Consider the following 288,358-nt stretch of genomic DNA (forward strand, 5'->3'; position numbering starts at 1 on the left):
ACATTTCTGGTGCTGAGATCATCGTCCTTAGGAAACTGATCATGAGTTTGCCGCTCTTCTGGAGAAACAGCTGGTTGTTGGGGTCCTGTACACGCGAGGATGCACGTGGAAAGGCTCTGTAAAGCCCAAGTGCCAGGCACTGAGCTAAAAGAAGGTGACCATGGCCTCATCTTCTCTGCCCAAATTTATTTTTACAGAAGGTTGCAAGCTCAGCACACAGGGCTAGCAGCCTGAGCCCGGCCTAACGGGGTCCAGCACAGCGGGTTGGGCGCCCGAACCCGCGGCGGGGATGCAGGGATGTGGGGATGCGGGGATGCGGGGATGCGGGGCTGGCGGCGGCGCGGGGCGGGGCTTGACTGCGGGGAAATGACGTCGCCAGCCCCGCGCGCTCCGCGGGCCTGAGCCGCGCACCCTGGTAACGGCTGCTCCACGACTCCCGCGTCCTCCTCCATGTCCCCGCCTTCCCTCGCGGTAGCCCGCCCCGTCTCCACCTCCCTCCGCAGCCCCGGCGGCGGCCGTCTCGCTCGGTCCCGGGTGCCGCCTGCGAGCGGGGCCCGAGGATCTACGCTGCCCGCGACGCCCCCTCCGGGCGCGGGCTGAGGCGAGAGCGGGCCTGCTCCCCGGCCGTCGCCGCCGAACCCCGGAGCGTTCGCCCCGCGCAGTGTCGTCTGCGGCCTCCGGCCGGCGGGACCGCCCCGTCCCTGGAAGGGTGTGACCAGGGGGTTTCAGACAGGAGGCTGGCAGACGCCAGGGGTCGGGTCGGGGAGAGACCGTTTCGGCTCTTGCCTCCCAGACGTCGTTGCTCCGCGGGCCTCCCGGTGGGCCTCCCGGCGGGCGCGGACACAGGTGCCCCGGCCGGGGTCTATCGGGAAGATGGCGACCCCGGGCATGAGCTGGCAGCAGCACTATTACAGCGGCTCTGCAGCCGGGGCGGCCAAATTCGCACCCTCGCCGGCCGCGGCGCAGCTGGCTGGGCACGGCGTGGACTACAGCCAGGACATGCACCTGAAAATGAGCAAGAAAATCGCCCAGCTTACTAAGGTAAGGGGCGGGGCGGGGACGGAGGCGACCCTGGGTGCGCGAGCCCTGCCCCGGGGTGAGCCCAAGGGGGCTCCTGGCAAGAAGCAACAGCCTGAGATTTATCTCCAAAACCACTCAAACTTAGGTGGCATGCTGACGACGCGGATTTAAACTAGACAGTACCACTGGATTTATGGGACTTGCTGAATTTGTGGGACTTGCACCTCTTTGCCCTTTAGGGTTAACCCACGCAGAACAAATTAGGGTTTACTTTCTCAGTTTCACAACGGAACACGATTTTACTGTTGCTTCCAGGCATCTGCCAGGGCTCCAGGAGGCATCACACTACAGTACCAAATGAAGTACAGTACCGTATTTACCTAACATGACCCGAATCCTCGGAATTAATGAGTATCTGTTATTGGTTATGCATTTATGGGGAGAATAAACTTTCTGAGATTATTCCAAGGAATGTAGGAGGGTAAAACATACCTTGTGTGCCATTTGGGGGATTTAATGAGTCATTCTTTATCCTGATAAAATGTCAAAAAAGGCTTATTAGATGAATCACACTGTGCCAGCGTTTTGTTAAGCGGTTCAGTTTACCAAAAGATAGTTTTCAAAGAGCAAATCGCTTGCATGTTTACCAACTGTGATTTAGGATGGCACCTGTGTTAGTGAGCTCTTCTAATTTAGTAAATGTTGATAATAGAAAAGAGTTGGTGCCTGAAGCAAGAGAATTTTGGATCATTTATCCTGCTCTGTTTAGATCTTACTGGCAATTTAGCAATACTCATTAAGTGTGAAGAAGTGATTTGTGATTTTTGGAAGTTAGTAGAGGTGATAACTACTTAATGAGTGTTGGTATGCTGACATGAAGACATGAGGCAGGAGGTCGCAGGATATTACTAGGTAAACTGAAGTCTGACTCCAAAATTCTCAGTATATACTTTCACTATTGGTCTTCTTGAGAGAGTACACTAAGTCATTAGAATTGGAAGGAGGGAAAGGAATAATAAAAAAGGAATGAAACGTAATAAAACAAGGAATAAATGAAGGGTAAAAAGATTTCAGTGGAGAAATGTTATTGAGGTTAGAAAAATAACAAGGAAGGACTAAAGAATAAGGGGACAATGGAGGTGAAAAAGAAAAGGTGCAGGGATTTAACAGTAAATCTCAACCATGCAAAGCAAGCAATATTTTGTGAAATTGTTTTTGTTTGTTGTTCTTTGTTTTGTTTTTTTTATTGGACGTCAACACAGTCTCAGAGGTTGCTAAGTATCCAGTTTTTACTATTTCCTCTTGTGACAGAGAGTACCAAAATTCACAGAAAGAAAGAACTAGGAAGAAATGATAACACAGAGTCATCAGAGCATTTCTCCAATTGGGGCTCTCCTGCAATAGCATTTGATCTTCATAATATTAATGTTCAAAGTGAAGTACATACGTATTTATTTATTTATTATGATTTTTTCTTAGAAAATGTCCACACATCCTTTGTTCTTATTTTAGATTGTAACTCCCCAGAGTTCTGCTGTAATAGAAACACTCAATAAATCGGTAGTGGAACTGTGTATTCTTTAATGAAAGCTGTTTCACTTCAGTAAACTTTATTTCTTTCTACTTACACTTTTCAATTTCCTGTTCTTTTATCAGAAAAAAAATTCACAGAAGGTAGGATATTACATGGATGTTGATAGCACTTTCGGCCTTCACACCAAGCTCCTTGAATCTAATAAGCCACTGTCCCTGTGCCAGTGCTTCATCACTGCAGCATGTTGTATCTAATCCTTCTTGGGAGTTACTGGGACTCTGATCAGTGTTTGTAGTTACGGTATCTAAACACTGTCACCACCCCATCAACATCTTAAGTGCTTCAGACATTTAATACCTTATACAAGGGTTTCTCAGTGTTGCATTGATTGATTCCTTGTTGATGATCTGTCTTGTGCATTATAGGATGTTTAGCAGTATCACTGCCCTACATAGTTGGTGTCAGTAGACTTCTACCCCAATTGTTCCCTCCCCATTATCATGATAGTAAGCATTACTAGATGTTCCTGGGGCAGAGTGGGGCAAGGGAGGCATGGCAAAATCATGCCAGGTAAGGGACGAATACCATTGAATACTGAAATATCTATAGAGGTTCTTCTACCTCTACCTCTTGCCTTTATATTTACTTGAGATAAAGTCTGACAATGAAACAGTCCTGTAATAGGACTCTTGATACAGCCAGTTCCCTTCAGTTCCTGAAAATGCACAATAAAACCTGCTTTTCTTATGTACCATTTGGAAACTGTCAAATTGTACAGTCATATACACTTATTGCAAATACTGTGCCATAAGCACGGCATCATGAATGTGTGTACATACATATGTGCATATATACATATGTGTATATATGTATGTCCATATATATTATATATGTGTATAATTAGAAACTCTGCTAGTTCTGCTTCATGAAGTTTTACTCATGAAGAGTTTACTAATAAATTCACACCAATAGAGAGATAAAGTAGAACTATGGATGCAACTTGTTAATATTTTACGTTTTTATAGTTACTGTAAAGATAACTATTAAAGTAGGATCTATTTTCTGGGGAAGGGAGTCAGTAAAAATCACTCCTCAGCCTTATAGTAGCAGTATAATTAAAAATATGCCTTGGGAATCTGGCACACATCCTGAGTTAAAATTTCTACTCCCCTACTTGCTAGTAGCATGACCTTGAGCAAGTCACTAAACTCAGTTCCCAAATCTTTAAAGTAAGGATGACAGTACCTATTTTAGAGAGTTATAGGCTCTTTATTCATGCCATCACTGAAAATATTTACTATATACTAATAGTATTCATAAAATATTCATAGTATATTTTAAATACCCCTTTAAAATTTCTGCTTTGGGTACCATGATATCATAGTGTGTTTATTTTGAGGATTTCTCCCAATCTCTTTAAAAATGCATATAGTAGTTGTTTTCTTATTTGAATATCAGTAAAGGTTTCACATTCACATTGTTTGTGGTATAGTACTGAAAGGCATGTTTCAAGAAATCTGGCTGGCTTTGAAAGGGTAAGGGTGACAGTTTTCTACTATACAGTATTGTATATAATAAGGCTCAGTATGTTTTTAACTGAAGAAAAAGTCTCAACTGAATGCATAATTGTTCATATTCTGTCTTTCAAGAGCCTAAGATAGCAGCTTCTTGTGGTAAGAACTGCGGTTCTTAAAGCAGGTTTTATGTAAGGGTACTTTGCTAAGTGTTAGAGATGCAGTGGGGGAGCAGGACATAGTCCTCAGCCTGTTAAAAGATGTCTAGCATATTTAGGTCACCCATGTCAAATTTTAAGAATTAATATTAGATTCTTGAATTAATAATAATTCTCATGTTGTGGCATAGTTCTGAAATTGTTATGGGTTTAAACATGTCAGTAAGACAGGAAAGCTGGGTGGAATCCATTCTGTTTTATAAGATCACATTTACATACTTCTCTGTTTGTCCCTATGATACCTCCCCACCCCTGCCTGGTACTGGGCATTGAATACAGGGGGACTGGGGCTGGGAGCTATATCCCTGGCCCTTTTTACATTTTATTTTGAGATAGAGTCTTGCCAAGTTGCCAAGGCTAGTCTGTAATTTAACAATCCTTCTTCTGTCTCAGCCTCCTGAGTAGTTGGAATTACAGGCATGTGCCATTGCTTCTGGCCCTCTGTTTGGACTCTATAGTGCAATAGATTAAAAAGGAAACTGGTAGGATATAATTATAATAGTATTATTTTTTAATCTCTCTTTTTTCTTTTTTGGCCCCTTTCTGTCTCTTTCAATTTACTCTTAGGCTGGTTTATTCTCTGACATGAGTGAACTTGATATTTCTGGTTACTCTTAGATAATAAAAATCATCCTTCAATAACTAAGTCACAAAGATCTCAGCTTGATTATTAAAATGACCAGTGCAAATAAACAAATAAAATTTCTAGACCAAACCCAAATTAAAGATGAAGCTTCTCCCCCCCATGCACATTTTTTTGGCCCTGCATATTGCAAGGGGCAAGTTAGTAATCGGGGAAGGGCTTCATTGACTTTTTTTCTTCTGACCATGCTTTTCTACTCTTCCTTCTTTGTCTTGCCAGTCCTGGTTTTAGATCCCTCCAAAGTTGGAGGAGGAAGAATGAAGAGGAGGAGGGAAAAGGAACTTCAGAGTTTTAGCTAAAAATCTAGATGATGATCTATCTTTAGTGCTTTTATAGTCTTGGTAGATGTTTCAAGATTTTTCACTTGAGGATCCTGTATCTTTCATCTTAGTTGCTTGAGACTTTCACATTAAGTTCCTTGAAAATGAAAATGCATTCTGGCTGGTTGCTGGATCCTTCCTCAGCTCTTGGAGCTGGCAGTAAGTATCTTCATCATCAATTTGTTGAAGTCTGTTCCAGCTCCAGATAATCCATTTGGATGGATCCATGTGACTCTACCATAGCTTTCTGTTTCTTCCTGTAAGACCCATATCTGGTCCCTAGGAACTAATCATTCTTTGTACAAAACTAGGAGTGGTCCTAGTTCAGCCATCTCTTTTGTTCTCCAGTGCATCTTCATTCATCTCCCATTCTTTAGATTTTCCAGGGATGAATCAGGTGTCTAGGTCAGATGTTCTTGAAAGTGCTTGTATCAAGCCCTTCATATGATCCCTTCAAAGACTTTTTTCCTGTGCTTCAGGTGTGGAATGAGAATTTTCTCTCTTCCCCATGAAAAGACCTGGGTCCTTATTATCATAAATCTCATGGATATCTCCATAACCAGCTCTGTAATCTCCTTGAAGTCACATTTTACTAGTGTTGGTTGAGGGTAGGAGGTAAGACACTTCTAACATTCCTTTCTTTAGACTGCCTCCTTTGAAATTTTAGGAATGTTCTGGCATCTGCTTTGGAGCGTTAATTCTGTTGTCTTTAGTTCTTAGTAGAAACTTCCCTTTTAATGTCCTGCTTTGTTAGCTTCTTATGAAAGGCCTCCATTGTTGCTTATATTTCAGTACAGCTCAGTCCACTTATCACTTATAGACATAACTAGGAGAAGGTAGAGTATGAGTTTCTAAGAAGCAGAAAGTAGTTTTGTATTCTATGATTAGCATCAGTAAGTCTACTTCTTTTAATACTGTGGCCCTTTTACAAGCAATGTCCTGACCTACTTAGCCTTTGTTGGACTTTCCTTACTCAGAATTCTTATAATATTTATTATCTGTAATTCGCAAATACAATTTATTGTTTTTGTATATATACCTTTTTCCCCTGATTTTGATTATATCTTTCTCATTATAGGGACCAAATATTGTATTTTGTCTTACCTTGATATTAATGCTTTGCATGCATCATAAAAACTAATGAGTATTTATTGAAGAAGATGATGGTAGTTGTAGTGGTAATGATATGACAAGTAGTTTTGCTATACAGTAGAAAAAGGGCCATTTTTGAGAAATTGTATCTGCTACTTTTCTGGGCTAATGATAGATTAGTTTGGCTGAGTTAAAATATTCTTACATATTGAAATATTTATTGGCTTCCCATTGAACTGCTTCAGAAAGCTATATTATTTCATAATATTCTTATATGTATATTTCATAATATACTTTATTTTGTTATAAAAATAAAAATATCAAGTACTTTGTCTAAAATATAAACATTGGTACTTCAAAATGTAGATCTTTAATGTACTAGTTTCTTACCAAATATTTTAGGAAGTTTTATACCATTTAATGATAACTCTGCTTTTATTGTATCTAAAACCACAATGTGTTTGTAGAAAGCTTAAACCAGTGAAAATTTCACACAGTCCTGTTTCCTCTACATTAAATAAGACTGATTTTCACTAAGTGTGTGTGTGTGTGTGTGTGTGTGTGTGCGCGCGCGCACATGCTTTTTAATAGTTTAATATCTAGAAGATTATGAATTACCTAAGTAAATAGCCACTTTTGGTACAACTTGGGTTTTTGAATTAGAGTTGTTAGTATAGTCACAGTCGGCTGTGTTTCACTTTAGGACTGGTACAAGCCAAATGCAGCATCTTTACTCTTATTATCTTAGCATCTTACTCTTATTATCGCTCTTTTAAGAGAGGTGGAAGGGATCGTGGGGGTGGGACTATTCTTCTTTTGTGTGAGTTGACAGTCACCCAGTAGCCATCCTACAATCATAAGCATGGGTTAAAATTACATTCACATTCTGTCTTTATCCATTAGTGGTAATCTTCATAATTAGAACCTGAATATGCTACATTGCTCTAGGCCAGGAAAAAAAACAATAATAAATAGATAGATAGATAGATAGATAGATAGATTATTCTAGAATCTGCAGCAAAAGCTTTAAAAATATAGTATTGTTTGTTTTAATTTAAATAAAGTCTTTTATGTTTATCATTTGCTTAAAATACATATGCAGTTACTTCCTTCTCAGCATAAACTGTCAATGTGGGAGTTGTTCTTTTTTTAACTCTCTCTAGGTACCTGAAGATATCTAGAAAGCTTATATTCTGAAACTGTAACACATTTGGCTGGGTAGTTCTGGATTGACCTTATACTTCATATAGAAAGCTTTTAAATACTATTTATTCAAATTTAGAATATCTTAGGCACATGATCTGTATCCTGACAAAGGCCATCCTTAAATGTCCATACCTGTCCACTTTTTCTTGTCCCACTTGTCTGGTGCTGATCAGAAAATACTGATGATAAAGGAACCCCCAGATAAGAGTACTCTGTGGTTGTGAGGGAGTTAGAAAAGTTAACCTATCTGGAGTAAAAATTTTATTTGAACCAAGCCCATGATTCGAATGTTGCTCTCTTGAGGATCATATATACTTTTTCCCTTCAACCTAGAGTCACCCTTGCTATTTGCTTTTTTAATTCTAATTTCTTTCTCTTTTTTAAAATACTTTTTTAGTTGTTGATGGATCTTTATTTATTTATATGCCGTGCTGAGAATCGAACCCAGTGCCTCACACGTGCTAGGCAAGCTCTCTACCACTGAGCTAAGACCCTAACCCAAATTCTAATTTCTTGATTGTGTGTCATTGTTAGATCGTGGCAGAATATCACACCCCTCCCAATCATTCTCCATAGAGATGTACACACCCTAATCCTGGAAACCTGTGACTGTTACTTTAACATTTGCAGGTCTGATTTGTCTGATTTACTTAAGCATTTTGAGATAAGGTTATCCTTGATTATTTATTTGGGGCAAGTGTAATCACAAGGACCCTTGTAAATGATAGAGGGAGGTGGAAGACTCAATGTCAGAGTGACAGGAATGTACAAATATTTGACTAGCATTTGCTGGTTTTGAAGTTGGAAGGAAACCATATGCCACAGAATGTAGGTAGCTTCTAGAACCTGGAAAAGGCAAGGAAACCACTTCTCCCCAAGAGCCTTCAGATGTCAGCCTGGTAAAACTCTTCACATTTCTGACCTCTAGGATTGTATGTTTAGTAACTTACTTTGTAGTGAATTGTTAAAGTATCAATAAGAAACTAATGCAGGTATTTATATTGTTCTCTATAAAATCATGAATCCATTTTTATCTGATTGCTAGTATTGCTGCACCATATGATGTTGCTAATCTCTGAATTGACAGTTGTGTTCTTCTTTTTCTATACATATTGAGTAGATTAGCTACTTTTCTATTTTGAAACTATCAAGATTGTCAAGCTTAAGTCATTTGTCTGGGCTCATTCTTTCCTTAAGAGAACTTTCTCCTGCCTTAATCTTTATTGTGTTGCTGTTTCTGTGCCTCAAATAGATAGGGGCAGATGAGAATCAAGGAAACAAATTGGTGAGCTCTTGTAATAGTATTGCTGAGAAATGATGAGAGCCTGAATTAGAATGGTAGTAACAGAGAAAGAAGAGATATGAGAAACATTTTGGAGATAACCTTTTCAGGACTTTGTAATCATATCTTGTAGGACAACAGGTCTCTATCATATACTAGGTACTACTTATGTATTTGATGAATGGGAGAGAGAGAATGAATGACTAGGCATTCATGACGGATTAGTGTGAATTGAAATAGTAATATTAGGAAGAACATATTTTAGGTACTTATTACTTAATAACAAGACCCCCACCACTGACTTAGCTGCTTAAAACACATTTGTTATCTCACGATAATTTGAGGCTCATGATTGTAGGTGTCACTTGGCTGTGTGGCTGGCTCAGGGCTTCTCATGAGGTTGCCTAGGGTTCTTGTCTCAGAAGATTTGACTAGCACTGGAAGTTCCACTTTTGAGTTCACTTATATGGCTGTTAGTAATCCTTTTCCATGTGGAACTCTCCACAGCAAATGCTCTGAGAGGTGGGGAGGGAAAGAGACCAAGATGAAAGCTATGGTCTTTTTGTAGCATAATCATAAAGTGACATGCCATCCCCTTGGGTGTGAATCCTGTTGGTTACTCAGAACCACTGTGGCATAGTAGAGCAGGTGACTATGCACACATTTTCAAAGTCTCTGCACTCCTGTGGAGAGGATCATTGGTTGGATATGGGGGAGAGAAGCAGGTGGGTTATTACAGAATAATCCAGAACCTAAGTTTTATCTGATAGGTATAGAAAAACCTATAGCTAATCCAGAACCTTGAGTTTTGTCTGATAGATAGAGCAGAATAATTGGATTTTAGTAAAATTACAGAGCTTCAGTAGAAAATAATTTGGCTAATCTACCATTGAATTACTATGTAGGAATGGAAGTGAGGCTAGGATGTAGCAATAGAGTAAGAGAAAATTTAGGAATTGAGAGGACCATTGGTGTATGTAAAGATGCTGACTAGAGCTTACTATGATGAGGAAGGTTGAGTGATAAATCTAAAAAGTAGGATAAGCCATGCCTACAATGTTGCATAAGATTAATATTAGATTCAGGAGGAAACAGAGTGTTCAAGAGATTAAGTAACTTGGTTGGGGTCACCCTGCTAGTAAAGCTGGGATTTGAACTTAGATTTGTCTAACTGTGCCATGTTGCCCCTTTCAGAAGGCAGCATTGGGCAGTTTGATGAAAACCCAAATCATTTTCAGATACTATGATTAGTTAGGTGTAATATAAAATACAATCTTGAAAAAGGAATGGGGCATAAAGGGAGTTCTGAGGATGTAGGGAATTAGTTTTGTGTGTTTGTCTGGCTTATTGTTTACATGCTAGCTCAGAAATTTCAGAGACTATAATAAGGTCAAGTGGGGATGGTAGTCAGTGGTGAGAGGAGTCAGGGAGTGGGGATGGACACTGGAATTAACTTGAGATCTGTTCTGTAATCCTATGGATAAATAATGTGGAATACAGGGCATTAGAATGCAGAATCTTGCATGCTGAAGGTTTTTTAAAGGAGCAAACTAGAAAATTGTAAGTATTTAACAAATGTTAAGCAAACTAAAATTTTGTTTTTAAAGAGAGAGAGAGAGAGAGAGAGAGAGAATTTTTTAATATTTATTTTTTAGTTCTCGGCGGACACAACATCTTTGTTTGTGGTGCTGAGGATCGAACCTGGGCCACACGCATGTCAGACGAGCGCGCTACCACTTGAGCCACATCCCCAGCCCAGCAAACTAAAGTTTTAAAACAAAATGTGATGTATTTAAGTGAATTATTTGATCAACTTGTTGTTTCTAACTTGATTATTAATTTATTTGCATAAAATTCCTGCAACTTATGTCATATTCAGATAATAAATAACATACATACAAATACCAGTGTTCTCTTGCTTATTAGATATGTGAAATTCTTTTTTTAGGTTTGTTACCTTTTTGTTAATACCTAACCTTACATCTGAAAATACTTTCTGTCAAATCTAAATATATTTTAGAAATATAACAGATATTATTTAACAAGAAGATATTGTGTTAAATATTGCCTTTAGAGTTAATATCTTTGAGGTACATATAACTTCATTTCTAAACACAATGTCAATTTAGCAGGCATTCTTTTTTTACTGTGTATGGGTTCTTTTCATAATTTTATTGAGGTAAAATTCAGGTACAATAAAATGCACATATTTGAAGTATACAATTTGATCAGCTTTTGACATGTATGTAACCAATATAATCAATATAAAAAGCATTTCTATTTTTTAAAATTTGAAATTATGCACTGTTTCCTGCATAATTTATTACATTAGAAATCACCTTAAGATATATAGAACCCCATTCCCACATTTCAAAATTAAATGACACATTTATAAATATCTCAGGGGTCAAGGAAGAAAACACAAGAAAAGTAAATAAAAAGTGCTTTGAACTAAGTGCTAATAAAAGCTTAAAATATCAGAATTTCTGTGATGAAACAGTACTCATATGAACATTTATATTTTAAAGTACTTGTATCAGAAGCTAGAATAACTATCAAATCATTTTCAATTTATGTAGTAGGAAGGAAAAAATAAGAGTAGGAGCAGAAATATATAAAGAAAAATACAGCTAAAATTTGATAAAAAATAAGTCTAATCAAGAAAAAAGCAAGAACACAAATTAATATCAATGGAAAGGGAGCTATCAAAATAACACTACAGATGCTAAAAATATATTAAGGTAATATTATAATTGTATGCCAACATATGTGATAAGCTTACATCACATTAGAGAAAGATCCATGTGCTGCTGAGAAAAAGGTATATTCAATCATTGGTGGATGAAATATTCTATATATGTCTGTTAAGTCTAAAATTACCAAATTGTATTTTTTGCTTCTGTAGCTTCTTCATTTGGTTTTTCTTTGGAGGGACAGAGGCATGTTAAGGTTACCCAGTATTATTGTTTTGTGGTCTGTTTGATTCTTGAAATTGAGAAGGGTTTCTTTGATGCTGGTAGATGCTCCATTGTTAGGGGCATAAATATTTACAATTGTTACGTCTTGCTGATGTATGATTCCCTTAAGCAGTATGAAATGACCTTTTTTGTCTCTTCTAGTTAACTTTGTTTGAAGTCCACTTCATCTGATATGAGGATAGAAACCCCTGCTTGTTTATGTTTTTTCCCATCCTTTCACCTTCAGTCTGGATGTCTTTGCCTATGATGTGAGTCTCTTGGAGACAGCATATTATTCAGTCAATTCTTAGTCCCCTATGTCACTTTTGAACTCCACATTTCCTGGTCTCTGGTTCAGTCTCCAAACAATCTCTCCCACCCTGCACCCTTTCTTGTTTGTTTTCCTAGCCACAAGTGCCTCTCCCAGACTGTCTTGCAAACAGTCAGATTGGAGGACAAGGGGTAGAACCACTGGGCATATTTCCACAACCAGTTGTCCTCTCTGTAAACCTCTCTCCACATTTGATTTTTTGCCTGGTCACTTTGTTAAGGTGGTGTTCCAAAATTCCAAATAAAACTCTAGGTCTTTTTTGAAGCAAAAGACAAAGAATGTGTTCTGGCCAGGGTCAAGGGAACAGGGAGAGCAAGTAGTTCTGCAACCCTTGACCCTGATTGGGGATGGGAATCAGCTTATAAGGACTAAAACCACAAAGAAGGGGGGGAGGCAATTATAATCACAAGATAACATTTCATAAAGTGGAAAGTAAATATTCTCAGAAATCACACCTTTAGTACATTTTTAGAAAAACAAGCTTGAATTAGTTTCATAGTTCAAGGATACTGTGATCAGGGTGCAAGAGGGTGAGGGTGGTGGTGTTAGCTTCTATGTAAGTGGGCTCATGTAGAAGGGGAGCCAATTTCACACAGGGTGAGGTGTCTGAACAAAATGGGGTAAGTCTGGCCTAATTTTCAAATCAGTCCACAACAACTTCAGCACAGTCTATATCATGCAGAATTATGTGTTTAGTGGGCCTGTATTCCAGGCCAAAATCAGATTTGCCAGGAATTGGCCCCCTCGGCTGTCTGCCCCTGTGCAGTAGCTACAAAATGGTTCCTTCCTTAGCCTTCCGCAGGCCACCTGCAGAGATGGATAGTATTGACCAGTTGTACAGCTGGTTCACCTTGTTATATTTCAGTGAAAAAAAAAAACAATCTCCTATATAGCTGCCTCTGGAAGGGCATACATCAGCAGGATGAGAGTAGAAGTGATGTCAGGAGAAGTTGTGATCATCTCTGATTTTAACTGATTATTTTCTGAAAAGACTAAACTGTAATCTAGAAGGAACTAAATAGTCAGAAACAACAGGATTAAGTTTTTCTTTGCTGAATGGTTTTAAAGAGTTATAAATAAGGAAATGAAGTGTGTTAAGAATATTGAGCTTTACTTTTTTATGCCATGATTTGTGACTGACTGATTTATACCTATTAGTTTTAATACATTATAAAATAGAGGATATTTATATAAATGGAATGGTTTGAAGAGTTATATTAAAATTATATATCAAACAATAATCTTTGTTGAACGTATTATGTGCTTTTCTGACAAATTAGCAGAGCTGTGCGGATGAGAGTAGTTTTACACACTTTAGTACAGTCAACCCACATTAATAAGGCATTTATAATGATAAACATCTGAAGTACTGGCATAGTGCTTTATTTACGATAAGGGCCGAATAATTCTTATGCCTGACAGAATTTTCACTTATCTTGGTTATAGTTGGGTGCACAGCATTTTGCTTCAAGTAATTATATCTTTAGTCATGACCTAATTCAAACATGGATCAGAATAAAAGGGATGAAAAGACTGAAATAATTCCAGTGAGTGGAGAGTATGTTTAGATAGAAAGTTTTAACACAAATAAGCTAAAAACGAAACAAAACCCTAGGAAATGATTTTCTTGAGTATAATTAATTCTAAAGTTGACTGGGGAAATTAAGAATGGGTATTTATTATTGGCAAAAATATTAATTGGAATGGAAATGAAAGTCTCAGAAAAGAACAATGTGAAATGCGTTTATTGAAGTGAGGCTTGGCCATGTTACTCAGCATACATCCAGTTATCTGGTGTTGCTCTGGTTATCTCTTGATGCCTGTTTTACTTTTGGAAATTCCTTTTCAAAACCACAGCCGTTTGGTTATGCACACAGATTCTTGGGTTAGGAGTTCAGAAAGAGACAGCTGGGTGGTTTGTCTCTTCTCCAGTGTCTGGAGATTCAGATGGAAAGACTCAAGTGCCTAGATGTGATTGGAGCAGCTGGGAGTTGAAACAGTTGGATTTGAAGAATCCCCTTTCAAGGTAACTATTTTACACATCTGGCACCTGGACTAGTATGACTTAAAGGCTGAACTTAGCTGAAAAAGTTGACTACAGGGCCTCCACTCTCCATGTAGCTACGAGTTTATGATAGTGGAGCTCCTCTGTTTTAGTCTCTTAGCTTCATTAAATCACAGTATAAATGTTCCACATTTATACTATGCCTAGATTCACATCACTTTGAGAAGAAAGGAAATTCCTGACAAAAGCCTAGAATGTTCCTAATAGATTACATGAATAGCTTTACTCCTTGCAGATATTTGGAGATTTTAGTAATGGAATTGATAAACTTGATTTTATGATAAAACTATGATTTAGTAGCCAGCTACTTTAATACCCAATGCCAAGTGGTGTCCTTAGATAAGGAAATAAATATATTTTAGTGAGTATAGAATGTTACTGTGGGATGGAAAAACCCTAATTTTAGGAAGTTTCAATTCATTTCTTCTTGTAAGACTGTCATCTGAACCTGATAGCTACTATCATCTTGGTGCCACATGTCCAAAATTGAATTAATCATTTCTCTTAAGCATTGCCCACATGCCAAAGAATGAGAAAATAAACAAAAAATGATCTAGTTTCCTTTCTCATCTCTAGTCTGTCTGACCTTATCTTAAATTCCATCTTTTTGAATGGAATTAAAATTTTTTCTTCTCTCCCCACCACCTCTTTCTCCCTTTTCCCTTTTAAAATCTCTTTTAGATTTTCTTTTTCATTTCCATTCCCTGAAGTAGATATCAGTGTAGACCTTACTTTTGCAAAGCCTTTGTATTCTTCTGTCTGACTTTATTTTTCTTAATATCATGATACTATTAAAAAATGTAATTTCCTTTACAAGTGCTCATTTTCTCACATCAAATATAAACTCTGGTGTGGGAGAAACAAGTGGATATGGTATAGTAGAAAAGGGGAATATAAGGGGTGTTGTCATTAAATATGAATCTTTTTTATATAAAGAATGTATGTGTTTACAACCTTAAACTTCTTTTCCAGAAATTCATTACCTTTCTTCAAATCCTTTCATGAGAACACTGAGATTTTTCTCAGTGGGGACAGCGTCATAATATTTGTCTCATTTAACTATATGTAGTTCCTACTGAGAAGTAGATTGAAACCTAAAAATGTTCATGCCATAGCAAATAACAGAAATAATATTTCAAAACAAAGTTGCTTCTCTTAGAATTCAATTTGTGATACTACTGTTATATTTCAGAATTCTTATTTTTGTAAAATTGATAGACATAGTATTTCTTATTTTTGATTGCTGAATTAATTTTATTGGCCCTTTGTATTTAGTGAAGCAGTAGGTGATTTTCAGTCTTTTTTTCACTCAGCCACTCCTCTTGGTGGTGGATGAGTGACCATCAGGATGGAGAGGGAAACAGATATGTAGTTTTTTTTAAATATAATTTTTTTAGTTGTAGATGGACATAGTATATTTTTATGTGGCACTGAGGATTGAACCCAGTGCCTTACATGTGCAAGGCAGGTACTCCACCACTGAGCTACAGCCCCAGTCCCAGATGTATAGTTTTTTTAGTAGGCCACTTAGTGATTGTTATGCTACCTGCTATCCTTACACCAAGTTGAGACTATCTCACATAGTGATCAAAAGACATTTATAAGTGTGTAATATCTCCCTGGTTTGGGGACATAAAATGTTAAAAGCACAGTTAGCCTTATGCTGTCACCGAGAAATTGATTTGATGGGCTTGGGATATAGCTCAGTTGGTAGAGGGTTTTAAAAGAGACTGCTCTGCTGAGAAGACCAGAAACCAAGAACAGAGCTATAAATGTGGGAGTCAGAGGTGCCAGAGTTACATTACATTCTATCCTAGGTTTATCTCCTACAGCAGGTTACTGTCTGGGAAGCATGTAAGTAATCTCAATTAGTAGATGCTGTATAAATCCTCTATAAGTCATAAGGTGTCCTAGTCCATCTTGTGTTACTGTAACAAAATACTTGAGGCTGGAAACTTCATAATTAAAGAGTTTAATTTAACTGATGATTCTGGTGGCTGGAAGAGCTAAACAGCATGGTGCTTATGTTGTGGCAAGAGCTACAATGTGATAGAGAAACTGAAAAGGAAAAAGCTGTGTGAAGAAAAGAGCAAGCACATGAGGTAAACTCACTTTATAACAACCAGCTTTGTCAAGATCTAACTCATTCCTGAGAGATTCAGTCATAGGAGTGGAGCCCTATGACCTAATGATAATTATCTTCTACTAGGCCTCAATTCTTAACCATCTTATCAGCCCCACACTGGGGGCCAAACTTGTAGTTCATGATCCTCTGGAGGACATACCATGTACAAACCATAGTATAAGGTATGATCCTTGGTTGGAGATAGAATGAAATTTGTAGAGGTATATCATTAGCAGACTTAATAGTTGGAACAGTGTGTCTCTCCTCCTCCATTCCGTCAAACACCAGATTCCCCTGTTGTGAATGACCTCGTAATTACCTCTTTAGTTGAATCTCATGTCATTACCTTGAGACTTATGTTTGGAACTTTGAGACTCTGCCACAGTCTGGCTGGGCACAATTCAGGAGCCACTTGTCAAAAGAAACTAACTTTATTTTTAGAACTACACACACCAAACAAAACAGCTCCTCAGGAAAAAACCCTCAGAGCCCAACTGCCACCACCAGCTTCCCACAAGCCTCTCACACCCTCACCAGCCTCTCCACCTCCCACAGTCCTCCTGCTCTTGAGGCCGATTGGCTGGGTCACGTGAGCAGAGCCAAAGAAGTCCCCCAATGAGCAGCTCCGTGGTCTGAAAGGGCAGGGAAACAGCCCAATGAGCATCACCGCAGAGGAGCCAATCAGCTAGATGTTGCTGGGGTAGCTGTGAGCCAATCATCAGCTGGTAGTCTGAAAGGGCGGGGAAACAGCTCAATGAACATCACCGCAGAGGAGCCAATCAGCTAGATGTTGCTGGGGCTGCTGTGAGCCAATCATCAGCCGGCAGCTGGAAGTTTGCTGGCAGCTGGAAGTTTGCTGGGGCCCCTTTAGCTGTGGCTCTCAACAAGACTCTTTCCTGAGGTACTGGTGCCTTTTGACTGTTCTTTTAATCTCACTCCATCCAATTTTTCTTCTAAAATGCAACTAGAACTTTAGTTTTAAAATACAAGTTAGGTCAAGTTATTCCTCACTGAAATCCTTTCACTGGTTCTCCACTACCTACAAAGAATTCAGTATAAGAGGTTGGTAACTTTCTTTTAGTTGATTTGTTATGTTGTGCTACCTTCTGTAAGACAGCTCAGTGGATTGATATTTAAACCTTTTGACTTTTGTACAAAGTCTCTACCTGCATAGCTTTTGTATTACTGGTCTCTGTTGGTAGAGCTGTTTTCTATCCTGTCTCTGGTGGTTTTTTGATTCATTTTTGGTGAAAATGGCTTCAAGTTTAGGTCATGTGTAGGTTACAGATTTAAGGCCAAAATAAATCATGAAATTCTCCACCAACTTCCATTTGCACGTCCTGGTACAAGTCTCCACTCCTTCTGGCTCCAGGGCCAAGAAGCACTGAAATAATTTCCTAACTTATCTTCCTCTTGCCCTCATGATGTGTTGCAATACATTCCTCGCTCAGCAAAGTGGTCATTTTTGAAACAAATAATAGCAAAGCCCATGCTTACAACCCAGCAAAACCAACAATAGTTTTCCATCAAACATATATAAGCAAAAAAAAAAAAAAAAACTTATGTGGCTGTATCACTGTAGAATGCTAATTTTAAGTCCTGTGGGCATAAACTAAGGAGTAGGATAGCTGAATCAAATGGTGGTTCCATTTCAGATTTTCTGAGGAATCTCCATACTGCTTTCCATAGTAGATGCACCAATTTGCAGTCCCATTGGCAATTTTTGAGTAACATTTATTCATGCTTTCATTCTTGATAATTGCATTATATGACTGGAATGAGATGAAATTTTAGAGTAGTTTTGATTTGTGTTCCTCTAATTGCTAGAGATGTTGAACATTTTTTCATATATTTGTATTTTTTCTTCTGTGAAGTGTCTATTGAGTTCCTTAGCCCATTTATTGACTGGATTATTTGTTTTTTTTTTTTTTTGTGTGTGTGTGTGTGTGTGTGTGCCACAGTCTGGCTGGGCACAATTCAGGAGCCACTTGTCAAAAGAAACAAACTTTATTTTTTGAACACACACACCCCACACCATACAGCTCTTCGGGAATCCCCTCAGAGCCCAACTGCCACCACTTGCTTCCCACAAGCCTCTCCACCTCCCCCACCCCTCCTGCTCTTAAGACCAATCGGCTGGGTCGCATGGGCGGAGCCAAAAAAAGTCCCCCAATGAGCAGCTCCGTGGTCTGAAAGGGCAGGGAAACAGCCCAATGAGCATCACCGCAGAAGAGCCAATGAGTTGGCAGCTAGAAGTTTGCTGGGGCTGCTGTGAGCCAATCATCAGCTGGCAGCTAGAAGTTTGCTGGGGCCCCTTCGGCTGTGGCTGTCAACATCTCCCCTTCTCTGTTTAAACAACAAGCATGTGGTTTAGGGACCATGCCTGCCTTAGGTTGTCTAATACTACATATGGTTAGGTATCAGTCCTCTAGGATTCACTCCAAGATTAATTTGTGGTAAAAAGGTCACACAATTTTGACATTGTTTTATTATTTGTCTAGCTTGTTCCTTAGTTATTTTAAAACGCTTTTGTAAAGTATTAGCATTGACATGGAACTTTTTATGAAAATTTGTAGCTTCTTCTAGTGTAGAGAAAATATGTATGTCATGTGTAGTTTTATCTGCTAAATCATTGCCCAAACTAAGGGCTCCAGGCAATTCTGTATGTGCCCTGGTATGTCCTATAAAGAATGGATCTTTTCTGTCCCAGATTAGACTTTGTATAGTGGAAAGCAAAGAGAAAGCAGTAGAGGAAGGGGAAATCCTACCAGCATCTTCAAGGGGTACTGTAGCATTAACTATATACTGACTATCGGAAAATAAATACAGAATCTTTAAACATCTCAAAAGCTTGTAATACTGCATTAAGCTCCACCTTTTGAGCTGATTGGGTACTAAAAATGTAAAAGTTTGATCAGGTGTAACTATTGCTACTGTACCATTATTTGACCCATTAGTGAATATATTTGGAGCATTCATGATAGGTGTTTTTCTTGTCATTTTTGGAAAAATTACAAGATGCGATGACCAAAAGACAATAAAGTATTAGATGGTAAGTGGTTTTCAAATGAAACATTAGATTTGCACATGATTATTGTCCAAGTATTTAACTCATTAAATACTAAAACTCATCAATTTGATTCATAGTATATGGAGTAATAATTTTATTGGGAGAAATTTCAAACACTCCCTTTGCTGCTTTTATTCCTTTGAGTATTAATTGTCCTACAGCCTCAGGATACCTAGTAAGAATAGTGTTAGGAGAATAAGATAAATGTATCCATAATAATGGACCTTCTTGCCAAAATACTCCTGTAGGAATATTTTTTGTTGGTAGTACAGTAAATAATAAAGGCAAGCTTATATGAATTCTATCCAAATGCATATTTTCCATATATGTTTCAATGATTTTTAATGCCTTTCTTGCTTCAGGCGTTAACATTCGGGGTGAATTTGGATCTGATGGACCTTTTAGTATATCAAATAAAGGTCCCAACTCTCCTCTTGGTATACCTAGATAAGGCCTTATCCAATTTATGTCTCCTAATAACTTTTGAAAGTCGTTAAGTGATTTGAATTGATCTACTCGTATTTGAATTTTTGGTGGGCGGACCATGGTTGAGGATAATAGAACTCCTAAATAATTAATTGGAAAATTTAATTGTACTTTATCTATTGCTATCTCTAGATTATAATTTTTTAATAAGTTTGTAAGTGTGGCATAACATTCTAGCAATGTGTTTTTATCTTTGTGTGCTAATAATACATCATCCCTATATTGAAATATTTATAGTTCAGGGTTTTGATTTCTAAGTGGCTGGATTACTTTGTTAACATAAATTTGACACATAGTTGGGCTGTTAGCCATCCCATGAGGGAGGGAGTACTTTCCATTCATATCTCTGATCAGGACCTTCATGATTCAGTGCAGGGATAGTAAATGCAAAACATGGACTATCCTCAGGATGAATTAGAATTGAAAAAAAACAATCTTTAGTATCTATAACTAAAACATACCAGGTTTTTGGCAAAGCAGACAATTGAGGAATCCCCGACTAAGCAGGTCCCATAATAACCATCTCATTATTAATGGCTCTTAAATCTTGCAATAATCTCCATTTACGAGATTTCTTTTTGATGACAAAAATGGGAGTATTATGGGGATATACAGAAGGTTGTATATGTCCTTCCGCTAATTGTTGTTTGACCAGGTCATGGGCTGCTTGTATCTTTTCTTTAGTCAGGGGCCACTGAGGAACCCATACTAGTCTTTCTGATTTCCAAGAAATTTTTATTGTCTCAGTGACCCCTTCGGAAAATTCAACACATTCTGTCCGTTCCTTGATCTATTTGTATTGGTGCTGCTATACCTTGTTCTTGTTTTTCTAATCTTTTTCCTTTCCTAAAACCTTGTCTAGCCATAATAGTGGGCGCATTTGGATTGATGTTATTTGTTAATGTTAGTCCTAATTGATCTAGGACATCTCGTCCCCATAAATTTACGGGAAGATGATCCAATACATATGGCTGTATAGTTCCTTAACATCCTTCAGGATCCTTCCAATCTAATACCATTGCACTTCTATGGGGATTAGTCGCCACCCCTAGGCCTCAAAGTGTTTGAGTGGCTTGTTGTAATGGCCTTTGGCCATTCTTGACGAGAGATGATGCTAAGGTCTGCACCTGTATCCAGTAGCCCATTAAATTCATGTCCTTGAATATTTAGTTTTAGCATGGGGTGAGAATCTAAATTTAAAGAAAGCATAGCCCAATTTATACCTGTGGAGCCTAATCCCCTGGAACCTCTTTCTACAGTACGACTGGAAAATTTATCATGTAGGCTGGGTATTATTAGTAACTGTGCTATTCTATCTCCTGGTGAAATTACTGATATACCCTTTGGAGAACTGGCTATAATTTTTATTTCACCTTCATAATCGGGATCAGTTACCCCAGGACTTATCATAAGTCCTTTTAGAGTAGAAGAGCTGTGTCCCAATAACAAGCCTACCATTCCTTTGGGAAGAGGTCCTTTTACCACTTTGGGAATGATTTGAACTCCCATCTCTGGAGTTAGTACTGTTCTGGTGGAGGTGCAGATGTCCAATCCTGCACTTCCTCTGGTTTGTCTAGTGAGGGATTTAATTTTTTCCTGGGCACTACCCTAATGGGGTTGCTGGGTTCCTCCAGTGCTCCGTATATTTGTGGTCTTGGGCCCCGGAGCATTGGGCCCCCCTGTCCATTTTTTGTCAATGGAGCCCGATGCCTTTCTCCACGATATCATGGATAAACACCTGGTTCTTGTTCGTTTTTTGATAATGGAGTACCCTCTATGGTGGTTTGAGAACAGCATTCATTAGCCCAATGTCTCCCTCCACGGCATCGTGGGCAAATACCCAGTATTCTACTCCTTTGATACCTAATTTTGTTAAACCCTCCTCCTATGGGGCAATTCCTTTTAAAATGTCCTGTTTGTTCACAATTGTACCATGTTTTTGGCCTGGCATCTAAAACCTGTTTTACTGCAGCTGCCACAACTTGCCCTTGTTCATTAATGTCTCTACATAATTTAATATGTGTTTAAATCTTCATGTTTCCATGGTCTAATGACTTCTCTGCACCAACGATTCACTTGCTCATAAGCTAGTTGTTTTATTAATGGCCTTGGCTCTCAACATGTGTGTTAAATTTCTTGAGCTTCTTATATATCCTGGAGATTAATGCTCTTTCTGAGGTACAGGTGGTAAAGATTTTCTCCCTTTTATTGATTCTTGATTTTACTTATTGTGCTTTAGGAGTCTTGTTAAGGAAGCCAGTTCCTAAGCCATTATGGTGAAGATTTGGACCTGCTTTTTTGTTCTTTTAGGTGCAGGGTTGCACTGAGTTGCTTAGCACCTTGCTGTTGCTGAGGCTGGCTTTGAACTCAAAATCCTCCTGTCTCAGCCTCCCAAGCCACTGAGATTACAGGCATGCGCCACCACTCCAGCAATATGGCCATTTTGACAATGTTAATTCTGCCTATCAAAGAGCATAGTAGATCTTTCCATCCTCTAAGGTCTTCTTTATTTAGTTTTCATTGTAGAGGTTTTCACCTCTTGTTAGATTGATACCCAAGTTTGTTTGTTTTTTTTTTTTTTGGTGAGGTTATTGTGAATGGGATAGTTTTCCTAATTTCTCTTTTAGTGGATTCATCACTGATATGTACAAATGCATTTGATTTATGAGTATGATTTTATAATATCCTAATTTGCAGAATTTGTTTATTAGTTCTAAAAGTTTTCAGGTTGAGTTTTTTGGGCCTTCTAAATAAAGAATCGTATCATCAACAAGTAGAGACAGTTTTGAGTTCTTCTTGTCCTATTGTTGTGTTGTGAACTGAAAAATGCAATCAATAAGAGTGTAAGTTATAGGTTTTAGATTAATAAAAATATAGATTATAGATTAAGATTTTGTAAGTGATATAAGACAATTACAAATCAAGAACTATCATAGACAGCCTAAAACTCCATTTTGCTACCTTTTATAAAAAGCTGTTACAAGAGCTATTTCTGAGAAATTGAAATGAAAGCTGTTTTCTTATAATATATTGTTTTCTGTACTTTGTACCCCACAAAATGTACTCAACCCAGAATATGGTAGTCTTGGTGACCCAAGACTTTGAAGTAGATTCTTGCCTCTGCTAACCACCTGCTCAAACCCAGTACACGGTTGTCTAATACCTGTTTAAACCCAAGATGCAATTGTGGGTTGCTATGCTAATTGCTGTATTAGCTTCTATGATTAACTTGCTTTCATGACGCTAAGGAAAGCCCCTGAGTTGTGGTTTTCGTCTTTAAGTTCCCAGGTTTCAGGTCAGGAAATTACTGTTCTCCCACAGAGCTTCAGTCTCTACGGGTGGGTAACAGTCCCTGGCCAGATAAATAAAGCTCTCTGATTTGAATTTGTACTTAAAAGAGTGTTTTCTGAAGTGGCTCCCCATAACACTATGTGTTTAATTTCTTTCTTCTAATTACTCTGGCTAGAGTTTCAAGGTTGGTGTTGAATAGAAGTGGTAAAAATGGGTATACTTTTCTTTTTCCAAAGGGAATGCTTTTATTTTTTCTCCATTTACAATGGTGTTGGCCTTAGGTTTAACATATATAGCTTTTACAGTATTGAGGTATGTTCCTGTTAACCCTAGTTTTTCTAGTGTTTTGAATATGAAGTAGTGGTGCTATATTTTGACAAATGCTTTTTCTGCATCTATTGAGATAATCATATGATTCTTGTCTTTAAGTCTATTGATGTGGTGAATTACATTTATTGATTTTCATATGTTGAACCAGCCTTGCATCCCTGGGATGAACCCCACATGATCATGGCGCACTATCTTTTAAAATATGTTTTGTGTGTGATTTGGCAGAATTTTATTGAGAATTTTTGCACCTATGTTCATCAAGGATATTGGTCTGAAGTCTTCATTCTGTGATGTGTCTTTGGTTTTGGTATCCAGGTGATACTAACTTCATAGAATGAGTTTGGAAGGGTCCCCTCCTTTTCTATTTCATGGAATAATATGTGGAGTATTGGTGTTAATTATTCTTGTAGGGTCTTATGGAACATGACTTCAGAATCTATCTGGTCCTAAGCGTTTCTCGATTGGTATGCTTCTGATATCTTCTATTTCATTGCTTGAAATTGATGTATTCAAATTTTATATGTCCTCCTAATTCTGTTTGTCTCTAGAAATTTGTTCATGTCTTCAAGATTTTCTCTTTCATTAGAGTATAAATTTTCAAAATAGTTTCTAATTATCTTCTATATTTCAGTAGTATCTGTTTTGATAGTTCCTTTTTCATCATGACTTAGTAATTTGAGTTCTCTCTTTCTTCATTAGCATAGCTAAGGGTTTATCAGTTTTATTTATTTTTTCAAAGAACCAAGTTTTCATTTTGTCAATTTTTTGAATTGTTTCTTTTGTTTCAATTTCATTGATTTCAGCTCTGATTTCAATTATTTCCTGTCTTCTGCTTTTGGTATTGATTTGTTCTTCTTTTTCTAGAGCTTTGAGATGTAATGTTAGTTCATTCATTTGTTGACTTTCTTTTCTTTTAATGAATGAGCTAAATGCAATGAACTTTCCTCTTAGCATTGCCTTCATAGTGTCCCAGAGATTTTGATATGTTATATTACTATTCTCATTTACCTGTAAGAATATTTTATTTCATCCCTTATTTCTTCTGCTATCCATTTGTCATTTAAAAACATTATTTAGTCTCCAGGTGTAGTAGCTTCTATTTTTTATTTTATCATTGGTTTCTAATTTTATTCCATTATGATCTTATAGAATGCAGAATATTGTCTCTGTTTGTTTGTATGTGGTAAGAGTTGCTTTGTGGCCTAATATATGGTATATGATATATGGATCCATGTGCTACTGAGAAGAAAGTGTTTTTGCTTGTTGATGGATGAAATATTCTATGTATGTCCATTAAGTCTAAATTATGGATTATAATGACCAGTCCTATAGTTTGTTTATTTTTTGTTTGGAAGATCAGTCTAGTAGTGAGAAAGATGTGTTAAAATCACCTAGTATTATTGTGTTGTGGTATATTTGATTCTTGAAATTTAAAAGGGTTTCTTTGATGTACATAGATGGTCCATTATCGGGGGCATAAATATTACAATTGTTCTGTCTTGCTGATGTATAATTCCTTTAAGCAGTATGAAATGGCCTTCTTTGTCCCTTCTGATTAACTTTGGCTTGAAGTCTACTTTATCTGATGAGTATGGAAACCTGCTTGTTATGAAATCCATGTGAGTGATACGTTTTTCCCATATTTTACCTTCAGTCTATGGATGTTTTTGCCTATGAGGTAAGTGTCTTGGAGACAGCATATTTTGGAGTCTTGTTTTTTAATCCAATCTGCTAGTCTATGCCTTTTTAAAATGTTTTTTTTTTAGTTGTGGATGGACACAATACCTATCTTCCTTCCTTCCTTCCTTCCTTCCTTCCTTCCTTCCTTCCTTCCTTCCTTCCTTCTGCAGAAGATCAAACCCAGTGCCTCCCACATGTGAGGCAAGCACTTTACCACTCAGCCACAGCCACACAGTCTATGTCTTTTGATTGATGAGTTTAGGCCATTAACATTCAGGGTTATTATTGAGATATGATTTATAATTCTGGTCGTTTTTGTTTATTTCTGGTTTTTAATTTGACTTAGTTTCTCCTTTGATTACTTTTCCTTTAGTGTAGTTCATCCCTTTGCTGGTTTTCACTATTTGTTTGTTTTTCCATTTTTTCCTCATGCGTTATTTTGCTGAGAATGTGCTATAGTGCAGGCTTTCTAGTTGCAAATTCTTTATAACTTTTGTTTATCATGGAAAGTTTTTATTTCATCTTCAATTCTGAAACTTAATTTTGCTGGATATAGGATTCTTGGTTGGGATCCATTTTCTTTCAGAGCTTGGTAGATGTTGTTCTAGGACCTCTTAGCTTCAAGGGTCTGGTTTGAGAAATCAGCTGAGATCCAAATGGTTTCTCCCTATTTGTAATCTGATATTTTTCTCTCACAGGTATTAAAGCTCTATCCTTATTCTATATGTTAAGCATTTTCATTATAATATTCCTTGGTGTGGGTCTGTTGTAATTTTTACATTTGGTGTCCTGTAAGCCTCTTATATTTGATTTTCCATTTCATTCTTTATTTTGGGAAATTTTCTGATATTATTTCATTGAAAAGATTCTGCATTCCTTTGGTTTGCATCTCTGCACTTTCATCTTGTTGAGAGCCACAGCCGAAGGGGCCCCAGCAAACTATGTTGAGAGCTACAGCCGAGGGAGCCCCAGCAAACTTCCAGCTGATTGGCTCACAGCTGCCCCAGTAAACTTCCAGTTGATTGGCTCACCGTGGCCCCAGCAAACTTCCAGCTGCCAGCTGCTTGGCTCCTCTGTGGTGATGCTTATTGGGCTGTTTCCCCACCCTTTCAGACCACCGAGCTACTCACTGGGGGACTCTTTTGGCTCCGCCCACGCGATCCAGCCAATCAGCCTCAAGAGCAGGAGGAGTGGGGGGTTGAGAGGCTTGTGGGAAGCCAGTGGTGGCAGTTGGGCTCTGAGGGAATTCCTGAAGAGCTCGCGTGGTGCTGTGTGTGTGTGTGTGTGTGTGTGTGTGTGTGTGTGTGTTCTAAAAATAAAGTTCGTTTCTGCTTGATCAGTGGCTTGTGAATTGTGCCCAGCCAGACTGCGGCACCTCTATTTTGATAAATATTAAATTTATATTTAACTTCTTCTCATGTTATCCCATAGTTCTTAGAGTTCTGTTATGTTTTCTCACCATCTTCTCATGTGGTAAATTATATTTTCAAGAGTATACACTTTGTGTTCATTGCCTAAGGTTCTGGCTTCCATGTGATCTAATCTGTTGGTGATGCTTTCCATTGAATTTTTAATTTGGTTTATTGATTCCTTCATTTTGAGGATTTCTGCTTGATTTCTTTTCAGAATCTTTGTCTTATTATTGAAATGTTTTTTCACCTCCTGAAATTTATCTCTGATTTCACTTCTTACATCATCCTTTACATCATGAATCAGTTTAACTATGTATATTCTAAATTCTTTTGACATTTCTTTTACTGTGCTATCAAAGGATTCTATTATTGGAGCATCTTGGTTTGTTTGGGGAGCTTTTTTTACCTTGTTTTTTCATGTTGTTTGTGTGTCTTCCCACTTACCAGTGTGGATCTGAGGCAGTACAGTTCTACCCTGTAGAGTATAGAATCCCTGAAGGTTTCCAGTGCCTTGTCTTTAAGGGGGAAACTAAAATCAACAGCACCCAATGCAAACAATATACAGCCTTAAACCAAATAGCTCCTATTAAGATATCTAATATATGGTGTATGATAGTTTTGTTCCAATAAACAGAAATAATGTATTCAATTTTTGTCTACAATATCAACAAGTTTACAAAAGGGTTTACAATTTCTAATGGTAGACAAAGAACAGCAGTTGTGTAGGATGTGATGTTTATGAGGAAGAAGGAGAGAAGATAGAAGTAAAGGATTTAGGAAGAGTGAAAGAGGAATCAGTAGAGGTTGGCTGTTAGCAGGAGCAAAGAGAGCAAGAGAATCAAGGGAAACAGATAAGTGAGATGAAAAATATAAAGTAAGAAAAGAAAAGAAAGCTTAAGAAAAAGAAAAGAGTAAAAATAAAAGAATTCACAACAAAACTGTAATATACTATTCAGACATCCCAGTCCTCAATAAACCATTGTGTGAAAAAACTTTGGCTTCAGAATTGTGGAGATATGAAAGAGAGAAAAGAAAAAAGAATCTTGATGGAAAAATGAAGTTGTTTCCCATTAGAGTTAAGAAATTTCTCAGCTTCCCTTCTCAATCAATAGGTAGGGTTGTCTGGAGTTTGACCTTAGCTAGAGGCAGGACTCTAAGAGGCAGGGTATAGCAATTGCCAGTCTGTATTGGAAGACTGCACGCTAGGAATATTTTTTAAGTTCCACTCGTGCAGTGTAGAAGCCTGATCTTAGCTCCTTGAGTTGCTTGTGGACCCCATAATCCCTTGTCTCTGATTTAGTTTCCAAACTTGATGTCTCTTCAAATTCCCAGTCAGGCACTTCTCTCCCAGGCACTCTTGATGGCTGAGTGCAGAGACCTGTGCACCTGTCATGGAGAACTGTTGTATATCAGGTGGATTAATGCCACCACTGAGAACTGTGGGCTGTCCACATAGCTTCAAGCACTGGGCCAGGTTGGTGGCTAGGGAGGGGTTGAGAGCCTGGGGATTGGGGAGCTGGAGGGCCCTGTTGGGTGCTGGATGGGAATCGGGGACCAGACTGGTACTGGGGCCAGTGAATGCTGGCCTGAGTGGGCCCTAGGAACCCAGTGGGTGCCAGACTGGCTGGCTGCATAAATCTAGAGCAAGATACCTTTATGTCCTCTTACAGCCTCTGACCAACTGTAGCCAGCCCTGTCCATTCCCATGCAATTCAGGACTCATAGAAATGGGGTGAGCCATTCTCTTTCTTTACTCTCTAACTTGTGTTCGCCTGGGTGGAAAGCTCCCAATTTCTGACTTTCTACAGGATTGCTAGGCTCAGACCCACCCATATAGACCTAGCTGCAAACACACTGATCCAGGTTTCAGTTTCTGTAGGCTCCACCACACTGTAGACCTGAGATCTCAGTGTTCTTTTAATTTGCAATTAGACTACCATGGATGTGCTCACATAAAGGAGTGATCATGTGAAGAAGCAGCAAGATGGTGGCTATTAGCACACCTATCAGGAAGATCTCAGGTATAACCAAACCTGCAGGAACCTTGATAATGGACTTCCAGGCCCTGGCCAGTGTCCCTGGATGGATGCTGCTACATCTTGAGATGGTGATGGCAGCTACAGCATCCCAAGATGGAGGTGGCCACATTCTGAGATTGGGCAGCGGCGACCTTTCCAATATTTTTTGATAGCATTAGATTTTTGCAACATTATTATCCTTTTTTGTTTTTGTGACATAGAACCTTCTAAGACATGGATCAAAACGTTAGTTGACAATACATTATTGATGCCCATGTGTGTTTATATGTAAGATGTCTTAGAGCCAACTACAGGGAAAACAAATGTAGGATACAAATATACATGCATATGGAAATGGAATATGTTATACATAAAAGAGGTCTGTTCAAAATGATGTAGGAATCCACATATTGTGTGTCTTCCCCGAGTTCAAATGTTGGTTGAAATAGGGCTAATGTTACTGTTGGTTTAAGAAAATATTTTTTGCATGGTGTTCTAGATCTAGTTTTGACAATATTGTTCTGTGTAGTTATCATATATTTATCTGAATTTTCTTTGAAAAGAAAAATATAAATTGATAATAGCAATAACACTGACAGGACATTAGATGGGTGTAGTAAGAATTATGGTGTATTTGGGGAAAATTTTTATTTGATGGGTATAACAATTACTGTAAAATTGTCTAGCAATCTGAAGATCAACTTGATACAGTTAGCTTTCCAAAGTATACATTTCCCATCATGAATATAGTTTTTTCTAACTTTTCAAATTGCAAAATTTGATGAGATTTCAATTCTTCTTTGTGTTTTTCCCTCATATCTCTTAAATTCTATTACAAGGAAAGAGATGAAAAAATAAGATAAATACTGACACATTTTTTGTTTACTTTATCTTCATCTATTTTTTATTTTTTTCTAAAATAAACTATAGAGATTACTCTAGTAATCAGGAAATATACAGTACATATAATTTTTCCAAGAGGCAGTTTTCAATAACTGAACAAAAGAAGGAGATTCCTAGAATGAATAGCATTGGCAAAAGCGTAGAGAGAAGACACATCATTAGTTATGAAATATTTAGAACTTTCCTAATCACAGTATAAAGTGTTTTAATAGAAAAGTGCTTTTTTTAAAAAAATGGATTTTTTATATTTGAGAATTTGGAGTTGAGCATGAAAATATAGAAAATCTTTGTTACTGCAGTTATGAAGTCACTGGTCTACAGTTTTTTCTTTGGTTATTCCTCTTCTGGAGAAATATGGCTTGGTGGAAAAGGGAGTAATGAGGCCTAAACCAGAACGAGGTGTTGGCAATGTTCATGTAAGCTGCTGAGCAGATGGAAATAAGAGGGACAATTAGAAGCCAATACATTTTCAAAAAAGACTGACTCCTCTTAAGGAACTTCATGTTATAATTAGAACAACAACAACAAAAAATGGAACAGTTTTGGGAAACTCATAGGCAGTTATAGTATTTTATTTGGGCAGGTAGAAGAAAGAAACAGCTTTATTTTTATCCTAATCTGGTTTTATCAGTACAGCAAAAGTTTCCTAGCTTTTAGGAGCTAATTTTCTTGAGTTTAGGTCTTAGATATTACCAGAGAGCCTTGAACTTGAAGAGTAGTTGAAGGAATGTCATTTCTGGTTTCACCTCCCCTGCCTAAAATTCTCAGTAATTCTTGGAATGGATGGTGGCAGGCATGAACTGATGTGAGAACCTTTAAGTGAGGTTTTATTTACAAAAACAGGCTGAGATCTAATTTACCAACAGCTGTGTTTATTGTATCCCCAAAGTTCTGAAATAAATTTGTTTCCATTACATTCAGTGGCTTCCTGTTCTTTCCACAAAGGTGTTTCATTTTTCTTTTCCCTAATCTTTGAAGGTGTCATCTGTACTCTGGTAGTGGAGGAACTGTGGTGGAAGAATAGGGCTTCTTGTCCTTACTCTGGTATCTTTGACTTTCATTCCTTAGATGAGAAGGAGATGAGGAGAGTTCATGTTTTCCTGCAGTTGCAGGCCTGTCTCTAGTCTTCTGCGCAGTCTGTAGTTTTTCATGTGATCACCCACTGAGGTCCTGGAAAAGAGACTGTGAGTAGGCATACTCCGTTGTATATGTGCTTCCATAGGTTTGGATTTTTATACTTTGCTTACTCTGCCTTCAGCAATTTGTTATAAAATTTTACAGATAATTGGAAAGACAGTTTGAGGGCATCTCAGGAATTGGCAAGAGCACACTCATCATAGGCTCATGGGTGTAAAAGTAACAATTACTTTGATAAGAGACCTTTGGAACTTAAAAATCCTTTGACCAACCTTTCTTTTTTGTCTTCCTTGCTTATATGCTTTTGATCAGCCTTGATGTGCTCATGTACTTGCTGGTGAATCACAACTGAAGGCAATGATTACACGAAGACTGTTCATGGCTTATTACAGCTAGATTTTGTTCTTATCCAGTTCCTTCCTGTCTCCCGATTCTTGATGTCTTCTTTTTTGGGGAACCTCCTTTTGCCTTAACAGAGTGTTTCATTTGTTTCCTCTGGCTCAAAATTTTAACATTCTGTAAAGTCTGAATTCAGACATGTTCCTGCCTGCTTCCCGCTGTAAACCAGCTGGTCTCTTCTTTCTTCCTAGGAATTTCAGGAAACATTTTACTTCATCATGAAACATTTTACTCATCCTTTCTTCTTACTGGCTTCATAGCACTCTTGGTTCCTGGTAGGGGGTTTAATTTTTAAAATAGAGACTCTAAATCTCTTAAAATTACTACAAAGACCCATTTTCCACAATTAAATTCTTATTACTCAATTAATTACTAGAAAATTTAATTGACTTTCCTAGGCACTCATCCTGTCTCTATTGAGGATATATCAGACACACTAAACACCAAAATTTCTGCTTCTTGTGCCTTAGCTCAAGTTGCTTTCTTCATAGTTCTCTATAATTGTCTTTGCCTTTTCAGGCCTTTCTGATTGCTTCAGACTTCATCCAGTTCTTTCTTGGCACTGTAGAGAGTGGCACACGTGTCAGTGAGCTTTGAATCACTGTGACCAATATACCCAATTAGAACAACTTAGAGGTAGAAAAGCTTATTTGGCTCATGGTTTGAAAAGCAACTCCATAGCTCTATGCCTGAGTTGAGGCAGAACATCATACCAGAAGGGCATGGTGAAGGAAAGTAGCTCAGCTTATGATAGCCAGGAAGCAGAGAGAACTTAGGGCCAGGAGTCAGGGATAATAAATCCACAAGGCCATTCCCCTAGTGACCTACTTCCTTCAGCCATGCCCTACCTGACCACAGTTACCAACCATTGATCCATTCAAATTATTAGCCCATAAAATCCAGTCATCTGATTACAGCTTTCATAATCTAATCATTTTACCTCTGAACAATCCTGCACTGTCTCATGCATGAGCTCTGGGGGGACACTTCATATGCAGACATACAAACAGTTCTATTAAAGAGTAAGAACACACTTGAACTAGCTCAGTGGAGCACTTGCCTGGCATATACAAGGACTTGGGTTCAAGCTCCAGTACTTCAACAAAAAAGAACACTCATACTCTTCTTTGCTGAAATACATATAAAACAAACAAACAAACAAAAAATTGAGCAACATAGTGGGTATTCTGGAAAAGTTGTTGATTGATTGTTTTGTTAAAGTTTGGTAGCGCTGATCCTATTGCATGGATTCTGAAAAACAGCTGTATAATATAGTAAGACTTCTGTGTGCTATTTCAGAAATCTTCTGAGGAAAGAGTTGTATCTACATTACCATATAGGAAAATACAACATTTTAGACTTTATAAATATTTTCCAAAAAGTTTTCCCAACCATAGTTACAGAAACAGAGAATAAGTATATCTTAAAAGATAATTCTTTTCCAAAGCAATTAAGATTTTCATGTTATTTTAAAATCAGCTGTTGGCTTAAATAAATCCATATGAGTTTTTGTTGTTGTTATTGTTATTGTTGTTGTTGTTAACTGCCTAGTAAATGTTTTATTTGGATACAAGTCTTTTACTGTAGTTAATTTGATTAATAATGTATGAAGAGCAGTCTCTCTCTTTTTAAAATTTTCCTTTCTAATTTAAAACGAAAGATCCAGGCACTTTGGCACATGCCTGTATTTCCAGTGGCTGGAGAGGCTGAGGCAGAAGAATCACAAGTTAAAGGCTAGCTTTGGTAACTAAGCAAGGTCCTAAAGCAAAATAAAAAATAAAAAGGGCCTTGGATGTAGCTCATTGGGAAAGCACCCTTGGGTTTAATTTCCAGTACCAAAAATTAACGAGATAAAATAAAGCAAAAGGAACTGAACCAAGGAGAAAATAATGGAAGTACTTAATTTTTAGCCAAGAGTGAACTACTCTGTGTGGGTGACATTTGTTCCCATTCCACTCACCATGAATGCTAGATCTTCAGTGCAGTTACCTAGGAGATTCTGTTCTATAGTCATCAATGGAAAATGAATATGTGACTGAATACTTGTTTCAACAATATAGATTAAAACGTTATCATATTTTAAAAGACTGTTAAAATGCTCTTTAAATAGCTCATCTGCTAGTTGTGAGCAGATCAAGCCTGATTTTGGCTTACAACTCTCACTCAGAAAAAGAAAGAATCACAATCCCAGACAGCTGTTAATAGACAGGCAAGTTCCTTGGAGGACTTGCCATACATAGGGAGGATGGTTTGTCTTAGGGACTAAACCTTTTGTAAACAAAATTAAAATATTTTTCCAATTTTTAAATTTCTTACCAGAACACCAGTTTAGAAGAGGATATGGTGGGTGGAGAAGAGTAATATAGTAAATGCAGACTGATAAATTTATCCTCATAATGTGACATAAGAAACTCTTACAGATAGTTTGGATTGAGAAAACATAAAATAAAATTTTCAGAAAGAAAAACTTGACATTAAAAACAAACAAACAAACAAAAAACCCTATAAAAGCTGGGCATGATGGCACAAGCCTGTAATTCTAGCAGCAGGCTGAGGCAGGAGGATGACAAGTTCAAAGCTACCCTCCACAACTTAGCAAGGCCCTAAGCAACGTAGCAAGACCCTGTCTCTAAATAAAATATAAAAAGGGCTGGGGATGTGGCTTAGTAGTTAAGTGGGTTCCATCCTCAGTCTCTGCACCCCCACCACACACACACACACAAAAAAAAAAAAACCTATAAAAATAAAGACCATAAAAGCCAGTGCATTTACAAGACAACCAGACTTATCTCTTAAAAAAAAACAACGAAAAAAAAATTAGTGTCATGAAAGTAAAAAAAATAAAACAAACAACTTGATTTGTGTTTATGTCTGTGTTTCAGATTCAAGAAGACTAAAATGATATCACAACTCAATACAGTTGTAGGATCCTTGACTGGATCTGCATTCACAAAGCAAAGCTGCTATAAATTTTGCTACTGGAATAATTTGGTAAACTTGTATATGGGCTGTGTATAGAGAATATTTTATAAAGTTTAATCTCTTGGATGTGATAATGCTATTGCCTTTGATCTAAGAAGATAATATAATATTTAGGGGCCAGAAGTCTTGATAACTGTAACTTATTTTCATTTGGTTCAGAAAAAAGAAAATTGTGTGTGTGTGTGTGTGTGTGTGTGTCCTTGTGTACATGCACCTTTGTAAGTATGTACAAAGCATATATGCACATGTGTTGTACTGAAAGAGTTTGAAATTATTTTTCTGACATATTTCATTAAAGTGATGTTGTATAGGGCTTGCCTCTTTGTGCATGCTCATTTGTGATCTTATTTTATATATTTTTTCTTTTGTCTATTTAATTTGCTAGTATGAGCTACTTGGCATTAATTCTTGAATTCAAACCCTTTAGTTTCTTTTTTTACACTGTGATGAGTAATGCTGTCATTGAGGTAAGCTAAGTAGCATAAATGAATGCTATTTTTTATTACCTCTATACTCTAATCTCATCACTTCCCAAAGAAAAACAACATTTTATTAACATGCCTTTATATAGTCAGGGTAGCATAGTGGAGTATGGTACTAATATTTAGACTCCAAATGGAAAACCATTTTTATAGAAATAAATGATTCCCTAAATAGCAATTTAGAGCTCATCAGAAATATTTAATAATTTGTGAATTATCTTTGATAATTTGTGAAAATTTTACTTACAAGGCTGGTCTGAGAGTACCATTAATTATAAACTGAGGTGTGGCGCTCTCATCTATGTTCTAGAACAGATAGTATAGGTCCTAATAGTAAAGTAAGTAGCCTCCTATCTTTGAGAAATTTGAGATATTCTTTTTAATATTCTTCAACTCTGATGTTTTATGGCCAAGTAATATTTTTACTAACTCAACTAGAAGAATCCAGGGTTTAATAATTAAAAACATTTTCTACCTTAGCATAAAATATTTCAGATCCTTTTTTAAAAAAATTATTGAATCTGAGATTTCTCCTTTATTATTTTTTAGACTCCCTTGCACCTCATGTATTGCTTATGCACTTTGAAGGTGAATCCTATCTGCTTCCCCAGTCAGTCTATCTGTCTATCTCTGGATTGATCAGAAAAGGAAAGTGAAGCAGTATCCAGAATTTGGAAACTGGCAAAAAAAAAAAAAAAATTAAAGATTGAGGACATGGCTCGAGGTACAGCACTTGCCTAGCATGTGTGAGGCCTCAAGTTCAATCCCCAGTACTGCAAATATAATTAAATTGAAATAAAAGATTGATGATTAGAAAACCATCCCCAGAGAAGCAGTGTCGAAAAGGGTCTGCTCACCTGGTTGTTGCATAGTTGAGTCTGTCATGAGTCAGAGGCATACAGACTAGAAAGGTTTACTGAGGCTGGCCTCACTAGGGTTCCTAGCATCCTCAGGGCCAATAAAGTGAAGGGGCACCAATTAACCCTTCTCTGGATTGCATTTTCCATTGTTCTTTTACAAATAAGGAAGTCCCCCCTGAACTTCACTGCTTGCTGAAGCCATCCTTCTGGTGGTCTCTAGTTGTTTCCTTTCTTTTGCCAACTGTTTCTTGATTTTTTTCTCTACCAGCTGACTGCCTCCTCTTATTAATTATGCATTCATCCACTTTTCCATTTGTCCTCCAGCTCTTGCACTCACCACTCCACTGAATTTATTCTCTCAAAATTATTTCTGGGACTTAAATACTGAATGCAGTGGCTTAGATCCTGTGTGGCCTTTGGTGCTGTCCATAGACCATCCTTAGTGTCTCTAGTCTTGATGCCTTGCCTCTGTTAACATTTACTCTCCCCCAGCACACTGCCTGACCATGGGTCTTCATCCTTCTGCAGCTCCCTACACTTCTCCAAGGACTTGTCATTGGTCCTTTTCACTCATTCTCAATAGTTTCTCTCTTGTAGATTTTGTCCAGCTGATCAGCTGAGTAATGACTCCAAAATCCACCTTTCTGACTCCAGAGCCCAACTTTCCCCCTCACAGAGTCCTTTGATTTCCCATCTTTATTTCACTTTCTCTTACTATTCCTTCAACCTGGAACTCTTTTCTATAGCTTTTCCCTTAACACTTTGATTGAGAGATTCTGGTTATGTGATGTAAAAGTATTGTACTCAATTAAAGAAAGACTCAACATATTTCCATCTTCACTCCCACTCTACTGAAGTCTCACATTGTGTTTCTCCTCCTTTATAAGACTTATGAAAAATTTGCTGTAGTTGAATAAATATTTTTTTATGGTCATTCTCCACTCAGCCACATGAGAATAATAGGCTGTGCACATGCATCTAGTTCACTCTTGTATTTTTTTGTGCAGTTATGGTCCTTGGCACATAGCAAGTGTGTAGTATATTTATATTGGAAGGCAGAATATTGGGATTGATAAAGACTTACTAGTATGCTATCAAACTCATTAAGTATTTAGATTTTTCTCATAATAATCTTTTTGTGTGATAATATTCTTGAAAAAAGTAAGGTTTTTATTTATATATGACAACAAAATGCATTACAATTCATATTACAAATATAGAGCACAAATTTTTTATATACAAATATATACAAAGTGTATATAAAATATACAAAAATATACAAAGTATATTCACATCAATTCATGTCTTCATACATGTACTTTGGATAATGATGCCCATCACATTTGACCATCATTTCTAACTCCATGCCCTTTCCCTTCCCCTCCCACCCCTCTTCCCTATCTAGAGTTTGTATATTCCTCCCATGCTCCCCCTCCCTACCCTACTGTAAATCAGCCTCCTTATATCAGAGAAAACATTTGGCATTTGGTTTTTGGGGATTGGCTAACTTCACTTAGCATTATCTTCTCTAACTCCATACATTTACCTGCAAATACCATGATTTTATTCTCTTTTATTGTTAAGTAATATCCCATTGTGTATATATGCCACATTTTTTTTTATCCATTCATCTACTGAAGGGCATCTAGGTTGGTTCAACACTTTAGCTGTTGTGAATTGTCCTGCTATAAACATTGATATGGCTGTGTCCCGTAGTATGCTGTTTTTAAGTCCTTTGGGTATAGACTGAGGAAAGGGATAGCTGGGTCAAATAGTGGTTCCATTCCCAATTTTCCAAAGAATATCCATACTGCTTTCCATATTGTCTGTACCAATTTGCAGTCCCACCACCAGCAGTATGAGTGTACCTTTTCCCCCACATCCTGGCCAACAGGATGTTTATATTGTTTGTCTTCATAATAGCTGCCATTCTGACTGAAGTAAGATGAAATCTTAGTTTTGATTTGCATTTCTTTAATTGCTAGAGATGATGAACATTTTTTTCATATATTTGTTGATTGATTATATATCATCTTCTGAGAAGTGTCTGTTCAGGTCCTTGGCCCATTTATTGATTGAGTTATTTGTTGTTTTGGTGTTTAGCTTTTTGAGTTCTTTATATACCCTAGAGATTAGTGCTCTATCTGATGTGTGAGGGGTAAAAATTTGCTCCTAAGATGTAGGCTCTCTATTCACCTCACAGATTTTTTCTTTTGCTGAGAAGAAACTTTTTAGTTTGAATCCATCCCATTTATTGATTTCTTGATTTTAATTCTTGTGTCAAAGGAATCTTATTAAGGAAATTGGGGCCTAATCTGGCATGATGGAGGTTAGGGCCTACTTTTTCTTCTAGTAGATGCAGGGTCTTTGCTTTTATTCCTAGGTCCTTGATCCATTTGGAATTGAGTTTTGTGCATGGTAAGAGATAGTGGTTTAATTTCATTTTGTTTCATATGGATTTCCAGTTTTCCCAGCACCATTTGTTGAAGAGGCTATCTTTTCTCCAAAGCGTGTTTTTGGTGCCTTTATATAATATAATTGTAATTTTGTGGATTAGTCTCTGTGTCCTCTTTTCTGTGCCATTGGTTTACCAGTCTGTTTTGGTGCTAGTACCATGCTGTTTTTGTTACTATTGCTCTGTAGTATAGTTTAAGATCTGGTATAGTGATGCCATGTACTTCACTCTTCCTGCCAAGGATTGCTTTAGCTATTGTGGGTCTTTTATTTTTCCAGATGAATTTCATGACTGCTTTTTCTATTTCTATGAAGAATGTCATTGGGATTTTGATTGGATGCATTAATCTGTCTAGTGCTTTTGGTAGTATGGTCATTTTGATAATATTAATTCTGCCTATCCAAGAGCATTATAGATCTTTTCATCTTCTAAAGTCTTCTTTGATTTCTTTCTTTAGGGTTCTATAGTTTTAATTTTATAGATCTTTTACCTCTTTCATTCAGTTGATTCCCAAGTATTTTTTTTCTTTGAGCCTATTGTAAATGAGGTAGTTTTCTTCCTTTCATTTTCTGAGAATTAGTCACTGATATACAGAAATGACTTTGATTTATGGTGTTGATTTTATATCCTGCTACATTGCTGAATTCATTTACTAATTCTAGAAGTTTTCTGATGGAATTTTTTGGGTCTTCTAGGTAAAGAATCATGTTATCATCAAATAGTACTAATTTGAGTTCTTTTCTTATGTATATCCATTTAATTTCTTTCATTTGTCTAATTGCTCTGGCCAGTGTTTCAAGAACTATATTAAATGAAAGTGGTAAAAGAGTGCATTCCTGTCTTGTTCCAGTTTTTAGAGGGAATGCCTTCAATTTTTCTCCATTTAGAATGATGTTGGCCTGGGGCTTAGCATAGATAGCCTTTTTGATGTTGAGATATGTTCCTGTTGTCCCTAATTTTTCTAGTGTTTTGAACATAAAGGGGTGCTGTATTTTGTCAAATGCTCTTTCTGCATCTATTGAGATGATCATATGATTCTTATCTTTAAGTTCTATTGATGTGATGAATTACATTTATTGATTTCTGTATGTTGAATCAACCTTGCAACCCTCGGATGAATCCCACTTGGTTTTGGTGAACTATCTTTTTGTACTTGATTTGCCAGAATTTTATTGAGAATTTTTGCATCTATGTTCATTAGAGATATTGGTCTGAAGTTTTCTTTTTTGGATATGTCTTTGCCTGGTTTTGGAATCAGGGTGATATGGCCTCATAGAATGAGTTTGGAAGTACTCCCTCTTTTTCTCTTTCCTGAAAGAAATTGAAGAGTATTGGTATTAGTTCTTCTTTAAAGGTCTTGTAGAACTTAGTTGTGTATCCATATGGTCCTGGGCTTTTTTTGGTTGGTAGATTTCTGAAGGTATCTTCTATTTCATTGCTTGAAATTGATCTGCTTAAATTGTGTATATCATTCTGATTCAATTTGGGCAAATCATATGCATCTAGAAATTTGTCAATGCCTTTGGTATTTTTTATTTTATTGGAGTACAAGTTTTCAAAATAATTTCTAATTATCTTCTGAATTTCTGTAGTGTCTGTTGTGATATTTTCTTTTTCATCCTGTATGTTAGTAATTTGAGTTTTCTCTCTTCTTCTCTTCATTAAGAGTAGCTAAGGATTTGTCAATTTTATTTATTTTTTTCAAAGAACCAACTTTTCTGTCAATTTTTTCTAATTGTTTTTTGTTTGTTTGTTTGTTTCAGTTTCATTTATTTCAGAGCTGATTGTAATTATTCTCTGTCTTCTACTGTTTTGGGTATAGATTTTTTGTTCTTTTTCTAGGACTTCGAAATGTAATGTTAAGTCATTTATTTGTTGACTTTTTCTTCTTTTAAGGAATGAACTCCATGCAATGAACTTTCCTCTTAGAACTGCCTTCATAGTGTCCCAGAGATTTTGATAAGTTGTATCCATGTTCTCATTCACCTCTACAAATTTTTTTTTTTATCTCCTCCTTGATGTCTTCTGCAACTCCTTGTACTTTCAGTAGTGTATTATTTAGTCTCCAGGTGTTGGAGTAGCTTTTATTTCTTATTTTATCATTGATTCAAATTTCATTCCATTATGATCTGATAGAATGCAGGGTAGTATCTCTACTTTTTTATATCTGCTAAGAGTTGCTTGTGGCATAGTAAATGGTCTATTTTAGTGAAGGATCCATGTGTTGCTAAGAAGAAAGTGTATTCTCTTGTTGGATGAAATAGTCTATATGTCAGTTAAATCTAAGTTATTGATTGTATTATTGAGTTCTGTAGTTTCTTTGTTCAGCTTTTGTTTTTTAACGTCTATCTAGTGATGAAAAAGGTGTTTTAAAATCACCCCAAACTGTTGTGTTGTGGTCTATTTGACTCTTGAAATTGAGAAGAGTTTGTTTGATGAACATAGATGCTCTGTTGTTTGGGACATATATATTTATAATTGTTAAGTCTTGTTGGTGTATGGTTCCCTTGAGCAGTATGTAGTGTTCTTCTTTATCTCTTTTGATTAACTTTATCTTGAAGTCTACTTTATTTGGTATGAGGATGGAAACCTCTGCTTGCTTCCAGAGTCTATGTGAGTGGTATGATTTTTCCCATCCCTTCACCTTCAGTCTGTGGATATTGTTTCCTTTGAGATGAGTCTCTTGGAGGCAGTATATTGTTGGGTTGCTTTTGTTTGTTTGTTTGTTTTTATGTGTGTGTGTGTGTGTGTGTGTGTGTGTGTGTGTGTGATCCAATCTGCTAGTCTATGTCTTTTGATTGGTGAGTTTAGGCCATTAACATTTAGGGTTATTATTGAGACATGATTTGTATTCCCAGCCATTTTTGTTTATTTTTAGTATTTAACGTAACTTAGCGTCTCCTCTGATTAGATTTTCATTTATTGTAATACATCCCTCTGCTGATTTTCATCATTGTTTTTCATTTCACATTGAAGAGATTGTTCCTTCTTCTATCCCAGTAACTCTTATATTTGGTCTTTTGATGCTCTCATAATTCTTGATTTTCTGTTCCTGGCTTCTTACTATCTTTACTGTGTGATCAACTTTATTTTCTAGATTGTATACTTTGTCTTCATTATCTGACGTTCTTTCTTCCAGGTGATCTAGTCTTTTGGTTATGCTTTCTATTGAGTTTTTTATTTGATTTATTGTGTCCTTCATTTCAAGGATTTCTAACTTTTTTTTCAGGGTCTCTATCTCTTTCTTGAAGTAATATTTTGCTACATGTATTTGCTCTCATATCTCTTTGTTTTAGATGATCAATTTTTGCCTGTATTTGCTCATTTAGGTCATTCTTTAATTCACGTATCATTTTAATTATGAACCTTCTGAACTCTTTCTCTGACATTTCATCAACTTTGCTGTCCATGGATTCTGTTATTATAGTGTCCTGGTTTGTTTGGGGCACTTTCCTCTTGTTTTTTAATGTTGTCTATGTGTCTTCCTTTCTTGCAGTGTAAATCTGAGATATTATAGTTTCTTCCCTATATTCTTGTAGTACCCATGCAGATTGTCTGAACCTCACCTTGATGTTGGGCTTCCAGACCCTGCTGATGTCCCTCAGTGTATGCTACTGCATCTAAAGGTGGTGGTGGCAGTAGCTGAGGTAACTCAAAATAATAGTGGGGTGCCCTAAGATGGATGCAGTGTCTTACAGAGATGGGGCTGAAAGGGTGGGCCTTACACTGTCTTTGGGATGCCTGCTCTGAGATGCAGCTGCTTCTAGGCCCTGTCTGTTTCAAAAAGATAGGGGTTACTGTGTGGGGAAGGCTATGGCCATGACTGCAGTGTCCCAAACTGGAAGTGGGTTAGGCTTGGGCTTCCAGGTGGCAGGTGAGGGGACGAACTTGGACCTACCCTGGATCTGGGGTCCCGTACAAGGCAGTGAGGGCAGATCTGGTCTGGGCCTGACCTCCCACGGTATTCTGCTGGTTGGAAGGGGCAATCCGGTGCCGGAGGCTGGGCTCTGGTGGTTGTCTGCCAGTGGCGAGATGGACCTGGGCCTACTATGAGCCTGCGTCCCACTCAGGCCGGTGTGGGCAGATCTGGGAAAGTAAATTTTGTAAATCAATTTTATTTCACTGCTTAATTTTTGAGGAAACTTGCTCCGTTGTTTATTAAAGAAATATTCCTTAAATTTTCTTCTTTCATTGTTGTTTTTCATTCCTTTTTTTCTTTATGGTGCGAGGGATATAACCCTGGCTTAACTCCGAGCCACATCCTCAGCCCTTTATTTTGTGTTAGGGCCTTGCTAAGTTGCTAAAGCTGGCTTTGAACTTGGGATCCTCCCGCCTCATCCTTACGAGCCTCTGGGATTATAGCTATGTACCACCCCACCTGGAATAGTTAGTCTTTATTGTGAGGTTCTAATTTGAGAAATCACCGGAATTAAGGAAGGTCTTTTTTTTTAAAAAAAAAGTGTGTGTGTGTGTGTGTGTGTGTGTGTGTGTGTGTGTGTGTAGCATGCATTAATTATTGAAGGGATAGAAGTAGTGAATCTTCATAGTTAAAATTTAGTTTTTTTCTTTTTTTTTTACATTTTTAGTTGTAGATGACACAATACCTTTAATGTTTATTTATTTATGTCATGCTGAGGATTAAACCCAGTGCCCCAAGTGTGTGAGGCAAGCACTCTGCCACTGAGCCACAACCCAGCCCTAAAATTCAGTTATACTTAGTTTCCCCCTGTAAAATTATATCTTATTGTATATAGCTTTGTATACTTGCCTTTTTGTCCTCCTTACACCACCTACAGTACTGGGGATTGAACCCAGGGTTCCTTTACCACTGAGCCCCCTTTACATCCTTAGCCTCCCTGATTCTTTTTCAGTACTGGGAGTTGAACCTAGAACTTCACACATGCTAAGGCAAGTGCTCTACTAATGAGCTACATCTCAAGTCCTTTTTATTTTAAGACAAGATCTTGTTAAGTTGCCTAGCTTGCCTTGGATTTGCCAGCCTTCTGCCTCAGCCTTCTGAGTATCTGGGATTACAGGCATGTACCACCACTCTCAGCTATACTTACCTTATATTGTAAATTTTTTCTTGCATATAAAATATTCTTCTAAAATAAAATGTGCTTTTTATTTGGGGGAAGATTTCTTGTTGGTTTCATGGTATATTGTGTGGTTATACCAACACTTACTCAATGATTCCCTTACTTTAGCAGTGTGGTAAGTCTGCTGATATAATATACAGCAGTTAGGTTATTTTAAGTTAATAAGCTGATAGTGCACATTTTGCTTTAGAGATGTACTATATGACAGCTTAAACAACAATAATCTATTTCTCACAGTCTGGTAGCTGGGAAATCAAGATCAAGGTGGTTCCCAATGAGGCTTGCGAATGGCCATCTTCTGTACGTGGCCTCATGTGGCAGAGATGGGAAGCAAGCTCTCTGGTTTATTGTCTTATAATGACACTAATCCCATTACAAGGTTTCCAGCTTCATGATTCCATCTATAGCTAACTACATTCTGAAAAATCTAATCTCCAAATACTATCATATCCAGTGTTAGAGCTTCAACATATGAATTTTGGAATAATAAAATTCAGACCATAGCAGCCAACAATGAAAACCTTTTCAGAAGCTACTTATTTTAACCTAAGTAGCAATTTAAAAACTCACATTCAGAATTGTTCTCATTCTGTCTCTGGGAAAAAGTATCTGAAAATCTTCATAGAAAAAATAAAAATTACTGTTGCTTATTCAGCTTGAAATATGTAGTTAAATTATCCATTATTGACATAAAATGGAACCATGAAAATGCTTAGATGATGCATCTGCAAATGTCTTATAGTATCTTTTAAAATACTTTAAAAGATGAGGCTGAGGCCGGGGCTCAGTGGTAGAGCTCTTGCCTGATATGGCATGAGGCACTGGGATCGATCCTTAGCACCACATAAAAATAAATAAATAAAATAAAGACATTGTGTCCATCTACAATTTTTTTGAAAAAAAATTTCAAAAAATACTTTAAAAGAGAAAAGAGACTTTAAAGAGTTTCCTTTTCCTACTTAGAAGATAATAGCCAACTTTATGGATAATTACAATTACTTACTGAAGTTCTTTTAACTTTAGTCTCATTCTCTAAACAAATAAATAATGCAACCAATAAATAAGATTTACTATATTTTATTGCTTTATTCTTTAAAAAAATTCATATGCTGTCATTTTAAAAATTTGATCTTTTAACAACCGTGTCACTAGGATAGAATAAGTACAATTTTTATTTAATATTTGAGAAACTTGAAGCTTGGAAAAATTAAATTTACCTGTAGTCAATAATCCAGTTTGGGTTGATTCTGCTACTTCAAATCCTATCTTCTGTGAGTTCAAAGAACATGGGGAGTTTTTATATTACATTGCTCTGAGAAATAGTAATTATAGAAAAATACTAATTTATATTGAAAGATGAACAACTAGAAGATACTATATCCAGTTAAACATAACTTGAAAATTCATATACAGCAATCTCATTTTAAAATAATGTAACTTCATAATGATCTATTTCAAATGGTCATCAGGATTTATTATGCTTGGCATCCTTTTATTGGTTCTTTTTAAGTTTTTACAAACATTTAAATATTAGTTTCCCTGGAAGATACTAATATGTGTTCATTATGAATTTCTGCTTCTTTTAGGTAATATACTTTCAGAATCACATAATTCTTTTTTTCAATGTATGAGTTTTAGAGGAGGAAATTCTAGAAGTTTTGGTAGAGAATAAACAAAGCTAGTATAAATTCTACTCTTTCATCTTTTTAATTTTTGGCTACCAATTTTGACTAAGGTGACTTACCTACATATAGATTTTAAATTGATAATGATCTTTTCCATAACTTCTCAACTCTGGCTTGTATAGTGTGAGAGCAGTTGTAGGCAATACATAAACAAATGTTTTGTAAATGTTGGACATAGTTTTGCTCCAATAAAACTTTATTTACAAAGACAAGCGGTGGCCATATTTGGCCTTGAAGTTGCCAGCCTGTAGATAAGAATTTAAGGTGAAATAAAACTCCTCACTATATTATTTTTGTATTAGTTGTTACATTTTTCTTTTTGCTTTGTGTAAATTCTATTCTTTTTAACTCCATGTTGATAATTCCTTTCTGTGTCCCCTTTAATTTCACACTTTTATTTATCCCTTTTGGGTGGGGGAGGTAGCGGAAATTGAACTCAAGAGTACTTGGCCACTGAGCCACATCCCCAGTCCTATTTTGTATTTTATTTAGAGACAGGGTCTCACTGAGTTGCGCAGTGCCTCACTTTTATTTATTTATTTATTTTTATGTAGTGCTAAAGATAGAACCCATTGCCTCACACATGCTAAGCAAGCGCTCTACCACTGAGCCACAACCCCAGCCCATTGCCTCTCTTTTGCTGAGGCTGGCTTTGAACTCATGATCCTCTTGTCTCAGCCTCATGAGCCACTGGGATTACAGGCGTGCACCACTGCACCTGGCCTTTACTCACTTTTTTTGAGTGCCATTATGCTTTTATATCTTCAGTTTCTTTTCTAGGCTCTCTGACATCCTCATATATCTCTCCAACCTTGTTATCAAGACTTTTCCAATCTAATTAATCAAATATTTATTGGATTTCTAAAGAGAATAATATTAAAGAAATGAACATGCTGGATATTAAAAAATGATAAGCCAAGCCAGGATGTGATGGTGCACACTTGTAATTCTGGTGAGGCAGGAGGATTGAAAATTCAAGGAAGGCACAGCAATCAAGCGAGACCCTATCTCAAAAAAAAAAAAATGAGGAGGGCTAGGGATATAGTTTAATGGTAAAATGCTCTTGTGTTCAATCCCCAATACCAAAAAAAGAAAGGAAGGCAGGCAGGTAGGCTGACTGTTAAAAGGTTGGAGGTAAATTAAATATTAGAAAACTAGTGTTTCAATAAGTCACTTACAAGTGGAAGCTCACATAATACCTCCCTCTTTCATTTCTTCCGCCAAATAAGGAATCCCACCATGGACTGGTCATTTTTAAGATCATTTCCCGGAGCAAGTTGCTAAAGATATGGTTTGCTTTTCTCTTGGTAGTTTATGTTTTTGACTTTTATTTTTCTTCCCTGTGGTGAGTAAGATAAAGTGTCACTGGGTGCAGACCTGCCCTTGAAAGTCCTGAGGCCAGAGGTCTACACCAGCTTTACCCAGGCATTCTGGCAAATGGGCTCCTCTCTGACTGGTTGACTTGCTTTTTTTTTCTTTGTGATTCCATTTGGTATAAAACAAAATGTTTTTTCTACTCTCACACTTAGTTCTACACTGAACTCTTCACCTCTGGTCACCAAAATGTATGGTTTTTCTCCCTATGAACAACCAATTCTCCAGTGTACACCAACTGAATGTCCTATAATTCAATTCAGTTATGATACTAACTACCTGGAGATAGCATCAGATCCCATAGGTTGACAGTTCAGTCCTATAAGACTATGCCCACTTCAGATGCTATTTGCAAGCTTCAAGTTGTGACCTGTACTTGTAACAGACAAGCTCTGAATCTTAGGTTCCCACTCCCCACTCTTGCATTCAATTAATATAGCTAGGGTGGTTCACAGAACTGAGGGAAACACATTTACCCTTTTCTTTAAAATACTACAGGTAACAGCCAAACAAAAGAGATGCATAGGACAAGGTCTATGGGAAAGGGCACAAAACTTTCTGGGGACACCACTCTCCCAGTATCTCCATGTATTCAGCAATGTAGAAGTTCTTCAAACCCTGTCCTTTGGAGTTTTATGAAGGCTTTATTATGTAGGCATGGTTGATAAATCCTTGATCATTAATAATCAAAGCAACCTTCAAGCCCTTTCTCCTCTCCTTAGAGGTCAAGCAGGATGTGCAAATGTGGTTGAAAGTTCCAGTACTCTTATCACATATTTGGCTCTTCAAGCTGTCTTGCAGCCTACCAAGGTTACCTCCTTCAAACAAAAGATTGTCCTATCACCTAGGAAATTCCAAGGGGTTTAGGAGGTCTAGGAGCTCTATGTTAGGAACCAAGGGCAGAGACCAAATGTGTATTTCTTATTATATTGCAGAATCACAGACCCTTCCAGTCTTTTCTGGCCATTGACTTAGGCAAGTATGAACTCGATAGGAATAGCAAGCCACCCAACTTTTTTGTATTATAGACTATCTTTTTAAGCTTCAATGCATAGATAAAGGAATCTTCCATGGAATTTGTGTTAGCTCATTAGGAACATAATTTGGGATTTAGAATTAGGATTAAAAAAAAAAACAGACTGAATCAGCACTTATTTTTCTTCTGTGCACATATTTTCCTATGTAAGATAGATGGGTTCCTACCACCCTTCAATCTTCTTACCTCTAATGATTGCATCTCAAAATAGTTACAGCAGACCAAGTGAGTATATGGACAGATTACTGGATCTGAAAGCAAAGCCATATGTGCTGTGAGTGAGCCCCTGCAGTGGGGTAGAACTGCACTGCCTGTATTATGCCTTCTGCAAGGTAGGCAGGCCAAGAGGATGACAGCCTGTATTCAGCAAGTAGGGTCTGGAGTTATCAAGAATATTTGGAGAACAGATGAGTCTGCCTCAGTTTTCCCAGGCTGCATGAATGAGTTCTCTACAAAAATTTAAACTTACGCATCCTAGTTTTTATTTTGTTTTTGTTTTTTTTTAACTAGTTCCTGGTATCTGGTGCTAGAATCTATTTCTAAAGTCAGAGTAAGATCACACTAAAATAAACAGGTATCCAGGATACCAGTTTTTAGCTTCTTGTTGGTTTATATAGTATTTACTTCTTATTGCTTCAGGAGAAATCAGGCACAACTCTAAGTCTTAAGTACTAGTCATGGAAGTATCCATATACTAAATGGTTTGGCCACAGTGGTGTGATAGAAGGCATCAAAGAACAGAGAGGAGGGCTGGGGATGTGGCTCAAGCGGTAGCGCGCTCACCTGGCATGTGTGCGGCCGGGGTTCGATCCTTAGCACCACATACCAACAAAGATGTTGTGTCCGCCGAGAACTAAGAAATAAATATTAAAAATTCTTTAAAAAAAAAAAAAAGAACAGAGAGGAGGGATGAGAGTGTTACTATATAGAGACTATGTTGTCATGTGGAATTAAAATAGGGGAAATCTCAGTGGAATCATTAAAATACAGGGACTAAAAGGAAAGACAAGACCCATAGCACTCTGGTTCTAGTAATCGACTTTTTTGAAGGCAGAGGAAAAATTAGACAGTGAATAAAATCACAGCATTTAGTATGTGAAATGTTCCAATTGGATCTTGAAAGGTGACCACCAACTTGAAAAAGAAGAGGATCCGCTTTAAAAACAAACCTCAGGCTGTGTGGTGAGCAAAGATGTGCCAGAGGACATAGGTGTTCAAGGAGCTGAGCCCAATGCACTGGGATCAGACTCTAATACCTAAGCAGAGAGCACTTCTGATGCCCATAGGACGCTCTAGAACACAGGGACAAGATAGGAGGAAAAGGACCAAACCCCTTTGGGCCCTGTATATCTGGGACTCTCCCAAACTGGAGTTCTGTTCACTGGCATTTTGTGGAGCCACAGGGGAACCAGTCCAAGTTGGGAATAAATTCCATGAGTGAAACTTGTTCTCTTAAAGAAACAAGGGAAATAGAAGTGGAAGTGTTCTAGAGCCTTAAAGAATTGGAAAAGGAAATTTAAAATATTTAAACAGACATAAGAGGCTTTGAGGAAGACTTAGGGACCAGGGCTCCCATTCTCTTTTAGTCAAGTCTCCTTTGTTCCTTTCCTCCTCCCGTTTTCATTTGTAGTACAACATGCTTAATTTTGAATGCTTTGAATCATCATTTAAAAGTCTGTGCTAGGATAGAAATTTCTAAGCAAATCAATTTATGAGTAAAAAACTTGAGGTTTCATGGTAAATATTAATATTTACATAACTAATATTATGTGCATAAAAGTCAATCCAAATGAAAGAATAAGTTAAGGTTGTAAAAGAATATGGTTTACTCATTTTTCTCCCTTAAAACCATACAGGTAATATATGCTTTGAACACTAAAAATGATGAGCATGAATCTGCAATTCAAGCCCTAAAAGATGCTCATGAAGAAGAAATCCAACAAATTCTTGCAGAAACAAGAGAAAAAATACTGCAGTATAAAAGCAAAGTAACAGAGGAGTTAGAGCTTAAGAGAAAGATTCAAGTTTTAGAAGCATCCTTAGAAGAGCATATAAAAATGAAGCAACAGGCTTTAACAGAATTTGAAGCTTATAAGCACAGAGTTGAGGACATGCAACTTTGTGCAGAAGCCCAGCATGTCCAACGCATAGTAACCATGTCTAGAGAGGTTGAAGAAATTAGAAGGAAATTTGAAGAAAGATTACGGAGCTTTGGACAGCTCCAAATACAGTTTGAAAAAGACAAACGATTGGCATTGGAAGATTTGCGGACTGCTCACAGAAGGGAGATGCAAGAGCTGTTGAAGTCACAGCAGGATCACAGTGCCTCAGTAAACAAAGGGCTGGAGAAGACAGAGGAACTACACAGGATGGAGGTGGAGGCCTTAAACAAAACACTTGAAGAGCTAAGGCTTGAAAAGAAAAAACTCATTGAAGATTATGAAGGCAAGTTGAATAAAGCTCAGTCTTTTTATGAACGTGAACTTGATACTTTGAAAAGGTCACAGCTTTTTACAGCAGAAAGCTTACAGGCTAGCAAAGAGAAAGAAGCTGATCTTCGAAAAGAATTTCAGGGACAAGAAGCAATTTTACGAAAAACCATAGGAAAATTAAAGACAGAATTACAGATGGTACAGGATGAAGCTGGCAGTCTTCTTGACAAGTGCCAAAAACTGCAGATGGCACTGGCCACAGCAGAGAGCAATGTTCAGGTAAGTCAAGAGTTGTATTCCACACATGAATTCTTTCTCTTTTCTCTTTTAAATATATTTATTTTGTAGACTGGAGAGCACCTAGCTACTTTAGGATCAGCTTCTTTGCATTCTCATAATTTAAATTTTTCTTTTTTCCATTTTTTCCTTTTCCTTTGTGAGAAAAATCAATGAAGTGACGATTTTTATTACCCTGAACCTGTTCTGTCAGAATCTCAGACATCTAGGGCCTAAAAAGATAAGCTTAAAATTCTATAGATTTTTATGAAGGTATTTTATTTAAATAACATGTTAATATTTTCCTAAGTGGTTTGGGAGAGTTAAAACATTGGGCTTAGGGTTTAATTATGTTTTTTCCTTCCTCTTCCAGTGGTCTGCCCATCAAACAAAAATTAATTGTTTTTAATGGTTCTTGAAAATAGCTAAAAGTCTCTAGAAGTTTTATCTCATTAGCATAATAAGTTTAATAACTTTTAAAAATATCTATGTAGCATAGAATGAATTAGAAAGGGTAGAATAGTCTTTCCTGACTGGGGCATAATTTGTGCAAATAAAAAGTTATAAATGTCACCATTGTGTACAGATCTAAAACTAGGTATAGTTAAGTAGGAATTTTCAACAAGAGAAAGCTTATGCTTATAATTTAAATAAAGGATTTAACTTACTGTCATTTTTGCATTTTAATATGTCTCTCTAATCTTTCTTAGGTTCTTCAAAAACAGCTTGATGATGCCAAGGAGGGAGAAATGGCCTTATTAAGCAAGCACAAAGAAGTGGAAAGTGAGCTAGCAGCTGCCAGAGAACGTCTACAACAGCAAGCTTCTGATCTTGTCCTCAAAGCCAGTATGTCTGACCATAATTTGTTATAATTATAACTCAGCTAAAACCAACACTAAAATATTCTTTCAAGACAAAATTTGAATATTTAACAATTTTTTCTGATTTAAAATTTAAACATTTTACTAATATTTTTAAAAAATATTTATTTTTTAGTTGTAGTTGGACACAATACCTTTCTTTATTTTACCTATTTATTTTTATGTGGTGCTGAGGATCGAACCCAGGGCCTTGCATTTGCTAGACAAGCACTCTACCTCTGAGCCACAACCTCAGCCCTATTTTACTAATATTTTAAAATTATTTGGATTCTATGTTAAAGGACTCTGTTATCTTATTAGTGAACCATAAGAAGCAAATATATTTTTGTAGAAAAACTAAGATTTAGCTGGTAAAATCACCAATAAATAAAGCAGTAAAAGAAAAATCAAACATTCTAGGAGACTTTCATCCTTTAAAAGCCTACATTTTAGAGCATTTAAATTAGTTAAACTATATGCAACTTTCATTTGACTTGCTATTAAGGATTGTTTTACATGCTAAAACTGAGTTGTCCATTCTCAAGTGGCTGAGTTGCTCATTTCATAGTCCTTACTAGAGGAGGTAGCTGACATGTCAAATCCAAAGTTGTGTTTTGTTGTAGTGTTTAATGTGCCCAGCAAAGCTGATTAACACCTTTTCTGATTTTCATTGGCTTATTGATAAATCACAGATTTCTCTTCCCACAAAGTAGTAATTTTTAATAACCTTCAACATGCATCAGGATCACCTGGAGGTTTGTGAAATCAATGATGCTTGGCTTCATCCCTAAGAGTTTTTGACTCACTGGGTCTGGGCAGGCTTTTTTCTCACATGATGTTGGTCCTGCTGGTACTTTGAGAACTACTGCATTAAACCATGCTTTCTATGAGTCTCTGTTTTCAAATTCACATCTGCTCTCTCATTTTCCTCCCCTTCCCCATGCATTTTCACTGCCATTTATTTCATTCTTTCATAACTTTGCTGTTCTTACCTGTTTTTTTTAATCTAGTCTCTTGTCTAAAACAAATTCAGTCTCAACAAAACTGCTATCTGCCACCTTTGTTCCCTGCATACAAATTCTTTCTCTATTAAAATTAGAAGAAAGAAGAAATTAGAAAAGAACAAATTGCTCATTTTGGCTTCATAGTGTTAGTCTGTGCATCCTCTTACCTTGTTTTACTCCCAGGAGACTTTTACATGAACCAATGAAGAGTTGCTTCTACTTCAGCTTGTATAGCCTACAATGTTAAAAAAGAAAAAAGACAAGACAGAAACTTATTAGGTACAGAGAGCAACTTCAGTGAAATGAAAATGGACTTTCTAATTTAAATTATTTTAGTTGGATAAGAAACATTCCCATGGTAAATATTTCCATTTGATACAGTGAAGAAACCAAAGAAAAAATTTTACATGCAGACCAATTTATTTTACTTAGGTATAAAGTACAATTGTGTAATTAAATACAAACTGTTTAGTATCACAATAACTGATTTCTAAATTGAAAGGATTTTCTTTTGGGGGGGCATAGGTCATATTGGAATGCTTCAAGCAACTCAAATGACCCAGGAGGTTACAATTAAAGATTTAGAATCAGAAAAATCAAGGGCCAATGAGAGATTATCTCAGCTTGAGGAGGAAAGAGCTTTTTTGCAAAGCAGAACTCAAAGTTTGGATGAAGAGCAAAAACAGCAAATCCTGGAACTAGAGAAGGTAAAGAATAATAAGATACCCTACCTCAAAAAGGGAGGGGAGAAAGGTCAGTTTTGCTTGTTTTCAGATTTAAAGTATTTGGAGTGTTTACTCCTACTTCCACAGTGCATTTCTTACTTCTGCAGTTGTTTTTATTTTTATCATGAGGAAATTTACAAAGCTAGAGTATTCCATAATGTGTATATATTCAAAATACTTGGGTAATAATCTAGAATATAAAAACTTAAGACATTTCAACCTATTTCAAGCCAGAAACTGAGTGAACTCTGATTTCAATGGAAGGTGCATTTAGTTAATCAGATTTCTTTCTGTGTTAATTTTTTTTCAATACTGGAATTGAACCCAGAGCCTCAATCATGCTAGGCAAGCACCCTACCATTGAACTACATCACCAGCCCTTTTTTAAAAACTTTTGAGATCTCACTAAGTTGCCCAGGCTGACTTCAAACTTTCTGTCCTCTGTCTCTTCCTCCTGAGTAGCTGGGATTATAGGTATATGCCACCATGTTCATCTGCACATACACCTAGGAAATTTTTATACAACTGAAAAGGATGACAAGCATTAAGTTTTGAAAATTCATATATCAGCAAATCAGATTTCTAGATTAAATAAGTCAGATGTTATTTGTAGAGTCATTGCTGAATATTTATTTGTTTTTTTTTCAGATACCCACAGTACCATGTAGGAGTTTTGGTCATCCTTTCCTTTCTCCTTCTCTCAATAACTTAATATATGTGCATACACACAACCTTTCACCTTCCATCCAGTTAAGCTCCATTCCTGTGTATTCTCACAACACATGATGGACACCCCTTTCATAGGACTTATAAAATTATATTCTCAGTGTCTTTTAACATTTTTTTGCCACTAGACTTGTGAGTGCTTAAAGGATATTCAATTGGAATTCAAAATTTTATTGAATAGTATCACTTGAGATAGCTAATGAGTGAACCATTTTGCATGCTACTTTACATATAGGAGGTCAATCTCTTTTAAACTTCCTTTTTTTCGATTTATATATGAGTCTAACTTAATAATGATCTATTTTACTTCTTGATTTAAAATATTTTATTTTACCTCTGCCACCTTGTCACTTTCTGAGTATACCAGTGATCTATTATATTTCAAAAGTAGATCTCATAGCATTCAGTTTATTCAAGTTTATATATTTGTAAGGTGTTCAAATACTAATAGCGGTAATAGAAACTACTGACCTTTATTGGTTTTAATTTAAGAAAGTAAATGAAGCAAAGAGAACTCAGCAAGAATATTATGAAATGGAGTTAAAAAACCTGCAAAATAGATTGGAAGGAGAGGTGACTCAATTAAATGAAGCCCATTCTAAGACTTTGGAAGAATTAGCCTGGAAGCACCATATGGCGATTGAGGCTGTCCACAGCAATGCAATTAGAGATAAGAAAAAACTGCAAATGGTAAGTAAAAATTCAATTTATCATTGTGTTGTAAACTGATGAGAAATCCAACATAGCCTATATTATAGAGGAATAATTTGCTTCATTTTGATGGTTCCTGTCCTATAATCATTCTTCAAATCATGGTTCAAATAGAATCATACATGAAGTTCTTGACATGGGACATAGTTTATTGAACTGATATATGGCATTGTTGTTTTAGTAGAAATACTGGCTTTGATATTGAACTGTCTCTTCATGAGACAACCAACTAAGTGTACCCTTTAGGAAGTCTCAACTAGTTAAAGCATCTATTTTCCTTTCCTGTGAAAATGACTCAACTAAGTCGTCAGCTTACTAATGATTCTACATAACAGTATTGGCACAGTAAAAAAAATGAAATATATGACAGACTTTGGCCTTACATGGAGCTCTTTGCTTATTAGCCACATTACCTTGAGCTCTACGAGCTATGATGTTCCTCTGAGGCTCAAGTTAAAGTGTTGGGTTTCCAGACATGTCCTAGCACATGATGATGAAAAAATACTGGTTATTAGTATTTCTTATCATGTGGCAGATACTGCCATGATGTTGTACATATATTTTTTCATTTAATGCCATTTTACTGAAGATGGGATGTGCTTAGTCATGTGTCATGTGAAACTAATGAAACTCAGGCCTTGAACTCAGGTTTCATGTATCCCAAACTCCAAGGCATTTAAACACCACCTCATGTAGTCATCTATTAATGATGACTGTTACCTTATATATAGTAGCATTTTGGAGTTTAAAAAGAGCTTTCCTATAGTATATTCCTTAATACTCAAGATTTGGAGATTACTATTATTTTTATTATACAGATAGTTTAATATGTTTAATAAACCCAAATGCAGAGCCACAAACATGGTAAGTAGAACAAGTGGAATATGGATTTAGATCTTCTGTCATCTTTTGTGCCACAACTAGTTGGAAAAAATATTTCAAGACCTTAAAAATTAAAAATTCAAGTAGGACATTCTCTCAGAATGTTATTTCTGCCTAAGCTTATATAGCTAAACACTTATGTACTCTATGCATACTCACTATTCCAGGACTGACGTGTGCTGCTTTAATCATGTGTGCTGAGTGGCTCTGGATGTTCAGGATTTTATTGCAAAATGATAAATGGTACTTGCTACTTCTGTAATTTCTTTGATAGCTATCTTTTACTATTGTTTTTCATTTCAGTATCCCTCTCACTGTACCCTTCTCCTTTCTTATTGGAACATTTAAATGGTGCGTGTCTTGCTTTTAGTCTTTATATCTCTGTATTGTTTTAGTGCCAGAATCAAATTATCTTTTATAAGTATCATTTTTACTTCATTATTTTACTCTTAATAATTCTTTTATGCACTATATTTTGAGGCCACCTCAGAAGCCTGCCTTAACCCACTTAAATTTCTTAAAGCATGATTGCTATAAGATTACTTGATGTTTCCTATATGTGAACATATTCAAAACATCTGTGGTAGCCTTATTTGTACTCTTCTCTTTTGTCAAAATAACTATTTGTAACTTGCTGCTTCATTTCCCTCCTGCCTTCTTGCTTGTCTGAGTCTAAGCTAAAACCATGTTACTAGAATAGTTTTTAAAGAATATTTAGCTGAAGATGACTTCTCTGCTCCTCATTGTTAAGTTATCCCAAAGGATTATGTTTTTCATCCTAACTAGTTCACCCACCTGAAAGTGAGTACACAGAGAACCCAAGCAGAGGAGTTGACATGCAGGCTTGAGACTGCACTGCCTTAGAAAGGCAAAGCAGCTCTTGTGTGGTATCTGGAACTTAGATTTCAGCAAGGTTCTCATAAGAATGACTCATTGTATCTAAACTGTTCATGCATACAATGCCAGATCATAGGTGACCAGCTGCTAACAAAAACCTGGGTACCAAGTATTTCATGAACTTTCCTGGTAGACAGCATTTCACAGTGAATTGTCATAAATTGCTATGAAATTGTATTCAATATGAAAGGGTTCTTGGAGCTTTGCCTGTCTCCTATAGACCTCAACTCACATTCCTTTCCCTTTTCTAGTTGTACTTTGAATGATTTTGCTGTAATAAATCAGAGCCACTGTGCAAGGAGTCCTGTGAGTACTCCTAGCATATCACCACGCCTCAGTGTGTCATGGGTACCCTAAAATCGGATCCATTTATTACTCTACTCCCCTCACAGTGTAGGGATGTTGAATATCTTGTGACATTCCATGCTCTTTTTTGCTTCCATGGTATATCACTTGCTTTTTCCTCTGCCTTTGCATTCCTTTCTTACTCCACCTCCTTTTCCTTCCTGCTATAGCCCTTTTAAATCATACTTAGGAATTTCTTTCTTTCTAAAGGTTTCCCTACCAAACTACCTTATCAGTTCCCCATCCATATACTCCTGTACCCTCTCTGTATGTCTAATTCTAACTAATATCTTTAATTACTTGATTTTTAAAATATATTTATTTATTTTAATTAGGTATATATCACAGCAGAATGCATTTTGATTCATTGTACACAATTGCAGAAGAACTTTTCATTTCTCTGGTTGTACATGATGTAGCGTCACACCATATGTATAGTTTTACATGTACCTAGGGTAATGATATCCATCTCATTCCACCCATCTTTCCTGTCCCCCTGTATCCTTCCCACTTCTCCCTCCCTTTTGCCAAATCAAGGTACCTACCTCCATATTCCACCCCACCCCACCCCAGTTATGACTCAGCATTCACTCATCAAAGAGAACGTTCAGTCTTTGTTTTTTTTGGGGGGGGGGATTTGCTTACTTCACTTAGCATGATATTCTCCAACTCTATCCTAATTTACCTGTAAATGCCATAATTTTATTCTCTTTTAATGCTGAGTCATATTCCATTGTGTATATACCACAGTTTCTTTATCCATTCATCTATTGAAAGGCATCTAGGTTGCTTCTATAGTTTAGCTATTGTGAATTGAGCTGCTATAAACATTGATGTGGCTGCATTACTATAGTATGCTGATTTTAAGTACTTTGTGTATAGACTAAGGAGTGGGATAGCTGTGTCAAATGGTCGTTCCATTTCAAGTTTTCTAAGGAATCTCTCCATACTGCTTTCCAGATTGCTTACACCAATTTTCAGTCCCACCAGCAATGTATGAGTGTGCCTTTCCGCCCCCCCCCCCCGCATTCTCATCAACACTTATTGTTGTCTGTATTCTTGATAACTGCCATTCTGACTGGTGTGAAATGAAATGTTAGAGTAGTTTTGGTTTATGTTTCTCTAATTACTATAGATGTTGAACATTTTTTTCCATATTACTTCATTCTTGAGCTTATTAAAGGCAGCCACTATGTCTTAATACGTTTGTTTCCCAAGTATTAAATAGCACACCTGGCAAAGAGTAGGTAGTCTTGAGTAAGTATCAGTTTTACTGGTTTTGCTATTCAGTGTCTTAATTTTGAACATGCTAATACTCTACTGTTATTTCTATATTAGACGTCTGAGGTCCAGAAGTGTTACTGGATTTGTTTAAATGTAAACATAAAAGAATTCTGAATTCTGGAGAATAGTAATGTTTTCTTTATTCATCAAATTATCATTGAAATCATACTTCTCAGTTTTTTTACTATAACAATTTAAACCAGCTACATATTCTTTCTATTCAAAAAACTACTGGGATTGAGCAGAGTCGCTGTTAATTCTGATACTGTTTAAAGGTAAGGCTAATTTGAAAATTGTCAAAATATAAGACAGAAAAGTCTTTCTTGGAATCTTAAGTTTATAATGTTTTCAATATTGTTTATTTTCTAATATTTCTTTTTCTAAGGAATTAGAGGAACAATATAAAAAGGAAAAACTAAACCTGGAAGAGGATAAAAATCAGCTTCAACTAGAGCTAGAAAACCTGAAGGAAGCCCTGGAAGACAAGCTGAATACAGCTAATCAAGAGGCAAGAATTCTTTAGGCTATCCCCCACACTATATATGTTTTTTAATAATAACTTACTCTGGTAACACTGTGTAGGTAGTGAAGGTAACATATCTAGGACAAAAATAATTTAAAAATCTTGATGCTTAATTTTTCATGAGTTTTTTCTTAGAAGGTAAAAATTTACTATAAAAACATTAAACCAAGTTGTTTTTCTAGGGAAGAGTAAACAAAGGAGAATATTACCTTACTGGGAAATAAATGGAAGAGGCGTGTCTTCTCTTTTGCAAAATCTTCCCTACCATATGTCTGGTTTTTAAAAAGAGAAATGTTTTAAGTTCTATATAATGGTATCTAAAATAAATTTTAAGGGGCTGGGATTGTGGGTCAGTGGTAGAGCATTTGCCTGGCATGTGTGAGGCCCTGGGTTCAATCCTCAGCCCCACATATAAATAAATAAAATAAAAGATCCATTGTCAACTAAAAAATATCAAAAAATAAAATAAATTTTAAATTCTCAAAGAAAATATCATTTATCCTGGAAAAGAAAAGGATATGATAAAAATGTTATCACAAATTTGTGAATAAAATCAATGTAAAGACTTTTTTAAAATCACAACATTTTTCATCCCTTCTCTTTCCCTCTTTTGCCAGGTTGAGGCTATGGGCTAGAAAGGCCTTCATCCTGTCTTCTTCTCTTTCTTTCCTTTAATTCTTCATGTAGCTTGTTGTGTGATCTTCCTCAGACTCTTGACACTTCTTATCTCTTCTGACCTCACCAGCATCATCTTCCCCAATAGCCTTCAAGTCCGCTTTCTCATCACTCCACTTCTTCCCACAGAAACCACACCAAAATGCATGAGTGCCCCTGAGCAGGCTATTAATTTTCACTCAGTGATGTTATTTTTTTTTAGTTGTAGTTGGACACACTACCTTTATTTCACTACATGATGAATCCAGAGAAAGAACTAAGTGCTATATTTGGAAAGGATGGAGTAGTAATCAGACTGTTACTGAAATCAGCCTAGCCCATTTTCTATCCAAGGTAATCCACTGCTAGCTTCAGATTTGCACACCTCTCTCTGCAGAACATGATCCTTGGAGTTATTGAATACTGCTCTCATTAGAAGACACTTTACTGACCATCTGTGTTTCTCATGCAGGCCCGCAGGGTGCTTTTCTCAATTCTAAATGGCTTATCTAAGTGTTCCTCCAACCTACATTCCTTAATTTCACTGAGGAGAGATCTAGTAAATATGTGACTTATGTTCCTTCTGGCTACATTTTCAATTATGTTTTAGCACCCTACTAGTGTTTTGATGTCACTTTAGATTGACTCCCCAAGCATCTGCCTGACTCATTCCTCCATATGCTTGTACTTTCCCTTCAGTGTGGGACATCTTTTCTCTTGTCCTGCTTTGCTGACTAGGATCTCCAGAGATAGTAAACATTCTTATTTGGCTTCCTGCTATTAAAGGAACCATATCAACATTTCCCAGTTAACCCAAAATGCTTCTCCAGAGTTCTGTTTTATAAGAGCCCTTTATCAGGTCAGGGAAATTCTCTTCCAATTCTAGTTTTATAATTAAAAAAAATCATGAATAGATGTTGAGTTTTCTATACCTATTAAGATCATACTTTTTTCTTAATTAATGTTCTACTTTAATTAGTTTCCTCATATTAAATCAACATTGAATTTATACATTTTTGATATAATGTAAGATTCTGTTGGTTAATACCTGTTTGGGGATTCATGAGCCCATATTTGTAATATTGCTTTGTATTTTTCCTTTTTCATATCTTCCTTTTCTGGTTTTCAAGTCAAGATTATACTGGCCTTATAAAATTAAATAAAACACATGCCTTCTTCTGTTCTCTGGAAGAGTGAGATTGAAATTATTTTTTAACCTCATTTGCATTGTGGTTAGAAATTGTGGTTTGCATGAAAGCAGTTTTTGAAACTTGTTTAAATTAGCTTTGTGACCTAGAACATGAAAGTGTTCTGAATTATTTCAGTCATTTAATGCAGTGAATACTATGTCTATCCATAAAATTAAGATTTTAAACTATTTTTTCAAATCTTCTCTATTCTTTCTGATACTTATCTCCTTTGTTTTTTCCTGAGACTGACAAATTCATTTTATTTTAAAATTAATGTTTTTTTATTGGTTGTTCAAAACATTACAAAGCTCATGACATATCATCTTTCATACATTTGATTCAAATGAGTTATGAACTCCCATTTTTACCCCAAATACAAATTGCAGAATCACATCAGTTACACATTCACATTTTTACATAATGCCATATTAGTGACTGTTGTATTCTGCTGCCTTTCCTATCCCCTACTATCCCCACTCCCCTCCCCTCTCATCTTCCCTCTCTACTTCATCTGCTGTTGTTCACTTCTCTCCCTTGTTTCCCCCCCTTTCCCCTCACAACCTCTTGTATGTGATTTTGTATAACATTTTGAGGGTTTCCTTCCATTTCCATGCAATTTCCCTTCTCTCTCCCTTTCCCTCCCACCACTCATCTCTGTTTAATGTTAATCTTTTCCTCATGCTCTTCCTCCCTGCTCAGTTCTTAGTTGCTCTCCTTAAATCAAAGAAGACATTTGGCATTTGTTTTTTAAAGATTGGCTAGCTTCACTTAGCATAATCTGCTCTAATGCCATCTATTTCCCTGCAAATTCCATGATTTTGTCATTTTTAGTGCTGTGTAATACTCCATTGTGTATAAATGCCACAGTTTTTTAATCCATTCATCTATTGAAGGGCATCTAGGTTGGTTCCACAGTCTAGCTATTGTGAATTGTGCTGCTATGATCATTGATGTGGCAGTATCCCTATAGTACGCTCTTTTAAGGTCTTCAGGGACTAGTCCGAGAAGGGCGATAGCTGGATCAAATGGTGGTTCCATTCCCAGCTTTCCCAGGAATCTCCATACTGCTTTCCAAATTGGCCGCACCAATTTGCAGTCCCACCAGCAATGTACAAGTGTACCCTTTTCCCCACATCCTCACCAGCACTTATTGTTGTTTGACTTCATAATGGCTGCCAATCTTACTGGAGTGAGATGGTATCTTAGGGTGGTTTTGATTTGCATTTCTCTGACTGTTAGAGATGGTGAGCATTTTTTCATGTACTTATTGATTGATTGTATGTCCTCCTCTGAGAAGTGTCTGTTCAGGTCCTTGGCCCATTTGTTGATGGGGTTATTTGTTATCTTATTGTTTAATTTTTTGAGTTCTTTGTATATTCTGGAAATTAGGGCTCTATCTGAAGTGTGAGGAGTAAAAATTTGTTCCCAGGATGTAGGCTCCCTATTTACTTCTCTTATTGTTTCTTTTGCTGAGAAAAAACTTTTTAGTTTGAGTAAGTCCCATTTGTTGATTCTTGTTATTAACTCTTGTGCTATGGGTGTCCTATTAAGGAATTTGGAGCCCAACCCCACAAAATGTAGATCAGAGCCAACTTTTTCTTCTTTCAGGCCCAGAGTCTCTGATTTGATTTCAAGCTCTTTGATCCATTTTGAGTTAACTTTTGTGCATGGCGAGAGAAAGGGGTTCAGCTTCATTTTGTTGCATATGGATTTCCAGTTTTCCCAGCACCATTTGTTGAAGATGCTATCCTTCCTTTATTGCATGCTTTTAGCCCCTTTATCAAATATAAGAAAGTTGTAATTTTGTGGATTGGTCTCTGTGTCCTCTATTCTGTACCATTGGTCCACCTGCCTGTTTTGGTACCAGTACGATGCTGTTTTTGTTACTATTGCTCTGTAGTACAGTTTGAAATCTGGTATCGCTATACCTCCAGATTCACAGTTCCTGCTTAGAATTGCTTTTGCTATTCTGGGTCTTTTGTTTTTCCATATGAATTTCATGATTGCTTTATCTATTTCTACAAGTACTTATCTCCTTAATTGATCAGTTATTAAAGACCGGTATTATGATGGTGTATTTATTTGTTTCTCCTTAGATTTATAAGCTTTGTTATATTCATAAAAAAATATTTTAGATACTTAGTAAATCACACTTTTTAGCTTATGTTGTATTATTTGATATTGTATAACTGCCACAGTCCGGCTGCAGCAAAATAGCGGGGGTGGGGGTGGGGTGGGGGAACGAACAATTTGTGTAGATTGATACAGCAGGAGTAGGAGCTGTTTATTGTAGGACAGGAGCGGTATTTATACATTCCACACAGCTTATCTAATTAACATAAACTCGATAACAGCAGTCAACCAATAAGGAATCTCGACACTTAATGGCTGGCTGGCGTTACTTCACAAACCACTCCCTCTGGCATTTTGCCAGGCGCCATCCAGACTTGTTTACAGACTCTAATATTCCCCTGGCAAAATGCCAGGCGCCATCCTGACTTGTTTACAGACTCTAACATATAACCTGCTTTCTTTTAGTTTGATGTGGATAGTATATCTTTTTCCATGCTTTGTCTTTCAGTTTTCTGTGTGTGCCTCTTGCAAACCACATATGACTACAAATCTAGTCTGAAATGTTTTCCTTTTAAATCAGAGTTTATTTCATTTTATGGGAGGACTAGTAGATATATCTATGCAGAGAGAAGGAAAGGATTAGGAGATACTTTATAAAGACTAAAAGAGAGGATTTTAGAAAAAAATTAATATGCTCTTCTATAAGTTTATGGATCTTAATTACCCTTATAAGTGGTATAGCCTAAAAATAGACTATATGAGTTTAGATGATAAATTCAAAAATGCTGAAATCATAATATGATATTAAGTGACTCCAGCATCTCAGTTGAAGCATAAGTATGCTATCCTTTGAAATTTTATTTGGGATCGCCTTCAGAAACAGAATATTAGACTGAGAGTTAATAATCTGACCATTATGGCATTTTAAATATTCTTCTAATATTCAAGTTTATAGGTTTTCTTCTGGACATAAGTTTTTTATGCATATATATGTATATACACATACACATATACATATATAGGTATATGTATTTCAATATTTTCTTAAAATGGAAATAATTTGGTTTTATTATAAATGTTACTTCATAATTAATACATTGTCTGATACATGGTAACACATCAGTAAATATTTGTGAATGAAACATTAAGTTAACATATTACTGAAAACTAAATCAACTTTCTTGTAAGTAAGAGTATAGTTTTCTCTTGTTGTGTAACAGATTTCCAACAAGTTTCGTGACTTAAAATGGCATGTCTTTTTTATCACACGGTTTTGTGGGTCAGGAGTCCAGTTGTGGGTTAACTGCATCCACTGCTCAGGATCTTACTAGGCTGAGATCAAAGTGATAGCTGAGGCCACAATCCCACCTGGAGTGAGAGGTTCTTTTTCAAGCTCGCTGGGTACCAGAAATCATTTCCTTGTGGCTGTGTGAATGAGATCTCCATTTTTGTTTTATTTTTATTTTTTTTAGTTGTAGATGAACACAATATCATTATTTTATTTATTTATTTTTCTATGGTGCTGAGAATTGAACACAATGCCTCATATGTGCTAGGCAAGCGCTCTACCGCTGAGCCACAACCCCAGACTGAGGTCTCCATTGTCTTGCCAGCTCCTGGCCAAGGAACTGCTCTCAACTCTGAGAGTCGCCCTTCCCAAGCACCCTCCTCCCCAAGTGACCAGGTGAAGCATATTTCACCCATGAGTCCCAATATGCTGAGGAGCCCAGGGTATCAGAGATGCTCCTACTAAACCTTGCTCATCAGGTTAGTGTTTTTCCTGGAAAACAGATATAAAATTTTGTTTAGTTTTTTTTAAAAATTATTGCCTTTCTATCTAGCTTTTGCTCTAAAGATGATCTTTTTAGAAAAAGAGCTGAGTTGTAGTCGGAAGATGAATTGTGTGGGGAGTGTGTTGGTAATTAGAGTTATTAGATAAATGACTTAAGATGCTATTAAATTAGTCCAGGCAAGAAATGATTTACAAATAAAACTGATTTAGAAATAAAACTGGGGGTGGAAATTGTATAGAAATAAGCAGGAATTCATGTGGTGATAGAAAGTGACTCAGGTAGCTAGCTCAGGTTTTTGGACAGATAATGATGCCATTATTGATTGATAGGCATTACAGGAGGAAAAGTTTATTGGAATGGCAAGACAATGGTTTGTTTGTGTATGTGACTTCAAACTGATTGTAAGACATGTAGGCTGGAAATAAGTGGAGTTCAGGCCTGGCGGATAAGAGTAGTCAGTTCCTGAAGCCCTTTAAGTGGAGGACCTCACCAGGTATAGCTGATAAGAAGAAGAGAACCAATATTGAGTTAATCAGGCCAGAAAAAGGTATCAAGGAGGAAAAATCAGAAGTCTATGAATGAGGATTAATAGATATCAGAAAACCACAAAAGCAATATTTAAAAGAGGGGGGAAGTACCTTACAATTTTGTACATTGCTTGTAGAGTATGAGTCCTGAAAAGATGACAGTAGGTTGTACAATCATGAGTTCTCCAAGGACCTTTCTATGATTTCAACAGAAAAGTTGGGTTGGAAGCTAGAGTAAATAGATTTAATCAGAATAGTAATGGATGAAAGTGTTCTTTTAAACTCTGGACATAGAAGATAAAGGTAAAATTAGATCCTTTTTCAGCCTTGTGCCAAAAAATTCCAAAATTACCAAACATCAAAATGAGGGGCAATTTGGATAATATTGTGTCTCTTGGCTCTTGTGTTCTCACAGGAGATTTCAAGCAAGACACAGAACATATTAAAAGTAGAGCAAATTTTGTTAGAGGAGAAAGGAAAAACACCCTAAAGGGGTGGGTCATCTCAGGGAGGAAAGTGACATTGCAACCGCTTTGTTCTCTAGTTCTGTTTGTAGAGAGCCCCACTCAGGTACTACCTCTTTTGACTGATAGTAGAATTGCATCAGATTATTAAGTCACAATATAAATCATCAGGGGGTGGGGAATTTTACAATTATAATGAGATTAAAATGACATGCTAAAAATCTAAAGGCAGCTCTTAGTCACCTTGGCCCATGTTGACCCATTCTAATAATCTTGTTTTATAGATTTTGTGATCATTTGGGCTTTGTTTTTAATTATCCTCTCTTCCTGAGTCTGAGAATCTTGAGTCTGTATGTATAAAGGTTATAAAAGTCCCCTTTCAGGGTAACTTGTGTTCTTATCAGGGAGAGGTCTTGGACACTGTTATGATTTGGTTATGAGGTTCCCCCTAAAACTTGTGTTAATTCAGGAATATTCAGAGGTAAAATTATTAGAGTATGGGAGCTACAACTTAATTGATCCATTCTAATTTGAATGGAATAACTGGGAGTTAACTGTAGGCAGGTGGAGTGAGACTAGAGGAGGTGGGTCACTAGGCATGCCCTGGAAGGGTTCATCCTCTCTGTGGCCCCTTCTTCTTTCTATTTCTTGGGCACTATGAACCGAGTAGTGCTTCTCCACCATACCCTTCCACCATGATCTTCCACCATGATGTTCTACCTCACCTTGAACCCACAAGTGTGGAGTTAGCCCACCATGGATTGAACCTCTGAAACCTGAGCCAAAATAAATTTTTCCTCCTCTAAGTTGTTCTTGTTGGGTATTTTGGACACAGAAATGAAAAGCTGACTAACACAGGCATATATTCCTTAGCTCTGAGAATAGCCCTACATATGACAGGTTGTTTGTCAAGGAAGAGTAATATTCTCTGTTGACTAAACATAGAGCAGGACCAGAATGGCCTTGGGTAGATTGCTTTTCCAAGAAAAACTTGTGGGAGACCAGCATGTAGGCATTGTCTATTTAATTATCCCCTTAACTTCATGTTCCTACTGCTCATGTCTACCTGCTACCTGACAATATGGCCTAGCAGTGATCCTGGTACAATTCAAGGTCAATAAAGCAAAGGCATTGCGGGGGGCAGGGGGCTTTTCGAAGTTAGATACCTTCATATTGAGAGGCTAAAGGAGATTTTGTTTCTTTTTGATTGCTATTAAGTATACATGAACTTTTTCAGTAACTAACTCATTCATCGATTCCATAAATATTGAATGACTGTTAAGTACTGAAGAACCATTAGGCACTGTGGTTAAAGTGGTGACTAAGTCAGACTTGATTCCTGCTATCATGGAGAGAGACATAGAAGCACGTACTTATAAGTCTACCCATATTGCAAAATGGTGGCAAGTGAGCTTGACAGGATAATAAACAAAGGAAAGCTTATACAAAGACCCTGAGACATGAGATATTTCTAAGAATTGTAGAAATGGCAGTATAAATGGAATATGATAGCAACTGTGCTTTTTGTTTAGTGCTTACTACATTTCAAAGTAAAGTTTTATTTAGCATGCCCTTTTTATTTTTCTTTCCTTTAATCCTCACAACCCTATGCAGTAAAAAACTAGTTGAAAAGTTACATAACTTGCCCTCATCCAGTAGTAGGTGGGTAAAGCCAGAATTCCAATCCAGGCAGTGAGATTTCAGAACTTAATTCTTAACCACAGTGCTTACACTTCCTCTTAGTAAGTATAAAGATCAGAGAAGGATAATTGGCCAAGCTGAGCTGGAGATATAGGTAAGGATTATGCCATAGAAAACTTTTAATCCCTGCGAAATATTTTTAATATTATGCTAAGAACTGTGGGAAGCAACTAGAAAATGCTAAGTACAAATATAAGGATGCTTTCCTGAGGTTTAGTGCTTATACCTGTGGCCATATTTGAGATTTATAAATTTACTCTGGTGTTGCAGAAAGTAAATGTAGATGGATAGGTATTTCAGGGAGAAGGTTCCTACTAACTGCATTCTCTCAAGGTGCACATTAATAAAAGGAATCTGAATATTGATCCCTATTGCAAATCACAAAAATTCTAGCTCAAACTATTCCAACAAAAAAGGAAATGTTATTATTTGGCATGACTACATTCAGAACTGGAACTCTGTTTTTTCTTAAGTTGGATTTGCTGTCTTTCTGTTGATTTCATACTTCAATCACAGATTCCCTTAGGTACATGTGCAACTGGAAAGGGTCTTTATAGGCACTCCTTTAAAAGGTCCTAAGACTCCTTACTGTGAGCATATAAATTTAATCCACATGCCTGCCCTGAAACATTCCTGATAGTAACAGATTGAGACATCCTAATTAGTTTATAAGTTATAAGTTAGAGTATAAACTCTAACCAAGCTCTGCATACTAGAGTTTGGACTCCCTACTGAGACTGTATGGACCAATAGGGAGGGGGAGGGTAGGTTGCCCAGATGCCAAAGAGAGATTTTTATATTGGAAAATAGCAAATATTTTCCACACATATCCATTTTTATTATATTTTAGGAAACATTTTAATCAGCTGTTTGCCACTTACTTTTTATAGTATATTTAATTGTGTAAAATTTTAAAGTTTTTGCCTATTTAAATGTTCATTCTATCTCTAATTAGATTCTTAGTTTCTTTAACATACCTTCTCTTTAACTCTTTATGTGGTAACTAGAACACTGTTCTTTATAAATGTTTTCATGTTTCATATTACATACCTGAAATTTTTTTTAGTCATCTGAAATTTTTCTAGATTGTAAAAGAATATTCTTTATGTTGTTAAATTTTATTATTCCTCCCTTATTGATTGTTATTACTTCTCTTTTTTAGTAGTATACCCAGGTCTTGAAATTAGATTTTCTGCTAAGTTAAATAATCTTTGAATTCTATTGTGGCTGCTGTCCTTACAGTCATTCATTCACCATCATGATACATACTTATGGCAAGCCAGAGAATATAAAATGTAGAGAAGATAAAAATAAGCAACATAAAATAGAGAAAGCAGGGCCATTTAATATAGTTAGTGACAGATAAAATTTTAGAACAGTGTAAGCAAATGCTATATATGAATATGCTAGTATTTTTTAAAAAGAGAGAGAATTTCTTAATATTTATTTTTTAGTTTTCGGTAGACACAACATCTTTATTTTATTTGTATGTGGTGCTAAGGATTGAACCCAGTGTTTTACAGTGGAAAGCAAATACTCTACCATGAGCTACAGCCCCAGCCCCATGCTAGTATATATTTTAAATTAAGAAAGAAATTTTTGTGTAAAAATTTAAATTTTTAATATGACTCAAAGTATTTGAACAATCCAACCAAACCAGTTATAACCATGAAAGAAAATAGACTATCATATGCCTAAAGAGGCACTAAACCCATAGAATATAGTGGGTGAATTTTAATAATCTTTCAAGAAACAGGTAATTCTCTTGCTATGAAAATATTTTAAGATACAGAAAAATTGGGAGTCTCCATATATCATTTCATGAGATTAGCATCCTTTTAGAGACACTAACCAAATAATATACTGCACCCTTCCCCAGAATTGGTGAGCATATACATATATCAGCATATACTTTCATGGAGGGCTGTGTGCCTAGAGAGGGCTATGAGGTGCTGGAGACCTTTTATCTTAGTTTTATTTGTGATACCTGTATTTATAATGATAAATATTCTAATAATATTTTTAAATTCCCAGTTTAATTTTTGTAGGATTTTTATAGGCTTGTCCATTTTTTTGGTTTTAAAGTATTTCATCTACATTTTTTTCAATCTGTATTATAATTTTTATCTTGCTCCAATTCCTTTTTATAGGTATTTATTAAAATGGAGTTTTTATTTCATAGCATTTTCCTAAATAATTTAAGGTCTTATTCATGGATTTATTTCCTATAATTAGAGGGTAGAGACCTACCTAATCAACAAATTGTCCATTTGCTTTAATTTCAAGATTACATAAATTCAACTCTTAAAAATTTCACTAGACAAATTTTGTATGGAAACTCAGAAATCACAATTTATTCTCTAGGATACATACATCAACTTGTCAGTATTGACTTAAATTTATCACCTTTGTAAATAGCAGAAGAACTGGACTAAAATGAAATATATTTAGTTAAAAAATTATTTTTAAATATTTCATGTACTTTTTTTCAATATTTATTATAATTTTTATCTTGCTCTAAAATTCCTTTTTATCGGTATTTTGTATATGATAATATCAGGAATTTTCTTTTTTTTAATTGGTTGTTCAAAACATTACAAAGTTCTTGACATATCATATTTCATACATTAGATTCAAGTGGGTTATGAACTCCCATTTTTACCCCAAATACAGATTGCAGAATCACATCGGTTACACATCCACATTTTTACATGATGCCATATTAGTGACTGTTGTATTCTGCTACCTTTCCTGTCCCCTACTATCCCCCCTCCCCTCCCCTCCCATCTTCTCTCTCTACCCCATCTACTGTAATTCATTTCTCTCCTTTTTTTTTTCCCGTTCCCCTCACAACCTCTTTTTTTCTTAAAACCAAGAGCTTGAGAGATACACCCATTTTTTTTTTTACAAAGTTGTCTTAAAAGGGAAGCCATAAATATGGAGGTCTTTTCAAAAAACAGCAGATGAGCCAACGTGAGGGCACATGCCTGTAATATAGGCCAGGGGCTTGGGAGGCTGAGGCAGGAGGATGGCAAGTTCAAGGCTAACCTCAGCAATTTAACAAGGCCCTAAGCAATTTAGTGAGATCCTGTCTCAAAATTAAAAAAAAAAAAATAAAAATAAAAAAAAAGGGCCAAGGATGTAGCTCAATGGTAAATTGCCCCAGGGTTAAATTCCTAGTACCCTGTCACACACACACACACACACACACAAAAAAAAAAAAAAAAAAAAAAAAAAAAACACATGATAAAGGTTATTATTATTCATTCAGTAAAATTAAAACTAAAAAAAAAAAAACTCTAAAAAAGGAATTGTGAGACTGTTTTGCTAGTCTATTAAAATGAGGCCTATTAAAAGTGTTCTATGTACTTGCAGATTGGCCGCCTCCAAGATCTGGTAAGGAAAAGTGAACAAGGTCTTGGCTCTGCTGAAGGACTCATTGCTAGTCTTCAGGACTCCCAGGAAAGACTTCAGAATGAGCTTAACTTGACTAAAGGCAGACTGAAAGAAACCAAGGATGTTCTAGTAAATGTTGAGGTAATTGTATAATTCTAATGTAAGATAAACATCAGCAAAATAAAAAATATAATTTAGCCACTTTGATTACAACTTATTTAAAATATCAAATTGTATGTAATTAGTGTATTGATTCCTAGGGCTATTATAACAAAGTACTACAAACCTGGTGACTTATGGCAATAAAAATTTATTATCTCACAGCCTATAGGCTCAGAGTCTAAAATCAGGTATTGACAGAACTGTCCTCCCTCTTAAATCTCTAATGGAGCATCTTTCCTACCCTTTTTCAGCTTCTTGTTGCTCCAGGCATTCCTTCACATTTGGCTGCATAATTTCAGTCTCTCTCTGTTTTCACATCGTCATTTTGTAGGAATGGGTCATATTGGATTAAGGGTGACCTCATTTTAATTGAATACATCCCCAGTACCCAAAAAAAACAAAGCAACCTCTCTTCCTCCAGCCCAAAACATTCTAATAAATAATAAATGCAGTCTAATAAAATGCAGTTCCTGGAGGCAGGGGACTTGAAAAGAACAGTTGGATTAATTCAGTTTTCAATAGTTACTGTTTAATAACCAGGTCAGCAATGTTGAATGGCAGTTCCCATGACTTACTTACTTAATTTTTTTTTTTCATCTGGATATACTCCTCAAAACCTGCTGTACCACATGCTGTTAGGAATTGGGTGGTCCAGAAAAGGTCACCGTGGTAGCAAGAAGATGGACCATCATCTGCTTTCCTACTACCTAGTGTTCTTAGAGTAGCTGCACTGCTGGCAGAGGTCCATGGTTGCCTGTGATGTCCAAATAGGTCATCTCTAGCCTGTGCTCTAGGGAGCTACATGATCTATGCTTATCAACAGGGATTTCATATATATCATATTATATTACCATAACAAATGAGCATGTGGACTACTGTCTATAAAAATAGTAGCCTAAGTTCCACATAATTCTTTTAATCAAGTTAGAGGGATGCAGCTATGTGCTTAAGCTTTGAAAAAATAATGCTTTTGAATATGAATATGAATTAATTTGAATAATATAACTGTGATGTTGTATATGCAAAAATTATTCAATAATCAATCTGTTGTTAAGTACCCATGGTAAGAAATGTTTAGTTTATATGATTAATGCCAACTTTGAACTCTTTTTTAAATTTTTTTTTATTTTTTAGTTTTGGGTGGACACAATATCTTTTTATATTTTTATGTGGTGCTGAGGATCGCACCCAGTGCCCCACGCATGCCAGGCGAGTGCACCACCACTTGAGCCACGTCCCCAGCCCCCAACTGTGAACTCTTTAAATAACTTATACTATTTTATACTACTCATCTTAATAGTTTATTTATTTATTTTATACTATTTATCTTAATATAGTTTAGACAAGCTTTAAAACAGAAATGTGTAGGGCTGGGGAGTCAGCTCAGTGCCAAAAGTGCTTGCCTAGCATGTGTGAGACCCTGGGTTCAATCCCCAGCATTGAAAATAAATAGATAGATGTGTACTATATATTTTATTGTCAAAATCTTGAATAATTGTCATAGATAACATCACAGTTATTGTTTCTTAAGAACTTAAAAATTGTAACACAAGCACTTGATACTTACCTGAAATAACCAGCAGTGTCTTTGCTTTTGAAGATATCTTCAGTGAAAGGTTTTTATTCTTCAGGCTGAGCTAGAGCAGGAGAGGCACCAGCATGAAGAAACACTTGCTGCCATGAAGGAAGAAGAGAATCTTAGAGTGGACAAAATGGCCCATGACTTGGAGATAAAGTGGACTGAAAATCTTAGGTATATTTTTTATTCTGTAATGTCACCTTTCCAATACAGATGTGCAAGAAAGTTTTCCTGTTGTATGACTTACATTGTTAAAGATGGTATTTTAAATGATTTTTTTCTCCAGGATTAGATGCAGAGATTTTAGAAATTTTTTTCTGTTTAAATTCAGATTTTATTTTTTCTGATTTTATTTCCTATTTTATTAAATAGGAAGAGAACTAATCAGAAGTTAACAGACTTATTTATTCTAGTACCTGTTCTGTCCTTAATCAGTGGATAAATAAGTGATGAGTAAGTTACCAGTTTACCTTATGGTCCTTAGCTATGAAATAATCAGCTCCTACTCTGAGTCACAGACATTTGAGGAGGATTAGGCATTTATAAAAGCTGTGAATGACTGTATGTCATTCACATTATTCACTTAGAGAAATAAATCTCTTTACATAGTAAATACTTGTGTTTTTTTTCTAGACAGGAATGCTCTAAACTTCGTGAAGAGTTAAGGCTTCAACACGAAGAGGATAAGAAGTCAGCAATGTCTCAGCTGCTGCAATTAAAAGAGCGAGAGAAAAATGCTGCCAGGGACTCATGGCAGAAGAAAGTCGAAGATCTCTTAAACCAGGTAATTAAAGCCTGTACCTTCTAAAGATTCATTTTCCTTGACCCTCTTGAGCTAGGAAAATACTATAAAGCACTGTGTGCAAATTCACTGTATTTTGTTATTTTTCATAGGGCAAACTTAAAAAAATTTTAAAGTGAATAAAACTAAGACAACATATTTAAAAATTTGGGAAATTTGAGCTAAGAAATTATTTTATATATATCGTCTTAACTGTGAATAATTGATGTTTTTTAGTTTAATATTTGAACTGAACACATTAGAGATTTTAAGTAGAGAAGGTAGCTGTTCTTTGAAAATATAAAATCTCCTTTAAGCTCCTAGATACCTTTTCACAACAGAAGGGAACATTTATTAAATGTACCCTGATTAATTAAAACCACTCTTCAAAAACAAGCAGTCAACTTCTTTCTCACCAAAGGGCTAGTACTTGAAGCCCCTTGGAGATAGTATCACATAAGCAAATGGTGATAATATTTTGAAATCTGTCTTTTTTATGTTTTCTTATTTCCAGAACTTTTATAACTATAATTAAAGTAATTTGTACATTTTTACTTATTTACATAACCTCTAACTTTATGAATTCTTAGCATTCTCCTACTAAAGCAGTAATTAAATAGACTACATGAGTCATCAGTTGATAAACAAGTACAGAATTTGGGCAAAAAGCAGCTGGTGCTTTAGTGCAGCAAATCCACAATTATGTTTCTGTTTGTGATCATGATTAATTTCAAAATAAACAGGAAAGGCTTTTTCTAAGATTATTTGTCACATAGGTACATATGTATAGTGTCTTTCAAGAATGCTTGGGGTCTATAATTCACCAATTTTTTAAAAAAATGAATGCTTAAGGTCTGCCAATTTGCACCTGGTATTTCATAATAATTTACGATATTATTCTGAAATAGAATTACATACTATGTGTGAGAGAGAGCTTCGTGAATCATTTGAAACCTTTGAAATTCAGACAAAAATGGGAACAAGAAATAGTTGTTATTAAAAGTTCTAGCCATATTACCTTGCTAATTACCATCTACACATTTGTTTTACTTTCTTTTTTCTTTTTTCTCTTTTCTCTTTTTAGACAGTACTGGGTGCTCTACAACCAAGTTACATTGCCAGTCTTTTTTATTTTTTATTTTGAGATTTTTTTATTTTATTTATTTTTTAACATGCCCAGGATGACCTGAAACTTGTGTTTCTCCTGCCTCAGCCTCCCCAACACACTAGAATTATAGGCTGGAATTATATGTGTGCACCACTCACTCATTTTACATTCTATTTAGGGACCCGGAAGGACAGAATGTTACTAAGCCTCTATCATGTTCTGCACTTAGGAAAATTAATTAGTTCAGCAGGCTTGGGCTTGATGATATTAAAGGATTAAGAGTAGGGAATAAGTCTAGGGCTTGGGCAGAAGCATATACTATGAAAAAGAATCAAGAGTATCTGCATTTTCACATATTTAATAGTTTCTGAGTGAACTGAACATGAGACTATTTTTGTACCTTAGCATACCTGTATTTCATCCTCTTTAGAGCAAAGGAAAACATGAAATAACTTGTTTTGATATGAATTTAAATGTTTTTATTAGTTCTTTTAGCTATGCATAACAGAATCCATTCTAATAAGATATACAAGCATAGGATATATCTTATTCTAATTAGGATCCCATTCTTGTGGGTGGACACAGTGGTGGGATTCACTTAGGTATTTTCATATGTGCACATAAGAAAATTATATTAGATTTATTCCACTGTCTTTCCTATTCCTATCTGCCCCTTCTTTTTGTTCCCCTTTGTCTAATCTACTGAATTTCTCTCCCCTCTCCTCTTCATTATGGTTTAGCTTCCACATATCAGCAAAAATATTTGACCTGTGATTCTTTGAGATTGGTTTATTACACTTAGCATGACATTCTCCAGATCCATCCATTTATTAGCAAATGTCATAAAATCATTCTTCTTTATGGCTGAGTAAAATTTCATTATATATACATACATATGTATAAACATACATATTTATGTGTGTGTGTGTGTATATATATATACACACACACACACATACATACATGTCACAGTTTCTTTATACATTCATATGCTGATAGGCATCTAGGTTGGTTCCATAGCTTAGCTATTGTGAATTGTGCTACCATAAACATTGATGTTTATGGCTATGTCACTGTTGTATGCTTATTTTAAATCCTTTGCATATATGCCAAGGAGTGGGATAACTGGATCAAATTGTAGTTTCATTCCTGGTTTTTTGAGGAATCTCCATAATGCTTTCCAGGGTGGTTGCACCAATTTGCAGTCCCACCAACAATATATGAGTGTTCCTTTTCCCCCACATCCTCATCAACATTTGTTGTTACTTGTATTCTTGATAATTGCCATTCAGACTAGAGTGAAATGAAATTTCAGTGTAGTTTTAATGTGTATTTCTCTAATTGCTAGAGATGTTGAACATTTTTTCATATATTTATTGATCATTCATACTTCTTTTGAGAAGGGTCTCTTCAGTTCCTCCCATTCATTGATTGGGCTATTTGGGTTTTTGGTGCTAAGCTTTTTGAGTATTTTGTATATCCTAGAAATTAACACCCTATCTGAAGTATAGGTGTCAAAGATTTTCTCCCATTCTGTAGGTTCTCTCCTCACTCTTTGATTGTTTCTTTTGCTGAGAAGAAGCTTTTTAGTTTCATGCCATCCCATTTATTGATTTTAAATCTTATCTCTTGTGCTTTAGAAGTCTTGTACAGAAAGTCAATTTCTGCCAATATTTTGAAGTGTTGGGCTTACCTTTTCTTTTAGTAGGTGCAGGGTTTCTGGTCTAATTCCTAGGTCTTTGATCCACTTAGAGTTGATTTTTGTGCAGGGTGAGAGAGAGGGGTGTAATTTCATTTTGCTACATATTGATTTCCAGTTTTCCTAGAAACATTTGTTGAAGAGACTATCTTTTCACCAATGAATGTTTTGGGCACTTCTGTTTAGTATAAGATAACTGTGTTTGTGAGTTTGTCTCTGTGTCTCCAATTCTGTACCATTGGTCTACATGTCTGTTTTCATGCTGTTTCTGTTACTATGGCTCTCTAATATAATTTAAGATCTGGTTTCGTGAGGCCTCCTGCTTCACTCTTCTGGCTAAGGATTGCTTTGGCTATTCTGGGCCACTTATTTTTTCAAATGAATTATATGACTGCTCTTTCTATTTCAATGAAGAACATCATTGGAATATGAAGGGAATTGCATTGAATCTGCTGAGTGCTTTTGGTAGTATGGCCATTTTAACAGTATTGATTCTCCTTATCCAAGAGCAATGTAGGTCTTTCCATCTTCTAAGTCTTCCTCTCAATTTTTTTCTTTAGTGTTCTATAGTTAGTCATTATAGAGATCTTTCTTCTGTTTTGTTAAGATTGATTCCTAAGTATTTTTTTCTAGTTACTCTTTTGGCTGATTCATCATTGGAATATAGGAACACAATTGATTTATGGGTGTTAATTTTATATACTGCTACTTTGCTGAATTCATTTATGAGTTCTAAGAGTTTACTGGTAAGAGATTTTTTGGCTTTCTAAATATAGAAGGATCATGTCATTGGCAAACAGATACTTTGAGCTCTTCTTTTCCTTTTTGTATCCCTTTATTTTTTTTATTTTGCATAATTTCTCTGGCTAGAGTTTCAAGGATTAAGTGGAATAGAAGTTGTGAAAGTGGGCATAATTTTCTTGTTCCTATTTTTAAAGGGAATGCTTTCAGTTTTTCTCCATTTAGAATGATGTTGGCCTCGGGTTTGTCATATGGCCTTTACAATGTTGAGGTATGTTCCTGCTATTCCTAGTTTTTCCAGTGTTGTAAACATGAATTGATGCATATTTGGTCAAATGCTTTTTCTGCATCTATTGAGATGATGTGTTCTTGTCTTTGAGTCTATTTATGTGATGTACTACATTTAATGATTTCTGTATGTTGAAACAACCTTGCATCCCTGAGATGAACCCCATTTGATCATGCACTATTTTTTAATATGTGATTTGCCAGTATTTTATTAAGAATTTTTGCACCTATATTCATCAGGGATATTGATCTGAAGTTTTCTTTTATTGATATGTCTTTGAATGAGTTTGGAAGAATTCCCTCATTTTCTATCTCATGGACTAATTTGAGGACGATTGGTGCTAGTTCTTCTTTAAAGGCCTGGTAGAACTTAGCTGGGAATTCAATCAGTCCTGTACTTTTCTGTGTTGGTAGACTTTTGATGGTTTCTTCGGTTTCATTTCTAGAAATTGATCTGCTTAAATTTTAATATCCTCCTGGTTCAATTTAGGTAGGTCATATATAGAGATAGATAGATAGGTAGATCTATCTATCTATATATGCATGAATTTGTCAATATCATCAAGATTTTCTAGCTTATTGGAGTTTAATTTTTCAAAATAGTTTCCAATTGTCCTCTGTATTTCTGTAGTGTCTGGGAATATTTCCATTTTCATCATGGAATTTAACAGTTTGAGTTTTTCTCTTTTTTTAGCTTGGCTAAGGGTTTACCAATTTTGTATACAAGTTTTCTTTCATTGCCTTTTAGGTTTTTTTTAATCTCAATTTCATTGGATTCAGGTCTGATTTTACTTTCTTGTTCTATTGATTTTGCTTTCTAGTCTTTGTTTTGTTTAAACCTGTGATTGAACCCAGGGGTGTTCAACCACTGAGCCACATCCCAGCTCTTTTTGTATTTTTATTTAGAGACAGGGTCTCATTAAGTTGCTTAGGGCCTCACTTGAGTTGCTGAAGCTGGCTTTGATCCTATCCTCCTGCCTTAGCCGTTTGAGCCACTAGGATTTACAGGTGTGCCCCACCGTGCCTGGCCTTTCTATTCTTTTAATGAATGAGCTCAGTGATATGAACTTTCCTCTTCAAATCACCTTATAGTGTCCCAGAGGTTTTGATATGTTGTATCATTATTCTCATTTTTATTTCTTCCCTGATTTCTTCAAATTTGTCTTTGATATGTATTTAAACTTTTAAGAATTAATTTTGACACATCTCAGCCTTTTCATCTACCTATCTAAAAATGGGCATACAGGAACATAAAATTTTCACTTTCCTTGCATCAGATATTTTTTTTATTTTATAGAATTTTCCAAAAGCTATTATTTTCATTCTGTGCTTTAGTTTAGAGTCAGTTTTAGATACTTTAGATATCTCCCCCATCCTATTGTGAGTAAACATCCACAAATCAGAGAGCACATTCGGCCTTTGTTTTTTGGGGATTGGATTATTTTTCTTAGCATGACAGTCTCCAGTTCCATCATTTTCTGGCAAGTGCCATAATTTCATTCTTCTTTATGGCTGAGTAATATTCCATCATGTATATGTAACATATTTTCTTTATACATTCAGTTGTTGAAGGGAACCTAGGTTGGTTTCATAGCTTAGCTATTGTGAATTGAGCTTATATAAACATTGATGTGTCTGTGTCCCTGTAGTATGCTGATTTTAAGTCCTTCGGGTATATGCTGAGGAGTGGGATAGCTGGGTCAAATGATGGTTCCATTCCAAGTTTTCTGAGGAATCTCGATACTGGTTTCCAAATTGGTTGCACCAATTTTCAGTCCCACCAGCAATATATGAGTGTGCCTTTTCCCCCACATCCTTGCCAACATGAAATAGAATTCTTGAATGCACATCATCCCTCCACACCTCTCCACCAAAGCCAAATTCCTCCGCCTAGACACTACCATCCATTTGCCACTCAGCCATGTCTGACAATTCTCTCTTTCTGAATTGTGCAGCCAGTCCACAGCACTCCCTACTGCTCTACTTTCAAAACACATCCAAAACCTGCCCACTGCTTACCAGTTCCTCCACAATCCCACCTTATATCCCAAGCCCCTTATACTGCTCTCTTTACTGCAACTATAACTCTCTTTGGATCTCCTTCAGCAAAGTACTGCTTATGTATTTATCTTGTCCAAACTCTCCAGGAACTCCCTGTCACCTTTAGATTACAACCTACACGCTTACCATGGCCTCTGAGACCCTCACAATTTGGTCTCTGGCTGTGTTGTTAACATGATCTCCTATCACTTTCCCTTTTCCTCTTTTCCTCTTTTTACAGCCATCCTGGACTGCTTGAAACTCTTGGAACACACCCCCCTACAAGCCTAATCCATCTTGAAGTCTTTGCACCTGCCAGTCCCTCCACATGAAACCCATTTTCCCTATCTTTGTGTTTTTTCCCCTTTATTTTGTTCAATTGGTTACTCAACGTTTTAACTCCTCAAAAATTTTTCCTTGACCACTTTCTTTAAAATATCAGCCTGCATTATTACCCTTTGCCCCTTATTCTGCTTTGTGTTTCTTCAAAACATTTATTACTACACAGCATTGCATTGATTCTTATGTTTACTGAGACCTGGACCTTTGTGTTGTTCACTGTTTATCCCCAGCAGCTAAAACTGTGCCAGGCATTTAGTAAGTTAGCACTTCACAGGTATTGAACAGAGTGAACCAAAACTGAGGCACAGGGACTAAAGAAGAAATCGTTGAATACATGAAGTACAAATAATTCTGCCCAGTTAAAACTTAAGTTTATGTCATTGAAAATGGAAGAGAAACCTTAAAGAAAAATCGCACACAATTAAATGGTATACTTTGGTAAAAGAGAAGAAAATGTTAAAGTTGACTTGGGATTTAGCCAGGGCACTGAAAAGGAGTCCATCATTTAAGATCAGCTACTTATTTGGGGTGGGGAGAGGGAGTGGGAAGCTGCGTTTTAGTTGTATTGATTTTATAATGACCAATATTTTTAGAATTTTTTACATTCAGTAGGAAAGAGCAATGACTGCACTAAGAAACGGAGCATCAAAGTAAATGCTCTTCATCAGGAGCAGTTAAAACCCTGTTTTTATTAAGGTTTATTGCTGACTGCTTTGTGATTTCTAGACCAGTGCTGCATAGTATGGTAGGTACTTGCCACAGTGGCTATATAGCACTTGAAATAAAGCTCATCAGATCTAAGTGTAAAACATACTATGTATCACAAAATTGTCAAAAAAATGAATGTTTTGCTAGTATTTTTTGTACAGTTACATGCTTAAATGGTAATCCTTGAACATATTGGGTTAAATATCATGACTAAAGTAATTCTACCTTCTTTTTTAACTTTTTTTTCATGTGACTACTAAAAATTTAAAATTGCACACATAGCTCACATTTGTGGCTCTCAATGATATTTTCATTAGATAATTCCAATCTAAACTATCCAGATCCTGAAACTGTGGGGTTGGTTTGGACTTAGAGCTGAGTACTCATTCTGCTGTTCCTTCTCTTTGTGTTGGCAATGAAAATATCCTTGCTCTTTAGAAATAGTATTTGCGCATATAAGAAAAACAGTTCCTCGGTTTTTAGACACCTTTTCTTAAGTGCTTAGTTTTTAAACAAGAAAAAGTACTCTCTTTCTTTTCCTCTCCCTCTACCAGAGATTAAATCCAGACCTTGGGTATGCTGGTAAGCACTTTCTCACTGAGCTGCATCCCCAGCCCAGCAGCATTACCTTTTTTGGAAGTATAAAAGGAAGCAGAATTTGACATAAGGGACCTGGAATAGTCATCTCTTCCCAATAGTCAGAGGTCTTGGTCAATACCCTGAGGAACAGAAGCTGAGCAAGAAGATTTTTAATCTTCTGTGCCTAGAATTGGGAGAGCAAAAAAACTATGTAGGGTTTCACTTGAGCTCTAAGAAGAGATGACTGGAGGAAGGGAAAGGGAAGTCAAAGGCAATAGAGGCAAAAAAGGTAGAAGGAGATCACTTGCGGCTGGGGGATGAAAAGCCAATAGCTGACAAGACTTAATTTCACTCTCAGAAAATGTGAAGTGACAACCTCAAAAATGGAAAGTTATACTCCATGTATGTATGATATGTTAAAATACATTATACTGTAAAAAGAACTAAATAGAACTAAAAAGAACAAATAAAAAACTAAAAATAAAAAAAGAAAATGTGGAGTGGAATTGGTCTACCAAAACCTATCCCAAATCCATTATTCTTCCTCATTTCTACTTCAGTTCCTTGCTCAAAGTTAATTTGTAGTATTTTCCTTAGTAAATGTGAAAGTGTGTCCTTAATTTATCTTCAGTGAAAAAAAAATGTCATTATTTCAGCTACGTTATATCCTCTTTCACTAGACTTAACGTGGTTTGTATTCTTCCTCCTGAATCTTTTTTTCTTTGAAGATGCTAAACAGCTTTCTGAATCAATCTGAAAGTATTTCATTATTAATTTTTAATTTTCCATGCCAAAGCCTCCTCCCTTTTTAGAATTGTTCAGTTCTTAAATTGGTACATTTAAGAGATGGAACTTCAAAATCTATATAACCAGCTTTAAAATACAGGCAGTCAGCTAATGAGGATCGAACATGTGGCTTTTCTGTGATGCAGGACATGCCTTCCCAGGTGCTGGTGCCCATGAGCACACTCAAGAAATACATTAGAGCAGTAATAATAATCAATCAGCTTAATTCATTCCTACATTATATAAGATACTAAAAAGAAATTATTTTACATGCAAGGTTTCAATCAATCTATAATTGTGAAGCTTAGACTGAGTCTCTGAGAAAAATGTTAAGAATAACCTGACACAAGGGCTGGGGTTGTGGCTCAGTGGTAGAGTGCTTGCCTAGCACGTGTGAGGCACTGGGTTCAATTCTCAGCATTATATGTAAATGAATAAATAAATAACAGTCCATTGACAACTAAACAACTACTAAAAAAGAGAATTACTTGACACAGTAGCTTTTTTCCACCTAAATTTTATTCATTCATATCTTCTTCACTATTTTAGTTTAAATATTGAACAATGGTACATAAATTTTTATTTTTTGCTTTAGGAGAATTATTAGAGCTGTGAAATCTTATTTCTAAATCTTAGATTTGTTAGTTGCTTTCCTCTAAGTATTAGTATACTTGAAATTAACATTAGAAAAATGTTAAAAATTAAGAAACTATGGTATTACATGCTAAAAAATGAATTAGGAATATTTTTAAGCTTTAACATTTTATTTGCATTGCAGTGTATCAATATTGTCTCAAGGAAGTAAGAAGTTTAACAAATAACACATCTTTTGTCAGTAATGAGAATTTTAATTTATTTATCTTTTATTCAAACTAGAATTGATGAAAATCAAGCAATAATTATGAAAGTCATGCATATATATTCCTGTGGCATATCGTCTATGTATAAAGCATTAGTTGTGCTTTAAATTTAGCCCCATAACAATGGAACACCTTTGATAATACAGTAGTATGGTGATTCTGGTAAGTATAATTAGTCCCCAGAGTACCTCATTTCCCACTAACAAATTTCAGTCTCACTTTAGAGGTCTTTGTGACAAGCTCCAGGCTTTTTAAGCAATTTTAGTCTTGGTCCATCACCCCATATTTCTTAGTCTTTTTGTCTTTGTTTTTGTTTTTAAATCCCTGTGTTGAGGCTGGGCACCTGCCTGTAATCCCAGCAGTTCAGAAGGCTGAGGTTGGAAGATCACAAGTTCAAAGCCAGCCTTAGCAACTTAACAAGGCTCTGTCTCAAAATTTAAAAAAAGGCAGGCAAGGGGTATGCTTGGGGATGTGGCCCAGGGGTTAAGTGTCCCTGGGTTCAATCCCTGATGCAGGAAGGAAGGAAGGAGGGAGGAAGCAAGGAATGAAGGAAGGAACAAAGGAATGAACGAAGTCAGTCCCTAAGGGCTGAAATCTAGGGTAGGAATTGCTTCTAATCTTCTTTTCATGCATTTATCTGTTTATTCAAAATTGAGTGCTTCTTGGTATGCTAGGCACTATGTCAGACCAGTCAGTACTGTGGGGTCAGAGTGGTCTTTGCCTTCTTGGTGCTCAAGGTCTAGAAAGGAAAACAGCTGTTAAATTTCAACTGTGGTATATGAACATGTGTAATGTGAAGACCTGACCTAGCATGAGAATTGGGGGAAGGCTTCTCTGAATGCAGGATTATTTATCTGAGGCCTAAAAGGAAAAAAATCAGGACAAGAGGAGAGGAGAAGCACATTTTGAACAGAAGAGACAGTGTATGTGAAGGCCCTCAGGCAGCCCAGGCAACACCTTTGTTCTGCAGAGTAGAGAGCTGGGTGGTGGGAAGGCAGGCAGGGTCAGATGGTCTGGGGCTTTGTTTGCCTTTTTAGAGATTTCGGACTCCAAAGAGCAATGAAGAACAGTCAAGAGGTTTTAAGCAGGAGTGTGAAATATTCAAATACTGTCCTTTCAAAACTACAGTTTGGAGAACAGGTTAGAGAAGGACAAAATTGGAGTCATTAGTGAATGTTGCTTCCCACTTGATAACCTTTCTGTGTTCAGATTTATATATTCCAGACAACTATTTAGTATATGTACTCAGTATTCATTTCCCAGAGGTTACATTTCTAGGTCTTAGAATCTGTTGACTTTTGCCAACAGGATTTTTTTTTCCTCTTTCTCTCTGTGTCTCTGTGTGTGTGTGTCTCCCCCACCCCACGCACACACATATCCATTTCTTTTTCCTAAATAACATTTCTTTTTAATTATCTAGAATTTTTTCTGTTGCTTCTGTTAATTGTGGGAAAGGAGAGAAGTAAAATAGAGCAGTGCAATCTAATTGGATGTTTTAGGTCCACATGATTCACTTAGTCTTTAGTAAGCATTTATTGATCATTTACTCAGTGTCAGGCTCCTACTTATGTATTTGGGATGCAAGGCGTGAAGATAAGTTTTCTGTACTCAAAAGGTTATAATTTAGTGGATTTCAATATTTATATACCAACATTAAGTTTAATAGCTTTTAAAATTATTTTCAATTTTTCTTCTTACTTATCTGAAATTTTGATTATATTCATCCTTCAAGAACAGAAATCCTGAAATAAATTTAGTAAGTTTTCTATGTTGGAATCTCTGAGTGCTCTCAGTCAGTTGAAGAAAAATTTCTTGAAGCCCTTTCGCTCACTCAAAAATTAACAACAAACTTAAAAAGCTTTAAAACAAATTGGCTATTATATAGGGCATCAGTTTTGGTTAACACAGATCTTGCTGCTTAGTTTCCTGGCCAGGAGTTTTGGCTCTACCACACAGTCCCAGCTATTGCCAACCAGTATCACCACCAGAGGCCTAAAAGCAATAGGTCTATCTGGTCATGGACTGGAACCTCTAAAAATGAGAGGCAAAATAAACTTTTTGTTTTTATAAGTTAATTATCTAAAGTAGTTTGTTCCAGTGACGGAAGGCTAACACACTTGATTTTATAGGTTTGTAACTGGAAACATTTGTCTCAGCTCACTCATTATCTGATTTAAATGATATTTAGATTTTAGACTTTAGGGTTTATGCTGGAATAAGGTTAAGTCTTCTGGAGATAATAACATGTAATAACCATATTTTGCATATGAGAAGGACATGAATATATCGGACCAGATTGAATGTCTATGTCCCCCACCAATCCAAATGTTCAAACCTAACCCCCTATTTAATGGTGATTAGGAAGAAGAGCCTTTGATAGTTGACTAGGTCATGAAGGGGAACCTTACAAAGAGAACTAAAAGTGTTCCCCTGGCCCTTTTATCACATGAAGATACAATAATAGGGCAGCTATATATGAACCAGGGAGTAGGAACCCACCAGATACCAAATCTGTGGGCATCTTGAACTTGGACTTCGTAGCCTCCTAGAACTGTGTGACATACATATTTGTTGTTTAAGCCACCCAGACTATAGTAATCTATTTTAGTTTAAACCTAAAACTATAAATGTCAGCTCAAAGGAATATTGAACAAACTAAAATCTTGTATGCAAAAATGATCCTATTTAAGGACACACCCCCAGTGATGTCCCACTGGGCCCCACCTCCCAAAGGGACTACCATCTCTCAAGAATACCAAGCTAAGACCAATCCTTTAACACATTGGCCTTTGGGGGATGTTCAGTATCCAAACTATGTAGCACCACGGAAGTTTGTGTTTCCAAAATACAATGATGGGACAGGAGCAGGATAGATATTCTGTTCCAAGAGGGATAAATAGGAAAGAAAGGAGTAATGAATCCCAAATAAGTCCAAACTACAAGGCTGACTTCATGAGATCTTAAGGCTTGAAAATAATCTTTTGGCTTAATACTCTGCCTTCAAGGCTCACTGGAGGGGAAGTCCTACCTTCTTGTCACAATGGGCTGGAATCCTGCCTTTTGAACCCACTAGATTTGGCACTTCTGCCCCTGTAACTGCCAAACAGCAGTTAAGTCCCCAAGGCTTCAGGTGATCCCACCCTCATGTCCTTAGATAGTTTCTCCCCCACAGCTTTGGTGGAAATTGTCTGGTCTGTTGAAAATGAGGCAGTGATCCCTTCTTTTGAAACCAAGGATGCAGCCCTGCTGATCTCTGAATCGCCTTCAGGATCTGTCATCATCTTTATTTTTTTCCCAAAGAGTAGTGTCTGCTGAGGTAACTCATCAGGCCCATGATTCACACCTACACTAATCTCTTTATTAAACAGTTGCTCTTCTAAATACACCCTTATTTTTGTGATGTGGATAAGCTGAGAGTTTTCCAAATCTTTACATGCTAATTTCTTTTTTTTGGAACCAGTAATTGAACTCAGGGGTGCTTAACCACTGAGCCACATTCCCAGCCCTCAATTTTTTACTTTAAGACAGAGTCTTGGGGCTGGGGTTGTGGCTCAGTGGTAGAGTGCTCACCTAGCACGTGTGAGGCACTGGGTTCAATCCTCAGCACCACAAAAAAATAAATAAAATAAAGGTATTGTGTCCAACTACAACTAAAAAAATATTTTAAAAAATAAAAGACAGAGCCTTGCTAAGTTGCTTAGGGTGTCACTAAATTACTCAGGCTAATTGGGAAATTGCAATCCTCCTACCTCAGCCTCCTAAGTCACCAGGATTACATGGTGCCCAGTCATTCCTTTCCCCTTGCATTTTTCCATAAAGGAGCCAACCAAGACCTTCAGAACTTTGCTTAGAAATTGCTTCAGCTAAATATCCAATTTCTTCACTTTAAGTTATAAGACTCTAGTACACGAGCACAATTTAGCCAACTTCTTTCCCTCTTTATAACAAGGATTCTCTTTCCTTAGTTTTCAATACCATGTTCTTTATTTCTGAGAATTTATCAGAATGGCCTTCACAATACATATTTCTACCAACAATTTTCTCAGGATTCTCAGGTGTTCTCTAGAAAGATTAAGGCTTTTTCTGTATTTACCCTCTTTACTTTTTGAGCCCTTACCAGAATCACTTTTAAAGATTTGCTCATACCAAAGTAGATTTTTTCCTAGCATGCAGCTAAAAACTGTTTCTCCTCTTATTACCAAGTTCTAAGCCTTTTCCACATTTTCAGTGTTAGAGTAGCACCCTTATCTCTTGTTATAAATTTCCTATCTAAGCTTGGGCTGTAATAATAGTCTGGGTTGCTTTAAATATAAATTTGTTTCTCATAGTTCTGGAAGCTGGAAAGACAAAGTTCATGAGACTAACAGATTTAGTGTCTGGGGAAGGATCACTTCTTGGTTCCTTGACAGCCATCTTCTCAGTGTGTTCTCATATGGTATGTGAAGGACTGCAGGAATCCTCTGGGGCTCTTTCTAAGGGCACTAAGCCCACTCTGGAAGGCTCTGCCCTCATGATTGAAAAATCTACCACACCCTACTTCCTGATGCCATCATGTTAGGTTTTAGGGTTTCAACATATGAGTTTGGGGGGTGGGAGACACAAATAGTCTATAACACTTGGGATCTCAACTAGTCTTTTGATTTAAATACTGTTTATGCCAATGACTTGCAAATTAAATCTCTAGGCATGACCTCTTCCCTCAAGTCAAATTTACTTGGATGACAAATTGGCATCTCAAACTTAGCATGTCTGACTCAGAAATATTGATTTTCACCCCCACCCACTCTCCCAGCATCTTAAGTTATTGGCACTGTTTGTTGTTCAAAATAAAACTTAAAGAGTAATGTCTTATTTCTCTTTCCTTTGTTTTACATGTAACTTCTCAATCCTCTTTATTCTACCTCCAAATATACCCCAGTTCTATCTTCTTCCTTCTTCTCTAGTAAACTCTATAGTCCAAGCCACTGTTACAGTGGCCTTCCTCCCCTTTCTCCCCAGTTTCACTTTTATGTTAGTCAGGTCATGCTGTTTACCCTGCTGATGATCCTCAGGGCACCTACTTGGTCAGGCTCTTAGTCCTCCATTATTCCACTTGAACTGCACTTCACAGACATGCTCCCCTCTTCATGCCCAGCTCACTGCCTACTTGGGGTCTTTGTCCTAGCTGAACTGTTTGCCTAAAACACTCATTCCCAAGGTTTTCTCCTGTCTGCTTCTGCAGGGACACCTAGTTTCAATGTGACTTCTTCCAAAAGGTTTTTCTTTACTATCAACCCAATATTATCTCCAGTTATTTCCTATCATAGTTGGCAGCTCAGTGATAGCGTGCTCGCCTAGCATGCACAAGGCATTGGGTCCGATCCTCAGTACCATGTAAAAATAAAATAAAGATATTTGGCCCACCTAAAATTAAAAAATAAAAAAGTCATATTTATAATTTTTTCATATCATTTATCATATTTATTTTGGGTTATCTGTTGTTTGTTTTACCTGGCTCTGTATCTCACTCAGCACTTATGATATTTTCTGGAATATAGTAGTAATCTAATATTATTAAATAAAAACACAAATCTCACTTCACTTTTATATTAACCAATTGTAGTAACATTGCTGCCCAACAACACTGTGGTAGTGTCTTCATGTAAGCTGACCCCTGAGATCATAGCTTAGCATCATACCTACATCATTACATAAGATAAATAAAAAAGAATGAAAAATAAAATCTACCCCATAAGTAAATAACACACTTTTTAGATTGACTTCTAGTTCTAGAACATTGATTCTGAGAAATACAAAGAGGTAAAAATATTACAGCTGACGATCCCTCCAATTAAGTTTTATCAAGTCTGGAAAGATTAAATTTCTTATTATTATACAAATGAGTGTTTAAGTATAAAGAAAATTAATGTAACTAACAAAATAATAAGATAGTTGATAAACTGTGTAATCAAATAGGAAGTATCTTTTTCTCACCTTATTTTTTTAACTCTAGTAAACTATACCCTGAAATATGTTAAACTAAACTATTAGCAAAAGTTATTTTCCATGTAAAAGTTATCTTCAGTTTGTGATGCCTTAAGGAATATGTAAAAAATAATAATTATGGTCTATCTGAAATTTTGATGTGTTCAGAGTAAAAACTACCATTTTACAGAAATTTTTTTTATGTGTGCTGGGGTCAAACCCAGGGCCTTGTGTGTGCTAGTCAAGCACTCTACCAATAAGCTACATCCCCAGCCTTTAAAGGAACTTTTAAATTTAAATTAGTCAATTAAATAGAAAATATTACTTTGTATTTTGGAAACACTTTGTATTTTGTAAAAGTAAACAAGTGAGCAATTGAAAATGAAATCACATTTCTCGCTATATTTGAAGGGAAAAAGATATTGCTTTTTCCAATGATTTATCACTTAAAATTTCAATGAGCTTCTGAAGAAATGGAAATAATTTTGCCAAATATAGCTTAGAAAATGAATTAAAAATATATAAAAGCATCTCACCTTCCATTCCTCTCAAGTACAAAAGCAGATTATTATTAAATCTTCACATTTTTAATGATTATCTCATGTTTATTTCTGGCCCCAAAATAGTCATTCAGGTTAGTATTGTGATTCTTCTTGTTTCTCCCTGGAGAAATCCTTCCTGAATCTCTAGTCATGCTTGTGTAATGCTTTCAGTGGTCAGATTTTAAATGTCTGGGAAGAATTTACAGCAATAATAGCCTTTCTAGGTTCTTCAGTAACCATCATCTTTTAAACTGAATTCTGGTTTGCATGTTTTAGCCTTTAATATTTTGCATAGGTAAGTCCGCCAGCCCCACAATCAATCATACAGTTTAAGAAACTGTAGATAATTTAGAATGTGTCTTAAAATTCTTTTTGTCTAACTTCTCTCTCAGAACTGTTTTCAGCTTATTTTTTTCTTGAACATATTATAATTAATGTTCTGTGTTTTACTCTCCCTTTTTATCCCTCTTTCTTTTGCTTAGTTGATTTCTGAATGTTTCCCTTTATTCCTGTGATCTTTTCTTCATAGCGGCATTCTCTGGGTGAAGCTTTGCATAAATCTATCAACAATGTAAGTGAGCGGCACTTACAATTTATACACAAGGGCATGTTGCACTTTTGATTTTGCATAAATGACATCACTGCTTTAAAGCTTTAACTTAAATAAAAATTTGGAATTCAATAGAATATGCTTTGTTATATGGATACTAATTGCTTTTAACTTTCAGCCACTCATTTATGTATGTACATACATCTACCACATTGTATTAAAAACACAATTTAGTAATAAAGTCAAACAAGATCTTAGCTCTCAAACATAAAATTCATTCTTTAATGTTAACATTGAAAGATATAGCAATATTTTTAAACTATTAAGTAGTTGATTATCATAAATATGGAAATGAATATAAATATTTATTTATTTTTGTTAATCTTTTTTTAAAAAAAAGTGGTGTTAGTGCACTTTTTATTTAAAAGGATCAGGAAGTTATGAAGGCTCATGAGGTTTAGAACGTAGTTTACATAATATTATAATTACTAACAGAAATACATTTTCACACACTGAAACCTTTAGTTCACCAAAAAAAAAACAAAAAAGTTTTATTTTCATACCAAACCCACATTTAACTTGTCCTTTAAAATAACAGAGTTATCTTTGAATACTTTTCTTGATATCCTAGAGCAGGGGGCTTAGTATACTTTTCTGTAGAAGACCAAATGGTAAATACTTGTGGCTCTGTGGGTTGCTACTTGACTGCAGTTGTAGCATGAAACACTCACAGATTATGTATCAACCTGTTGATATGACTGTGTTCCAGTACAACTTAATTTATGAAACAGGCTCTAGTTTACCAATCCTTTCCTGGAGAGATCAAAGCTTCAAGTCTAGAGATGTCCTGTGAAGTCTAATCTTCAAATCTAGAGAATAACCTACCTTCTCTGCACGCTATGTCTATCCAGCCTCCCGTGTAAAAGTTAAGCACCTGGCAAAAGGTTTTTTTCTACATATGTCATCTTTTTAAACAAGTGGTTATTGATACATCTCTTCTTTATAGATGCTTTCTAAATAGTTTTAGTTCTGAATGAGAATGTGATTGGTAACACATTCTACAAGTATCTCTAGGAAATTATGAAGCATTATTGTGGTTCTTAATTGATAAATTCAGTTTACAAGTCTTTAAAAAAACAAAAATTATAAATTTTTTGAGCCAAATTTTTTTTCAGAATGATTATTTTGCAAACTTATTTTTCTTAAGTAGATTCTTCAGTAATAGCAAATTAGGTGTAAAAGGAATTGAAGTATTTAAGCACCTTTAAGTGTTACACATGAGCATTTACATAAGTCATTGATGTATTAATATTCTTTTGTGTATTACCATATCCTCTACTAAGCCTAGGTTGGCAATTGCTGTGTTAATGTATATATTTGAAAGCATCTAACTAAATATTAATGCCTAAATTAATAAGGACAATTTTATCCTAGTTATTTTACTAAAGGGAGGTACTTAACTTTTTTTAAGATGGGGATTTCCATTTAATCCCATAACAAACTCGAAAGTTCATTTAGCTAGAAAGAAAGAAAAGGGGAGAGGCAAGGAACAGTAATTGCCATAAGAAATGTGTATAGTCATTCAAAATAATGGGTAAGGGGTAGCCAGGCATGGTGGCCCATTTCTATAAATTCAAGCCAGCTTGGGTAACATAAACGTTGTCTCCAAAATAACAATTAAGCAAAATGGGGCATATCTACTTACCATGTGTACCCTATGAATGTTATTGTAAGGAAGAGGAAAAACTACAAGCATAAATTCATTGGCCTTCCTAAAGGAAAATCACCAAATATCATTAAATAATCCTTGATCATACTAATTTTGAGGAAGCTACACAGAATTGGCTCTGTGAGAAGCACTCTATTTACACCTGCAGGCCAGGACACCTTCATGACTTCACATCTGAAGTCATATTTACTTCTCTGATACAGATGGACGATCAGCAGCTCTAGAGGTATCTGTTTCCTCTGCTTTGGACAATAAATGCTGATCTTGTTGAAGTATGCCCCATGACCACCAAGAAACTTCTATGTAGAAGACAGAGCCGATATTTTGTCAGATTGTGGTAGATACAGTCTCTACATTTAGTGAAATCATCTATTAGTTTACACATGATACAGCAAAAGAAACCAGACAGTTTTATCAAGGCAGACACCAGAAGTTAAAATCTACAGAGATACATAATAAGTGTTATAACTCGTTTCCTCTTGGGATTGGGACAAGGAATGGGAATGAAGAGACTTTACTTCTTATTTTATATACTTCCATATTTTTTAGTTTTTCCCACAATAAATGCTTTTTACTTTTGTAATTAGGAATAAAAATATGCTGCACTGCCTGGCCCCAATTGCAGATTAAATCATAATCTCAAGGGGTCAGAGTCTAGCAACTGTGTTTATTAAAACCTGATACTCCAGGTTTGAGAACACAGAATACAGATATTACCTTAAGACATACTTTATTTTTTAGAATAAATTGTATACTTTTTGTATTCTTTGATTTCTGCTGTAAGACTGATTTGTAGGGGGCCACCAACATTGCATCAAAAAACAAACATTGTAGTGTACAATGAATCAAAATGTATTCTGCTGTCATATATACCTAATAGTTAATTTTAAAAAACCAAAGGTTGTAGATTAAATGTACAAAATTAATAACAACGTCCCATGTTAACATTCTACATATCCAGTACTTCAGATTTGATGTTTCAGTTTTATTTTGAGGGCGTTCTACAAGTACCGTACTAAGATACAGAACCCTTGTGAGTTAACCCTTGTCTCTCTCTTTTTAAAAAAAGTATCCATATATTTTAAATTCTAATTATTTTATTGTAACAATTTTACAGAATTCTGTCTTCTGTGCTATATTTTCAAAGAGACAGCAACACTTGATTTTAAGAAAGATAATAGTATTTAAGTGGTAGAAGTCAGAAGGGGGCAGTTACTGTCAGTGTACTTTTAAATGTGAAAAATATCTGATATTTATTAATCAGTAGAAAATATTACATAATTTATATATAAATTGCTGTGGTAAGAGTTTAAAAAATAAGAGCTAATTCTTTTCTGAAATAAAGATTATCTTTTATTTATTTAAAATGGATAAGAATATTAAAATTTTGAAGCTGTAACAAATGTGTAGAAATGTTCTACCTAATTTGAATATATTATACAATTCAAAGCATCTACTATTTCTTATTAATTAACAAATGCCTTTCTATGTATTGTATAATTCTACAATGAAAGTACTAATCTAGATTATTGCCCAAATCTTTTGATAGAAAGTTAAATCTTTGTTCTTGGTTGTTTTGAATTAATGAAGTTTTATATTAATATGTACTTCCATAAAATGTATTAAACCCAGATGCTTAAATTATAGCTATAAAATATTAGATCATTTTACATTGCTTTGCTCATTGTCTTTTAAAATGCCATGTAATTTTTATGCTGAATAAAGGCTGATTTATGTATTGTGATTCTACTAATTTATTTATTAAAGATAAATGAGTTTTGATGTTGCATTGCATGATTTATGCTTTCTGCATATCATTCACATTACTGTTGTGAGCATGAATTAAAATATTTTAGATTGCCTTATTATTTTGGTATGCTTTTCAAAATTAAGAATACAAAAATAAGTATATTTAAATATTAAACTGCATGATAATGTCTTCTGCATATAGCTTATATTATTTTCTTGAGTATAGATTTAAAGACTAATTATACATCCTAAGTTGGAAATTATTATTTTGGAGTTCTTTCAAGGTAAAGTATATTATAATACAGTAAAATATTTAAGCATATTTTAACGGGAGAAGTTTAAAACTGGTTAGATTTTAAATGCATGGCTATTATATGTTACTGTGATATTTCATTCATTCATTTTAATGTCATATTTCTTCAAAAGTTTTTTCTTAAATATTGTAGTCAGATTAACACAATTTGACACTATTGTAGTCAAAGTGACACAATGGAAGATTATTGACTCAGTGAACTTTAAAAGTAGATATTGCAGAAAACAAAATATGTACATGCTGTGAAATGGTTGACTTCCTAACTGACCTAAGTGCACACTCAATTAGAGTTTAGGATTCAGATTCATTGCCTGCCCAAGTGGTGCTTGTATGCAAAAAAGAAAATTATGCCCATTCTTTTGGGGTGGACACTATCTGTACCAGGTCAGACACTTGGAGAGCAGAATGCTAGGTCTATTTTAGTCCCCACTTAGTCACAGGCTGATAAATATCTTTGAGAATATCAACCATAATCTCACATAAAATGAACACTTTTCCCACCTTTCCCACATATACTCTAACCAGTTCTTACTAGAGATAACTAGGCATCACCATGGGTTGCGCACCTGGAAATGAGTAATGTTGAACTTGGGAAGAGAATGGATAGAGTTGCTTTTTCTACTTCAAGAACCAGCTGGCTGGGAAGAGAATTGCTCTATTATTCACACATCAGCATTCAAAAACATTTTTGTTGCCTCTTCTCTTTTTATTGTATTTTATATAATTCTATAATTTTTATATGATCATTATATTTTATTTTCTCTAGGATGTCCGTAATATTTTTTTCATCCTGATTATCCTTGCATAAAATGGCGAGAAGTCACATGGAATAATTCTTACTCTATAAGTATGGCCTTATATGCAGCTGTGCATTCTCATGTTATTTCCACATTTGTAGGACTCGTTTCAGACTCTAAACCATGGGTTCTGGTGCCATTGAGAGGAATGGGGAGTTGCATTGCCTAGATTCACAGCCTTGCAATTCCCTCTTGGCTCTAAACATAAAATAACCTCTGAAATCTTATATTTGCGTAGAAATTAATGAGTAGAATTCCTAAACTTTGAACAGATACAGTCACTTCTTTGGAAATAAAATTATAACATTGAATATCTATGCCAGTTGTATCATTTCTCACCAGTGCTTGACTGTTTCCATAAAAGCATATGCTAACTTTTACAATTAATCCTGATTTATAATTTTATCCAAAACCCTTCCTAATGATCCACCTAAGCTCACTGCAGTCTATGACTGTTTCCTGCTGATTTAAAGGAAGATAGCCACTTGACTTTGGCATTTCCAGTTCCAGTAGGTTTTCTTTCCTCCTTTCTTGCTTTGCATTTCTGGTGAGACCCGACCCTTTCTCTGCCTTTCCTTGTAAGACATGTGAGGCAACTTACATCTGCCATGTGGCAGTGAAAGGAAGGTCTTTCCCATTATACAAACTCACTTTAAAGTTTCCTCTTTCCTTGGCTTTCTTGGCCATGGAAACAGTTTTACTATACATAAACACATAGGATGTCTTAAGATATTTATGGAACTTATGGTTTTTTATCTGGTTCCCCTAAATTCTTGTTCTCAGACTTTTAGAGTATGGTTGAGTTACATTGTTTCAAGTTTAGTAGTCTTATATGAGAATATAAATAGATCAAATTACATGGTTTCATCAAATGCATATATGAATATGTACAATATATACATATATGATTTTTATTCTTATAAAATATTTCATTTTAAGTATATTAAAACTTCCAAACAATGCTAACATATTAGGGCTGATGTTTGTTTTCAAAAGGAGTAACAAATCAGTTTTCCATAGTGAAACAAAAGCACCTGATGTTAATGTAAAAATATAATTCCAGGATTAAGAGATGTTTGTTTGTTATGATACTAGGGATTGAACTGCCCTGGCACTGGCACTGAGCTACATCCACAGCCTCCCCTGGCCCCTACTTTTTTTCTTTTTTTAAGACAGAGTCTTGCTAACTTGCTGAGGATGGTCTCAATTTATGATCCTCTTGCCTCAGCCTCCCCAAGGGACTGTGTGACTATGCCTGGCATGTTTGTGATTTTTTTAAAAAAGCTTAAAGGCTTGCAAATCATTTGAATTAAATCAAAATGCAAAAATTTCAAAAATGAAATTCAAAACAATGTTTAAACAATGATTCTAAATTATAAGCTGATAAATCTTTTAAGGAGTAGGTCTTTAATTCTCAAACAATTTTAGCTTACTTATTGAATTGTTCATGTCAGAAGCACCAGCCCTTTTTATTTTTTATTTTGAGATAGGGTCTCACTAAATTGCTTAGGGCATTGTTGAGTTGCTGAGGTTGGCTTAGAACTTGCAGTCCTCCTCCTCAGCCTCCAGAGCTGCTGGGATTACAGGCATGCACCACTGTGCCTGGCTTCAGGAGCTGTCCTAGATGACTCAGTTCTAACACAGTGGTGAGGTGTAGATGCAAACACATGACAGAGCTAGGATTTTAGCTCAGTCCATAAAGCTTAACTATTTTACTTTACTTCTTCACAAATAATTGCACTTAACTTTTCGTACTATCTCCTTGAAATGACCATGACCTTATAAATATGTTATTTCATATTACTAATTTTTATTATGTTGCAGCAGGGGTGTTCATTGAATTTCTAAATATAGGTTATCATGTTCCTTAGATAGTTTACAAACAAGACATCTACTGAAAATAGAATTTTAAATGAAGATAGCTTAGGATTAGATTTTACTATAAAGCATTTTAAACTTTTTCTTAAGAGAATTATTTTATAAAATGTTTTTGAAATGCTTTCATCAATGAAAGGAAATAAGATTAGCAATGTGTGAGATATGCCTTGTATTTATTCTTCATTGTATGCCATTCTGTGGTGTAGATTTCTTTGCTGAAACAGAATCTGGAAATTCAGCTTTCCCAGTCTCAAACTTCTTTGCAACAACTGCAAGCCCAGTTTACACAAGAACGACAAAGACTTACCCAAGAGCTTGAAGAATTAGAGGAACAACATCAGCAGAGGCATAAATCCTTAAAAGAAGCGCATGTTCTCGCATTTCAAACCATGGAAGAAGAAAAGGAAAAGGAACAAAGAGTAAGTTTAATATGACATATGTTCAAACGTAATTAACCTTCAAATTCTTAAGAATTTTTTTTGCCCCAAGGCATTATGTTTTATTTTTATTTAAATAAATTTTCCAATGGGGAGGAAGAGCATGAGAAGAAGATCACCATTAAACAGGGTCGAGAGGGGGGAGGGAAAGAAAGAGAGAAGGGAAATTGCATGGTAAAGGAAGGAGACTCTCATTGTTATACAAAATTACATATAAGAGGAAGTGAGGGGAAAGGGGGAAAAAACAAGAGAGAGATATGAATTACAGTAGATGGGGTAGAGAGAGAAGATGGGAGGGGAGGGAAGGGGAGGGGAGAGGGGGGATAGTAGAGGATAGGAAGGGCAGCAGAATACAACAGACACTAGTATGGCAGTATGTAAAAAAGTGGATGTGGAACTGATGTGAATCTGCAATATGTATACGGGGTAAAAATGGGAATTCATAATGTGCTTGAATCAAATGTATGAAATATGATATGTCAAGAGCTTTGTAATGTTTTGAACAACTACTAATAAAAAAAAGAAAAATAAATAAATAAGTTTTCCAGGATGTGACTTCCTATGATTATCAGAATGATTAAACATATACACTAATCAAACACTACACTAGACTAGATTGGGGCCAACATTTTATTTGTTTGTGATCATAATGCTAAAACTCATACACTCTCTAGTTTGTTATATATTGTGATTTTTTTAAAAAGCTAAAGAAGAAATAAATTCAATTAACCTTTTTAGCATGGTTCTCCTAAATATAACATTTCTAATCATTTAGTACTCTTCATATTTGTAATAGTCTTCCCTCAAATTTTTAATTTTTGTCTTATGTCTACAAAAAATAAGGGTATCCAAAGGATTTATGTTTTTTATCCTACCCAGTTTATCTTCACATTCCTTTTTTCCCCATGTACAAAAAATTCATAAACAGAGAAATTGGAAACATTTCAAAATATTATAATTTCCTTATTTTTATCCAAAGGTTCTATGAAAAGTAGTGTGACACCAACAACTCAGACAGAAGGGATTTAAATAAAGTTGATACATTATTATATTAATCATATTACATGTCTGAATCTTCATGTATCCACTACTCAGTTTTGTGTTAAAATATTATTTTGAAATAGTCTTAGTCTAACTTGTTTTAATTTAATTTCCTAACACTATGTTTTTCAATTTCTTTCAAGGACCTTATTTTAATGAAGACAAAGATTTGACAGAAGAATACAGTTTAAATAGATTGTTTCTTAATTTTTTGACAGATACAAGCACTACTTTAAAAAAATTTTTTTGTAGATGTATATGGACAGCATGCTTTTATTTTGTTTATTTTTATGTGGTGCTGAGGATCGAACCCAATGCCTCACACATGCAAGGCAAGTGCTCTGACACTGAGCTACAGCCTCAGCCCACAAGCACTATTTTAAGAAATGATATGTTACAAAAAGAGGTTGCTCACAAAAAGAACTTATTTCTAAAAAAAAAAAAGTTAACTTGCTTGTGGTCTATGGATTTTGTCCAGAAAGTCAAGGAAGTTCCTTTTTTAAAAAAATTATGCCTGATTGCAAACAGTCTATTCATTGCATACCGCTTGTGAACTAGAATAACATAAGAGTTCTCATATCAGTAATTTAATTTCACACAGTCTTTTATCACTTAACTTGAATCCTTTCTCAAAGAAAATTAGAACCTACGATTTTATTGTATTTATTAGATAGGCAAACTACCTAAGTAGCATAAATCCTTTATTTTACCTATATTAAAAGAAACCCAGGGCTGTGGTTGTGGCTCAGCAGTAGAATTCTCACCTACCATGTGCATGGGATACTGGGTTTGATCCTCAGCACCACATTAAAAATAAAAAAATAAAGGTGGGGCTGGGGCTGTAGCTCAGTGGTAAAGTGCTTGCCTCGTATGTGTAAGGCACTGGGTTCGATCCCCAGCACCACATAAAAATAAAGATACTGTGTGTTCATCTACAACAAAATAAATATTTTTTAAAATAATAAAGGTAAAGTGTCCAATTATAACTAAAACAAAAAAAAATTAAAAAGAAATCATGCTTTATTTTTCAGAATTAAATATTCCAAGACAACATAAGTAGTCAATTGCTAATTTTGAAAAATAGTATTTTAGGGCAATGGTTAGAGAAATGCAGCCTTGTTGTAATCTTTTGTAGGATTGCTTCATTTTATAAATTATGGTAAAACAAACAAACCCTTTTGAACAGTTCGGTCTCTTATTAAGTTTGAAATACTCTGAGCTCTTCTTTTTCATATGGCATAGTTTTTCTCTTATGCCACTTGTTGTGGTCTGTTCTTTCTGGCTAGGATCTTTAAACTAATCACATGGAAGTCTTTAGTTTAATATCCTATCTACTTTCTCCCAGGAGATTTTGCTTCTTCACACAAATGCAGGAGCAAAGATTGAGTGTTAAAAAAAAAAAAAAAAAAAAAAAAACAGCTACAAGCGAGGCCGTCCTGGGCCTCAAGCCAGCGCAGGGCATACTCCGATATGTGCTCCTGCAGACGCCTGCCACGTGCCTGATGAGAGGGACCAGGGAAATGGAGCCAGAGCTGCTGCAGAAGGCCACAAGAACGTGGAGGCCATGCAGAGCTACAGGCCTGAGTTGAGTCACCTGCTGGAGGGGCAGCAGGAGGTGCAGAGACAAGTCAAAGAGAGTGCATCACAGACAAGGGATGTCCTCAAACCACATTTTAATGATTTAAAGGGAAACTTTGGGAAGCTCCTCAATGAAGGATTGGTGACTCTTTTGCAAGAGGTGGACACCATTGAACAAAACACCATTAAGCTACTAGATGACTGCCAGAAGCTGACATGGAGTTAACACGGCGGAGGACTTAGTGTAAGAAGGTGAGATTGCCGTTCTTGGTGGTATAGAAGAGCAGAATGAGAAACTGGAGCTTCACCACAAAGGCCTCACACAGACAACTGGAGAACTTACAGAAGTGCCTTTACTGGTTGATGTGCCTTGTTTATCTGCTTAGTTGGATGATTCAATTCTTAACATATTAAAGATAACATTTTGAAGCATGGAACAGTAGCATCTCTCCCACCAGTGCAAATAGAAAAGCTAATAGAGAAACCTGAAGGCATCATAGAATGATGGCGTAAGGTGCATGACAATTTCGCAGACTAAGATTACAGGCTTCAGTTCTGAAAATGCTCTTCAAAACATTTTGAAGATATATATGTAGATTCTGAAACTGAATTCATAGTATTGCACATAGACCCCAAAGTTGATTATCAGTTCAGAGTCTGCACCTGAGAAGGTGTCCAACAAGAGTGGAGTCCATGGAGCATCCCCCAAATAGGTCATTCTACGTTGGTGCCTCATGAGCAGACAACTGGCTTTGAGGGATATCACCTGAGCAGTCGAAGAAATATAGCACTCTGGAATGATTCTGAATCCTCAGGTATACTCTACTCCAGCACTCCAACCTATATCTGTGGGCAGACATTAACATTCAGAGTTGAAACTGTGGGACAGCCAGACAGAAGAGATGGTATAGGAGTATGTGCAGAGAAGCAGAACATATATAACTCTGCAGCGAGATCAGGCTACATGCATTAGTATCAATGGTGCAGTTTTTGCAAATGCACAAGAAATGACTAATCAGTTGCCTGCAGTTGCCTCCTGATCCACTGTCACATTTGACATCAAAGATGTGACTCTGAGAATACTGATAATAATGAAGGCGAAAACTTCAAGCTCCGAACTATTAGCTCAAATTATAGACAAGTGGTTTTTGATTGGTTGCTTGATCAGTCTTGTGGTTCTCTTTACTTTGGATGCTCATTTTTTTTTTTTTTTTTTACTTTTTATCCTGGATGGAAACTATTCATGTGTTTTAAAGTTTTGGATGCTTGGCTTGGTTTACTGTCTCTGTCCTCAACACAGTTAGGTTGTTAACTATTTTCAAGTTGTTGCTATTGTTTTAAAGTTAAATTAATCTTTCAGGCAATGGGAAATGAAAAGTGTCTACTGGATTCACTTTGCAATATTTTAGCCAGAAGAGTTTGAATGGTGTGGACAAAACCATAATTCAGTGAATTTTGTTTTTAATCATACTATTAATAAAAATAGCAAATTACAATAAAATAAATCAGCTATAAATATCTGGGGAGATAACAAAGTCCTGTGCCCTACCACTGTACTTCTTAAAGTTGGTTAATGTAACATTTTATTAAATCTCTTTCAGCATCCAAGGCCATGTGAAACTTTAGAGTAGAACAGGAGCAGACCAGATAGAAGCCAAAGTTCTGTAATATTCATTCACTTGTTTTTTCCACATGAGTGCATTGACTGTGTACTGTATATTCAGGAATTTGAAAGCAGTGTTGGCTTTTATCCTATTTTCAATAATCATTAAGTCTAAAAAGCTTTATGATTTTTGCCTTTTTTTAACAGTGCCTGAGTAAGTGCCTATATAATGGGCAAGTATTATCTTTGTTCTTTCTTTGCAGTTTGATTCAAGATAGGATAGAAGATACAGGATGCAGTGGTTCACAGCTATTAATTCTAGCAAATCGAGAAGCTGAGGCAGAAGGATCACAAGTTTGAGGCCAGCCTTAGCAACTTAGTCAGACCCTGTTTCAAAATAAAAAGGGCTGGGAATGTGGCTCAGTTGTAGAGTGCCCTGGGTTCAATCCCTAGTACTGTTAAAAAAGACGATTTGTACAGGGTGAAGCTACTTATAAAAGTAGTAAATACAGCAGTGTTAGCCATTTCACAAGTATATGATATGCACATATGTGCCTCCAGGGTCAATGATATGCATATTACTATTTGTAGTTATGAGCTACAGTCCAGTTAATGTCAGTTTGATAAATGGTCTATTAGTGGACCAAAGAACTACAGGGTAAATACTTGACTGATTTTTTTTAAACTTAAATTTATGTAAGATATTTATTTGAAGGACTTAATATGAAAAAATAATAGCCATAATTTGATATACTAGCTTGTAGACTTTTTTAACATTTGAAAAGCAATTTTTTTCATTTTTACAGGTAGTAGAAAAATGGAAAAGCAAGCTTGATTATTTTTGTAAGATAATTTATTTCGGAGCTCTTGTTCCCTGTTAGATAATAATGACCAATTTTCTCCTTGCCTTTTTATGTATAAGTGCCTTTCATATGTTTAGTGACTATAAAGAGGTTCTAGAATATAGACACCTTGCCCAGCCATCTGAAACAAAATTAAAAACTCAAAAGTTAAAAAAAAAAAAAAAAAAAAGCTTTCATTGCTCTTTTCCGACAAGAAGGGTATCTTTTCTTGGTGATGCTTTCCTCCTGTTCTTTTCTAGGTCTGAATGTGCTTACAGAAGAATTGTCTATTAGTTTTAGGTAATTTATAACCCTTAGCAGCTTTAGAAAATTATTTTATTTGAAAACTACCATAGGTAAAAGGTTCATATTTCCAATTCAAACAAAATACGTTGATTCAAACTGGTTTGGTGGTGATTCTTATTCTACTAGACTGAGCCTACTATTTTTTTCTAATGGTGATTATCTTATATTTAATTTTCTTGAAAATGAAGTAAAATACCTTGTACTTCTTAACTAGTAACTGAGTTTTAGTAAGTATTTCCTGTCTTATTTGCATTTGTTCCCTATATTCTAACTTAATCATTTTAAAATTTGTTTTTCCTGTCTAGGCTCTTGAAAATCATTTACAACAAAAACATTCTGCAGAGCTTCAGTCATTGAAAGATGCACACCGAGAGTCAATGGAGGGCTTCCGGATAGAGATGGAACAGGAACTTCAGACTCTTCGGTTTGAATTAGAAGATGAAGGAAAGGCTATGCTTGGTATTTTGGAAGGATTATAATTTGTCATATTTATATTTATATTTTTCCATTTAAGATTCTTGTGAAGTAACACTTTTATTTTTAAATTTTGAAGCATCAAAATAATATCGAAATGCATAGCATATTTTATTTAAAAAGGCAAGTGAGGTAGAATAGAGTGGGTAGAATAGAAAGTTTACTCAGATTTCTCTATACTCTTGCTGAAAGCAGTACTCATTGATACTTGGGACTGAGTCAGGCATCTCAGAATTCAGTCACTGTCTAATGGACAGACCCATGGAACCATATATCTTTTAACTACATAGTCATATTGATTTTTCCACTTCAGGATTTTCTTTTAATGATTAGGTCTGCCTTTTTGTCAAGATATATTTTATATGGGGTTTAAATCTACAGAATGGGTCTTTTCATAGAAGTTTATTTTTAAAGAAAAACTATATATATATGTGTGTGTGTGTGTGTGTGTGTGTGTGTGTGTGTTTGCTTTGTTTTTTTTATGTTGTTTTTATTTGTTTGTTTATTTTTAGTGTCATTTGGCAATTTGTTATTCCGACCATCTGATTTTCTACTGTTTGGTTTTATTCTAAATTCTACTAATATTTTTATTGCATGTTTGTCACAGTTTAGTGCATATTATTTTCAAGTAGGAATTGGGAGCAAACAAGAACAAAGTGTTATAAATATTTGGGGCCTCAAAGGGAAAGCCATTTGACCCTCTTCTTCTCTATTGCTACTGGGAGTCTTTGGCCAAGTCATTACAGTTCTCTCTCCTTTCTACTTGAAAAGACACTGTAATAGCTAGCACTAAAAGCATATTAAGTATGAACATTTACTAAAGGTCTGTGAAGTACCTGAGTATATGCTAGAGATTTTGCTAAGCAAAGAGAACTAAAAAATGAACTCATGCTCTGAATTTGCACAGAGCTGATTGTCAAAAGCAGAGGTGGCCTTTATATAATTATGGCCAAAGGGAGTCTACATAGCCATATCACCGTGAATGTGCCCAATCTTGTCTTTTCTTGGAAGCCAAGCAGAATAGGGCATGGCTAGTACTTGAGTGGGATATTTCTGGCCAAAGGGGAATACACAGTTCCACAGCTATGTGAGGAGAGTTTTACAGGCCAGGTATTGTAACTATTAGTGTTTAACCCATTGAAACATTATTTAAATATCTTTTTAATGACAAGGTGTTTTGAGTTTTTCAAAAAATGTATTTATTTTAAGGTAATTATAAATTCACATGTAGTTTTAAGGAAGAATACGAAGAAATTCCTTGTACCCTTTATCCAGTTGCCCTGTGGTGACATATTATATGATATTTTATACTTATCATATAAAATATATTATATGATATTTTACATATATTATAGTAATATATGTAAAATATCATATTATAATAATGATATAACCACTATATTGACATTGATACTATCAAGATACAGAACATTTGCAGCACTATGAGAATTCTTCTTGTCTTTTTGTATCCTCACCTACTTCTCTCTCCTTCCTATCCGTAATTCCTGACAACCATTGATCTATTGTCCATTTCTATAATTTTGTCACTTTAAAAAACTACAGACCAATATCTCTAATGAACCTAGATGCAAAAATCCTCAATAAAATTCTGGCGAATCGGATACAAAAACATATCAAAAAAATTGTGCACCATGATCAAGTAGGATTCATCCCTGGTATGCAAGGCTGATTCAATATACGGAAATCAATAAATGTTATTCACCACATCAATAGACTTAAAAATAAGAACCATATGATCATCTCGATAGATGCGGAAAAAGCATTCGACAAAGTACAGCATCCCTTTATGTTCAAAACTCTCGAAAAACTAGGGATAACAGGAACATACCTCAACATTGTAAAAGCAATTTATGCTAAGCCTCAGGCTAGCATCATTCTGATTGGAGAAAAATTGAAGGCATTCCCTCTAAAATCTGGAACAAGACAGGGATGCCCTCTCTCACCACTTCTGTTCAACATAGTTCTCGAAACACTGGCCAGAGCAATTAGACGAAAGAAATTAAAGGCATAAAAATAGGAAAAGAAGAACTTAAATTATCACTATTTGCAGATGACATGATTCTATACGTAGCAGACCCAAAAGGGTCTACAAAGAAACTATTAGAGCTAATAAATGAATTCAGCAAAGTGGCAGGTTATAAAATCAACACGCATAAATCAAAGGCATTCCTGTATATCAGCGACAAATCCTCTGAAATGGAAACGAGGACAACCACTCCGTTCACAATATCCTCAAAAAGAATAAAATACTTGGGAATCAACCTAACAAAAGAGGTGAAAGACTTATACAATGAAAACTACAGAACCCTAAAGAGAGAAATTGAAGAAGACCTTAGAAGATGGAAAAATATACCCTGTTCATGGATAGGCAGAACTAACATCATCAAAATGGCGATATTACCAAAAGTTCTCTATAGGCTTAATGCAATGCCAATCAAAATCCCAACAGCATTTCTTGTAGAAATAGAGAAAGCAATCATGAAATTAATATGGAAGAATAAAAGACCCAGAATAGCAAAAACAATACTAAACAGGAAGTGTGAATCAGGTGGTATAGCGATTCCAGATTTCAAACTATACTACAGAGCAATAGTAACAAAAACAGCATGGTACTGGTACCAAAACAGGCGGGTGGACCAATGGTACAGAATAGAGGACACAGAAACCAACCCACAAAACTACAACTTTCTTATATTTGATAAAGGAGCTAAAAGCATGCAATGGAGGAAGGATAGCATCTTCAACAAATGGTGCTGGGAAAACTGGAAATCCATATGCAACAAAATGAAACTGAATCCCTTTCTCTCGCCATGCACAAAAGTTAACTCAAAATGCATCAAGGAGCTTGATATCAAATCAGAGACACGGCATCTGATAGAAGAGAAAGTTGGCTACGACTTATGTGCTGTGGGGTCGGGCTCCAAATTCCTCAATAGGACACCCATAGCACAAGAGTTAACATCTAGAATCAACAAATGGGACTTACTCAAACTAAAAAGTTTTTTCTCAGCAAAAGAAACAATAAGAGAGGTAAATAGGGAGCCTACATCATGGGAACAAATCTTTACTCCTCACACTTCAGATAGAGCCCTAATATCCAGAGTATATAAAGAACTCAGAAAATTAGACAATAAGATAACAAATAACCCCATCAACAAATGGGCCAAGGACCTGAACAGACACTTCTCAGAGGAGGACATACAATCAATCAACAAGTACATGAAAAAATGCTCACCATCTCTAGCAGTCAGAGAAATGCAAATCACACCACCCTAAGATACCATCTCACTCCAGTAAGATTGGCAGCCATTATGAAGTCAAACAACAATAAGTGCTGGCGAGGATGCGAGGAAAAGGGTACACTTGTACATTGTTGGTGGGACTGCAAATTGGTGCAGCCAATTTGGAAAGCAGTATGGAGATTTCTTGGAAAGCTGGGAATGGAACCACCATTTGACCCAGCTATCCCCCTTCTCGGTCTATTCCCTAAAGACCTAAAAAGAGCATGCTACAGGGACACTGCTACATCGATGTTCATAGCAGCACAATTCACAATAGCAAGACTGTGGAACCAACCTAGATGCCCTTCAATAGATGAATGGATAAAAAAAAATGTGGCATTTATACACAATGGAGTATTACTCTGCATTAAAAAATGACAAAATTATAGAATTTGGAGGGAAATGGATGGCATTAGAGCAGATTATGCTAAGCGAAGCTAGCCAAGCCCTAAAAAACAAATGCCAAATGTCTTCTTTGATATAAGGAGAGTAACTAAGAACAGACTAGGGAAGAAGAGCACGAGAAGAAGACCAACATTAATCAAGGAGGAGAAGTGGGAGGGAAAGGGAGAGAGAAGGGAAATTGCATGGAAATGGAAGGAGACCCTCAGGGTTATACAAAATTACATACAAGAGGAAGTGAGGGGAAAGGGAAAAATAATACAAGGGGGAGGAATGAATTACAGTAGTGGGGGTAGAGAGAGAAGAGGGGAGGGGAGGGGAGGGGGGATAGTAGAGGATAGGAAAGGCAGCAGAATACAACAGACATGAGTATATCAATATGTAAATCAATGGAAGTGTAACTGATGTGATTCTGCAAGCTGTATACGGGGTAAAATGGGAGTTTATAACCCACTTGAATCAAAATGTGAAATATGATATATCAAGAACTATGTAATGTTTTGAATAACCAACAATAAAAAAAAAGAAAAAATAAAGAAAGAAAGAAAGAAATATGGGAAAGCTATTATTTATCACCAGTGCTTGCAAAGCAGGGGAAGACTCAGAGTGGAACACCATGAATGTAAGCAATGTGTCTCAGTCCCCTTCTAGTACATGAAAGGATTGACACCAGAGAGAAACCACATATATGCACACCATGTGGTATAGCCTTCACTAATCACAGCACTCTTCAATACCGTGAAAGGGTTCACAGTGGCAGAAAACCCCATGGATGTCAGCAATGTGGGAGACTCTTTAGTTGTTTTACTAGTTTGGGAAGACATGAGCAAAATCACAATGGAAATAAACCCTGTGGATGTAAGCAATGTGAAAAAGTCGTCTTTTCTTTGAGTCACTTGCAAAGACATGAAGGAACTCACAATGGACAGAAACCTTATGTGTATATGAGCAATGCTGGAAAGCCTTTCATTTTCCCTGTTCCCTCAGAAAACATTGAAGAACTCACATTGGAGAGATACCCTATGTATGTATGGATTGTAGGAAAGACTTCAATGGCTCTTTTTTTTTTAAAGAGAGAAAGAAAGACTTTTTTAATATTTATTTTTTATTTTTTTGGTGGACATGACATCTTTTTTTTTTAATGTGGTGCTGAGGATGGAACCCAGTGACCCGCGCATGCCAGGCAAGCGTGCTACCGCTTGAGCCACATCCCCAGCCCTTCAGTGACTCTTTTATAGACATAATATAATTCACACTGGACAGAAGCCCTATATATGTGAACAATGTGGAAAATCACTGGGTTGTCTCAGTTTCCTTAAATTACATGAATCAGTTCACACTGGAGAGAAACCCTATGTATGTAAGCAGTATGGTAAAGCCTTTAGTTGTTCTAGTTCCTTTTGAACCCATGGAAGAATTCACAATGGAAAAAAAACATATGAATGTATGCATGGTGGCAAAGTCTTTAGTTATTCTTTTTCCCTTAAATATCATGAAAAAACAATCACTAGGGAGAAACCCTCTATATTCAAAGAGTTTAGAAGAGCCTTTAACTCTTTCTGTTACCTTAAAATATATTAAGGGATACACAATGGAGAGAAATGCTATATATATATATATGGAATGTGGAAAAGCTTTCAGTCAAACCAGGAATATCATCACACATCAAAGGACTCACCCTGGAGAGAAACCCTATGTGTGTAAAGATTGTGAGAAAGCCTTCAGTGAATCTAGTTCCTGTCACAGACATAAAAGAATTCACACTGAAGAGAAACCCTATGTATGTGAACAATGTGGAAAAGCATTCACCTGTTTCAGTTCCCTTAAATTACATGAAAGAACTCAGACTGGAGAGAAACCCTACGTATGTCAGCAATATGGAAAATCCTTTGGTTATTCTGGTTCCTTTTGAGACCATGCAAAAATTCACAGTTTAATAAAACCCTATGTCTATAAACAGTGTGAGAGAGCCTCTAGTTCCTTTCAAAAACAAAAGAACTCACACTGGAAAGAAGCCCTATATGTATGTGATGTGAGAAAGCCTTTAGTTCTTCCTTTTCCCTTCAAAATCATGAAAGAATTCACAGTAGAGAGAAACCCTATTATGCAAGGAGTATAGAAAAGCCTTTAGTTCTTCCCATTGCATTAAAAATTGAAAGAACTCATACTGGAGAGAAACCTTATAAATGCACATAGCATGGAAAAGCATTTAGTTGGTCCAGTCATGTTCTCAGACATCAAAGAACTCACACTGGAAAAAAACCCTATGTTTGTAAGCAATGTGGAAAAGCCTTTATTTCTTCCAGATATATTAGAATACATGAAAAAACCCACAAATCCCATGTATATAAACAATGTGGGAAGGCATTCAATCCTACTATGTTCTCATAGATGAAAGAACTCATGGGAAAGTAATCCTGACCAAAGACTGTGGTAAGACTTCTTTCTATCAAACATGAACAGTGAAGATAACTCATATTAATGTAAAGTATGTGAGGATGCCTGCAGTCACTTTGTCCAGCAAATACGTATAAATGAATGTAGTATGGAAAGAAACAGGGAATAGAAGAGATATGCAAAAGCCTTCAGTTGACCCATGTATAAGTATTTGCACCTAACAAAAAGTCTGTGAATGTGAAAAGTACAAGAAAGTTGTCATTAAAAAAAATACATAAATAAACAATTATGTGTAAGTTTGTATATAAACATAAGTTTTCCTTTCTCTGAGATAAATGCCCATGGCTCAAGAGTGCAATTGCTGGGATACATGTTAGTTACATGTTTATTTTTTTAAAAAAATGCCAAAATGTTTTCCTGAGGAGCTATGTCATTTTGTACCCCACTAAGTATTGTATGAATTACCCTGTTCCCTCACATCCTAGCCAATCTAAGAAGAGTATAGTGATAATTCATTGTGGTTTTAATTTGCATTTTCCTAATAATGATACTGAACATTTTTGTGTTCTCATCTGCCATCTGAATATCTTCTTTTATAATTGTTTATTTTTATTATTGTTTTGAGCATTCTTCATATTCTAGATACTAGTCTTTTGTCAAGCTCCTTCAGGTCTGTTTTACCCCCATCATTCCACTGAAACTGCTCTTCCTGAGGCTACCATTGACTTTTGAACTTACAAATCTAAACTATTATGACTTACTAGATGTTACCTTATTTTCCCTGTGAGCCCTTAGACCATCTCCTTCTTGAATCTTTTTCCCCTTGATTGATGTCTGTAATGGTTTATATACTCATGATATTCCTATTTTTTTGACATCTACCCTATAATCTCATTCACCATTTCTGTTTCCTCATGTATTATTAAATATTGCCATTTCCCAAGATTTAGCCCCAGCTGTCTTGTCTGTTTTCTAGTCTTAAGACTTTCCCTAATTGACTAAATTCACTTCCCTGGCTTAAGCCACCATCTGTGTGCTGGGGCTCCAAATTTGTATTTCTAGACCAAACATCTTCTCTTGTTCACAGATTTATAGTTCTTACTACATGTTAGATAATCCATCTTATACTCAGCAATTTAAAATATGAGCTCACTATCTCCCTGCAAGCCAAAATGCGTTTTCATTCCTGGACCTCCCATTCTAATTAATGATATCACCATTTACTCAGCTGACAAATCTTAGAAAGTAGAGCTTTATTCAATTTTTTTTCTCTTTCACTGCCTCATCCTTTTTGTCAGTTCTTCTTCTTCAGTGCTTCTTAATCTCTTTCCTCATCTTTAGTCCTTTTGCTACACTTGGTTCATGGTCATGTCATTTATTACCTTGATTATTGCCATAACCTTCTTGCTGATGTTTCTTCCTGCTATTCATCCTCCAGACTACAGTCATGGTGAGCTTTGTAATGCTTAAATCTCACCATATGACTTCCCAGTTTAAGTCCTTCAGTGAGTCCCCATGTCCTACCTTAGGGCCAGACATGTTATTCTTTAAAGACACCCTCAACACCGGAGGAGATAAACTTTTGCCCTATGTGGAAGTCTTTACAGGAGCTACAAGCACAACATTTCTGCAAAGTTTCTGTATTTTAGTTTAAAAATTTATAATTTTTATTTTCTTCATTTATATCACTATTCATATTTTCATATTAAGATAAAAGTAATGGGGCTGGGATTGTAGCTCAGTGGCAGAGCACTTGCCTCACACATATCAGGCACTGGTCAGCCCCACATAAAAATGAAATAAAGGTATTGTGTTCATTGACAACTAAAAAATATTTTTAAAAAAGATAAAAAGTTATGAATTTCCCAAAAAATCATCAAGTAAAATTCATGTTTCAGAAGATAACGTGTATTCTCCAAGCTCTTATTGGAGTATTATTGCCACTTATTGCAGTTTGAGAACAAGGGACCTATAGTTAAAGTAAAAACCATTTTCTACTAAAATTTTCTCAGATTGGGTTTCATTTTATTCCAGTATCACCACATGCACTGCAACCTCTACCATACCAAATCTCATAGTTTGTCAGGCAGACCAGGTTTTTTCTGCTTTTGCATATGTACCCTTCTTTGTTTTTTAATATTTTTCTTTTTTTATTTGTTTTAATTAGTTACACATGACAGTACAATGATCTTGAAATATCATATATTTGAATCAAATGGGATATAATTTCTCATTTTTCTGACTATACAGGTTGCAGAATCACATTGGTCATGCAATCACATATATATCACAGCAATAATAATGTCTATTTTAATATTTTTCTTTAGTTGTAGATGGACAACAATGTCTTTACTTCATTTATTTATCTATTTAATGTGGTGCCTCATGCATGAGAGGCAAGTGCTCAACCACTGAGCTATAACCCCAGCTTCTTGATGAAGACTTTTTCTCTGCTTAGAGAGCTCTAACTCAGTCTTTTGTTTTTAGAGTCATTTACTATGCTGATCTCTTTGTGATAACATCCCCACTTTCTTGCTCCTGGGACATCTCCAATAACCCACTTACTTCTATAGAATAATGCCTTCCCTTCTAGCTTGTGCAATTACAAGGACAAGATCATATTTTATTCTCCCTTAGAATAGTGTCTGGAATTCAATAACTGGATTGTATGAAAAGGTCAATTCTAAACTCAAATGAAAGTGATGACCTCTAAAAGCATGTGACTAGCCAGTGCCTAACATATTTCAGAGCTGTTGTAGAAGAATTCTTACTTGGGTGGCAAGTTAGTGCCTAAATATTTGTTATGGTATCATTCAACCCCTAAATTTTATTATTTTAATAGTGAAATAGAAGAGCTGAAAACATTTCATCTCCATTAACACTTTGTTTTTAAACTGAACACATACCTTGAAAATACCTTGATCACTTAACCATTTGAAATTTTTCTTATCTTTATCAATGCCAGATAAACTTCAATTTCAGAATAGTAAATAACAATCTATTTCAATTCATGATAGTTCCTAATAGTCTGTTAATAATAATGTAATGGGCAGGGAATGGAGTTGTGGCTCAGTGGTAGAGCACTTGCCTTGCACGTGAGGCACTGAGTTCGATCCTCAGCACCACATAAAAATAAATAAAATAAAGATACTGTGTCCATCTAAAACCAAAAAAATTAAATTAAATAAATAAATAATGTAATGGGCATACATGTGTCCAACTTTGAAATAATATTCTGTAACTTTTACAATTTTTATCTAAAGTATTGATAATACTTTGGAATTTGCTAAACTTTTGTCTTTGCATTCCAGCTTCCTTACGCTCAGAACTAAATCATCAACATGCAGCTGCAATTGATTTGTTACGGCATAATCATCATCAAGAATTGGCAGCTGCTAAAATGGAATTAGAGAGAAGCATAGACATCAGCAGAAGACAGGTAAGTGAAAATATTCTGTTCAGAAATGATTTCTGAAATATGAGTAAACCGAATTTTCACAATTTTTTGAAAATTATTTTGCAACCAACATCATTTTCACTAGTTACAGTTTACTATGTGTTGAATAGTTTTGTTTTTCAAGGGAAGTAAATGATTCTATTCTATTCAGCATACTGATCACAAAATTATATTTTATTTTTTTTAACTTTAATTGAATTTTTTGAATTTTATTCACATGTTTGGAAAGTGAACAATGAAATATAATCTGAAGAGTGAGGATAATACTACCCTGAAGAACTAACTATCCATGGTGGTGTGTACTATTTGTGTGTGTGTGTGTTGTCATTGTAGCAGTCAGTAGTCATTGAGGCTAAATATGTCTTGTGCAACCAAGAAACTACATTTTCAGTTTTATTTAATTTTAATTAATTTAAACTTGACCTTAAACACGTACATTAGATAGCATAGCTATAGAAGGAGTAGTTGCTCAAGGAGAAAAAGAACAATTTATATTTCTATGGCTTTCTAGCAGAGCTACTGTTTATACTTGTAAAAACTGTTTACTGACCCAGTGTACTTTCCTTTAATTAGGTAGTTTGTGAACTTGAATGTATACATCTGGATGGATGGATTTTTAGGCACCATGCAATAAAAGCTGTTTTTTATTAGTTTATTAGACTTATAATTTTTACTTTGTCAGTTTTCACCTGTATTAAATGTTCAGACCAAATTTTTTTTTCATTGCTAGGGAGTTTTACATGCACACTTTATATTAACCATGGAGGTAGATTATATTCTTTCAATTGTCACTGAAATTGACAGTATCTAGGCTTACAGTACTTATAGAAAACAGTGACTTTTAAGAAAATGGAAGGTAACTTATTTATCAGATAACTACGAGACTAGCACCAAAGGGGCAAAGTATGATTTAAACACCATGAGATACATGCATGAGTTGGAGGACTTCTACAGATGTAGATCCTTTTTAGATTAAAGGACAATCATACCAACATTTTACTGCAAGACCATATAAAGCTTACTAAGTAAGAGACTTGTACTCTATTCTCAACTCTGCCATTGATTACAAATTACCTTTGGCCAAATTATCTCTTAGGTATTGGTGTCCTTATTTATAAAAAGAGAGAGCTATGCGTTTGTGATCTTTTGCGTCTCTTGCAGCCCTGATTTTATTGAAATTGTAACCATAGAAGTATTTCTTAGATATAAGGAAAGAGAAGGAGGGATTGATGTTTTTTCTTTTTAACAGTTTGCTTTTGAAGTATAAGAGAATGATTACATTTAGCATGCTAGGATGTCATTTTCCTTCCTTCCTTTAAACACAGAAAGCCAATATGTAAAAAAACTTTTCAGAATTATTTGTGTTTTACAGAATAAGGAGCACATGTGTAGAATAACAGATCTGCAGGAGGAATTACGACACAGAGAGCATCACATCTCTGACTTGGATAAGGAGGTACAGCACCTTCATGAGAACATAACTGCCCTCACCAAAGAATTGGAATTTAAGGGGAAAGAAATCCTCAGAATACGAAGTGAATCTAACCAACAGATGAGGTATGCTGATAATTACAACAGAAGGAATATATAGTATTATCTGAAGGATGGTTGCAGTGATATTTAGAAATATGTGCCTATTTTTGCAGCTACGTGGACTTTTAGTAAGATACTGAAAACCACTTTTTCTTTATTTGATGACTATGTTATAACCCAGAATACAGATGAAATGTTTGTATTTTGAATTATATATATTATGTATTCACTAACTTTGGAAATTGTGTACATAATTAACTAAAGTCTTTTAAAAATGTTATTAGTAAAAGCATTAAAGGAGACAACTTTAACATGAGGTAGAAGATTAGTCACTTAAATTAGGCTGTTTATGTTACGTTTTCATATATTTTCCAAAAAAAATTCAACTCTGGTAGAATATAGAAAGTATTGAAAGCTCGACTTCAGAATAACATTTTCTTAACTAAAAATAAATTAAACAGGTTGCATGAACAAGATTTAAACAAGAGACTTGAAAAAGAGCTGGATGTCATGACAGCAGACCATCTCAGAGAGAAAAATATCATGCGGGCAGATTTTAATAAGACTAACGAACTACTCAAGGAAATAAATGCAGCTTTACAAGTGTCGTAAGTCATATTATGTTAAAGAAAATTCATGTTTAGATAATAAACTGAGGAACATTGTTTCTAAGCTCTGATTAGCTACTCTTTTGAATCTAATAAAATGATACTTAAAAAAAGGAAGAATAAGATGGTAATTGTAGTGTGATATGTTCTTTCATTAGGATAAGGCAGTTAAATGATTATGTTTCATCAGCTGCTATTGCTACATTTCTTCCAAGACAATACTTACTATAAGAATGTCCCTCACAGGACACTGATATTATGGCAACAACTCAAAATATACTCATTATGTATGTTAAGTAAAAACACCATATTATGATCAATAGGAATGTCATAATCCTATGCACACAATAAGAATACATATCTTATAAAAATAAAAATATCCTAAAAAACAAATACAAACTTTGGGGAGTAGAATAGGAGGTATTAAGGATAGGAAAAACTTTTTCTTTTAAATAATCCTCTAGGTATTGCTAGAATTTCTACAACTAGCATTTAATTGTTCTACAATTTTAAAAATCCGTAATGGAAAATCATTACTAATGACATTACTACTGATAACATGGTAAATCCAGTGTTGTTAAAATCAAAATTTCTAAACATTACTTAGTATTCCTTAAAAAATATTTTTAACCACTTCTAGATACTTATAAACTGGGCTAGTCAAGGCAACTTGTATTCAGTTCATCTTTGTGACCTAAAGGCTGGTCCACTTTAGGTTATTTTAAAATTAACTAACTCTAAAATCCCTCTAATGGCTTATTCACCTTATGTCTCTCCTCTTTCAATTTTTAAAAGTTCATACACCTATATTTCACATTAATAAAATCATAATTAGTAACTAATCCCATTACCCTTAGAGTCGAAATCAAACTTGAACTTAGTTCCAATAGATCTTATTCCACATCATCAAATAACATCTCTAAGCTTCCTGGTGACCATGTCCTGAGCTACTTTCCTCCCTCACATGCTTCTGCCATGATATGCTGCCTCATCTCAGGCCAAAGCAATGGAGTTGGCTGACTCTGGACTGAGGCCTCTGAAATTTGCCGGGAACTGATGCTTTGCAGTGCTGGGGGGCCTTTGTGTCCACTAGGCAAGTGCAGTACACTAAGCTGTGCCTTCAGCCCTGGGTCAATTTTTTCTTCACACTTGCATACAGGAACTCCCAATAATGGGAAACTCATGGAACAGCCCAAAGTAAAGGATTACATTATCAATTCAACAAAAAGGGGTGGTTTAGGGCTTCAATGGGAAAATACGGAAGATTCCTTTTGTAAGGTCTTCGCTTAGCAACTAGATGGCCATCTTAAATGACAGCCGCCATTTTAAGAAAACTTTTGCTTTCCTGCCCAAGGGCCTTTCTGGGAAAGGCTCACCACTCCCTTTTACCAACCCAACCCTTCACGCCTGCGGTTCTTTCCCACCCTAAGGCATATCACCACTCCCTCATACCAACCTCACCCTTAACTGCCTGCTTTAGGATCCCCCTGTCTCTAATCCCTGAACCTGCCCCATAAAGTTCCCAAACCTCAAGCCCCTATTGCCTCTCTCTGGAGAGATGTGCCTTTATCTGTCAACTCTGACAAATAAACTCTCATGTGTATCTCTGAAAAATAATAATAACAGCTCTATGTCCTGTCTGCTGTCTTTTGTATCAGCCAAGCCAACCTTCTCAGTTTCCTTCTAAGAGTCTCCTGTGTTGTCCTCTAAAGTCTGGAATAACCACCTATATTCTTACTATCTGATTACCTTCCTCAAAGATAAAATGTCTTCTCCTGTTTCATCCATGTCAGCAATTCAGTCAATATTGTTACTTACATTAGTGCAAGCGCGCTCACACACACGTGCACGTTTGTTCTCTCTCTCTCTCTCTCTCTCTCTCTCTCTCTCTCTCTCTCTCTCTCTCTCTAAGAAAAGACAGACCCCTGGTCATTGGCATTTACTTGCATGTCCTCTGAGGTGAGGTGTTCTAGGCACTCAGTGAATGGTCATGAATAAATTTTATGAAGATTCCCCATCATATTGAAGTTTTTGAAGGTTCACTTTTTGAAGTTTCCCTTGAAATCATGAGAGACTTAGGTTATTATTTCTTTGATCACAGTAATTTTGATGATTGCTATTGTTACAATTTTTAAGCCACAGTAAAAGCTCATATATCTGCCTTGAAGAAGAGGTTGTAACCCCATGCATTCCACAGAAATGAGAAGCAATAAACCTCTATGGTGTCACTATTGCTGTTTCTAGCCTCATTTTGTTTATGGGCAGAGACTGAAATCTTGCCATCCCCTTATTCCTACTCTAAAAAAAAAAAAAAAAAAACATGCTTACAAAAATAAAACACTTTTGTCTGTCTATGTGTCCTATCCCCTTGAGAAGGTTAATTTATAAGAAGTAAAGTTTGTGTCAAATGAATATTGAACACTTGAGCTTCAGCCAATATAACAGAAACTGAATTTTTAATTTCATTTTAATTAATTTGAATGTAAATAGCTTCATATCAACTAGTGACTACTATATTAGCACAGTTTTAAAGTTTTGGACACTTCTGGCCACATTCTTAAATGCAGTCCTCTTGGATCTGCTGAGTAGTTTGTAGTTGGATAGTGAGCAGAGACAGTCCTTCCTAGTTTGTGGAGCTGGAGAAAGAAGATCCGAACCATTCCCAGCCTGTTCCAAAGGACTAGGGTCACCTTTTGAAGTTCCTAATTAATTGCCATGGTTTTAAAACTTCAAAATCAGGAAAACCCATGGATTCTTTTTTTTTTGAATTTTTTAATATTTATTTTTTAGTTTTTGGCAGACACAACATCTTTGTTTGTATGTGGTGCTGAGGATTGAACCCCGAGCACGCTACAGCTTGAGCCACATCCCCAGCCCCAACCCATGGATTCTTAGAAGGTGTTGGTGAAGGGCTCAAAGCAATGTGGGTCAATCTTTTAGGCCAAAGCATGGAGCTAAGGAAACTCTGAAGCAGCTGTAAGTTGCTTCCTCCTGCTGCTGCCCCAGCTCCTGCTGGACTCCAGGGAAGAATGGGTTGTCTCTTATGGAATTATTATTGGAAATCTTCTATAATGTTGGGTATTAAAGTCCTTTTAGATTTTCGGACAGTTTTATAAAAATTTTATTTTCTTTAGTATATTGTATTTATTTAATAAGAACCTTGTATATAATTAAAATGTCTTGTTTTTTGTTTTAATGAGAGAACAGGCTATTCAATTTTACCTAAATGATGTATTATGGCAGATCTTTATTGTGCAAAAAAACCAAATGGATTCGAGATTATTCCTGATTGTTTAGGTTTACTTTACATTCACTTGTTACTGTACTTAACAACAACAAAAAAAATCATTTCCTTATGAAAGAAATGTTGAATCTGTACTTGGACTTTAAATAGGTCAGTAATTGCTAATTAAAATAAAACACTCTACCATACCATAATTGATTATTATTTAAAAGTTTAGCTCCTTTTATCTATGATACCACAACAATTTTGTTTGATTTTTAATTTATTATTCAGGTGGTTTTCATGAGTTTGTGGGAAGTGAGGAAGTAGTATTCTAGTCCTGTTGTTGCAAATCAGAGTCTTTGTTCTGAGTTTTATGGAAAAGTTCATTATTAAAATGCTTAAGTCCTATATTTTCTTTACTTGGCATAATAGATTTCTTTCATCTCTATAAACTTAAATTCTAGAATACATGCGTGCCTCCTAATATTGTTGTTTAGCTCTAAAGTCTTAATTCACTGCTTTTTTTTTTAAACAAAACATCTGTTTTTTACAAAACATAATGGGGGGACTATTTCTGGTGAAATTTTTGTACAAGTTTTTAGGCATTCAGATCATATGCCTTTTTTGTTCATTGACTGTACACATTGACCTACATATTCCCAAGACAAAAAAAAAAAAAAAATCAGGGCATGTATGCCTGTTGAGAATCCAACAGTGACCCTTAATTAGTAATTTTATGTGTTCTACTTCTCCTTTCTATTCTGTCTTTGTGTTACTTTTAATGAGAATCTGTAATTTAAATAGAAGGTTGTGTGTACTTGTATGGTTCCCTCAAGGAAATGTTTTCCAGGCTTTAATCATTCTTTTTTTTTTTTTAAGCAGGAAGAGAGAGAGAGAGAGAGAATTTTTTAATATTTATTTTTCAGTTTTCGGTAGACAGAGCATCTTTATTTTTTATTTTATGTGGTGCTGAGGATCGAACCCAGTGCCTAGCGCCTGCCAGGCGAGCGTGTTACTGCTTGAGCCACATCCCCAGCTCCAAGCTTTAATCATTCTTCTACAACCTTTAGGCATTTGGTCCTTTCTGGCTACCTATACTATTATTTTTTAATACTTTTAAGTTATTCATTTTGACTTAAAAATTTAACAGGATAATATTTGATATTCCTGTGGTAGCACTATAGTAAAACTATAATCACTATTGAAAACAATCTTACCCATTCTCTAAGTAGGAGTTAAGCTCTAATTGTGCATATGTAAATTCTGTGAAAATAAAATAGTTCTATTCTAGCTAGCCTTAATGCTCAGGGTCTGCCTGAGTGTTGTAAAATTGAGTAAAAGCATATGTTAGAAGACCAGTTATGATATATAGAACCAAACAGGCACTCTCCTTCATGTGATCAAAAAGATTAAAGAACAAACAAAGAATCATTTCATAACCAGTCAAATCAGTCATAGCTGGTCTTGGAGAAGCCATGCTGGTTTAGAGAGCTTCCTGGATACCTGAAACAAGGGAAAATGTTGATTAGGGTTGGCTTGAAGTACATACCATAAGAGAACCAAGATTTCTCTCCATTTGAATATTGAAAAAAATAATTCTAGAGGTATATCTGCAAGTTAAATCTGTATCCTATTACTCGTTCTCTCCTTTAATGCTTTCCCTTTTATATTTATATAGCTTTTTTTCTGATCCATCATTTTTTCTCTTTAATATCCAGGTACCTTTTTTATTAAAATGTTTTGGAAATGTAAAGATAGTTTATGGAGGGGATTAACTGTGATAATTCTGTAGGTAATGAATGTTTATGCTTAATAAGAAGATGCACTAGAATGTGGGTTCAGCACAGACCTTTATTATGCAGTAAAGGAGGTTCAGAGGTTTCAACTGATTTATACTCACTTTACCTTAACTTCTCATTGCACTAGAAATAATAGTTTTAAATAATAAATAATGGAACTAAAAAGAAATAATAGTTTTAAATAAGGCTGTCAATTTAGCTTTTTAACTACCGTTTATATCAAATATTCTTATTCAGTACAGGAAGCAGCTCACAAGTCTTGTACTTTGCTTGTAGTGAATAAAATAAAGTACTCCAGTGACATCTTGTGGCTACTCCAGCACAAAGCCCAAATGTCATTTCCTTGAAGAGATAGTATTTCTTAACCTTCCTAAAATCATTGCCCATAAAATACATAAGAGTAAACTTTTCCATATCATGATGTAATGGAGGGCCACTCTCGAGCTCAGAGAATCACATTAGTTTTCTCTTAGTCTGCATTGTCCCAAAAGAGCAAAAGTATAGATAATAAAAGATCCTTAGGTGGTTATTTTCTAACCCCATGTTCCTAGTCACCCTTAGCCCTCCACACATGTAGAGCTTCAGTCAAGGCAAGGTAGGTAGCCAAATGTGTTATCTTCAAATCTTTAGCTTAGACTGAGTTGAGGAGGGCTTTTATTCCTAGTACCCTTCTGGAATTTGAGAACAGTGATGCAGGGATAGATCACTGGTTTCTAGATAATCATTTAGAAGTCACTCAATATTTGTTGAGTGAATAAATTTTTCTATGAATCTTCATTACCCATGACTTAAGCTTAAATTCTGTCCTTTATATTCTGAAAACAATAAAAATGTTTAATAATTCTAATTATTTATATTTTCTAAAGCTGAAAGTGCTTTTTTCTTTCAAACTAAGCCAGAAGTTTCCATTTGCATTCATTTTAATCTGCCCTGTCCTATATTCTCAGACCTCTGATTTATTCTTCAGTGGCATTCAGTCTTATTGCTGTCTCTTACCATTCAGGGAAAAAAAATAGGCCTACAAAGAAAGAAGATTCTTCTTTTACTTGAAGAACCTTTTTTTCCCAGTGTTATTTGTATTGGCTGATATAGAATTTTTAAACTGCATTTCTCATAAATAAGGAGAGAATGATGTCATATACGTGTGTCTTTTCATTCCCATTTCTGTGTATATTTTCTTGTTCCTTTTATATATGTCACCAAACCTTATGTCATCTCACAATATTGTATTTATGGTAACCGAGCCCAATAGTAAACCTGTATTATTGCTAGCATTAAACCCATGTTTGTTAGGTTAGTATCATTCAGCATGTCATTTCTTTTGCAGACTTCACCTCACCTTACTTCACTTCATCTCTGGATATTCTTCAGTGACTTAAAATGAGCAAATTCTTCCAAAAGTAACCTGCAAAGCATTAAATGTTATCTGTCCCTGCAAAGCTGTTAATATAACACTATAGCTCTTGAGGCAATCATATGATTAGGTTTGAAAGTTTTTTTATTACAAAAAAAAGGGTTTTTTAAAAATTTTTGTGTTTGTTTACCTAGACTAATTGGAAACTAGGTTATTACAAAAGGATGTGTTTGAGTCATATCAATGAGCTAAAGGTTTTCTTGTTTTTAGACTAGAAGAAGTAGAAGAAAAATATCTAAAGAGAGAATCAAAACCAGAAGATATACAGATGATTACAGAACTAAAAGCCATGCTTACAGAGAGAGACCAGGTCATAAAGAAACTAATTGTAAGATATTTTATTTTTGTTATAGCCCTGTTATTTATCAATAGACTATTGTTTGAGAAAACATGGGGAATATTTTTAAGTAATTCTAAATGAAAATGAAAAGTACAGAATATCTCCATTGCAATTGAACATTTGACACGTCAAGTATTAAATATGTCATTACCACTAAACACTTAATATACCAGTGAAGTATATCTATGTATGTGTATTATTCATATAGAATTAGAACTGGCTGGGAAGGAACAGTTAACACATCCATGCACAGTTTAGGAAATCATGTTAATTTCCTAAACTGTGTTCCACCACACACTGATCCAGAGATGCTATATAAAAAGGATTCCAGGTCTCTTGTGGACTCAATAACATAGAAGTGCCAAGGGCCCTGAGAAGAGTGTCTGGGAAGAAAATACAGATTTAACAATAAATAAATGTCCTTCATTAAAGCCATTTTTCCTTAAGGATGAAAAAATATACAAGTGTTTTAAAATTTATAAAACATTTCAGAGTCTTCTAAAATGATATGTCAATAATTAAAATACTGCTTTTTACTGCTACTAGTAAATGAACATTTTTCAAAGTAAAACAAGAAATAAAATCCTAATCACTGTACATGTTCATTGATTTATTCAACTAAAAACTTTAGATATTAGCATACAAAGAAAGCATTGAGAGCAGTATTTATTTCTTAAGTCCTTTTATTAAAAGTATATTTCTTGGGCTGCAGTTGTGGCTCAGTGGCAGAACACTTGCCTGCATGTGTGAGTAACTGGGTTCGATTCTCAGTACCATGTACCAATAAATAAAATAAAGGTCCATTAACAACTAAATATATGTGTGTATGTGTGTGTGTGTGTGTATGTGTGTGTGTGTGTGTGTGTGTGTGTGTGTGTGTGTGTGTGTTAGAATTTAGGAAACTCATCCTGGATGTTTTCTGGATCTAGAAGTACCACTGAAAACAAGAAGGTAGATTAGGTTCCATAGATGGAACTTGGGAGGAGGCCTTGGGTAAATAGTGTGGTACACTGTTTCTATCCACCAATCACCCAGTGATGTAAGCAGCATACACATGAGCACAGGCTTCATAGATATCTCTATCTGGTAGCTTTAGACTCATGGAAAATTACTATCTTTTCACACATGCAATTACCAGTTTTGATAAATATATTTTATGGTCCATAAAGTAGCTGTTGGTTTTCCAGTTCTTACTTAGGAGGGGTATTACAGAAGCATAATTTATCTTCACAGAAGGGTAGGTTTCATGCATCAAAGAATAAAGAAACTTTCCAAAGTAACACAGTCAGTCACTAGCAGGGCCAGAAATGCAGCCAAGGATTGTTTCACCCTCATGAACACCATAGTTCTGTAAGACTGTAAAACAGCATTTATACATTTAAGTTTCTAAATACTCAACAGAAAACGTTGAAAAGATGTTTATAATTCTTTTGCACAGGAGGATAATAAATTTTATCAGCTGGAATTAGTCAATCGAGAAACTAACTTCAACAAAGTGTTTAACTCAAGTCCTACTGTTGGTGTTATTAATCCATTGGCTAAGGTATGTACTATAAACACTGTAAAATAGGGGCATGACTTACACTTGATTAAAAATTTACTAAATTATTTGGAGAGGCAAAGAATAAAAATCACAAAAATGTTTTTTAATTTAATAATCTGGCACCAGAATTTATGAGTTCTTTATTAGTTTCAGAATGAAACTGTTTAATATTTATTTGATATGCCTTAAAATATTTTACTAATAAAACCTTGGTTCTATCTTTTTGTTTTTTGTATTTCCAAAGGGAAAAAAAACTACTAACTCTCCTTTTGTAGATTTCTTGTCTTATCCTTACTGATCACAATCCTTCATGGGGTCCAGAAAGACACTCCAATCTTGGAGACCCATTGCTATCCCTAGCTTAAAGCCTACAGTCTTGGGCTGGGATTGTAACTCAGTGGTATAGCACTTGCCTCTCACATGTGAGGCCCTGGGTTCAATCCTCAGCACCACATAAAAATAAATAAATAAAAATAAAGATATTGTGTCCATCTACAACTAAAAAAAATATTTTTAAAAAAAGCCTACAGTCTTAATGGAATTTATTTTTGTTGTCCAGAAAAGGACTTTAGTGGGCTGAGCACTTGTCTCACATGTGTGAGGCACTGGGTTCAATCCTTAGCACCACATAAAATAAATATAGATACTGTGTGTTCATCTACAACTAAATAATTTTTTTAAAAAAAAGAAAGAAAAGGACTTTACTTCTTGAGTATCAAAATTAAATATAGCTTATTCTCATACTTTATTACTCTCCTAAGACATATAGAAGAGCCTTGAAATGGACATGGCTAGATCTTATACTTTCTTTTACCCCAGTTTCCATGCCTCTGATTATAGTGCTTTGACTACGTGGGTATTCAATGAATATTTGCTTAGTTGCAAAATTTCAACATATTTTTGTCAATTCACCATATATTATTCTGGAAATAAAGCAAGTGATGAATAAGTAAATGTGTATCATCTTCCCAGGGGTTATGAATCTTTGGGGAGAAGTCAGTAGTAGAATAAATAAAAGTGCTAATGATAAAGTTATTTTTTCTTAAATATTTTATTAAGTTTTTCATCATGATAATTTCTAGTAGGCCCTTACTCACAAATTTTGCTTCCAAAGCTCTTAAAACTTCTCTGTTAAGAACACTGAACCCATACTTCTTTTTATAAGTTAAAATGCTTCAAACTTTGAACTTAAAAGTGTTTTGTGCAATGAAATGACTAAAGTAGAGACTTAAGAAATTATATAGACAGTTCTGAAGAAATTAACAGGTGGATGGATGAATAGAATTATTTTTAAAGTGATAATTTAGGATTATATAACCTTTTTAGTTGTAAATCAAAATTATAAGACTTGATGAATTAAGACATTAGAAATATGTTTTCATTTGTTATTTTATTGGAATGAAAATTTTCAACTATAAAACCATTACTGTAGAGCTTCACAAAGGATGCTTTTGATTTCTTAAAAATAGAGTACTTAGTATGCCCTCTGGTGATTAGAATAAGAAAATGCAAGATAGATTTATAAGAACTTCTCAGCTACATTTGATCCCTAACAATGACTTCAGTTTTCCCAAATAGTTCTGAAGAAGGTATTACTCTTCCTTCTTTTTTTTTTAACAATAATGTTAAAATAGCCTCCTTGTCATACAATCTGTAAATCACAGAATATGACACAAAGGAAAATGTCTAGGTAGTGAGAAAATTACTTTATAATAAGTGAAAGAAAAGTACTATTGTGTACCCTAATTGTATTTTTTTCAAACTCAAGTCATTTTGAGAGAAAACCATAAATTTAATTAGCATACATCTAATTATTAAAAAGTAAAAATATTCTAAATATCTTTTAAAATTTTTTTAGTTGTAGATGGACATAAAACCTTTATATATTTATTTGCATGTGGTGCTAAGGATTGAACCTAGCCCCTTATACTTGCCAGATAAATGCTCTACACGTAGTTTTTATTCTACATAACAATATTATACTCATTGATTCTAGAAGTATGAATAAAATATTTTGAGACTAAAAGATAATGATTTGCAAGCTGCTAGGTCTGCAAATGTGTTCTTTTTATCTCTATTAATTTTAAAGACTGATTAAAATTTTATGTAAGAGAAACATTGACTGCTGGGCGTGGTGGTGCACGCCTGTGATCCTATTGGCTTGGGAGGCTGAGACACGAGGATCACAGGTTCAAAGCCAGCCTCAGCAACAGCGAGGTGCTAAGCAACTTGGAGGAAACCCTATCTCTAGCAAAATACAAAATAGGGCTGGGGATGTGGCTCAGTGATCAAGTGCTCCTGAAAAAACAAAAAAAGGGGGGAAAAACATTGATTACTTTTGTTTTCTAAACTTTAAATTAAAAAAAAAATTATGAGCCAGCCAAAGCTTCTGCCAATTAATTGAGAAATTAAACTGTTTTACAGATTTAATTTTCTTTCCTGAGAAAGCTGTCACAGTGAATTTAAAACCAAATTATCTCTCTAAGGTTTAGGTCTTAAATAGAAATGTGAGATTTGTTTCAAACTACATTACCAAGTATTTTCTCACTCCTTTTTATTTTCCAGGCAAGAACTGCCTCCCTTTGACAGATGATTAAAGTTCATGGACTTCTCTTTTAAGATTATTTTTGACTTTATTCCTTCTCCTAATTTTAGCCTAAATCCATGTAACCTGATGATATCTGCAAGACCTACTCTTTCCCCAACTTGTTTCCCTTTTCCTTCCAATATTCTCTTTCCTTTCCACATCCTTCTCCTCCCCTAATTTCACAATTAGTGGTTCACAATTAGGAATGAACCACTCCTGAATGTTTCTACCTCATTCTTTCTGTCCTGGTAGCATGTCTGTCTTTGAGGATTCCATGTAGATAACACTTCTAAGGATCCCCAGACCACACTTTGGGTAACACTGGTTAATTTTTAACATCCTAATTTAATACATACAAAGCTTCCAAAATTTTCCCATGACAAATTTACATCTTCTACTGTTGTACTGTTCTTATTTTCTCATTTGTCCTTATGCAGGGACTGTCCTCACATGTATTATTTTTAAAACAGCAAAAGAAGAAGAATGATAAATCACCAACAAACAGGTTTGTGAGTGTTCCCAATCTAAGTGCTCTGGAATCCAGTGGAGTGGGCAATGGACATCCTAACCGCCTGGATCCCATTCCTAACTCTCCAGTCCACGATATTGAGTTCAACAGCAGCAAACCACTTCCACAGCCAGTGCCACCCAAAGAGCCCAAGACATTTTTGAGGTGAGCCCTGTCTCACCAGTTATTTTTTTTCTTTTCTTTTTTAACTTGAGAAAATTTATCTTCTTACATTACAGAAATCCACTACTCTAGGAACATCCTAAGAAATATTACTGTGAAATATTTTTAAAATATTTATATCACCTCTATAGTGAACTCCCTTTTTATTCTGTTCAAAGAATTTTTTTTTATTTTATTGTCAATCCATTTTCAAATGATGGAAGAGGTGTTCATGTAATTCACGTGTTTAACATTTTAATATTTATGGATGAATTTGCTTCATTTTTAGTATTGTCACCAGTTTTTTATTAATAATCTATCCTTATTGCAGAACTTTAAAATAATTTTTATTAGTTGGCTTTGTTTCTGATGTTTTTTCTTACCTGTTTACCAGACTTTTTGTATATGAATCTCTGTAGAACTATTGATTAAATGTATTAATTAATTTTTACGTGAAGTGCAGCTATCAAGCCATTAGATAAAGGCAGAAAAAAGCATTTGTTTTATGCTCACCTTACTACAGCTTTTTTAAAGCTCCTTTAAGTTCAATATTTTCTATTTTTATAATTTTAAAATTTAAAGACTGTAAATGTCAGGTAGTACCACTAATAAGAGTCTTACAAGTAGAAAAGTTTTCTTTAAAACTAAGTGATTTATGATGTAGTTAATGACTAATTTTAAATAGTGAAAAATAGTCAAATAACATCTCTGAATGTGACTTCTGCTAAATACTTTGTGTTGCTTATTTTCCTTTGTGCATGGGTACGTTCAGGTATCAGTAAGATGCATGTGCATGAGCTCAAGGAACATGACTACTGGAGTTTCCATTACACATTGTTGCGTGCCTTGTAATTTCCCCCAAAGACGGTAGGGATTCTTTTTTTTTCTCAAGTAACCTGAAGAATCTTTAGTTAAAATTAAGATAGTATAAATTATGTAACTTTGAAGACAAAGGAGAAATTCTATTTTTAATGCACTCCTTTTCTTGGAGTATCTGCTTATAGAATTATGAAATGAAAGTCTAATATAAATATGCAAATAGTAAAAAATACTATACCTTGACTTAGTTACTTTAATTCAATTATATATAAGGACATATCTGTGAAAATCAAATGTTTTTGTCAGATTCTGAAATTTTAATTAAATAAAGGGGAAAGGTACTCAAAGAGAATGTTATTTTATTCTCTCTTAATTCCCACAATTTTTCCAGAAAATTTTTTTCAAAGGTGACATTATTTTTCTCAATTGTTTTGTTTTTTTGATTTTTAATATTTGTGATGGGGCTCCTCCTTAACTGACTGATGCACTCTGGTGCTCTCATGAGTGGAGAATTGATCATAGTGTAGAGGAAGTAGCAAGTCATTAAAACATAGCTTCTAACATGGGGAACCAGTTGGGAAAATCTACATTGATATTTTATGTGCTTTTTCCCTTTATTTTGCAAAACCTCTTAATGTTGGGTTACATTCTCTCTTTTTGTGAATTCAGTCCTCCTCAGAGTGAAGCTTCCCCGGTGGCTTCTCCAGATCCCCAGCGCCAGGAGTGGTTTGCCCGGTACTTCACGTTCTGAAAGAATTGTGTTGACACAGCTCTGTGTGGACTGTTACTAAGAGCATGACTTTATACACATCCTTTTGTGAACAGGCTTTCCTGTGTCAAACACTGTGAATGAGAAAGTATTTGTTTTCCAATTTAAAAATCCACTGTATTTCCTGTCATATTTATTGGAATCACTCTATAAGGTACTATAATATGTGTGTAATTATAGCAGTTATTTTTTTTGAGATGGAAGAGTCTTTAATCTTTATAATTACTGCATAATAAATTTTGTTAAAACAAACAAGAATTCTTTCTTTTTTCTATTAAATTTGCTTCCATTTTTAAATACTTTTTAAATTCCAAGTGAGACTTAACAACAAAAGTATATTGCATTAATGATTATGAAATCAAGTTATTTGACTTTATTAATTATAAAAAAAGTGATAATTCATTATTATGTATAATTTTAACTAAATTGTTCAAATTTACAAGACTAGAATTGAAGCATTTGTGTAAATTCTGGACTTTGAAGAATGTAAAATAAAACATTATTTTAGTAATGCATATTTTTAAAGAATCTGGGTGAACTTGATGAATACAAATAATACATGACCAGTGGGTGATTATAATAATGTTAAATACCAACTTTTTTTAAATGGTTACATAATAGCCTGTGCTAAGGAGCAGTGTAAGAATTATCTCATTTAAACCTCATAAAATCCTGAAGGAATAAACCATTGCCTATGAGTTTGCACAGTTGATAGCTATCCCTGTTATTTTCCTGGAAAAATGTTTCTACAAAATACTTAATTTAAATTGGGATTTTCTTTCCCTTTAACTAAAAAAAAAGAAAGAAAAATGAGTTTATGCTTATTGTATTTATTTATATTTTAGATTTTAAATATTTTACATATTTTTATTATAATTATACATAATATGAGGGTTCATTGTTACATAGTTATACATGTACACAATATAACCATATGATCTGATTCATATTATTGCCCAGAATTTCCCCTTTCCCTTCATCTTCCCCCACCCCCATTCCTTTTCTCTACTTTACTAGTCTCCCTATAATTTTTGTGAGATTCTCCCACCTACATTTCCTTTTCCTTTTTCCTCTCCACATATGAGAGAAAACATTCAACCCTTAACTTTCTGAGATTGGCTTATTTCACTTAACATAATGCTCTCAAGTTCCATCTATTTTCCCACAAATGGCATAATTTCTTCTTTATAGCTGAACAAAATTTCATTGTGTATATGTACCACATTTTCTTCATCCATTCATTCATGAAGGACACCTTGCTGTAAACGTTGTTGGGCATGTATCATTATAATATGATGACTTTAATTCTTTAGGATACCAAGGAGTTATATAGATGGGTTATATGGTGGTTCCATTCCAAGTCTTTTGAGGAACCTCCATATTGATTTCTATAATGGTTGTCCTAACTTAAAATTCCACCAGTAGGGTAAAACTGCTCCTTTCTCCCCATATCCTCTCCAGCAATTTTTTATGTTAGCATTCTCAGTGGTTGCCATTCTAAGTGTGATTTGCATTTTCCTAATTTGATTTGCATTTCCCTAATTGCTAAAGATGTTGAACATGTTTTTATTTCTTCTTTTGAGAAGTGACTGTTTAGTTAAGTGGCCCATTTATTAATTGGGGATTTTTTGTGTGTAGCAACTTGTTTTTGTTTTGTTTGGGGGGGGTTACTTAATTATATATTTTTCAGTACTGGGGATTGCACTCAGGGGCACCTTACCACTGAGCTACATCCCTACCCCTTTCTATTTTTGAGACAACATCTCACTAAATTGCTGAGGGTGGCCTTAAACTTGCAATCTTCCTATCTAAGCCTTCCAAGTTGCTGTTATTACAGGCTCACTTAGGTGAACTGCAGGCATGCCCTGCTGGGTGGTAATTTTTTATATATATATATATATATTGTGGATGTTAGTAGTTAGCAGATTTTTTCCCTTTCTGTAGGTTCTCTATTCACATTCTGAATTGTTTCCTTTGCTGTGCAGAAGCTTTTGTAATTTGGCATCATCCATTTTTATAAGTCCTGGTATTATTTCCTCTGAGCTTTAGGAATCTCACTGAGGAAATTGTTGCTTTTCCCTATATGTTGGCATGTTCACCCTATTTTCTTCGAGGAGTTGCAAAGTTTCTTTTATCTGTATATTACTTTTGGTAACATGGCCATATTAACAATATTCTTATATCCATGGACATGGGAGTTCTTTCCATATTCTAGTATCTTCTTCAGTTTCTTCAGTGTTCCATAGTTTTTATTGCAGAAGTCCTTCATCACCTTGAATACATGTATTCCTAGGTATTTTGTTTTGTTTTGTTTTGATGCTATTGTGAATGTAATCATTCTCCTGATTTCTTTATCAGATTAATTTTAGTTTGAAGTCTGCTTTGTCAAATGTGACAGTAGCTAATCCTGCTTGTTTGGGGGCTCCATTTGCATATTATAATCAGTTTCTATCATTTCACTTTCAGCCTGTGGCTATCTGCCTCTATATAGTTGGGTTTTGTTTATTAATCCATTATTCCTGCCTATGTCTTTAATTGGAGAATTTAGACCCTTCATATACAGTGTTATTTATTTATTTGTTTGTTTGTTTATACTGGGGATTGAACCCTGGTACACTCAAACACTGAGTCACAACCCCAGCCCTTTTTATATTTTATTTTGAAACAGGGTCTTGCTAAGTTGCTTAGGGCCTCACTAAATTGCTGGGCTCACTTTGAACTCAGAATCTCCTTCCTCTAGCTGGGATTACAGGCATGCTTCACTGTGCCTGGCTATTCAGTATCATTTTAGAGACATGTTTATAAATTTCTGTCATTTTGACTTATTTATAATGTTTATTATAAATAAACATTTGGCCTTTGGTTACTTATTCTTCAAATGAGATTTGTTCATTTGTGATACTTGGAATTTGTTTTTGATTCTTCCTTCTGTATGTAGTATTTTTTTATATTTTCTATAGTCCTGGCTTAGTAGTCCTGAATTTTCTTTTATTTTTTGCTTATCTTTGAATGTTTTTATTTCATTAGCAATTCTGGAGGATAGCTTTGCCATAACAATGTTCATTAATGATGTGTTGATGATGTGTTCCAAGCCCTCCTGGATTTTAGAGAGTGTGCTGAGAAATCAGAAATAATTCTGATTGGCTTACTTCTACATGTGACCTGATATTTTTCTCTTGAGACTTTTAGAATTCTGTCCTTGTTCTAAATATTAGGTATTGTAAGTATAATGTGTTGTGGAGATTCTTAGTTCATCTTGTCTATGTTGGGTTCTGAATACCTTCTATATCTGGATGTCCATCTCATTCCCAGGATTTGCAAAATTTTCTTTTATTTCCCTGAAAAAGTTATCCATACCATTAGCCTAGAGTTCATAAACACTCTTTGATCTCAGTGACTCTTAAATTTGGTTTCTTAATTTTGTGCGAGAGTACTTGTATATTCTGGTCATGATTCTTTTCTTTGTTTTTCTTTCTTTCTTTTCATACTATCTGAATGTTCAAGGATGGCCAGTTTGTCTTCCAGCTTTGAGATTCTTCTACATGGTGTACTCTATTAAGAGTGACTTTCAACTGAACATTTTATTTTGATTTATTGTTGTCGTGAAAGCACAGCCCAACTAGCAGGTTTCTATGAGGGGCGCAAGAAGATAAGAAAAATAAAGACTCACATTTAGATGTTTTTGAAGATAAAGCTGGGGTCAGGTGAAGTGCTGCTCTCTGATAAAGAAGCAGGTCTAAAGAGTTACGTCAGCAATCTTCATTTATATATGTCTCATCTGGTTAAAGACTATACAAGCATTATGCATTATTCTTTATTCAGGAAAGTTACAAGGCTAACAACATTATGACTTTTTCATAGTTGTATTCTTCAGTTGCAATGTGCAATGTTAGGAGCTTTGTGTAGCTCTCAAGAGAGTCCATTTTTTAAAGTTACTGTTATGAGGGCAGGTTCAGGAGCTGGTGAAACATTGTGATTGTCTAGCAAGAAAGTTCCTCTGAGGTTAAGGTTGTGGTTCAGTGGTGGAGCACTCACCTAGCACATGTGGGACGCTGGATTCGATCCTGCGCACCACATAGAAATGGATAAATAAAATAGAGGTATTTTGTCAAACTACAACTAAAAAATAATTTTAAAAAGAAAAAGAAAGTTCCTCTATTCCCAGAAGCTATGTGCCTGAGCAAGGTCAAGGCTGACAGGACTCTAGCAGAATCTCCTCATGGAAAGCATTACCACAGCATAGGCAACCTGCAACTTTGCACAGAAACATTCCCAGGCACCAGGCATGCCACAGCCATAAGGGCATCAGAGACCCCACATGTAGTATCTTTTCCAAGATTTCTCTTTGGTTCTTTTTCAGTGGCTTGTTCTTATTGGATTTCTCGATATCCTATATTAACTTCCTTAATTCATTCAGTTGTTTTTCTGTGGTCTCTGGGAATTCCTTGATCATTTTGTATTCATCCTTTTGAATTCTTTATTGATATTTCATCCACTTAGATGTATTTGAAGTCAGTTGTCCTAAATTAAGAACTTTAGGAGGTATCAAGTTACCTTATTTTTCCTATTTCTTGTATTCCTGTGCTGAGTTTTGTGCATCTGTTGAGATGAACTTCTCTTCTATGGTTATGTGTATGTTTTTAGGACACACACTTCTCTTGGTAAAGCTCTCTGGGATACCAGGTATTTATGAATTTTTCAATTCATTTCCAAGTGGGTTGTATAGTATAGTTTTCCTGCTAGTTCTTTGGTGATTATGAGTATATTTCAATACAGCATGTGCTGTGTCAGAGTTTGAGGATCCCACTTTCCCTATGGGTCTCACAAGAATGGGATTCATGGGCTGAGATTGTAGCACAGTGGTAGAGTGCTTGCCTAGCACATGTGAAGCAATGGGTTCAATCATCAGCACCACATAAAAATAAAAGTATTGTGTTCATATACAACCAAAACTGTATTTTTAAAAAGAATGGGATTTTTTTCAACAAGTTTTGTATCCAGCAAGGTGTATGAGGTACACCTGCTCTTCCTCAGTTAACAATACTATATTCCAAAGGGATATAGAAACAATATACATTGAGACCCCTCATAGTTGTGGTGCCCATAGTCTTTGTGGTTCATTCTGTTTTTGCTGTAGAAGTGAATGTTCATGAGGAGGACCTAAGGACCTCTCCTTAGGGGTTTTTGTCTCCCCTGTTATTTGTATTAAGGTATTATTGAAGTTTGAGTATAGTTAGTGTGTGGACCCAGGTGCAGTTTCTTTTGGCTGGGTTTTCGGTGTAGTTCGGCAGCAGAGTCTCTACCCTGTGAACTGGTAGTACACCTCACAGAAACGGGAAACAAAAGCAAAAAAAGCAGTAAACAATATATACCATTAAAATAAATACCAGGTGCCTAATATGGCACCTACAATACTAATTACCACAAAAAGGAATGACAAGATCAGCAGATGCCTACAGCAACATCAATAAATAGCTATGAACTTGTTCTGACATTGATGTAAATCACAGGTGGCAATAGTGCCATCCATGTTACTAACAACCACAACAATATGAATGGTGGTGGCAGAAATTATATAAACCAAATAGTTCTAAAAGATGGTAAAATACAGTTCATTAAGAGAAAAGAAAATGTGACCTAAACCTACTCACATCCCTAACACTACATCAAAACACAAAAGCCCTTACACATAGAATCATATACATTTACATGAATATTCATAGATATTTTTACAGGTACATTTGTAAAATCACCTATAATATCATTCAATAATATATTTTTATGTATTAATCAATAGCCCAGTTTTAATACAATATATCAGCATAAAGCTAAAACAAAACCTATCCATTTGTGAAATATATATATTTGTATGTTTTCCTACATAATTTCACATATATTTTCATTTTTTATTCAAATACATAGTTACACATGTTCATTCCCTAACCTTAATGATTGCCTTACCCCTCACCCTACTCCCATTCCTAACACTACATCAAAAAACAAAAGCCCATGTATAATCATGTACATTTATATAAATATTTGTATTGGGCAGGTACATTTATATACTGAGAAATAACATCATATATATTAATATATTTTCATGTATGAATCCAAGGCACAATTTTAAACAACATTGGGCCCTACAACTAAATTTACTTCCATAACTATAGTACATCAAAACACAAAAGCCCTTACCCATATAATCATGTATATTTTTGTTTATATTAATGGATATTTTACTAGGTACATTTATATACTCACCATTAATATCATGTATAATAATACTATATTTTCACATATGAATCTATGACCTAGTTTAAACCAAAATATCTACACAGAGCTACACTGACTCATTTGTTCATGAAAACATATAATTGTATAGGTTTTCCTACATAATTTCATGTCTATTTTCATTTTTTATTTAAATATATGCATACACATATTTTACTCTAACCCTAGCCTTACCCACAAACCTACTCCAACACCTAATAAAACATGAAAATACAAAAGCCCTTACATGTATAATCATGTACATTTATGTGAATATTCATATATATTTTGCCAATTTCATTTATATACTCACCCACAGTATCATATGTATTAATATATTTTCTGTATTTTCACCTGTGAATCCATGACCCACGTTTCAACCAAAATGTCTTCATGGATTTAGACCAAAACCTATCCATTTGTGGAAACATGTACATTTGTTTAAGTTTTCCTACATTATTTCACGTATATTTTCATCTTTTTATTAAATATGTAGTTACACATGTACATTACCTAACCCTAACCATAGCCCTACCCCTAAACCTACTCCCATGCCTAACACTTCATCAAAACACAAAAGCCCTTACATGTAAATAATGTACAATTAAAGGAATACTCATAGATATTTTGCTAAGTACATATACTCATCTATAATATCATATATATTAATATATTTTCACCTGTGAATCTGTGGTTCAGTTTTCAACAAAAATGTCAGCACAGAGCTAGACCAAAACCTATTCATTTTGAAAGCATATACAATTATATATGTTTTCCTACATGCGTTTCACATATATTTTCATTTTTTATTCAATTATATAGTTAAACATGTTTGTTCCCTCACCCTAATCCTAGGACTACACCTAAACCTATTCCCACCCCTAACACTACATCAAAACAAAAGCACTTTTACATATAATCTTGTACATTTATGTGAATATTCATATATAGGTTACTAGGTTCATTTATATACTCACCTATAATATATACAAATTTATTTTCAAGGAAGCATACAAGGCCCAGTTTAAAACAAACATTTCACAACAGAGCTAGACCAAAATCTACCATTTGTGAGAACATATATATTTGCAGAGGTTTTTCTACATAATTTCAAATATATATATATATTTTTTTAAATTTAAATATATAATTATAAATATTTGTTCCCTAACCCTAACCTTAACTCTACCCCTAAATCTACTCCCATACCTAACACTGCCGCAGTCTGACTAGGCACAATTCAGGAGCCACTTGTCAAAAGAAACGAACTTTATTTTTAGAACCACAAACCGCACCACACAGCTCCTCGGGAAAAACCCTCAGAGCCCAACTGCCACCTCCGGCTTCCCACAAGCCTCTCCACCTCCCCGACTCCTCCTGCTCTTGAGACCGATTGGCTGGGTCACGTGGGCGGAGGCAAAAAAAAGTCCCCCAATGAGCAGCTCCGTAGTCTGAAAGGGCGGGGAAACAGTCCAATGAGCATCACCGCAGAGGAGCTAATCAGCTAGAAGTTGCTGGGGCCGCTGTGAGCCAATCATCAGCTGGCAGCTGGAAGTTTGCTGGCAGCTGGAAGTTTGCTGGGGCCCTTTCAGCTGTGGCTCTCAACATAACACTACATCAAAAACCACAAGCCCTTGCACAGATAATCATTTACATTTATATGAATATACATGGATAATTTTACCAGGTTCATTCATATACTCACCTATAACATATATATTAATATATTTCAATGCAAGAATCTATGGCCCACTATTAAATCACTGTTACCTTAGAGTAGGACACACACACACATATATATGTGTATATATTATGTAGGTGTATATATATATATATATATATATATATATATATATATATATATATATCACATACATATATTCCTACATAATTTCACGTACATTTTTATTTTTAATTCAAATATATAGTTATACTTGTTTGTTCCATATTCCTAACCTTAGCTTTATCCCCAAACCTACTCTCTCTCCTAAAACTCCACCAAAATGAAAAAGCCCTTACACATAAAATCGTGTACATTAAAATGAATAATCATAGATATTTTTAAAGGTACAATTGTATATTCCCCTGTAATATAATATATATTTATATATTATCACCTATGAATCCATAGCCCAGTTTTAAACCAAAATGTCAGCACTGAGGTAGACTGAAACCTATCCATTTGTGAAAACATATATGTTTATATATATTTTCATACATAATTTCACATATATTTTCATTTTTTATTAAAATATATAGATGTACATGTTTGTTCCCAAACCCTAACCCAAGACCCCCTAAACCTACTCCCACAATAGTACATTAGAATGCAAAATCCTTATAGGTATAATCATTGATATTTATATGAATATTCATAGATATTTGCCATGTACATTTATATATTCAACTATAACATCATATATTTTCACCTATGAATCCATGGCCTAGTTTTCCATTAAAATATCTATTTTTGAGAACACAGACATTTATATAAGTTTTTCTACACTATTTCATGTATATTGTCATTTATTTATTCAAATATGTAGTTATACATGTTTATTCCTTGACCCTAACTCTAGCCCTACCCCTAAAGCTACTCCAGCATACAACAGTACATCAAAACCAAATGCCCATACAAATACAATCATTCACAATCATGTAAATATTCGTAAATGGTTTATCATGTATATTTATATACTCATCTATAATATCATTTATATTAATATATTTTCAATTAGGATTCCATGCCAAGTTTTCAACCAAAGTGTCAGAATGAAGCTAGTCCAAAACCTCTCTGTTGCTGGGTGTGGTGGCACACACCTGTAATCCCAGCGGCTCTGGAGTCTGAGGCAAGAGGATTGCATGTTCAAAGCCAGCCTCAGAAATAGGGAAGTGCTTAGCATCTCAGTGAGACCCTGTCTCTAAATAAAATACAAAATAGGGCTGGGGATATGACTCAGTGGCCAAGCAACCCCAAGTTCAATCCCCAGTACCTCCCTCTAAAAAAACCTCTCCTTTGAGTAGAACATATTCATTTATATCGGTTTTCTTACATAACTACATGTATTTTTCTTATTCAAATAAGTATTTACATGTTTGTACCCTACCCCTAAACCTAGGCCCACTCCTAACTCTACATTAAAATACCAAAGACCTTACACTGATAATCATGAACATTTATATGAATATTCATAGATATTTTTCCATATACATTCTTATACTCACCTACAATATCATATATATTTATATATTTTTGTTACTGCCAGTTACCAGAGACAAGTTCTGCCTCCCCAAACATTGAAGTTTGTACCAGAGAAGCCCTGAGGTAAGCGTAAAAAACAAGTTTTCTTTAAATCATAGTAACACAGACTTCTCCGTGGAGGAAGAAGGGGGCCACAGCTGGTATCCTCATATCCCAAGAAGTGGGAGGATCCTCCCCCCTTTTAAACCTCTTACATTTTCTTTGTTCTCCTTCCCTCTTCCCTGCTTATCTCTCCCCTTCCTTTCCCCATCCTGTGTACTAGGTCTGGGAGATGCCGGTAGAATGGCCAAAAGGAGAAGACGATGTGAATTTGGTGTCAACATACCTTATATACAAACAGAGATATGATAAACTCTGGTATAAAGGTGTATTAAGAATTGTAATGTAAAAAAAATCAATAAGAGAGCTCATGTATAATGGCATAATTTGGTATGAACATACTTTATATAACTTTATAGTTATGAAAAATTGTGTTGTGAATGGATAATAATGAATGTAATGCATTCCACTATTGTCGTGTGTGAAAGAAATAAATAAAAAGAAAGAAAGAAAAAGAAAAAAAAAAGTGAGAAGTCAACGGGCTGGAAGGGCCAAAGGTGAAGTGATCCCAGGCAGGAAAGGAGCGGCAGCCCAGGAAACATTAATTAACAGCATTAATTAACCTGTTGTGAGGAACAAATAGGCAGGTAACCTGGGTGATGGGTGAAAGACTCTGAAAGGGTTAGCATTTCACTCACTCAGAAGCAGTCTCTAACTTTTCAGACCCAAACCATTTTTTATCTCCTCTTTCTGACCCAATTACCTGTCTACAATAACTGCCTGTCTTTCATTCTTGCTTCATTTTCACCTATGAATCCATGGCTCAGTTTTAAACCAAAATGTCAGCATAGACATACAGTGAAACCTATTACTTTGTGACAACGTGGACATTCATATAGATTTTCTCCATAATTTCAAGTACATTTTTATTTTTATACTCAAATATATAGTTACCCAAGCTTGAAACCCAACGTTAACCATGGCCCAATTCCTACATCTTCTTCCTCCCCTAACACTGCATCAAACCACAAAAGCCCTTACACCTAAAGTCATGTACATTTACATGAATATTCATAGATATTTTGACAGTTTCATTTATATTTTCAACTATAATATTATTTGGTTTTTTTATTTTTCTGTAGATTTATAGTATTTTCCCCTCTTAAAGAGTACTGAAGAGTATGCACAATCAGCCATAATATGTACATAGTCTCAATGTCTCCAGTTATTTTTTAAAACATAAAATAATACCTAATGCTAGTACCTAGTTTTTCTAGTAGTCATTAAAATTTTAATTCTGTTCCTTGAATTATATTTCAAATCATCTCAGTCTCGTTTTTTTGTAATTAAGTTTTGCTGTTCTTTTAAATACACACACACACACACACACACACACACACACACACACACACATATATATATATATATATATATATATATATATATTTCAGTTGCTGATGGACCTTTATTTTATTTATATATGGTGTTGAGACTCAAACCCAGTGACTCACACATGCCAGGCAAGCACTTTACCACTAAGCCACAACCCCAGCCCCAGTTTTGCTATTCTTGATGGCAAAATATAAATAAAAAATTTCATTAGGACACGTTGTACACAAATGGAGCACAACTTCATATTCTTCTGGCTGTGCATGGTGTTGAGTGAAACCAGTAGTAATCATACACGCTATTAGGTTAATAATGTCTGTCTCATTCTACAGTCCTTCCTACGCCCACTGCCGCTTTCCTGCATTCACTTCCCTCTGCACAAACAAAAGTTCCTTTATTATTCCCTACCCTTCCTGCCTCCATCTGATCTACTATGGATCAACGTCTGCTTATCAAAGAAAACATTTGGCCTTTAGTTTTGGGGGATTGGCTTATTTCACTTAGCATGACATTCTCTAGTTCCATCCATTTACTTGCAAATGCCATAATTTCATTCTTCTTTATGGCTAATATTCCATTCTGTAGATGTACCACATTTTATTTATTCATTGGAGGACATCTAGGTTGGTTCCATAGTTTAGCTATTGTTAATTAAGCTACTATAAACGTTGATGTGGCTACCTCACTATAGTGTGCTGATTGTAAGTCCTTGGGTATAACCCAATGAGTAGGATAGCTGCGTCAAATGGTGGTGCCATTCATAGTTTCTGAGGTATATCCATACTGCTTTCCATAGTGGTTGCACCAATTTACAGTCCCACCAGCAATGTATGAGTATACCTTTTTCCCTACATCGTCACCAACATGTATTATTGCTTGTATTCTCGATAATTGCCATCTGACTGGAGTGAGATGAAATCTTAAGAGTAGTTTTGATCTGCATTTCTCTAATTGCTAGAGATGATTAACATTTTTTCATGTTTATTGATCAGTTGTATTTCTTCTTCTGTGAAGTATCTGTTCAGTTCCTTAGCTCATTTATTGATTGGGTTATTTGTTTTATTTGGTGTTAAGTGTTGTGAGTTCTTTATATATCCTGGAGATTAATGCTCTGTCTGTAGGCTCTCCTCACATTACTGATTTCATTGTTTAATTTTCTGAGAAGAAATATTTTACTTTGAGTCCATTCCATTTATTGATTCTTGATTTTACTTCTTGCATTTTAGGAGTCTTGTTCAGGAAGTCAGTTCCTAAGCCAACATGAAGTTTTGGGCCTACATTTTCTTCTATTAGGCACAGGGTCTCTGATCTAATGCCTAGGTCTTTAATCCACTTTGAGTTGAGTTTTGTGCGGGGTGAGAGATAAGGGTTTAATTTCATTTTGTTACATATGAATTTCCAGTTTTCCCAGCACCATTTGTTTAAGAGGCTATCTTTTCTCAAGTGTATGTTTATGGCACCTTTGTCTATTATGAGATTACTATATTTATGTGGGTTTGTCTTTGTGTCTTCTATTCTGTTCTATTGGTCTGCATGTCTGTTTTCATGCCAATACCATGCCATTTTTGTTACTGTGTAGTATGATTTAAGGTCTGGTATTGTGATGCCTCCTGCTTCACTTTTCATGCTAAGGATTGCTTTGGCTATTCTTCATCTCTTATTTTTCCCAATGAATTTCATAATTGCTTTTTCTAATTCTATGAAAAATGTCATTGGTATTTAAATAGGAATTGTATTAAATCTATATAGAGCTTTTGGTAATATGGCCATTTTGACAATATTAATTCTGCCTATCCAAGAGCATGGGAGATCTTTCCATCTCCTAAGATCTTCTTCAATTTTTTTCTTTAGTGTTCTGTAGTTTTCATTGTAAGTATCTACCACCTCTTTTGTTAGATTGATTCCCAAGTATTTTATTTATTTATTTATTTATTTTGAGGCTATTGTGAATGGGATAGTTTTCCTAATTTCTGTTGCAGTGGATTCATCACTTATGTATAGAAATGCATTTGATTTATGGACATTGATTTTATCTCCTGCTACTTTGATGAATTCATTTATTAGTTCTAGAAATTTTCTGGTGGAATTTGAATCTTGTAAATATAAAATTATGTCATCAGCAAATAGTGATAGTTTGAGTTCTTCTTTTCCTATTTGCATTTCTTTAATTTCTTTCATTCTTTTAATTTTGCTCTAGCTAGTCTTTCAAAGACTATGTTGAATAGATGTGGTGAAAGAGGGCATCCCTGTCTTGTTCCAGTTTTTAGAGGGAATACTTTCAATTTTTCTCCATTTAGAATGATGTTGGCCTTGGACTTAGCACAGATAGATTTTACAATGTTGAGGTATGTTCCTCTCTCCCTAGTTTTTCTAATGTTTTGAATATGAAGAGGTGCTATGTTTTGTCAAATACTTTTCAGCATCTATTGAGATAATCATATTATTCTTGTCTTTAAGTCTATTTATGTGATGTATTACATTTATTGATTTCCATATGTTGAACCAAACTTGCATCCCTGGGATGAACCCAACTTGATCACGGTGCATTATTTTTTAAATATGTTTTTGTATGTGATTTTGAAAGTCTCAATTGAAAATTGAACAATTGCTTCTGTTGGCTTTCAAAATTTTTCTCTGCTTCCCTTCTCCACTGATAGGTGGGGTTATCTTAAGTTTGATGTTAGCTCCAATAGGTGGGCATGGGACCACTTGGGTGGGCAAGTTTTGTGCAGACACTCTCATGCCCTCTTCTGGTCTTCCCACCTGTTGTAGCTGGCCCCTTTTGTCCCCTGCATAGTTCAGGACTCAATGAGCTGTAGAGAGCCAGTTTTCTCTAGTTTCTCCAACCTATGCTCCCCCTGAGGAACTGCTCCTAGTCTCTGGCATTCCACAGGTTGCCAGACCCAGACTGACTCACAGAGACCCAACTGCTATCTGAGGAACCTGGGATTTAGCTTCCCAGGCTCTGCCTTGCTGCAGTCTCAAGATCTCAATGCCTTTTTAACTTGCAGAGAGACCACCAGGGATGTGCTCACACAGGGGAGTGACCCTGCAAAGAGGCCACCAGATGACGGCCATTATCACACCCAGCAAAGACCTCAGGTGAAACCAGACCTGCAGGTACCCTGACAATATATATCCAGCCCCTAGATGGTATTTCCAAACTGAGGCAGCCGCGCCCGAGATAGCAACAATGGTGATGACAAACCCCAGGGTCCTGGTGGGTGTCCCAAGATAGAAGCTGCCATGTGTAACCAAATCTGCTGGTACTGTGATGATGGACTGCCAGGCAGCAGCAGGTAGTGGGCAGTGGGAAGTGGGTGATCTGCTGGCGATCTGCGGGTGATATGTGGGTGGTCTGAAGGCTGAAGGCAGGTGATGGATGGGTGGACGTTGGCCAGTGGGCAATGGGTAGATGAAAGTGTTATGCTCTAATTCGGGACCCCCAAAAGACCACCAGAGACCAAGATCGATGTAAGCAGCAAAGAGGTGTTTATTTCAAGCTAGCTCAGTCCTCCGCCTGCACACAGCAACAGGTGACACTGAGAGGCCCCGTGCCCAGGGTTTGCATCAGTTTTATACACTCTTTGGGGAAGGCAGGGACTTCACATACATCATAGCATCTCTTAGCAAATCATCACACACTGCAGGAAAATCATAAAACAACTCTAAAACATGATTAGCACAGTCACTGGCGGAACAAGTTGGGTAGGGGTGATTGGTTAGTACAAGAGGGGGATTCGTTTGAACTGATTGGTTTAAGCCAAGGGGGTGTTCGTGCTGAACTACATGGTTTCCCAACACGTTATCAACCACCATAAACTACTGGAAGGGTCATCTGGCATCCCAGATATTTTTCCTGTCTCATGTAGATTGGTGGCTGCTAGGGGGTTGCTATGAGTCCTCACCTAGCCTGAATGAGTCAGAGACACCTGGCACAGCAGATCTCTCCTGTTATTTGTAGATAAACAAATCAGCAGGGTGGGTGTGTGCCTAGGAGTGTTCTGTGGGTCTTTCTAAGCACAAGGGTCACGCCCCGCTTCCTTGGACAAACTTTGCTCTGAGATAGAGGCTGGTTTTTCAAAAGACCAGTGATGAGCAGGCAAGAGGCAGGCAAATGGGCAAATGATGGACGATAGGTGGCAGTCAGCAAGCCACCTGCATTAAAAAAGTGGGTAATATGCTACCAGATGGCAGGCGATCCACAGAAGATGATTAAGGGGTAAACGGCAGGGGACTGATGGGTAGCAACAGCTACTGGGCTATCTGGCAAAGAAAAGGTATTCCCTCTGCTTGAATCCTGAGTCATGGAGCGACAAGGAATGCCGCCTCCCTCTAGCTCGCCATCTTGGATCTCCCTTTAATATCATTTATGTAAATATATTTTCACATATGAATCTATGCTTCAGTTTAAACCTAAATGTCATCACAGAGATAGACTGAATCCTGTCCTTTGCTGAAAAGATAGATGTTCATATAGCTTTTTCTACATAATGTCATGTATATTTTCATTTTTTTCTTTATACTGACACGTTTGTTCATTAAACCTAACCCTAGCCCTAGCTCTAAAGCTATCCTGCCACTAACCCTACATAAAAATGACAATGCATATTGGGGGAGAAGATGGCAGCGAAGGGAGTGCATCACCCCAGTGCACCGCGTCACTGAGCAGGAGAAAGACGAAGTGAAACGGCTGAAGGATATCTTGTTGGGAATTTCCAGTGAAATTGAGGTGCTCCAGAATCTAGTAGACGGATTTCCATCTCGCGAGGTTCGGCTGCGGGGGCTTGGTCGCGGGCGATTTCTCCACACAGAGGGTCACATTGCCTGATCAGCGGACCGCCCTGCAGCTGGAGTCTGCGGCGCGCGCTGGGAAGTGGCGAGGTGCCAGAGCAGGGGTGCAGCGATGTGGATTTTGGGGGCTCCTGCCAGTGGTGCAATGGCCGTGCTTAGTGCTGAGTTCTGGCTTTGAGACAGAGGAGAGAAGCGGTCCAGTTCGGTTCTCGACACCGGTCGGACCACAGAGGACAGCAGCCACCATCTTAGAGAGCTGATGTAATCATCCCTGTTTTCTACTGATCTCAGCTCATTCAGCTACGGAACAGGTGATTTCAGGCTGGTATTTGCCTGCGTCTCCCAGACAGATCGCTCAGGCTTGGGGCTTGAGAATCTGTGGAGAATACTCCTGGGGGCACGCTCCTGGCAAGGCGTGTGCCGGGCTCTGAGCGGCCGGATTCTGGTTCCCAGGGCTGCTTTGGCCCAGGGCTGGGGAACCTGCGGAGACTGCGTGTTGAGGCCACCTCTAAGTGGAGCATGCGCTGAGCTCGGAGTGGCTGGGTTCTGACTCCCGGAACAGTTTTGGCCCGGGGCTGGGGAGCCCACGGGGACTGCGTCTTTGAGCCTGCTCCCAGCAGACCGTGCACCGAGCTTGGAGAACTTGGAGCGGCCAGGCTCTGGCTCCCGGAGCTGCTTTGGCCTGGGGCTGGGGAACCCGCAGGGGTCGCTCCTAGGAGCCAGCTCCTAGCGGAGCGTGTCCCGGGATCAGAGAGGCCGGGTTCTGGCTCCCGAAGCTGCTTTGGCCCAGGGCTGGGGAACCTGCGGTGACTGCTTCTCGGCCCGGGTCCTGCTGGGTGCGGGGGGGGGGGGGGGGGGGAGGGGCGGGGGGGGGGAGGGGCGGGGGGGGCAGAGTGGAGCTGCCGCCTGCGCCCAGAGCAGGCCAAGTGACCCGCTGGCGTGGTATCACGACACCCCAACTGCAGCTGGGGCCGAAGAGAGTAGCCGCCCACGCCTACAATAGGACCAGCGACCCGATGGCGCGATAGTCAAGTCACTCCATTTGGAGTAGGGGCTGTGCAAAGCCGCCATCTGAGCCTGCAAGGTAGGCAGACCTGCGACCCACTGGCAGGACAGGCCCGGTAGCCTGCCAGCATGGTGGACACGTAGCACCGAGGCAGTCACGTCACACTGGTTGGAGTGGGGGTGGAGCAGGGCTGCCGCCCGTGTCTGGAGGGGGCTCAGCGACCCGTTGGAGAGGCAGTCAGGTACCCCATTGGGAGTGGGGGCTGAGCAGAACTGCCGCACGAGCCCCCAGGGTGGGCAGACCTGTGACCCACCGACGGAACAGGCCTAGAGGCCTGCCAGCGTGGTAGACACGTCACACCAATTGGAGTGCGGACTGAGCAGAGCCGTTGCCCACATCCGGATCAGGACCAACGACCCGAGGGCGTGGTAGTTACGTCACCACAATTGGAGTGGGGGCAGAGCAGAGCCGCCACCCACGCCCGCAGGGTGGGCAGACCTGCAACCGACCAGCGTGGTAGACAGACCACCCTAATTAGAGGAGGAGCACAGCTACTACCTGCCCTGCAAGGGAGACTTCCCAACTATACAAGAGCAATATAAATAAATAGGGGATAAATTTCAAAAACACAACAGTTTCACCAAGCAGAAAGAAATGCGAGCAGTATGAAAAGACAAGGAAAGAAAGGACCACAAGCAATGCAGGTCAACTCAACTTTAGAAGAGGTAATAGCTGCAACAGATGGAATGTCAGATAAAGAGTTCAGGATATACATGCTTCAGATGATCTGGAGTCTCAAGGAAGACATGAGACAGCAAAATCAGACAATGAAAGATCACTTTGACAAGGAACTACATAAACAAATCCAGGAAGTAAAAGATCAATTTCACAGGGAGATAGAGGTAATAAAAAAAAAACCAAATAGAAATCCTAGAAATGCAGGAAGCAATAAACCAACTTAAAAACTCAATTGAGAATACTACCAGCAGAGTAGATCACTTAGAAGATAGAACATCAGACAATGAAGACAAAGTATTTCAAGTTGAAAGGAACATAGACAGCTCAGCAAGTCTGCTAAGAAACCATGAGCAGAACATCCAAGAAATATGGGATAATATTAAAAGACCAAACTTAAGAGTCATTGGGATACAGGAAGGCACAGAGCTCCAAACCAAAGGAATAAACAATCTATTCAATGAAATAATATGAGAAAACTTCCCAGACTTGAAGAATGAGATAGAATCCCAAATCCTAGAAGCCTACAGGATGCCGAATGTGCAAAATCATAAGAGATCCACACCTAGACACATTATAATGAAGATGTTTAACATACAGAATAAGGAGAGAATTTTAAAAACTACAAGAGAAAGGAAGCAGATTACATTTAGGGGTAAACCAATCAGGATAACAGCTGATCTCTCAACACAGACTTTGAAAGCTAGAAGATCCTGGAATAACATATTTCAAACACTGAAAGAAAATGGGTTCCAACCAAGAATCGTGTATCCGGCGAAATTAAGCTTCAGGATGGAAGATGAAATTAAAACCTTCCACGATAAACAAAAGTTAAAAGAATTCGCAGCTAGAAAACCATCTCTTCAAAAAATCCTTGGCAAAACATTAAAGGAAGAGGAAATGGAAAATAAAACCAACAGTGGGAGGTAGGACAGTAAAGGGGGGAAAGTAATCAAAGAGGAAAACATATCAGGTTTAGAAATATTAATAAACAAATATGGCTGGAAGAACAAACCATATCTCAATAATAACCCTAAATGTTAATGGCTTAAACTCACCAATTAAGAGACACAGGCTAGTTGAATGGATCACAAAACAAGACCCAACAATATGCTGCCTACAGGAGACGCATTTGATAGGAAAAGATATACATAGACTGAAGGTGAAAGGTTGGGAAAAATCATACCACTCATATGGACTGCGGAAACAAGCAGGAGTGTCCATACTCATATCTAATAAAATAGATTTCAAGCCAAAGTTAATCAAAAGGGATAAAGAAGGACACTTCATACTGCTCAAGGGAACCATACACCAACAAGACATAACAATCATAAATATATATGCCCCAAATAATGGTGCAGCTATGTTCATCAAGCAAACTCTTCTCAAGTTCAAGAGTCTAATAGACCACCATACAATAATCATGGGAGACTTCAACACACCTCTCCCACCACTGGACAGATCTTCCAAACAAAAGTTAAATAAGGAAACTATAGAACTCAATAACACAATTAACAACCTAGACTTAATTGACATATATAGAATATACCACCCAACATCAAGTAGTTACACTTTTTTCTCAGCAGCACATGGATCCTTCTCAAAAATAGATCATATATTATGTCACAGGGCAACTCTTAGACAATATAAAGGAGTAGAGATAATACCATGCATCTTATCTGATCATAATGGAATGAAACTGAAAATCAATGATAAAAGAAGGAAGAAAAAATCATGCATCACTTGGAGAATGAACAATAGGTTACTGAATGATCAATGGGTTTTAGAAGACATCAAGGAGGAAATTAAAAACTTCTTAGAGTTAAATGAAAACACAGACACAACACATCGGAATCTATGGGACACATTGAATGCAGTTCTAAGAGGAAAATTCATTGCTTGGAGTTCATTCCTTAAAAAAAGAAAAAGCCAACAAATAAATGATCTCATACTTCATCTCAAAATCCTAGAAAAAAGAAGAGCAAAACAACAGCAAAAGAAGTAGAAGGCAAGAAATAATTAAAATCAGAGCTGAAATTAATGAAATTGAAACAAAAGAAACAATTGAAAAAATTGACAAAACTAAAAGTTGGTTCTTTGAAAAAATAAATAAAATCGACAGACCCTTAGCCATTCTAACAAAGAGAAGAAAAGAGAGAACCCAAAATACTAGCATATGGGATGAAAAAGGCAATATCACAACAGACACTTCAGAAATACAGAACATAATCCGAAGTTATTTTGAATCCTTATACTCCAATAAAATAGAAGATAGTGAAGGCATAGATAACTTTCTTAAGTCATATGATCTGCCCAGATTGTGTCAGGAGGACATAGACAACCTAAACAGACCAATAACAATAGAGAAATAGAAGAAACCATCAAAAGACTACCAACTAAGAAAAGCCCAGGACAGGATGGGTATACAGCAGAGTTTTACAAAACCTTTAAAGAGGAACTAACACCAATACTTTTCAAGCTATTTCAGGAAATAGAAAAAGAGGGAGAACTTCCAAATACATTCTACGAGGCCAACATCACCCTGATGCCTAAACCAGACAAAGACACTTCAAAGAAAGAAAACTATAGACCAATATCTCTAATGAACCTAGATGCAAAAATCCTCAATAAAATTCTGGCAAATCGGATACAAAAACATATCAAAAAAAATTATACACCATGATCAAGTAGGATTCATCCCTGGGATGCAAGGCTGGTTCAATATACGGAAATCAATAAATGTTATTCACCACATCAATAGACTTAAAAATAAGAACCATATGATCATCTCGATAGATGCAGAAAAAGCATTTGACAAAGTACAGCATTCCTTTATGTTCAAAACTCTAGAAAAATTAGGGATAACAGGATCATACCTCAACATTGTAAAAGCAATCTATGATAAGCCACAGGCCAGCATCATTCTGAATGGAGAAAAATTGAAGGCATTCCCTCTAAAATCTGGTACAAGACAGGGATGCCCTCTCTCACCACTTCTGTTCAACATAGTCCTCGAAACACTGGCCAGAGCAATTAGACAGACGAAAGAAATTAAAGGCATAAAAATAGGAAAAGAAGAACTTAAATTATCACTATTTGCAGATGACATGATTCTATACCTAGCAGACCCAAAAGGGTCTACAAAGAAACTATTAGAGCTAATAAATGAATTCAGCAAAGTGGCAGGTTATAAAATCAACATGCATAAATCAAATGCATCCCTGTATATCAGCGACAAATCCTCTGAAATGGAAATGAGGACAACCACTCCGTTCACAATATCCTCAAAAAGAATAAAATACTTGGGAATCAACCTAACAAAAGAGGTGAAAGACTTATACAATGAAAACTACAGAACCCTAAAGAGAGATATAGAAGAAGACCTTAGAAGATGGAAAAATATACCCTGTTCATGGATAGGCAGAACTAACATCATCAAAATGGCGATATTACCAAAAGTTCTCTATAAGTTCAATGCAATGCCAATCAAAATCCCAACAGCATTTCTTGTAGAAATAGATAAAACAATCATGAAATTCATGTGGAATAATAAAAGACCCAGAATAGCAAAAACAATGCTAAGCAGGAATTAGGCGGTATAGCGATACCAGATTTCAAACTATACTACAGAGCAATAGTAACAAAAACAGCATGGTACTGGTACCAAAACAGGCAGGTGGACCAATGGTACAGAATAGAGGACACAGTAACCAATCCACAAAACTACAACTATCTTATATTTGATAAAGGGGCTAAAAGCATGCAATGGAGGAAGGATAGCATCTTCAACAAATGGTGCTGGGAAAACTAGAAATCCATTTGCATCAAAATGAATCTGAATCCCTTTCTCTTGCCATGCACAAAAGTTAACTCAAAATGGATCAAGGAGCTTGATATTAAATCAGAGACACGGAGTCTGATAGAAGAAAAAGTTGGCTATGATCTACATACTGTGGGGTCCGGCTCCAAATTCCTCAATAGGACACCCATAGCGCAAGAGTTAACAACTAGAATCAACAAATGGGACTTACTCAAACTAAAAAGTTTTTTCTCAGCAAAAGAAACAATAAGAGAGATAAACAGGGAACCTACATCCTGGGAACAAATCTTTACTCCACACACTTCAGATAGAGCCCTAATATCCAGAGTATACAAAGAACTCAAAAAATTAGACAATAAGATAACAAATAACCCAATCAATAAATGGGCCAAGGACCTGAACAGACACTTCTCAGAGGAGGACATACAATCAATCAATAAGTACATGAAAAAATGCTCACCATCGCTAGCAGTCAGAGAAATGCAAATCAAAACCACCCTAAGATACCATCTCACTCCAGTAAGATTGGCAGCCATCATGAAGTCCAACAACAATAAGTGCTGGAGAGGATGCAGGGAAAAGGGTACACTTGTTCATTGTTGATGGGACTGCAAATTGGTGCAGCCAATTTGGAAAGCAGTATGGAGATTTCTTGGAAAGCTGGGAATGGAACCACCATTTGACCCAGCTATTCCCCTTCTCGGTCTATTCCCTAAAGACCTAATAAGAGCATGCTACAGGGACACTGCTACATCGATGTTCATAGCAGCACAATTCACGATAGCAAGATTGTGGAACCAACCTAGAGGCCCTTCAGTAGATGAATGGATAAAAAAAATGTGGCATTTATACACAATGGAGTATTACTCTGCATTAAAAAATGACAAAATCATAGAATTTGGAGGGAAATGGATGGCATTAGAGCAGATTATGCTAAGAGAAGGTAGCCAATCTTTAAAAAATGCCAAATGACTCCTTTGATATAAGGGGAGTAACCACGGACAGGGTAGGGACGAAGAGCTTGAGAAGAAGATTAACATTAAACAGGGATGAGAGGTGGGAGGGAAAGAGAGTGAGAAGGGAAATCGCATGGAAATGGAAGGTGATCCTCAGGGTTATACAAAATTACATATAAGAGGAAAGGAGGGGTAAGACAAGATAATACATGTGGAAGAAATGATTTACAGTAGAGGGGGTAGAGAGAGAAAAGGGGAGGGGAGGGGAGGGGGGATAGTAGAGAATAGGATAGACAGCAGAATACATCAGACACTAGAATGGCAATATGTAAATCAATGGAAGTGTTACTGATGTGATTCAGCAATCTGTATACGGGGTAAAACTGGGAGTTCATAACCCACTTGAATCAAACTGTAAAATATGATATATTAAGAACTATGTAATGTTTTGAACGACCAACAATAAAAAAAATGACAATGCCCTTTTGCATATAATAATTCACATTTATATGAATATCCATAAACATTTTGCCTTGTTCATTTATATAGTAACAATATCATATATATTAATATCACCTATGAACGCATGCCTCAGTTTTAAACCAGAATGTCAACACAGAGGTAGCCAAAAACTATCTATATATGAAAACATATAAATTTGTATAAGTTTTCTGACATAATTTTATGTATTATTTCATTTTTTATTCATATACATAGCTATAAATGTTTGTTTCCAAATTGTAAGCCTAGCCCTATCCATGAATGTACTCCCACACTTATCACTAAATCAAATGCAAATGCTCTTACACATAAGATCATTTACATTTATATGAATAGTCACAGATATTTTGCCATATATATTATATGTTCACTTATAATATTATATATTAATATATTTTAACTTATAAATTCATACTCCAGTTTTAAACAAAAATGTCAGCATGGAGATGGATTGAAAAAAATCTCCATTTCTGAGAACATGTACATTTAATAGGTTTTCTTATACATTCACAGGTAAATTTCCATTTTTTAATTCAAATATATAGTTATTCATGTTAACTTCCTAACCCTAACCCTAGACTACCCTTACCTAAAATATTTTCTTACCTAACACTAAAGAAAAACCAAATGCCCTTACACATATAATCATTTATATTTTTATGAATATTCATTGATATTTTGCCAAATACATTTATATATTCACCTATAATATCATATATATTAACATATTTTCAGCTATGAGTCTATGGCCCAGTTTTAAATCAAAACATCAGAACAGAGATAGACTGAAAACTCTCCTTTGTGAGCATATATACATTTATAAAGGTTTTTCTAGATAATTGCACAGATATTTTCATTTTTTTATTTAAATATATGCTTATACATGTTCATTCCCTGATCCTATCTTTAGCCCTACTCCTAAAACTTCTCCCCTCCTAACATGACATGAAAGCACAAACGCCCTTTATATAAGATACAAACAAGAAAAATAAAACCCCTAACCCTCAGAAAACAAAAATAATAAATATAAAGAAGAAAAAAGAAACAAATATGCATATGTACATCCACAAAACCAATCAGCACAGCATGAACCCTGGTGTTGGTGGTAGTGGTGGGGTTTAATGAAAAATGAATTTGCTGTGCTCAGGTTATGAAAACTGTTAACAAAAATGGGTGTTCACTCACTATGCCAGACTACCCTTCTTTCCATTTCTTCTGGGGCTATGAACCTCCAGCAAAGACTGGAAGTTGTTAAACTTTGGCTCTGTTTGTGTTGCTCACCAACTTGCCAGCTAGAGTGACCTGGAGTCACAGCTGGCTGAAATAGTTCTCAGTTTCCCTTCTCACTAATTATAAGGAAGAACAGAATAGGAAGTACTATCATTTGGAGTTCTGTCTGGACAGACTAAATCAAAGTGCTCCCAGGGTAGGACTGCTACAGAGTTCTACATGGAAACTTCTGGCAGTTGAGGTTTGGCTTTAATCAAGCCTTTGGAACTTTGTTGGGTGGTACCTGCTCTGGAGAGATTAGATGAACACACCTGTTGGGCCAGGTAGAGGCCCATCTGCATCTCAAGGGATCTCCTGAGAATTCTACTAGAAGGGAAGAGGAGCCAACACTCCACAGATTTACACACTCTATTACCCAAAAATGTGGCCTTCCAGATTCAGTGTACAGAATTCCAGAGTGAAAGCATGCCCACCTGTTCAGTTTCCTCACCCTCTTCAACTGGTTATGTGAGCCATCAGACTCAAAGGGAAAGCAAGTTGCTCTCACCAGCATATCTCTGACTTGAATCCTGCTGGGTACAATCCTCTGTGCGTCTGTACCTCTGTGCTCTGCTAGGTACATCCTAAGCCACACAGTAGGTGCTTGCCTGTACAGCATGGCAATATTTGCTATGACTTCACAGGCTTCCACAGGAACAAACTGCAGAGTGGCCTCTTGATGGCTCCTGCTTCAGCTCCATTTACCAGTTGAGAAACTCAATACTTTTCAAATACCAACCAGCTCATTGTACAACCTCTGGTTCAGCTAAGCTCAGCCTGCTTTTCTGTCCGACAGTTGCTCCATGCCCAATTGATCCATTATTTCTTTCTGTTATTATCCCTCACTTCTGCAGTTAACTGGTCCTGCTGTCACTGCTGCTACTGGCTTCAATCCAATACACTCTTTCTTATTCTTTTTTCAATATACTGAATTTATGGGTCTCTAAGTGCGGCTTCACGCGACTAAATCAATCAGGGTCACTCCAAGTGAATTAGAACTGATACGAAATAATCACACAAAGAGAAATACCTTTTTCTTTGGGTTCAGTGACTGCTCCTCAGCCACAACTCCCCAAAGGAGGACAAGGCAGGCAAGAAAGGAGGAGGAGCACTCCTCAAACCTGGGTTTTATTAAATGGGAGGAGCTAATCCATGGAACATTCTATCCAAAAAAGGGCAAAGGGTAGGGTTACAACAAACACGCGGGTGTAATTCAACCCCATTATGTGATGCCCACTCTTGGAGCTGTACCTTTCATCTGAGTGGAGGTAAAGTCCAGTTGCATTGCAACGGGTGCAATACCCGTTCAGTACCCAGGACTTAAAAGGTGTGTATATAGCTACTGTCCCAGTGGCTCCCAACATCTAAGAGTCTCTGACTGTCTGATATTGAATTTCAATGAATTATCTTTTCCTGCTGCTTGAAAATGTGGTACATATACAGAATGGAATATTACTCCGCCATAAAGAATGAAATTATGGCATTTTCACGTAAATGGATAGAACTAGAGAATATCATACTAAGTGAAATAAGCCAAATCCAAACAACCCAAGGCCAAATGTTTTCTCTGATAAACAATGCTGATCCATAGCGGGTGGGTGGGGGAGGGAGAATGAAGGAACTTTGGATTATGTAGACTTAAACAGGAATGAGAGGAGGGGTGGGGCAATGGGAATGGGAAAGACAGTAGAATGAGACAGTCATTATTACCTATATACATGTATGATTACACTACTGGTATGACTCAGCACCATGTGCAGCCAGAGGAATGAGAAGTTATGCTCCATTTGTGTACAACATGACAAAATGCATTCCACTACCATGTATAACTAATTAGAACAAATTAAAAAAAAGGGGGGGGGGGGCTGGGATTGTGGCTCAGCGGTAGAGGGCTCCCCTAGCACGGGGAGACCCGGGTTCAATCCTCAGCATCTCATAGAAATAAAGACATTGTGTTGTGTCCATCTACACCTAAAAAATAAATATTAAAATTTTTAAAAATCATCAGAAACATAGAAGTGTTTCTTTAAAAGTAGAATGAAGGGGAATAGGGGAAGGGATGGAAGGGAAAGGGGATGGATTGGGGAATGAAATTGATCGAATTACACTGTTTTATTGAGTGAATGTATATTGACAAATTAATAATAATAATAAATTAAAAATCTTCACATAAAATAATATAAAAATTATCCATGATCCTGAATTCATTATAATTCCATGAAAAATTATGATTCTGTCAACATATTTTGATACCATGCTCCTGACCTGGTATGTTGCTTAGAATTTTGTAAATGCCATGTCACCCTTTAGTCCAAACATTTCTTGAAAATTGATGTGGACTGTCTATAATGATTTTGGTTTGGGTCATTTCCTGGCTATTAATGAAAAGAGTGGGGTCAACTGTCTTCAACACTTTCACTCTTTGAGGTTATTTATTTCAAATAAGTGGTCTGAGGTGAAATCATTATTGCTTAATTAGTGTGTTTTTTTTATACTAAGGATACTTCCAGAACAAAATGGAGTATTTTGGAATAAGAACAAAAAAAAAAAAGAGGAATAGATAGTTTGAACGACACTTATCTTTCAAAGAATTTGAGTTTGTAGCTAAAATTTTCCCACTATGGAAATGCCAAGTTAATATTACTTTGCAGGTAAATTATAACAATTAAGAAAGAAACCTCAATTTTAAATTTTTCTAGAAAATCAAAAGGAAGGGAAAACTTCTTGACTCATTCTGTGAAGTTAGCATTACCTGATAATAAAATAAGACAAACACATTACAAACCTGAAACACCAGCAAACAAAAAATTACATGAATACCCCAAAGATAACATGCAAAAAGTCTTAAACAAAACATTAGCAAATAACATATAAAAAGATAATACAGGGCTGGGGATATAGCTCAGTTGTTACAGTGCTTGCCTTGCATGCACAAAACCCTGGGTTCAATCACCAGTGCCACACACACAAAATAATAATAATAATAATAATAATAATAATAATAATAATAATAATACATCATGAATGAGTTGGAATTTTTTCAAAAAAACAAAGTTGGCTTAATACTAAAAAATCATTTTTTTTCCCCACGGAATAGCCTTCCCACTAGAATTCATAGGTGGTTTTTACAAAATGCAGATACATCAATGCTGAACAACAACTACTACAAAAAAACAGTTGCAGGGTCCAGGGTTGTGGCTCAGTGGTAGAGCGCTTGCCTAGCATGCATGAGGCACTGGATTCAATCCCCAGAACCACATAAAAATAAACAAATAAAGGTATTGTGCCCATCTACCGCTAATTCTTTTTTTAAATGCATTTCTCTATATTAGCAAAGACCAACAGAAAATGAAAAATTTAAATGCCACTTTGAAAAGCATAAAAAAGTGTAGTTTTCCTCCCAAACCCCTAGATTTAGGGATAATTTCCGCCTCCAGGACTGAGGATTGAATTCAGAGGCACTTTACCACTAAACTATAGTCTAAATTGCTGAGCCTGGCCTTGAACGTGGAATCTCCTGCCTGAGGCTCCAGAGATGCTGGGATTACAGGCATGCATCACCGCACCTAGTTCAGGGGGTTAAACTGATAAAAGATCAAAATATTATGGGCAGAAATAACACATGAATAAAAGGAAAGGCTTGTTTCATTCAAACCATATGACTCAATATGTTACCATGTAAATTATTCTCATATGGTTCCACAGATTCAATGTAGTTCTAATCTAAAATGGCAAGCTCATTAAAGTTCACATAAAAACACTAGGGTTCTACCAGAGCCAAGACAACTTTGAAAAAGAAGAATAAAATTGAAGGGCAATACTATCTGCTTTCAAGACTCATTCTGAATGTACAAGAATCAAGACCGGGCTTTCTTTTCTTTTCCCCTCCCTTCCACTCCTCTCCCCTCCCCCTGCTCTCTCCCTCCCTTTCCTTTCTCTGCCTTTACTTACCTTCATTATTCCTTCCTTCCTTCCTCTTCCTTTCTTTCTCTTCATTTTTAACAACTGATTTTTTTTACATCAGTATGAAGTTCCCATGTGGGAAAAGGAGAAATCTTTCAACAAATGCCAATGCAGAGCCAGACACAAAACGGTGACCTAAGATCTACTCTTGCAACATCTACTAAAATATTAGCTGTAATTGGATCCTTAATCCAAATACAAAACCTAAAATGTACCAAGTGCGGTAGTGCACGCTTGTAAACTCAGCAACTGAGGAGGGGGACAGGAAGATCACAAATTCATGACCAACCTAAACAATGTAGTGACACTGGCTCAAAAAAAAAAAAAAAGACTTGGGATGTAGTTCAGTGGCCAATTGCCCCTAGGTTCAATCCCCAGGAAAAAAAAAAAAATCTAGAATTTTTTAACTTTTACAGAAAACGGGAGAAGATTTGCGACCGTGGGTTAGGGAGATTCCTTGGCATCCTCTGTTCTCCCCAACGGCCCCACAGCGCCCTCTTCCCTAGTCCGGCCTTGAGCAAGCCGCTAGATCCCAGCGGCACTCCGCCCTTCACCCCGCCCACGACCCTGCTGGCTCCTCCTCAACCCGCGCGGCTCCGCCCCGCTCCGCCCCACCGCTCGCGGCCCACCGCGACTCGGGGCGCGCGCCCGCCTGCGTCTCCACCCGGAAGAGCTGCCGGGGCTGCAAAGTTGAGGCTGTGCGCGGCTGGGCGATCTTCAGGAGCGCAGGCCTGGCCGAGCAGCCGCGCGAAGCTAACACTGCGGAGTCTGCGCGCCCCCGCGGCCCGAGGCGCTCCGAGCGGCCACGCGCACGCCCCGCCCCCACTGGGTTCCTCGTGCCCCGGGGGCTGCGAGGACTACCCCGCCGCCGGGCCGGAGCTCCCGCGCCTTTGGGAGGAGCGCGTCCCCGGAGAAGCTGACACTGCGTGTCAGCCGGTAAGTGACAGCCGCTGCCTCGTTTCACGGTGGTTTATTTATTTATTTTCTAGTAGTTAGTCTCAAGTCTCGCTCACGTCTTTCTAGTTAAGAAACTGTTTAGCTCCGCTACCGGTCCGTCGAGGGAGCTGCCCGGGAGCAGAGCCCGGAACGGGTCAGACCAGCGGAGGTGTCGTAGGGCAGGGGCTGAGCGCCCAGACCCTGTGGATTAGGAATTTAGTTTGTAAAGCGTTCCTTTGGGAGCGGGTCGGCTCCACGTCTGCCGCGCCACCGAGCGGGCCTGGAGGAGGAGCGGCGAGGGCGCGCTCCCGCGGGGAGCGGGGCGTGTCCTAGACTCGGGGCGCGGTTCCAGCCGGCGAGAGGCGGGGCGACCAGGATCCCCATGCTTCTGCATTTTCCTTTACGGACCTTCACTTTGGTCAAGAGAACTAAATAAAGCAAAATGCTTTTGTCTCCAAATATTCAATAAGAAAAAAAAGGAAAAGGGAACTCCAGAGTTGTGCCTTAATCCTGTATCTAGGTGGGCGTGTTAATAGAGTCAACGAACTGCATATAAAATATTTGAGTAGTCAGTATTGCACAGGTATTGAAAGAGTATGCTGTTGTCAGAAATTTGGTCCATAAAAGGATATAAATTGATGGTCTAACTAGGCAAAATTTCATCCAACTTTAATTTGAACTTTGAATTCTGCAGCTGCCCTCTTCACTTTATGGAGCTGTTTTTCAAATTGCTGAATTTGTGGCTCTAAATTGAATATGCATCTAAGAGAATCTTAGGATTCTCTTGCAGCCACCCTTGAGATCCCAGTGGTTTTGTTTGTTTTTAAGCAAAGACCACATCTTTGTAGAAGCACTGTGTAATTAGTTCTTGTCAAGGGCTTGTCTGTTTTATATTCAGCTGACTTTTTATTACCTAACTAAAACAAAATCACTTATCAATGTGGTGTTCATAATTTTCGTTCACTTATTCTCTTCGATGTAAATTTGTTCATCTCTAATCTCACACTGGCTATCATATATAGCATATGTAACACGTATTCAGGATGTTAAACTGTAAACTTTGTAACTTATTTAATCCTCGTATTTGTACAGCCTAGTACAATAAATGTTGGATGAATCAAGTAAATTGGATTAAAGTACACCTCTTCTAAGGTATTTGCTCTGTTTCCAAACCATGTATAAATTTGGACAAATATTTGGACAGTTCACTTGTAACTGCCCCAGTGCAGCTACATTCCCACAAGTGGGCTTGTTGCCCCATTTAAATTTAAATCCTTTCTCCTTTGTGGTCCTATTTGTATTGCATTTTTTACCACTGGTGGGGCAGTTTTCATTTGACCTGTCTTCTGGTTCTCTGAGGACATAGAGCCTTTTTTTTTTCTATATTTTTCATTTGCCAGAATAGTGTCTTTTGCAAGGTATATATTAGGAAATGGACATCGAATTGGTTTTTGCATATATAATTTGTGGTCTGAATTCATGAAAATGGAATGGGGGTAGGCCCTTTTTAATCTGCAAGTGTATATTTAGAAAGAAGATGATGGTGATGATGTTTGCCAGTGGAATGAGATAGGTGAAGTTTGGTATATATTATGTTTATTTCCAATCTTATTTATTATTCAAAAACTTAGTGTTTCTTTCCTCAGTTTGTCTAGTTCTTTTGTGCTCTTTGTGTGTATGTGGTACTGGGGGGTTGAACCCAGCTTCATGCATGCTAGGTATGTGCTCTACTGCTGCTCTACATCCCCAGCCCTTTTTTAATTGTATTTTTTGAGACAGGGTTTCACTAACTTGCCCGGCCTCACTTTGAACTTCCACCTGCCTTAGCTCCTCCATAGCTGGGATTACAGGTGTGTGCTTGTTTTCTTTATAGCTGTTTTTGCTGAAGTCTGAAGTTTTCCTAGATTAGGAAACAAACTCACCTCTAAATAAACATTTCTAAAGAAAATAATTGATTATTCAAGTTAAAACTGGCTTCATTTATGTAGTAGAATATATATGAAAGTGTGTGTGTGTGTGTGTGTGTGTGTGTGTGTGTGTGTGTAATTAAAGAAAGAAATAAAAAAATGGTATGCTTTTCTTTGAATAAAACCTAGAATCAGGGCTGGGACTGTAGCTCAGATGGTAGGGTGCTACCTAGCACATGTGAGGCACTGGGTTCAATCCTCAGTACCACATAAAAATAAAATAAAGCTGTTGTGTCCATCTACTATAAAAAATATTGAAAAAGGAAAAAAAAAGCCTAGAACAGGACAGTTGCAAAGAACTTCACTGACAATGACTTTGGACAAAAGACTGGTGTTTAAGACATTATACTTAAGAGCAACTGTGTATGTATGTAATGTGGTCAAAGAAAAGTGTTACCTTTTACATTACATAAATTATAATATCAATATAGGGTTAATGAAGAGAAAGATTTGGGAAAAGATATGGGAAATACTTTTATCATTTTGGATTTCCATAATCAGTACCATTTAATTTTTTGGCTTAAATTTCATTTCTCATTTTTTTTTTAATAAAGAGAGAGTGAGAGAGGGGGACAGAGAGAGAGAGAGAATTTTAACATTTATTTATTTTTTCTTAATTCTCGGCGGACACAACATCTTTGTTGGTATGTGGTGCTGCTGAGGATCGAACCCGGGCCGCACGCATGCTAGGCGAGCGCGCTACCGCTTGAGCCACATCCCAGCCCTCATTTCTCATTTTTAATGTACATGTTATTGCACAACTAACTATAACAGATAATCTAGATCTAGTTAAGGTTTGAATTCAGATATTATTTTTGTGATTATAGCATGACCTAAAACCAGGATGATTTACAACCAAAAAATCATTTTGATTTTGTGAAAATCTTGAATATCAAAGAGATAATACAATTTTTTCATTTTCTTTAGTAATCTAGATTCAAGATGAATAATGATCAAGTTATGCTGGTGGGTCAAGTGTTCGAGTCATATGCTTCAGAATACCATAAGAATGACATTCTTCTGATCTTGAAGGAGAGAGATGAAGATGCTCATTACCCAGTTGTAGTTAATGCTATGAACCTTTTCGAGACCAACATGGAAATTGGAGAATATTTCAATGCATTCCCCAATGAAGTGCTAACTGTTTTTGATAATGCACTGCGAAGGTCAGCCTTGACAATTCTCCAGTCCCTTTCTCAGCCTGAGGGTGCTTCCATGAAGCAGAATCTACATGCCAGGATATCAGGTAGATCACTTTAAGAATGTTACTGCCATGTAATTTTCTATGAAGATTTTAAGAAAACAGAATACCTGTGGGATTCAGAGCACTAAAAATCAATTTGTATTTTTACGTAAAATACATAACTGTTGGGTAGCTATTGGTTACTTCTTTCAAATTAGAATAATGATTATCATCTCTGGACATGGGGTAACAGACATCTAATAGAGGGGAAAAAAGATGTGGAGACAATAATATATGTGTAATTCTCTATGTGTGTAAAATTGTAATCCCAAGCAGTTTTATGAGGTTTTGTGACTACTAATAATAAAAGAGTTGGTAATGTAAGGATTAGAAAAGTGGTAGATCCTGCCCAGTGAGCTTCAAAACTATTTTAGGAAATTAATTATTCTTATATATTAAGATAAGCATTGTACTGTCTACCTGTCAGGAACATTTTTGTTGAAGGAATGACAAATTAAGCATCTTAATTTTTAAGTAACTACAGTGGAGTAATCATAACTTTTGGTGGCAAAGTCATGACCATGTATTCCTGGCTCCTTGATCCTTATCTTTATTTAAAAATGAGTTTTAACAAAGTGGATAGAATTGAAGAGTCACTCTTAAGAATTTTAGGAAAGTAGCACTACAGTGTAATAATTTTTCATTACTTCATTCCATGGGAATCATTTCTGGAAAGATGTGTGGAATGATGAAAGGAGAAAAATGAATTTGGAAGATGTCTGGTTAGAGCTATGTGCTGGGCTGGGAGATTGAGCAAATTACTTTATCTCATTGAACAAACTACCTCTAGAGTCCATGTTAACCACCTAGCCTTTTGGTTTTCTTTAAATTTGAAGTTTGTCCTCATTATATAAACTAATAAAGGCAGGTACAACCTCAATCTATTTATGAAAAAGAAGGATATGGTGAAATTAAAAGCCGACTCCAGAATACTTAAAGTGGCCTGTAATTAAGTTGGAAAATACACATACCCTTTTGTTTAAAAATAAATGTTTACCTTATAGTACATTTGAGGAGGGTGGGGATTTATAATCAACAGAAATGCTTAATACGATTCCAAAAAGGTTAGAGTAGACCTCCTTGGAGGCAAATTAAGATTCCCCAGCAGAAATTTGATTTAAATGAAAAATAGTACCTGCATTTACATTTTCTAGGTTAAAATTATGAAGATTATTAATCATTATGCATCAGGGCACTTAGATAATCTCTTGGTGGGTCAAGAAGAAATGTTCCTTTTTAATAAGTTTGCAAAAGGATTGTTAAAAGGGGGCTTTAACAATTGAAAATTGTTGAAATAGTAGTTAGAAAGTGGTTCTATACTTCTCTTATCTTAAATTTAAATAATGAAATTCTGTTTTAAGTGACCCTATCAGTTTCAGATGAATTTAGCCTATTTTTTTCAATTCTTATCTGAAAAAAATATTATGTTATTACCTTAGTATCATATCATTTTGGGAAACCAAAGAGTAAGGGATAATCCTTTCTCAAAAAGGTGCTCAAGACTGGGGGAGATATCTTATATAGTTAAATATTTATCACATGCCTATGGATACATGCATATTTACATATTAAACAGAATTGTAAAGGACCTTAATGACAGCATTTGTTTTACAATGCATGCCTCCCTCAAGAAATGTTTAAGGTATATATTAGCTCATAGAACAGAGAATTAGTTCTAGGAGAATCGCTGGAGGTTTCAAGAAGATAAGGCCAGTGAAGGATGGAGGTGTCCCAGAAGAATGAACAACATGTGTAAAAGATCAGAGCCTGAAATAGTCTGATTTTCAGTATGTTGCACCTCTATATTAGACTCCAGATTAGGAATTTAATTGTTAAAACTCAGGATGCCTTTGTGGTTTACTCTCCTTAGGAATATAAGATAGTTTCCAGCTTTGTTTTACCAGATATACATTGAATTTTATTCTTTTACCTATATATTTTTTTCTTTTACCTATATTTCTTACTTTGTCCTCTGGAATTTTTATTAGCCTAAAGTTTATTTGGTATTTCAGTGGTTTACATGAAAAGTAGATAACAAAGAATAATATTCATGAATTATTTAAAGCAGTAGTTTTCAAATATTAGCATCCAAATTATCTGGAAGACTTGTTAAAACACTGATTGCTGTGGCTGCTGCTCCCCTCTCCCCCAAGTTTCTAATTGAGGATAGCAGATGTGAGGCCTGAGAATTTACATTTTCTTTTCTTTTTTTTTTTTAGAGAAAGGGAGAGAGAGGGAGAGAGATAACTTTTTAAAAAATATTTATTTATTTTTATTATTTGGCAGACACAACATCCCTGTTTGCATGCGGTGCTGAGGATCGAACCCAGGCAGCGCAGATGCCAGGCTAGCGAGCCACCGCTTGAGCCACATTCCCAGCCCCGAGAATTTGCATTTTTAGTACCTCTCAGTAATGCTGGTGCTGCTGGTCTGGTGACTATACTCTGAGAACCATGGCCCTAAAATAATTGATGTGGATATATCTCTATTTCAAAAACTTTTTTGTTCTTTTATCAGGGAATGGGTCAGAGAATGCTAAAGGTTCTTGCGTTCAGCACTAATGGTAGCTGAGCTCCAAGTGATTCAACTGGGATAATTGAAAAGCATACATAGTAATATATATAGGAATTAAAATTCTCTGTGTCAAAATAAATTTATTAATAATAAATTGACCTATTAAAATGCTATCTCAGCCTTTTTCAGTACTTCTAAGATTTGACTATATATGGCCAGTTTTGCTTAAAATTTTGTTGCCTTTGTCTTTTTAATATAATATCTTTTTTAAAATTTTTATTATTAATTGTTCAAAACATTACATAGTTCTTGACATATCATATTTCATACTTAATATAAAATCTTAAACATCTTCATGTGAGATGAAAGAAAAGAACCTGAAGACCCAGAAATGTACTCACCTCTGTAACCCTTTTTAAATAAAAGTATACTTTCTATATAAACAAGCCATTTAATCTGACATGTTTTAGACTAATTAAAAAAAAAAAAACACCTTAGCCTAACATGTATCACTTGCATGATTCAGTAGGATGTAAACTGTACTTTTAAGATTTCTAATTTGAGAACATTAATGATGACATATTGCCCTGTACTATAAAAGTGTAGAAGATACTTATAAAAGTTAATTTTCTTAGAAAATTGGTTGGAATTGTTTACATAGTTTTTCTTAAGAGAGATAAAATTGATTAGACACAGTGTCCTTGCTAAGGAAGAACAGTAAGGGATTCCCTTATTCTGGCTACCCTCTAGAGAGGATACAGAGGGGAGTGCTGAGCATGGACCTAGGTAGGGCTGGGCCTCCTCCCTGATACCTACAACTTGCCTTCTTTCCAAATGTGAAGCAGGTTTCCAACACATTTTCTTGTGCTGATTGAAAAAAAAAAAATAGGTGGGGTGGGTTTCATGTAGACTTGTCATGATCTAGCATATGTGGACTTGGAACATCATCTGTAAGGAGAAGTTGTCCATGGAACCAAAGAATACCTTCTTTTTATTCTTCCTGGGTAGAAGTTTCCTTCAGATATAAAAGACATCGTTTATGCCATTTTGCATCAGTTGATAATTTTGCTAAGTTATGCCATTTATGTAAGTGTGGACTACCTTCTGATTATTACTGTTATTGTTAGGCTTTTATAGTGCATGCATCAAAATGCTCACTGTAGAATCTTAAAGTATTATTATACCTACTATGGTTATTTCTCATGAGTTTGGCAAACCTGATTGATTAATCTTTAGTGTGCACAGTGATCAGGTTTTGAGCCACTTAATTCTCAGGAGAAAACAACAGATCACAGGGCATGAACTAGTATAGCAAATGCTACCCTAATAAACCTGTTGGGAAGTAGCCTTGACCATGACAACCAGCATCTCTCCACTTCAGTGATGCATTGCAGCCAAATATAAAGGGCATTTCTGCACTAGACTTTTCTTTGGCATTTTGCATCTTTTTAGTTCCCTGTTTTTTGTTTGTTTTCTTTTTTATGTTGAACAACACAGGTTTTAAAGAATAAAGTGATGCTGTGGATAAACTTCTAGGTAAATCAAGACCTAAAAACACCATCAGATTTATGTATTTATAAATACTGAACTTAACTGAAAAAAAAAAAAACCCAATCAGGTAGCTCTGTGAAACTCTTTGGTCGTCATGCTGTCTGTCATCTCTCTCTCTGCTTTGTGACTTACTGAAGGAATCCGCAGCTTATTTTATGTGTGGCAAGTAGCAATATTTTCTTTGTGAAATATGATTACAATTATACCCCATATTTAGATCCTACTGGGATAGCCAATTTATAAGGATAAATTCTATTTTTAACCCTGGTTATTACAGCATCTTGATATATGCTTTTGAGAGTCCTTTGAAAATTGTTACTTGAAGTCCTTTCTATGTTCGTAATTGAGTTGATGATTTTTTTTTCTTAAGTAAAATACAAATATTTTCTTTCCTGAAATTATAGTTTCTCTCCCAGGAAATAGGAAGAGTATATTCCATGGAGTCAAATCTGAAGGTGTAAATTGATGTTGTTTTTCTACTAGGGTTGCCTGTCTGTCCTGAGCTGGTGAGGGAACACATCCCTAAAACCAAGGATGTGGGACACTTTTTATCTGTCACCGGGACAGTGATTCGAACAAGTCTGGTGAAGGTGCTGGAGTTTGAACGAGATTACATGTGTAACAAATGCAAACATGTATTTGTGGTCAAGGCTGACTTTGAGCAGTACTACACCTTCTGCCGCCCATCCTCGTGTCCCAGCTTGGAGAGCTGTGATTCTTCTAAATTCACCTGCCTTTCAGATTTGTCTGCATCTCCATCCCGGTGTAGAGATTACCAGGAAATCAAAATTCAGGAACAAGTAAGTGATCCAATAAATGAGAAAAACAACAGATTTGAGGAAGTGGTTTTCCATTGTGGTCAAATTGTTAGGATTAGGTAATACAAAAGGAGTACACAGACTTGTGTCATCATTTTATGGAAGATCAATCTTAAAACTGATGCACATATATCAGAATATAGGTTTTAGATTTAGAGACCATGAAATAATCGTCTTTCCAGATAGAACATTACTAAAAAGATATGGAATAACTTAATAATTAGGTTAAGTATGTTTATTATTAAGATGAATATTTAAGAATTCTAAATAGCCATGCTTCACTTAGGGACAGGGGGAAATTCAGTGATTTTTAACTGGTTGTGAAACATGGGTACAGCAGGATTCAGGATTTCAGTTCAGTTTTAATTGCTGTGCCAAAGGAGGTATCCTTTGTCTTTAACAAAAATGAGCATGATTTTCCTTCACTAATCACAGAGGTTTGTTGTCTCATCTAAAATAAGCAGGAGATAGACAATCCAAGGCTAGTATATAGTCTCTTCAGTTAAGGACTCAGACTTCTTTCTTTTGTACCTCTTTTTTTTTTTGTTATTGCTGTTTTGGTACTGGAACTTGAACCCAGGGAGCTCCACCCCTGAGCTACATCACAGCCCTTTTCATTTTGTATTTTAAGACAAGGTCTCACTAAGTTGCTTAGGGCCTTGCTAAGTTGCTGAGGCTGGCCTTGAACCTGCAATCCTCTTGCCTTGAGTTGCTGGGATTACAGGTGTACACCATCTTTTGCATTACTTAGTGCATGATTTCTATTCTTATTTTTTTCATTTAATTGATTTTATTTTTTAAAATACATGATAGCGGAATGCAGTACAATTCTTGTTACACATATATGCCACAATTTTTCATATCTCTGTTTGTATATAAAGTATGTTGACATCCAATTCATGTCTGATGGTACAGTTTTCAAGAAAAATTCCTTAAGTCCCCATCATAATTAAATTGTATGAAAATACCAGAGAAATGAAAACAGTAATTTCAAATACTGTTGACTTCTAGATACTTAGTATGTATTTAAGCAAGCTTAGTATCTGTTTTCTGTTTTCTTTTTTTTGCTAGGTTCAAAGGCTATCTGTTGGAAGTATTCCACGATCTATGAAGGTTATCCTGGAAGATGACTTAGTAGACAGTTGCAAATCTGGTATGAACTTTTTTTTTTTTTTTTTTGAGATGGAGTCTCATTATGTTGACCAGGCTGGTCTTGAACTCATGGACTTAAGTAATTCTCCCACCTCAGCATCTCAATTTCCTGAGTAACTGCTACTAGAGGCATATACCACCATACCTTAGCTTCTATAGGCAGTCCTAAGTATTGATTAGGAAAAGTCACTTTTTATTTTCCCCAAGATCACTGCAAAGGAATGTAGAAACTTAATTGTTCGCCTTGAGAGTACAGACTGGCATGGAGGTGGGAGATGATACAAAGGAAAAACTGGACTGGAGCTTAGAGATCTAGCCCCACTACTTGTTTTATACACAAAGAACTACTTGCCCAAGGTCACTTAGAATGTTAAGTGGCAGCAAAGGAGTATGAATCCAGATTCATTTATTTCTGTTCGAGGGCCCTTTCTTTGTGTCATAACTTAACTATAGCAACTTACAAACAGGCTGGGGATATAGGTCAGTGGTAGAGCACTTGTTTAACATGTGTGGGGCTTTCATATCTATTTACATATCTATCTTTCTTTCCCTTTTACCCCTGCCACACACACACACACACACACACACACACACACACACACACAAAGAATCTAGTGGATTTAGTGGACACTTATATAAAATGAATCAAAGAATATGACTGTCAAATGTTGCAGAAAGTCTATCTAATGCCAAAAAAAAGGAGGTGATTGTTCTTCTCTGCTATGTATTGGTGACATTATGAAAGGAATCACATTAATTTTGAAAAGAATATTCTTTAGTAGAGAATGTTTACAATTAAATTGAATTATTTTTGCATTGAAAATAAATCATAAGCTATTTTTCTTTTGAATGTCATTAATAATAAAGGATGGACGGAAGCAGTCTGTCAATAGCAATTTTTTTCATTTATCTGTAGCCCCAGACCTCTGGAATCAATAGGAGAGAATTGGAAGTAGGTAGAGCAATTTAGGTGCTGATGAAGCAACTAGGTGTGGATGTGATAGGGTACTGTCTATGGTGATAGGTCAGAAAGAGTGCATAAGAATTTTTTATATCAATAATTAGCAATAATTTGATAAAATTTGGTGTTGAAATATATATATATGTATATATACACACACACACACACACACACACACATACTCCTTGCCCTTTGGGAATTTACAGCTTAGGTTACAAACTCCAATTTGAAATATGCAGAGTAGTAAAGTTGGAGGTTATGTGCTGACAACTGTCAGTGCAGCAGATGAGAAAATGGGTCTGACTAGAAATGGCTGCAATAGTACAGATGCTGTAGAAGACAGAGGCACAAAAAGAGATTGAATTGTTTAAAAGAATTTTAGCTTCCTGAAAAATAATAGTTTTTATACATAGTATAAAAAATACAAAAGTTTAAAATTAATGGTCATTGCCTTGGACTACCACATGTATCTCACATTTGTTCTAATGACACAAATCTTGCATTCAAGAGGTATTTGAATGAATGAAAATATTTAAATGTTGAAGAGTTTACAGAGGTATTAGTTGCTCTATAAATGTAAGGCAAGTTTTTTATGAAAATAGCTAATACTTATTGAGCACTTACTATATTTTTGATATTACATTAATTTATATACATAATCTGACCTAATTCTCATTGTAGTCCTGTGATGTAAATCTAATTATTCTCAATTTGTAGGTCAAGAACGGGCTCAGGAAAATAGGTAATTTGTCCAAGGTCACACATAGCAAATGAGCAATAGAGCTGGTATTTAATCCAAATTTGATGACATTCATTCTTGGACACTCTTCAGTACTCCACATTTTCCATATAATACTGCTTACTGAAAGATTGTTGCTAGTGGGTGCTATATCTAAAGTTAAGTTCCTCAGTAGAAATCCATTAGAATGATGGTAATATAGAATTCTTTCAAGTAAATGTTCATAAAGATTGCTTTGATTATGGTTTTATGTATGTATGTATGTATGTATGTATGTATTTGTTTGCTTACCACTGATCTACATCCCCAGACCCTTTTATTTTTTAATTTTCAGACATACTCCCTCAGTTCTTTTTATCTAAAAGGTTTGGGGAGGCTGGGATGTGGCTAGTAACTAGGGAGGCTAAGGCAGAAGGATCACACATTCAATTCCAGCCTCAACAATTTAGCAAGACCATAAGCAACTTCACAAGACCCTGTCTCAAAATAAAAACATTTTTACAAAAAGGTCTGGGGATGTCACTCAATGGTAGAGAATCTCTAGGTTCAAACCCCAGTACCAAATAAATTAATTAAAAATGAATAACTAAATAAATAAATTAAAGATTGGGACACACAGTGTAGTAAATTATTTATTATTCTCAGTTGGCTTTGGAGACCATCTAAGCAGTGGCTTAGGAAAAATCTTGGAAACATGTAAAGTGCCTGTTTAGTGTTTATCACTCTAAAGTTGCCTGTAACTAGAAATGTACTTTCTATTCTGTAAATTGGCACTGTTGGTTCCAGGCTTTCAGCATTTGTGGACTACTTTTCTTCAGGAAATCAAAAGCTCTTCAGATTATACATTACATATTGAAATTTAGAGAGTGAAAGGCATTTTGCATCAGCAGATAGAATACACATAGCACAAAGGCTTGGGCATGAAGACTTGCCTCTTAGTTCTGAGACAGTGTTTGTTGTGCAAAATATAAATACCAAGATGTAGTCTTGAGATGTCCAACATCCTGTATTCAATGTGATTGAAATTTGCGGGGATTAAGTTTATGGGTTTTTGTTCTTTTGGTTTTGGCATTTGTTTCTGCAGTACCAAAATACTGAATGCCAAGCATTCATATTTCATTGTTAACTGATAAATTGCATTGTATGAAATAAGCACAGATGTTATCATTTGGTGAATGTCTATATGAACTACCCAGGCCTTTTAGGAAAAATACATCAATCTAATATTCTATCTACCAAAAATAGGTGTTTTTTTCAAGTAGGAAGGGAACACCAGGAAAGCAGGAGCTGGGTTGTCACTTTGTGCTTTCCTGCTTTGAAATAGAAAAGGTACTCATTGATTTCATAATTCCTTTGATTAATTTTTTAAAAGGAGGTAGTGAGTAAAATATTAACAAATAAGTAAAAATAAACTTGTATGAAACTACACTAAGTGCTAGGCATCACGAGATTGTCTCTTTTTGACACCAAATTGATACCCTGGCTGCAGCATCTCCTCTAAATTGGAACTAAATTGTTAGAAACTCTTGAGAGGATGAACATGTTGCCCAACCTAACAATGAATAAATCATCCATTAAATTATTTTTCCTGTGAGGAATGATAATTTTGTTTATCACATACTATAAAAAATAAAAATACTGATTTCAGGTTTTAGTTCTGCATATACAAGTACCTTTAAAAAAGTTGGGGGAGACTGAGACAGGAAGATTGCAAGTTCAAAGCCAGCTTCAGCAATGGCAAGGTGCTAAACAACTCAGTGAGACCTGTCTCTAAATAAAATACAAAATAGGGCTGGGGATGTGGATTGGTGATTGAGTGCCCCTGAATTCGATCCTCCCCCCCAAAAAATTAGGAATCTTTGTTTATTTTTTAAAGAGAGAGAGAATTTTTTTAGTTTTTGGTGGACACATCTTTATTTTTTATTTTTATGTGGGGCTGAGGATCGAACCCAGCGCTCCGCGCATGCCAGGTGAGCGCTCTACCGCTTGAGCCACATCCCCAGCCCAGGGGTGTCCTTTTACTCCCAAATTATTTTCTGGATGAGCAAATTATTTATAATTTCAGGTCCCTTGTTACATGAATTTGTGTGCAACATGCATGATGCAGCTATTACTGGATTTACTTGGTGCTTTTTCCAGGTGATGACCTCACTATTTATGGGGTTGTAATGCAACGGTGGAAGCCCTTTCAGCAAGATATACGCTGTGAAGTGGAGATAGTGCTGAAAGCCAACTACGTCCAAGTAAATAATGAGCAGTCATCAAGGATTATTATGGATGAGGAAATCCGAAAGGAATTTGAAGACTTTTGGGAAGACTATAAGAATGATCCCTTCGCAGGTTTGTGATTAAGGGAATGAAGCTTATGAACTAATGGTATTAAATTCAGTAGTTAAATACGGTGTCTGTGATTTGGGAACAGCCTTATGTACTGCATAAGTCAGTGGTGTAGTTCAAAGAGTAGCTTTAGTACCTCTAGATGTAGTCTCCCTTTTCTGGCATAGTCTTTTCTACTTATAGATCTTCCTAGAGATTACTTCTTTCAGTTATTTTAAACAACTGTTATACTGTCAGAGCAGTCTTAGAGTTTCCTACCTTCTTTACCAATTAAGAATGCAATTCTTTAAAAAGTCAAAACTCATCCTGTTGTAAAACCTTATTCTCTTCAAGCCATTATTTTCTAATGTATTCTTAAAATATATTTTTGGTTGTAGATGGATGGACACGATACTTTTATTCATTTTTATGTGGTGGTGAGGATTGAACCCAGTGCCTCACATGCCAAGCAAGCACTCTACTACTGAGCCACAACTCCAGCCCCTTTCTAATGTATTTTTGACAATAAAGACAACTTCTCCTTGTTTTAGCTGAAGATTTTTAAATAGGGAGGACATAGGAAATGATGAGAAGATACAAAGAATAAACTTTGTCACCGCGGCAAAAATTCTATCAGACGAAGGTGTAATTACATAGAATAAAATATCACAGCCTTTGGGTATATATATTTTTATTGGAAATACCAAATGAAAAAAATACCAATTAAATGTTCCCCTTTTTTCATTCTTCCTTGGAGGCACCTTCTGAGAAAACTAAACTGAAGCCTGTAATAGACTATTTCTAATAAACTTTACCACAAATCAAATATATATTTATTCTTACGTCCCATGCAGAACTAGACAGATGAGAGTTCATAAAATAGCTTCCATTTACCTAAACATGGGAATTTGTTTATATTTTGCAGGATTTTTTTAAACTTAAGTATGTAACACATATGTAATAGTTTCTGATCTTTTATTTGATCTACATAGAAAAGAGCCCAAAGTTCTCTCTACTGTGGCTTTATTACGAAGTGCTTTAAGAATCACATATATTTTTAAGTGAACTTTTTAATCAAAATTGTTTTCTTAGGATGAGGTCCTTATAATAATAATTTCTACTCTTCCTTGGCACATGGTCATTCCTTATTCATTTCAGTGTCACAGCTCAACTCTACATTATAACAGTGAAGGTTGGTCATCATGCTGTGCTCTAACCAGACCTTCACAAGTGCTTTGTGCTGATGATTTAAAAACCTATCTTATTTCTATCTTAGTTTCCTATATATCAGGTACCAGTGCACTATATTTGACCATTTCAAAGTCTATATGTGTATTGGTGGAGGAGAGGTGAAGATGAGAACCTGTTTCCAACAGGACATCTTCCTTCTGTGTCTTAACGCTGGAGGTTGCTCTTCTCCTCTTGGAGGTTGACTTATTTCTCGATACTGTGGATATTGACTTGGATGAGACTCAAGAAGTTTTATTCTGACCTATAATGACCTCAAGGACCCCTTAACCCTGGTGCTGAGGTCTGTTGGGCCATCTGAACCCTCTCTAGGGTGACTTAGTTATCTTAGATCAAAGGTTTTCTTCATTGATGTAACTGAGGGCCATGCCGTAAGAGGAGATAACTTGGCCATGGCCATATCACTAACAAGGTCTAGAACCAAAAATTTCAGGAGGGAGGAGGTGATGGAATGGTATTCACCCTAATGTATTTTTCATGGTAAAGCCATGGAAGCACCTATTGCTATAATCCAAGGAATCATGTTCTTCAACTTAGACAGCACATTTAGGATAATGGTCTTCCTCTTTTGCTTATTGCTGGTACCCCAGTTCTACCTTCATTGTGTATCTTTTGTATTAAGGAGATCTTGAGATCAGAAACAAGCACAAATAATTCAGGAAAGAATTAATGGTTAAGAAGTCTCTACTGTGTGCTAGGAACTTTCTCCTTTGATCCTTAAGAATTCTGAGATACCAATATTATCTTCATTTTATATAGAAAGAAATAGAGCAGAGAGGTTGAGAAACACCCAGAGTTAAATCCGAGGTATTTGAGTCCAGACACGATACCAGGGCCTGTGATTTTACTACTGGGATATGCTTCCCATCAGCACGTTAGTTACTAAATCTACCTTTATTCAACTCAACAAAGCTGGCCCTTGAACAGTGTTGACTTGGGTGACTCCCAAGTCAGTGTACTTATTCTTAAACCTGCTAGTTGGGTATCTTCCCAACTATCTTTATGTGTAAGCCATAGATTCTGGTCAGTTTACCTACCTCATTTCAGACCTTATCTGCTTAGATCTCTGACTTTTTTCTCTAAACTTTGTTAACACTGGAAAGGGAGGGACTTCTGGTAATGAATGAACTTCCTGGATTTACCATTTCCTTTCTGGTTCCCTTTTTACTAAAAGATTTTTGTTTCTTTACTTTTCTGCAATCCCAGGTCACAATCACCATAGCTTACCTGACAGAGTCAATTTGATTCATTACTGGGCTGAGGGCAGAGCATGTGCTTAGTTGCACAAGGCTCTGGGTTCAATGCTCAGCCTCCAAACAAACAAACACAAGTAAACAAACAAACAAACAAAAATGTGTCAATACAAAAAGTCCTTGTGTGTAGGGCCATAAATCATGGAAAGGGGGCTGGGGTTGTAGCTCAGTGGTTGAGCGCTTGCCTTACAAGTGTGAGGCACTGGGGTCGATCAGTAGCAACACATAAAATAAAGTAAAATAAAGATATCGTGTCCATCTACAACTAAAAAAAATTTTTTAAAAATCATGGAAAGGTTCGGGGAAGGCCTGCTGGAGTATTATAGATTGATTAGGTCAGTGATGAGATAAAAGACTAATTGATGAATGGGATATGGAGATTCTCAGATTGGTGTTTTGATATGTATAAAAAAGGAACTTAAAACAATGATAGTCTTTTATTTAAAGCACATAATTATAAGAATTCAAAATTTCCTGCTTGATTTGCTGGGGCTGTAGTTTTTGATGATCTTAATACTGATACTCTGATAACTCCAGTAACCTATTCCAGATTAAAAGAATTTACCAAAATGCTCAGAGTAAATGTCAAATTGACTTGCAGGGTGGATTGATTTTACTTCTCTACCACTTTTCGAGAAGCTTCATAAGTTCCAACTACCCCTTTAAAGATTTCTGGCTGTTAAGTTCTGACTCATTTTTAACATTCAATACTTTCCTTTTAATTTAGGAGTGGATTAAGTTTACTGAAATTATCTCACGGAAAGTATAGCTGGTATACTTTTAAAGGAAATGCTGGCCTGATAGGTAGTAGATGAGGAAGAAAAGGAGATCCCTTTCTTTGTGCCTCTTCAGAAGTATGAGAGATTTAAGCAGGCAGGTCTCAGGAATAAAAATCAGACTATCCTCTCACTGCATTAATAAGAAAAGAAGAACCACAACAGTTGCTCTTTAATCATTTAGACTCAGCCCTCATGATCATTTTAAATTAGTAGAAAGAATATGTTTATAGTCAGTTAAGATAGGAAGGAAGATTCCAGTTAGCATTTCTTGAAAATTGCTGGTAACTTCTGATCTTTCTACATTTCCCAGGAAGGAATGAAATACTGGCCAGCTTGTGCCCTCAAGTGTTTGGGATGTATCTAGTAAAGCTTGCTGTGGCCATGGTGCTGGCTGGTGGGATTCAAAGGACTGATGCTACAGGAACAAGGGTCAGAGGTTAGTATACTGTTTTGAAAATTAAAAAATATTAACACAGGGGCTGGGGTTGTGGCTCAGTGGTAGAGAGCTTGCTTAGCATGCAGGGGGCACTGGGTTCGATCGATCCTCAGCACCACATAAATGTAAGATAATGATATTGTGTCCACCTAAAACTTAATTTATTCTTAACACATATAAATACAGAAGCTAGGCTTTTTCTTTCCTAGTAAAAGCACTGTTTTGAGATTTTCTGACTGTTGTATATTTCATACTTAGTTCAGCACCTTTATCAGAAGCTACTCTCCCAAATTCCAGAAACATTTTAAAAAATTAAGTTTTTCAATAGGTAAATAGTATTGATCTACCCTATATAGGTGCTGCTAAATAAAATTTTTATGATTTTATTACTAGTAATTTTTACGGGATCCTGAGTCTTTCTTCAAGAAGATTAGAAATAGCGCATTTTTAAATATTGCCAAGTCAGTCTCTCCATCTGGGACTGTCGGTATATTTCTCTCAGACTGCTGCTCTCAGTTATCTGCCTGCTGATTCCCCTTCTGTTGGTAGATAGCAAATGTGCCATCTGCCATGAGATGCTGCTGTAGGTCACACATTCAAGCAAAGATTACTCTAAGTGTATAATTATGTTTGGATAGCAGAGAGCTCTTTTGCAGCTAACACACTTAACTGACTTGAATGTCCCTCATATGGGCCATAATAACCAAAGAGTAAACTAGATAACTAAAAGAACATTATTGTAAATCAGGCTGTTAGTAGAGTAAAAAATAGTTCAGCATAGAATACTAAGTATAGGGTTTGTATACATTATGTGTTTTCATCATCTGTTATCTACATGGTACTCTGATAATTGCTGAGCTTAAATAGGGATTGTCTATTAATATATTTAGAAAACACTAGAGTAAACTAAAGACATTTGGTCAGTGAGATAACAAGTACCAAAGAATGGTCACTTGTTCGTTTATGTTGCATTTGAAATATAAGAATATTTAATTATTTTGAGAGATCTACCAAGCTTCATTCTCACTCATTTATTTTAAGATATAGAGTCTGGCTAACTTTGCAACACTCCAGCCTTAGCCTCCTGAGTTGCTGGAATTATAGGTGTATGCCACTGCAACCACCTATTTTTTAAAGATAGATATTTTATTAAGCTACTAAAATTTTCATAAAATAAGAAATGCTTTTGCTTATTTGTTAGATCTTACATAATTTGACAAGTATAAAGCACTTTTAAAAATCTCCAACAATTAGAAATATTTAAATAAAAATAGAATAAAATACTTGTATGACTTGAATGGAAAGATTTAATAACAGTAGTTTGTATTTAAAATTGGTAGAATAAAATCAGAAATTTTATAAGCCAAATTTTTAAAAAATTAAGCAAGGGCCTAAACATCTGGAAATAGCACACAATCTATTAATAGAATTTAGATTTTAAATGTCACATTCAGTAATCAAGTAAAGATTACTATTACTATGAGAGTTAACTGTTCTAAAGATTGTCTAGTTAAATCCTTTCTTGAACCTTACATAAAAGTATACATCAATAACACTGTATAAAATAAACTATGTTAGCATTCCAAGTGGATCATTTTCTTTTTGATTATATTTATTCATGGATCCTTTTATAGCAATTTTAAATTTTATTTAATTTTTTCTAGGTGAACCTCATCTTTTATTGGTTGGGGATCCTGGCACAGGGAAATCTCAATTCCTCAAATATGCAGCCAAGATTACACCAAGATCTGTGTTGACCACAGGAATTGGATCTACCAGTGCAGGTACTGTACGTGACAATTTCAAATAATTTAAACATTCCTCAGAAGCTTGCCAATGACTTTATGTCTTCTGAAAAGGTACCTATATTAGGATAAATGTCAAGCTAATTTTTCTAAGAGTAACTGCCAAAAATTGAAAGAAATGTGCAACTTTTGTAGCTCTACAAAAATACTTAGAAAGCTTCACCTTTACTTATCTTTGCATCTTAGTTTTGCTATGATTTTTCTCATTTTCTAATGATTACTTTCATACAGATTTATTCAGGAAAATGTACATATAATCTGGCATTTTATGAAGTTCCAGTAAACAAAACATTAGATAGATGGTGTAGAACTTAAGGCATTTTCATGTTCATAGGTCTCATGGGTAATAGTATTTCTTACTGAAATTTCTTTGGAAAAGATAGATATCTGTTTTACTATTTGGAAAGCATATTTTCATATATATAACATGGTGCTTCATTCATATATTGTAATGATTCTTCATCAAGTACATTTAAAAGCCTTTGCAGATAGGATGTAAATATTTATAAAGCAACTTCGGAATTCAGAAAAAAATATTTTAAAAAATGTATTTTAATGCTATTTTGTATTTTTACAGTTTTGATTGGAATGTTTCTCCTGTTCTAAAAATGGGCCTTTGGTTTCACACATCTTGTTATTTGCTACTTGTTAAGAGAGCCTAATTTCCATAGCCTATGTTCAAATTTCTTATGAGAAGCTTACACTTCAAAGTTTATCATATAACAAGATATTCCACTTTTCCCATATAAGTTAATGGCCTCTCGAATTTTAAAATAAAACAGTACATTAATATGCATTAACAAGGAGAAATTTATAAACTGAAAATAGTGGACAAACCTACTACTGAAAGGAAGTAGGAAAGATTATATAAAGAACACTTGTGTACTTTAGAATCTTTACCATCCAGTGTTCTAAGGTTCTGTATAAAGTGGTGTCTGCAACAAAGAAAGATGTTTCCCAAGTAATTATGTGGAATGTTGACATGGAATATTTCCTAATTACCTGGTATGTCAAGAAATAAGTCCAAGTCATCTTGTGGACTACCAGTAACATAAGATTATTTAGGAAGTTTCATCATGAATGGCTATTAACTCACTGTGTTAGTGAATTGTAAAAATACATTAGTATTTTCCCCTCTTTTTTATGCTATTTTATAACCCAAATATGAGCAAAAAGACTGATAGAGGGAATATAAATTTCATAATCGTAGAAAATTGACTGCTACTTCTCACCTACTCAAAGGACCAGATTAGCTTTTATTCAAACTGTTATTGCAACCCATTAGGGAGTCATGCAGCACATAGTGAGGTACACATAAAGGATGCGTTGAAAATTAATATAAACTTGTGTTGCTACAGGATCATGCTTTTTTTTTTTTTTTTGGATCATGGTAAAAAAATTTGAAAACTGCTGTCAGACTTTTGATAAAACTAGAAATCCAAAATCCTAAAACCACAGGGTAAGACCATATAGAAATCTAAAGGTTATAAAGGACAAATGCACATATGCTTCCTCAGATTCCTGGATTGTGTTCTCAGCTCAAATGATACCCCGATTTCCTCTAACTTACTCAGCTTATCTCTACAGTGCCGTTAGGTGATTTGTTCACATTTATATTCTTCATGATCAAAAGGCGGGAAAAACAATTCTAAGCCTGCCAGCTAAATTCAGATATAGTGTCTATAAATGAGGCTACCATGGAGAAAAAAGCCTATACACTAGCTCTGTTATTAATATTTGAATTCCAAATCGATTTTCAGTCATTCATTTTTTTTAAAACTAACTTAACAAAGCCATAAAACTTAATGTAATAAAAGGTAATTGTTTTTAAGTCCGAAATTTGTGTGAAAATTAGCTGTCAATTTCCAAATTGATATAAAAACCTAACTCTTTGATGTCACTACAAAGTGATCTTTTAATTAGAATAAAAAGTCAGCGGTGGATTGTATTATTTGGTGATTTAGTTTATATGTTTTATTTCTAATGAGAACATATCTTATTCCTACTAGATTAATCACTGAGCTCTTTGTTGGAAAGTATTACTTTTATTTTCATTTTAATACCTTAACATTTTCTTTTAATTTCAGTTAGACAAAGATGATATTTTCTTCATATAGTTTTAACAGTCGGAGGCATTTTGCTTTTAAAATCTATGAACTAGTTAATGGATAATATTCTAATAATCTGTCATATTAAATTCCAAAGTTTAATATTTAGCAAAACTTTTGCTTCACAAATTCACTTTTTTAGAATGACATGAAATATATACAACTTAAGAGTCTGTATTTAGACAAATGCTTTTTCCTTTCCTCAAAATAAAAGCTTTGAAAAGTGCAGTATAAAAGTTTTAGATATGAAGGCACTGCATAAGCTATAATCATATGGCTACCTTGCTTAGCAGCAAGAGTCAAATGAAACTATTCTACCTTTAATTTAATGGAGTATAGAGACTTTTTGAAGTACCTAGATGTCATCAAAGAAAAATAACCTTTTGACCCATTTAGTTAATAAATTCCTTTCCATTATTGCTTTTCAAAAACCTGTTATCTGGAAAAGCTATCTAGAATGTGTCAACTACAAATATGCCTGATCCTATTCTTCTCGAGTTGTCAGAGGACATGGTAGTATAGATGTGAAAATATAGATATTTCCAAAATAGTAACTAATCTGTTATGATAAAGCTAAATATACCTTTCTAAATCCACTGTTTTTATATAAATAGTGCCAACAACAGATGATCTATCAAAAGAATTTTTAAAGTTCATAGTACTTTTATAAATCTAATAAGCATATTTGAGCTATTATAATCTCATGTTCTTAAACTTAGGGAGTTTATATGCTCTTGATATGTCGAAATCACTGTTCAAAAATGAGTTATAGTTCATGTGTTTTGTTGTCCTGTTATAAAACCAAAACCATAGCCAGAGGACCTTATAAACAATTAGCCACATTTGTTATTATTTTAGAAACCAAACCAACTACTGTCCAATATTACATGAACTATAATAGCAGCTACAAGATGTTATGGTGGCCTGGAAAAACTGAAACCTAAAGTTCTTGGTAGTTTTTAGTTGACTTCAAATTCCCCTTTTAAGGACTCCTTTTTGTTAACCAGTGGAAATTTGCCTCTTAAATTAAAACCACACTTTGTCTTCACAGGAAGAAACATTTAGTTGAAGTCAACTTTGTTCTTTCAAAGGCCAGTAAAATAGTGGTCCCAAGATTATTGTCCAAGAGGCTAAGACATCTTCACAATCTGGTTTGATGATTCATATTTTCCTTTTTATAAGTGCTTTAATTACATATAAAGGAGAAGAAAATAATATATATGCTTTAATCAGATTAGTTTCAGAACAAATAAAATAACACATTAGAGAAAAAAAATTACTTAAAAATAGTTGTATTTATATTCCACAATTTGCTCAAATACTGGTTTTCTTATAAACTTTCTACAGGATGTTTTTAAACAAATTCTTCACATTGTGTCTTGACTATGTACTTACGGAATTTCAGGGAAATAGTTCTGTTTTTAATAGCTTAATCTGTACTAAAGGGATGGCAGGTGGTCACATGCAGTCCATGTGGGATTCTAACATGACATTTAGTGAGTTTTCTGACGTGGACCATCCCTTTGATGCTGAAGGTAATGCATCTGTTGAAAGAAGTGACTGTAGATTTGGATTACTGCTCTCTGCATCTTCCAGTTTTTCTGTGTTATCTTCCCAGTTAATGTGGAATCTTGTGACCCTGGGATTAGATGCCAAAATATTCCTTTGAAGCTAGAGGAAGGAAATATATAAATGGTAAACACTAGGAAAGTTAGATCACCATAGTAAGTAGAGGCATTCACATACAAAGGTATAAGTCAAATAAAGCCCTTCAAGCCTAACTAATAAACGAAGACTGAGGCCACGGCAAAGAACTTATTTTCCTAGTAGAAACAAAAAAAGGAGAATCTGAGGGAATTCATATAGATCTTTCACTACCAATAAGCCATCTAACTCTTCTATACTTTATTTCCTAAAAGGGAGGGAAAAAATCTTTTGTAGGTAAATGCTTCAGAGGATGCTTTATTGAAACAATATCTCTTTAGATTGATGTTTTCAAGGAAAATGAATTAGTTCCCCAAATATTATATTATAATGAATACATAGTAACTTCATTATAGTGGCTTTTTACCTTTTAAATATTATGGCTCATTCTTAGAAACAATATACTAGGTTCTTTGTTTTCTTCAATACAAGTAATAGATCAATGGAAGGCCCCACAAATAGGATAAAAAGCATTCCAGCCTTATTATCAGAAAGGAGAACTTTCTATTCCACAGTCATGAAATTTTTCTTGAAAGGTCTGACAGATAGTGCCATTTTAACTTTGCTTACTTTGCATCCTCACAAAATCACCAGTTATTAAACTGCTAATGGTTCCTAATGGAAACTTATAAGATACTAAATATCTTTGAAACTACTAAATCATATTTTAACTTCACGGAATTTAAGCTGTTTTCCATAATCAGAAATATTTAAGACCTAAGCCACCCATAGTGGCACATGCTTGTCATCTCAGTTCTCAAGAGGCTGAAGCAGGAGGATCCAAGTTAGAAGCCAGCTCGGGCAATTTACAGAGACCCTGTCTCAAACTGAAAAAGAGAAAAAGGGCTGGGATATAGCTCAGTGGTAGAATGCCCCTGGGTTTAATCTCTAGTACAAAAGGAAAAAAACAAAAAACAAAATTAAGACCTATAGTCTAACTTCTAAGAATAGCAGCTAAAACAAAGCATTTAGGTGGCATAAGATAACAATATTCATATAGAATGCAAACAGAAAATCTCTTCCTATAATTTTGGGAAAATTTATAGATAAAAATAGTGATTAATCAATAATATCACCGATATGAACTTGCTTGTCCTAAGTTAAAATCAGGTAAATCTTGACGCATTGAAAAATGCAACAGAGCCATAAACAAAGGCCTGGTTCTACAAGAGGCACTTTCATTTTTGTAAACCATCAGAGACTGTCAAGGTATCTGCCCAACATTAATACTAGTAATTCACTGGATGTAAGGTTTGAGGTGATCCATGATAATAGAACAATAATCACTTTGCCCAGATGGCACAAGGACTTCAAATTTATTTTGTATCAAAGCCACTTTCATAGTGTACTGTGAAATAGCAACTTCCTAAAAAAACTATAAGTAATTTAAAAGTAATGATAGGAATCTTACCTTAGAAAAGTCTGGTTTTACTGGTGGATTTTCCCTTAATTCTGTCTCAGTGTATTCATTATTTACATAATAGCCAACTCTAATAAATTCTTGACCTCGATAGGTACAAGTAATTAGCACAACTGTTACACCTACGGCATCTGCATCTGGAATGAGTCCTGGATTAGGTGCATCAGCCTAAAATAATTTAAAAAGAAAAGAAACACAAAAAAGCTGTTAATGGCATGAAAGGCTAGAGTTTTCATTATCTTAACACTATCAATTGAAGGTGCATCTGAAACTTAGAAATCACATTAGGAAGGCAAGTGTTCATTTTTGAGATAGGCTTCTAGTTTAAAAATATTGCTCATATTTATCCATGCTATAATTAAGTACCCTTAAGCAATCAAATCAATAGTCTTATGGATTTTAACTTTGTCCAGTTATAATTTACAGACCTAATTAATAAATATTATCTTTATACAGCCTATTGGCAAGAAATGTTTATTATACCAGGACACTTATATTCTCATGCCCACTTAACAGATATTCTAATTGTAAATTAGTATAAAATGAAGATGAAATGTATACAGCATTTAAAAAAAATGTTAATAATCCACTGTTGTAAATAGTCCCTTTGCTTAAAAAAAAAAAAAAAGCTGTTTAAACCACCTATATTGGTGGAAATTCAATGAGGGTGAAGATTGTTTTAGGTAGATGATATCAAAGACCTTGTTTTAATGCAGAAAGTGAAGCGAGAAGAGAAGGGGCTACAAACACAAGAAAAGGCTAGGGCCGTATCTATAGCAGTGTACAGGAAATAAAGACATGGACTGGATGGAAGGAGGCACAGACAGAGAAGACATGGGCAGTGATAATACCTGAGACATCTGAGTTCAACCTGAAGCAGCCAGCAAATTCCAACAAATTAGCTTACTGTTGTCAGGACACTAAGGAGCATCCTGGGCCTAGGTAAAATTTCAGCCAATGCTTATCTCTCATCCAGTCATTCTCAACATCTCTCATTGCTGAAGGCTGGCTTCATGTCTTCATTTCTTATCTGGAATATTGCAAAAACCTTCTAACTTGTCTCTTCACCTCTAGCCTATCATTTGTACTGCTGCCAGCATTAGGATTCAAACACAGATCTGTTTCTGTCCTTTAGCCTGGTTTGAAAACCATAGATTATTCTCATTTTGTAGGGATCAAAATCTTGGTTATCTTCATTTTTAAGATCCTTCATAATTTTTCTCCAATAACTCCATTCATACCTCCTTTAATTCTATTCTTGTTCTAGATATGAATTACTAAACAAGTTCTTTAAGATGTGCTGATAATCTTTCCCACCTCTGTGCCTTGAACATAGTGTTCCCTTGGCCTGAAATGTACTTCCCTCACATCCTGAAAAAATTTGTATCCTTATAAGCCCTAACTAAGAAGGTAGAGTTAGCAGCTTTTTAAATTGTACTTGTATGCTCAACAATCAAATTATGTTTACTCTTCAGTCTTCCCTAATTTGTCCAGGGCAGGAGTTCCATCTAGTTCATCTTTATAATCTTATGTTTGGTAAAGCTTTAAGCATTTAGTGTTTTGAAATTTATTCATTATTCAGATCCTGTCTTGAAGCTGTTTTTGATCTCCTTGGAGAAACACCATGATGAGCACAGAGAGCTTATCCCAAAGATGATTGTCATAGAGATCTTACACACCTCTTCCCCAGAGGGGTTAGGTTACTTTTAAAGTACCCATAGGGTTTCTCATGTTGCAGTAGGTGGAGATGGGAAATAGTTCAGTAGCACTATGGGAACTCTCCTCCATATTGCTTCTCATCACGCAACAAATGGGTTCTCGGCATGTTTGTTTAAAAATCTGTTTGCTAAACTACTCAGGTTAGCAAATTCAATTAGAGAAAGTAGCAAGTCTTTCAGATCATTCAGGATAAGAAAGTGATGGACAGAGATCTTTGATCTTTGCCTTCAACCAGCAATATGAGGCAGATGTCTGGCTGTCTTACTGCTAGTCTTTGAAAACTCAAGAAACAGGCAAGTTGAATAATTCTGAAGCAGAATCATAGCAGAACAGGAGAATATTATGGCATGCTTTACTTAAAACACATAAAAAACTGTACCTTAGCCACTTTCTGTTGATATTGTTAATTTTGTAAACATGGGAGACACATAGGTAAACGTATGATCCAAATGACATGTGTTTTCTCTGTTCTTTTTGACAATATGTACACTGATATCAAGGTAAAGTTACTTATCACTAGAAGGAAATACTATTGATTTTTTTTTCCCTTATAACACTTAACCAAGAGCTTAGGAGCGTGTTGTTCCAAACAATATTTAAAAAAAAAAAGATTCAATAGATTATTTCAAAACCAAGGCATTTATCTAAGTATTTATAGTAGCACTATATGTCAACCCAAGTTTCTTTTACTACACCATGAATTACTATCAGTAAAGTAAGGGTTCCCCAAGCTTGTGGCCAAATCAATTCCTGCCTCTTTATATAACAATTTCAAGAAACTAAGAAAATAAAAATTTAATTCTAATTATAGATGTAATTAGATTGTCAGTGATGATACTGTTTTATTCTTTATAACATTCTCATGAAGGTAGGATCCTACCTACAGTGGAGTCTCTAAGGGAGATGAGCTTGTCTAAATTCACACACAGCGGTGTGGGGTTTGACCAAGGTCTGTAATGGCAGTGCTTCCTTCTGCAGAACTGGGCGTTCTGTGTTACCCACTTTTCACAAGATTATACACTCATACAACTCATTTAACCCTTTTAATGTGTTTTAGAGCTTTTCTTCACCATTTGCTTTGATACATTAAATTATTTATGCATTCCTAATATAAAGCTCCTAAGGCTAAGAGAACAAGTCTCTGAATTCTATATGTAGGAAAGGCATTCCTAGAGCTGGACTGTGTTTGAGTGATTCTTTTGCCTGTTTATTTGTGGCCCTGGGGATTGAACCTAGAGTCTCACACATGTCAAGTGAGTGCTCCATTATTAAGCCACATCTTCATCCCTCTTTGCTGATTTCAGACAGGGCCAATTTAACTGAAAACGGTTTGTCACTATGAAGTGAGAAAACAGGAATGTCTGTGACAGAAAGAGTTAGACTTTTCTTTCTTTTTTTAATATTTTTTAGTTTTGGGTGGACACAATATCTTTATTTTACATGTATGTGGTGCTGAGGATCAAACCCAATGCCTCGTGCATGCTAGGCGAGCACTCTACCACTGAACCCCAACCCCAGCCCCAGACTTTTCTTTCTTGATGAAGACTTTTCAGTGAGACTTTGTTGGTAGAAATACTTATAACAAAAACTAATAAGTTTATTTAAAAAAAAAAAAAACACCTATGGCTAATTAGTCTTTGGAATATTATTAATATCTCCCTCCAAGAAGCATGGAGAATTTAGAAATGACTCAATAGTTTTGTATAGCAACTTAGCATGAATTAAAAGAAATCACACTTTTGCATACAGAAGACAATGTTTGAAGCCTTGGCACAGACCAAATACTGTCAGTGGTATCTGAGGACATAATTTATATTAGTAGATTTCCTCTTCACAAATGACTAGTGGACTTACAACAGTAGTCCTTGATAAGGTATGTAGATTAGATGCCTTAGTAAACCACTGGACTTTAATTCCAGTGACTCAGCTGGGGATAAACTCATTTATAGAGTGCTTGCCCAACATGCAGAAATTCCTGGATTTGATCCCCTCAAAATTCAATGCCTCAATATCACACATCTCCATCTATAGTTATGTAGCTTAGTTACTGACTACTCTGAAATAAAGTTTTTGTTTTTGTTATATTACCATCACTCTTAGTGGCTGAAACCATAAACTGAAAATGTTTATTACTAAATGGTCTAGTTTCCCTTACTATTGATTCATATTATTGCCTGGTTATGCAGTTAACTGTACCAGTTAGCAAAAAGTGTTTTGAATCCATGTTCTGGACAGCCATCTTAAAAGTCTGATCTACTAGAAGAGCCCAAGATTAATCACCATGTGTGCCATTATATAGTATAAGATTTACTGCACGCTGTGCACTTCCCTGAAGCAAAATATTATTAACATCACTTCAGTACATAAAAACCAAGAAGTGCAGTCCCTTTATGACAGAGACTGCCTGAAAGACAGCAGATTAAAAGTAGTTGAAGCAGTGATTTAACACAAAAGTCAAAGGATAAGAACCATGAGACAGTCAATTTAGAAACATCTGGTATACAAGTTTACTAAGATGAATCTTACCTGAAATACAAACATATGCCTTCCTGCAGGAACAGGACCCACTAAAACAGAGTCTAAAACTTGATCATATTCTTCACTTTCTGCAGAGCCCACATAGATAATTTTCCATTCCAAGTCTAGAGTTAAAAACCAAAACATTTTTTCATATCAGTAATTACATTCCCAGATGACATCAAAAGACACTTTTAATGTCTACTTAGCCATACATTGGCTGCAAAATGATTTCGAATAGCAGAAAATCCAGAAAGGCAATGAACCGCTTCTTATAAAATTCTTACCAGAGTTCATTCTTCATACCACTTTCTCAAAATAATCTTTTCTGAAACACTGGTCCCTAAACAGTGCTCTTCACAAAAAAGACTGCATGACCAGAAATGTGGGAAATGCTATACACCTTCTCTTAAAAGATTATTATAAAGCATGCCAACATTGTGTTCTGAGACATCCCTTAATAAAGAATACCAGGAACCTTAGTCCAGCACTTCCCATGTTTATTTGGCTAAGGAATTCCTTAGTCCTTTTTTGCATGTCATCTTTTAACAACCTCCTCAACATACTTTGGAAGGCCTGTCTTGTGAGATTCAAATCAGCACAGAGCTCTCAAGTAGAAAAATCATTATTAGCATAACTCCCTTTTGACTCAGAAGTAAGGGCTTTATTAGCTCATCAACTGAAACAAAGTAGCTGTTTTATCATCACTTCTCATGGCTGAAACTATAAACTGAAGATGCACTTTACTGGTTTAGTTGGGACTGATGCCTATTACTAACTATACTAACTGTGGTTAAAGGACCACAGGGTTTTCTTTCCCTCAGGTCATATATTCTTTAAACTGGGAAGAGGAAACCCAGAACCTTCCACCTGTTTGCACAACAGAGTATATATAGGAGCAATGGGCACAAGGAGTATAAAACAAACTCAGGTGCACTCTAAGACTTTGATATGTAATTCAATAGCAAACTTAATTGAACACCTTTTACAATGTACTCTGGAGAACGCAGGGATAAGTAAAACTGCTACTCTTTGAAGGAGCCTCCTCTTTAGTAGGGGAAGGAAGACAATTCTATAAATACAAATCATCTTTAAGAGACTTCTTCATCCTCTTAGGGTGTTTAATATGTGTGGCCTGCTCTTGGATTCATGAGTGAATCTTGCACGGTAGATTCAATGAGACCACATAAACACCCCCAAAGGGAGGAGTTTCTGGATCACTTACAAGAGAATTTAGTTAGTGCCATTTTTGTGTAACTGTATAGATATTTTTATATCTTAATAAAAGAAATGATAGGTACATTTTTATGTTATTATAAACTGCAATTTATTGAATTGAAAGCTGCTTCAGGTTTATACATGTTGTTAAAATTCGGTGACTGTTGAGGGCCTATTATGTCATGGCTCTATCCTAGATTTTGACCACTCACACTGCCCACTTTTAGTACATTTCCGCATTTGGGTTCTCACAGGAACACCTACTTGTTGATAGAGATGAAGAAGCAGGGAATGTGAGCATCCAGTCAGGGAGAAAACATGCTTGGCATGGTCAGAAAAAAGTGAGGCTGGACTTGAACAGAATGAACAAGGGGGTCAGTAACCAACCATAAGACAAGGGTTTGAAGGCCAACTTAAAGATTTTGACTTTTTACATTGACAGGTCCTTGTGAATAGCAGGCAAGCAGTCTACCACTGAACCACACCTTCAGCCCCATTGAAGGGTTTTGAGCAGAGAAGTGACAGGGATCCATTTTCATTTTAAAACATCATTAAAATTGCTGTGTTCAGTATAGACTATAAGGGGGCAAGACAACAGGAGGCTATTTCAAAAAATTATGATGAGGGGTTGGAGTTGTGGCTCAGTGGTAGAGGACTTGCCTGGCATGTGTGAGGCCCTGGATTTTATCCCCAACACTGCATACAAATAAGTAAAATTAAAAAGATCCATTTACAACTAAAAAAAGTATTAAAAAATTATGATGGAGGCAAAATATTATGGTATCATGGACTATGTGTGGCCATGGTGGATGTGAAACAGTTATATCCTGGATAAATTCTGATGACAGAAGCAGGAAGAGACACTTTTTTTGCAGGGGTTGAGGTGGGAGGAGAGGAAAATTATCCTGTTAGTTGTAGACATGTTTGAGATGTTTACTACATATTTAAGTGGAGATAACTAAATAGGTCTGATAAAATTTGGCAGGAGTATATAAAGCCATTATAATTGATAGGATAAAGAAGAATCAATAAAGTAGGTTAGGAAACTAGTGGCTAATTAGGTAGGTGACCAAAAAGCCAAGAAGCTTTTGAAAGAGATGTGAAAGCTACTAAGCTAGCCAAGAGAGGATAAGACTGAGAATTGTCATAGAGGTTTTCATAAGATTGTTAATTTCATATGTATTTGTACCACTAGGAACTTGGACTCAATGGTATAAGCTGGCATGTTGTCTGACATAGGGAATGTACCCATAATTTATAAACCTGCTTGTACTGGTTCTGACACTTAACACTGTTGGTAAAACCTCAACAGCTTTATTATATAGATGTAATTTTGCAAATACATGTATATATTTTTAGGTATTTTATGTGGGACTCTAACCTACTCATCTACACAACATATTAAAGAATCAAATCCAAGATGTGGTAGGGCCATTCCAAAGTCTGGACTCTCCAAAACATAACTGGGAAGATAAATTTTTACCTCTCTAGCTCTTGAATTAATAGTGAAATAAGGCAGTGTAATTGGTGGTGGTGTGGGGAGGTGAAAGAAAGAAGGGATGAAGGGATAATCTAGCCTTAGCTAGTAAAAGCCAACCAAATCAAGTAATGTCTACACATTGATTTTTATGCTGTGGGATCTTTGTGGAACCTACTGCATTTTAAATGGCCAGCAATTTTTATAAATTAGTGTTACTTGTTTTATTATTTTTAACCTAGATTTAATTATCCAGCCCTCTGTATTGGATAAGGTCATCTACTTTAAGTAGGTTACCAGTTGAAAGAGCTTATTCATTTATATAAAAAGTTAAATTTCATTCAGTTGTAGAAATCCCAGGTGGAAAGTATCTCTGTTTGTGGTGGTGGGAGTGACCCAAGGAAGTCAGCACAGGGGATTTAAAATTAATTAAACTATTGGAAAGACCTATGGTTTAGGGTAAAGATGCAGCATTAGAATAAGCTTGAAAATTCAGAGTATAAATCACAATGTTCAATTCTGATACACTGTAAATATTCAACTATCAGTAGCTGTAATTATTGATATACAAACTTAAAAATTGGTAAAAAGATCAGTCAATTCTTGTGAAGGCTTTGTAACTTCTGCTTAAATCTTTTTATTTTTAGTTGTAGATGGACATAATACCTTTATTTATTTATTTTTATGTGGTGATGAGGATCAAAAACAGTGTCTCACACATGCCAGGCAAGTGCTCTACCACTGAGCTACAACCCCAGTCCAACTTCTGCTTAAATCTTGACCTTTCATTTTGTAGAACTATTTTACTCCCTGACATAGGCCTTATGTTAGAAACAATCCAATTATCTGAAGAACAAACACTATATAAGGCTTTTTCTGAAGCAAACCAATAGTGTAGTTTTTAAAGGGGACTTTGACCAGTTACAGTATGAAAAATGGTGGCTTAATTATAGCTTGGGGATCAAGAAAGAGTAATTTATAAATTCTCTTCAGAATATTCTGAAGTTTAATTTCAGGAATAGATTATTAAAAACTAACTACAATATAAAAGTATGGAACCTAAAAGGAACCTTTGCTCAGTAAACTCAACTTCCTTAATCCACACAGCCTCTAGGTGGAGTATACAAGCATGGCACCTTTTTGAAAGATTCCTTTGCAGCTCCTCAATGACTCAGCTTAAAATATTTTAAAAAGTACTAAATAAATGCCCAGTGATGGTACCTCCATGTGAAGTGTTACCAGTGGAAGTAGGTGTATTCTTGAAATCTGTGATGTTATTGAGCTGAGTTCTGAAGGATCTACGTTAAAAATGGAACAGTTTGGCTTCTATAAATGGCAGGTTTCAAACTAGCCATGTAAAGACCCTGTAACAACATCCTAAAATGGAAGGCATCTTTGAGAAAAACTGGTAACTTGAAGGTCTTCTAATGCCCAAAACACCTAGTATAAATTGGGATAGATTGATCAATATTTTTCTTATATTTACCCATTTGTGTATGCAATTGATTGGAAGAAAAATGACTAACTCTTAGGTATGAAAAATGGGCTGGCAATTGAAATGCTTTTAGTAGTACCATGTAAATGTATGTAACCAAATGGTCTCAAAATAGTAAGAAAAATAATCTTTTATTATCCATGACCTCTTTATAGATTACTACATTTTAATAAATGAGCAATCCTTCAGAATATGCTCCATATGAAATACATGCATTGATGCTTGATGTATATATTAAAACAAGTCACATATTAACGTGTTAATTGTGGTTAGCTAAAGGAGGGTAGGTACTGAGGACTGCTACTTTGTACAACTTTTAAAAAAGTTTATTGCAATGAGTGCACATTGCTTTTAAAATTAACATCTTACTTAAAATACATTTTACAGATTAAGAACTGATTTTTAAAATGAAAAAATGCTTTACAGTGCCATGATTAGCCTAATAATTTTAAATGCATTTTTTCAAATATACATGTAAGCTCAAAGATGGTCCCCTATTTTAACTGTGAAATTAATACTTAAGTCAAACTTTTTTCCACTCAGATTTTGAAAATAAAGCACTGAATTGTATTAATAAAATCTAAAAAAAAGCACAGATTAAAGATTATCAAGTTTTAGCTTTCTAAATACTGTATGTACTACTGCACGTATTTAAAAGATTCTTTTTAAGATCTTAAAAACGTAAAAATACTAAAGACTGTTGCGTTGCCATCAGGACTTTACCTTTTATTTCCTAGCCCACGTTTGTGTTTTATGTTCAGGGTGTATTCTGTATCTGTCTGGATGTGGTTATTTTAATTAGATTTCAACACGTTCTCGAAGACGGTCTTCTTTCGGACTATTTAGAAGCCAGAGATTAAGTCCTGGGAATTTTTTAAAGTATCTTATTTCTGCTCTTGGATTAAATGTAACTTCCTATCTTAGCAATATGTTTCTTCCTGAGAGAGAGGAGAGAAGATTTCCGTCACTAAGGAAAAGGAGTCCACGTTGGTCGGGGAGCCTGCGCGCCAGCATCCTGGGCGCCACGAGCATCCCCGGCGCTGGCCGGGAGGACCGGCCGGGGAGGACGGGCGGCCCTCGGGGAGCCAGCGGCGCGGAGGGGCCGAGCCTGCTCCCGCCTTCCCCGCTGGTTGGCCGAGGAAACCAGAAATCAGCGCGAGGACAGCCTCGCTCTCTTCCCCGGAGCGGCTGGGCATGGCCGGCCAGGAGAGTACGGCAACTCTGCCGTAAGCTCTAAAAATGGATTTGCCTTCGGCTCAGGGGCAAGAAGGTGGGCAGGCGGGGCGCCGTGCTCGTCACCCGCAGCGGGGCAGAGGAGGCGTCGTGACGCTGGGGTCGCCAGCCCAATTCTCTACTGGGGTAAGATGGCTCCGCTGCTAACTCGCCGGGGCGACTCTATACACGCCTCTCCCAGCCCAGACTGGCCGCGGGGGTCGCGGACGCAGCTCCCGGCGCGGGGCCAGCCAGGCACTAGTCCCGGCCGGCGCCGCGGGCGCGAGTGCGGGTCCCGCGAACCGCCCTCCCGCCCGCCAGACAAAGCTGACAACATGGCTACCTCCGCTCGAACAAGTTCCTCGCAAGTTGAGCCGCGGCAGGCGCCCGGGCTGCGGCTGGACCTGCGCGCGCCTCGGCGGCCGTCGTCCATCAACTTCAAGTTTCCCTCCGCAGAGGCGAGCCGCAGCCCGCCCGGCGCCGCGGCCGGCCGCCCGCGCGAGGCCGGGCCCGGGAAACTTTCAACGTCTGCAGCCGCAACTGACAGCCTGGGCGGGCGGCGGCGCCGCGACTCACCTTCAGACAGGTCCTCGATGCACTCGAAGGTGATCTCGAACTGGAACGGGTTGTAGAAAGGAGAAGGGTTATCCAGCACCACTACATTGTTCACCTGAACCTTTGCCATATTTTGAAAAAAACACAAACAATGGGGACGGGGGCTTGTTGCGGCACAATAAAGTCCAGCGCGCGGCCGCTCGGAAGAGCGCAGACCCCCGCCCCGGCACCGGCCCGACGTCGTGCAGCGGCGACTTGAGAAACTTTTTTTTCCTCTTTTTATTTACACGGGAGCACTCCACAGTGTTTTGCAGCTTTCCTATTTCACTAAACTACAGCCCATTCTGCTCTGATAACTAGCAGCGTTGCCCGCGATTGGCTGCACCCGAGCTCTGACCCTCCTCCTCCAGCGAGGGCCTCGGCGGCAAACAAGATAGGCTCCCGCTCCCGGAATGGACTCGGAAACTTTAACTGCGGCTCCACCTGCTGGTGTGGATTAGGACAAAGGCGGAGAACAAAGTGAGTGGAATACGGGCTGGGAGGCCCGCGCGGAGGCCGCCGGCGGCGGCAGCTGGGGGAGGGGCGGCCCAGGCCCCGCCCCCGGCCCGGCGACTCCCGCGCCTCACGTCGGGCGTGGCCGCGGTAGGGATGGGAGGGGGCGTGGCCGATGTGGGGGCGTGGCCGCGGCGCGGACGGGGCGGGAGGGCACGATCCCGCCCCTCGTGTGCTCCGGGAGGGTTTTGGGTTTTTTTTTTCTTTTTCTTTTTTTCCTTTTAACACTCTTTTTACATCAGTGCAACGGATCTGTCGGCTCTGCTGAATTTAACAGATCAGATTCAGTTGTCCACACTTGGTTAGGCTCAGCTGTCTTGTATCATGTAATTGGAGTAGAGAGAAGGGTTGGTTGCAGTGGAAATAAATTCTATTTTATAGACCAATGTCAGCTCTGAAGGAGCAAAGCCATTTTGGAAATCGAGTTCTTGGCTAGTGTCTACGTTTAGGCACGACAGCTCCGTTAAATACATACAAAATGAAGGGCGAGGAGATGATTTTCCACACACACTTTGCTTAGAAAATCCAAATAGGTAATCCTTGGCTGCACCTGGGTTTTCTAACTCCCATTCCAGATCTTCTAGAATGAGAAAAACAAAACAAAAACAGACATGATGAGTTACACTCCAGGTTTTTGCCATTTGGGGAGCATAAAAGAAGAAAATGGAAGTGTCCAAGACCCAAAACGACGACAAATGTAGGCAAGGGAAGTGGAAAGAACACAAAGGTATATTAAAACATTTGATTTTTAAAAAATTTACAACCTAAGCCATTACTAAATAAAAATGTCAGTAAAACAAATTTTGAGGCCCTTTTACTTTCCTGTAGCCAGTTAAAATCTGAACTAGGAAACATCGATTATTTATGCTGCTTGACTACCATTATGAAAAACAGTTTTTAGCATGTGTGTGTCAACTGTTATTATTTACTGATCAAGAGTGACATAAAGGTTTGTTTTATGATGGTTTTATTCACAAACTATCATTTTTTCCTTAAACGTTGTAAATGAAATCACTAAACTTGACTGAAATTCAAAGTGAAATTATTTCCTAAGTATCTGAAGAGTGTTTTCTTTGTATGGTGCCCCAAATTTTAATTAGTCATTCTTTGGTCATTGTTCATACTTAAGTAGATTTTTTTTTTTTTTTGTACCCAAGATTGAACCCAGAGCCACATCCTAGCCCTATTTTTATAATTTATTTAGAGACAGGGTCTTGCTCAGTTGCTTATGGCCTTGCTAAGTTGCTGAGGCTGGCTTTGAACTCTTGATCCTCCTGCCTCAGCCTCCCCAGCTGCTGGGATTACAGGCATTCTTTTGATGAGATGTCTTCATCTAATGATCTTTTAAAGTTAATGTGGGACAGCTAATATCAGGGTCCCAACGTTAAAGAAAGTTAATTAGACTGGGAGGGGGATGCCATTTTGTTGTCAATGGATTGGATAGTCTAATAGGACCTACATAAGTTTTCTTCAAGTCTAGTTTTTTGTGCACATTTTAGTAAAAATGTCATACTTGGTGATAGAAACAGATTACTGTGGCTGATAAACAACATACTCTTCACTCTTATTAGTTCTGGTCTTTATACCTGTAAAGATAAAGTAGAAATTGCTGTATAATGTAAGATACGCTGGATAGGGAAGGTAAAATGACCATTCAAAGATTGAAACATGAGTCCTGTGACAATGTGCATGCAGTTGTCTGATTATTGCAGATGCTAATTCACTTGTATTTTAAAAATGAGGTTATATGCTTGTTAAAATGAAATGCAGCCAGCCTGGTGGAGCAGTCTTGCAATTACAGTGACTCTGGAGGCAGAGGCAGAAGTATTGCAAGTTTGAGGCCAGCCTCAGCAATTTTAGTCAAACCTTCAGCAACTTAGCAAGATCCTGTTTTAAAATAAAAAGGACTAAGGATGTAGCTCAGTGGTAAAGCACCCCTGAGTATAATCCCTAGCACCCCCTAGAAAAGAAACAAATGCATTTTGCAGTTTGACCTAAGGTGTCTTCTAATGAAGCCAGGCTTACAAAAAAAAAAAAAAAAAAGAGTTTTGATGGATGTGCTGTATCAGAAACTGAGAAGATCTACTTGGATACCACTAGTTTGGCTTATTCTACAATTTTTTTAAATATGTCATGTACAACAGTATTTAAGGAAAAAACATCTTCATAATGATTTTTTTAAGTTGTCAATGGACATTTATATTATTTATTTATATGAGGTGCTGAGGATCGAACCCATTGCCTTACACATACTGGGGAAGTGCTCTACCATTGAGCCACAAACCCCAGCCCCTTAATAATAATTTACTGGAATATGCAAGGATGAATTATAGGCCTCTCACACTGCCTTTCTTAAATGTTATTAGTGCTCATTGAAAATATTAAAGGGTCTTTGAGCACTTTTTTCAATAGTTTCCTCACCATATACAAGACCAAAATAATTCATCAGATGGATATTTTGAAATTACAGTATGCTTTAAGGGAAAAAAAAGTAAAAAGCATATCTCTCTGGTTTCAGAGGAACTGTTGTTACTTAACAACTTTTTGATGACTCCCAAACAACAAGCCATATTGCAACTGATGGATCACTATGTATGTTTTCATTCATTAAGTACCCAAAGGGTTACAGAAGAGGTTTGGACAGCTATGTGAAATGTAAGCCCCAAATTTCTAGGGGAAGAATGGCTGAGAGATTGTTTGGCTTTTAAGATGAACAAAACCTAAATTAGTGCCTAGGGCAGAAATAAATGAACCTAGTTACCTGTTGTTTTAAGCTGAATTATGTCTCCCCCAAATTCATATGTTGAAACATTACCATCTAGTGCCTTAGAATGTGACTATATTTGGAGATAGGGCCTTTAACAATGTGATTAAATTAAGTGAGGACATTAATGTGCACCCTAGTCTAGTCTGGTGTCCTCATAAAATAAGAAGATTTTGACTTATAAATAAACACCAGGGGCATACATACACACAAAAAAGAACATGTAAGGACACCGCAAGAAGAGAGCCATTTAGTCAACTTCAGAAGAAATCAACCTAACCTAACATCTTCATCTTGAACTCTAGCCTCTAAGATGGTGAGAAAATAAATTTCTATTGTTTCATGCTTCCAGTCTCTAGTTTTTTGTCATGGCAGCCCTAACAATCTAATACAGCTATGATACATTTTTCCCACTAAAAATTAAGCTTATTTGAAAGTCTAAACTTATTTAATCCTAGTATTGATGAGTTTTAAAGTGAGTTTTGTGGTATGAAATGAGGTGGTCATTTAGCTGTGCCAGTGGGGGTATGGTGTAGTGGGTGTAGCCATTCTTCAGAGAAGTATCTATTATTGAGCATACAGCTTGAGTTTTGAAGAAACAAGATGTAACTTGTCTCTGTGGGTCCAAGTCTCCTCTATAGAGGGCTTCTAAGAATCTGAAATGTGAAGTCAAAGTGAGGTCACACACAAGATGAAAGAGTAAAGTAAAATACCGTAGAACTAAATAAAATTAATTTAAAATGTGTTGTATTAAAATATATTATAACTAGGAATTAAGTTGAGTCTCAATTTCTGACTTTTGCAAAAGTTATCACAGGAATGAAAGTACTAATGTCTTAGTTTTGTTCACATCACCAGGTTTTTCATCTGGGATAATTAATGTTATCACTTCGTTGAGTTGTCTTTGAAGAGTCATTTGTATTATTGTCCCCATCATTAAAAAAAAAAAAAAGTAAGACTTGTTTTTTGGTATTCTTTGGGTTTTGTTGTTGTGATAGTTTGTTTCTTGTGATGCTGAGGATAGAACCCAGGGTCTTGCACATTGCCAGGCAAGTGCTCTACCAAAGTAGTTTTTAAATGAACTTTAGTTTAAAAGGCTGTCTTTTATTGACTAGTGATGAAATGTCAAAATTTAATGATAGTTTTAAGTTTTTCTTTAAAAATGTAGAATGTAGAAATTTGCTGTAGTTTATGGATATTGCTAAATGGGATAAATTCCAGAGTAATGATTGGGTAATAATTCATTGCACATATGTACAAAGAGTATTATGTGAGATTTCTGTGCTAGACTCAGTGAAATATTCAAAGATAAGACTTACAAAGACATTATAGTCTAGTAAGAAAGGTAATTTATGTAATTAAATAATTGTGATACAAAATAGAAAGTATTACTTGTAACTTCACTGATGGATGTTAAAATGGGCAAAAGAAAAAGGTGTGTTTTTTTTTTTCACTATTTTTAAAGGACTTTTAAGTAGCCTATGTTTTTGAGCTGTCCGGTACCCTGATATGGTGGAGGATGAGGTGTTATCATCCCATTTAACAATCGAGAATGCAGGTATATGTAGGCAGTGAGTGAGCAGAGGACTCAGCCCAGGCAAAGCTGAGGGAGTCTCCCCAAGGAGGTACTACAGAGATCCAGCCTTCTGCTGCAAAAGAGGAGGATGGAACTACACATCCTGAAATGTAGCCTTGTACATGTTATAAGGTTTCCATGTCCATTGCATAATGTGTTCTTTCCTATTCTCTGCTCTACTTCATTAATCAAAGTCATCACTTATATTCATTGCTTCCCATCATGAGATTACAAGTTTGTGAAAGTATAGATATATTTAATTCCTTATGATTTACATATTTATAACTTTGATAGCTATAAATTATATTATTCAGCTTCCTGTTTTATTTTTTGTACTGGGGATCAAACCAAAGATCCTGCACATGCTAGGCAAGTACCATACCACTGAACAATTAAGAAAGTACGTTTCTGAGTACCAGCATCCTTAGTTGTTAAATGGGATGATATCACCTCATCCTCTTACCATATCAGGATACTGATCAGCTCAAAAACACAGGCTACTTAAAAGTCCTTTAGAAATAATAAAAAGAAACCGTCTTTTTTCTTTTGCCCATTTTAACATTCCAGCCCTTTTTGTTTGTTTTGAGGCAGTGTCTCTGTAAGTTGCCCAGGTTGGCCTCAAACTTGTGATTCTTCTGCTTTAGACACCTAAGGTGCTGGGATTATAGGTGTGTGTGCCACTGTGTGTCTGGCTTCATTCAGCTTTCTGAAGCACCATAATTATGTTTATTGTTGACAGTTTGTTGGTCTTAATATAATATTGGTTTTGGCCAAAAGAATATGAATAGAAATGCCTAACACAATTGTTTTTTGTTTTTATGTCTATTTTTTTTTTACTATGTCTTCTTCATTCTCTTTTAAATCGAGCTCCTTTTACATTCTTGAACTTAGTCTCCCTTAGTCTCTCTTCCTTCGTGTTTTGTGTTTCATCCTTTTCTGTCTCTAACCTTTGCCTCTCCCATTCATTAGAGGATCTCCTCTTACCTGATACAGGGGAAAAGTGTGATCAATAAAGGACTCAAATCTTTAAGACATCTCTAGGCTAGACCACTGCTTGTACAGAGCCACTGCTGATCATAGCAGCCTTTTCTAGTCGGTTACTATAGAGACAAATGACATTAGATGGAGTCACGCTTGGCAGAAACTAGGCAAGTAGGCTTTGTGAGATGGGAGGCCTTATATGCACAGTCATTTAGAGTCAAAAACTGGGAAGGTTAAGAAGGGGACAGCTTTCACAAATGAGCTAATACGTAATTAATTGGTAGATGTTTGGTTGCTATAATTTGTGCCTGCAGAGGTATTGATTCTGACATACGATGAATCCACCTCCAAGTATCATCTGGTATGATTACACAGTAATATTTTTTAAATGACAGTTTTATTGAGATATAAACATATCACATAACATAATTCATTCATTTAAGGTAACTGAGTCAACAGTTTTTAGGATATTCACAATTATACATCCATCACCACAATTTTAGAATATTTTCATCATCTCAAAAACATACTTTATACCCTTAGCTATCACTCCTAGTGCTCCCTCCCCCCCACAAGTAGATAGCAGCTAAATTACTTTCTGTCTATAGATTTATCTATCCTGGATATTTAATATAAGTAGAATTATATAATAGGTGTCTTTTGCAACCTCCATCTTTCATTCTTTTTGATGTTTTCATCTATGTTATAGCACTTACTGATATTTAATTCCTTTTAATTACCCAATAATCTATTATCCCTTGATGGATTGTTTCTACTTTTTGACTTGTATGAATAATGTTGCTGTGAACATTTATGTACAGGTTTTCATTTTTATGAGTATATGCTTAGGAACAGAATTCCTTGGTGATATATACACACACACACACACACACACACACAGGCGCACACACACACACACACGCGCACACACACACACACACACATAGACTTTTGAGGAGCCACCATTTTACATTCCCACCAGTAATGTGTGAGTCTTCCAGATTCTCCGCATTACCATCGACACTTGTTCCTGTTTGATTACAGCTATGATAGTGTATGAGCAGTATCTTATTGTGGTTTTGATATGCATTTCCTTCATGGCTAGAGATGTTAAACACCTTTCATTTATGTATTGGCCATATGCCTGTCTTCTAAGGAAAAGTATCTAGTCAGATTTTTTGCCCATTATTAATTCATTTTTTATTCTTTTATTATTGAGTTGTGGTTTTTACATATTCTAAATACAAGTCTCTTATCAAATACATGGCTTGCAAAAATATAAACCAATTCTATGGATTAATTTTCTTGGTAGTATCCTTTGTAACAAAGGGCCTACATTGTATCCATTTTCTCTCTTCTGTTTTTTGTTTGTTTTTGTTTTTTGCTTGTGCTTTTGGTGTAGTTTCTCAAAAACCATTGTCTAATCCAAGGTCATGGAAATTTACACCTGCTTTCTTCTAAGAGTTTTATACTTTCAGCACCTCACAGTTAGGTCTTTGATCCAGTTTAAATTAATTTTTGTGTATAGGTTGAAGTCAGGAATTCAAATTCATATTTTTCTGGATATCCAATTTACCAACAGCATCTAATGAAAAAAGTATACTTTGACTTGGAACTCTTATAAAAAATGAATTGACCAGCCGGATGCAATGTCTCATACCTGTAATCCCAGCAGCTCCAGAGGCTGAGGCTGACGGATCATGAGTTCAAAGCCAGCTTCAGCAACTTAGTGAGGCCCTAAGCAATTTAGCAAGACTCCGTCTCAAAGTAAAATCTAAAACTTGCTGGAGATGTGACTCAGTGGTTAAGGGGCCCTGGGTTCAATCTCTGGTAACCCCCGCAAATGAATAGACCTGAAATGAATGAGTTTATTTCCAGATTTCCAGACAATTCTGTTTTGTGAGTTGTGATTGATCCATATTCTCTCTCGCTTTTTTTTTTTTTTCAACCACTGAGCTACATTCCTAGCCCTTTTAAAATTTTTTATCTTGAGACAGGGTCATGCTAAGTTGCTGAGAGTCTCACAGAATTGTGGAATCTGGCTTTAAACTTGCAATCCTGTTTGTCTCCTGAGTCACTAGTATCACAGGCACACACCACTGCACCCAGATTGTTGATCCTTAATCATATACTATTGCCACATTTTCTTGTTACTATAGCATTGCAGTAAGTTTTGAAATCAGGAAATAAGTCCACTTTTGTTCGTTTTTCAAGATTGTTTATTTGGGATCCCTTGAATTTCCATATGAATTTTAAGAATACCTTATTAGTTCTGCATAGAGCCATCTGAGATTTTGATAGGATTTTCATTGAATCTAAAGATTACTTTGAGGAGTATTACTATCTTAATAAAGTATTAAGTTTTTCCATCAGTGAATGTGAAATATCTTTTCAATTATTTGGTCCCCCTTAGTTTTTTCAATAATATTTTGTAGTTTTCAGAGTATAAATTTTGCACTTCTTTTGCTAACTATTCCCAAGTACATTATTCTTCTTTTGATGCTTTTGTAAATTGAAACATTGATCATAATTTTTTTCATTTGTATTTGCAACTGAATAGACATACAATTTTTATTGTATCCTTCAGTCTTGATGAACTCAATTATTCTTATAAATTTTTAGTGGCCTCCTTAGGGTTTTCTATATGCAAGATCATGTCACCTGGAAAAAAGTCTCTAAAATAGAGATACTTTTACTTCTCCCTTTCCTTTTCAAGTGCCTATTATTTTTCTTGCCTAATTGCCCTACCTAGAACCTCTAGCCTTCCTTCTGCTTGCTTTGCGTTTAGTTTGCTCTTCTTTTTCCCATTTCCTTAAGGTAAAATTTAGGTTGTGAAATATATTATGGTTCTATATTTTACAGGCCCAACAATGTAATTACCTATGTTATTTTATACAATTTCTTTAAAAATCAGTTTAGGAAAGAAATATGCCTTTAAACTGATTTTGCTAATTGCATAATTACCTTTGCTGATGCTTGTTTTTCTTTCTTATGGATTTAAATTACTATCTGGGGTGATTTTGCTTTGACCCTGAACTTTCTTTTAATTTCTTTTTTCCCACTTTTTTATTGGTACTTTATACAAAATATTGACTGCTTCACAAATTTGCATGTCATCCTTCTGCAGAGGCTGAGCTTATCTTCTCTGTTTCATACCAATTTTAGTATATGTGCTGCTGAAGCAAGCACATTAAGTAATTTCTTAAAAGTAATTCTTTTATGATGGGTCTGCTTGATGCTAATGCTCCTAGCTTTGTTTATCTGGGAATGTCTATTTTGTCTTCATTTGGGGAAGATAGTTTTGCTGGATATGATTCTTGGTTGACAGTTTAATTCTTCTAGCATTTTGAATATGTTGTCCCACTGCCTCTGACCTTCACATGTTCTGATAAGTCAACTCTTAATCTTTTTCTTATTTTTAATTTTAATTAACAATAGTTCTACAAACTTATGGTGTATAGTGTGGTATTTTAGTCCAAGTATCCATTGGTCAAGTCAAGGTAATTAGCAGATATGTCACCTTAAACATCATTTTTTTTTGTAGTAAGAAAACTCAAAATTCTCTATTCTAGCTATTTTGAGTATAATAAGTTAGTGTTAATTATAGTTACCCTGCTATATTGTAGAGCATTGGAACTTATTCTTCCTATCAAATTATAGTTTTGTACCATGACCAACCTCTTTATGTCCTCTCTCTCTTTCACAGCCTCTGGATATCACTGTTTTATTCTCTACTTCTAGGATACCAACTTTTTTACCCTCCACAAATGAGTGATACTGTGTAGTGTTTGTCTTTCTATGCCTGGCTTACAAATTAACACCTGTCCTCCAGACTAGACTCATCCATGTTGCCAAAAGTGACAGGATTTTATTCTTTTTTATGGCTTAATAATAATCCATTATGCATATATACCATATTTTCTTTATTCATTATTTTGTTGATAGACACACAAGTGTATTATCTTGGCTATTACAAATAGTGCTACAATAAACATGGAAGTACAGCTATCTCTTTGACATATTGATTTCCTTTCCTTTGGCTATCAAAGTAGCTAAAGTAATGGGATTGGTAGTGGGATTGCTGGAGCATATGGTATTTCTGTTTTTAGTTTTGTGAGAAATCTCTATATGGTTATTTGTATTGATTATAGTAGTTACATTCCCACCAACAGTGTAGAAGAGTTCTCCTTTATCACCATCATTGCCAACATTTGTTACTTTTTGTCTTTTGGGTTAACAGTTATCTCTTCAATCTTATAGGGGCTCCCCTATAAGTGAAAAGTTGTTTTTCTCTTACTACTTAAAATTATTTTTTTCTTTTTACCTTAGGTTTTCAGTGTACTGACTATGTTTTTGTGAATTTCTTTATTTTGCTTGAGGATTATTGAGCTTCTTGGGTGTGTGAACTAATGTTTTTCATCAAAATTAGAAAGTTGTCAACCATTATTTGTTCCAAGATTTTTTTCTGCTTGTCTCATCAGCTTTCCTCCTCCTAATATTCCTATTATTTATATATGTGTCCATTAAAGACATACAACATTTTTATGAGCGCCTACCCATTTTTTTTTGTTATACCTTTCCCCTCCTTTTGTATTGCATAGGTTCTACTGATGTGTTTTGAGATTTGCCAACTCTGTCTGCTAGTTCTAGAGTTGAGCCATCCAGTGAGTTTTTCATTTCAGTTATTGTGCATTACAAATCCAGAATTTCCATTTGTTTCTTATCATTTTAATATCTTAATATTCTCTATTTGTTGAGATATTGTCCTTTCCTTGTCTTTGGTTCTTCAAACATTTATAATTGCTGCTTTGAAGTCTCTGCGTATTAAGGCTAACATCTGGGCTCTCTCACAGCCAGTGTCTCTTGCCTTCTTTTTCTATGCATGGGCCATGTTTTCCTGCTTCTTTGTGTGTCTTATAATTTTTGTTTAAAACTGAGTATTTTAATTAGTATATTGTTGATTCCCTTCACCCTTTCCAGGGCTTATTTTTTGTTGTTTGTTTATGTGTTAAGGAACTCAGCTAGGTTATTTTAGTGAATTAAGTGACCCTGGCAGTATAGTCTCTGATGTTACTCCTTAAAGGGAACAGGCTTTTGCATGCATGCAGTCACTTGAGGGTGATAATGGTTTCAGCAAGACTTTTCTCTTCTCTGAATCTCCTTGTTAAGCTGTCTGCCCTATTTGGTGTAATATGTTCCTGTTAGGCTCCCTTTATTGCTTACTACTATATAGTTTTTTGTTTTTGTTTTTGGTAAAGGATTGAGCCCAGGGTGCTTAACCACCAAGTCACACATCCCCAGTCTTTTTTTATTATTATTATTTTTTTTAATTTTGAGACAGGGTCTTGCTAAGTTGCTTAGGACCTCACTAGGTTGCTGGGGCTAGCTTTGAACTTGCGATCCTCCTGCCTTAACCTCCCGAGCTGCTGGGATTATAGGCCTGGCACTCTCTATTAGTTTTGACAAAACCCCAGGGCATAAGTTGGTAGGTATTCTGGACCAATTACATCTGGTCAGAAGTAGTTTTTTTGTTAGGTATTTGAGATTTGTTCTGACCCTAAGAGGTGTCTTCTTAGCTCTTTTCCTGGTTCTAAATGGTAAACTAGCACCAACTATAATTTAGTTTATTACTAAATAAGCTACCAGCTGCTGCCGCCGCCGCCGCCGCCTCCTCCTCCTCCTCCTCCTCCTCCTCCTCCTCCTCCTCCTCCTCCTCCTCCTCCTCCTTCTTATTTTCTTCAAAATTTTGAGTAGGCAGTCACTTCCCTGCACTGTATTCCAAATAAAATCAGTTTTTTTTAGGGAGAACTTTGGAGTTTTTAGTTTTTGTATCTGATACTATACTGTCTGTATAGTATGAGTCAGTTTTCCATGACTATAACAAAATTCTTAAGACTGGATAATGTATAAAGAAAAGGGATTTATGTATCTCACAGTTTTGGAGATTCATAGTCCAAAGATCATGATGCTCACTCTGGTTATTCACCCCTGTTGGCTGAATCATATTATGGTGAATGGCATAGTAAGAGCATGTACAAGTGGGAGAGATCAAATGTAAGAAACCAGGAAAAGATCATGGAGGGGCCAGTCTTGCTATTATAAAAATAGCCCTCTCACAGGAATTAACCAATGTCCCACAAAAACTGTTATCAGTTCTTTCCAAGGTCTGTGCCCTCAGTGACCCAGTTATCTTGCACCTCTTAAATGCTTCATACCACCTCCTAACACTACCACATCGGGGACCAAGCTTCCAACACATGAACCCTTTGGGCATATACTTAAATCATCCAAATCCTAGTAGCCTCTCCACCTGGTCAAACTCTCTGAGCCTCTGTCCCAGGCTCTGGGTAGGAATGGTAGTCTCTGCTCTTATTAGCTTTGCCTTTTCAGGACTAGAATATTCACCCTGAGAGTGAGCTGAATTGAACTTAAGTGGAACCCCTGTCCCTGTATTTTTGTATGTCACACCTAGATCTGTGGGTTGTGATAGAGTACAGGAAGAAGGAAGGTCCCTGATCTCTTGGCAATCAGGGATTTAGCCTGTATTATCAGAGTTGAGTAGATAAAAAATGCTATCTAACTTTTCTGGTGAGATATATTATCCCTTGTTCAGACTGAGGTGATACAGAGCCCCTCTTATTGACTACACCCATCCATTGTGAGGCTTTTATCCAGCTAAACGCTGGGGGGGGGGTGCAGATTGTGATTTAAGTGTCATAAACTCCTGCTATTCTTATCAAGATTTTTTGAGTAAATATGTTTGTGTGTGTGTGTGTGTGTGTGTGTGTGTGTGTGTGTTTACACTGTGTTCTAAAAACTGTAACTGGTTGGGTTATTAAAAATAATTTCCAGTTACGCTGGTTTTACTGGAGCATGTCTGTGGAGCTTCTTACAAGGCCATTCCGGAAGTGATGCCATGATGTGATTAGCTCCCTTTTTATTGTTCAGTTGTTCTAAGTGTAGATGTTCTAACTGGTTTACCAATAACTTCTGATAAACGGAATAACCGTTCCACCCATTGTGTTCTTAAGGAATCTTATTAGAATGGGCCAGCAGTTCCATATCATCATGAAGGAAATGTAATATTTATACAATAAATTTCATTGACCCACTGAGCGTTACCTTAGGATACATACACACCACAAGTCAACATGAAGATAAGTGCTATTGTTATCCTTTGTTAATTTTTCTGCCCAAATTGCCAAACACTTAATTGAGCAATTTCAATTTTTATAACTTCCCATGACAGCTGTGCTTTTTAAAGGATATTTATATGTAAGTGTATATCGATTGGAAGTTCTAGTTGGGAAATTAAAAAGAAAGTGTGGGGGAGGAAGGAGATGTAAAGTATCTGGTTGGGCGAGGGGGCAGGATTGGAAAGGGTGGGTTCAGGGGAGTTCCAAGTTTATAATTAAACATTATTATATAGCTAGATTTAATCCCTGACCAACAAAGTATTTGAGCACATTATGCTGCCTTCATCAGCATATTCTTTGATATTAACAATAAATGCTGGCTGAATTGTTGAACACACAAATCTCCAAGAAGCAAGAATGAATTGGGCTTACCATTCTGCCCCCTGGCTGCCTTCTACTGCCTTCCCTATTCCTACAAACCCAACATTTATAAGGAAAGATTTCCTAAATATAATCACCTTTTAAGCACTATAAATAATATTTCTTTCTCCCTTCTTCCCTCTGAAAAGGCAAAGTTAACATTTTTTCCCTTCTATCACTGGGATTCAAGAAATTAATTAAGTGGGCTAAAATACTTAGGTGTCCTAGTTTGTAATTATCTCTGACCCAGATTACAGAGAGTGGAAGAGCCCTTGTATATTTCTAAGAATCATAGAGTTGAAAACTTGTAGTTTTTTATTAGAACTTTTAGTCCTTTAAGTGGTTACCTATTCACTGCATAAATACCTTTTTACACTGTCAAGTGCACATTCCACCTTTTCTTGAATAGTTACTTTATTGGATCCTCTTGCCTCAGCCTCTCAAGTAGCTGGAATTACAGGTGAGCACCATAGAGCCCGGCTTAAAACTGTTTTTAAATGGTATTCTTTACATGTTCACCATTATCTCATTACCCTTCTCTGATGTAATTAGTATCTCTTTTAAAGTGTGATGTCCCAAAGTAGAAATTAGCACTTTACATCAGAAGTTGGCATCCTTGGGGCTCAGTTATAGAGCGCTTGCCTAGTACATCTGAGCTACTGGGTTCAATCCTCAGCACCACATAAAAATAAATAAAATAAAGATATTGTGTCTATCTACAACTAAAAAAAATGTTTAAAAAAAAAGTTGGCATCTTTTGTCTGTAAAAGGCCAGATATAAATATTCTAGTTTGGGATGGCCAGATAATGTCTATCTATCACTACTACTGAACTCTGCCTTTGTAGTGTGAAAGCAACTATAGAAAGTACTAAACAAATTAGCATGATTGTATTCCAGGAAAACTACATTTACAAAAATAGGTGACTAGGGTAGATTTTGCCTATATATCATAGTTTAACTAGTATAGAGCCCACTGTAATTATATCTTCATTTGTGAATGCAGTTCTTGAAGTAACATTTTTGTAAGATTGTATTAAAATATTTTGTATTATATTAGCATAGCTACTGCAATCTTCTCTTGGTTACTGTTTGAATGAGATTGTCGAAAGTATATCTTATAGATAGCATGTAGTTGGATCATATTTTATTTTAAACCAACCTTTTTGTTTTCACTGACACATTTAGTGTGTCTACATTTAGTGTGATTACTAATAAAGTACATATTTATGCCATTTTCCTCTTTTTGTTTTCTACAAATGTCTCTTCATTCTTGTATTCCTTCAGTACTTTATTGTATAAAATACTCAGTTAGTAAATAATTCCATTCCCTCCATCTTCCTTTATTATCCATACAAATTATTATCTTTTGTAAAGCAATTAACATGTTTTATAAACTTAATATTCTGTAAAATCAGCTAAGAGAAGAAAAGAGTTACAAGCAAAATTATGTTTTATACTCTTTTTCATATACATAAAAGTTACCTTTAGGGGCTGAGGGCATAGCTCAGTGGTAGAGTGTATGCTTAAGCACATGCAGGGGCCCGGGTTCAGTCTCCAGCATCACAAAAACAACAACAAGAAATTATATTTATTAGTGCTTTTTATTTCATAGATTAGAATTGATTTATTGTCTTAGTATCCTTTCATGTCTGCCTGAAAGACTCCCCATAAAATCTCTTGTAGAGTAGGTCTGTTAGCTTGTTAACACAATTTTTTTTTGCCTGTTTGGGTTTTATTTCCCTTTACATTAACCAAATTATATTTTTGCTCAATATTATTTCATTGTTTCATATATGTTGTGTTTAGCTGTATTTTGTTTTGCATTGTTGTGCATTATATTCCATAGTATGAATGTAACACAATTTATTTATCTGTTCTACTGGTTGGTGGACTCTTCAGTTTCTAGGTTTAACTATCCAAGAAGAATTTGTGAGAATTATGTATATGTTAAGAATTATGAGTGTTCTTATACACATCTGTCCCTGGGTACACACAATCATACACCTTTAGAGAATAGACCTAGCAGTAGAATTTCTGAATATATATAATCACAATGTGTTGGATATTGTCAAGAACTCTTTTTCAAAGTAGTTGTGTCTGTTATTACTTCCATTAGCAGCATGTGAGAATTGATTTTTAGATATTAGCCATATCTGTGGGTATGTAATGATATCACATTATGGCTTTAATTTGAAGTACTCTCATTACTCATGAGAGTAAGCACCATGTTATATATTTATTGACTGTAAGGATTTTTCTTTTGTGTAATACCTTTTTAAGTCTCTTCATGGTTTTTCCATTAAATTGTTGGTCTTTCTTCTATTGGCTTTGGTTAGGTTGTTCAGTGCTTGAGTGAAAAAAAACACTCCAAAATCCAGAAGCTTATTTTTTGTTTGCAAATCTGCAATTCAAGCAAGTCTCAACTAAGACAGGTTTTCTCTCTTCCCTTGTACATCAGCCAACATAACTCAACTAGAGGCTGGAGGACTACTTTCAAGATAGCTCACTCATAGCTGCCACCTTGGTACTGGCTATAGGTTGGTAGCGCACCCAGGGATATAGGTCCTAGGTCTCACTTTCTGTTCAGAAAGTCCTCTATCTGGGTTGCTTTTAGTTTTTTCATAACATAATTGCTTGGTTCCAAAACCTAGTGTTCCAAGAAAACAAGGCAGAAATGCATGGCATTTTTATGATCCAGCCTTGAAAATCACAGAGCATTGCTTTAACCATATTGGTTAGGGCAGTCACAAGGCCTGCACTATCAGAAGAGAGCATATGTTTAACATCTGTCACATATTTATTTGCTGTGTGTTTATTTTCTATGGTAAAAAATCTGGTCAAATCTTTTGCCCCCATTTTTTTTTCCCCTGTGGTTCTGGGGATTGAACCCAGGGCCTTGTGCATGCAAGGTAAGCACTCTGCCAACTGAGCTTTATCCCCAACTCTGCCCATTTTTTATTGGTCTTTTTTTTTTCCTATTTACTTCTTATGGAGTTTCTTGAATTCTTTCTATACTCTGTATACATGTCATTTAATAAGACAGAATTTAAAGTTATTTTCTCTCACATTTAAATTCTTGCCTTTCACATTTTCTTAACATTGTTTTTGGAAGAACAAATATTGTTTATTTTGGTGAAAATCAAGTTATCATTTTTCTTTGTATACTGTATAATATTATGTATATGAAATCTTTGCCTAGCTGCCACAATTTTTTTCTTTAATTAATAAAGTTTGTTGTTTACAGTATATTAAAGTTTGTAACAAAACAGCAGAAAATAGAGTTCCCATGAATGCCTTGTTCCTTCCATACCACTTCTCCATACATACACAACTCAAGTTTTAGAGAGAAACATTTATTAGAGTTCAGGAACCTACATTGATACACATCATTATTAATCAAGTCCATGATTTACATTAGGGTTCACTCTTGGTGTTTATGATTTGTAGGTTTTAACAAATGTATACATATTCATGTAATAATTCCTGTTCTCTATAATCAGACCCTTCTCTATAAATAGCATATATGGACCGTCTTGTCATAAGATCTCTGGAGATCTATTTGATTCTTCCAATAGTAGAGCACTCAGTCAGGGCACCTAAAAGGAGATACAGAAAATTTGGGGACTTCTAGTTACAATAACATCCTGAATATTTTCCAGAACATAAGAACTTCTGGGGCCTTCTACTGCCTGGTACTTGAAGTAATTGTCCTAATGCCATCCATTTTTGGTAGACTACAAATAAAATCCTTGGTTCTACACCTTTCTCTTAATATGAAGGCATTTTTTCCTTTATAGGTATGAGACATACTTTTGAAAATAAAAGCTGACAGCTTCCTTTTTTCCTTAGGTCTGACGGTAACTGCTGTAAAGGACTCAGGAGAATGGAATTTGGAGGCTGGGGCATTAGTACTTGCAGATGCAGGCCTTTGCTGTATCGATGAGTTTAACAGCCTTAAAGAACACGATAGAACCAGCATCCACGAAGCAATGGAACAACAAACCATAAGTGTTGCTAAGGCTGGGTAAGTATTTCTTTTCTTTAAAATCTATGGAAACAGATTATTTAATTCATGGTTTAGAGAAAATAGGAACCTTATTTGTTCTATCTGGATTATCAGCTATTACCATTCAAGATACACCTTTCAAGTTTTTCCTTATTAGAATGCAGAGGTATATGAGGAAGTAAAAATGAGTTATTGGGGAAAAAGCAAGTATAAATGTAGATTGATATAACCAATGGAATGGATTTATGAAAAGTTTTCAATATGGAAATCAACTCATTTTTTTCTTTTTTTCAGCAAATATTGTATTCTGGGCATATCATTGTATTAGGAATTTTGAAAGATTCAAGAAGGAAAAAAGATCATAGTTTCAGCCTTCAGTAGCCTCTTATACATCTATGAAAGGTTGACCACAGCATATGGAAACCTAAATAATAAGTAATATATATTTGCATAAGATGAAGTGCCTTTTGTGACTCAGTGATGCTCAAGATTGAAGTATATGAATCTCTGTCTACATATAACCAAAGGAATGAATAATAAGCCAGGTTTAGACAGAAATCCACTCCTCCAGGCCCTGAGGTGGCTACCAGAAACTTACCTGACTATAAAGGTTAGCCACCTACACAAACAAGCTTCCAGGCCTTCCACAGGACTAGAGCTAACTCAGCCCTAACGTTGCTATTAAGGGTGCAAGTAGAGCTGCCAGCAGTGTTTTCAAATAGTAGTGGGTTCTTAGAAGCCAGACAGAAGCTGGTATATATAGATTCTATGAGATCTATTTATATATCTTAGTGAAAAAGTAATGGGAATTGAGGGAAGAAGGAAAAGAGAACAGAATATAGCCCATAGGAAAAGCATACCAGAAAGAACTAGGCAGAACCATTATTAGATCTATTCATTTGTTCATTCACTCTGTTTCTTAAGAACCTGCCATATACCAAGAACCATGCCAAACACTAAGAAGTGCAACAATGCACTGAAAATTGTCCTTGAGATATTACTATTTGAGTGGAAAAGACAGACAAAAATAATGAAAAAGTGGTAAGTTCATAATAAAAGTGTCACAAGAAAGCATAATTATGCCTTCTAAACTTTTTAGAAAGGGAAATTAGACATATAGTTTTTAAGTGGCTTCCAAGAATGAATTTCTATGCCTCCATTTAATTGATATCTTTGGAGATTAGTAGATTTTATGTTTTATTTTCATGTGCCTTTTCCAGAGATAATCTGGGATATTTTGCAAGATTTCTAAATAATTAATCCTTTTATCAGGAAAATGTTAAGACAAATTCTATGAATCTGTTTAAGAAAAGGAGAAAATTAGTGCCAAATATAACAGACTACAGAATAAATATTTGGAAGCAGAAATATTTTATTAACCACCTTTATTATCTGACTCCTTGCAAAATGTGAATTAGTATGAACTTTTTGTGGTATCTAAAATATGCTGTGAGTTTCACAGTCAGCTTTCTCTAGCTGAACAATTTTCATGATACCAAGAGGCTAGACATCTTTTGATAACCATTTTATGCATTAGAACAATGCTTTTCACTGACTTGGCAATAACCAGTTTTATTGTTTTTGCAGTCCATCACAGAGCCTGTTTTTTTTGTTTTTGTTTTTGTTTTTTTTGTGGTTATTGTTTTTTGAGATGGGAATTTCCACTAAATTGCCCAAGCTGGCCTCAAACTCTGGATCCTCTTGCCTTAGCCTCCTGAATAGCTGGGATTACAAGTGTGCACCACTCCACTCCTCTCCTAGCCATGCTTTTATAAAACACATAATAAAAATGGATTACTATAACAGTGAAAAGGCAAAGATCTACAAAATATAAGCCTAAAAAATCTTTATAAGAGAAATATAGATAACCTACAAAAATCTCAACTCTGAAAATTTATCAGAGCACTGAGGTCATAAACACAAGGAATCTTAATTTCAAAGTATAACAAGCCCCTCTAGGGAAAGTTGATGCACACAAACTGTTTTACCATTGACAGAGTATGAAGGAAAAGGTGGCTGCCACAGAAAGAAGACATAACTAAAAATTTCATAATTCTCAAAAGTTCAAGTGTGGGTTAGCATACCAGTTGAGAATAACTGGGAGCTCTGAACACAATGAGAACTCTTTTTCACTTGCAAGCTCTTTTCCAGTGGTCTGTACCAGATATGAGAAAAATTGAGCAGGGAAGAAAACCAGAGAGCTCCTCTTTTCTTCTCATCAGTAATGTTAGCAAAAGGAGGTGACTGCTTCTGGGTAATAGGCCTGAGACCCTGGATACCTCTTATATGAAGCAATAGTTATAAATTACTAGGGGAACAACAGTAAGCCTTTGCATTTACAGGACCTCTGTGGAAAGGGAAGAACCAAACAACCCGTCTGATTCTGGATAAGTCCTTCGCTCCACCAGGAGACAGGCAAATGCACACTGATTCTCAATGAATAGAGACAAAAATTCTCTTGAGTCTAAGATGTTGAACCAATACAAATATAGTACAGAGCAGCAGAAAAATCCCTCTGCCCAAGAACCACCATACTTTCATGGCAGAGTCCAACAGTCATAGGTGGGAGGAAGAGAAAGCTTATCCATCTGTATTCAATCCCATTCAAGAAGAGGCACATAGACCTTGCCTAAGACAAAGGAGACTAAGATCCACCTTGGCCCCAAAATGAGCGTACATTGAATAACAAGCAACAGCAGTGTGGCACTGGGGAAGATACAGGAGTATACAGAGAGACCCCCTCTATAATATAGATGTACAATGGTTGCTGTGGAGTAGTGACACTGAGGATAATCTTCCAGCACTGCACTGTAATAACCCCCCACTCAGTGAAAGGTAAAGGCACCTCAATACTGAAAGGATTAAAAGTCTGTGGTACATAAGATAACAATAATATCACCAATGTCCAGTTTAACTATGATGGCCTGATAGACACTGATGGCCTTTTAGAAGGAACCAGTCCTTTTCTGGTATAAACACTGTTTATCTCATTCTTTGCTGTGCTTCCACTCACTGTGCCTGGTACATGGTCAGAAATTACAAGGCAAACACAGAAGAAAAGAAAAATGGTGGGAGGAAAGAAGGAAGGAAAAAGGAAAAGAACATTTTGTTTTCAAAAGACAAAGTAATCAACAGAATCAGATTTAGTGATGAGACAGAAGTTGCAATTATAAGACACAAACTTTAAAATAACTATATATGAACAGATGTGATTCTGTAATCTGTATTTGGGGTAGAAATGTGAGTTCAAAACCCAATTGAGTCAAATGTATGAAAGATGATATATCATGAGCTCTGTAATGTTTTGAACAATCAATAAAATATATATATATATATGTTGTTGAAGTATCTAGTGAGAAAGAAAAACAGCATGAATGAAGAGAGGCAAGACATAGGTAGAAATAGAAGCTTTAAATAAGAATCAACTGGAAAAGCCAAATAGTATACAATATTAGGAATTAAAAATGCCTTAGACTTCTGAGCAAAGTAAATAATGCTGAAGAATGATTCAGTTAACTTATAGGTCTATAGTAATTACCTAAAACTAAACATGAAAAAATACATACATACAGTGATATAGCATGATGCCAAATTTTGTGACAAATAGTTTACTAGAATCACAGAAGAAAAGGAGGCAGAAGGAATATTTAAAGAAGCCATGGCAATTAATTATACAAAAATTATTGATGAATATCAAATTAGAGATTCAAAGGACTCAGGGGACTTCAAGCAGGAAAATACTACACAGGCACACACACACACTCATACTATGTATCCGGACACATTATAATCATGCTGCTGAAATCCAAAGATAAACTCTTTAAAAGGCCAGAAGAAAAATAAAAACTTTTCATAAGGAAAAACAGAGATGAGAATTGAGAAGAAAATTTGTCAACCTAGGAAACAGCATTCAAAATTTACGGCAAAATATTTGTTTAGACAAGCAGATCTAGAGTAAGACATTTTTATTTAAAGGAAGTTCTCCAGACAGAACATGATTCCCAGTGAAAATCTGGTCCTGTACAAATGAAGAGCATTGGAAATGGTAGGACATAAGAGAAAATAAAAAAATAATCAATAGAACCAGATTTAGTGATCATTTACCAAGGTAATTAATTGTAGCAAAAATAGAAATACATGACAGTAGTAGCCTAAAGAACAGAAGGAGGAGACGGAAGTTTGCTGTTACAAAGTTTTTACGTTATTCATAAAGTGGTCCAATAATGTTTAAAGGTAGACAAATAACTTAACGATGTAAACTCTAGAAAAAAACATGAAAACAGAGGAGTCATAATAATAGCCAGTTATGGAGATAAAATGGAATCATAAAAAATAATCAGAAAGGGAACAAATAATAAATGGGACAAATAAAATACAGTTAGCAAAATAACAGATTAATACAAAAAGAGTTTGTGGTACTGAGAGTTGAATCTAAGGCCTTTTGTATGTTAAGTATGTGCTCTGCCACTGAGCTACATACATGCCTAGCTCCAGGATGAATAGATTTAAATACAATTGTATGAATAATTATACTAATAATAAATCGTGTAAAACAATTAAAATTCAGGGACTGTCAGGTTGAATAAAAAAGCAAACTCTGACTATACGATGCTCTACAGAAACAGACTTAAATGCAGACACACCAGTAAGTTAAAAAATGTAAAAAATACATTTATATAATAGAAACAAAAAAACCTGACCAGAAAATTACAGGAAAATAAAACTTCAAACAAATATCATCCATGAATATAGACACAAAAATTATTCCTAATACTTTAGTAAATTAAATTCAACACTAGATAAAGGATTAACTTTATAGCCAAGTAGGTCTTACCCCAGAATGCAAGATTGGTGTAATGTGAAAATCAGTCAGTATAATACACAATATTAGCAGAATAAAAAAAAAAACATATCCCAAAATAGAAAGGGAAATTGTTTTTGACAAAATTAACTACTTATGATAAAATTTTCAGCAAAGTTCCTTTGTCTTTTAAATGGAATCTCTGAAAAACCTACAAAAAACATTACAGACTTAGTGGTAAAAGACCAAATGTTTCCCACTTAAGAATAGGAGTAAGAATGTCTACTCATAACTATTTTTGGTCAGTATTGTGCTAGAAGTCCAGTTAGTTTAGTAAGAAAAAGAAAGAAAACACATTCAGATTAGAAAGGAAGAAGTTAAAACTGTCTTTATTTTGTATGACATGAACACCTTGAAAATATTCTTGAAAATATTCAAGAATCTATGAAAATCTACTAGAAATAATAAACGAATCTAAAAATATCAATAGAGTACAAAACCAATGTGTAAAAATTATCACTATCTGATAGCAGTGAACAATTAGAAGTCAAAATAAAATATACATTTATAAGAGCATCCTCAAACATATAGATTTAGGAATAAATCTAACAAAATATGTTCTAGATTTATACCCTAAACACTGGAGAATACTGGAGAAAGATACTAATTCCATTGATCAGAAGACTTGTTATTGTTAAGATTTAAGCTCTTCCCAAAGCAATGTGACTCAATGCAATTCCAGTCAAAATACCAATTTTTTATTTTTGGTAGAAATTAATAAACTGTTGGGCATGGTAGCGCACACTTGCAATCCCAGAGTCTAGAGAGGCTGGGGATCCCAAATTCAAAGTCAGTCTCAGTAACTTAAGGAGGCACTAAGGAACTCAGTGAGTCCCTGTCTCCAAATAAAATACTAAAAAAAAGTTCTGGTGATTGTGGCTTAGTAGTTAAGTGCCCATCCCTGGTACCAAAAAAAAAAAAAAGAAGGAGAAAGAAAACAATTAATAAACTGATTTTAAATTTACATGGAAAATCACACTAACAAGAACAGCCAAAGCAAGTTTGAAGGAGGACAAATTTAGAGGACTTTATTACTGTATCAAATAGTGTAGTGTTCAGATAAGGATAGACACAGATCAGTGGAAGAGAATGCAGGTCTAGAAACAGACCCACAGATACAAAATCAATTGATTTTTCAGGAAAATGCCAAGATAATTCAGTAGAGAAAGGATAGCCACTTAAAAAAATGGTGCTAGAACACTTACATAATCCATCAACTGATAAACGAATGAGTGGATTTTAATATACTAGGAATTTAAAGGAATAAACTGTTGGTGCATACATCAACATGGTGAATATTTAAAAGTATTATGCAAAGTGAAAGACACCAAGCATTAAAAGCTACAGCGCTTCCATTTATATAAAATTCCAGAAAAGATGAAATGAAGGAGGGAAGTCAGATCAGTGGTTGCTAGAGGTTGTGGGTTGTGGGAGGTGAATGATTACAGAGGGGCTCCTTTAAAAAGGTGGATTTTAGTGTTACATAAATTATATATATACCACAACAACCATAACTCTAAAAAATATAAACTCAAATCTTTATTTTTACATTCACCAGACTTGAAATCACTCTGTCAAATGCTGTTGAAGTTTCTGAACACTTAACTCTCCCTGTGCTCATCCTGTCATCCTGTGTCACCCTGGCTGGTGGCGAACAGGACAAGTATACAGCTTGAGCTTTTGTACCCTGTTGGTAGACCAGCATAGAAAGACACCACATAAGAATAGATTGGAAGGGCATGGAAAGAAATAACAGTGCCAGGGGAGATGTACATTCATTGTCAGTAAAATCCTTTTTTAGTTGGAGTGACATCTTCTAGAGGAAGTAATTTTAAGAATAACTTTCAGATTGGATTTCTTTTGTCTGCTGAAAAGGAGAGGATTCACAGCTTGGAGGCAAGAGATTTGAACTTTAATTATCTTGCTACTTGTACTTATAGTCAAATTTTCATTGTTTCTTCTTTAAACCATCTGTCAAATATTTTATATATATATATATATATATATATATATATATATATATCAGAGTTTTGCCTGAGAAGCACTTTGAGTATTTAATTTAATGAATTTTTCTCTTAGCTTCCTTTTTAGACCACCACACTGTGGTAGACATTGTTGTTATGGTTACTGTGCTAAACATTTGTATTATTATGGTTTTAAGATAAAAACCTACAAACGTTTGTTTTGTCTTGGCTGCTATCTAAAGTGTAATAACTCTTTGAACTAAGACATGGATTACAACCAATATTTTAGGTGTCCATTTCTTTACTTTTACATAACAATTTTTACTTTGCAGAGCATTTTAGCGTATTTATTTCATTTAAAGATCACTATAGTTTAGTGCATTTAAGGAATTACAGGACTTTGTTCTCTAGTTATTGTTATTAAATAGGTCTTTATTGAGTGTCAGGTATAGATATTGGTGACATTTGGTTTTGTTCCTCTCCTCACTAAACTATTTTGGAATTTATAAAGACATTTATACCATATTATTCTTATCATAAGCAAAGAGTCAATTTCTAAACATTGCATACTGTATAATTATATAATACTTTCAGTGGCTTGTATGTTTTATTTCCCCATCTTGGTTTTTCTTTCGTTTTCTTTTTCTTTGTCATTTCTCCATGTTGGAAAGATTTCTTTTTCTTGATCAATTTAGTGAAGATAGTTTTTAATTACCTTGTAATAACAAACCTGGGTTTCAGTGGTCTCTTCTGAAATTACTCAACTCATTTCTAGCCTACTTGCAGGAACAGTAGGACTACTGTGTGCTGACAAGCATCTCGTTGTATTTGATTTTCAGCATGATGTTTCTAACATATGCTGGCCTGTTGAAAATTTCAATCAGACTTAACACTTCTTATGCATCAAAAATTTTAAATTTTATTTAGAATCAGAGCAGTCATATAACCTGTATTTGAATCTCTCCTACCTAGGGTTACTAGGCTCTAAGCTTTCCATACAGAAATAAGAACTCAAAAGAAGTGAAAATATTTTCCCTTTCACATTTTTCTTTTCTTCTTTGTGACCTTACAGAATTACTTAAAACTGGTACTGTCATCTCTCATAAACAAGTGCCCAACAATAGCAATAGCAGTGAATATCGCTTATTTAAAGTAAAGCATAATTAAATTGTTAATATTTTTATGGAGAAGTCGTTGTGGTCCTAGTGGAAAGAGCAAACACTTCTGTGCCCTGAGACCTAGCCTCAGTTCCAGCTGTTCCCTCATTGCCGCTGCAGCATCAGAGGTTCAGTCATCTTCAAACCTACTTTCCCACAGTGTGATTCACTATTTTGTGTGTTTGTTGGGTCTTTTAGACTCATTCACTTCTGTTTAATATTTGAGTTCTCCTTTCTTCCATCATTTCAACTTCTTCAAAAGAGGCCCAGTTAGATACTGTCATCCCTGCTAAAAGATTTATTCAAGAACAGCTCCTTGGCCTCTGGCCACTTTATGGATTGACTGTTCTTGGTTCAGCTGCCAGTCCATTCAGTTCCTCTGTGGCAGTTTACACAAAAGGAATCAGGGTTATGTGCTTAGTGAACACTCCAACGTTTGGCCTATCTAGACTGTAATGAGGACAAAAAAATCACTTCAGGAGTATACCACAGAGCAGGTCAGAAGAAAAGGTAGGTTCCTCAGTGCTGGAAAATAGTATTTTGTTTAGGCAGGCAGAATAATATCCTAGCAAATCAATCTTTATAGGAGGTGATTCTTATGAAAAAAGTTTTGAGCTCACTGGGTTTCAAAGAAATAGACAGAAGGAATGGGAGGGTTTTAAAGATAGTACTTAATCTCAGGTACTAGTGAGCTGTAGACTCTTGGTCTCACTCCATTGTAGTTTTTTTTAGTACAATTTTTTTTAAGTTGTCAATGGACCTTTATTTTATTTATTTATATATGGTGCTAAGACTCAAACCCAATGCCTCATACATGCTAGGCAAGTGTTCTACCACTGAGCCACAACCCCAGCCCTCTCTATAGTAGTTTTTATAATTTCTTTCCAGATTAAAGCTTCAACCAACTAAGTGATACTTTTTCCTCTATATAAGTTGCCTTTTAACTTTTTTATTTTTTAACTTTTATTTTGACAATATCACAGAAAAATGCAAGAATAATACATTGTTTCTGCTTTCAGTTCAGCAGTAAAATGTGCCCTGAATCACCAGTGTTTTATCTATCATCTGTTTGGCAGTATGAACCCATGAGAACTCTCTTTAAATTCCACTTTAGTTTATGTTCGTTTTTCATACCACTTACTCTATGTCACTCTCCAGTTTAAGAAAAAGTTGGTTCTATCTCCAACAGTGGCCCATCTAATGTTTTAGGCTAATAGCTTTCGGAATCTCAAGTTTTACCACTTAGAGGACTGTTAATCTTTCTGATGCAAAGTATGCAGTAAATTGCCAAGTGAAAAACTTGAGAAAATATTTCTAGAGACCTGCAGCATAACATGGTGTTAATTAGTAATACATGGGGTTAAGTGTGAAGACAGGAACACTTAATCATTAATCCTAACAAAGTAAAATAAAATATAGTTCTCCAAATTTTACCCTTAGGAAAAACCTTAGAAACCTAACCTTCTCCTCAAACTCCATTTCAAACACTTTACTCATTTTGGCCCAAAGCTTGGAAACTCCAGGATAGGAGTCATTGACCAGGTTACCACCATCAGTATACTTTGGGCTCTGTCTCTCAGGGTTCACTTACATTAGGTTTTCCTTTGAGACACATGGTATCTTCCTTGCATCATCAAATTGTAAAATGTCTTTTTTTGCTTTCTCTCTCTTTTTTTCTCTCCTATATCTCAGGTGACTAAAGGTAAAGGTATTGATTTGTGAAATGGTTTTGGTTTGAATTACAATCTCCCTTAAAGATATTAGTGTGAACCACTGAATCAGGGTACCACCTGGCCTCCAAGACTACAGAAATTTCTCATTTTTTTTCAATGTGTCACTTTATATGTACTGCAGACTATTAGAAAGTTCTTTTTTGTAAAAAGAAACAGTATACTTATTTTGTTCCATTTAATTGTGCTAACTTCACAAATTGCTTTTAGAGTTAAGGTTAAACTTTTTACATTGTTTAATATGGTGGGCATACAACTTCAGGGGCCATCATAGTGTATACACTTACCATTTAAATGCTTACATGACTGGGAGAGAACCTACATGATTTCTGTAGTATAAAACTTATAATCAGAATAAAAAAGTGGTAAAATGCTCAGGATGCCCAGAGTCTACCAAAATGTAAATCACAGTGTCAGTAACCAAAATGTAGGTCTTATTGAGTCAATGCATGTTTGAGAAGACCACTAATGTTGTTTTTCTTTGTTTATGTTACTTAAATCTGCAAATATTTTTAAAGTTTGAGAGTTCACTTACATTTTCCCTAGCTGCTTAATGAAATAGAACAGGAAACCAAAATGCAAATGGTGTAATGTGAACTTTAAAAAAGGGATGACAGTACTTGAGTTTAGGTGAATTCTTTTTAAACTGTGCAAATGAGCATCTGTGCTTGAGAGAATGGCAACACAGTGCCATACAATGGTGCGTGGTCCTTTGAAAGAACTTTATGTGATGATGACCTTCAAGGCCTTGAATACCAAACTAAATAAATGATTTGGGAAAAATCAGAGTTCTTCTCAAACTTAACTATAGATAATGCCTCATCAAGGGCAGAGTATCACTGGATTCTTCAATAATAGAGGATATTCTAGCTGTTTGCTGAGGACAACTTAGCATTATAATTATATATTTGGTGCTATTAAATTATACTTACATGCCCAGGTAGGAAGAACAATCTGAACATTAAACAGCAAGGTAGCAATGTATAGTTTTGCTCAAAACTCATGTCTTGAGCACTCATCAGTGTAGAGCTGTTTGCCAGCTTCTGGCCCACAAAAAAATGAAAGGACAAGGCCTTTGTTCTTGATGTGCTTACAAGACAGACAAGTAAACATTTATTGTACACTGTCAGTCTAACAGCCCTCTAAGAGCCATGGCACAAACTTGAACCTGATTACTCCATTGCTGATCAGTGTTCTGGCCCACAACTAGACTACTGAGTCAGAGTCTCTGAGATGGACCTTGGAATCTGTTAGGTCTCATTGGACAGCCTGGCAGAGGGACCACTGCTCCAGACTGATTGCTGTGCACCCAGATAATCTGCCTCTACCTCCCAAGATCTTGGAAGCTATGTCTTTGTAGACTACTCTCCTGTTGAGAGGAGGGAGTTAGTCATTCTACATAATCCCCCTGAGAGGACTGAATGGGACTATAGAATAGGTTGAGAAGTATTCCTTGGAAGCATCCAGATGTGCCACCAAGATATGGAAATATAATCTAAAATCATGTACTTTGAGAGTTTGTGTTCTTCTAGATGACCACATAATCAGAACTCTTCCCCCATCTCCTCTTTCCTATTCCCATTGCTTATGAGTTGTCTTACTACTCATTGAGCTAATATAGGTGTGAAAGGTAATTTTCAACTTAAAGACCTTGTTAAAAGGTGGGAAAGAATGTACGTACCTAGTATTTAAGATTGCCAAATATATATATAAAGCATTGAGAATAGGTTTTGTTTTTTGTTTTTTTGTACTAAATGGTTTCGATTTTTTAAAACTGAGGTTGAATTAATGTAGACATGTGAGACAGTCTAGAAATTGATATTTGAAAGTTGCATCTCAGACTGTTTTCTATCCAGATTCTTTTGGTAAGGAGACCACTCAACTGTTACTGGGTTTGCCATAGCCAAAGGATCTGGAGCGTGCTAGAGGTTTTACTGTATATTACTCACAGTAGATTAACTGCCATAGCAAATAGTAGCTTAACACTGTACATTTCTTATATATGTATGTATGTGACACTAATCCCATTAAGGGGACTCTGCCCTCATAAACTCTTCTAAAACTATTTCCCACAGGTCCCATTGCCCAATACCATCACATTGGGTGTTAGAGCCTCAAGATATGAATTTGGTGGGGGACACAAACATTCAGTTCATAACAGCCTCTATTCCTTTTGACATGGGGGAGTAAAAGTGCAAAACAAAATTTGCCATTTTAATTATATTAAGTGTACTATTTCATTAGTGTTAAGTATAGTCACTTCATTGTGCAAACCAGTCTTTCATCTTAAAAACTGAAACTCATTACTCATTAAGTAACTCCCCATTTCCCCTCCTCCCAACCCTTGTCAACCACTTTTTCCTATGAACTTGATTTCTTTTTCCTATGAACTTGATTACTCCAGATATCTCATAAGTAGAATCACACAGTATTTGTTTGTGACTGGCTCCTGAGGTTCATCTATGTCGTAGCATGTGTTCTAATTTCCTTTTTTTTTTTTTTTTTAGTCTGAATAATTTTCCATTGTATGTGTAGAACTCATTTTCTTCATCTGTGTACACTTGAGCTGTTGTACCTTTTGGCTCTTGTGTATTATGCTGCCAAAGACACTGGTGTGGCCTCTGTTACAAGTAAACATGGAGATTGCTCAATAAGAGTCATAAAGGGAGTCATGGAGATCATCCCAAAAAAAAGAGCATTTTCTGGAAGTATTGTACTGGTAAAAATAATATGTGTTACCTAAGTTTATAATGTTAAGAAAATTACTACTGTGTTTATAGGTAAGGTTAAACGTGGATTTAATGAATGGAAAGCTAGCTTTTTCTAGAAACCAGTGTTTTTATTCCTTGAAGTTAATGAAGAAAAAAATGTGTATCAGCATTGTTTTATGACTGTTAAAGTCTATGAAAATATAGTAACTGAATTTTAGGATTACTGAAGTAAGATTTACTTTTATTTATCATTTAATTAATACAAATATATTGAGCATTTAATGTGTAAGGATAATAGCAATAAGTCAGTCCCTCAAGGAGTAACAAATTTAGTAGGAACAAATAAGGTAAATAAATAGATACCTAAAAACATCAGGTAGAATCTTGAGATCACGGGAGTTGTACATCTAAAATGTTACAGCCCATAGGGGAGGAGATCTGGAAAAGGAAAAAACATTGATTTTTGAAACTTACCTGATATAGGTTTGAATCTCAGAAAAACTGTCTCATTGTAATCTTGGGGAAGTTAATATCTAATCTCCTAGCTTCCTTATTAAGTTTGTGATAATAGCACTCACTTTCAGGTTTCTGTGAAGATGAAATAATATGTATAAATCTAACAGTGGTTGGTATTACAAATGTGGTAATCATTTTTATTAATATAATTGAAGAAGGTTATGTTCACATTGGATTAGAAAAATGAATTACCTTATACTAATTCATGAGCTCATTCATTCAGTGGTCTTTGTGAGCCACCAGTGTGCACAAAGTATTTTGGATTAGAGAGAGAGAGAGAACATACCTGTTTGATGAGAACATACCTGTTTATTTTCTAAAGCCCTTTTCAGTTTTTAACAGAAATGATAACAGGTCTGTAACCACTAGGTTTATTAATTGCCTTCCCCTCTTTCACCTGCCTAGAGACTTCCTGGCATTGTCTGAATCCTCCTTGTTTGCTATAGAGATTTTCCCAACTTCTTATTCCACATTGTCACCTCTTTTATCTACTCCCCTGTTTTTCCTCATTTCATTTCTTCACCTCAGGAAGCCTTTTCTCATTGCATACAACTCTTACTTGGTCCACTTCATGAAATTTAATTTCATTTTTTTTTCTGGTTACCTCAGGAATAATTTACCACCTTCTTTCTGTCTTTGCATCTCACATCGGATTGTATCCCTCATAGATATTCTGGTGTATCCTTAGAAGTTTCTGTCTCCTGATACTATAGTCAGAATCCCTTGCACACCTACTATCTGCCAGGTGCTCTCTTGGGCCTCCTCATCCTCCAGCAATTCTATTGTAAAATAATTGGAGTCAGGAACTAGCTGAACACCTTTTTGAATTCTCAGTATATCCTTTTCACATAGAAAATAGCCTATAAATATTAGTTGATCAGACAGAGGAAGAATGATTAATTGTAAATAGTATTAAAAATATTTTTCATTATTTCATATGCAAGTATATTTTGTTTCATTGCCAGTATTGCAAAAATACTCCTTTTATGGTAAATACAAAGTCTCACCTGATTATATGTTAAATGTGCTTTTGTGGGATCAGTAGGAACCATTTACTGCACTGCTTTTTTGGAAAATGATTCCCAAGTTCTAAACAACTAGCTATGTAGAAACCGTTTTTGAACACAAATTGTAAGATGTGGACTATCTTTTCAGAATTTTCTCCTTTTACTAATCTTTTTTAAAGGGGATTAAGTCTTTGGTAAAAGCACTTTGTATTTCTTGTTCAATGAATTTTTTTGTTTTTGTTTTGTTTTTGCCACAAAGATTCTTAAACTTTTTCGTTCTCAGGGAATGAAGTAACTTCTAGAGCCAGCTCGAAATAGATAGAAGATTAACAGATGTAGCACACGTTTGCTGATGTCATAGGACTGTGACTTAGGAGAAGTAGATCTCCCACTATAACTAAAAATGGAATCAAGTGCAGAACATACCCATTTACAGATCATTTATTTTACATTTCTTATTGTCAATGAATATACATATTATTTTGAGAACTTGCTCAACATTTATCAGTTTAAGAACAGTATCTAAGTTATGTCATATCCATACCTATCCTGCTACCATCCCACTTAGGACTTTAGTACCTCTTTACTGAACCATTACACTAGCATCCCACCCATGTCCCATATACATTCCTTCCCTGTCCAGCACACCACCAGGCCCAAACCTCCTCACACATACATACACCCTTTCATAAATGCTCCTCAAAAACTCTATGGTTCAGGCATGGTGGTACATAACTGTAATCCCAGTGTCTTAGGAGGTTTATGCAGGAGGATTGCAAATTCAAGGGTAGCCATGCAACTTAGTGAGACCCTGCCTCAAAATAAAAAATAAAAAGAACTGGGGATGTGGCTCAGTGGTTAAGCACTCCTGTTTTTTTTCTTTTTTTTTTTTTATTGGTATTGGGGAATAGCAAAAAAAAAAAAAAAAAGTAAACCAATTCTTGATTTCCTATTCTTTTCTCCCTTCCTTTCTCTTTTATGATTACAAAAACCAAAACAAGTAAATATACAGAAAGTTTTTGCTCACCATTCCCCAAAGTCATCCCTACGTCTTGTTCTCCACAGGTATATGTCTCTATCCACTTAAAAAAGTCATATCATAGTGTTTTCCTGGTCATCTTTTTCATCACATAGACAAATAACATTTTCCTTAGTTCCCTGGGAACTTTATACTTATAGAACCTAGCATTTGCTGCCTTGAATTACATTATAGTTGGTAGTTTATGAGCTTCTGAAGAATAGTGTCCATGTTTGGTTTAATTTCATATACCTCTTAGCTCTTAGCAGAGTGTGCTCACTAGAGGAGCATAAAGAGTATTCATTCAACAGTTGTTTCTCTTCAAGATAAACTAGTTTCAGTATACCTAATTTGAACTTGTTATTTGTGATACCACCTTGTATTATGTCACATTTTTTCCTGTGGATTCTCAAGGTGAAAATGAAGTCCCATTTTAGTGACAAGTTTGATCTTGGTTTTTATTTGAATCTCACAGTGAGTGAATTTCACCCTCTCTCTCCATAGCCTCGTGTGCAAGCTAAACACAAGGACCACCATACTAGCAGCAACCAACCCTAAAGGCCAGTATGATACCCAGGAGTCTGTGTCTGTGAACGTCGCCCTTGGCAGCCCACTTTTAAGTCGATTTGACCTGATCCTGGTTTTGCTTGATACCAAGAATAAAGACTGGGATCGTGTAATTTCCTCCTTTATCTTAGAAAATAAAGGTATGTGAAAATACACAAATAATCCAATATGGCAAGGAAAGATTAGACCTGACTAAAGGAAATTTCTCTTGAAGAAAATTAAATAAATCTCACAGAGGGGAGTGAGTGAGAGAATCTGGTTCAGGGGCTAGAATAATAAGGAGAAGGAAAAGAGGCTTTCTCCACCTGGTACACTAAGCTTTTATATATATATATGTCCTTTGTGATGAAAGGGTGCAACCTTATGATATAAAATTTCCATTTTAACTCTTGCACATAAAGAAAACTGAACTGCTTTATGAGTTGAAATCTCTAAAAGTGAGCTTTACATTTGTTACTATGAAGCAGACCAAAAGTGTTCTGAATAATTTTAACCCTTGAGATAGCTTGTTTTTATTAAGCTTAGATTGTAAGTCTACATTCTAGAATGTATGCTTTACAAAGAATAGGACTAAATTTCAATGAACACAAAAACCTAAATGAGTACAAGAAGCTGGTGTAGTGTCACATGCCTTATAATCCCAGTGACTAGAAGACTGAGGCAGGAGGATCACAAGTTTGAGCCAACCTCAGCAACTTGGCAAGAACCTGTCTCAAAATAAAAAGGACTGGGGATGTAACTCAATTGTAAATTACCCCTAGGTTCAATCCCCAGTACCAAAGATAAACAAAATAAAATTATAAAAAAATGAGTATAAGAACTTTATCAAATTCCTTAAGATGACATATTTTCCTGTTCTTAAATTTTACTAACCCAACACGTAATATACAGGTTACCCAAGCAAATCAGAGAAGCTGTGGAGTATGGAAAAGATGAAAACCTACTTCTGCCTCATTAGGACTCTCCAGCCCACTCTGTCTGATGCTGGCAATCAAGTTCTTCTCCGGTACTACCAGAGGCAAAGGCAGAGTGATTCCCGGAATGCCGCCAGGACAACCATCCGCCTGTTGGAAAGCTTGATTAGATTAGCAGAAGGTTTATCTCTTATCTGGTGATACTTCTCTTGAGTGCCTACTGTGTGCAGAGCATGTAGCTTGGAACTGTGGAGTCAAGAATAAATTGGAATAATCCCTACTCTAAGATGCTCACAGTCACTTAAAAAGTAAAAGCTGTGAGCCCTAAGACTTCCACTCATCAGAGGACAGATAATGGATGTCAAGTGGAATGTTGTATCATTAAGAAAGAGGAATCTTGGTTGACATCTCAAGACCTCCCATAACTTAGCATACCACTATTTAGAAAGCCTCATTTCTGATGTCTTCTCAGTTCTATTAGCTTTTTTAGTGGAAGAGTTACTTGCTTAGAATTGTTTTCCATATATCTTCTGTGGCTCTTGCTCAGTATTTTCCAGTCATGACCCATCCCCATTGTTAAAAAAACCAAATCAACAATGCTATGTCCTGTCCCATTCCTAAGTCCTAGAACTTAACATATATACGTATAGCTAATGTGCCTCTCAAACATTTATTTTCTAACATTGGCTTTTACATTTTGGATTATGTTTAAATAATATTTAAAAAACTTTCCATGAACTTTATGAATCACATGATAAAATAATATAAGCTTAATAAAAGATACTATAAAAGTAATGGACCTCATTTTTTTCCAAGGATTTATGTCTAATATTAGGGCAAGAGTACCCAAAATTCAAGCTTGCTTGTCAGTAGTTTTGAAAAGCTCATAAATCATAGATTAAAAAAAAACAGAATTGAGAAATGAGTTTTATTTTGTGTAGTTTTATAATAGATTAAAACAAGGACTAAAAGCTGTTAAAGTATTAAATATATGTTTCTGTAGCACCTTTCTATACTATCCAGAGTACTTTCTCATGGATGTATACAAAATTGCATGACATGTGCAGAAGGATCAGGTCTATTGTTAGAGAAACAACTGTAAAACTAGTTGCATGTAGAATTTTGTGCTTGTTCTAGTAAAATTAATTTGTTATTAGTGTTCATTCATAAAGCATGATTTGTGTGTGTGTGTGTGTGTGTGTGTGTGTGGGTGGAGGAGAGCAGGAGTAGAGAATTACCTGTATCGTCCTAAATAATCCTAAATTCAAATGCATTTTATTTTCTTAGCTCATGCTCGGCTAATGTTTCGTGATATTGTGACTCTGGAAGACGCTATTACTGTGGTATCAGTAATGGAGTCTTCAATGCAGGTAAGGATATTTTGTGTATCTGGTGTGTACCTTTATTACAAGCTTTCTTTCAAAAAAAGATACTATCAAGAGTTATAAAAATGATCTTATTCTAGCTAGACCTAGTAAATACTGGAAAAATATCCATAGATAATCATTTAATAGAAGGGGGAAATGTCATAGAGACCTTTCATTGCATCATTGACATTGCTTTTGCTCATTGGTGGAAAATAGTGTGTCTCAACTCTTCTCAGCACACCTGAGTGGTGTTCACAGTCTCTCTGGTGACAGTATCATTTCTTAAATCAATGATTGCCATCCAGAACTGGGAAAGAGAACTATTAAAATGTGAAAAATTTTCCTAGTTGATTCTCATCCCCAAGGTGGCGGTATTTAGTGCTGGTCTTAGCCACCTGGGAGCTGAAAACCCTTCTGTGTCCTTGCTATGTGCTGGATGGCCCTGTGACTCTGTTATTTTCTCACCCCGTAGGGAGGTGCACTGCTGGGAGGTGTGAACGCTCTCCACACTTCCTTTCCTGAAAATCCTCAGGCGCAGTACCAGAGACAGTGTGAACTTATTCTGGAAAAACTGGAGCTGCAGAGCCTCTTAAATGAAGAGCTTGAAAGACTTGAAAGGTGAGGAAGGAAAACCAAGAAAGGCACATAGTGGAAAATAACTTCTCTGGCATTTAGTGAAACAAGGGAATGTAAACTGAATAGAATCTATCTATATTGTTTAAAGAGCATTGTGTCTGTTATCTATTGCTGTAAAATCAACCATTCTAAATCTGAGTGGTTTAAAAAAAAATACCACAACTTTAATGCTCACTTTCTGGGAGTCAGAAATTCAGGCAGGCTCAGGGGAGATGGCTTGCTACTTACTCCATGTTGTGTCAGCTGGGGCGACACCTCAGAAACTTAGCTTTCTCATGACTTGTGAAGATGTGGATAATAGACGTGACAGACACATGGGAAGGAATGTGTTAGTCAAAGCAAATCAGTGGAAGCATGGACTCTGGCTGCCTGAAGAAATTTGGCCATAACTTTAATTTTTGCCTATTTCCTAAATACATGGGTTTCTGAAAAGCTAGACTTTGTGTACCTGAGAAAGAGTAGTAAGGAATGACAAGATTGCTCATTCAGGCATCTTCATATTAATGTGAATGGCTTAATAATTGACCTGAATCTGATAAATGAAGTGCATATGGAGGTGGAGCAACTCCAGGAGAATTTGGGGACCACAATGGGATAGATACTGTATTAAGTAAAACCTTGGAATTCTTTGTTACTATTTATTTATTTTTTAGCTCTAATCAGTTATACACAACAGTAGAAAGCTCTCTGATTCACTGTACACAAATGGAGCAGAATTTTTCACTTTTCTGGTTGTGCATGAAGTAGAGTCACACCATTCATGCCATCATACATGTACCTAGGATAATGATGTCCATCTCATTCTACCGTTTTTCCTACCCCTTTGCCCCCGCCCCCTCCCATTTGTCCCATAGAAAGTTCCTCCACTTATCCCATGCATATCCCCCCATATGAATTAACATTCACTTATCAGAGAAAACATTTGGCCCCTGATTTTTTGAGATTGGCTTATTTCACTTAGCTTGATGGTCTCCAACTCCATCCGTTTACCTGCAAATGCCATAATTTTATTCTCTTTTAATGCTGAGTAATATTCCACTTAGTATATGTACCATAGTTTCTTTATCCATTCATCTATTGGAGGGAATCTAGAAAACCTTGAGAATTCTTTTCTCTTCCATTTGCTTCCTTCTGCTAGCAGCATTCTTTTTTATTTATAAAACCTAATCAGAGCCCCCCTAGGGAAGTCAGGCATGAAGGGACTGGCTTTATCCCACCAGTGCCCAGATGACAGGCTGCAATTAACTTGCAGTCTGTATGAAATCAGCCCCCCTTTCTTTTGGCTTCTCATCTCTTCTTATGATCCAGAGCATGATGCTAAGATCAGTTACTCTGTTGGGTGGTTTATGGTCTGACCTAGTCAGTTGTTTCAAGCCCTTCCTGGATGTGGATTAGCCTTTGGAGGAGATACTCATTTTGACCTGCCCAAGCTACCAGAATCTGAAAAATGATGCATTCAAGAAAGGAGAACCAGTGTTGTATGTTAGAAAAATGACAGTTGCATTAGCCAAATTCAGAATGACTTGCTTAAAGGAAAAGAACAGGAGGAAAAAAGTATGTGACTATCTGAAAGATAGGATTCTGTCATAAAATGTTGTTTCTTATTGTATTTCTTCATAATGCAGAAGTATATTCTAATGTTGATCCTCAAAGCAACAAAACCAGGTGCTGAAAGTCTGACCTACTCTTATCAAGTGAGAAAAATACAACTAGCGTATAGGTTTTTACTCTTCAAGAAAGAGTTCTTCATTCCTTAAGGAAATCACATAATTCAAAAAAAAAAATCACTGATATTTTTGTCATACTTTCTAGAAAATGCTTTACCAGAGACAGCATGCTTCAAATAATGACATTCTAGTACTCACTTTGGGGAATCAGAAAGCAGAGGGCACAAAGATGTCTTATAAGAAAGTATAATGAAACTGCACAAACTTTATTTGTGGGGGTGTTTAATTCCTGAATAAGAATTAGATAAAAATAATAGGGCAAAATTATTTTATTCCTAAAATTTCTCATCATTTAGTATATTGTTATAAAGCTTTAACAAGTGAGTCCTCCTGACCTCTATTTAATGCTGAACAGCAGTAATTTTGAAAGCTACTTGATTTTTTAATTATAACTCAAATTAGTCATAATAAACATGGATTTTCCATGTGAATATTTCCAAATTTACTGTAAATGACTATAACTCAATATTTTCTTAAAACTTCTTTTTTCTGAGTATAAAGGTAAAACATGTTCTTCGTAGGTGGGCTATTTTAGAAATTAGCAGTAATAAGAAAACAAAAATAACAATCTTATTTCCCATAGATAAATACTATTAACATTTTAATGTATGGAAATAAATTTGTATTTCCTTCTAGTCTCTTCTCTATGAATACATGTAATTTTAGAATAATTTTCTCATCTGCTTTTGGGCATAATTTTTTTTTTCAGATTTAGTACATGGAAATGGAGTCATATCACACTTTATATTGAGAAGATGTTTCTAGGTTGTTAAGGGCTTTTTAATGTGCATACTTTGGGAGTAGTACAATCCCTGTTAGAAATTCAGTTTCTAATGTGCCCAATATTTAGAATGAGTATCACTGAACAGATCATTCAGAGAGGGTTGGCTTTAGCTCTCTATCAGATTGATAAAAGAGCCACTGCCCAGATTTTATGTTGAAGCATGGCTGGGCTTTGCAGGAAAGGGTGTCAGAGTTACCTGTAATTATCCACTATGAATGTGAATGTTCTAGGGGCAGTGCCAGTGCCAGCATAGAGGTATCATAGAAACCTCATTCCTGGGGAAAGTGACTTTTAGGTGCACTAAAATCCAGTTCCTTGGTTGGGTGAAGAGATCTACAGAGAGCAACAAGCCAGTTATATTTGAACATTTTTGCATGAGAGATAAGACCGAACATTTTACACTAACCTCCAATCTTAAATGAATTAAATGAACTTTCAGAGAGACTTAAAATTGCAGACCAACCATTGATTCATTTTCTTAATTTTGCTACAATTTTATTTAAAATTAGAATGCCTATCACAGCACTGAACTCTATATTGATTTTTTTAATAAAGGATAATCCTTTTGCTGCCCTAAGCATCTATGCTTGATATTAATTTGGAATTATGTTAGAGTTAAACCTTTAAGATGAGATCTCAGAGACTGAAGAAATGAAAAGGTTAATGTAGATTCTCTTCCCTTCAATACCTATTTTCCTTATTTGTCTCTGTTCCAGGTTACGGAATGAAAGTGCATGCCAATCCCAACCACAGGCAATGGAGACAGAAACTGTTCGAGGGTCCTCAGGGAATGATACAAGGGAAGAACCAAAGTTTAGAACTTCAACACAGCAGGACCTGAACTGTAGCCCACATACTTCCTCCCTGGGAGGCAGTCCCCAGGGAGGCCCACTTCTAGACCTCCAACCCCATCTGAGGTCTGACAAAACAACAAGTAGACGACATTCAGCTGAGCTCAAAGATGGCAGAGATGACGGTTTGGACTGGTTTGACTTCATGGCATCAAATAAGATAGAACCTGAAAATACTGTTCTCTCTCCTGGTCCCGAAGCAACTAAAAAAAACAAGGCGATGAAAATCTCTAAGAACAAATCTCAAGGTAGGGAAAAGAGTGGGCCAGGCCAAGAATCTAGGCCACTTCTATCACCAGGAGCAACAGGTGGTCCACTGAGGCCAGGAAGTGTGGAGGGTAAAAAGGCCAAAAGGAGAGCGTTGGTGTCTGAAGCAGCAGTCCCTACTGATGAGCCCGACTCGGTACTGACTCAGCATGTCCCTAGCAGGTTGCTCAGGCTGCGCAAGGATAAGGCCCAGGTGTCATCCAAAAGTACCACCAGTGTGCCTTCACAGCCCACAGACCCTTCTGCTGCTCAGTCCATTCCTGCACATGGGCCAGAAAAAACACCAGAAATATCCAAAGGAAAGAGATTGAGATCCCTTGCTCAGGAAGAAGAGTCTGAACTTGAAAGTGTTAATCCAGTTCTCCCAGTAGCCAAACTGGCAAAGTTTACTTTCAAACAGAAGTCAAAACTGATTCACTCCTCTGAACAACACAGTCATGCATCTTCTGGCACAAGTAAAATAACAGTTTGTAGTCCTAAAAGTCCCCAACATAGAATACGAAGAGAAGCAGCTGTGTCTGTGCAGGGTCCAGAAAAGCTGACCTCTACCTCAGGAAACAGAAACTTCAATCAGCAACAGAGTGAAACAAAGGAGCTGTTACATCAGCCACCAGAGAAGGATGGATCAAGAGAGGAGAAGGAATGTGGCCCTGAAAAGAGGGTTATTCAGCCTGAGTTGGAGCTTGGGAACAAGACTGGGCATTCTCATCTAACTTGTGAGACAGACAGAAAGGAAGAGGTTTCATCCAGTAAGAAAAGCAACAAGGTTCACGCTGGCACGTTGGCCAAATTGGCAAACTTCTCTTTTACTTCCTTGCTGGAATCCAAATCAGAGTCCCCTCCTCCTCCTGAAAGGAAGAACTGGGGTGAGAGAGGCCCCAGCCTGCCTCCTCCAACCACAGATCCAATGCTTGAGAGTAAAAGGAAATCTTTTCAGCTGCAGGGCTCTGCTGAGAAACTGATTCTTTCTAAAAATTCTCTCTTCACTCTATCAGAGCTAGATGATGAAGCATTAGATTTTGACTGGGATGAAGAGATGAGAAAAAAGCCATAATTGTGGAAAGCTTTCTGATCAAATTCACCTTCCCTGACTCAACATAATACCCTCAGATTATCAGTGTAGTATTTATGTGTATGAACTATCATCCATGTTCATTTTGAGCACCATTCCAAATACCAGCTTCCCCATCAAGTTTTATTTTTCAGGTTTATCTTCATGACTTAAAAAAGTTGTCTAATTTGAATAAGAGTGATAACAGCACTCGAAATGAATGGATTGTGCTTAATTTTGCAAATGGAGTATTCTCAAAGATAGTTTTGTTATTTCATCTTTTTTTTTTTTTTAATGAGGAGGGGCTCATTCCTAAATCCCTTCTTTCCAGGAAAAAAATGCTTCAAAGGTAGCACTCATAAGTCCAAAGGCAGATGAACTCTTCTATTTTTTCTTTTTTATCTTTACCCAGGATGTACCAAGTATGGTGAATATTTATTATCACTTGGAATTATCATGTGTTTTTCTAATATTACTTTTGTGTTTATTCTCATGCACCAGATTAAATGTGGCTAATACTTTTCTCTGAGAGGTATCCTTACAACTCGATAGCATTCTGAAGATCTGGCAGCTAGTCAAATAGTAGATTTCTGAAGTACTGATCTTTTTGAGTTTTCTTTTTTCTTGATCCAACATTATGTGCCTCAGATTCTTTTTTCCTCTCAGGGACCTACCTTTCACACAACTTAAATTATTATGTGGTCAGTAAAAAAGAGTGTACCCTAGTCTCAGCCATACATCATGTCACATGTACCCAAATGGTTAATGTGGAAATGTGATTCCTACCAAGATATGATTCATTTGTCTTTAAAATAAAGCAAATGATTATTTTTGACAGGAATAGATAACTTAAACTCTGTTTTTCTGTGTGCATTTAAATCACTTCTTCCTTTGGCTTCTAGCAGGGTCCTTGGGATTACTTAATTACAGTCTTTCTTTTCTAAATTATGCGTTTGTACCATAATGATTGATTCCTTAATTGTCTGAAAAACTTCTGGGCATGAAAATTACTCAAATATATGTACTTTTCTAAGCTTTTACTTCATTAAATTTAGAGAAAGCCAAATTTGGTAAACAAATTTTTCTTAAACATTTCAACATTAATTCAAATATTGACTAATTAAAATTTCTAAAAAAATTTAAACTATGAGTACAAATTCAGTATGTATAAGTCTTTTGAAGTCTTCAAACATCTTAAACAGCTGATAAAAGATACAAGTAATGATCATAAAATTGACTTACACCTTTTCTAAAACATTAAGATTATAGTGTAAGTAATTTATTATTTCTTTACTTGGTCAGTTACTTCCTGTATAGTACAATTCTTAATCTAATGTATTCCTACTCTTAGTACTCTTTCTTTCCTGAGTTTCATTATTCTTCAACAAAGGGGAAAAGAAAGAGTTTGGGGTTTTGACCAGTTGAATCTAGTCTGGATATGGTTGTTGTATAGACAAGAGTAATTCAAACCTGAGCCACAGTGTGGAGCTGACTTTTTATGTTTGAAACTTGGTATATTTTGTAGTAATGACACACATTGGATTTTACATGCTGGACAATACCTAACCTATTGGCTTGTCATTAGGGTATTTTGATCTCTTGTTATCATTTAAAATGTTTGAATTCTTTGTTGGGAATCTTCATTGTTTCATTTTGTTTCATTTCTTAGTGATAAGAAATTCAGTTTTGTAGTTTTTTAAAATTTTTTATTCTTATTTGTTATATATGACAGCAGAATGCATCACAATTCATATTACACATATAGAGCACAATTTTTCATATCTCTGGTTTATATAAAGTATATTCACACCTTTCGTGTCTTCATACATGTACTTAGGGTAATGATATCCATCTCATCCCCCAGCACCACAAAAAACCAAATAATTTTTGTAGTTTTTTCTAGTCAACTTGTCAAGAACATTAAGTAATTCATATTTTAAAATACAGTGTTTAATTGTATCTCTTCCTTGGTCTTTTGTGTGACCACCTGGGCTATTTTCTGTATGGTATTATTTGTGCCCATCATACTCCTGTTATTTATATTAGGTTGACAACATCCTATTATTTGTGCAACTTTAGTACCTATTACCAGGCTCATCTGGCTGAATTATAATTTCTTCTTGCTTATTCTTTGGTGACTACCTAGATAGAAATAACCACATATGGCAATATTATAAACAAAATTATTAGCAGAAAAATATTTGGTGTAAGCACTCACCTAATTATAAAAAAAAAAAATAAACTTTTAGTACAGCCTGCTCTTGCCTTATGGCCCCTTGCTGTACTTGTATTTGATTTAGACTCACAGCTTGGTCAGTGGTCCCTTTGTGCTGATTCCAGTGTCCCTTTAGCACCCTGATATTTCTGAAAGCATCCATGCTATCTGAGAACAATCCAGACCCACTTTTATTTTTTCCTCCCCCATGTTACAGAATCAGCCAGCCCCAAGGTAGATCCGTTTTCTTTAGAAGTCAGTGGTATTTAGAGACCAAATTCTGGGTCTCAGAGATACACAAAAGAGTCACTAGTGAGCAAAGGTTCTACCGCTGCTATTGGGCCATTCTTAGTGGCTGCAGAATGGAAAATATTTTAATATGTTGAGATCACATTTTATCCTGCTGTGCCCTTCCTTTCTTACATTATATAATTGTACAACTAAAACAATCTCTCATATGGTCTTTGTGTGTCAAAGAAACACATAGAGGGAATGTGTAGAATCTAAAAGATCATATTGCAGACAATAAAGAAAGATGTAAAAATTAACCTTTAATTCCAAATCATCATGCCAAAATATTTTATCACAGGTCATTGGACTCCTTAATATCATTTTAATAATTATAAAATTATTTAAACAATAAAAACTATACTTAATTTTTGTGAGTGAAAAGAGTAGACTTTAAATTATAAAAAATTTACCCTGTAAAAAATTAATCTTCAGTGTATATTTACATTAAAAAGTTAAAAAAGAATTTTATTATTATAATTTCAGTATTCTATAGAGATACAGGCAAACTAAGCAAATTATTCTGATATTTTTAACTCTTTTAGGCTTTTTTCTGAAAGCATACCAACAAAATTTTAATAATAAAGACTCATTTTTGGTTAACAAATTTTAATTCTAACCAATTTACATTTTTTTAAATTAAAATGTCAGTTTTTTTCTAGAGCCAATTAGGGTCTTTAAAGAAGTTGTTACTTCCAAAGTACAAAGACAAGTTAATGACAATTCAAATCTACATATTCTTTATGTGCACTTGATCTTGATCTCTTACCCAAATGCTAACCCACCTGGAAGACCAAAGCTAGAAAAGAGTTTAGGGCAACCACTAGGAGGATTCCTGGAACTCTTAGCCAGACCACAGCATTGAGCAGTTCAGAACCCACCTACTCTGGAATTGGGGTTATTACTAGGGACTACCCAGGACCTTGTGAGCCTTTCAGATAGTTTATCAAGCAACTTAGTTCCAAGCTTAACAACCTCACAGATGGGAGAGGAAGCTGATGCCGGTTACTCGGTGTTCAGAATAACATCTTTCATGTCCGCTTTTCATATTATTAACATCCAAGGGGGATAAAGGGCTCTTGGCTCATGTTAGTACTCTCTCCAATTGGGATTTTGCTGTAAGTGTCCCATCTGTGTGCAGCATAGTCTCTGAGGTATGTATGGAACCATCACCCACACAAATCCTCTTTACTATCACTAAGAACATACACAGGAAGTGGTGGTCACTCCCCTTATGACACTCTCTGTTTTCTTAAATCAACTCTACAGACACTCCTCTTCACTTAAAGGCTTAAAAATGCATCTAAAGATAATATTTGTGAAAGTATACTTGACAAACGATGAACTAGATGAAATAAAAGTGTTGATGTGTCTATGTAAATACTCTAGTGTGAGATATAATACAAGGAAGAAAATATGGTGTGTATACACACACATACTTACACTGGGCCTGATCTTACCACGAAGTAGAGACTAAATTTTCTCTTATGAATACAAATTATTTTTAGACCACTTTTTCTGTTTGGTTGGAACCTTAATGCTTTAGCATAGTTGAGCCATGAGAAAACAAGTTATGTTAATGTAGAGACAAACATGGTTTAACTTAGGGTTTTCATAATAAATTAAGCTAGTGTTGAAATATTGCTTAAGGTTTCAGATCCAATTTATGTATCAGTTCCCACTGATCAGGTGAATTGGGTTCTAGAATTGGCCAGCAGTAACCTTGTCATGGTCAGTTGTTTCATCCATAAAAGCAGAGGACCAGGCATATTTGAGTCAGTATTATTGAGTTACAAAAAAAGAAAAACCTCAGAAGCTAGCTGAAATAAAAGTAGGTTTGCTGTAAGAATATAGCAGGGAGACTCATTAAGAACAGGAAAGTCTGACTGGATCAATATGGCTGCAGAGCTGGAAAGTCAGGCCTGAAGCTCTTCCCCATGTCTCTCCTGGGTCCTCAAGTTCCCTCCCTACTACTTGTCAGTGGGCTGGCTTCCTGCCCTCTGGAAACCCTGTTGTCTGTGCTTAAGGCTTGTTCACTCCAGGCCCCTATAGCTTTTGATCGACTTTGGAGCCTGGTTCTAGATCTCTCTTAACTCTTCCAAATGAGCATCATCTCTCACTGATTCTGGCTCTGTGCTTTTTATTTCAAAAATCTTGATTTGTTCGCCTTGCTTCAAAATGGAGTGGATGGTGGAGTGTGAGTGGCCACCTGGCATAAACCCAACAGCCTGGGCTGTGAATAGAGACAGTCACTTGAGTGGGAAGCAGTGGCTGGCCTGTCTACCACATCCCTTTCTCCAAGGGGTTTTTGGCTACAGGTCCTATAATTCTATAAACTTCATTGATTTTGTTCTACTGCCTGAGTTGAGAGAACATGTTTCTGAAGATACTTGGATAGTCTTTCCCAAAGGAGCCAGGTAAATTGCTAGCCATCTGCAGCAGGTGATTTCCAGGGACTGTGAACAGCAGCTTCTGGCCATACTCCAAGGGCAGATGAGGCTGCAGACCACAGAGAACTGTTTATTGTGTCACTGCCTATGGAGCTTCTGTTTTCCTATGCTGAAGTTGCTCATCACAACTATATCAGAGCTGTTAAAAGTACTTAGATGAAAATCAATAGATGAGAGTATGTGAAGGGTATTTCCCTGAAATACATTTAGGAATACTCAGCTATTAAGACACATGTTTACATATCCCAGATTTTTTTTAACTTTACAATTGTCAACAAAGCAGAGACTAAATCCTCTTTGAGGAGAGAGAAATACCTAAGTACGTTAGGCCGCCTTTAATCTTTTTCAGAACTATTCAGAAGGAATAGTACCAAATAATTTTAAATGGAGAAGTAATGCAATTTCAATATTTAATGATCTCTTTTATCATTGTAGGGAAATTAAACTCCTTTTACAATTGGAAGGCCTAAGATCATCTTTTTTAAAAAACATTTTATTTTTTAGTTGTGGGTGGACACAATATCTTTATTTTTATGTGGTGCTAGGGATTGAACCCAGTGCCTCACGCATGCTAGGCAACCGTTCTACCCTACCCCCCCCCCAAGATCATCTTGAGGGATCTACCATATCTAAGATGATTTGCTGTCTCCTAAGGCTCTCAGTGTGAAGTGGGGAATGACACTGTTGCCTGAGGCACTGTTTTGGTAAGCTTTTTTGCTACTGTAACCAAAAGATCCAACAAGAGCAGTTTTAAAGGAGGGAATGCTTATTTGGCATTCACAGTTTAAAATGGCCAATTCTGTTGCTCTGAGCCCAAGGTGAAGCAGAACATCACCCCAGAAGGGCATGGCAATCAGGAAGCAGAGGGAGTAAGCTGTACTTACCAGGGACAAAATACAAATCCCAAACCTATCTCTTCCAGCTGCACTTGACCTGCCTACAGTTACCATCCAGTTAATCCATACCAGTGGATTGATCCATTGATTAGGATACAACTCATCATCTAATCATTTCACTTCTGAACTGTCTTGCATTGTCTCACATATGAGCTTTTGGGGGATACCTCACATCTAAACCATAATAGGCACAATAAGTCCCTAGTGAGGCTCCTCATGTAGACCTAGAATTAGTAAAGGTGAAAAAAAATAAGAATCTGTATGTACATCATGCTCCATCCTTGGATGAAAGGAGTGATGCCTTCCAGACACCCCAGTAGTTTCTATCCCAGTTAAGGTTTTGCCCTAACTTCTGTGCCAATCTTTCTTTAGCAAGGTTACCAGTGACTTTCAGTGCTATACTCAGTTCTTACCTTTCTTGATTCCTCACATTTGGAGTCTCTCCTCTCCCTAATTTCCTTGATATGCCCTGGCTTTACAGGACATTGTGCCTGTGGTTTTCCTTCCCAGCCTCTTCTGACCTCCTCAGCTTTTCCACTCCTTACCTGGTTTCTCTTCTCCTGTACCTTTTAATGCTTGAGTGGACTAGTTCTCTTTCATCCCCATCTATTTCTTACACCCCCATTTCAATCTTAGAGTTCTTAATACCCATTCATTAGCTGAAGTTTCATTTCTTGAACTCCACACTCATATCCAACTCCTATTCAATATTTCTACTTGGGTATTTGAGGACATCTTAATTTCAATATCCCAAATAACATACCTGATCTCCCAAAATATACTGCACGGGGTGAGCATGCACATGTTCTACCAACTTACATGTGTTATCCATTTCATTTACACATTCAGAGGCCAAGTGCATGGCTGGTGAGGAGGTCCTTTTTTCAGACTTTATCCATCTCAGCATATTAAATGGAGCTCCATCCTTCCAGTTGCTTAGACCAAAAACTTTAGTCATCTTTGACAATTTACCTTTTATTACCATCTAATCTGTTAGCAGATCCTATGGGATATCAAAAATCTTTACAGAATCTGATCATCTGTTCACTTCTTCCCACATTTGCTGCTAATGCACAGTCCAAGCCACTATTATCTCTTGCCTAGCCACCCATCCCCTATCTGCCTAGAGTCTAAGCACAAAAGTCAGAATGACCCTGTTCATAAGTAAAGTCAGGTCATGTTACTTATTATTTCAAAACTTCCATGAGCTCATCTTACTCTGGATAAAAGCAAAATTTCACATGGCAATGATCTTTAAGACCCTACATGGCTGGCTGTCTTCTACCTCTTTGACATAGTATGCCAATTTCCCAGATGTTCTTCCTGTTTCTGCAAAGACATGATCCAGCCTCAGAGTCTTTGACTGCTTACTGTTCCATCTTTGAGGACTATTCTCCCCCTAAATTGCCAAAGAATCCCACCCTCACATTCATTCAAACTGAGAAAATATCATCTCTCAGTGAAGCCTGCCCTGAGTTAAGATTTCAAAATGTCTTCATTTTACCCAATTTTCCAATCCAATGACTTTTTTGTCATCTAACTTACATAAAATTTACTCATTTGTGGCCGGGGTTGTGGCTCAGTGGTAGAGTGCTTGCCTAGTATGTGTGAGGTACTGGGTTCGATTCTCAGCACTGCATATAAATAAATAAAAATGAATAAAATTACATTTAGATTTTATGTCCATCAACATCTAAAAAACTGATTTTTTAAAAAATTACTCATTTATATATTGTCTGTTTCTCAGGTGCTAACAAGGGGTGAGGGACGTCTGGAAGGGATGGCAGAGGAGACAGCTGAGTTAACAGTTGCTTCCTCCAGATCAGCTGAGGCTCCGACCACAGCTCCTGCCACAGAAGCTACCTTAATGGCACTGCTAGTGACAGAGCCTGGGGTATTCCACTGATATCTTCCAGGACCTATCTGATTGTTGTAGGAGTCAAACTGATAAATTAAATGGAGATTTGAAGAAAAGCTTGCTTTCGGTATTTATGGGTGGAACTAATTTTTTGCCATTTGCCCTGAGATGCTTGTCATTTGAAGGGTGTATGTAAGATGGCTTGTGTTCTTTTGTTTGTTTGTTTTTAATATTTATTTCTTAGTTATTTACTTATTTATTTCTTAGTTATTGGCAGACACAACATCTTTGTTTGTATGTGGTGCTGAGGATCGAACCTGGGCCACCCGCTTGCCAGGTGAGCGCGCTACCGCTTGAGCCACATCCCCAGCCCTGTAGGATGGCTTGTGACTTCTCCACTATGAGTGCTTTTGCCCACAGGCCAGGAAACAAGGTGAGCATGCACATACTCTACCAACTTACAATTGTTACCCATTCCATTTACACATTCAGAGGCCAAGTGCATGGCTAGTGAGCAGGTCCTTGGACCAGCTGGATCCACTGGGAGGTGGATGCTTTTTAGGAATCTAGGCATTACATGGCATGTGCATCTGCTCTACTGGAAGACCTTGTTTTGTATAACACTGGGTGTCATTGAGAACTCACCTTGTATCCAGTGGTTCCCAGAATGTTGGTCTACTTCTTTTCCCTCAGTATAGTTACCCAATTAAATATCTGTTGGTCCCTGTGGGGAAGGACTAGGGTAATCATTGTCTCACAGACTTGCCAAGGTGTTGCAGAGTGGTTCCTCCTGAGGCCCTGGCCTTTTTTTCCCAGACACTAGGCTCTGGGTCCAAAAAGTGAATCAGTACAGAAGCTAGTCACAGAATTTTGACCCTTTATTATCTCAACTGCCTTCGCCTTCTTGTCATTCTTTCTTTTTATTAATCAGTGTATTGTCACCTGGAGGCCTTATTAAAGTATAGATTGCTGGTCCTCAACCCCCAGATTTTCTACTTCAATAGGCCTGGGCTGAGGCTAAGAACTGGTGGTGTTCTTAACAATTTTCAGGTGCTGCTGCTGCTGCTCAGGGACCGCACTTTGGATTGAGTAATATGTTGCCTGACTCTATCTTGTCTCTAGGGACTCTAGCCATTTCCACAGCCCTCTGTGAGTCAGTTTCCCTCTTGCCGCTCTGACTTTGCTGTTTGTTGAAATATTTTCTCTTGCCTTGTTTTTGACAGTGTGGTCTCCTGGCCTTGATTATTCTGGGATCTTTTCTCTCCATCAGTCATTGGATGAAGGCTGACCCTGAGGAGGAGAAATGACCTTGGGCTAAGGCTCTCTATTGCTGAGGGCCATTACCAAGTAGGAATGACGCATCGAAATTTCCTTGCCAAGCGTACCCCATGCTGCTTAGAGGACATTTGATGGGACATTGCATGCATGCTTTAATGAGGTGACCTTGCTCAAGGACCTAGGCAGATCCGGGTTTAGAGCTGATCAGGTTTGAGGAAGTAACCGGCTCCTTGAGTTTAAGGCGTTGCCAGTTTAAGATAATGGGTTTTAGGGAAGTTGGAAGTTGAAGATTATTGCTGGGATTAGGGTGTTCCTGCTGCTTGTTCCCGTTGAGTTCTCGTGAGATTAGAATGGGATTTGGAGATAGCCTCGTGGAGTAGGTGGTTTGTGCGGGAGACAGGAGAACGTGTTGGCCCCTGGACCTGTGTGGAGGCGGTGTGAGAGCGGGAATAAAGAATTGCTGTTTGAACCTACAAAGCTGTGAGTGCCTCGTGATTCTGGTGCCAAGCCGAGACATTGGCCTTGGCACTCTATAGCTGAGGGAAGTCTCAGGAGGGGAATTCAGCTGTCAGCTACCTACATCCTCAGCAACTGGGGGAAAATGGGTCCATTGGCCTTAATTGGAAATTTGGGGAGTATACCTTACCACCTACCCGGCGTCTACCAGCATCTGTCTCAGGGCTAAAACTAGGATTAGAAGAATAGGTGATTGATTTGGGAACAAAAATAAATAAATTGAGCAATCAAGATAAATATTTTGATGTAGTATTTTTAAAAGTAAAAATACAAAAAAATCCACGATGAACAGACTATCAAATTTTAAAATAAAGATCAGTGTTGCTGATTTCTTGTTTTGCCTGAGGCTCCATTATGACTTAGCATCGTATTATCTTCATTAGAATGAGGCTCTGTGAGGGCTGGGGTTGTTTGTTTTGCTCACTGATGTCCTCCCAATAGTTAGAGAGTACCTGGCATGTAGTAGGTGTTCAATAAATATTTGTTAAATGAGATGTTTGACATTTTAAGGAATAGTTAGCATTTATCTGCATTTTCTATTTCCCCTTTCTTTTCTCAGGATTTCTGCACCAACATTTACTGTGCATGAGAGACTGTCTTCACTTTAACGTCTGGAGACTTGGCAGGGTGCAACATGTGATTTAGGGAAAGCACCTGACCAAAATAGAGTGCAGTTTATTACAAAGGGCAGTTTTGAGGTGTGTAGGTTTAAATATATTTTAATTGATTTCATGATTATTTAAGGGATGTATGTAATGTGTTCCATTGTACTGACCACAACTTTTATCATTTTTATGATGAAAGTTGTGGTCAGTATAACTATAACAGTTTTTGGAAATGTTCTGTATATCCTCAAAAATTGCCCCCACCCCAGGAGCCTGAAGGGGAGCCTCTAGGCTTGGGTTAGCAGGTGAAGAGAGCATCTTCTGGGCCAGACAACAGTTTTGCAGGTGATGTGAGAAGAGGATGTGGCCAGGTCTGCCAGGCACTGACTGGAGTCCCCTCCTTCCTGGAGGGCCTGTCGTCGTCACGCCCCACCTTATCTGCACCCCCAGCCATGTCTAACTTTTTTTATAAGTCAATAAAGGGAACTTGGGAGTCTCTGGGTAGATATAATTATCAGTGGGCTGAAGGCAGCTCTCATTCACTATAGAAAAATGAGATTGCATCCCAGCAAGGCATGGGAGAAACCTCAAGTATCAGGTCTCCAATGTCATCTAAAAACAAAATAAAGAAAAATAAAAAACAAACCCCAAACTTGCCAAATGGAAATTTAGCACTGAGAAATTTCAGAATCAGGTGAGCTGTGCGGTTGTCTTGTCATCTCTGGAACAAGAGCCATGCATGGAGATGCCAGGGTACTGAGGTGGTCCTGCCCCATGATGCGCAAGGACTGCTGTCCTCCAGGACACAACACAGAGATCTGAGGAGCGTGGAGGATCATGAGCATATGAAGGATGAAGGAATTGGACCAAAACTGAGTACCTACTATGTGTTAGGGCATCATTTAGACATTTATATGTGTGTGAGAGATGTATATGAGATATATAGGTAGGTAGGTATTTAGATCTCACAGCAATTCTCACAGGTATCATTAACTGGGCTTTACAAACAAAAACAGGATCAGAGAGGCTTATTAATTTTTCATGGTCACACAGCTAACAATGTACTATGATGGAGCAAGAACTCTTGGACTCCAAGGCCAGTACTCTGTGAACATCAAGACACCTTCCAAAAGAAACAACTGTGTTAGGGCAAAGTAGGACAACCAAACTCATCAGGGTCCTTTGTTCATCTTCCATCCAGTCATCATTCACTTCCTGAGATAGAGCTATGCCTGTGGGGCAGCACTCTTCTGGTGGTCACTAGCCAGGGCAATGCCCCAAGCCGACGAGGGTGGTGCCCTTTCCTCTACCTGCCGTCCCCCACAGCTGCTCACCTTATTGCCTTGGCCTTGGTTCAGCACCTAAAAAACAATGAAGTGACACTGTAGGGTTGCTGGCCTCAAAACACCAGGCAGGACCATTCCCATGGCTTTGGGCTCTGGGGCACCATCCACCAGGAACATGTGGGCAGTGATGTCCATGGAGGGTGGCAAGGGGGCCGGGCAAAATATTCCTTTATATTTTTCATTAAATATACTCAAACACTTTTTTCATGGACACTTTTTCCTCACTAAAATGTATTCAGAACTGGACCCTGTATGGGCAGCCTGAAGGGTTTTGTCTGTTTCTTGCTCTTGTCTCTTGAGCAAGGAGTGAATGGGCAGCCCTAGAAACCAAATCTAGGTCAGCCGTCCTTTCTGCAACTTCTCACCACTAGGGGGCAGGAAGTGCCTGAAAGAGGAACTTACCGAGGCTGGGAATGCAAAGCAGGAGGCTTGCCTGCGTTCAACTCCATGATGAAAACATTTCTTCAAAAATCAATCTCATCTGGGAGTGGGCCAGGAGAACAGGAGGCTCCTCGGGAGGCGTGCCATTTGATCATTATGGAAAGACTGCCTCGTCTGAAGACTTATAAAATGCCTACCTAAAGAGTCTTCCTGCAACAGGGCTTTGAAGCCTTCTGAGCCCTGAGGTCAGGCCCATTTTAAAGATCAACATTTAATAATGTGATCCTTTGGGAGGTGCTGGGCAGTCACACTCCAAATCCACAAGGTCTTCAGAGGGATTTTGTTCATTAGATGCTTAAAAATAAAATCCCAGAATCTCACACAAGCAGTCCTTGCATATCGGTGATCTATGTTACAGACATCATGATGGAAAGAGCATGGGATTGGGCACCAGGTGGAGACACTGCTCACTAGCTTTGTGACAGTCAGAACCTAAGCTTCTGGATGTCAGTAAAATAGCACACAATCTCCTTTGTGAATGTTCACCAGCAATCACATTGATCAAGTACCTACTATATGCCAGGAACTGTGCTGGGCACTGGGGATATGATGAATGATAAGACAGACATGCTGGGCCTCTGCTCTTGAACACTCCAACCTAGTGAGGATCATCTCTACTGTGCCACACAGAATGTCAAAGACACTTCACTCACATTAGTTTTTCCTTTCAACCTGTTTCATCCTTTGTTGAGAGCCACAGCCGAAGGGGCCCCAGCAAACTTCCAGCTGCCGCTGATGATTGGCTCACAGCGGCCCAGCAACATCTAGCTGATTGACTCCTCTGCGGTGATGCTCATTGGGCTGTTTCCCTGCCCTTTCATACCACGGAGCTGCTCATTGGGGGACTTTTTTGGCTCCGCCCACACGATCCAGCCAATGGGCTTCAAGAGCAGGAGGATTGTGGGAGGTGGTGAGGCTTGTGGTTTTGGGAGAGGCTTGTGGGAAAGCCGGTGGTGGCAGTTGGGCTCTGAGGGTTTTTCCTGAGGAGCTGTTTTGTTTGGCCTGTGTGGTTCTAAAAATAAAGTTCATTTCTTTTGACAAGTGGCTCCTGAATTGTGCCCAGCCAGACTGCAAGAATCCTTGTCTTCACCACCTGTAAAGTATTGCATTGGAGGGCCAGGTTAAGATTCCCTTTGGCAGAATGGGTTTCTTGAAATACAGAAGAGATTGATTCATACTTGCTTCTTAATCTGCCTTTACTTATCTGTTTGCCCAGCTGTGGTAGGCCTAGGGGATCTCTAACGGATATTTCAGACCACCATGATCTCAGCCACCATTAATTTTGTTCATTTTTATATTGATGCATTATAATTATACATAATAGTAGAATTCATTATGCCATATTCATACATGCACATAATGGATCAATCTCATTTCTCGGTACCTTCGCTTTCCTCCCCTGATCTGCTTGCTCTGTTCTACTGATGTCCCTTCTGTCATTATCATCATTACAATCAATATTATTTTAATTAGAGCATTATACATAAAAGTGGGACACAGCATAATTTGATACAGTTAATTCCTCAGTACTTCCCTATGCCCTCCCTTCTCTCCCACTCAATCTCCTTCCTCTACTCTATTGATCGTCCTTCTATTTTGATAAAATCCCCTTTTGTATTCCTCCTCCTCCTTCCTCTCCTCCTTTTTTTTATAACTTTATTTTATTTGCTTATTTTTTTATGTGGTGCTAAAGATCCAACCCAGTGCCTCAGACATGCTAGGTAAATGCTCCACCACTGAGCCACAATACCAGCCCTCTTTCTCCTTCTTCTTTTGCCTTCTTCCCCCACTAATGCCCCGCCCCTTCCCCCCCTCGACTTCTACATATGAGAAAACATTAAACCCTTCACTTTCTGAGTCTAGCTTATTGCACTTAGCATGATGTTCTCCAGTTCCAATTATTTGCCAGTAAACAAAATAATTCCATTCTTTATGGCTGAATAGAACTGTATTGTGTATATGTACTACATTATCCATCTGTCTATTGATGGCTGTTGTGAACTGTGCTGCTATAAACATTGGTATGTGTGTATAACTATGGTATGCTGATTTTAGTTCTTTTGGATAAATACCAAGGAGTGGGATAGCTGGGTCATATGGTGAGTATTCTCTCTTAAGGAATCTCCATACTTCTTTCCAAAATGGTTGTACTATTTGCAGTCCCATCAGCAATGTATAAGTGTACCTTTTTTCCCCCACATTCTCATCACCAATTATTGTTATTCATATTCTTTTTTAATATTTATTTTTTAGTTTTCGGCAGATACAACATCTTTGTATGTGGTGCTGAGGATCGAACCCGGGCCGCACGCATGCCAGGCAAGTGCGCTACCACTTGAGCCACATCCCCAGCCTGTTATTTATATTCTTGATGATTGATGTTCTAACCAGAATAAGATGAAGTCTCAGTGGAGTTTCAATTTTGATTTCCCTGATAGCTAAGGATGCTGAACATTATTATCATATATTTGTTGGCCATTGTATTTCTTCTTTTGAGAAATTTCCTTTTAGATCATTTGCCCATTTATGGATTGGCTTATTATTTTTTTTGGTGTTAAGTGTTTTGAATTCTTTATATATTTTGGATTTTAATCCTCTATTAGAAAAGTAGCTGGTAAAGATTTTTTCCTATTCCATAGGCTATCTCTTTGAATTCTTGTTTCCTTCTCTGTGCAGAAACTTAAATTTTATGTTATCCCACTTATTGATTCCTGGTTTTATTTCCTAAGCTTCAAGAGTCTTTTTTCCCAATAAAATTTCCTTTTTATTTTCTTTTTTCTCCACATTTTTTATTGGTGTATTATAGTTGTACATAATGATAGGACTTATTGTTAAATATTCGTACATGCACACAATGTATTAAACTTTAGGAATCTTATTAAGGAAGTCAGTGCCTACACCAATATGTTGTGTTACTACTATGTTTTCTTCCATCAGTTTCATTTCTGGTCTAATTCCTCAGTCTTTGATCCACTTTGAGTTGATTTTTCACAAAGTGAGAAAGATCTAGTATCATTCTTCTAGATAACCAATTTTACCAGCATCATTTTTAAAAAGGGATATCTTTTCTCCAATGTGTGTATGTAGCACCTTTGTGATGGATCAGATAAGTGCATCTGTGTGATTTTGTCTCTGTATCTTCTATTGATCTTCATGTCTGTTTTTATGCCAATACCATGCTGTATGTGTTACTATAGGTCTGTGTATTATTTGAGAGCAGGTATGATACCTCCACGTTGCTCTTATTACTTAGGGTTGCTTTGTCTGTTCTGAATCCTCCACTCTTCTATACAAGTTTTAGGACTTTTTGTCTACTTCTGTGAAGAATGTCACTGGTATTTCAATGGATATTGCATTAAATCTGTAGATTACTTTTGGTAATATTCAGCTTCCCTTATTGTTTAAGGGGTTTCCCCTACTTCTTTGCCCAGGTCACAAACACCAGCTACTCATTTTCTCAGCTTCCCTGGAACACAGACAATGGGTCCTTTGAGGCTTGGTCAGTCAGAATCTATACACACCCCAGTCTGACTTTCGAGCCAGAGAGACCAGAAAGAGGGAGTGTGGACAGTGCACCTGTGGAAGATTTGTGGCAGAGGTAGGTCTCTTGTCTTCAGGAATAGTTGGTGATGCCCTAGAAAGGCAATGAGTGGTGCACCCTTGCTTGTGGCAGGATTTTGACCTTGGCCCTGGTTGCTTTTAGTTTCTCTTTTCCCTACCTTTGCAAATCCAATTTTCTAATTTTCCCACTGATTCAGTGAGCTACCAATTTCTTTCAGCAAAATTCTTTTGTACCTAAATCCATACAGAATGTTCCTTGTAGCTAAGAATCCTGATTGACACAGGATGAAAAACAATTAACATACTCACCCCTGGCCCACAGGAGCTCAGCACACAAATTATTTCAATACAGTTTGTGTAATGAAAGAAAAGACAGTTAGCAACAACTATGCTGAACAGTAAGATCAGTCATGAATACACAGGGCTTCTGGCCACTGCAGAGAGATGAATACATCAACAAGTCTAAAAGTTGATATATAATAGTTCCACAAAACCGTGCAAGAAGTATTGTGTAGGGTGGGATGAGAGGACCAAGGAAGAACACAACCCAGTTTATATGAGGCAGGGATGCTGCCTGGTTTGTTCTTGTTGTTAGAAAAAGTAGCACAGATGAGGTAATTTAAAATATTTCTCACAGATCTGGAGGCTTCATAAGAACAAGATCAAGGCACCAGCATATTCAGTGCGTGGTGAGGGCTGGCTGTCTACTTCCAAAATGGCACCGCCTTCTTGTGCCCTCACATGGTAGAAGTGTAAAAGAGGAAAAAGGGCCTAACAGCAGTCCAAAGCTTCCTGTATCAAGGCATTACTTGTATTCATGAAGGCAGAGTCTTCATAACTTAATCACATCCCCAAAGTCCCCATCTCTGAATGAACTGACCCCATGCCTGAGTATGGGCTCAGTGGTGACAGGTCCTTGTGCACGCCTGGGGGAGGAATTGCTACATACTCAGTGGATGGTCAGCCTCTAGCTTCATATTTGCTTCACAATAACATGAATAATACAAGGTATCTTTGGAAAAAAGGATACCACTTGCTATAAAATCTCCAAATTCTGAACTTGGGGGAATTTAGTCAGTAGGACAGAGAATCTGGCAGTGAGATTTCTCTGGTATCTGTATGATCATTAGTGCCCACCAGTGGTCTGAACGGTGCAGCCAATCATGGACACATTTGAGATGCCACAAGGAGATATGCCTTTGCCCTGATATACCAAGCATTCGCCTTGATAATCGCTGGTGATTTCGCAGCCTTTGTTGGACTTCCTATAGAGGCTGTGAAAGGTATACTAGAATAAGGATGGCATGCTGACTCCACCACCAGAATGGTTCTACCCAGAAACTCAGTTGCAGGGGCCCTGGATGTTTCCTTTATCTGAGCCTGCCACAGGTCCACAAATTTCCAATGAACAACAGTTAGCTAGACTGACCAAAGACATGGCTATCTTTGAAAATTTTACCATTCTGTATGCAGCATCCACTTTAGAATCCTGTAAACTGACAAATACAGAGATATCAAATTTTATTTTCAATTTACTGGATTGATTATAAGCATTTCTTACTGAGTATGTGATATAATACTTATATATTATATTACTTATATTATATATTAATATTTATTTTAATAATATTACTTATATTATATATAATACTTATATATTAATATTTATATAATATAAAAATATTATATGTATTTTGTCCTTAAACATTATGCTAAATAGTTGTTAAAGCAATTCTCATTTTATAATTTTTAACAATCTGGTTGGAGCCCATCAGTATTACCCAATTAGTTTATATTTCCTGGAGATTCATAACTCAATCTCCCCTGCTTGGTATAGAGCAGTGTTCTCAGCCACCTGCCCGGCCCCCGCACACACCCCTCTCTGCACCACTGGTAGATAGCCGCAGTGCTACACTTGGGTTGGAGCAGGACCATGCCCAGGAAGAACCTGAATTGCTGGTGCTGCGATTCACCCTCTTGAGAGAAAATGTTCTCTTCTCCCCACCTCTGGAGAATCACTAACAAGTACAGAAATATAGCTAAGGAGTAAATCGACCTTTTTCTGAGTAAACCAGTTTGTTAGCGTTAGTTTTTTTCCACCAGCCTAAGTGCATTGCTTGCTGTGCAAATGCGATGTTCCCAAGTATTAAGTTCGGATGTCTTCTTTCAGAAGGGGAAGGTTAAGTGCACAGTGTCTTGTGTGGACAAGGAAGCAGTGATGATGAGCGATTCACATTTTTTAAATGAATTCCCCTCATGTTAAAATACAAAATTTGGGAGAATACATGCATTTCATTAGATAAGAGGAACTTAATTGGACCATGTTTTAAGAGAAATAATCTGAGCCAGTTCTGTAATGGGAGTGAAAAATAAAGCAGGAAATATCTAATTTACATGAAAGTAGTGCCCATGAAGACACAGACAGGAAAGGGAGGCTTAATTAAGGCCAAAGTGCCTTTGTTTAATTAGCTGTCATCTTCTCCCAAGAACCTACCAAGGAAGGCCATAAACAATTAGCATGGATTTATTGATGGAGAGATGAAATAAACTGAGCATTAAGTGCACTGTGTTCCCTTAAAGGGCTGCGGTACTTTCATTAATAATGAATTCTGTCTTTCCTCATGTCTTTTGAGTTTCCCACTAATACTGAATTATTGGTATGAAATGTGAGGACTTCCAGTAATTATAGGCTGTTGAGAAATTCTTAGAAAGTGTGATACTATATTCGAGGGCAAAACAATTTTCAGCTTTTTTTTTCTTTTTCTTTTTCTTAAGGAATTTCAACTCTTGTATTTAGTGCTGGAATGCAAAATGGTATGGTACTGGCTCTGGAAGCTTTCTTGAGTTTAGGATTCTGGAAGTACTCATAGTCTAAAGCCCTTTGGAGGTCTGTGTTCTGGTTATTTTAAAGAAAAAAAATAGATTAAGAGCAACCCAGACACAGGTCTGAATCATTTTAAGATTTAAATGCCTTGTTTGTAGATTTGAAGGAAATTCAAACTTTGACCAGCTTGTCACATTTTCAGTTCTTTTTCCATGCTTTTTAGAGGCCATATGTTTCATGCTTTAAAAAAACTTTAAAATCAGGAAGCTTAATTAAATGTTACATTTTTTACAGAAATTATTGTCTCATTTTTCTACACCAGAAATTGCTCTCATTTTCCCAGTTTATTTCTTACCACCTTTGAAGGGCATAGCATACTGTATTGACAATAATATGGTTGATATAATATACCTTCTCAGAAAACTCCATCAGGGATCAGAAGGATGGAAAACAAGATCAATTAGGTACGTACATGAAAACGCCACTTGATTTAGGGGCTTTTGGAGAAAGAAAGATAACTCTATAGGTTTTAGTGACAACATACAATTATTTGCACTCAATCCAACTAAAAGGAGAGGAAAGGGTGGGGGAAAGGAGGCAAAAAACAGAGGAAGGAAATAAAAGGAGTCAAAGAGTTAAAAAGAGAAGTGATGCAAAGAGAAAGGCAGAGAAAGATGTGCCGAGGTCCAGAAACAGATGGGCAGATGTACAGTACATGAGAAAATACTTGATAGAGAGGGTCCCACACTGCAGCTTTTATAACATCCATTGCCTCAAAAGCTGTGTCACATTGCTTATGCCCCAAACAAAACCACAGCTACATTGTGTGCAAGCAGAGAAATGAAAAGTTGGGATGCAATTGGGCACCTTGAATCAAAATGCATTCTGCTGTCACATATACCTAATTAGATTAAACAAATTAACTTACACCACACAAATACAAAAACCAACACCAAAGTTAGAAATAAAACTTGTTCCACAAGCCACACAAACCCAATGTTTTTTAATAATGAGATACTCTACTGTTCTGCCAATAAAACCACAATGTGGCTTGGCAAAACCAGTCAGAGTGGGGAAACTTGCAGCGATAGAAATCCGCATCAGTCAAAAAGGTAGCCAGGGCTGAGTGCAGTGAGTGGCAAAACTGTAACCCCAGTGACTCAGGAGGCCGAGGTAAGAGGATCCCAAGGGCAAGCTTGGCCTCTGCAACTTAGCTTAGCTCAAAATACAAATAAGAAAAAAAGAAGGAGGAGGAGGAGGAGGAGGAGGAGGAGGAGAACAACAACAACTAGCATTGTAGCTCAGTGGCAAAGCACCCCTAGTAGAGTCAATTTCCAGTACTGCTGGGGGCGGGGGGGGGGGGGGGGGGCGGGGGGGGGGGGCGGGGAAGTGGGGGGGGAGCGGGGGGGGCGGGGAAGTGGGGGGGGAGCGGGGGGGCAGGGGGGGGAGCGGGGGGGGGGGCGGAGAATGGCTAGCAACTGGCTGGGCTGACAGGAAATAAGACATAGCTACTTTGACTATCCACAGAAGTAACCAGAGACTATTGATAAACAGATCAAAAACTGCAAATCATGTCTCTTCTTTCTTCTTAGGAATCTCCTTGGATATCTCTTCTAAGGCCAGGCCTCGCCCTTCTTTAACCTAATCGCTGCTGTATTCTACACTCATGTGCAGTTCAAGAGACAGGAGCTACAAGATCTGAATAGACTATGACAGTTGGGTAAGAACAAGTAGATAAGAAAAGGAGGATTTTCAAATGTCTTGCCCTACACTGAACTTTTTTGCTTAACCACAGAGACTTGGATCAGTTCCTGTACCAATACTGTTCATTCTCTACCCTTGGGAACCATCTCCCTAATTCCTCTTATGCTCTCTTCTCTTTTTTGCATCCCTGGGCCTTTCCAAATGACTTCTCAACTATGTAATTTTCACTAACCCAACTCTAATGATAGTTTAAATGAACATTAAAATATTGAACTCTGGTATACTTTAGAGTTTGTTTACCCTTGACATTATCCTGAAAGCAGCGACGGATGAACATTGTGCTGGGAAAATATAGCATTATTTCATCTGACAGGGAGGGTGAGTTTGTAAACACATTTTAGTTGGTAAATCTTCCCTGCCCTAAGCAATTCCTGGAGCTGAGGAGTTTGGTGAAGTCTGAGGGAAAAAAAAGAGGAGCTTGGAAATATAGAAATCAGTAGCTCATGCAGAGGATGTTCTGCCACTGCTCAAAGGCCACAGGGAATTTCGCATCCAGTACATATGCAGTGGCAGGTGCTGTGCAAGGGAAAATAAAAGTGAGAGATGATTTTTTCCGTCTTTTCATTTGGCTTTCTTCAAATGTTCTTCCCCTTTCAAGAATCATCAAAATCCTTCCCTTTAAAGTTAACACTACAAGGAATTGAAGTCTCATTTCCTGAAACTATAGACTGAATGTCAACCATCCCTCAAATGAGCCCCCCGTGGAGGAGATCTGGAGACGTAAGCTCCCAGCTCAGGTTTCCGGTGGATGCATAGTTAACCGTGAGGACTGCACCAGAAGCTGAGGTCATGGATTATTTTTTCATTGCTGTCAAGTGTCAGTTCATTTTATACTTCCTTTCATTTGTTCTGTTACATCATACATAACCCAATGCCTTTTAGCCCACTTCCTCACACAGATTTCTAAACAGCTATGAAAAAAATACTATCAATAGCTCTGCATTTTAGGAGATGCTAATGGGAAAAGGACAGAAGAATAGCTGTGGATTGGTAATAAGATGCATCAAATAAATTTAGGGCAGCAAGCCAGGAACTGGGGTAGTAGTCTTTTGGGGAGAGGAAGTTAAGAAAACTGGCCAACATCACCACCAAAATATTTCTTGTTTTCCTCTGAAAACTTTTTTGAATAGCTGTGATATTGTGGGGTGTGGTGGAAGGAATGTGAGCTTTTACCAGATAAATTTGTGTGGGAACGCTGCCTCTACAACTACGTTCTGTGATATTGGGCAGCTTTTTTAATGTTTCTGACCTTTAGGGCAGGGTTAATACCAAATTTTCAAACTGTTTCGACAACCAGGAACCATATGTTAAGTAGGGGCTGGTACATGGAAGTATCACTATATGGCAGAACTATTATTAGCAATAACTAGGTTTATGTTTGCAATACACTGACTTGATCCTTGCTTTGTGGGGGCAAGAAAGAGGCAAAGATGATCAGGATGTTCGCAGATCCTTGAAGAGAACAACACTAATCTCACGTTAGTCACTTAATTTGCCTTTGTTGTCCTTATCTTTTCTACACCATAATTTCCTCCAACTCTAAGTCAAATGATGGCCCAAAGAGATGACAAGACAATAATGTAAAGAATAGTGAAGGTCTGGGGTGTTTGTTGTTTTTGTGTTTCCCTGCTTGAAAGTAAAAGTGAGCCAGTCAGTGTCATTGAAACTGGCAGAAGATATGAGACTCCTGGCCAAAGACAAAAGACTTGTTCCTCATAGCACAGCAGGCAACATGAGCTTCGTGTTCACTTGAGCCCAAAATCTGTTGTGATGGTGAAAAGGTGGGCCCAGGTGGATGCTATGCATGCATTTGGTTCATGTCACACCTGAGAAACCTCAAGTTTAGGATGCCTTTAAACTTACAAGTGCATTACTAACAAACCCATCCAAACTCTGTCCTGGAGAGAGACACTATCTTTATTATCCTTGCCTGGAAATCAATCTACCCCAAAGAGAGATTCTATCTTCCAAGGTGGTTTTGTATATAAATATCCTTGAAAAGATAGTATACGATAAGACACTTTGAAACACAGCAGATAATTATTTCCCAGCCTCCAAAGACATTGACAGAAATAGAGTTCAAAACAAGATATTGTGTTAGGTGAGATGTAATAAAAATTTTTATTTAATCAGAACATTGATGGCCTCTTATCAAATCTGAAATAACACAGCTCCTATAATTTCCAGAAATGATGAGGAAAGACTATTATTGCTGTTATATGCTAGTTTAAAAGCTGCTGTCTTGGGCTGGGGTTGTGGGTCACAGGTAGATCACTTGCCTACTATGCGTGAGGCACTGGGTTCAATCCTCAGCACCACATAAAAATAAAGATATTGTATCCATCTTTAAAAAAAAAAAAACCTGCTGTTTGCACCCCAAATCAATGCACTGCTGTGGTGACTAGAACTGGCACTTCCTGCTCCCATCATTGCTGAAGGGCCTCTCTCTAGTCATATTTTCTTCATTAGATTTCCAATTGGCCTGAAAATGGAACTTAAGTCCATTGATAAAGAAATGGATTAGGGCTTCTTTTACTTAGTTAATAAAAAGGAAAGAAATCAGAAATTCTGTCCCTTTTTTACTTTCTTGGAGTTTTATGGGATTAGAATGGTTTCAAAAACAGAATTCTTTCTTTATTTTTTATTTGTTCTTTTTTGGTACACATGACAGCAGAGTGTATTCTGTGATACTGGGTATTGAACCAAGGACCTCCCACATGCAAGGCAAGTGCACTACCACTGCATCATTTTGACATATTATACATATATAGAGTATAATTTACAGAAACACAATTTTTTCAGGGGTCACATTGAGGATTACAGAATCCCAAGGTTCATTTAGATCAACCTTACCTCTGTGCACTTATAAAATCAACCATGATTCTCCTACTGACTTGAGGAGCTAGAATACATACTATCAAAGAATTTACATTTGCATTCCTGATCCCCCATTGAAACACACTTTTGGAGTCTTAAAAGCAGATCAGTCTCAAATACCTTACACTCTCATTTGCAGACACAGCTCTGTCTCAGTGTCAGACTGAAGAAGAATATATATGTCCCAAGTTTTGGATCAAAAATAGATTCATTTTATTGGCATGATATTGGCACCGAAATAGACATGTAGACCAATGGTACAGAACAGAAGACACATTGGGCTGGGGATGTGGCTCAAGCGGTAGCACGCTCGCCTGGCATGTGTGTGGCCCCGGTTTGATCCTCAGCACCACATACAAACAAAGATGTTGTGTCCACCGAAAAACTAAATAATAAATCTTAAAAAAAAAAGAAGACACAGAGACACACCCACATGTATACAGTTATCTCATACTTGACAAAGGCATCAAAAAAATACATTGGTGAAAAGATACCTCAATGAATAGGGCTGGGAAAACTGGACATCCATATGCAATGAAATGAAATTAAACCTATCCTTTACCTTGCACAAAACTCAACTCAAAGTGGATAAAGGACCTAGGAATTAGACCAGAGACCCTGCGCCTAATAGATGAAAAGTAGGCCCAAATTTCATCATGTCAGATTAGGTCCTAACTTCCTTAACGAGACACCTAAAGCACAAGAAATAAAATCAAGAATTATGGATTCAAATTAAAAAGCTTCTTCTCAACAAAGGAAATAGTCAATAATGTGAAGAGAGATTCCACAGAGTGGAATAACATCTTTACTACATGCACATCAGATAGGGCATTAATTTCCAGGATACATAAAGAACTCAGAAAACTCAACACCAAAAGAATAAATAATCCAATCAATAAATGAGACACTTCACAGAAGAAGATATACAATTGATCAACAAATATATGAAAAAAAACTAGTAATTAGAGAAATGCAAATCAAAGTTACTCCAAGATTCCAAATCACTCCAGTCAGAATGGCAATTATCAATTGTAAGTGTTGGCGAGGGTGTAGGGAAAAGGTACACTCATACATTGCTGGTGGCATTGCAAGTTAGTACAACCACTATGGAAAACAGTATGACGATTCTTCAGAAAACTTGGAATGGAACTTCCATTTGATGCACCTATTCCACTCCTCAGTTGAGACCCAAAGGACTTAAAATCAGTATACTATAGTGACACAGCCACAACATCAATGTTTATAGCAGCTCAATTCACAATATCTAAACTGTGGAAGCAACCTACATGGCCTTCAATAGATAAAGGATAAAGGAACTGGTATATATACACAAGGAATATTACTCAGCTTTAAAAGAAAAGAAAATCATAGCATTTGCAGGTACATGGATGGAGTTGGAGAATATCATGCTAAATGAAGTTAGCCAATCCCCAAAAACCAAAGTCAGAATGTTCTCCCTGATAAGTGGATGTTTATCCATAAGAGGGTAGGGGGATAATGGGAAGAATGGAGGAACTTTTATGGGGCAAAGGGAAGGGGAGGGGATATGGGGATAGGAAAGATGGTGGAATGAGATGGACATCATTACCCTAGGTACATGTATGACTGCATTTATGGTGCAACTCTACATTGTGTCAGCCAGAGAAATGAAAAGCTGTGCTCCATTTGTGTACAATGAACCAAAACGCATTCTACTGTCGTGTATAACTAATTAGAAGAAATTAAAAAAAAATAGATTCATTAACTAAAGGCAAAATGAAGTGATTATCGTAGGATGGAATTCAGGGACTGCCTTGTTTGAGAGATTTGGTGACAGAGCAGCAGGGAGCAGCAAGTAGAGGGTGATTCAGGGTGATCCACCCAGCTCCAAATCTGAGAAAAGGCACAGGAGCCCCATGACTGCCGAAGCCGGACTTTCTAGTTGTTGGCTCTAACTCTTCCTTCTCCCTTGCTTTCCACATCTAATTCAGTCACAGAGTTTTGTTGATTCACCTAAATATTTCCTCAAACATGTCCAGTCTCCTTTTATCTTTTTATATACAGATAGTTCATCTGATTTTATTTATGTATTGCTTTTGTTATTACATCCTGTGAGGTAGAAATCTAATTGGATTTTTCTCAAGTTTTCAAGAAGAGTTGACAATGTTCCATCACCACCCCTCTACAATTTCCATACTACACACACACACACCAACACACACAAATACACACACACACACACACACACACACACACACACTATATGACGGCTCTTTCTTTCATTCCCAATAGTCTTTTCATTTGCCCAGGACTCAGTTTCTTCTGCTCATCTCTAGGTGTCCTGCGTGAGGAAATCTTCAAGGATAGATTTTCAGCAATACGGAGGTGGGGCCTGGCTGGCCCAATGAAACCCTTAGTGTTGCTTGGGGTTTAGTGTTGCTCCACCCACTGCAGAAGTCAGTGGGTGAGTCAGTGTGTTACCGACCCAGGGAGGGTCAGTCCTTGAGCTTTAGACCTCCTGGCCAGTCAGCGCTGCCCTGTGCTTCCCCCAGCCAGACCCTCTCCTTGCAGCAGGCTAGAGCTGTATGAGCTGAACTAACCCCAGGAGCAGAGTGCTCCTCCCACTACGCCCACTTCCAGAGAAGGAGAATTGCTCTCTGTGGTTGCATGTGGAATCTGCCAGCATGAGTTGTCCGAGAGAATAGACAATGGAGCTCTCTGTATCACCACAGGAAAGGAGACTGAAAATACTGACATTTAAATCATTACATTTGAGATCTATAGTTGCCTTGGAGCAGCCCCAATGATCACTTAATAGATGACTTACATTTTTTTCTCAGAGCTTAAATTAGCTTTCAAATAACTAAAGTGTTAGAAAAGACATCCTTTAATTAGGCAGATCCAGCTTCCTTTTCTTTTCCCATAAAGTACTGAGTGTGTGTGTGAGTGTGTGTGTGTGTGTTACTTCACATTTTTGCATAGATTTTACAATCCTGGGTGCTATAAATAGCTACAGGCTTTATGTCTGCTACATAAACTGACCACACTTTAGAACAGTTATTTTAAATGTTCTATTCTTTCTTTAGGAGGTATCAGGATTTTTTTCATTGAGCAAATATATTCACTAGGCTTAAATACTTAATATTAGGGGCAAGGAATGTAGCTCAGTGGTGGAGCATTTGCCTAGCATATATGAAGCCCTGGGTTTCTTCCACAGTATCTTAAAAAAAAATAGTATCAATATTCAGCACAGTGTCTCACACAGAATATTTACTGAATAAATTACTGATTGTATGGCTTTGCATCCTCTGGAATTCTACTAAAATATGGATGCAAAGAAAATGTATTTACTAAATGTTCCCTAATTCTCTATTGCCAAAACAGAATTCTAATACTTCCCATACCTTTTCACACACAGTCTAGCAGGGAGCTCACTCAGCAGCAGAAATGAACCATATGGCTGCTGCCCGAAGGTCCCACTTTTGCAAATGTCACGACTTTGCACATTCACAGCAGATTGTTTCCTTACCAACCATGAGGAGCTACATCTTAAATAACTGAAGCAAAATTATGTTCGTCAAAAGACAAGAACAAAGTGCATTTTTGCAAATTCAGTAATCTTGTTCATAATCAGCTCAATTTCCTGAGTATTCAAAATTCCATGAACTGGCTGCAGGTTTCCGGATCATTTAAATAAACTAATAATGCTTGATAAAGCTCAGAAACAGCCAGCCTTCAGATATGGCTTCCTACTGTGCATCCATCAGACAAATGAATAACAAAAGTCGGTTTGTCAACCGTCCAAAGATGCACTCAGACTCCTGAAGTATAAGGCAACCGTTGGCTACTTGTGGTTTGCCCAACTGCCACAGCTCAGGCGTGTCAACTCCAAGGCTGTCTGAAGCTGAAAAGCTGATAAGGCTCTCATGTTCAGTTCATTCTGCTAAGATTAGCTTTAACTAGGCTAACGCCAGGTCCCAGTTGGAGCCTGAGAATGATTTGGACCTGTCATTTAAACTGAGGGGCAGGACCATAAGAGTTTCAAATGCATTGATGATTTTTCAGCTAAAGAAGAGAGAAAGAATATTTTATCTTTAATTTTTGAATACACATGTGGGATGCAATTTAAGATGAGGAAGTCTTTGATTATGGATACGAGTTTCTTGGGACATTCCTAGAGAACAGAGGTCTGCAAACTGTGGCTTGCAGGCCAAATCAAGCAGAGACTAATTTTGTACTGTATGCAACTTAACAAGAATTTTTACCCTTTTTAAAGATTGTAAAAAATAAAAAAACAAGAGCAACATGTGACAGTGTATAACCTGTAAGGCCTCAAAGAGTTACTATCTTCTTTTTTTTTTTAAAAGAGAGGGAGAGAGAATTTTAATATTTATTTTTTAGTTTTCGGCAGACACAACATCTTTGTTTGTATGTGGTGCTGAGGATCGAACCCAGGCTGCACGCATGCCAGGCGAGCGCGCTACCACTTGAGCCACATCCCCAGCCCTCAGATAGTTGCTATCTATCCCTCTACTAAAATAAGTTTGCCAATCCACTGCAATAGACTCACATCTGGGTTCTGTGGAGAAAAGGAACAAACTCAGAAGGTAGAGTCAATGCCAGGTCAGAGATGGACAATTCATGGCATAAAGAACCACCCTTAACAGAAGATTTTTGGAGCATAGGAAGACCATACTCTGGGCAGAGACAGCAACTTACCCCAGGATACCAGTGGCAGTTATGGAGAGTCAAGGCTGCCTTCCTGGGTCTTCATGAGCAGTGGACATCCCATTGAGAGTCAGAATTCATTTCTACAAGAGAAGCAATATCTGGGAAAACTTAAAATAGTTTGTGAATTGGGAAAGACACCAAATTCTTTCATGAAGAGGTGGGTTAAAAGCCAGTAAAATTAGTTATTACCTGTGTGAAAGAGTAAAAATCCCATTGACTGTGGCCCCAGTCTTTACTGTGGTGTCATTCAAAGAATACAAAACCACAATCAAAAGCAACCAATTCGAGTCTTAACTTGTATCTCTTGGGTGACATTAAAAAAAAAAACAACCAAAAACAAAACTATGGGTTATAATCTCCAGTCCCCTTCTTTCGGGTTCCCACTCTCACATGCTGTAGCTTCCTGGGTATCCCCTCCCAGTTCCCTTTTTCAACCTCTCTGACACAAACCTGCCATCTCAATGGTGCTCCTCACAATGATTATTAACCTGATCTGAAAGATGGCTGTGAGCTTCAATCACAATGGAGGTGATTTGACACAAAACATGAAGTGGGAAACAGGACTTTTCTCTGGAGGGGAAAGCTATGAATACTGATGTGATGATAATTATTGTCCTATGCATTTCTTGATGTGACCCTATTGTCCCTGCCCTCACCCTGCCAGGCTAGAGAGTCCTGAGGAAACTTAAGCTACCTGAAATTGTAAAGTTAAGATTTAGTTCCCCAGCTCACCTTTTCTACAATTTTTCCCACTACTCAATTACTAACACATTTTAAAAACACTTGTGGAATGCCTCAGAAACAAATATTCTAAAGAGGGAGATAGACAAGTAAATAAATAATTACATAATAAACACTCAATCCACTCAATTCCTCCATCAACAAATTCAGTGCCTCAAGAAGTTTGTTTCTATCTTCATGGCTCAAGTGTAAGTACTCAGGGATGCTAGGGTAGTTTCCTTGGGACAGGTCTCCAAACTGCTTGCATCTTGTTATCTCATCTAGCTGCAAGGAAGGCTGGAAAATGCAGTCTTTTAAAAAATATATATATATATTTTTTAGTTTTTTTTTTTTTTTGGCGGACACAACATCTTTGTTTGTATATGGTGCTAAGGACCGAACTGGGGCCGCAGGCCTGCCAGGCGAGCGTGCTACCACTTGAGCCACACCCCTAGCCCCAAGGGAAATGCAGTCTTTAGCTGCACAACCATGTGCCAATAAAGCCTTTGGCTTTCTATTAGCAAATGAAAGTGGGTGGGTTTTAGGAAATAATTCATAGTTTTCACCACAATTGATGAATTCAGTATTTTCTAAGTCTGTGTTAGGGAGAAAAAAAAAAACCAACAACTTTGTTTTCAGCAGCAGTGGCTTTTAGCCCTAAGATTTCCCTATGCCCCAGAACATGACCACAAGATGCAGCCTAAGTCTAGAAAAAAAAAAAAAAAAAACAGAACAGTCAAAGGGAAACTAAAAGATAGTTCCTTCAGCATAGGCCTCATATGGTTTTTGCTAAATAGTTCAAGGCTCTAAACTAGGGAATCTGGATGGAAGATACCATTTGACTGCATGATATCTTTTAAGAATTGTCCTTGGGGTCAACACTTGTGGAAAGCATGGAAAGAAAGCAGAATTGGGTAAAGATAGAAATCAGGCTGAATCACAGGCCTGACAACAGCCATGGCTGTTCCCACTGGGAGCTCTGTGGTGGAAACCGCCCAGGAGAACTGTGCTGTGTTGGGCTGGAATGGCCTGGCCTTCCATTCCTGCCTCAACCAGTATGTGACCACCCCACTTCTTCAGGGAGATGGGACATTGGAGGAGGTGGCTTTGCAGCTGAGAAGAGGGACACCTAGGGCAACAAGTCCTTCATTAAAGGATACCTGGTAGTACATCTTCATTTTCTCCCTCACACCCACAAACACACACACACATGCAATTTACTTTTAAACAAAAGTGTGATCATATCATCTGTGCTCTTATGATCCTATTTTTTGGTTACTGTGTCTTTTTTGTTTTGTTTACAGTGCTGGGGATTGAAACCAGGGCCTCACACATTCATGCAAGTTCCACCACTGAGCTACATCCCCAGCCCTACATGGATATTTTTAACTTAGCAACATGATTTAAATACTTCTCCCATGATCCCAAATATAGATCATAATCATTTTTAATTGCTGAAGATGTTCTATTGGATAGATGTACAATATTGATGTAATCAAATACCTGTTGATGGGCATTAGAAACACTTTCTCTTATTTGCTTTCACAAATAACTTAGTCATGAACATCCCAATGTATCTTTTCACACATGTGTCATTATTACCACAAAATAGTTCTCCAAAACGAAATTGCTGGGTCAAAAGGTACACATATTTACAGTTTGAGGCATAGTGCCTAATTGTCTCCCAGAAAGCTGTACTAGTTTACTCAAGCTCTGGGAGTAATTTGAATCTATACTCTTTACTAATCTCATAGGTGGAAAAAGGTCTCATTGTTTTCTTAATACAGTTATTAATTAGTAACCAAGTTAAATGCTATTTTATATATTGACAGATTATATTTCTTAATTTATTTTTCCATTTGTGAATTAACTATCCTTTATCCATTTTTCTCTGATTTGTAAATGTCTATTATACTGAGAACATTAAATCTCTTTCTGATATTGTAAAATATAGTATTATATCCTAACACATTGTTTTTGTCTTAACTTTTTCTTCTTATTCTCCTTCTCCTCCTCTTCCTCTTTCTCTTTGGCCCCCCCACTTAAAAATCCATTTATTATCTCTTTCATAGTTTCTGGTTAGGTAATATTCCTAATAAGTTCCTCTTTAGCCTAACTCTGTAGAGGTATTCACTTGAGTTTTCTTCTGGTACTTTTAGAAATCCTCCTTCTCAAGTTTGCACAATCTAGTAAGTAATGTAAAAAATAGACATTCTTTTCCCAGCCCACTCTTGAATGTAGTCTAATTTCAAAACCACACTGAATTACTTGTTACTGAGAAAAGTAATGAAGAAAACATGGTTTTTACATTTCAAAATGGTCATTTTGAGGCAACTACATCAAGTTGGTTGCTTTAGTGATTTAGCCCCATCAGAAATGCCCTGAGTCATCAGAACTTCCCATTTTGAATTCATGGAAGCCCTGAGCCTTCCTGCAACAGGAGGCTATACCAGGTCATGGTGTTCTGGCCCCATTTGGCCCACCTGGGCACACACTAAGGACTGTATGGAGTGGACAATAAAGTTCCAACAGCACACATGATAGACACTGTTTCTGCTCACCCACTTCCCTAGCCCATAGTCCCTTTCCTCCCATTCAGTTATAAGGTATGATCAGATCCTCTGGCTCTGGACCTAGAATGTCTCCAGAGGTTATCCACTCAGTTTTTCCCTCCAGGAATTTTTAAAAAATGATTTTATCAAGTTATAATTTATATACCATAAAATCCACCCATTTTCAATGTACAATACAATGATCTTTAGAAAATTGCTGATTTGTACAACCATCGCTATGATCCAGTTTTAGATATTTCTGTCACCCCAGTAAGATCCCCCATGCCTATTATAGTTAATCCCCATTCCCTTCCCCAGCCCCAGGCAACCACTAATCTACTTTCCGATTCTACAGAGTTGCCTTTTCTGGGCATATCAGATAAATGGAATCATATGCCATTTAGTATTTAGCAGTTTTGACATTGCTTCTTATCTCCAGTGAGAAACTCCAGATCCTGCCTTAATTGTGGAAAATGACCCAGCAGACACAGGTTCACATAGTTACCAAATGACAGAGCTCTGATTTACGTCCAAGTCATATGGTTACAAATTCCTTCCACTCCTTCTTGCTTCCCTGGTCTGTATACATTTTCAATGTTGTGTGGAAAATTTAGTGATGGCCATAGAAAAAGGCACAAAAATCACAGTCTTCTGGGTCCTAATGAGTGAAACTTACAATCTTGTACACATGGACACTGATTTTGTGACTCTTTTCAGCCACCAGAGGGTGCCCCCAAATCTAATTCTGAATTGGCCTTTAGTTCTCACTTGAGCATCTTAATGTGACTTATCATCTGACTTATAACTGGAGATTTTCTCCTAAGGCTTTTCCTCTCCAGGTAATAGCAAATGGAGAATAAAAGTTAGAAATTGTTTCTGGTATACATTAAAAGTTACTTTTCAGGCTTCTCAGATCAGGTTCTCTTTTTTAAATTTAAGAAAAAAGAAAAAAATACAGACTTGATTTAAGAAGCCAGTGAAGAGTTCTTAAGTTATGACATTCCAGCATGATGGACATAAATTAGTAAAAATAATAAGGTGATTTTACTAATCTTTAGAAATTTAACATTACTAAATCAGTCCTTTAAGGGAAAAAGGAAATGGACACGTTTTTAAATTAACTTACCCAAATCCAGTATATGCTAAGCTAGAATTACCCGGGTAATAATTCAGTGCTACAATTTAGGTCTAGAATATGTTCAAAGGACCATGCGTTAAAGACCTGGTCCCCTGCTTGTCACTATTGGAAGGTGGTGAAAACTTTAGAGGTGGGGTCTAATGGGAGATTTTAGGTCACTGCAGGTGTGCCCTCAAAAGGGATTGTAGGATGCCAGTCTCATCTTTCTCTTCTTGGCTTCACAGACACCCTACCATGCACTCTCCACCATGATGTGTTTGTTGCCTTGCCACAGACCACAAAGCAACAGGGCCAAGTGACCATGAAAGGAAAACATGAAAACTGTAAGCCAAAATAAACCTTACCTATTTCTAAGTTTATTTTTGTCAGGTATTTCTTACAACAACAGAAAAATGACTAACACATTCAGTATGACAACTGAATTTATTTTTTGAGAAATAATTTTATTTATTTTTTAAGGGATCAAGATCATCTTTTATTTTTAATTTTTTTATGTGTTCTTTTCAGTTATATATGACAGTAGAACACATTCTAATGCATATATATATTCCCATTCTTATGGTTGTACATGATGTGGAGTTACACTGGTGGTGTAGTCATATATGAACGTAGGAAAGTAATATAGGATTCATTCATTCTTTCAGTCTTTCCCATTATCATCCTCTCTCCTTTCCCCCACTACTCCCTGTCCAATCTAGTGAGCCCATTCCCCCCAACACAAACACCAATTGTGAGTCAGTATCCACCTATCAGAGAGAACATTCAGCCTTTGTTTTATGGGGATTGGCTTATTTCACTTAGGATAGTCTGCAGTTCCTTCCATTTATCCACAAATGTTATAATTTCATTCTTCTTCATGGCTGAGTAATATTCCATTGTGTATATGTATGACATTTTTTTTATCCATTCATCTGTTGAAGGGCATCTAGGTTGGTTCCATAGCTTGGATATTGTGAATTGAGCTGCTATAAACATTGATATGTCTGTGTTACTACAACATACTGATTTTATGTTTTCTGGATACATGCTTAGGAGTGGGATAACTGGTTCAAGTGGTGGTTTCATTCCAAGCATTCTGAGGAATCTCCATACTACTTTCCAGAGTGGTTGCACCAATTTTCAGTGCCACCAGCAATGTATGAGTGTACCTTTTCCCCACATCCTCACCAATAGTTATTGTTACTTGTCTTCTTGATAATTGCCATTCTGACTGGAGTGAGATGAAATCTCAGTGTAGTTTTTTTTTTAAGGAATATTAGACAACACTGAAATTTTGCCAAGTGTGAGGTTATTTATTTATTTACTTACTTACTTATTTATTTTTGAGAGAATTTTAATATTTATTCTTTAGTTTTCGGCAGACACAACATCTTTGTTTGTATGTGGTGCTGTGGATCGAACCCAGGCTGCACGCATGCCAGGCGAGTGCACTACCGTTTGAGCCACATCCCCAGCCCTCAGTGTAGTTTTAATTTGCGTTTCTCTAATAGCTAGTGATGTTGAACATTTTTTTCAGATAATTTGTTGACCATTTGTATATCTTCTGTGAAGTGTCTATTCCATTTCTTTGACCATTTATTTATTAAATTATTTGGGTTTTGGTTTTTTTTGGTGTTAAGTTTTTTGAGTTCTTTATATATCCTGGAGATTAATGTTCTATTTGAAGTGCAGGTGGCAAAGATGTTCTCCTATTCTGTAGACTCTCTCTTCATGTTCTTGATTGTTTCCTTTGTTGTGAAGAAGCTTTCTAGTTTGATACAATCCCAATTTTTGACTCTTGATTTTACTTCTTGTTGAGGTATTCAGTTCCTAAGCCAACATGATGAAAATTTGGACCTACTTTTTCTCTAGTAGGAGCAGGTGTCTGAGCTAATGCCTAGGTCCTTGATCTACTTTGAGTTGAGTTTTGTGCAGGATCAGAGATAATAGGAATCTAATTTCATTTTATTACATATGGAGAAATAATTTTGATAGGTTATCTTTCCAGCTATCTGGACCCAAAAAAAGGCTGAATTTAGTGCTCAGTCTGACTTTAAGAGGAGTTCAGCATTGTAGTCTCCAGGGTCCAGAAGGCAGATGTATCTCTTGACTTCCTCCAACTGAATGCTTCCTTCACCTCCTTTCTGGGTGGATGTACGGGTGGATGGGGGCCACTCAAGAGCCAGGATAGCAGTTTGTGGAAGTATTTCCAGGGAGAACATAATAATTGTGCTGAGCACTTGTCTAAATCACAGGGTCCATATGTCTGGTTATGCTGTGTCCTTGTTCTCGTTATGGACTACCTGATTCTTGGAATCCTGGTTGTAGCTATAGAACTAGTACTTAGACAAGAGTCTGGAGATGTGGGTTTCAGGACCAAGTTTTTCTGTACCTAGCTACCTAGGTAAACTTAAATTTTCAGCATCTCATTTCTTTCTCATTTTTTTTCCACATTGAATATGTGCATTTATTTATTTATTTATTCTAATTTGTTACACGTGACAGCAGAATGCATTTCAATTCATATTACACATATAGAGCACAAATTTTCATGTTTCTGGTTGTACACAAAGTAGAGTCACACCATTTGTGTCTTCATACATGTACTTAGGGTCACAATGTCCATCTTATTCCACTATCTTTCCTACCCTCATGCCCCTCACTCCCCTTTGCCCTATCTAAAGTTCCTCTATTCCTCCCATGCTCCCCCAACCTCCACATTATGGATCACCATCCTCATATCAGAGAAAACATTCAGCATTTGGTTTTCTGGGGTTGGCTTACTTCATTTAGCATAATATTCTCCAACTTCATCCATTTACCTGCAAATGCCATGATTTTATTCTCTTTTAATGTGGAGTAATGTTCCATTGTATATATATACCCCATTTTCTTTATCCATTCATCTACTGAAGCGCATCTAGGTTGGTTCCACAATTTAGCTATTGGGAATTGTCAGTATCTCATTATCTAAAAATCTTTAAAATGGCAATAACAATGTTTGCCTTAACCATCTTCTATCACACATGGTTGTTTCAAGATCAAATGGAAAGACGAGAATGCTAGACAAATTTAAAGTATGATTACTGTCATGCCTGGTGTGAGAAAGAGGTAAAGACTCAACATCAGAAGAATGAATAGAGAAAGATTCTTGGAGGGAAAAAAAGATAGTCTGCATTTCACAGGCACAATCTTTCTTGAAATAAAGCTAAGACACAGAAGGCCATCTCTTTCCTAACTACCTCACCTCAGAAAAATAGAAAATAATCCATCCCAGGAAATGATTTTTACCAATATCACACAAACATCAGAACTTTAAAAACATGTTTAGGTGTTTCCATGGGGATTAGCTACTTTTAAAATATAAATGTCTTACCAAATCTAGAATTGGATGATGCCAGCTAATCTCAAATTCAGTAGAATGGAGAGGTGAGGAGTGGGAAGATTTACTTTTATAACTATCCTTCACCTCTCCTTTCAGTAACCATCATTCCTGGAAATCTAAATAAAAAGTTGCTAAAGGACAACTACTTCTATTACTTTAAAAGAAAAAGTTATTAAGTGTTACATCCCAACCAGTCACCTTCTAGACACTGCTTACTTGAAAGACACTTGCTTCCTCTATTTGTGGCGTTTACAACATGTGATGAGATGCACCAACAGTTGGTCTATAAATTGGATTAATGAATTGAAAAGGGTCAATGACTTTGAAAGTTTCCAAAAGTAACAAACCTTTGAGTACTTTGCAAACATCTAATTCTATGCAAACAATTTACAGGCTAATGAGGAAGCACAGCATTTTGGTCACCTCAATAAAGTCCCTATAACTTCTGGAAGGCAGTATTTTTACTATAGGTTTCTAGCTCCAAATGAGAGACAATTAAAACTGAGGCTCCCTGAAAACTCTCATACTTGAAAGTATCATGTCTGTATAAACCTTTCATGTCAAAGTACCACTTTAGTTTTATTGTGCTAAAATATATATAACTTAAAATTTACAGTTTTTGCCATATTTTAGTGTGCAATTCATGGACATTAAGTGCATTCACAGTGCTGTGTAACCACCGTCATTATTCATTTCTAGGATGCTTTCATCATCTCAGAGAGAAATTCTATCTGTTAAAACAGTAACTCCCCATATAGCCCCTGGTAACTACAAAAATATCATTTTCATAAGCACGTTCATTTTGTCTTGTCTTGGGGATGGGAAAGTCATCTACAAAAAGGAAAATTGTTATCTGAAAAATGTTAAGCTGAGAATTAGCGAAAATCATAACTCTACCTTTTCCTAATAGTGAACGTCGGAGCTGACTGGTAATTTCAAACACTCCTGCACATGCCAAGTAAAAATGATACCTAATCCCACATGAGTTTGCTGAGCATGACGAAGTTCCCACAAGAGGGGCAGCAGGATTAGACAAAGTGAGGAGCTTTTGAAATCCTCTAAGAACTCAGAAGGAGCTCAGGAGGGTAAGGGGCCTGCTAGAGTCGGGGCAGGGGCAAGGCCGCACTCTTGTCACAGGGCTGGGGCCTTCCAAGAAACTGAAGACACCCTTCAAACCCCGATTCTTGCAACCAAGTCAGAAAGATTTCAGGACATGTCACTCAGAATAACCGGAGTGTGTTTACTGAAGGGACAGGAAAAGGGAAAGGGGATACTCTAAAGGAAAACAGTGGGTCCTCTCATAGAGGACAGGGACAATGTGCCTCTCCTACATTCCAGTTTTATTGGGGATCCCAGAGAAGTTTCCAAAGAGTCCCGCCCAGATCCACCTCTTGACTTTCAACTTATAGCAGGGTGACATTGTTGTAGGGACAAACGAGGCAAGGCACTGAAGATAGCGGGAAAACAGTTTTATTTGGCTGCAGCCAGGTTCAGAGGGCACAGCTTTTGCTGTAATCAATCAATCCCCTGAACCCCGAGTTCAGGGAGTTTCAGAGTTTTATACCCAGTGTGTAAGGGGAGGGGCTTTCACAGTCTGCAGAAGTTCACATAAAAGCAGCTTTTTCTTTCACTGTTCTGGGCAAGTTAACTCTTCAAGGACAACATCTGAGAAGGAGGGAGCTTCTTCTCCCCTTTCTTTCCTCCCCCTGCCAGCTGTTACCATGGGCCCATTTGTAACTTATCTTAAAAATGTAGACATCTCTGTGAAGCCCAGCTCAAGGCCAGAGGCCTTGTTTGCACATTTCTTTAAAGTACTATACTGGATACGTTTGTGAAAAACTAGTAAGGGGGTGTCCAGCACCTGGAATGCTGGTATCTTCTCGGCCAGTGGCCAAGTAAACAGGGTGACATGAAAATAGGAAGTTTATCTACAATGAACTCTTTTGCTGACAGTCCTAAAATCAGCCATGGGGAAGAGGGCTTTTCTGTGGAGAAAGGGGGTGCCACTTCAACATCAGACTTCATCTTGGCCCATGATGACCAGTTCTAACTGGATTCTTAACCATACATTCTTAACAGATTTTATGGTTAGGAGGAACTATCCTTATCTTCAGAATCTGGTGCATGAAAAGGGTCACAAAAATCTCTCCCTTCAAAGTAACTTAGGTTCCTCTTATCCCTACCCGCATTTCTTTGCAGATAACAGGTTGATGGCTGAGGAATGTGACATATCCTGTCCACTTAGGCCAGGCAGGGCTGCAGGCAAATTGCTTTTTTGGCAAAGAAAGCATGTGGGGCTAAGCAAAATGGGCCTGTTTTATGGAATTATTCTTTTAATCGCATGTTTCCATCATCCTCTTCTGTCTATTCCCTAACACCCTCAACCAAAAAATTTATAGTAGTCATTATCCGAACTCCAAACACCATTCCAAAGTCAAAGATTTAACTATTATCTACCATGGTTTGAGTGTGTTCCCCCAGAGTTCATTTTTGGAACCTAAACTTTTCAATGTGGCAGTGTTGGGGAGGTGGGGCCTTGTGAGAGGTGTTTGAGTCATGGAACCAGAGTCCTGATGAATGGATGTCTTTCTGTTGTAAGAACTGTTAGCCATCTTACTTCAGCCCCCTTTCTCCCTTCCTCACAGGGAGGGCTTCCTTCCTGTCACAGGAAAGCAGGGAGCTGGATCTCCAAAACTCTTGTGTTGCGACAAAAGAAAATTTAAAGTCAGACACCAAGAGTGATGCAAGAAAACTTTATTATAGGTGAAAGTAAAGTAAAAGCAAAGTGAGGCTTAAGCAGAGAGCAGTCTCACGAGAGAGAGTGAGCCATCTCTGAGCAGAGAACGACCAAGGAGACAATGCTGTCCCCCAATTTAGTACTGCTTGATGTTTACCAGAAAAACAGGGGACCACCTTCTGTTCTCTTTGCCAGTCAGGTGTTCAACTCCTTCTTCATGACAGGTGGTGGAGTTTTTGACCTTAGTTGGTTCTTTCTGGAACTGTCCTGGTGGCCATCCGATTTAGGGGGGCTTCATCTACAAGTCAATCCCATGTTAATGTGGCACCGGGGCTAATAGATGGTCAGAAGTTACCTTAGTGCACCTGTGCTATGAAGAAATCTTCCTTCCCAGACAAATGGAGACACTTATTGCTATAATTCCTACCTTCACATCAACCTCAGTAGACACTGTCAAGAGTTAGTCGCATTGATCCTTTTCTCTTGGCGTGTTTTCCCATTAGCTCCTTTGCTTCCATTTATTTTCTACAAATTAACTACCACTCACTGCTTTCTCAGCTACTTGACAAGGACCCTAAAGTAATTTAAAGAACACTTTGTGACCTTACCTTGCATTTCACTGCTCATTGTTAGCTACTATTTAACACTTCCCTCTTTCTGCCATGAATAGAAGCAGCATGAGACCTCATCTTAATTTTTGGACTTCCTACCCTCCAAAACTATAAGCCAAAATACATCACTATTCTAGATAAGTCCCAGATACTCTATTACAGTAACTGTAAACTTTAAGAAAAGTTGAATTTACAAGAAAGGTCCCAGCTGGCTAATAGGGCCTAAATTCAGACTGGAGTCTTGGCAGACTTTTGCTGGCTGGGAACCCCACAGGCACACTCTGTTCCTAGAAGAAACACAAACCACACCTTGCAGCCCTTGAATGCTCCTCTGAACTGTCAATGTGAACAATTTTTGGAAAGGCTCACGTTGCCACCTGGGCCTGAGCAATGAACTATGACCTAGTCATATGTTAATGTCATGAATTTCAGCAACACAATCATGAATGTGTTGCCAAAAGCTCAGTCCTTGTCCCCCATGCCAATCCAAAAACAAGGACACAGGTTTGAAAAAAAGGAGAAAGAAGGTTTATTGATTTGCTAGCAAAGGAAAAACACAGAGGACTCCTACCCCAAATGCTGTGTGACTCTGTCTATCAGCAGGTCTTTTAAAGAGGTAATTCAGAGACAATGAGATTAGGGAGGAGAGATGAGGAAGGAGAAGATGGGGAGGAGAAATTTAGGGAAAAGAAGATCAGAGAGGAGAAAATCAGAAAAAAAATTTAGAGAAAAGAAGATCAGAGAGGAGAAGATAAGGGAGGAAAATGTCAGGGAAAAGAAGATTGGGAAAAAGAAAAAAATATAACAGGGGTTCATTTTGATGCTTTGACTATATCACTTGTTGCTTTGAAACTTAAATGTTTTTTTTCTTTTTCCCAAACTTCTCCCTGAACTTCTCTTCCCTAACCTTCTCTTTCATGAACTTCCCCTCCGTGGTCTTTTTTTTTTTTTTTTTTTTTTTTTTTTTTTATTCTTTTAAATACATGACAGCAGAATGTATTACAATTCTTGTTACACATATAGAGCACAATTTTTCATATCTTTGTATAAAGTATGTTCACACCAATTCATGTCTTTATACATGTACTTGTGGGGTTTTTTTTGCATTACAATTCTTATTACACATATATACCACAATTTTTCATATCTCTGTTTGTATATAAAGTAGGTTGACACCCAATTTGTGTCTTCATACATGTATTTTGGATAATGATGTCCATCAATTCCACATTTTTACTAATCCCTTGCCTCCTCCCTTTCCCTCTTTCCTATCTAGAATTCATCTATTCTTCCCATGTTCCCCCTCCCTACCCCACTATGAGTCAGTTTCCTTATATCAGAGAAAACATTCAGCATTTGTTTTTTTGGGATTGGCTAACTTCACTTAGCATTATCTTCTCTAACTCCATCCATTTACCTGCAAATGCCATGGCTTTATTCTCTTTTATTGCTGAGTAAAATTTCATTGTGTATATATGCCACAGGTTTTTTTATCCATTCATCCACTGAAGGGCATCTAGGTTGGCGCCACAGTTTAGCTATTGTGAATTGTGCTGCTATAAACATCGATGTGGCTGTGTCCCTGTAGTATGCTATTTTTAAGTCCTTTGCATATAGACCCAGGAGAGGGATAGCTGGGTCAGATGGTGGTTCCATACCCAGATTTTCAAGGAATCTCCATACTGCTTTCTATATTGGCTGCACCAATTTGCAGTCCCACCGACAATGTATGAGTGTACTGTTTCCCCACATCCTCACCAACACTTATTGTTGTTTGTCTTCATAATATCTGCAATTCTGACTGGAGTGAGATGATATCTTAGAGTAATTTTGATTTGCATTTCTCTAATCGCTAGAGATGATAAGCATTTTTTCATATATTTGTTTATTTATTGTAAGATGGAAAGATCTACCTTGCTCTTAGATAGGCAAAATTAATATTATCAAAATGACCATACTACCGGGCTGGGGATGTGGCTCAAGTGGTAGTGCGCTCACCTGGTTCGATCCTCAGCACCACATACAAAGATGTTGTGTCCGCCAAAAACTAAAAAATGAATATTAAAAAAATTCTCTCTCTCTCTCTCTCTCTCTCTCTCTCTCTCTTTAAAAAAAAAATGACCATATTACCAAAAGCACTATACAGATTTAATGCAATTCCGATCAAAATCCCAATGACATTCCTCATAGAAATAGAAAAACCAGTCATGAAATTCATCTGGAAAAATAAGAAACCCAGAATAGCTAAAGCAATCCTTAGTAGGAAGAGTGAAGCAGGTGGCATCACTATACCAGACCTTAAACTATACTACAGAGCAATAGTAACAAAAACAGCATGGTGTTGACACCAAAGTAGACTGGTAGACTAATGGTACAGAATAGAGGACACAGAAACTAACCCACAAAATTACAATTATCTTATATTAGACAAAGGTGCTAAAAACATGCATTGGAGAAAAGATAGCATTTTCAACAAATGGTGCTGGGAAAACTGGAAATCTATATGCAACAAAATGAAATTAAACCCATTTCCCTCACCATGCACAAAACTTAACTCAGTATGGATCAAGGACCTAGAAACTAAACCAGAGACTACATCTGTAAGGGTCTGGCGAATGTCGGAGGAAGAGACCACCAAGAGACCGACTCATGCAACAGCAAAAGGGGGTTTATTGAGGATCCAATCCAGCATGCTGGGGCTCCGTGCTCACTCAAGAAGGGAGAGCAGCCCAGAGCCCCGAGCAGGGGTTGAGCAGTGCTTAAGTACACTTTTTTAGGGAGGGCAAGGACTTTACATACATCACAGTCTCCTTTAACAAATCACCGTACACTGAGGGAAAATCAAACAACAATTCTCAAACATGATTAGTACATTCATTGGTGGGAACGGGTCAGGTGGGAGTGATAGGTCAGTCCTAAGAAGGGGGGTACATTCAAACTGATTGGTTTGGGCCCTGAGATGCCTACGTGCCAAGCTGCACAGGGTCCTAGGTTATTAAACAACTAAATGGTCAGGGGGAATATCTACTGGGCAGTCCCGGGAATTGTCCTAACAGCTACAGGAATTTCAGGTTTTGAGTGTAGCATAGGAACTTAACAATACCTGGTCCTTTACATTTTAACTCAGGCTTTGCACCTTAGAAGCAGCTTTACAATGCCTGGTCCTTTACATTTTAATTCAGGCTTTGCAGCTTAGAAACTTTACCCTTTCACATCTAATAGAAGAAAAAGTAGGCCCTGATCTTCATCATGTGGGATTAGGCCCCAACTTCCTTAATAAGACTCCTATAGTACAAGAATTAAAATCAAGAATCAATAAATGGATTAGACTCAAATTAAAAAGTTTTTTTTCAGCAAAAGAAATAATCTGTGAGGTGAACAGAGAGCCTACATCCTGGGAGTAAATCTTTACCCCTCACACATCAGATAGAGCACTAATCTCTAGGGTATATAAAGAATTCAAAAAGCTAAGCACCAAAAAAAAAAAAAAAACAACCCAATCAATAAATGGGCCAAGGACCTGAACAGACACTTCCCTGATCTTCTTTTGCCTAAACTTTTCCCTGATCTTCTTCTTCCTCATCTCTCCTCCCTAATCCCATTTTCTCTGAATCACCTCTATAAAAGCCCCCTCTTCATACTGATGGGCAAAATCACAGCCTTTGGGACAGGAGTCTCCTTCTCCTTTGCTAGCAAAGCAGTAAATCTTCTTTCTCCTTTTTCTCAAACCCATGACCTTGTTATTGAATTAGCGTCAGGGACAAGGACTGAGCTTTCAGCAACAAAAACATGTAAGTTTCAAAGGTACAAGGGATATAGTCAAAGCATCAGGTGAACCTCTGTTAAGAATGGGTGTGACTTCATCCCTCATTTCCATAAGCATACCTGAGTGAGAACTTAGGCAGGAAGTTCCTCTAAGTTAGCCTCTGTTTGTTCCTTCAAAATCCTCTTTCATTTTGTACTGAAGGCTGTGACTTCCTCAGTTTATAAACTGTCTTTTTCTTTTTAAAATAAAGCCTCATCTTTTCTCTTGAAAATTTTTAGTGAATTTTGATTGACACAAAGAAAATGGACTAAGATATTACCAAAGAGATGTTCTACAATTTGAAACACCTACACGATTACCCCTTCAATAAAATTCAGTCTTTAAACTAACCATAATTGGTACTTTTAAAAAAGCATATATATATAGAAAAACATTGCTAACAAAGGTATTAACTAGGATAATAATATATCTTTAATTTGAGCTCACAAAATCTCTCCTTTTCTGCTTTATTTGTAAGTCTTAGGCACTTACTCTAATTGGCCTCTTTCCAGGACCTGCTTATTCTAAAAGCACAAGGATTTGGTTGTGAAGGAAATACACATACTTAAAATCTTTCCAAGCTCTTCTCCCCCAAGGCATTTTGCTAATGTGTACCAGAACAATCTTGAAAGGGAAAAAAAAAAAGTAAAAAGAAAGAAATTCTTTGTAAAAAGAAGAGTCTGCCTCTGGGCACTTCTAGCACAACTGCCTCATGTTAATCTGCAACCTAGTTAAGAGAACAGGAAATAACATTTACTGTGTGCTGTGCTTTCTATAGTAACAGCCAGGATTCATTTGAACATTTACTATGTGCCAAGTACTATGCTAAGTTATTTCTATAGAAAAATCTCATTTATTCATCACAACTACCCAATAAGGTCAGAATCATTTATAGAAATATCATCTTTATCATGGAAACCGAGGCTTAAAGAGGTGGAGCAGCTTGCTCAGCATCACACAACAAATAAGTGGTTGAACTGGAATTTGAATCGGTGAAGTCTGTCCCCAGGGCCCTCGCTGGATTAAACCACACTGATTTAATTCATGTAAACCCCCTATGAAGTATAATTTTTTTACCTGTCTTGCATAGATACGAAATCTAGTTTAGAATAGCTAATTGGCCGAAGGTTGAAGCTATAAAGTGATGGAGCTGAGGCTCATCCTGGTGCTTCTGTACCCTCAAGCTCTTGTTCTTTCCATTAAACACATAGTCTATTAGCTGCTCTCAGTCCCCAAGGCCACTTTAAACAGAAGGGAAATTGAATTGATGCACAGCAAGAGCAGTTTAATGGCAGTTTATCACTCCCACTAACCCTTTACTTCTAGGAAGGCTGTGGGATCTGATAGACCTCTGCAGGGGTTTTTTGCCCCTCCTGCAAGTCTCTTGAATGGCACATGACACAAATAAGCTAATCAAGGTTCATTTGCTGGAAAGGATGAAAGTATCTAGTACATACTGTTAGGTACTTCCATGCTGTCTGACACCTATAAGGAACAACGAACCAACAGGTGTGAGGGTCCAGATGAAAGAACAGAGAACATGTGATAATACATTTACAAAAGTTTTATGGGATACTTGAGAGCTCCATCTCTTAAGAATTTATTTATTTTTTCTCTCACCAAAAGCAATTCCAATGATCTACAATTTAGGACCTCCCCTCCGCCACCTTTTTAACGCTTTTCGAAGTTCTTGCAAATTTAGTTATGATTCATTTCTCTCCAAAGCAAAATGTGATGCCAAAATTTAGAGGGAATATAAAAAATATTTCATTTTTATCTTATATCATACATATATTATATATTATCTTAGAATATATGTATGTATATGAATATATATATATATTTCATTTTTATCTTAGATTGAATGCTTGTGTGACTATTAGGAGAAAAGAATAGTGATAATCATTTGAAATTTATCATTATTATTGGTCAAGGAACTGGTCAACTTAGTTATTTACTAAGGAAAATTTGTGTTCTGTAAGTTTTGAAAATATGCTATGGTAATACTTTTTAATATAAGCAACTTGTTTGGTAATGCAAATAATCAATGCTAATTTGTTTTATATAGAGATTGGGGGAATCCTGTAAACAGGGGATGTGATTAAAATATCTTAGCTGCTGCTCAGAACATTTTAAGGCACATTTAGAAGGGAACCAGCACAGCCCAAGTAGCTTTTGTTTCAGACTAAGATTTAAAGACCAAGAAGAGGAAGTTGAGCAAGTCTGTTGACTGCCCATTCTAGATTGGAAAAGAGAGCACAGGAACAGGGTCCTGCAGAGCTGGCAGCTCAGCTTCCTTTCCTTTCTTTCTGCTTACCAAGGACACCCAAAGACTGACACCATGCTGAAAGCTCAGAACTCAGAAGGGCATCAAGAACTTTCCTTTGAAGGAATAAGAGGACAGTGACCATGCCTTTATCAGAAGCTGCTGTAAGGAAATGCCCTCTTCCGTCACATGTCACCTAAGCCATTAGTTTCCAATTGCTTTCCTCTGAAAGATTCCAGTGTTCTTTTTGTCAAAAGCTCAGTCCTTGTCCCTAATGCCAATCCAATAATGAGGACAAAGTTTTGAGAAAAAGGAAAAAGAAGGTTCATTGCTTTGCTAGCAAAGGAGAAACACAGGGAACTCCTGTCCCAAAGACTGTGATTCTGCCCATCAGTAGGAACAGGGGGCTTTTAAAGAGGTGATTCAAAAGCTACATTCCACATGCTCTCTACTGGAGTTGTAATTCACTTGTGATTTGGGAGAGAGTCATTTCTGAGATCTTCTGGTACCATCCCCAAAGTCTTGATTACTTCCTTCCTGTGGTGGATGTGTACTCAGGGACACATAAATCTGCCTAAAATGGGGAAAAAGGTAATCTGGTTTCCCGAGATTAGGGAGGCAAAGAGATTAGGGAGGAACAGGAAAAGAGGAAGACAAAGAAACAAGTCTATTTTAAAAATAAGTTGTAGTGGCAGAGCAGCAAGGGCTGTATTCAAAGTATTAAATGGACCACCGTTACATTCTCACTGAGAGAAAAGTTCCCTGTGGGGTAAGAGAGAAACAAACCACTTCCTTTTCTAAAAAAAAAAAAAAAAAAAAAAAATATTTATTTTTTAGTTGTAGTTGAACATGATATCTATATTCTATTTATTTATTTTATATGTGGTGCTGAGGATCGAATCCAGGGCCTTGCGTATGCTAGGCAAATGCTCCACCACTGAGCTACAGCCCCAGCCCCCAGCCAAAGACCACTTTTTACTAGCATTCCACTGTCACCTGGTAACAGTGATGCACTTTATACTTTGAATACAGCCCTTGCTGCTCTGCCACTGCAATTTAGTTTTAAAATGCACATGTTTCTTTGTCTTTTTCTCTCTCCTGGCTCCTCCCTAATCTCAGGGGAAACAGGAACACTTTTCTTTCCCATTTTAGACATTGTGGGTCAGAAAGGTGCTTTTAATCATTCAAGATGGTTCTTCTTGTAGCAACACTTTGGTTTTTTACTGACTTTTTTGTTTACTGTCCCCTTCTCATTTTTTTAGATCTTCAAGTTCCTGCTCTTAAAACTGCAGAAACACACTTGATGCTTTCTCCAGCCTCTTTTTTTCTCCTTGGCTTTCTTCCCTGATTCTGCCAATCATTGTTTTTTTTTTTTTTCTACAGTGCAGATGGGACCTTGAAGTGTCTTCCCAGAAGCTCTTTCCCACATGGGGAGAGGGCTAAAGCTCCACCCTCAGTGAGAATGGTCAGTGATTGGATTCAGGGTCAGGAAGTCAGATTGCTGGAACAGAGAAGGTGGGAACACCAAGTGCAAAGTTGGAAATAACAGGGAAGTTCAAACTCACTGGAGTCCACACAGGTGCCAAGATAAATTAGTGCTCCAAACTATGTAGCCACAAACAAGAGGGAGGCTTGTGCTAGCAGTTATATGGAGCTTCAGAGAAATCCTGAACTCCAGCTGGTTGGGCCAGAAGGGCTTTGGGGCTAGATGCCAAAACTCTGGATCTACCACTGATTCTCAGAGTGATTGGTGCCCTGCTGGGATAGAAGAGGCTGTCAATTCTGAGCCTTCCTGCGGATACTTGCCCTTTTTCTGTGTGTTACAGCATATGTGGCTTATCATCTCACCTTTGACCACGGTTTTGCCCTTCTTTATCTTCCTTGATTATCTCTCTTTATCCTCACTCCTGTTTTTCTCTGGAGATTCTCCTCCTTAGGGAATCTCTACCTTCTTGACTCACTGTTTTGATGCCCCTGAAAACATCACCTCTAACCCTGTTATGCACCTACATTCTCATTCTCTGGCTTGAACAGTCTCCTGGACTATTCTTACCAAGCATTCCATTGTTAACCTTGGAACAGTGGTGCACTTTATACTTTGAAAACAGCCCTTGCTGCTCTGCCACTAACTTATTTTCAAAATAGACATGTTTCTTTGTCTTCCTCTCTCCTGGCTCCTCCCTAATCTCTCCCCCTCCCTCAGGGGAAACAGGATTACCTTTCTTTCCCATTTTAGCAGATTTATCTGTCCTTAAGTACACATCCACCACAGGAAGGAAGTAATCTAGACTTTGGGGATGGTACCAGAAGATCTCAGAAATGACTATCTTCCAAATCACAAGTGAATTACAATTCCAGTAGAGAGCATGTGGAATGTAGCTTTTGAATCACCTCTTTAAAAGCCCCCTGTTCCTACTGATGGGCAGAATCACAGTCTTTGGGACAGGAGTTCCCTGTGTTTCGCCTTTGCTAACAAAGCAATGAACCTTCTTTTTCCTTTTTCTCAAAACCATGTCCTTGTTTTTAGATTTGCATCAAGAATGTCAGATCAGGCAGCAACGAAAGAAGGCAGATTTAAAAGGGCTGCTGAACACGCTTTATTGAGATATCACTCCCAGGCGGAACTCATTGGACCCACAGAGTGAACAGGAGAACGGTCTGAGGAGAAACCGCGTGGAAGCTCGACTGGACTGGACTTTTATGGGGCTTACAGCAGGAAGGGAAGGGCTTGAGACAGGAAAAGGTGTTTCTAGGGTCCCTTGCCCCTTTGGAGTTTGTCAGGGGAGTTGGCTGAACTCCAGGATTGGCCAGGGGGTCCTGCTGATTGACAGGTGTTAGTCAGGAGATCTGGCTGATTGACAGGCGTTTCCGATGGCATCTGATTGATGCTCCTTTCCCGCTCGGGCTGCTTTGTTCTAAGTCGCCACCACCAACCTAACTAGGAGCAAGAACCAAGCTTTCAGCAAAAACTTTATCAGGCTCACCAAGGACAGTCACTCACACAACACAGGTTATAGCAAGGGTGCCACCATCAAACTGATATATGGAACCCCCTCCATTTTCCCTTTCTCTTAATTCAGGGGATGTGGTTTTTCTAGTCCAAACTCTGGGGCCTTGTGGTCCTTCAAAGGGCTGCATTTCTCACAATACAATCATTAGAGTAGAATCAGCACTTAAGGGATTCTAACTGCCAGGGAACTATTGGACACTGGGAATCACTTAACCTGGAGGAGGAAGAGCAGGGCCATAAGTCTGAGTGCTATGGGCATGGTCAAGGACATCTACCCAGCAACGCCAACTCACTGACTCAGTAGGAGCACTTTATGTCTTTGGCCTCTGTTTCTTGAACTAACTCATTTGGGGCATTCTAAGATATACCAGATTTCATTTATATGAAAATCCCCAAGCCTGTTTTTGTTTTGTTTTGTTTTTGTCTAACATAGGACTTTGACATATTAAAATAGGACTGGATAAACCAAAGTAGAATCATACCATGGTTGCATAATATTTTACCAATTCTCTGTTTTAAAACATGTTTCAACACATTTTGTAGCAAAACCCAGGGTGGTACACAGGTGAGACGCATCAGGAGAGTTGATGTTTTCTGGCATATTCTATCAAGTTACTACCATACATTCCTGCTTCACAACATCTCTCAGCCATTCTGGCAGGGCACAGTCCTTCCCTCAATTACGTCATAGCACCGAGTCCTAGCAGGCAAGTCTATTCCTTCAGATGCCACAAACCTCCTCTCCTGTCCCACTAGCACGTCCATCTTTGGCTAGCACCTTACCTCACAGCAAGACTCTTTAGTCAGTTCCAATAATATTTATTTAGTGCATGCCATGTATTAGGCTAAATGTTGAGGGAATATGGAAAAGACCCAAATAGACCCCCAGATCAGAGATGCTTATGGAGACTTACAAACAACCAAGTACATAAGGTGTGGTGAGCAGAACAATGGTTCCTGAAAGATATCTACATCCTCATCCCCAGAACGACTGTTACTTTACTGAGCAAAAGAGACTTTGCAGATGTAATTACATTAGAGAACTTGAGATGGTGAAATTATCTGGAATATTCTGAGTGGACTCAATATAATTATCACAGGAGCCTTATAAAAGGGAGGCTGAAGGATCTGAGTCAGAGAAGGAGTTGTGATAACAGAAACAGAAGTCAAACTGATAAGAGGAAACAAACCAAAGAATGCAGACCAACTCTAAAAGGTGGAAAAGACAGGGAAACCAGTTCTTCCCCAAAGCCTTTAATAAGGGGCCATCTTGTTGATCCTATTTGAACTTTTGACCTCCAGGACTTTAAGATGATGTATTTATGTTGTTTTAAATCACTGAATTTGTAACATCAGCACTAGGAAACTAATACATAGAATAACACATAACAGAACATTTGCTACAACAGAAGACAACCAATACAACTTGTGTTTTTAAAAAGGATATGGGAGTACAGAAAGGGTGCCATCCATCTGCCGGTGTTATAGGAAACTTCCAGGTATTAGTAGCTTTCACAGATTTCTCTTTATATTCCAACCCAGTTATTTACCAGCCTCCTGGAATCTCTACAAGAGTACCACAAAGCTCCTTCAGCCTCAATATGTTCAATGCCTGGGATTTTTATTCCTAAATCTGTTCTTCCTTTGGTGTCCCCTCAGCTGATGATAGCATCACTGATCCCTCTGCGCAGGCCAGAAGCAGGGATTCTCCATGCACAGGACCCCATTTCTACAAAACAATGTTTTTCACAATAGTTGGACATGTCTAGTACTCAAAATAAATTCATGATGATCATGCTTTCTTTTTTCATAGAGTGATGATTTATTTCAAGCTAAAATTCATTTTAAAAGAGCTACCACAATTATTTCCAGATTACAGTTTTTTAAATTCTTGAGATAAGAGTATCTACTTGAGCAAGCTACAATAGAAAGAAAGTCTGTTTTAGATGAGAGACCCTAAAATAATAAATGCAAAAATCATTTAAAAACATAATAGAACAAGTTTGATTTTGGCTATCCAGACACAAAGATCCTCAATCAATGATTAAAAACCCATGCTTCATTCAGAGCATATTATACTTAAACTAATGTTTGCCTGCTTATTACTACTATGCAATGTACTACAACACTATACCACAGAAGTTTGTAGTTCTTAAAAGGGCAATAGTCCCCCTTTGTCCACAGGAGATGTGTTCAAAGACCCCCAGTGGATGCTGGAAATTGCAATTAGTACCAAATTCTATATATATAGTTTTTCCTGTACATATAATATCTATAATAAAGTCTAATGTATAAATTAGAAGCAGTAAGAGGTTAACAACAATAGATAATAATAAAATTATAGAATTATAAAATTATTAGAATTACAAAAATATAATGTAATAAAAGTTATGTGATTGTAGACTTTCTTCCTCTCTCAAAGTATCTTGTACTTTCCCTTTTTCAAAGAAAGCACTTACAACTTTTCTTTGGCATATCTGAATTGCTACCATTACTATTCTTGCAATTCAGGACCCTTATGAAGTGAAATAAAGGTTATTTAATGCAAGTACCACAGCAGTGGATCTGATAACCAACTAAATGACTAACAGTGGGCTCTGGGTGCAGTGAACTGAGTTGACCCATGTCTTTGGAAGGACAGAATGTGATATCCAAACTGAGAAAGGTTTGTGAATTTGATATCAGGACCTTTCTGAGAAGAGGATGAAGGTATTACAGTTCTACAAACTGTCCTTGGAAATAAAAGATTACAAGAATAAGAGACATGTTAGCAGAAATGTTTATGTGAATATTGTATCCTGAATTGTATAGATTGGTGACTTTGCAAAAGATGGAAGTCAACATTAGAAAGAAATTTATGGCTTACTGAATTATTTTTATACCAATAGAAATTACTTTGGAAGTCTTTAATACATTTAAATTATTCTGTCTGCTATTTCTAATTACAGGCTTCAAAGGTTTGCAATTCAAATGCTGTAAGCTTTGATGTATGATTACTGATATAAGCCAAGGACTTGACACTTCTTATAAAGTAATGAAATGCTACAACATTTGTGCCTTTAAAAAAGCCTCAGAATATTCTTGTTATTATCTCTAATACCCGGTCTTTACATTTTGCATTATAAGTGGGATTAAGGACTTGTGTATTATTTTCTTTCCTCCCTCCCCAGAAACACATACTATCATGAATTTGATAGTTAATATCTCTGCTATAGTTTAGATATTAAAGTATCACCCAAAGGCCCATGTGTTGAAAGAGTGTTAAAGGATTGGCCCATGGCACTACTGGTAAATATTGGAACCTTTAGGAAGTGGGGTCTAGTGGAAGGGCAGTATTATCCTTGAAGGGAATATTAGAACCCTACCCCTTCCCCCATGTCTGCGTCTCTGTCTTTCTGTCTGTCTCCCTGACTCTCTCTCTCTCCTTCTTCTTTGCCATGAAGTGAACAGACCTTCTCTGCCACACATTTTTTGCCATTTGTACATGATGTGTTGTCACAAGGGCAAGAAACCATGGACTGAAACCTCTGAAACCTATACTTGTCTTATATCCATCATCCTCTTCAGACTCTTTAATTTATGTATCAATTTGTAGATTCTACTTTCTGCAAATAATACACGCTTCCCTTCCCAATCCTTACACTGTGTTTCACCAAGTTTAAGATATTTTAATTTTAGAAATGTTTAAATGTGAAAAAATTAACTATGAAAATGTTGTTAATTTTTCTTCTCCTATTTCGCCATCTAGCACTCCAGAAGTGGAGATTTTTGGCATCCTGGCCTTATTTAGTTTAGAGGATTTTTCTGAAGTTTCTAAATTTCAACCTGGATGAGAAAATTCTCTTCCAATGCTAAACATTTTATGTAAACTCTTTTATGTTTAGTTTTATTAAACAATTTTAAATTAAAAATTTTATTAAACAATCTTTCTCCATCTCTTCAGATAATCTTGTATTTTTCCCCTTTAGATTTTTAATGTGACTGATCACATCACAGCTTTCCTAAAATAAAGCCAATCATATGGGAGTAGTTGGCCAATATTTTATTTAGATATTTACATCTGTGCTGTTAAGTGAGACTGGCCTATACTAGCTTTCTTTCATTCTTACATTGTTAGCTGGGTTATTCTGGCCTAGTGCATTGAATTGGGAGCAGTTCTCTCTGTTTTCATTGTCTTTCATCACCTCTTCCTTGAAGATTTGAATAGAATATGCCTTTAAGAGTATTGGAGTCTATTGGATCTCCTCTGTGGTTTTTCCCTCACCTTTGTTTTATCTCCTCTAACATCGCCTTTCAATCTTTCTCTTGGGCATGGTGACAGTGGTGGCAAGACATAGGTTCTGGACACAGGGATGCAACAGCACAGGGTTTTGGTGAATCTGGGGTCATTTTTACCTCTCTTTCCTTTTCTTCTAAAATAGGTATTTCAAGCTGTAAATTTCCTAAGGGAAATACTTTTGCTTTCCAAAGTATGTATTTCTGTTTTTCATATGTGTATTTTCTTTTTCTGGACATTAATTATTTTTTTTTGTTTAATTAAATTTTTTTTTTTAATTTATTGATTCTGGGACTCAAACCCAGGGTCTTAGACATTCTAGGAAAACACATTACTACTGAGCCATGATCCCAGGTAGACATGCATTATTTTCACAATATACAAAATAAATTATTGTATATAAGAGATTAGAAACCTGACAGATAATTTCTTCCTTACACTTGGAAGTATTTTCTTTTCACCTTAAGCCAAATGAAAAGGATTTAAAACCACTCAGAGATCTGGATTTTGTGGAGACAAGAGACTAATTTCAGAAGCATCACTGGAAAATACTAAATATTTAGTGTTCACTGTGACTAGATTGTTATAGTGGGAATGGAGTTTGTTGGGGAAAAGATACTTGTGTTGCTTTTCTGAGGGCCAGAGGTAACCACAAGGAGAGACAACCTTACCTGGAGCGGGCTGTGATCCTAACAGGATTAGGCCACTGGAGTCCCAGGGTTGAGAAAGAACCCTGAGCAGAGTGGAATGCATCCCCTGAATCAGGGGAAATATGGGACCTCAATAGACCCACAAAGATACTCCAAGAGAAATATCAGTTTTAAACTTCTTCTACTTGGAGGAACCAGTGCCAGGTCACACTGCTGCCGAACAGGGAGAACTTTTCCTTGTCTTACCCTTACCTCCCCCTGGTTCCTTTGCAAGGATCCAGGAGAGATTCACGAGCAAAGGCTGTAACAGAAACATATTCAGAAGCCAGCCATGCCCTCTGTTCCCACTGTGTCCTCCTATGGTAGCCTGATCTGGGGAAGAGAGGCTCTGATGAAGTTTAAGTTCTATTATATAGGACTACATTGTTTATTTATATAAATGAAGCTATTCTTAAGACTATAGTGACCAAAGGACTTTTATCTTCCATGAGTGAGCAGCTAAACTATGTGACCTGACTAAAACTTTACTGAGGATGTAATGCCGGATTTGGAGGGACCCGGAAAGACCACCAGGAGCCAAATCTGATGCAATCGCACAAGATTCTTTATTGCAAGCTGGAGCCTGGACTCACAACCGGTCCAATGCAGTGGTCCCAGGGAGTGAGCCCTGGTCCTTTGTTCAGTGAGATTTTATAGGTTTTGGGGGATACTCTATGTGTCATAACATTACACAGCAAATCATTTCATACCACGGGAAAAATCAAACAACAACTCTTAACATTGATTAGCACATTCACTGGTGGGAACAAGTTGGGTAGGGGTGATTGGTTAGTACAAGAGGGGGATTCATTTGAACTGATTGGTTTAATCCGTGAGGGGTATACGCGCGCTTAACTACGTGGTTTCCTATCATGTTATCAATCACCCAATCACCGAGACTATTGGGGGAGGTCATCTGGCATCCCAGGTATTGTCCCTGTCTCACGCTGATTGGTGGTTGCTAGGGAGTTGCTATGAGTCCTAGCGAGTCAGGGACACCTGGTGCAGTAGATCATCTCAGCAGGGTGGCTAAGTGCCTAGGAGTGCTCTGTGGGTTTTTCCAAGGACAAGGGTCACACCTGCTCCCTTTAGACAGGCCTTGAGGTTGAAGCTGGGTTTTCAAAAATGGAGTTAAATCAGTTTCTCAAGGAGAAGGAGAAGGGCTCAGCAGGTTGAAGAGGCTGCGACTAGGAAGAATTAGGTGTTTTCTGATTTGTGTCCAGAGTCCTGCTCATTCAGTGAAATGGTTGCAGTAGTTTAGTTTGACACAGACAGCAAAAACAGAAACCATGGGAAATACTGCCTTAAAGGTAGTAATGCTATATACATTTATTCTGGAAGCCACAAGAGGCATTCAAGATGGGGTGAAGACAGTAAAGTTCAAGAGTTTTGGGCTAATGTGGAGATAAACTACAGGGAGCATAGAAGAGAAAATGTACAGCAGTCCCCTCCACCGGTATATTTTCCTGCCAGATGCCCCAACTTCCAAGTTTCCAGGACACACTTATAACCACTGTACTAATGTAGCCAGACTATAATCCAAAGAATATATTGAGGTTATTTTCTATGAATAGTGGCAAAATAATTTTCTCTATCCTTAGCTAGGTTTGTGTTTGACTTAAAGTCCACAGCAGGGTTGGGGTTGTGGCTCAGTCGTGGAGTGCTTGCCTAGCTCATGTAAGGCCCTGGATTTGATCCTCAACACCATATAAGAAGATAAATAAATTTAAAAAGGTATTGTGTCCATCTACAATTTAAAAATCTATTTTTAAAAAAGTCCACAGCAGACTGCAGTTTTTGTCAAAATTTGACACTTCATTGTTTAAGAGATATGTATATGTGTGGGTATCATAAAGCAATGCAAAAAAAGATTAATTCAAAAGGTAGTTCAGTTGTCACCTCTGGGAAAAGAGAAGGGTCTGATATGGGGAGGGGCAATGCCATAGATGCAGTGGGTTTAGGTGAAATTAATGGATAAAAAAAAAGTTTTAAATATAATACATAATAGAATCAAGGCCCAAGGGAAAGACTTAATCTTTGAGATTACCAGAGAGACTTTATCTTTTAGAAACAGTGATAAAAGGGTGTATTTAAAGATCATGAATATAAGGAGAAAATATAAGAATTCAGATCAATCATTTCAGTAAAGTAGAATAAAGGTCATTTGCTAAGAGTCTAGGAAAACAGTGAGGCCTGTGTGTAGCTCCAGTGTCTGGAACATGATTGTTGCTCAATAAATTTGTATTGAATGAATGCTGAGTGAGGGAAAAAATTGGAATAAACACTGTAGGTCATTTGCTAGGAAGTAAACTATGAAAGAATACCAGAATAAAAGAATACTTGGATGGCTTTGTGAGTTCAACTGAGGTTAGGCAGCATGAATCTATTGTAGTAAAGCCAATTGGCAACCCACAAATTCTAGAGAAGAAAGAAAATGGTGGACTTGGGAAAGGAGGAAAGAAAAAAAAAAAAAGGGAGGCGTTCTGGGGGTTAGTTAAAGCATAATTGAGGTAGTCATAGGCCCAGCCTGGCTAAAGAGGGAAATGAAGCAAGGAGGGAAAGGGAACCAGCCTAGGAGAAAAAAGAAGAGTCAAGGAACTGAAGTCCCCTCTACTGACAATTGTCTCTCTAGTAGTTTATTAATATCACCACATAAGCTTGCTATCATTTCTTTTATCTTCAAGCAAAACAAAATAAAACAAAGCTTTTCTCTTAATCACATGCTAGCTACAGTCTGGGTTCTCTGCTCTCTTTTACACTTCCTCCTCCTTTTCTCCTAATCCCACTTGAGATATCTCTCCATTGAAATTCCACCGAAACCAGCCTGGTCAAGGTCACCAGTGATGCTCAGTTTGCTAAATACAATGATCAATTCTCAGTTCTCATTTTATCAGATTTGTTAGTAGCATTAGACAAAGATCACTTCCTCAATTTCTTCACTTGGCTTCCAGGGCACCCTCCCCTGGATTTTTCTCCTATCTCTCTGAGTGTTCCTTTCTTCTCCTTTGCTGGTTTGTTGGTTCCTCTTCTTTTCCCTGCCTTTTTAGTCTTGAAGTATCTTAAGGCTAAATCCTCACTCCTCTCCTCTCTGCTATCTATACTCACTCCATCCCATGATACTTATATATCCCAAATATGTATCTCTAGACCAGAACTCCTCCTGAGATTCAGACTCATACATGCATCTCCTGTTTATTCAACATAACTGGCATCTCACATTCCAACTGTCCAAAACAGAACTTCTGATTATCTGCTCCACCTGTAGTCTCCCACTTCTCGGCTGATGGTAACTCTATTCTTCCAAAGGGAAGGATGAGCCAAAGGTCTTAGTGTCACCTTAAATCCTTTCTTTGATTCTCCATAGCCAATGAGTTGGCACCTTTGACTGGTACCTTCAAATATAGAAGCCAACTAATCCTCACTACATACATTGCCTTGACTCTAAGCCACCTTATTTCACTAGGTAATAGAGCAGAACAGCCAGAATAGATTTTCTTGCTTAAACCTTCTTCCTTCCCAACAACTCTCCCCAATTCAATTTAGCCTCAGTATCATAAAGATATTGATATTCCTCTGTTCCTAGCACGCCAGTAGCTTCTCATTGCACTCAGTAAAAGCTCAAGTACTTCCAATGACCTCCAGGGTCCTCCACAATCTGTTCTCTATTATTCCATGAAACACATCTTTGCCATTCTTTCTGTGTTGCTCTACTCCTGCCCATTGTACTTCTTGGTATTCCTAGGACACACTAGGCCTGCTGCTGATTCAGGGCCTCTGCAGTGGTTGTTCATGGCTGCAAATGCTTTTCTTCTACATCCCTCATTCATGTCTTTGTTCAAATGTCAATGGTTAATTTGAAATCATGCCAGCGGTATGCTGCTAAATGATTATCAGCTGCCTATCTGGGAGAAAAAAAAATCACACTGTTTGCATTTGCCAAGTTCTATGGCATAAATATTTGGCAATTTCAAGCTACTAAGAAAATGTCACCGAATTGGCATTGCTGAAGTTGGAGCTGGGAAGAGATGCCACACAATCAGCTCAGGAAACCAGTGCAAGATGGGTGTAGCACACCACTCACTCTAAACCACTCCCAGCTCCTCCTTCCTTTTAGTGAACCCAGCACAAATCATTTCTCATTGGCTAACATGTTATTTATTATTAGGTCTATTTATTATGCACTTCCTTCCCTATCAGACTCCCCAGCCCCAGCCCCCCCGGGGACTTTTTTTTTTTTTTTTGAAATTTTATTTATTTATCTTTTAAAAATTTTTTTGGTACCAGGGATTGAACTCTGGAGAACTTGACCACTGAGCCACATCCCCAGCTCTATTAGCCCTACTTTGTATTTTATTTAGAGACAAGGTCTCACTGAGGTGCTTAGCACCTCACTTTTGCTGAGGCTGCCTTTGAACTTGTGATATTTCAGGGGTGTACCACTGCACCCGGCTCCCCTGGATTTTTGTCTGTTTGTTCACTGATGTAAGATCAGTGCCTGGCACAGAGCAGTTTCCCAATACATAGTTATTTAATGAGTGAATGAGTTTCCTAGTGAGGGCAATATAGTGCAGAAAGTAACCATGAGTAAAATAGAACTTACAGGGCAGTGAGCTGTGGTGGGATTAGAAGATCTGAGAGGGTTCTGAGTAGGACTGAAGCAGGGTGAAGTGCAATGGCTGCCTTTGGCTCTGAAGACCCGGTGAGGCTGAGGAGTTCTGAGCAGCTCCCCTTTTGGTGTTTTAGAACAAATCTGGCTCCTTGGCAGAAGTATCAGAGAACCTGATTAGAAGCCTCAGGGCTTCCTGAGGTTGAATAATAGTCCCTTGTTTTGAAGCTCTATCTTTAACTTGAACAACATTATTGCAGAGTATGTCATTACTATTGGTTTGAATTAAAGATATAATGTGCATTGAAAGTGAACAAATGGCATTTATAGGTAGGCATGTACTAAGGAGAGAGACAGAATTCTTGGTAGATTTAGGGAATTCTCTGCAGTCATTTTTCTTTGAATAATCTTTGGTGGAGTCTTTTTTTTTTTTTTTTTAATTCAGGGGATGTGTCAATGAGACACATTCTTTACGTCTTGAACATCTGGATCTTTCCTCTCTCAAACTCAATCATGCCCTCTTATAACTCAACTGTTCCATTCATACTTGAAACTTCTAATGAGACTTTTCTCCTCATGTGCCACTGAAGTCCACTTCTTTTCTATACATTCATTGCCACAGGGCCATACAGGTGAATGTCCTGTTTTTTATGATTTCAGAGCGTACCTATTAATTGCCCTGTCTTTCTGAAGCTCAATGTTACAGTTCTCACATTTGGATATAATAGTCTCTGTTTCTACTGCCCTTAATTTGAAAGCTATTTAACACTTTCACAGAATTCTCAAATCTTTATAACACATTTCTAATGGACATTATTCTCATTTATCCCTTTTCTCCAAATATCTTTCATTCGTAACATAAATGTTAAGTGCTTTCTGATATTTTCCTCTAACATGTAGTTGAGTTTACTGCTTGGTCCCAGAGATGTCGGTATGGAAAATATTGAAATTATGCTTATTTTATCAATTAAAAATTCATATCCAATGTGAATTTCCAAAATCAGAAATGAATGGAAGACCAAATTTACATAAGTACATGTGCTGATTCCTGGCCTTTGCAATGAGTGCAGACCTCTGCAAGTGTCTTCAGAAGCACAGTAAATCCAGATCTCCTGGAAGCTCATTCTCTACAGCTGCTTATTTTGGCCTTGAGAAAACTCTGTTGTGCTGAGTATGGGTTGTGGTGCAGTGGCTGCCGTCAGCAATGTGGCCGCTGAGAATTTGCTCCTTGACTCAGAGTTCTCACCCCGAGATGGCTTTTGGCAAGGCCAGCTCTGCTCAGCTGCAAGGCAGATTTGGACCTCTGGGTGGATTCACCTTTGTCCTTCACCGCAACGGGCACTTTCTGCAAGATATTTCTGGGGGACTTGCTACCCACCCATACGCTCCTACTGAAGCCAGAATTAGACAGGCAGTAAGTGTAGATAGGTAAA

At 36.7% G+C, this 288,358-nt stretch overlaps 3 protein-coding genes, 1 non-coding gene and 2 pseudogenes across 20 annotated transcripts; 4 read left to right on the forward strand and 2 right to left on the reverse strand.

Moving 5' to 3' along the window:
• The first annotated feature begins 370 nt into the window (after positions 1-370).
• Fam184a (family with sequence similarity 184 member A) lies at positions 371-126,326 on the forward strand. 14 transcript variants are annotated; one of them, XR_002485182.3, is made up of 20 exons: positions 371-1,041; positions 48,863-49,717; positions 50,425-50,560; positions 52,104-52,285; positions 53,522-53,719; positions 57,534-57,656; positions 69,449-69,610; positions 71,263-71,384; positions 71,844-71,994; positions 88,178-88,219; positions 94,871-95,083; positions 100,777-100,930; positions 110,358-110,485; positions 111,876-112,060; positions 112,498-112,644; positions 119,294-119,411; positions 120,862-120,966; positions 123,991-124,226; positions 124,996-125,090; positions 125,712-126,326. XR_002485182.3 is itself a non-coding variant. In XM_078019321.1 (19 exons), the coding sequence occupies exons 1-19, from the start codon at positions 874-876 to the stop codon at positions 125,791-125,793; spliced, it is 3,339 nt and encodes a 1,112-aa protein (XP_077875447.1). In that variant the 5' UTR covers positions 371-873; the 3' UTR covers positions 125,794-126,326. The 14 variants fall into 14 exon arrangements, 13 of the variants coding, with proteins under 13 accessions (XP_077875447.1, XP_077875448.1, XP_077875449.1 ...); XM_078019321.1 differs by lacking the exon at positions 124,996-125,090 and having other exon boundaries at positions 123,991-124,058; XM_078019322.1 differs by lacking the exon at positions 124,996-125,090 and having other exon boundaries at positions 124,024-124,058.
• Positions 97,542-99,032, forward strand: LOC106145223 (cytokine receptor-like factor 3 pseudogene; annotated as a pseudogene).
• A 28,106-nt stretch (positions 126,327-154,432) lies between the features above and the next one.
• Positions 154,433-230,381, forward strand: Mcm9 (minichromosome maintenance 9 homologous recombination repair factor). Of its 3 annotated transcripts, none has more exons than XM_078019327.1 (13): positions 154,433-154,751; positions 157,646-157,964; positions 162,510-162,826; positions 163,916-163,997; positions 167,836-168,036; positions 171,603-171,728; positions 173,393-173,512; positions 206,238-206,412; positions 221,863-221,918; positions 222,817-223,020; positions 224,127-224,209; positions 224,679-224,824; positions 228,070-230,381. In XM_078019327.1, the coding sequence occupies exons 2-13, from the start codon at positions 157,661-157,663 to the stop codon at positions 229,523-229,525; spliced, it is 3,270 nt and encodes a 1,089-aa protein (XP_077875453.1). In that variant the 5' UTR covers positions 154,433-154,751; positions 157,646-157,660; the 3' UTR covers positions 229,526-230,381. The 3 variants fall into 3 exon arrangements, with proteins under 3 accessions (XP_077875453.1, XP_077875452.1, XP_077875454.1); XM_078019326.1 differs by having other exon boundaries at positions 154,434-154,751; positions 221,863-222,065; XM_078019328.1 differs by lacking the exon at positions 157,646-157,964 and having other exon boundaries at positions 154,435-154,751; positions 221,863-222,065.
• Positions 176,918-189,511, reverse strand: Asf1a (anti-silencing function 1A histone chaperone). The gene is made up of 4 exons (XM_005336093.5): positions 188,980-189,511; positions 183,011-183,126; positions 178,757-178,933; positions 176,918-177,312 (listed from the first exon to the last, which is right to left on the reverse strand). The coding sequence occupies exons 1-4, from the start codon at positions 189,086-189,088 to the stop codon at positions 177,100-177,102; spliced, it is 615 nt and encodes a 204-aa protein (XP_005336150.1). The 5' UTR covers positions 189,089-189,511; the 3' UTR covers positions 176,918-177,099.
• Positions 197,914-198,020, reverse strand: LOC120889425 (U6 spliceosomal RNA). The gene has a single exon (XR_005733317.1). It is a non-coding gene; the product is annotated as a U6 spliceosomal RNA (small nuclear RNA).
• Positions 230,382-239,136: 8,755 nt separating the features above from the next.
• On the forward strand, positions 239,137-249,785 carry LOC144366067 (COP9 signalosome complex subunit 8 pseudogene; annotated as a pseudogene). Its single transcript, XR_013424916.1, has 2 exons — positions 239,137-248,264; positions 249,393-249,785. The product of XR_013424916.1 is annotated as a COP9 signalosome complex subunit 8 pseudogene (transcript).
• The last annotated feature ends 38,573 nt before the right edge of the window (positions 249,786-288,358 follow it).

The sequence above is a fragment of the Ictidomys tridecemlineatus genome, chromosome 8 (genome assembly GCF_052094955.1).
Source record: "Ictidomys tridecemlineatus isolate mIctTri1 chromosome 8, mIctTri1.hap1, whole genome shotgun sequence".
Classification (NCBI taxonomy): domain Eukaryota; kingdom Metazoa; phylum Chordata; class Mammalia; order Rodentia; family Sciuridae; genus Ictidomys; species Ictidomys tridecemlineatus.

Bases quoted from the DNA above. Each gene is read 5' to 3' on its own strand.
- Fam184a (XM_021733786.3), top strand. From the start codon at position 874: ATGGCGACCCCGGGCATGAGCTGGCAGCAGCACTATTACAGCGGCTCT. The intron at 69,611-71,262 runs GTAATTGTATAA...TTTATTCTTCAG, and splicing joins ATGTTCTAGTAAATGTTGAG to GCTGAGCTAGAGCAGGAGAG. The intron at 100,931-110,357 runs GTATTTTGGAAG...TTTGCATTCCAG, and splicing joins TGAAGGAAAGGCTATGCTTG to CTTCCTTACGCTCAGAACTA.
- Mcm9 (XM_078019326.1), top strand. From the start codon at position 157,661: ATGAATAATGATCAAGTTATGCTGGTGGGTCAAGTGTTCGAGTCATAT. The intron at 162,827-163,915 runs GTAAGTGATCCA...TTTTTTTGCTAG, and splicing joins AAATCAAAATTCAGGAACAA to GTTCAAAGGCTATCTGTTGG. The intron at 168,037-171,602 runs GTTTGTGATTAA...TACATTTCCCAG, and splicing joins TAAGAATGATCCCTTCGCAG to GAAGGAATGAAATACTGGCC.
- Asf1a (XM_005336093.5), bottom strand. From the start codon at position 189,088: ATGGCAAAGGTTCAGGTGAACAATGTAGTGGTGCTGGATAACCCTTCT. The intron at 183,127-188,979 runs GTGAGTCGCGGC...TTTTAACTCTAG, and splicing joins CATCGAGGACCTGTCTGAAG to ACTTGGAATGGAAAATTATC. The intron at 177,313-178,756 runs GTAAGATTCCTA...TCCTTCCTCTAG, and splicing joins TAAAACCAGACTTTTCTAAG to CTTCAAAGGAATATTTTGGC.